This window comes from Aptenodytes patagonicus, chromosome 2, assembly GCF_965638725.1.
Source record: "Aptenodytes patagonicus chromosome 2, bAptPat1.pri.cur, whole genome shotgun sequence".
NCBI lineage: Eukaryota > Metazoa > Chordata > Aves > Sphenisciformes > Spheniscidae > Aptenodytes > Aptenodytes patagonicus.
This window is the reverse complement of record NC_134950.1, coordinates 122,125,987-122,398,881: the sequence shown is the minus strand read 5'-3', so window position 1 is coordinate 122,398,881 and position 272,895 is coordinate 122,125,987. Positions and strand designations below refer to the sequence as shown.

General features: G+C 43.9%; 7 protein-coding genes and 1 long non-coding RNA gene across 13 annotated transcripts; 3 read left to right on the top strand and 5 right to left on the bottom strand.

Annotated features, from left to right (window-relative positions):
• Positions 1 to 11,165: 11,165 nt before the first annotated feature.
• On the bottom strand, positions 11,166 to 19,659 carry CLEC3B (C-type lectin domain family 3 member B). The gene is made up of 3 exons (XM_076331027.1): positions 19,436 to 19,659; positions 14,521 to 14,619; positions 11,166 to 13,183 (listed from the first exon to the last, which is right to left on the bottom strand). The coding sequence occupies exons 1-3, from the start codon at positions 19,539 to 19,541 to the stop codon at positions 12,783 to 12,785; spliced, it is 606 nt and encodes a 201-aa protein (XP_076187142.1). The 5' UTR covers positions 19,542 to 19,659; the 3' UTR covers positions 11,166 to 12,782.
• A 10,495-nt stretch (positions 19,660 to 30,154) lies between these two features.
• EXOSC7 (exosome component 7) lies at positions 30,155 to 51,779 on the bottom strand. Its single transcript, XM_076331025.1, has 8 exons — positions 51,682 to 51,779; positions 50,512 to 50,613; positions 49,719 to 49,813; positions 43,811 to 43,976; positions 39,251 to 39,321; positions 34,517 to 34,640; positions 33,421 to 33,576; positions 30,155 to 30,290 (listed from the first exon to the last, which is right to left on the bottom strand). The coding sequence occupies exons 1-8, from the start codon at positions 51,736 to 51,738 to the stop codon at positions 30,186 to 30,188; spliced, it is 876 nt and encodes a 291-aa protein (XP_076187140.1). The 5' UTR covers positions 51,739 to 51,779; the 3' UTR covers positions 30,155 to 30,185.
• Positions 51,780 to 54,310: 2,531 nt separating this feature from the next.
• On the top strand, positions 54,311 to 86,412 carry ZDHHC3 (zDHHC palmitoyltransferase 3). 6 transcript variants are annotated; one of them, XM_076331022.1, is made up of 8 exons: positions 54,311 to 54,407; positions 66,242 to 66,571; positions 69,248 to 69,372; positions 72,626 to 72,722; positions 74,569 to 74,650; positions 76,440 to 76,570; positions 85,221 to 85,500; positions 85,904 to 86,412. In XM_076331022.1, the coding sequence occupies exons 2-7, from the start codon at positions 66,266 to 66,268 to the stop codon at positions 85,461 to 85,463; spliced, it is 984 nt and encodes a 327-aa protein (XP_076187137.1). In that variant the 5' UTR covers positions 54,311 to 54,407; positions 66,242 to 66,265; the 3' UTR covers positions 85,464 to 85,500; positions 85,904 to 86,412. The 6 variants fall into 6 exon arrangements, with proteins under 6 accessions (XP_076187137.1, XP_076187134.1, XP_076187139.1 ...); XM_076331019.1 differs by having other exon boundaries at positions 85,221 to 86,412; XM_076331024.1 differs by lacking the exons at positions 85,221 to 85,500; positions 85,904 to 86,412 and adding an exon at positions 77,581 to 78,107.
• Positions 86,413 to 86,470: 58 nt separating this feature from the next.
• On the top strand, positions 86,471 to 89,419 carry LOC143156864 (uncharacterized). The gene is made up of 2 exons (XR_012994697.1): positions 86,471 to 87,720; positions 88,488 to 89,419. It is a non-coding gene; the product is annotated as an uncharacterized LOC143156864 (long non-coding RNA).
• A 776-nt stretch (positions 89,420 to 90,195) lies between these two features.
• On the bottom strand, positions 90,196 to 106,231 carry TGM4 (transglutaminase 4). The gene is made up of 14 exons (XM_076331016.1): positions 105,913 to 106,231; positions 100,782 to 100,961; positions 100,532 to 100,638; positions 100,093 to 100,222; positions 99,325 to 99,443; positions 97,791 to 97,898; positions 97,059 to 97,233; positions 96,401 to 96,539; positions 96,036 to 96,139; positions 94,927 to 95,178; positions 93,223 to 93,570; positions 91,702 to 91,871; positions 91,063 to 91,199; positions 90,196 to 90,550 (listed from the first exon to the last, which is right to left on the bottom strand). Exons 1-14 carry the CDS (start codon positions 105,926 to 105,928, stop codon positions 90,409 to 90,411), a joined length of 2,127 nt encoding a protein of 708 aa, XP_076187131.1. The 5' UTR covers positions 105,929 to 106,231; the 3' UTR covers positions 90,196 to 90,408.
• Positions 106,232 to 111,410: 5,179 nt separating this feature from the next.
• On the bottom strand, positions 111,411 to 125,328 carry TMEM42 (transmembrane protein 42). Its single transcript, XM_076331018.1, has 3 exons — positions 125,215 to 125,328; positions 119,682 to 119,828; positions 111,411 to 118,829 (listed from the first exon to the last, which is right to left on the bottom strand). Exons 1-3 carry the CDS (start codon positions 125,326 to 125,328, stop codon positions 118,686 to 118,688), a joined length of 405 nt encoding a protein of 134 aa, XP_076187133.1. The 3' UTR covers positions 111,411 to 118,685.
• A 1,196-nt stretch (positions 125,329 to 126,524) lies between these two features.
• KIF15 (kinesin family member 15) lies at positions 126,525 to 163,225 on the bottom strand. The gene is made up of 35 exons (XM_076332301.1): positions 163,207 to 163,225; positions 161,486 to 161,528; positions 159,977 to 160,160; positions 158,846 to 158,922; positions 157,674 to 157,711; positions 156,620 to 156,717; positions 156,069 to 156,248; positions 155,183 to 155,392; positions 154,948 to 155,073; positions 153,394 to 153,516; positions 152,556 to 152,679; positions 150,777 to 150,868; positions 149,850 to 150,059; positions 148,570 to 148,747; positions 147,993 to 148,134; positions 145,476 to 145,617; positions 144,942 to 145,139; positions 143,934 to 144,041; positions 143,051 to 143,156; positions 142,352 to 142,517; positions 140,871 to 141,021; positions 139,787 to 139,872; positions 139,277 to 139,352; positions 138,921 to 139,007; positions 137,834 to 137,938; positions 136,846 to 136,968; positions 135,225 to 135,371; positions 134,140 to 134,244; positions 133,688 to 133,852; positions 133,130 to 133,236; positions 130,397 to 130,469; positions 129,749 to 129,786; positions 127,934 to 128,099; positions 127,387 to 127,518; positions 126,525 to 127,081 (listed from the first exon to the last, which is right to left on the bottom strand). Exons 1-35 carry the CDS (start codon positions 163,223 to 163,225, stop codon positions 126,995 to 126,997), a joined length of 4,212 nt encoding a protein of 1,403 aa, XP_076188416.1. The 3' UTR covers positions 126,525 to 126,994.
• A 267-nt stretch (positions 163,226 to 163,492) lies between these two features.
• KIAA1143 (KIAA1143 ortholog) lies at positions 163,493 to 184,069 on the top strand. Its single transcript, XM_076331015.1, is given in 6 exon segments — positions 163,493 to 163,679; positions 165,216 to 165,375; positions 172,535 to 172,617; positions 176,539 to 176,608; positions 182,813 to 182,909; positions 182,911 to 184,069. Coding segments are annotated over 6 exon segments (546 nt in total). The 5' UTR covers positions 163,493 to 163,571; the 3' UTR covers positions 182,939 to 184,069.
• Positions 184,070 to 272,895: the final 88,826 nt, after the last annotated feature.

Sequence of the window (272,895 nt, the reverse complement as noted above, 5' to 3'; positions counted from 1 at the left end):
ATGAAGCGTGGCAAATTGTTTCAATTAGCAACACTCCTAACATATAAAAGGGTTTTTTTGTGGTTTGGGCTGCATCCATCTCTTGTATTAAAGAATTGCTACACTGCTGCACACAAGTCAGGCTTTATGCTTCTGGGCAAGATGAATCTTCAAAAACTGAAGGCACTGCTTTGCTTCTTGCTATGTTTCTCTGTGTGTGTGTATTTTATATATAGATAAGTGTTTTTATCCTGGTACAACTGCTACAGTCACTCATAGCTGTAGAAAGAGTGCCATGATGCATCCTGTCAAAGATGCTCTAACAGCAATACTCATCAGCACACAGCACCTTTTTAGACATGAGGCTAGAAAAATGGCCTCACTTTTCTGCAAGGTGTTTTCTCAGAAGAAAATGAGGGGAAAAGTTCTGGTGATGTCCTGTCATCTTTGCAGCAAAACTATTGTGTTTTTCTTCCCCACAGGCTTTTCCCACTCAGATTGACCTTTTCCCCAATATTTATCAAAGGCCTTTGGAGCGATGGGTGCTCATTTCTGAACATTACTTGAGGCCGTCACTGGTGCCTGCTGAGGTCAGAAAGGCTATGTCCTCCAGTGGAGTGGTTTGGGTTAATACTGGGAGAGGTGAGGGGATGTTTCCATTTCAGGGGGTACCTCCTCAAATGAAACAGGGACAGGTTTGGGTGTTCCTCTTTCTCAGGAGCCCTGGGCATGGTTTTGCCTGAAGGCAGTATTAGGATATCCTGAACTTTTGCCACGTGCCACTGTGGGAAAAGTATCCCTGTCTTTGATCTTTATTTTAAGGGCTAAAACCCAACACACAGAGCCCATACAGACAGCTTCCTCCCTACATGAGATTAATCACGGCAAGGCATCCATTAAGTTCATGTGTATAAATCTAGTTTTCTGCACAGAAGAACCTGGCCTTAAGTGAGATTCACCACTTGGTCTCAGGAGTATGAACTGCAGGCTCCTGAGCCCAACTGTTTTAGCATCTGCTTCAAATTCATCATCACAAATGCTTTTTATTTAAGTTTTGGTTGGTTTTTTTTTTAATTGAGAGATGAAAATTCATGGTGCATTTCTCCTTTCAAAATGCTACTTTTATTTAATTACTGGATTCTGGAAAAAGTAACCGCAAAACAAGTATGCATAGATGTTGTTCTGTAACATACGGTTAACTACAAAAGCAAAAAATGACTGCTCTACAGTTTAAGCTGCTAGGTAGAGTTTTGTTCATACTAAACTCCACATTTGCACTTTGGGGCATGGTTGCATGAAGCTTTCAACTTTGAAGAGCTGCACAGCCACTGGTGCCTTCTCACATTGTAGAAACTATCAGAGTTACACTACTTAGAAAAGTAATGCGACTTCTGTGTCCTCAAAAGTGAGGGCTTTAAAGATAAATGCTGTGATAAATGTTTTTGTATAAGAATAATCATCTTAGTAAGATGCAAACTCAAAAGCTTGAATCTTTATAAATTTCACGTTTCCACAGTAAATTAAAACTGTTCTACTTCCTGCCAAATCAAACCTGCTTAGATACTTGGTAATTACTTTCACAGCTTAATGCTTTACCCATTCAAAAGCTTGAAAAGGTTCATATGTTTTCCCTTCGTTTGTTTCCTTAAGTTAATGAGAGTTTATTTAGTAAGTGGTAAACCCTAAAACAGTAAGCAAAGGCATAATGAAATCTTCTAGTATGATTGTTCGGTGAACACTTTATAGCTTAGTCTTTCAGAGCAATTGAAAAAAAAGGCAGCAAGCCATTAGATCTTCCTCCCTCATTTATTTTCTTTGGGTTAATGGAGAACAAGTTTCTAAATGTCTTAAACCAACCTAGCAAAGCATATGGGTTCGTGCCTATGTCTAATATCCCAGAAGACAATTTACTGTTTTTCCTTGTTAGTCAAACATCTGAGGAAAATGGGCAATTTACTATGTACTTGTGTATTCTGACATTTGATTTTTGGCTGATCAGTTCTGCGGGTCAAACTCCTACACGTTCTCCTTGGGTTTTTGTGGCCTCCCGTCTGGGTTAAAGGACAAGGTACAGCTTCAGCTGAAAGGAGATGCTGGATTTCTGTGACAACGCTTCCTGATACTACTCGTGGGACGTGAGTCTTAAGGAATCTGTGCCCAGGTTATAGCTGGAAAGGTAGCACTGCTGGAAGTAAGACAACTCAACCTGGAGAGGTTGAACCATGTGTCAACAAATTTGCTCCAAGAACCGGCTGAAAGGCAGATTTTTGTCATCACCCCCATTTCTTTTTCCTACTGTCGTATTTTCATGTCTTGTCTTCCTCTCTCCCCACACTCCCAATCAGCCAAATGTAAGACAGAAGCCTCCAGAAACCACTTTTCTGGTGAATGTTCTCTATGAGATTTACACCCTGCAGCTAATGCTGGGGTGAAATACTTTTAACCTCTGTCTACAACATATTTCTTACTCTAGCCACACCTGAACTGCTTGGATTACAGCAAAGCTGCTGGGTGAGGTTTGCTACAGCAAGGTCCCCAGATTTTGCTGCCACAAAGCTGCTTCAGCGTTGAATGAAGCGGCAGTACTTGAAGTAATTGTTTACATCTCAAATAGCTGGAGAAGTACTTGGGAAAATGTTAATAGATGTAGGAAAAACTCAAATTATTCTGGAAACTATTGCTTCTCTTGACATGAATGACCTCTCGTATGAGTAATACCTAATTAGACACCAAATTAGATGGAGGTGTGCAGAACAAGCCAGGTCCACGAACAGTGCAATGAATCATGTCGCTACCAGTAACCTCTTTCCAAGATACGCTTTACAAAATCTGTAACTGCTTCACTAACATTTACCATAGTAAAAATGTCTCCACCAATTCACACTTTGCTTTAGGTGATGCAATGGTGATGATGCCATGGCTTTCTGTCACCGAGGAACAAAACAGAGGAGCCATTCCCCTTCCTGCTACCTCGAAGCAGAAAAAGATGATGAGAATAATGCATGTCTTCGCTCTTGAAGGCTCAGATACCAATTTTAACTTTAATCATTAAGGTGAAGCTTATCACTTATTCTGAGGGTAGATATTTTCCTTTATGTTTCCTTTTGGCGTAATTTCACCTCATTCTGGTATTTCTTACTGTTAACAATTAATAAAGTATGCCAAACTTGGCGTTGTCTCATGTCATCATTGTGAGGATGCAGACGCAAGAGGAGGATCCCATTTGCCGTGGCAGAAGCTGTGAATGAAGCTTTCTCTGTTCCTGGAAAAATCACAGCCACCTCTCTTTCCTGCCAACGTCCTGGAGATGCAGCAGGTAGGCAGGCTGTGCTGGGCTTTTGGGGATGACGAGGACCAAGTGTGTGCCGCCCTTGGGCGTTCCCAAGCCCAGAAGTTAGTACCCCTCTGACTATTGAGTCTCTGCTCCTAGCCATGATATTTAGTTAAATCACTATTCTGCACTAACCTTTGCTGGCAGAATATCTTTGGATAACTTTATACAACAGTAGGAACATGAGAATATTACCTTTGTCAACATTAATAGTGGACCCTAACCAGGGTGGGCTCAGAGCTGGAGCCCACCCTTTGGGTTTTGGCTGAGAAACTGGTCACATCTAGGTCACGGCCGGGGAAAACAAGGGAGGCAGGAGGTGTACGGCAGGAGGGCACATTTCTGCCTGAGTGCTTAGATTTCATCCTTTTCCACAAAGCTACTGCTGTAATAGCATTTGCTGCGGTTACTGCTGCTGTCATGCTTGCAGTAAATGTACTAACCCTGCTATGAAATTACTGGTACAGCTAATGCATGATGATATAATGGAAGAAGGGTGTTGTATTAAGGTCTCCAGGCAACCTTAATTTTCACATTTTCCTGATTTTCTCAAGGACTGGGGCTTTACAGCCTTAATATCTCTTACTTCGTGTGTGCGTTGTCTTTCATTGTGCAGGATTCAAACCTGAAGTCCCATAACTGCAATGTCCGTAATACTCAGGTGCCCTCTGCATCATGATCACAGCCCTAAGGCAGATGTCTCTGGGCACAGGTGGTGCCTGGGTACCGGGTGCCCAGGAGCCCTGCCTCAACCCAGCCTGTGCCTCTAACCCAGCTTCCCACAGTGATGCTCACACAGCCTGGGCGCCTTTCCTGATGAATAAAATGGCATTAGCGTCTCTGGGCCATGACCGTGGCAAAGGGCTGGAACATAGATGTTATGACCTGGCAGTCTTTTAAATTTTCCCTCTCCTTTGATAAAGCTGGATTTTTCCCTGCAGCTCTGCTAAGAGCAGCTGAGGAGCAAGTTGATGGGAACTTGTATGTGAGATGAGCAGGGGTGAGAGGGGCTGGCTGCTGTGGTGCTTGCCTGTTTTATCTGCCTGGGAAGGCTTGAATTTAACCGAGAGCTTGGTTCCAGGACCAAGCATGGCTTGAGGGTCCAGGCATATGTATTTCCTCATTGCTCCTGTTAGCAGAAATCCCAGCGCTGCGCTTGTTCACCTCAACACTACACTAAATATCCTGGCTTGCTCCGTGCCGTGGGGATGCAGCTGAGGAAGTAGTGGGATTGCTGCAAAATATGATGCATGCAGATAAGCCCTGATATACTACAGTTCCCGTGGATGGGTAACTGGTACTCAGGCTGGGAAACTGTCAGATTATGTGTGGGGCTGTTTTTAATAGACAGTTTTTATGCAACTTCATGTCCCTGTGTCTGGAACTATCAACTTTAATCCCTAGGGAGTGTGAATTCAGGGCATTGGGAAAGGGGAAGGAGAGCAGGAAAGGAGTGGTGTCCTCAGCCTTGCGTCTGGCAGACACCGCTTCTCCACAGGGGGAGGTGAGAGGACGGTTGATCACAAGACAATATCTCAAGACCATGAGCTCTGCCTGAGACTTTTGTATGATCTAGAGTGAGACAGCTGCCACCTCTGTGCCCTTCTCCCCCCAGGCCGAGGGAAGGAGGTGGGTTGGCTTCTCAGTTTTCCTGTGCCTTGGGGCCATCCGTCTGCTCCAGGGATTTTGGCAATGGCTAGCTTGCTCCATCATGCGAGAACTGGTAAAGGAAGAAACCAAGTGGTAGATGTCCCAGGAGGGCCTGACAGCTTATGGACACCTCTCTTGTTCATCCCAAAATAGGAGGGGACCAAGAAAACTGTCTTGCCCCTGATACAGCCTGTTCCTGAGACTCAGGACCGTGATTTTCTAGGGACTGCCAGGGTCATCCAGGCCCCCTCATTAGCATGTGAATCAAAGGCTGAGTCTTTGCTTTTGGGTGCATGCACTGCTCACTGCAGTTTGGCCTCCAGAGCTGTCTGCTCTCTTTTTAATCACTTGATAAAAGCCATGAGGTGGTTTTATATCTGGCTGTGGACATTACCTACATCTGCAGTTCCATTAAAAATGGGCTACTTGTATAGGCTGGCATAACAATTCCTGTGAGAAGGAAAAATTCTCAGTAATGATTATTTTTGTTTGTTTTCAAGCTTTCCACATTTTATATGTAAGGTGGTTTTTTTTTTTCCCCCAGTACCATGCTTTCAGGTTTGCTTATCTTTCTCCAGTGATACGCTACAATTACTTGCTGTGTTTACATCCCTTTTGGATGCATACATTTTAATTTAGGAATAAAAAGCACTGATTGTTTTTCTGCTTCATTTTTCAAAGCAAGTTCAGTTTTGTCCTGGTTTCAGCAGGGATAGAGTTAATTTCCTTCCTAGTAGCTGGTACAGTGCTGTGTTTTGGATTTAGGATGAGAACAAAGTTGATAACGCACCGATGTTTTAGTTGTTGCTAGGTAATGCTTACACTAGCCAAGGACTTTTTAGTTTCCCATGCTCTACCGACTGAGGAGGCTGGAGGTGCACAAGAAGCTGGGAGGGGGCACAGCCAGGACAGCTGACCCAAACTGGCCAAAGGGACATTCCATACCATGTGACGTCATGCTCAGTACATAAACTGGGGAAAGCTGCCCGGGGGGGGGCCGCTGCTCGGGGACTGGCTGGGCATCGGTCGGCGGGTGGTGAGCAATTGTACTGTGCATCACTTGCTTTGTGTATTATTATTATTATCATGTTATTATTATTATAATTTTATTTCAATTATTAAACTGTTTTTATCGCAACCCACGAGTTTTTCTCACTTGTGCTCTTCCAATTCTCTCCCCCATCCCACCGGGTAGGGGGGAGTGAGCGAGCGGCTGTGTGGTGCTCAGTTGCCGACTGAGGTTAAACCACGACAAGCTTCTAGGCTGTGTAGAAAACTCGCTCACTATAGGTACATAGCCCCTCATTCACACAGTTCCTTCCAAGTCCTCGCTCTTCAATGGAGCCAATTGTTTAACCATGTTTATAACCAGTGCTGTTTCTGGAGCATTTCCTAAAAATTGACTGGTTTAAGGTCTACCTGCTTGAGGGTTTGGCTTTCTGCTCTGACATATTATAGAACAAAGCGCAAGAGCCATCCTCCACGGATATGTGCTGCAGCACCTCTGCGCTGGTGCACAGGCAGGTGGGACCTGTGGCATCTCCCGGGGTTTGGATCCCCCACGTCAGTGTGTCTTGGTGCTCGGGGGGTTTGGGTTGGATCCAAGCCTTCCCAGCGATGGACCAGTGTCGAGGTTGCACATGAATCCAGCTGCCCATGGACGATCCTGCTCTGTAACAGCAAAGCAAATCTGTCACTGTGGTTGAGCTGATTCACAATTGCGTGGATCCATTCGTGAATTGTGTGTTTGGACTGATCATTTAATATAAAAATACATCTCATTTACTTTGTGGTGCTTTGGTGGAGTTTTTTTCAGTTCCCTTTCAGTTGAATAGCTATATGAAGTTTCAGCTCTTGTCTCCTGATCACACTTGGCAGAGCAGCAAGACCTAGTAGCTAGAGCTCTGGCAACATTACAGTGTAGAAATCACATCCCACAAGAGATTTTTTATCAGCTTTCTTGATAAGCTTTCGCTGTAGGAAGGCTTTTACATGACAGCTCATCCACCAGGTGCCTGAGGTCATCAGTCTCCCCCTGAAATGCCCGTTTCTCCCCGTGACTGTAGAAGAGGACTCAGTTACATAGGTAGGATCCCTTGCTCAGTCGCTGTGTCTGCACAGACTAGTTGAGGTTGGCAGGGACCTCTGGAGATCACCTGGTCCCACCTCCTGCTCAGAGCAAGGTCTCCTGGAGCAGGTTGTCCAGGGCTGTGTCCGATCAGGATTTCAGTATCTCCAAGGATGGAGACTCCACAGCCTCTCTGGGCAACCTGTGCCAGGGTCTGACCACCCTCATTGAGAAAAAGGTTTCTCTTTTGTTTAAGCAGGATTTCCTGTATTTCAGTTTGTGCCCATGGCTCTGTCTTCTCTACCTGTCCTCATCAGGCATTTAAACATGTGGATAAGACCCCCTGAGCCTTCTCTTCTCCAGGCTGAGCAGTCCCCGCTCTCACACAACAGCTGCCCCAATCCCTTCATCATCTTTGTGGCCCTTCACTGTGCTTGCTCCAGTAAGTCTATGTCCCGTCTTATACTGGGGAGCCCAAAACTGGACCTGGCACTCCAGATGTGGCCTCACCAGTCCTGAGAAACACAGAAACAGGGTACAATATTGAATGCCAGAGACCTTGCTTTTGGGATCCCTGTTGATGGGTGTGATAGAAATAAGCATTCCTGTTACCGCAGTGGGAAACTAAGCAGGCCCCGGGATATTTCTGCAAAGCAGTAGGTGGTGTAGGTTTTATTTCTCCTCTTGCATTTTCTTTCATAAGATGTAGTGCTTTCCAAACAGTGTTTTCTAAACATAGCTTCTTGAGACGTGTTCTTCATTGCCGGCCTGCAAGGTGGGCAAGCGGCTTGTGTGTTTTGGTCTCTTCAACGGGCTCAGGGTTAGCTTTCTAACAGGGCTGAAGCGAAAGCAAATATTTTCTGCGATTAGCAGTTGGCCTCACCTCTTGGCAGCGCGGTCATCTATGGGGTTTTGTCTCCTTCCTGGGCTGAGGCTGGACGTTGAGGGTACAGCGCTGGTTAGTGAGCACCCAGGCTGCAGGTGCTGGGTGCCTTACGATCACCACCTGATGGCCCGAGCCTCTATCATGAGTGTGTGTGCGGGAGGTTGCAGGGAGGTGAGGCAACCACCGACCTGTTTGCGCAGAGCAGGACAGTGTGACGAGGCTGCTGGGTGTGAGTTACAGCTAAGATGTTTGTGATTTTGTTTTAAGCTGTATTTGCAACAGTCCTCAGCTGTTACCTTTGGATTCCCTCCGGGTACTTCTAAACTGGAGATACTTTCGGATGTTGTTAGGGAATAAAGGACTATTTTTTCTCTCTGTACACCATAGTCTGATATTCTCTCATCCCCTGCTTTATCTTCTGCCCCCAAGGAGATTATTCTTATGCTCTCCATCAGTGTAGTGACCCCCAACTGTTTATACTTATGCTCCCAGTGGTCGTTTGGCTTTCCCTTATTTGCTGATCTTCACAGATCTGTGTTTCTTCCCTGCCTATGGCGGCTTCTGAGCTGGAGAAATGTAACTTTAATTTAGTTCTTTATTTTATTTGCAAAAGGAGAGACTGAGAGGTCAGGTATTGAAGTGGGGTTCAGCACTTACGTAGGAGTGGGACCAAACAGTAAAGCCTAGAGGAATAACAAGGCTCAGTGGTGCAGGGGTGGAGGTGCTCCTTCCCTTTTGAGGTGCATCCTACTGATGGTCTCATCCCACAGCCAGAGGTTCCCCTTGGGGTAGGTAGGAGTGGAAGTGTTTGGGAGCTGTTCCTTGCAAAAGATGATGGGGAGAGACTACATCTGACAGGGTGAGAGACTCGGGTCTGAGCAACCCCCAGGCTGAGCAGACAGATGCAAGGAGCAGAGGCGTGGGGTTTGGTTGCTTGTTCTGAGTGTGAATTTTCTCCCTCTCTCTGCTTGGGGTCCTTTTCCCACGTCACCAAACTTTCTTGATCTGAATTTACCCAGGGCTGCTAAGGATTGAGTCCCACAAAAGTGTTCAAGGCTCAGAACAAGCTTTTGGCTTGTGACTCCCAAATTCTTACCTACCTTTGCCTACCTGCCCCTTTTACTGACCGAAACCAAAAGCAAGCTGGCTGCTGGCCGGGGCGCTGATGTGTGCTGTTCTGGCCCTTGCTCAGAGGGATACTTCAGAAAGGTATTAACCATTTTACGGTTAACCATTTTACTTTTAACCATTTGGTCCTTTGCCTGTACTTCAGGACCTTGGTGAATTGGGGTCAGGGCAATCAGTTGGGTAGATTAGCGTAGCTCTACTGAAGTCAGCTGTGGATGGTGTAGTGCTGGGGTAACGCTTTCTGTGGGCTCAGCCAGTAACTTTTCTTCTTTTGTTTATATAAATATATGGACATTTCATATTTCATCTTTCCTCTGCTGTGTTACAGAGCCACAGGCAGCTGAGCAGCACGATCAGTGGCACAAGATCTTACACAACATCTCCTATTTTAATAACACGGCATTCAATTGAGATTGCAGGTGTTGCAATACGTTGGTTCAGACATGATCACTTCCACATTTCTTTTTATTGGGGAAGAGCTGAGGTTTCTTTCCATTAGTCTGCATGCCTTTGGTTGAGACTGCACTTTGTGGACAGCAGATGTTCTTCTCTGGCTTGAGTGCCAAAAATATTTAATGGAAGATCAAAAAAGTGATGCTTATCCCAGCCCCCAGCAGATGGACCCCATCTGCTCCAGGCAGTTCCCATCGGGCCATGCTCCACCCCTCCACCCCGGCATTCACTGTGAGCAAGCACAAAACATGGCGTTAGCCACAAACAAATAAAAAAGAGTGCTGTGGTAAGCAAGGATGAGGACCCTTCCAGAACTTCTTTTTCTTTGGCTTTTAAAAGAAAACTTGTAATTCATAATATTCAGTAAGAAAGAACATGTAGAAGAATATTAAACTCATAAATGCAACCCTGAAGCTGCAAGGTCAGTTTTGGCATCCTGGGTCCAACAAATAGGGCAGGAGCAAAGCCACCCCTTCCCTGCACTCCTCCCAGCTTCAGAAGAGCAAAACATCTATGAAGAATGGTGTTGGCAGGAGCGTAGCTATGTGAAAATAGAGAGCAAGAGAGATACAAGCAAGAAATCTGCTGAGAGCAACTTGTTATTCTCCAGATTTTGGCAGATTGACTCTTTAATGTCCTCTCTGGGAATATCCTTTGGCATCGATCTCCATGGCTTTTCAGATTTGCACTCCATGCAAAGAGATGGTCCAGCTACAGCACCCGCATCTTCCCCAAAGCTCAGCATCGCCACAGTCTGTGGCTTTTGCAGTGTCCCTCTTTAGTTCCTGAGCTCCCATAAAAGCCCCCCTGTTTATTTCTCTGACCACACATTTGTGTTTTAAGACCTTGTGGTTTATGACAAGTCAGGATCAAAGCCAGCAATGCTGCCAGCTTTGCTGCTTTGCATTCATGTGTATCTCAAAACATGGAGGGATCGCCTGCCAAGGGAACTAGAGGGTTTATATTGCAACAAGCTGGCTTGTAGGGTGTAACCATGACCTACAGCAAAGAGCCTTGGAAATATTCAGGATCAGGGCCCAGCGTCTGCAAAGGGCTGTCCTCTTGTGCAGAAGAGACCTCATTTCACTTGCAGTTCTGCAGCAGTTGAAACCTCCCAGACTGGTGCGGAGCACTGTCTTCTTCATGTATGGTCTTCTCTCCTTTGTGGGATGCTGAGGAGGAGGATGAGGAGGGAGAAGTCGTCACCACCTCAGTGAGGGAAGGAGAGGCATGCTCAGTGCTGCTACAGCTCTGCTCGTTGCAGAGGAGGTGGGAGGTAGCCTGGGAAGTGCTGGCTCCATGCTGGGACCTGAGGTGCCACCTCCCCTGGCACCGCTACCACTGCCAAACAGGGGTGAGAGAAGGACCTTTCTTCTGGGTTGGCTCGTATTTTGGAGTGACATTTCCCAGCAGCAAGAGGAGGGGAGGAAGGAAATCTTATTTGCCTATAAAAGGATTCCCTGCCTGTATCCCGCGTGTGGCATGTGACTGGGATGATAAGAGGGAGGGTGGAAATCCTATAAACCATATCCCAGGGCGGAAAGCTCTTGCTTTTTGCTTTTCCCCTCTGCCTTTGATATCTCCGACCCTCTGACAGGTCCCTGGAGCTGCTCTGAAGAGAAATGGAAGGAGAAGAAAGCACTCCAATCACATTGACGCAACTCCATTCCTTCAGCAAGCTATATATATATATCTTTATTTTATAGTCATTTGAACAGCGGAGAGTTTGGCAATAGTGACAGCCTCGGAAGTGTGTGCTCTGCATTTGTGTGTGTGTGTGTGTGTTTCAATCCCTCCAGCTTGGCTCTCCCACTCGACGTCTTGGAATACCCACCATCGTGCTGCTTTCAAACAAAGCAGTAAATTGAAACACCTCTCCTGTGGGCTCCCCAAGAGCATCACGTCTTGACACCCTCAAGCTGGCAGCGCAGGGGATGTGACCCGAACTGGAGGGGTTATTACCAAGCACTGAGCTGCAAAGAACTGCTGATATCTTTCAGCCAACAGCCAGCAAATCAGTGTCAGCAAAGCTTCGTTAAGCTGTCGAGGTGACCTGTGCTTCTTTCCCACCATTGCTGTTTATTTCAATTTATTTTTTTTTCTTTAACCCTTTTCTCGGCAAAAAAATACTAAGGCCAGACCTTCAGCTGGGCATGACTTTATTGGCACAAACAGTACTCAGCAGATTTATGTTTGCTGAGGACTGTGCCCAGACCAGCAAAGACTGGAGTATTTCAGCTGGGTTTCCATCACTAAAATAGGTCAGATGATTCCTAAAGCTGCTAAAGTGAGTTGTCCTGGGACTCATTTTCAATAGACAGTTGTTTTTTATAAGGCAGCATATTCCCTAATAGCATTACATTTCTGTTATTTACCTAATACTTTCATTTTCTCTTTCCAAGAATATATTTGACTGACTATGCTGTAAGTCATCACTGCTTCCTCCATGATGCTGAAGAATAAATAAAGCTTCTGACGGGATTTTTTAAAAGACCTGGCAGTGGGTCTAGCTCTCCTACTGAAATCAGGGAAACGTTGGCTTCTGACTGATGAGAAAAGGACCAACAAAATGGGAAATGCTTCTGGAAAGGACCCCCTCCTTCTCAGTAAGTCGACCCATGCCTGTTACTTGCTAATTCATTCATGCACATAGTTGGATGAGTTGAACAACGCGTTGAGCAGCTGGTACTCAGCCAATAAGCCCAATTGTATCTCTCAACGCAAAGCAGAGGTAACTCCCTCTGCTCGTTGAGACAGGACCTCGATCCCCAGGAGCCTGAATCGGGGTGCTGTGAGGGACAAGGATCTCAATCCCATGCGCCTTGCTGCCAGGGCTTACGGGGAAGCAAAACAGGAGAAGAAAGCAGGAACTAGCTTTGCTGGTGTCCCAGTGAAGCTCAGCAAGATGGGAAAGGACATTGCAGAGCAACAGCCCTGGGCAGTCGAGGCAGCTGTTTGCAAGGCTGGACTGCTGCACTGGTTCTTTGCCGAAACAACCAAGCTGTCCTAATAAATTCCCTGTGTAAAAAAATATATCTATAAATCGTGCCTTAGTAAGAACGATGCAGCTGCTAATGGGGCTGGATGCGGCCAAACGAAATGCTCTAACATTCTCTAATCCGATACCGAGCTGTGACAACTTCCTTTGCAAAGAGTGACTCTACTTGAACATGTGTGCATGTGCGTGCATACGTACATGTACACGTACACATACCTATAGCTTTATAAACCTGCTGCCAAAGGGGGAAGACCCGGGTTTGCGGGTGGGCAGGGGGGAGCCCCCACCGCTACACGATCATGAACTGGCAGACGTAGGGCAGCTGGTCTTTGCACCTCTTGTCGAACCACTTGCCGATGGCGGCCCCCGACAAGGCTGCGCAGTTTTCCAGCTTGCCGCCGTCGGGCTGGGTGGTGATTTCAGTCTCCCAGTTCTTGTAGCGGACGGGGCCGCCCGTCATGTCGACCCACTTGCCCTCCACCGCCATGTCGTTGAGGCCCAGCCAGATCTCTGCCTCAGAGCCGATGCTCTTGCGCATGTAGTCGTAGAGGGCATCGTTCTCCTCCCCGGTCTGGGGGGTGCTGAGCGTGCCGCCCTGCGAGATGCAGTTTTCGCTGGCCTCGTGGTACGTCTTGGTCTCCGAAAACGCAAGAAAGCATTTTAGGTGAATTTTGGTGCCTTTCAGGCAAACTGAGAGGTTGCCACACGAACAGAACAAAAAGACAGAAAGGGAATTGGTTTTAAAAACAGCGCCCAGGAAGAGGCAGCAGCAGCAAACACAGCAGCCAAACTACAAACTTCATTTCTTAGGCTGCGCAGCAACCCTCGGCAGCACGGGAGTCCCAGGGGCCCTCTCCCTCCTACGCAGGGAATGGCTGCGGGGATGTGCCCTCCCTGTCTGCAAACCATCAGGAAAAATGGACCTCGGGGTGCCCCGTCACCCTCCTGGGCTCTGCCGCTGCTGGAGCAGAGGCACAGTGTGGTCCTCCTACCCCTGCCCCTGGCCTCGCTCTTCCCCAGCTGCTGCTATGCTTTCTCTGATGAGTTTGTTGGAGGTAAGGTTTGTGATGGGCGCTGCCGGGCGTTGGAGTGTTTTGGAAAAAAGTCTGCAATTTCAATTCAATCATCTTAATTATGCAGGCATGAGAAAAATGTCTTTTTTAATAGGCTTTGATCAGAAGTGTTGTGCTTGCATAGCTTGAGGTCTTCAGAGGAAATTTCTACTTGCCTCTGATTTTATTGTTAAGAATAGCAATTTATTTTATTTTTTTTTAAGCTCTAAACCCTGAGAGTGCAGGGTACTGTAGCAAAACAATAACTAATCAGAGCCATGCATTAATATCCAAACCAATGAATGTGAGCTTGGAACTAAAGCCTTGATTTTGCTTGTGTTCCTTTTCTTTTAAGGAGAAAATTCTCCTTAACTTGCATTTTCATCTCATTTCTGTTTCGTGTTCTGCAAATCCCTCTCCTACCGATGTCGGTGGAGTTTGCACAGAATAACCGTGGAGCATGGCTGGAAGATGGACATTTTAGGACTGTCCTCTGTACGTGTCCAGTGAAGCATGGTGGGACTGACCTCCATGAGGTTCCCTGGGCAATACCGTGGTATGTATACGAGACCAGGTCACCATTTCACTGGAGTTCAGACAGAAGAGCAAGCTACATTTGACTTAAGTACAGAATAATCCATTACCCATCCCTGTGATTCATAAAGGAAAATGAACATCTGGCTTAGTGTCATAGAAATATCCACAGCTTTACAAATGGGAAGCTCTAGCACATAAACAGGGGGGCCATACGCTGCACAACTCACGTCATTAACGGCTTGAGGACCTTCATCTGCCTGAAGGAATTGCAGCAAGCCCACACTTTGCTTTGATCCCCGAACCTCTCTCCCTGTGATGGACTCCTCGTAGCAGGGCGCTTGGGCATCTCTTGTTAAAGCGTGTGGAGCAATTATAGCCGCCTTATAAGCAGCTCCTCTCTCAAAGCAAAAGCCATGCCTTCTTCAGCGAGTCCTTTACCTGTCTGGAGTGCTTGCTTTTCCTTCAGTAAAGCAACCTCCTGAGAGATGTTGTCAATCATGGCCTTCAGGTCTTCAATCATTTTGAGGCTCACACCATCTGTCGGAGGAACCAAGGGAGGAGCATAAACATTGGCTGCGTCCCCCAGGGAGGCAGCCAAAGCTGTTCCGATCATCAAAACTCCCTGTTTCTCTGCCCTTAGAGAAAGACAGACAAAAGGGATCTGCAAAGTCAATGCCTGTCCCCTTGCACATCCATCAGAGTGAGCGTTTGCTCGCTAGCCTGGTTCCACCAGCAACCCAGTTTTCCCAGTTTGGGCTTTGGGGCTTTGCATCCCGTGGGGCTTCACACCCTGTGGGGCTTCGTGGGGCAGTGGTGTCCCCTTGGGCTGCTGCTGCAATGCTGGGGTCAGGGTCACATGCATGAGCATCGCAAGGTGCAGCCTTGTCTTTGGAGCCCCTATGTAGGGCACTCGCCTGGGGTGGTGCTGCACTGGGGTCAAGCTCCCAAAATGCAGGAGGGCACCACATGATGCTGCCCTTCCTGAGCAGCAGTCGTGCTGCACATGAGTATTTTGTGGGGAACTTAAAGCTGCTGCTGAATAGGATTTATTGTTTTTTTAAACTCCTCAGAAACATGCCCTCTCTCTCTCTCTTCACAGCACAGCCTCCTGGCTTAAACACCCTAAAGCATGATTTTCTCTGTATGCACTCTTTGCTGTGCATAGGGCTGCAGTACCTCCACTAGATCTGCCCCTGCACCATCAGCCCCCCATCCTTCAGCCCACCAACCACACCATCCCTCAGGCCATCACAGCTGCCTTTGCCCCACCACTGCCTTCAGCATCCCTGGTGCAGGTACCCAAAAACTGGCCAGAGCTGCTCTCCCGCCGCGAGAGGACACCTCCTTGGCCAGGGAGTTGGTTGCAGCCTGCTACTAAAGCCTACATCTTGCTAGATGTGTCACCTCTGCAACAACTCCAACCAACTATTAATTGGTACTTGGATTCCTCCTGTCTAGGAGCAAAAGGACTGTTGTGCCTTGGAGGTGGTGGGAGATCGGACACTGAGGTGTTTGTATTCATTACGCTATCTCCGCTGCTCCTATTGCTTTACCTCGCCTGGCGTAAGCATCTAGTAGTCCTCATGGGGTGAAAGGAAAAGGGACAATTTGCCCAGGAACGCAGTAGGACAGGCTTCCTCGAAGGTCAAGGAGATGGGGAGCTGAGGCACCAAGCCAGGTAAGTGGGGAAGCAGCTTGGATGTGGACCAAAACCACCAGCCCAAAGATTACATGGTGCCATGAATATGAAAAGCCAGACACATCAGGAAGAGGGCATTAAGCTGCTTTACTCATTGCTCAATTAACTTTAATGGGTTCACTTAATACTGAGGCACTAGTTACTATTTTGGTGCCTTTGATGAAACCACTTTGTGGGAAACAGCTAATTAATGCCTTTTTTTATTTACATGCAAGCTTCTCTTGCAGTAGAACAAATGTCCCTTAGGTTTAAGTAACATACAAGAACCATGGCAGGACACTGCCAAGGAGTCTTGCTGGGGCAGCTCCTTATATTGTTCCAGCCAGGTTTGCTGGTGGGTTCCCATCTAGAGCGTCCCCGTCACCCAAGGTGGACACGTCTCCTTAATAACTACCTAAGCGCCCTGTCCCTTTTCACCACCTAGTTTCCAAGCCCTAGGCCACAAGATGTTCCTGCAGCAGCGCATTCACTGGGACATCGCAGGGAGAACCGTGAGTGGTTAATTTGCATTTCTGCTACAAAGCAAATACTGCAGCTACGTCAACAAACATCGAGTTTTCTATTCTATTGCCAGAGGTTTTTGTCTCTGTGCTGTTATTTCCTCAAGGCTCACCTCCTGAAGCCCGTGGTCAAGGCTATTACAGCTTGGGTTTGCTGCAACTGAAGCCAGCGTGGGGGCTGCCAATGCGGCCCATGGGAGCTGGAGCAGGCCCTTGTGCGGCTAACCGTGAGCAGCAGGATTAAGCACGGGCAGAGGCGAGATGAAGAGGAGACTCACAGAAGGACGTGGGTCGCAATAGTCTGTTGGTTTGAAAGCCTGGCCAGTAATGTATTTGATGCTGCAGATGGGAGCTCTTGCCCGTTTTTCTTTGTTCTAGTTATATGCTGAATAACAACCAAATCCCTCTGTACTTCATTTTGCTTATTTAGCTATCCCTATATGAAATTTGGATCTATATCTGGGTTGCTTAGCTTTGCCTAGGCAGGCATCATCCGGTTTGTTCCTATCCGAACAGGTTTCTGTCCCCTGGCAGGGCGAGCATCGCTCTGGTTTGCAATGTCTGTCATCACACCCCCCTGGCCATCGGTATTTCTTCTGACACCAGGCATTTCCCTGAATGTCCCAGCCGGGAAAGTCAGGTCCCATATTGCAGTCTGTCCCTGGATCAGAGGAGGGGACCGAACACACTCGCACTGGGTTTATATCAGTGTAAATGTTCATAGGCATTTTCTGGGAAGAGCACCCAGACTCCAAGATTACACATGAATTTTGGGCAGCCTCAGGAGCGGCGCCCACATCAGCCCCTACCTGCTGATTTAAGCATCTGGACTCCGATGGCCGGCTCCAATTACCTTAAAAATACACGTGAGACCTACACAAAGATGCTCCCTCCTGTGCCCCCAGCACCCTGCCGTGGCTGTGACCAAGGGGAGCCCTCCCAGGACTGGCACGTCCCCAGCCTGGACCCCTGAGCTGGGGGATGCCATCGCCCACCGCGGCTCCCTCCTCCCCTGGGCACCCTTCTGGGCAAGACCCCCGCAGCCACCAGAGGAGGGCAAATCCCATCTGCCCCCCAAGACATCGGGGTTTGGGGAAAGTTTGCTGAACCGCTGCATCTGGGAAAATCACTGGGGAGCAATCTGAGGGGGCAAAAACCCAACAGCAGGCAAAGTGAATGTGCTATCTCAGCATTTTCTAAATGCTATGGTTTGGCTTTTTCGTGTTGAAACAGCACCATTTTTGTTCTGAAGCAGATCCAAATGTAAGCAATAATTACAAAAAAGAAGAAGAAAAAACAAAACAAAACAAAAGAAACAAATAAAAGGAAAAAATAGAAAAAAAGCTTAGCTCGAATCATCATTTTCTTTTCTAACATTTGTGGTTTGGCTGTGCAGATTAAAAAAAAAAAAAAATCCAGCCAAACACCCCAACCCTCCAGTGGCTTCACCCTGCCCGACCATCCCAAGCGAAGGGCAGGGGGTGGGCCAGGACGGGGGGGTGCTGGGGGCTTGGGATAGGGGTAGGGATGGGGATGGGATGGGGCCATCCTGCCCTCGCTCAGGGCAGGAGCGGCTGAGCCCCGGATCCTGCGGCGGGTGGGCAGGCAGGCTTGGATGTGGCGAGGGGCTGGGGGCGAAGAGGAGCCTCGCGGGGGAGTTTTAGTGCTTTCCTCCCTCTTTCCCCACTTCCTGGTGTTGGTAAAAATCAGAAAAAAGTTAACCAAGAAATGCTGGAAGTTTCCAGTAAAGGCAGGGCAGCTGACCCACTGCGGGGCTGGATGTGGCCAGCCAAAAAAAGCCAAGTTTGGGGTTTTCTTTCTTTTCCCCAAAGAAAACTTGACCTCTCCTTTGAAAAGTAACCCTGAGGCTCTCAGGAAAAATTACCACCAGCTGTTTCAGATGGCTTGACTTTCAGAAAAAAAAAGTTGCCCCCTCCCCTCTGAAAAATGTGTTTAAATCAGAGCCCAGTTTTCTTGTCAAAAAGGTGATTTTTCTCCCACCACCTGACTTTTCTCCCACCACCTGATTTTTCTCTCACCTGCTTGTCACCAGTGGGTTACAAACAGCAGTTCCGGTGACACAGGGAGAAAAATAAGATTTCTCTAAGAAACTCATTTCTCTCTCCTGATACATCCAGTAAGTGCAATGCATGTATGTACCCTGTACCAGCCCAAGGAGGTATTTTTGCTCTAGAAAACAGCCACAGACATGGAACAAGCAGCTATGCAGTGATTTCATAGATCTTCATGAAAGATCTAATGGGAGAAAAAGGAAAAATTTCTCAAGGATGGGATCAGACAAAAATAGCCACTGGGCGAGCGTAGAGAGCAGCCTGGCCAAGCGAATTCCTGGGATGCTTCTTCCTCGCTCCCCACTTCATTCTAAGCAGCCCAGCGCCCGCCAGAAGCGGTCCAAACTCACACGACTGCAGTCAGACACATCAGGCAGGCAGGCAGGCTCACACGCCACTGGGCTGCAACGCAAGCTGCTTCCTTACCTGCCTTCCCCTATAATTAATGTGCATTGAGTCAGAGGGAGAAAGGATGGGACAGTAGAAAAAAAGAGAAGGAAAAAAAAAAACCCACTAGGGAAAAGAAAACTTAGGCATCTTTTTGTGTGCATTGCCCTCTGGTGAGCCTGAGTAGTCGGAGCTCGTGTACGGCTTGACATACACCCAGGGCAAGTGTTTTAAAATGAAGATCCATGTTGATATTTAATGGATTATATTTTATCTGCCTACTCTTGTCTCCAAATCTACAACAGCAGTCTGTCATCTGCCACTTATTTGCTTCTGAACAATGAATGAGGAGGGGTAGGGGTCATAGAAAGGGAGATTTTAGTAGAGGAAAAGTTTGGGGTGAACCTTAGAGGTAACACGGAAAATAACATTGCCCTCTGAAGTTCAGACCAAGTTGTCCCATCAAATTTATTCAAGGTAGGAACCCGCCAAAAACATTTCAATTTCCTCGCTATTTTACAGAAGGACTATGCAATCATTCCCACAGGGAGGAAAAAAATAGACTTTGTTAGGTTTTTAGATGCTTTTTAAAAAGTTTCATTAAAGCGCTGTTAAATGCCCAAATGACCAGGGTGATTGCATCCCCCCCAAGCCCCGCCAGGTTTCCTTGCCGGGAAGGTGCCGCCGTTCCTTACCTTTCTTGGAAGCCACCGGCTTTTGCCGGACTTTGGCGTTTTGCTGGCCGGAGACCTGGGCGAGGGAAAGGAGGCAGAGGAGCAGGCAGGCTCCCCAGAGCGCCATGCTGCTGCTGTCCGGCGCCGAGCGGAGGTGGATTGGGTCTGCTCTGCCCTCAGACAGCCGGCTTAACACCGGCTTGGCTCAGAAATGGCTGTCCCAGAAAGCTGCCTGCTGAGCCCTGGCCAGAGGCAGCCTCCCGGGCCCGGGGGGGCTCGGGCGGCTCTGGCCAAGGCTGAAAACATCCAAGCGGGTTTGCATTTCTTAGCACGCTGCTTGTTTTTGGTTTAAAAAAAAAAAAAAAAAGGAAGGGAATGAATCTACTGAAAGTCTGCTAAGCTAAACATAAGGAAAGGCTGTGGAATGATTTCCTATGGATTTTAGCAAAATGCCATGGGTTTGATCTCATGTGTCAGCAATGGCAACGATGATGTGAGGTGGGAAACAGTTTGGGTGGCTGAGGGAATGGGGGGGGGGGGGGGGGCAGCCTGCCCAGGCGGCCCCTCTGTGGGGCTGCCCAAGAGGGATGCTGCAAGCACCGGCAACGGTGGAGGGAGCATGCGGGGGGACCTGAGCACCCCAGCCCCCACCACGGCATGCTGCAAGGCCCTGCATGGAGATTTCTGCTTTATCTCCACTGCAAGGGGCTGCTGCAATCCCCCAGCCCAAGTGCAGCCGCGGGGGGGCGGGAAGAGGGCTTTTTTTTGTCTAGAGTAGTCCTTGCTCAAAGTGGAGGGCAGCTCTTACACCTCAAAAAAAAACCAGCTCCACCGTGGCCTCGGCAGGGTTGTCCTGCCACCATCGCCTCTCCATGACATATTAGACTGGTGCCTCATGCCCACCTCTTCCCAGCTCTGCACGGTGTCCCCTCTGGAGGGTGACCCTCCCTGAGGGGGTGGGAGGCAGGTGCCAGGCAGCCCTGCCTGCTGTGGGCAGAGCCATCTCATGAGAGCCAGCCACCTTTCCCTCTCTGCCCCGGCGGCAATTTCTTGCTTGCCTTCAGACAGCCACAGTTTGAGGGCAGCTTCCAATGCAATAGGTTTGGGCCTCTATTTTTGGGACCCCACCCTCCAAAAGGGGGGTGCTGCGCACAGCAGCCCTGTGGTGTGTGTGGCTGTGCCTTTGCTCTCACCCAGCTCCCAAATTTACGTTGCAGGATAAGGCTTTGGTCCGTTCCCAGGTGGGGCGGCTTGGTGGCACGCCCCTCAGCTGTGGGACCTGCCTGGGGCTGGGGGGCAGCAGGGGCTGACCTGGCATTCGCCCCTTTTTCTTGCACCAACGGCTGGGGATGGAGGGTGGCTCCCAGCCCTGGGCTCGAATTGCCAGTTCTGGGGCAGTTCCAGCATGAATCACTCTCCTCATGGTGAGTCCCATCCTTGGGGGTGAGGACAGCTGCGTTGGCCATACTGTCCCCTACCCCTGTAGCAATTTTGCAAGGACAGGGGTGGTCAGTGCCATGGGGCTGCCCAGCAGCAGCATCGCACTAAGACCTGAGGCACCTCCTGGGCGGCACCGTCCAGGGGAGCGAGACTTTAGTGGCAAACACGTCCCCACCACCAGACCATGTGGTGGCTTCACGTGCTTTTTGTTTTCCAAAACTGCTTTCAGTTCTGTAGGATAGGAAACCAAACAACAGCTCCAGAGGTTTTAACCAAACCGGAGGGCTGATCATCGTGTTGCTCTTTAACTCTTTCCATTGCCCTGGCTGGGAGCTGGAGGTGTTTCGGCTCTGCCTCACCCCACCAGGCAGCAGGAAGGGGAGATCTCAGCCTCTACACCTTTGTCCCAAAAGTGATCTGAAAAGGGACTGTGTTTCGGCAGGCCTGGGCAAAAGCATAGATGAAGAAAGCTGGGAAGATATTCGACCTGCTACTCCAGATGTCCCACTAAGAGGAAGGCTCCTCCATCTCCATACCAAGTGCATTGCATCCGCCTGGCGCTGGACCACTTCCCTTCCTCATCGGGCAGTACTCACACCTTTGAGAGTCAAAATCTACAGGTGCTTTTTGCACTTAAGAAACCTGGCATGCGCCAGGGTTGATAATCCAAAGTATCTCATGGCCAGGTCTGTCAAAGCACTGAGAAGCTTCATGAGGCACGGTGGCTCTGAAAAGCTGGTTGATACTTCACACCCACCACCCCAGAGTCAGGGGGGTACATGGGGGGTCTTCCCTGGGGCCACCCGAGTGGTTAGGCAACCAAAAATACTTAGAAACTTGGGTCTTCATTCGGTTTTGGGAACATTCAGGCTTCTAAATACTCCAGAGCTGTAACGGACGACTGTGATGAGCTAGACTTGGGATGGGGGGAACACGTACCACAAAATGCCATTTTCCCCAAGTCCCCCTTGCAGGGTCCCAGCCTGACTTCAGCACAGCCCAGCTGCTCCAAGAGCAGCCCTGCAGCCTAAACCAAGACCACCGCCTCATTTTTTGGGTGCTGGGGTTGTTCAGCAGCTGCAGCACAAGTGGGTGAGTCTTTCCCGCAGGAGGAACAGGAACCTTTGAGCAAGTGGAGGAAATCCGTGTAGAGAGAGGAGAGGACGGACAGGCATTTTGAAGAACAAAGCGCTCCAAGCATCAGCCATTAACCTTAAATCTTTTCTGAAAAATTAAGGCAAGATGCCACCCAGCACAATGTGAACCACCGGAGTCGCAGGAGCATAAAAGGTCCGAGAATAAACAGGGGTGTGGCTGGAAAAAGAGCTGCCATTGATTTAGTTTGGCCATAACTGTGTTACCCCGCCTCGCACTTTGGCTGAATAAGGAAAACCCTGCCCTTATATATGCTACCTGAACAGAGCTCCTTTGCAGTCCAAACTTTTGAAGCCAAGGAAGAATGGGTTTGATTTTCACTCCCCTTTACCACTCACACAGCCCCACTCTGATCTAAGCCAGAGAATATATATATTTTGGATTTACCGTTCTCCCGCCTGAACTACCCCAAAATGGGATGGAGCCCAAGAGATGCCAGACACCTGCATACGCATATATGTTCCCTTCTCTTGATACTTGAGTAGCATTGACCTATCCAAACCACTTTTGGTAACTCAGCACCTCCCAGTTTTCCTTGGCTCCAGATTTGCTTGCCTGCCTTTGCTTTGATTCATGTCCTTGCCACACTGGGGAAAAAAACCAAAATGCTCCCTTTGCTGCTGTGTGTGAAACAGATGGCTCTGATGTAGAGTCAGATGGCAACCCCTAACCACAGGTTTCTGGATGGCTGGGACCAGCTGGAGCATTGCATTTCTCTGATTCCCCAGCTGAAAAGAGAAGGGCAGGGCAGCTTTTGGTTAGCCCCTCTCTGAGCGTGAAGGTCCCCGCGCTGAAGGTCTGCAACCAAGGGGGCCTCTCCCTGCGCCAGCCAGCAGGTCCTGTTCTGAATGCCACCATAATTTTTCTTGAAGAAGAGAAAAATGAAAAGAAGCAGACTTAAAAAGCTTGTCTCTGGCTGTAACACCTATTTGCAGGGGGCTTTGCTGCAATTCTGCCTCACATAGGCTGAAAAAATAAATACCTGACACTGTAAAAGCTCATGAACCCACCTGACAGGAGCAAGCTGAAGTGTTGCTGCAACGGGTCCAGAACACGGATGCTATGGGGAAGGGCCACCTAAAAGCTGGAGGGCCCTTGCCCATACTGAGCCCACCCCCCCTGCCTGAGCTCCCACTGAAGCTCGAGGCTGCGGTTCCAGTTAAATAACAGGGCTATCAATGGTCCTTTGTAAGTTGGCTCTTTGGGCAAATATCATGTTTTTGAGATCCCGATGATTCACGCTTCTTATGTAAAGGAGGCGTGGGAGGCGGGTAGAGGTAATCCTTTTTATTAGATGAACTAATAGAACTGGAAGAAGGCGGTGAGGTTTTGGCCACATGAACCCTTCCCCTTCAGGGCTGAAAGGGAAGCAGCAAATGTCAGAGCTGAGGAGCAACAGCTGGGAGGCTTGTTAGGCACATATAGCCCGTCTAGCCCATCAGAGAGCAAGGGAGCAGGCACCAGGGGAAAGAGAGCGACAGCTCATTCATGGAGGAGTTAATGGGAAGGAGAGAGGCTATAATTATGCCAAGGTTTTGGTCCATGATTTTTTAAATCTGTACAATCATGGATTTTACTTCCCAGTAAAAGCACTTTAGTCCCTGGTTTCAAGCCCAGTCTCCTGGTTGGACAGACAGTAGCTCCTGTTAGCTGTTCGGAAACTGGTTCAAGATGAAAAAAAGAGGGCAGAAGAATGTATGCTTATGGAAACTGTCCCAGGACCGCAGGGAAGCAGTCAGAGAAGTTTACGTGGCTTTGGGAAACCCAGTAAGTAGGCTGCGATGCTGAATTTGGAAAGCTTTCAGTTAGCAAAACAGTGGCTGGAATAAGCCCATGAAAGCAAGCTGGATGCTCCTGGCAATGATGCAGACCTGTGATTTCTTGCCCAGCTAGGCAAGGAAATGGGCAGCAAGATCAGAGGCTATTTTGATTCGGCTCCTAGGAAATGAGCAGGTATCGCCAAGCCAAGAAATGAGGCAGTGCCACCGCACAATGGCTGGAAAGTGGAAGGGTGGACTAGATAACAGTATTCACACGGTTATTATCAAGATAGGCAATTACCAGCCCTGGCTTTTCAAGGCTAAGTTACTGGTTCAAAGGCAGGCCACCACAATGCCAATCGACTCTTGCTCTTTGCCTGCAGACCCCCTCCTCTGGGAAGGCTCCTACCTCCCCCGCTGGTGCTAACAGCAGGAACGCAAAGGGGAGACCCAAAAGCGTCTTTATGCGTGGGGCCGTGCAGCTCGGTGGCTTGACCCACGGCTGGGGCAGCAGGCAGGGTTTCGTACCCCTGCTGCCTTCACTGAATCCACTCTGCAGGGGGAGGATCCGTGTCTCAGCAGCACCGCAGTAACCTTGAAGAGGAACAGGAGAGAAAGAGTGGTGGACAGTAAAAAACATGCTGTGAGGAAGTGGGGCTAACAGAAGAAAATCTCTGATATTAATTAGCTGCTGCCTGAACTCATGCTGGCATCGTTCCTGATTTCCACCAGCATAAACAACATCAGAACAGGTTAAAATGGAAAGAGCCGAATCTATGGATCATTGTTTTTGAGGCCAATCGAGAAGAAATGCGATAATAGTTCAGGAAAGGGCGGTTTTCATAAGGACAATGACGGGGAAAACCAAGGAGTCAGCACTTTGCCAAAACGTTATCCCCAGCACCAACTTTAGGAAATTGGCTCTGAGCCTAAGGAGGGAGCCTTCCCATCACATCCCATGGCAAGCATGGCTCACATCCCTACCCCACGTTCACCAGGGGTCACAGGACAGAAGGATCTGTGCTAAGGAGATCCTCAGGCATTAAACCAGACCCAAATGTGAAGAACTTGAGTTCAAGTGCCATCAGCTGCTCAAAATCCTCCTGTTGCCAAAAGGAGCTCCACCAAAGGACTCACCCTCCCTTCTGCTTGGAGCATGCAGCTCCTGTGGGCTAGGGGTAAATCTGGCTGTCTTCACTGCTTTGCTTTTCTGCCCATCATCCATGTCCCAAAGTCTAACCAGCCAAAGGAAAACACTAGTCAAGTGTCTAAATCTAACACCAAAACTCTGGAGAAATTCCTAACTGTGTAGGATTGCTGAGCAGGCTGCACGAAACCGACTGTCTCGGCACCAGCTCAAGTGAAGTCACTTGAAATTAAAGTCAGTATTTTAGGACCGGCAGGCAGACGGCAGTTCTGCCAGCTTATGATCTTGTTTCATGTCGTTCTCACCTTTGAGCGACTGGTTTGCTTTCATATGGCTGTGGATGCTGAATTAGGGATTGTAAGAGAATTTCAGCATCAGCCTTATGCATGTCTTAATTTTTTCAATTTAGAGAAAAGGTTGTGCGATCAGACAGCAGGAAGAAAGCAATCCATGCTCTTGAAAAGCCTCATCAGATTAAAATTGGTCTGTCTCTGGCGGGGAAGGAGAGAAGTAAGACTTAAATTGGGACTTTTCAACCCATAGATTTCCAACCCTGGAAATACCAAAACTTATCGTTTGCCAGAACACAGCAAGAACGCGTGGTGAGCGCACTCCTCTGGAAGGGAAGGCCTGCAGGCTGCTGGCTCCAACTACCTCCAACACTCAAGCACAACTGGCTCGGCTGCGGTCCCCGCCATGCCAGCTGGGTGGAGGAGGGCCTCTGTACATCAGAAAGCAGCTGAGATTTCATTTCCTTTTTTCCCCTCCCAAGGTATTAGCTAAGGGGCCACAGTAACGATGATGATCTCAGTCTAAATCAGGGACATCAGATCTGATCTACAAATGGTGTGACATGAAAACTCAGGGGTGCCTGTGCTGCTGATCCTACCCTAATCTTGAGAACAGGATAGCAACAGAAATGTTCATAGAGCTCGTAAGATAACCACAGCCTTATTAAAAAGTGTTCCAGTTGATGAAATTGAGGTTGAAACTACCACCAGGGAGTAATTAACAGCAGCACGTTTGAGATCCTAATGTTGTTTTGCAGGAACAGCAAAAAGGTCTTTGTTACTGGATAGCTAGAAATGCAGCTGCTCCAAGGAAAAAATGAGGCATCGCAGTCTCTTTGTGGGGAGATGGGTACCAAAGTGCCCTGCTGTGGCCGAGCACTATGACTGGGAGTCCAGGGCTTCAACAAAGGAAAAGGAGCGAGGGACCAGGCATTTAAAGTGCCAGCCTGAAACCAGCCCCTGGCAACTGCCTCCCTGACAGCAGGGAGCAGGCAGGTGACACCTGCCTCTGCGAGGCACAGCTAACAGGACCTTCCACGTTTTGTCTTAGGGGAACAGCCGCTTCACACTGGCGGTAAGTGCAAACAGGCAGCAGCGTACTAGGAGACGAGGGGTTGGGGAGCAGGGAGGAACAACAGCACGGAGGCTGAAGAGCTTCAGTCCCAGTTGCAGGCCTGCTCTTGCACTTTGCTCAAGCACGTTAAAGGAAAGGAGGGAACAAGGCTCTGGGGTAAGGACTGGAGCGCTCTCCTCTTAGGTCTTACCAAGTCATGCTGACTTCTTCCCCCTGCTCTGGGGCTCCATGGCTGCTTACTACAGGCAAAGTAAACCAGTGCCACAGCAGGGCTGGAGAACATCCCTCTGCTGAGGAGGGCAGTGGCATCTGCTGAAGCTTAAAAAAAAAGTTGGAGGCAGTCCTAGCAGAAGGTGGTAAATCCCAGTTAATTCCTATTTACAGAGAAAATGCAGAAACTCCATGAGATATTATCTATGTCAAATCAAGGTGCTGAGTCCCTCAAAAAGAGACTTGCACACTCCAGTCCCACAGGAGCCACGAGTGAGCTCTGGCTCCCACTAACTTGTCTTTACAACAGGCTGTGCTGAAGCAAGTTTTCATAAAGTCCAACTGTGGGTGGCATAGCCCCTCTCCCCCCCATTGCCTCAACCCCCACCCCCAGGGCAGAACAAGCTCCCCTCTCCTCCCCAAACTACACAATTGCAACGTTGAACCATTACTGTATTTGTGAAACATTGGCTGATGGGATTCCTGGCCTTGGTAAATCTGCTGTGCATCACCCCGAGCGTAAACACAGATCTGGAGGAACACGAGAAGCAAACCAGCCAGGTCCACTGACCTATAGCCTTGCCCTCTCCTGCTTCAAGGGGACTGTTCCTGTCAAACAGACCTTTAAGCTGGGATACATGGGGGAAGAAGGGGAGGGGAGGGGAAAGGTAAATTGCGGCTGGGTGCATTTTAGGCAACACAAGTAGAAGCCTAGCAGGAGTTGCTAGACTCCTCATCTCTAGTACACAGCTTTCAGTCTCTCGACACTCCCAGCAGAAGCAATTAATTTCTGGGACAAACAGAGAGCTATCCCGCTCCGCAGATGTTTCCTCTTAGTTCTACTGGACTCGAGTCAATGAAAACGTGGCAATATCTGCACAGCAACACATGGAACTTTCCACCAGCCCAGATGGGAACAGGAGCAGTCTCAGTTGAAGCCTCTATTAAAAATCTAACTGCTATTTTTGTTTGGGATGGAAGGGAGGGGTTAAAGAGAGCTAAGAAAATAGAAAATAGCAGCATAGCCCTTAGAATGCCTGAGAACCACAGTCTCAAAGATTTCTTGGCAGATGTTGTATCAACTGGGAGAGCTGTAGGCCCTTTTACCCCTGTCAGAGCTTTGTTTATCCATTTGGGATATGAGTTGGTAGCAGCAAACCTCCAGGGGCAGCTGAGACCAACTAGCAGCTGTGTAATACTTTTGGCCAGGCTCATTATTTATATCTCAGGGTAGAAGCAGCCCCAGTCTGAACTGGGGCCACACTCCAACCCACTGCTTTTCAATACCAACAGATGGGAGGTAGCGAGTGTGGAAGGAATAGGACCCCTTGAAGACCCTCAATTCATTCTATGCCTGCTTACACAGTAACAGAAGCCCTGGGGGGGAAGGACATGCATGTTTAGAGGAGGTGCTACAGATACATGCACCACGTTAATTTACACTTATACTCTCAGGAAGTGCTTGGTAACAAGTATTTTGTGACTGGGGTAGCCATTTTTGTATACACAGCTGCTCCACAGGTTTCCCTGTGCTAGCAGCAGACACAGGTGCTCAGGTAGCAAGAGTTTGCTTTTTAGGTATCTTGAGCACATAGCCTAGATCTCAGATGGGCTAAATATTTGCCATCCTTAGTAAGAAGTGGAGAGGGAATGCACATATATGCACCTCCACAGGGGTGTCAGTTAACACACTTGAAACACAGTGAGGTTTCTCCCCCCCCCCCCCCAGCTCTAGCTCTCATAATCAATTTAAAATTAAAAGGATCTGGTGAGGGGACAAGAAGCATCTTAAATGATGTAACTTGCAAAACGCTTGGAGATCCTTCAGCTGGAAGGCTATGTAGAAATACGCTATTATTACCATGTTACAAAATTCACCCTGGAAGTAACTCTGGGCAGCCTTTTGGTATCCAACCACAAATCTGTAATAGAACAGGCAGCAGCTATTCAGAGAACGGCTGCCGTTTAAGACTTGCAATCCTCATTTAGATTAACCATTTTTTGAAACATTAAACAATACATGACCAAACAAAAACTGCCTGTGGTAAGTCTAAGGTACTGTAAACGATTTTTCTCCCTTCAGTTTTCTTTCTTTCTACATTCTTACAAGTAGCTTTGCGTGGCAAGGAATGGATCACAGCTACTGTAAAGCTGATGTCAGGTTAGTCTTTGCCTCACATAGAATAACTCTACTGGAGTGATTAAAGATGATATACATAATCATTGTCAATTCTTGCCTGTATTACTACGTAGCACTATCATAACTTACCTAACCCATTACTTAAGGTACTGAGAGAATCCTACCTCTTCAAATTAGACATCTCGGGCAAATTTTGTGGGACAATTTCTTTTTTTCTTTTTTTTTTTTTTAACCTGCCTGCTCATTATAGTAGTGGCTACACATACCTGAAATACACAGTAGTATTGCAGTCACCTTGAATAATTATGTGAGTGAGCTCTAGGAAAAGGGCTGAAGAGATCTGGGGACCTGAAGTACACCATATATTTTAATGTGATTATGATGATTAATCTGAGCTGTAATATGTTTTGTCCTGTATCTACAGCTCTCCTTCAGCAAAAACCTTCAGCAAAAACCTTCCCCTTCTCCCCACCAAACACATTCCAGACAAGAGAATGTTCTTAGTCTAATATTAGGAAATTAAAACAGGAAATTCAGAAAATGCTGCTTGAGTAAGAGCTAAATGATTCCTGGATTATTGTAGTAACTTTTGCCATAATGTTTGTTCAAAACGATCCTTCTAACACTTGCAGCTGAAATATCAACTTCCTGAAAATCAACTTTTTCCTTCGACTTCTTCCATCTGTTGTCTCTTCCTATCCTGCCAAATAAACAGCTCTTACTCTTTGCTGGGACAGCCAATTGATGCAGGGAGGGAATCCACTGCTTTGAAGACCTGGTGATAAAACTTGGTTGCCTACCTTATCTGCCATCTTCTGTCTTTCCCTGTAAAGGATCATTACTGAAAGCCACTATGCTTTTCCAGCTGAATTATCAAACTCCTAAAAAATTAACTTATTTTCCCTTCTACCTTAGCCATGCCCCTTCTCCTTAGCCACCGTGAGAGGTTTTGGCTAGGTTACTATTGTACCTATTGGCAAAAGGAATAGGCAGAGCTCTAGTAAGCAAAGAAATCTTGGTTTAAAATATGAATTAGAAACTTCGGACCACGTTGTATTTATAGTAAAATCTAACCACATTTTATTCCAAGAAAAGTAAGATAATTTGAAGGAAGATTTCCACAAAGTGCTGTTCTCATCTGGCTGGTGAATAAAAAAAAAATTTCAAGAGGCCCAAAACCTGGCTTGTGCTGTACCAAGGACACCCTCATATATGCTCTAGAACACAGCAGCTGGTCTGCAGAAGTGGAACACACACAAACAGAATTAAGTGGAATCTATACCAGTCACTCTTGAAAACAGACTCAAGCACTTCCCAGGCAACTGCATCAACAGCTGCTGGTATGCTTCCTAGGTGCGGACAGTTACCCATATGGAAAGCATCTCAAATTTGCTTATCCGCATTTAACTGTAGCTAGCTTTATGCTTAGTAACATTCTAAAAGCCTCTTAGCCAGAAGGATAAAGGTACTGGAACAAAAAATATCCTTTTTCTGTATACAAACTGACAAGATTGCACAATCAATTAAAAACAGTTTTGAACATTTAATAAAAACTCATCCTAGAAATCCAACTTTCTGCCGTGACGTCCCCAAACTCTCTTCTTCATCCAGAATCTTCTGAAGGGCTATGTGCAATGACTTGCCTACTCTTTTTCCCGTCTGCAATGCAAAGAAAGCAAAACAAATCTGAGACATATGCTTATTAACAGGAAGACAACTCTCACGGAACACTTCTTTTTGACAAATATTTTCCCTTTAATGATTAATATACACCAGCTGGTATAATAAAAACATACTTTTAATTAAGAAAAATAATGGTGGTGGAAGTTTCATTTTGGTTTGATTAAGTTTTGGAAAAATGTACACACACAGGCAGAGCTCCCATTCATCAGAGAAGCATTCCATGATCATTAACACCAGATGTGTGCATCACTGGATCACCCAGGAATACAAGTTAAATTCACGTCAGGCACAAGCACACATTCAAATTAGCCAGCGCATGCAATATGAAGCAATATGCTCGCTGCCAGAGGAGAAGAGATACCTGACCAGCAAAGCAGCCTACTAATACAAAGTTCAGTAAACTCTTCTGAATGTGCTCAGAATCAGTAGACTGAATTTAGACCAGCTCAACACCCTGTCATGTGGCCAGAGAAGCCCAAAATGCACACTGGCTGCATCACCAAATCAGTCTGTGGGCAGATCCTTCATTATGATGTGCAATTCCATACTGTCCAAGGACCTTAAAGGAGTTAACAGAAGGTTTTCTTTACAGAAATAAACTCCAGCAGTGGAAAACCACCAGGATTAGCTCTGATACCAGCCTCTACTCTTTCCACATGCACAATTGTACTGTGGAAGCTGCAGGACAAGGAAATGTTGGGCAACGCTGAAATAAAGATTTTTAAGGCAGTGGTGCCTATTAGAGCTTTCCCAGGGTTTCTCTAAATGACCTGAAATACTGACTCCATACAGAGATGAAAAGAGCCCACCTGTCCCTAAAGAGCCAAAGACAGATTATATTCAACTGAGTTTATTAGCTCGTGATCCATGCAACAAAGCCTATGCCTGCCATACAGCTGACCACAAAGCTCTCTTTCACCTGTTGATGACAAATTGCCAACACCGTGGGTGCACAAACCTTAAAATAAGGTACGTTTCTAATCGAAGAATGAGGTGACAGAATACGGCCTATAGTACCAAAGGAAATTTGCAAAGTGCTTTGATGCAGCAGGGTAGCTGTCAGTCCTAGACAGTATGAGTCATGCTAAATAAAGGGGGGCACACACAAGAATTGTTACAGCTCTGCACTGGGACAAAGATCACAGCAGCAGTCTGGAGTCCTGAGGGGTAATATACTTTGCGCATTCTTCTCCTCAACTGTAGGACATCATCACTCACACCAGGTCAAAGTGAATGGGAACTGTGCAGAGCTTTGGTATTGACACAGCACACAACACTGTTGCCATCTTATTCCTGCTTGCCTCTCCTATGGAACGGATCATAAACTCAGTAAAAAAAGCCTCATGCTGGCAGCTTCCCAAAACTTTCCCATGAAGCTGCCTTCCTAAGAGATATGTCCTAGAACATCTGTTTTCTACCAGGCAGGGAAAGCTGAACACTCTCTGACCTGCAGCCAAATCATTAGGGAATGGAGGTGTCAAGCAAGGGTTATGCAGCTCTTCCACTGGACATTCCCAGGCCTTCTTATTTTTCTTGGTATCCTAATCAGGCTGCTGAGTTTGCGGCAGGGCCAAACAGATAATCTCTGACCTCCCAGAAAATATCTTGCTTTATTCCCATCAGCTTTATCCCTCACTCCTTCAAACTGCTCACCACCCAGGAGGGAAGACTTCTTCCAAAGCAAGTGAGAGACAGCACAACTCACTGGGTGATCAGCTTAAGCTTTTAACTCCTTGCACCAACAAGTAGGAACAGGTTCACTAAAGCTCTTAAGCAGAGTAGGACGGTTTCAAGATTTCCCATGGTTACCTTCCATATGCATCTCTGATCAGTGTTTAGATGAGCATTATATAATCCCAAGCACAGCCTTTGGGGGTGGGCTATACAATGGAACTGCAGAAGTTCATCTCCTATTTAGGGCTCAGTGTAGAGCGAAATCTGTGATCAAAATAGAGGCTCCAATCAAAGCTTTCTGCAGATAATTTGCATGTGGGCCACCTTCTACCACGAACCTGCATCTAACCTAAGCACCCATCTCTTTGTAGCAGCCCTAGACCCAAAATCTCAAGCCTTCTATGACATTTAGTTAGAATTGGACTCAAAATCCATCAAGGAAGACACATCAGATGTCCATAGGAAGTTTAGTTTCTTTAGGATGCCAAGTTAGAGATAAACCCCCTCTGCACATCTACACAGATGATAACGGGGATAAGTGACCTCTCTGGATGCAAATAAAAAGCCCACCAGTACCACCAAGATTAGCACTCTGGATCGACATCATGAAACAGTGAAGTGCCATATATAGTCAGCATGTCATTTCCACTTGAGACAACTGTTTTCAAACTTGGCTCCAAGTTCTGCATTCCTCACTACAGCCGTGCTGAAATTAGTTCTGGATCTCTAGGAAACAAAGCCAGTTTGAAGTATTTAATTTTCATTCTGACTCCAAGTTCAAAACCCAGTTCTGTCTCATGCTCAAGGCCAAACCCAGGCATAAGAATTTATACTGGAAGACAGTTTGAAGAAGAGCCTGAAGAAAGGTTTAAAATGGAATTCTTATGTGGATGTGAACAACATCCAGATACTAGTATTTTCATGGAGTAGGGGCAGATCAGAAACCCAATAAAGGAGCAAACAAAAACAACAGTAAAATGAGAACAGTAAGCTTATCACAACACAAATGAGCTGTGCTAGAAGGGAACACCATGCACTAGCTATTCAAAGTACCATCTCTACTTCTATAGGGACGTTACCATGTTAGAAGTTTTGCTCTTTCAGTCTTTAAGGAAAACAATGAGAAAGGGAACATGTTCTCTAAAAATACGCTCCAAGTTTATCAACTTAAGCTTTGCAGTCTTACAAAGGTACTTGACTGAAGCAACTGTGAGCACCATACATTTCAGGCATCTAAAAGTTTTAGATAACTTCCACGCATATTAGATTCTGTTTCAAAGGAACTGCCTGTGACCTTCAGCAAGTCCCTTACACACCTAATAAAAGCACCAGTATCTCTGCTCTTAAAGTCCTTACTGCAGCTTTCATATACTCAAGTTCCAGTTCATCCAGTATCATTCAGTATCATCAGTAACTGCTCAAAACTGCTTACCTCCATCATCTCAAAAATACTCTCAGGATCAAGGCTACCTTTCCCCACTTTCTTCATAGAAGTGAGGGCGCCTTTACTGGTCACAGAAATAAGCAGGCTGGCCAAGGAACAGGCTTCTTCCTGAAGGGTAGCATCCACGACATGTCTATATCCAATCTGTAAGTTAGCGACAAAACAACATATTAGTCTGCAGTTGCCTAAGCTCTTTATTAAGAAGTTAAACTGAGTAGCCAACAGAGCTACTATCTACAGCCTCCCATCCTACTATCATGTGACTGACTTGACAGCACAGTACTTAACAGCCTCTGACCCCAAATTATGTGTACATACATAAGAGAGGTGAGATAAGCATGTCACTGTTTCACACTGTTTTCCTCCCTGACCATCCTTTCATCTGTATGAAACTGCAGGTTCCCCTTTCCCCTCAACTCCAAGCATGGACTTTCCTCCCCGCTAGATGAAAATTACACATCCTAACACTCAGGTGAGCCCCCACTTCAGTGGAGGCCTTTCTACTATTTATGAAGCCTGCTTAAAAGATATGTCAGACAAACTTCTAGGTAATTAAGCAAATCACTAACTCTTGCATTGGAAAATGCAGCATCCACCAAATCCTGCGTTAGTTGTGGGCTATATGGAAAAGGAAAATAAAAACCTGTTTGAAAGGAAAGGACAGTATTGAACCCATGAAAACAGAGTTCCGTCCCCAGCAACAAATACTCGTTGTGTAACTCCAGGCAGATCACACCACCTCTGTGCCGCACAATGATACCCATTTGTTTTAACATACTGAAGTATCTGCTGCTCTGGATGTTGAGCGAGGAGTAGATGAAAAATAATAAACAACTCTTCTGCATGCAAGAAGATGCATTTTAAGAATGCATCAAGTGGAAATCTGCAAGTCAGAGGTGGAAAAAAACCCTTATTCGGTAAAAGTTCTTCTTAATTAGGAGGCCAGGGATGAACAAATATATACATAGTGGACACTGACCATTTCTGTAACACAAGTTTTATCTCTAGGGAAAAAATAAATGGCAGGTGAAATTAATAGAAACTGAAGTCTCTAGGCAGGTGGTCAGAAATTTGTCACGCTTACTTTGCTTAGTGTGACGATGCAGGGCACATCATCCACATTAAGTCGAATACAATCATAAGGGTCATCAGACAGCTCAATCTCTTTAGACCCTTCTTCATCCTCCAGAACACGTACTTTGGGTATTCTGTGGAAACAAAATGTGCAAAATCATTGCCAGAACAGGTGTCATACAGTCTCAACTCCAAGAAGTGCTCTTTCCTCTAAATGAGGCTAAATGTTTAGAAAAAAATCCAGAAAGTTATCAAAGTATTAACAACTCACTCACTAAGACTAGAGAGAAAACATCATAAAGCAGGAAGATATCTAGGATAAGACCATCATATTTGCACATCATTCAAACTGTTAGAATCTGAACTGGTTTTTACGCTAATATATGGGGAGAGATTCTTTTGGAACTTGCACAATGCAATTCTGAACAATTCTTTGTACATCTGTCTGGACGTACAGGAGAGAAATTACCAAGACTGAATCCTTTGTACTGTGGTTCCCAACCTTGCAGACAACAGTAAAGTTGTCAGAATTACAGCAATTGCATTGCTTGGCAAAGCTGTGACACCAGTAGCAAATACAAATAGAAAGCTGTTCAGGAAAGAATGACACTAAGGAGACTTGGGGTAAAAGAAAAAGATGACAGTAAAATCCTTTCTCTTTAGCAAGATGGGAAGATTGGCAAGATATTCTCATTCTTTAAGAAGCCAGAAGACTCTGCTGTTCTAAGGATAGATATACAAAAGCAACCACCAGGGATAAAAACCCAGGCAGAAATCCAAGAAATGCTTTCTTCTCAATTGTGAGTGACAGGCTCTCTCACAAATGAGCTAGACAGGCTCCTTATCAGTGATGCATATATTGTATTTGTTATAGCCAGTTAATGGGAGTTTTACAGGATGATTTAATGCAGCTTTCTTAGCATTATTAATAAAGTCATTTAAAACAATTTAGTAGAAGATGGTATCTCAAGAAGCCAAGAACCTCAGTGTCTTACATACCCTCATTTATCCAGGTGCCCACTAGGATGGAGTACTGTCTGAGAGACTTTGCTTTACTGGCCAGTAAAACCCACACACAGCTCAACCATAGTGCTCTCACTTTTACACATTTGCACTTGAAAACATAAAATATTTCAAGATGTCCCTAGAAAGCTAATTTCAGTAACCATGTGGAATGTAACCACAATCTGTTTTTATATTAGTACTTTTACAGTAGTGTTGTGTTTTATAACTACTCTGGAGGTTACATTCTTTTATGCATTCTGTACCAAATCTCTTTTAAAAGAGGAGGAGATAGGCACCGATTTAGTGAACTTTTCCCCCCACTAACGCAAAGTAATTTTTGTTGTTCCCTGTAAGAGTATTTTAGTTATTTGTGGCTAAGAGTCCTAGAGGTGAGTACTTCACAACAGCTAACCCTGTGAACATTGGCGTGAGCCAAGCTAAAACTTTCAGTAAGCAGAACTACGACATGTACTTTTTTCTGAAATGAAACTCAAAATGCTTTGCAGAGTTACGTAACAACTCATTGGAAATGCATCAAAGCCTGTTTTCAAGTTAAAAATATTCCATTAAAAATTGATGGAATAAAGTCACAAGGTGACTAACCCTCTAGCTACACAGGACAATTGAGAACATTGGACAACAGCCTAGACAAGAAGCGTATGTGCCAGAGCAGTGCTTAAAAAAGAATAAAGATTTCAATAAAATCTGTGAGATTAAGCAATTTTTAACTCCATCCTAAAATAGCTATGAAACCAGAGCAATGTTTGGTCTGCAAGAAAAAGTTGCCAGAACTAATACCTGAAAAATCCCTGCAAAGAGCCGTTTTGGCCAAGAACAGATGAGAGCGGTACAAATTAGAACGACTGCAGAGGCAAAAAGATAGTTGATCAGACACAAGCATCATAGTTGTGTAAAAAGGGGGTATATACACAGAAAAACTAGGCAAAGAGTGTAGCACAAAGAGGATTTCCAGAAAACTGGAGATTCCCTCTCCATCTTATGAAGATTTATCTTAAGAACTAGCCACACATGTTCACTTTGCAACTTTTATTTTTCTGTTTTGATTCCTGCAACTAATCAGGGCAGAAATCTGTACAGCAGGACTTAGTCACATAACGAACAATGCTCTTTTCTGTGTGCTGCAGACCCAGATTTCACAACTGCAAAACCAGTTCTACCCTTGCAAGCAGGCATCAGTTCTGCCTCTACCATGCTGCCCAGCAAAAAACCACAACATCTGCAAGGCTATTGTGTTATAAACTCGGTAGCTTTTGTAACTTGCCTAGTTTCTCCTGCCTTGGTTGCAAGTAGGCACATTCCACAGGATCAAGTTTAATTCTAAGTCCTGACACAGTAGCAACTTGCACATTTTGCAATATCTACTTCAATCATGCATAAATCCAGCCTTAAGCACCTTGGAGACACAGTTAAGAAGAAAGTTTGATATCTGCTATCTTTTGCACATGATCTTGATACAGTTTTTAGAACATAATGAACAATACAAAACTCCAAGGAGTAAACGTTCCCCTTAAAACAGTCATATTGTCATTGTTCCATGCCTGAAGGGGATACGATGAGTCAGGTCAGACATACAAAGGATTTAAATCCTGTAATTTTTGCGCAAAATTCCTTAAGTTATGATTTTGCATTTACTTAGCCCTAAAGAAAAATATGTCCATAGCCATTATAAAAATGGTTAGAGCAAGATTTTAAGCATGAAGCTGAAGTTTTCAATTGCCTATCTGAACGTCTAAAAATTGTAGCTTCAAAGAAAAAACAGCAGCTTGAGCTCCCTGCTCTTGGTTCCAAGGCTGACAAAGATCTGAACACACTTATAACAAAAACCTGGTTGTAAACAGATTATGAAAGGCAAGTAAGACTCAAAGAGGGTCACACATGTCAAGCAAAGTTCAGAACACTTCATCTGAAGTGATCTTGAAACTGACATCTTGTCTTGCTGGGACAATAATATTTTAGGGAGAGCGGGCAGCTACTCTGAACAACCTTGTGTCAATCCAAAGAAAACTTAGTAGGTACCAAAGGAAAGGGAGAGGAATAGTGAATGAGGACAACAGGTTTTCACTTTGAATTTCAGCTCTTGACTTTCTGAGCTCGTATGAGATTAGACATACTAGCATTCCCTGCTCAAATCAACAGACAGGGTTTTCACAGCTCAAAAATCAACAGGCTCTGCATTATGTCATACTGTACCACATTTTGATTTGATATCCAACTTCCACAAGACTGTGGATGCTTGCCCACAGATTAAAGATTATATGAATGATGGTTTTCAGAAGAATAAAAATAAAGCAGAATCATTAAAACAATTACATTCTTCATGTTGCCCATGCTCCCAAAGCAGCAGATTTCCTTTTATTTATTTATTTATATTACTTTTTATATGATCTTCTCTCTCTATTCAGAACTAGGATTCTGGATGAAATAAGAAAAAAGACCTAGTTATCTTGTAAATAAAGTACGTGCCTTGGATCTGCAAAACAACTCACGTGGGAGCAACTGTTCTAACTATACAACTTCTGCATCCTGGCAGCTCACGCACAGAAACATAGGCATTTCTTCCCTTTAGTGTACTGTTAACTCTTTTTTTGAGCCATTACATTTGTGACAGTATTTCTTAATGCTACGAAACCAATCTACCGTTAAAAGTTACTGTTGAGAACTTGATTAACATGGGAAATTTCTCAGCAATATATACAAGTTGTAGTCTTAGATGGATTCTCCCCTTATCCCCTTTTAAAGCGTTTATATCCTGATATACTGCCTGTCTTCAAAAGCGTATTTTCCTCTTCTTCTTGCATGTACTTTTCCAGCTCTAGTACTGTGCACTGATTCCCTGATGAATAAGCCAGAACTATGCCAGTGACGTTAGCAGATCTCTAATTCACAGCTGAAGAACAATTTGAGATCCACTTTCAAAACACTTATGCCTGTAAGAGTCTCACTTTTGCACCTCTTCCAACTACTTCTGCTACATAAGTTTTTTAGCAAAGCCATTCGCTAGTTTCTTTCTTAAGGGTGCTACAAAACTCTGCATTCCCTTTCCTCTATAGATCAAGAAGATTAAAACATTAGAAAAAATATTATTGAATGTTATCATTAAAACACACACAGAGCACTTGCATCATTCATTCTACTAGATTTTGTTCCTCCATTCTTTCAATTAGAATGCATGGGGCAAAGTTCTTTTAAAGACACATCATTTCCCCCTCCCCACAATCTCTCATCACCATTTTTTCCTCTTAGTTTTAAAAAGAACTCTAGACTAACAGTTAATGAGAAAGAACATCAGAAGTGGGAAAACAGGGCTAGTTGCAAATCAGTAGTCACATTGAGAGAGGACTTCTTATTCAGGAGCATCACATATCAGTAAATACTTCTTCTTTTAAACCCACAAGGCACAACACAAAGGCCTCCAACTACTTGCAACAAAACCATATGGTCAAGACAATTTTTTCTGGATCTGGCTACAGAACAAAAGTTGTATCGTGAGCCTGATTGTGCATATAATGCAATATGACATTTGATTATTAGAAACGGAATTAAAGTCATTAGTTCATGTTACTTGCATGCAAATGGACTGCCTTGTATCTGAATGCAAGTTGCCTTGGGTATTTCTTATTTAAATAATTAAGCATTAAAAATGCTTAGCTCACAGAGAGTACTTCTCTTTCACTTCCCATGCCACTTCCACTCACGTGAAATGAGATCTGTTCTTTACCTTGTGTTAAAGAGAGCTGCCTTCACTGCAATAGAGATTGCATCAAAGAGGTTCCCACCACATTCCAGTAACTGGGGAGGACAAAAAGAATCTCTTTAAAAGAAAATCAGACTAGTGTCTTTAAACCAAGTCTTTATTTTACTTAAACCTATTTGAAACGGCACAAAATTAAGAACCAGAACAAGTTTTTAAAAAACAAAGTTGTCTTTAAAGCCTATCTATTAAAATAAACAACAGATAGGAAACTAAGTTTTCAGCTAACTGTATTATACGTGCAAAACAGAAGATTTAACGCACTTTATAACAAAATTAATGATAAAATTTAATAATAGCAGCTGAATTGAAACCACTGCTGTTCTTACTCTTCTTGTGCTAAGGCTCTGAACTAGACTATGACCAGAACACTTTTTATAAACTCACTACATTCATTCTTTAATGTTAAATCAAGCCAAACCATTTTCTACACTTTATTTCAAAGAAGAGTCTTTTTTAAGTATCAGCTGGACAAACCCAATTGGTAGAATTGTTTTCAAAGAAGCAACACAAATTGTCACCCAGAACATGGTATGAAAAGCTAGTTATACAAGGTATAGTTATGAAGGCACATCATGATTTATTCTCTAGTCTTTACGGAAAAGGAGTCATTAGCAGGTTTGTCTTGTAGCTGAAAAGGATCTAAGGAAATCCTGATGTCAAAATCTACTTGTTGATACACTATAATATGAACTAAAGTGTGTGGAGGAACTCTAGCTTAGTTTCTTCCCATGAAGATCAGGAGAAGAACAGCACTGCATACTATATAAAAAGGCAGGGCTCCCATAACCACCAATACCTTCTGTAGGCTGACAGACAACTCAAAGATGTATTTGGCCATAGTCTAGTGTTAGTTCTCTGACAAGCTCTGCTCTGAGCTGCCAGCACTATTCTATGAACACACACATCTCCGGCAATCATTTGAAACTACTTCAGCAAGAACATATGGATGCTTCTCCATTACATCAATCTGTGCTGTATGATGAGAGCAAAACAAGTTTTGCAACACTGATTGCATTGATTGTTCTTCAAAATCTATTTAAGAATGAGATAAACTCCCGCTCTGGGAGCAAATCGTAAATCAGATCTTCTGGAAAGACAGTTTATTTTTATGAAGACAGACTGAATTGTGTAAAAAGAATGACAAAAAGTTGGGATAGAAAGCTAAATACAAAGGTGATCAAATTATTTCTTTGCAAACAGCTGCTGGATACAGAGAGGTTAACTTGCCACTTTCAGTCATTATTGGATTTTACTGGATAACACAATAAGCCCCACAATATCTTTGTTATTAAAACACAATAATGGGATGTGCCTGTACTGTTGCTAGGCTTATGTTCAGGCTTCTGTTCTAAAGCCTTATTTGTATTACAGTGGCGCCTACAGGCTAGGAACACAGCCTGTATCAAGCATGGTACAACAATTCCTCCGAAAAGAAATGAACACTTTCTTCTCAGCTGAAGCATCTTGTACTGAGATCCCCCCCATTTTTTTTTTTTATTTTTACTTTTTTTTTTTTAAGGACTAAGAAAGTCTGCACAACTGTGAGCTGTGTGAAGCAAAGGAGTCTTTAGAAAGGACTGCTTTTAATTTACTGATATACAAATGAAAAAGTTATTGGGGGTGGGAAAAGAGAAAACATTGTAGACCTTGCCTTATTCAAAGAAGATTTTCCTGCAAAAGGACAGATTTCTAAGTTGTTGGGGTTTTTTTCCAAACTGGTTAGGGAGGGAATAGAAAAGATGAGGAAATCCTCCGAGGGATGCTCAGTAGTGAATTGCTAAAATTTCAACAGAACCTAATGCACCTTCCCCCCCCCCCCCCCCCCCCAACACACAATGTACTGTGATTGGGTAGAGAATGAAAAGAGATTGCACACTTTGATTCTCCTTGCTCAGCACTGCAGGCTGCTGGGGCAAATTACGTGGAGAAGGCTACACATGTACCAAAAACACCCTCAAAAATGCCTAAAAGCTTATTTCTAACATCAATGACTTAGAAGGAGAAAGAAATTGAAGGAAAGACAGAGAGGGTGAGAACAGGCTTACAGTTTTGCAGTACCGTGTATCTCCACATCCATGAGCTACTCTTTGGAAGTGGAACGCCTTCTATTATTAAAAAAGAATGCATATATCTTGAAAGTTCAAGGTATATATTCTTGACCTTTGACACATATTTATAAGTGTCCATGTCTGCATCTTTGTAGTGTGTATAGTTGGAAGTTATTCTCTTTCCAGCCTGACTGTCCACAATTATAGCACCTCCCAAGTACACTGACCACTAGAAAATATTTGAGAGATGTTTTTAATCAATAAGCTGCATGACTGTGCAAAATATACTATCTTCTCTTTTGAGGTTGCATATCTCAAATTTTGTTTACACATAGCAGCTGAATATAGACGCTTCGATCAGAGTGTGCATGGCTAAATTACATAGCAATGGAGTATTTCCAGGTTCATAACATTCTTTCTGGGCTTTTGTCTTTTGGAATGAGAGAACCGAAACAAGTACCTTCCCACCTGACCACAAGGTACCAGTAGTTTCAGACTTATGACAGATTTAAGGCTTATTTTCCCTCCAACTTAACTATGAACACAAACACCAATGTGAACAATTTCCAGGAATTCTGAAGCAAAACATCATCCAAAGGACTCTCAATAAGCATTGTTATTGTATTTAGAATCTGCCTGCCTCAAATGATGAATAACATGACTTGTAGTACCTTATATTAGCACAAGTGTCATACTTCCACCATGTACTATTAAAACAGAATTCTATAGGAATGATTCAGCAAGAGCAGCTTCAGGAAAATCTGTAGGTATCAAGCACCTACATCAAGTATAAACTATCACATGTGATATACATGTCTTCTATTTAGAAAAGGAAATAGTACAAATACCTCAAAAATGTGAAAATACAGAGGCCTGGGGTGGAAAAAAGAAGAGGGGGGGAACAGATAAGAGACAAATGTTAACAGTATCTTGTTCTAACGATACCAGCAGCTCTTCAATGGCTCACACACAAAATCCTTGCAGAATATGACATTAAAAAGACTCATCAAGTTTACAGTCCTAATTATGAACCTACAACAGATTTTTATTGGCACTGTAAACAAAGCTAAATGTAAAATTCATCACATAACATAGGTCTTGACATTCATAATTCTGATACAACTAGTAGCATAAAAATACCAAGGCTGTTTTTCTCTGTAGCTGTGGACAATCAACAAATTTGTCCAGGAAGAATCAAATAATGACCATTTATACCTCATACAAAAGCCATACAGAACTACTTCTGCAGCAGTCAGCTTTATTAAAGTCTTTGTTTATGCAGTGTTTATGCAATGTTAAGCAGTACATTGCTTAAATAAGCACAACATTTAATATTCTGTACCTCTGCTTGTAATTACCTAGTAACTAAAGGCCCCAGTGTTATTTCTCAAAACTAACGCTTCATTCTCTATTAAACTATGCCAAGCTCCGATAAGCTGGTGACTAGGACTGTTAAAGCACTCAGCAGTGGTACATATTTGATCATTCTGTATGCAGACTAAGTCACGGTATGTACCATTTCCACTATAATTAGGCTAATGCTACTGCTTTTTAAACAGCTAATGGACTAATTTTCACATTTATTTAGGTCTTAGTCTGAATGTTCCTGTTTTGTTTAACTAAACCCTGTGGGTTTGGGGTTTTTTTGGCAATACAGCTTAACATTTTGCAAATCATTTCACACACATTAATGGATTCCTGTGAGTAAGATCCCTCAACGTATTTTCAGTTACAAATTTGACAAACAGAAACTCAACTTTAGACCAATAAGAATTGTTCAGAATAATGAATTGCTAAGAATAATGCTCAGGAGAGCCTGACTTGCAGACTTCTATTAAATTCCCATGACAGAGTGCTTTAAATACAACATAGTTTGGAAATTGAGCTGCTGCATGCACAAGATTTATATGCATAAAATTCAGTAAGGGGAACAAATACTCAGTTTATTTTCTACATTCAATACACGTATACAACTTTCATCAAAAAGTGCCTAGGCCAAACGTAACTTTTGCCAGAAAAGTTTCTATTTTACTTTACTGAATTAGTACCGATAATAGTGCAAAGAAGTAGACAGGATGGACAGTTATGTTAGGGCTAACATACACCCACACAAACTTACATACATTAGAAGGATACATTTGCTGTTATATCTAGCTTGGAAAAAAGTTTAGCCTTCTTTAGTAGCAATTTCCTTGTCAGGATAAGGTCACTGATTTTTATCTGAGACAGATTCGGAGTATTCAGTGTTTTATCAGCTCTGCAGTGGAGCAGCAGCATCAAGAGGAGTAGAAAAAGAGCAAGCTAGAAGTAGTGATTAACTATTATAGGTAGCTTCACAAGAAAATGGCCATCCATGCTGTGAAGCATTGTATCACATTATGAGAAGGTTTTTTTATATGAAAATACACATGGTTATGCTAAGTCAGTCAGCGCCTTGAAAAACCTCTTGAATATTAGTTTTTATTTCCTTACTTACCAATACATCAACATAGAGAACCCAGCAGTGCTCTCTGGGATTAATACAAAGTGATTTCAAGTCTATGCTGCTCTCGCTGCTAAATACTCTGTATAGTGTATTTGCTATCTCTGTGCCAAGTTCTTCTCCTCCCCGGCCTTCAAATTCAGGAGTAGCATTTGCAGAACTAGATAAGGAAAGAAAAAATACTTTCAATTCTGAAGCAGCCAATACCCAAAGAACATTTCTTAAATATAAAGCATTAGAAATATCTAAGGATTTATTTGTACAAGAATAAGCATCCTATCTGTAAAGAAATTATTTCCATTTTGCATAAGAAAATGTCTTGATGCAGATAATATACCTACATTTTGCTACAAACTCTGATACCAATTAAATTCCACTACTATCTTCAGTTCCCAAGTTACAATATTAAAGTTGGTGAATTCTCTCAGGGAATTATTTCTTAAGCACTCTCACCTTCTATCACCTCAACCCTTTCAAAAATAAAAAAGTGAGAGAAATCTGTACTAAGTTCAGAACAGCTAACAAGACAGCCTGTTAGAGTTGAATGCTAAATTAATAAGAGAGTGGCTAAGAAGAGAAAGATGTGACAATATGACAAGTAGAATATGCATTTTTTTTTTTAAAGTGACATGACCGCCTGACCTTAATTGGCAATTTCTTTACTGAGTGTACTCTCTGCTATCAAGCCACTTGATCAGCAGCTCATTATTTTCAGCAGCTGCAGCTTATGGAGAGCAGCAGAACATTTTTTCCAGAAGGGATCCGACAAAAACGTGTGGTCTTCACTTCCCTGATTCCGACATAACAAACTTTGTTTAAGAGCAGTCATGCAAGGAAGTCCTTGGGTGCTGAGGCTTTGTACACAGCTAAGAACAAAATTCTAACAATAAAAGAAAACAGGCCTACAAAGAAAACCCCCAAACACAAAAACAAACAAACCCCACCTCCAAGTCACAATGAAATAGAGCAGAAATGTCCAGAGATGCATATACAGCAAAATAACAAGTATTCTGGACCCAACCTCTGGTTTATAGAGGGCAAGAGCATTCTCAAGCAGTGGACCCGTGGCACACATTGCAGATCTTGTTTTTAAATAAACTAGTCAGACCTCCCCCAAATTAGTTTCTCATTACAGAACACAGGAAAGGAGCTGGTTCCACAGAATTAGCTTGATATGTTCAAAATCTGTATGTTGTGTTTATATGATGATACAAACTCTTAGCTCTTCTAACAGGAACACCACAGGAATGCAAACATACAGCAGAAAACAAAGTCTTGGAATATAATCCCTTCACCTTTAAAAAAACAACAACTAAAGATCTACATTATCTAGGTATGACTTAAACCATCAGGTGAGCTGTATCAACAAGACTGCAGCGCCTATAAGGGAAAACCTTACCTCACAGTAATTCTCCCAACTTGTTCTTTTGCAGAACTCATGAAAACTCAGAATGCCAGGAAGAGCTACTGAATTTTATAGAAGCTATTTGCTGCTTCTACAACCAGACAGCACTATACATGCTTAAAAAAAATTACTGCCAATCAAGCACTGACCTATGCTTCCAGACTACCCTTGCCACACGAATAAGCACTGCAAGTGTGACAGAATATTATTCGCAGTTGTGTTAATATTGGACAACAATTTTATAAGATAGGACCATATCTAAGTATAACTTATTTCTGGAAATATGCTGAGTCAGGCCTTTAGGTTGTATTAAACAAGCACTTATCCATGGAAGCAGCTTTTATGCAAGTTAACTACATCATTCTGTTTACACCATCCTGTTTAAAGTATGGTTATGCAAGCATTATGATTCCTATGATAAGTTGAAAAGAATTATACAAACCTCAGTCTATACCTCATTATTATTTCTAAACATGAAGTTTTATCAAATGTTGTAGTTTTTAATTATAAATGGCCACTGTCTTTGACAGTGAATAAGAAGAACGTAAGACTCAGTCGGAATATTATTGCAAGTTTCACTGCATCTTAATTCCATTATTATTTTTACACTTCAATTCCTTGCAATCAAAGTGAAATAAAAAAGAAACGTTAGCAGGGTACTATTATAATAACCATATGGTAAATACTGCCACCCAATGCTCACAGACTATTGCAGTAATTTACACTGGGTAAAATTTGAAGAGGGGTTGCCTAGCACACCAATAAAACACAATGCCAAAAAGCTTGTTTTATGGAGCACAGAAAGAACTTAGTAGTGGCCAAGTGGAGCCTAGAATTTCTACTCCTGTATAGAATGTAATTTTAAAGACTTTCAAAACCATTTTAGTGTCACATCGCATAACAGTCAAGACTCCTAAAGCACAATGAGGCTTCTACCACAGATCTCTACTTTCAAAACCCTTGCTGTTACCAGTCAAAACCTTTCTCTCACAGTAGTTAAGTACTTCCCATCCGTTGCTCAGGCCATTAATATACTATAATTGACAATGTAAGTAATTATAACAGAGATAAAACAGTTATTAAACAAAAGCTTACAGCTGTTTTGCTGGTATACAAGGGCTTCATTACACTGAGGATATTCTTCACTTAAAGCCATATTTACTTCAAGCAATCAATAACAGATTTCTACTCTTGCACCAAAAGCAGCATACAATCGTTTAAAACAAGAAGGCAGATTCACTGTTTTAGAATCAGCAGTAAGTTAATCACCCCACTAATATTCTACCTGCCCAGAAAGCAGCCAGAAGACATCATGTTTATGACACATCTGGACTGCCAAGGCAGACCCAGAAATAGATAGACCTGAATTCAGGTCCAGATGCTGTCTGTGTTAATACGATTATGATGATATTCAAGCTCATGACCCTACAAAGAATTGGGCTAACAAGGGTTTGGATTTAGTCTAGTCAAACTGGTAACTCTACCAACATGGATTTACTGGTTCAGGTCTTTGCCTGGTCAGGCCCTGTCACCACACTTCCCATCCAAAAGGAACATCTGCTTACAAAGTTTGAAACAGTTTTTACTCAAGCATTAGATGGTGTTTCTCTCTGAAAACTGAGCTAAATCCACTACAGAACATCTTTAATAGAGGAAGTACTGTAACAAATGGTAAAGACATTTCATTCTTTCAAAACTCATTAGTTTGCCTCTTGCCTCTGCAAAGAGTAGTTGCCATGATAACAGGTTTATGGTAGGGGAGAGGAGGGAAGGAAAGGTTCCTTTTCTGCAGCGACCATTCAAGTGATATCTTCAGTGACTGCACTGAAATGTGTTTTAAGTTAACATTTTCCCCACAAAACCCAATAGAACAGTATCTGAGGATCACCTAAGAGCATGCTGATGTGGTTGTTCTGTAATACTGTCACCTCTTCATTTGGAGAACTGCTTTCCATCTATAATATTTAAGATCGTATCTCATTCAGTCTTCCATGCAGGGACCAATGAAACAGGCCCACTCTTCCAGCTGGAACAAAAGCACGTCTGGACTTCAAAGTGGAGGAACAGATGGCTAGGCTTGGACAAATATATTCCTTGCTTCCTTAATTCCACCAACAAAATCTAATGCATTCAAGGAATTCAGATTTGTCTGCTTTTTCTTTTTTTATTTCTTACACTTTGAAAATTATAAATCTTTACTTCAGTCAAAAAACAAAAACCAAAAAAACTCTAACAAGTCAGTATTAGAACAGCCCCAAAACTCAAACATGAGAAAAGCAGACACAGTAGTCTTTCAACATCAATGACCAGGATTACTGTCTTCTCTGGTGCTGATGGGCAGTAAGGACATCACATAGGACACAGACTTATTCTATGATAATTAATTTCTACTATCACAAATCAATACCCCAAAAATCATCTCTTCCAGAGACTAGCATTAAAGTCTTGTCTCAAAATGGGACTAAATGTGCTTCTCAGATTTCAGGATAAGGACTCAGAGCAGAATGACGAGAAATGGAATTTTGGGGCAGAGAATTATAAACATGATCCAGCAAGTGATTATTTTCAGCAGTACAAGAAACCATGAAAGTTTTGGGAAACAAGCATTTTAAGATAGCTAACACTGCAGTCCGAGTTTCTATTACTAGTTTCAACAATATAAAAGCCAAGTAGAACATACAGGAACTTCCCCACAAGATGCAGCATATCAAACTATGCTCAGTTACTACCACCCAGTGGCAGCCTGGAAAAGCATCAGAGTACTGACAGCATCTCATTTCCCTTTACAGAGAACAAGCTGCTCCCACTTCACATTTTGTCTTTTGGATCTTTCTGGAAGCTAGAGGTCACCTTCCCCTGGTGGCACAAGCATGCAAGAAGTGACTACCGTTCTCTAAAATTCAGGCTTTTGGTCTGTGTTGTCACAGAAAGTAAGGATTACCTATTTCTAGAACTGACAAGATCCATCTTGCACAATGTTGCTTCACATCTCCCTCCCATCTTCTCATGAAGCAGAGATTAACAGTTAGAAAATACAACCTAACATTAATCTAATGAGTTAAAGTTTTTCTAACATTTATTTACACATGAAAGAAGTGTCACAGAATTGCAACATCCCCACAGACCACTTGTTTTAGTAAGGAAGTGTCCCTGCTGTCATTGGACTTTCTTCATATAGAAACCACCAGAACAAAGCAGGTACTATTTAGGATATTTCATACACAAGTTTTATAAAGTAGTCAAGCTCAGATCCCCTCTAACAGCAGGACCACAGCTGAGAAGACCATCTTCCTGTCTGGTACTTTTTTGAACAGTAATTATAGACAAAGCATTAATTCACAGGTGAGTTCTTCCCTCTACAAACCGTAAGTTTCCACCGTTAACTAGTACACTGTGATGTACAGAGGCAGTCTTAGAAAAGGCTGCATAATGTGAGAGATACACAAATGTTAAGGCAGATATAGCCAGTTAGGTCAGAAAGATTATCAGATATACACTTAGCAGCTCTCATACCTTAGCTTTACTAATGGTATATTGGTTTAATGTCAGAGTAGCAACATTTTTTGTTTTTAATAAAAATAAAAAAAAGGTCACATGCAAAACAGCTAACTTGACAGTGCCAAGGCTTTTATGAGAGGTTCCCAAAGCACATTATTTCATAAAGAACAGTTTTAGAAGTCTGCAAGATACGGATACTGTAGTTTCAGACAGCAGACAGTCTGGAATAACATTGAGACGTCACTATGCTGTCTCAGAGCAAGCTGAAAACAAGAGCGCTCAGTTTTCTTCTAGCTTCCTTCATAATTCAAGCACTATGAAGACTGTACGGATAAGCAATAGTCCATTTGTAGCACAAAGCCAGGAATATGATTAAAAACAAATACCATTTTAGTTAATGAAATACCAATTCACTGATAAATATGGTAACTAAATTTTCTAATTAACTTTTGCACCTGAAGTTTACAGTGAGGATTTTTTTTTTTTTTTTAAACAAACGGTTTTGTACAAAACACACTTCAAACTTTTTCCACTGCTTTCAAAGACGAAGTAAGCAAAATCCTTTAAGTACTGTTAAAGTACAATCTGTATCAGTCAAATCTTTTCTTCTGGAATACTTCATTTTTGAAAGAGATTTTTTTTTTTTATTCTATCATTGTAAAAAAGACAATTGACATTGTAGTCATGAAGTCATGTTAAACGCATGTGCAATTGAACCATTACTCTTTTCCAGCTGCAGTGATGCTATGCAATTTGGGATTTTTTTAACTTGATTTCATTCTTTAACTCCTATTATTTTGCTTATTTTGGGTCTGCAGAACCAGCAGAAAGTTTCTGAACATTCACCACTATTGAAACAGCAGAATAACTTGTTTCTATTACTCAGACCCTTACGGGAGGTTAGTGGAATGAAAGTATAAACTTTAGAAGAATGGTAAGATCTGATTAGTCATTTATTCCAAATATTAGATCTATTTCCTTCTCTTCTAGTATACTAACCAGTCAACAAAGAATTCCAGGTAACCTTCATCTGGTTTCTCCAACTTTGGTGTCCCCATTTCAGCTTTTACACCTACCAAGATATCAGTGTGTCCCTGTTAAAACAAAAACATATCACACAACTAGAATTATATTCACAAAACTACTTGTTTAATTTAAATGTCTATGGTAAGCTGACATTTCTACCTTTCAGTTACCTGCACTCATCATTCTACCAGAGTGAACTTAAAATCACATTAGTTTTTTTTAAATAAGGAAAGGCTTTAGAAGAACAATGTTAAGCCTAAGAAGTTTCTTCAAATAATTACCATACATGTTAGCTTTCTCTAGGTTAAAAAGACACTCTTCATATCCATGACTTTTTCTGTCATTTTGGTTCTGGAAACAGCTATATCTGCAGAACCCTTATAATACTGCACAGTATATTTATCATCTTCACAGTCAACACATGCCAGAAGTAGTTTTGCTTCACTCTAAAGGAACAGAATTATTTTTTCCAGTGGTTAGGCACAACAGCAATTCCATTTTTTCAAGATTAAATGGTAGCTCAGATTGAAGGCTTTTCAGGTACTTCGCAGTAAGTCCAGCTCAAGTTGGTTAAGCCAGCCTGAATGAATTATATATCCTGTCATTATTTCCTTAACCCATAGTTTTGGTTAGTGCTACATATACACACATTTTATTAGACACACACACAAATCCATCTACAAATAGCCTCGGCTTATCTTAAAACTAGTCACATAAACCAGAAGCCTCATCAGCAAGGTACGTGATGCCTAAGAAATTTACCAACCAGCTTTACTCTTGCAGATCCACTTGTGTTTGATACAACATCTGTTTCTACTTCTGCACATCTGTAGTCTTCACAGCCACGACCATCTACACGAAGGTCCTCCTAAGAACAACAATCAATATATCGTGCTTAAGAGAATCAGTAATGAAAAGTAAAAAAAGAATCTGTGATTTTAAAGTTTCTTTTTCCTATGCCAAACACAGCAGTAAAATTAATATAAAAGCAACAGCTCCCAGTTTCATAACTTTCACTTAAGAGTACAACAGAACCAAATGTACTTTTTCATTCACCTCTCATTTATCTAGAGCTTGCAACAAGCTCTCTGCAGATAGACCTGAACTCCTGCACTACTTCCATCCTGTTTCAACAGAAAGCTTCAGACTACAAAAGTGTAAAGGTCTTGGCTTTAAAAGGTACTTTGCCTAACACAACACGGGTCTTTCTTGGGATACTCAAGTCCTGTACTTTTATATATGTAATTAGGACCCAGCAGACAAAAATAACCCACCAGCCTTCCAAATGCTTTCATCTGTATTTCTAAAACAGATGTTATGCACCCTCAGATACTATACAATTCATCCCCATAAAAGTAGTTTTCTTTGTAGTAAAATACAGTTTCTGTACTTCGCAGAAAGTACGGTCCTTTCATCTTTGGCATTTCTCCCCACACGTCCTTCACTCTTCCTCCTTGGTCCACTCACTGTTCCTCAGCTTAGCGACAGGCTAAAACTCCATGCAACGGCAAAAACTTGAGAAAGAGCAAGGGAAAAGGGGGAAGAGGAGGACAAGAAATGAAAAAACAAATCCACGCCCTGTTCTCAGCCTGCTTTCTGTTCTGATGCTCTGTTTTCAGTGTGCTTGAATGATTATTACCACAGAGATTTCCCCTCTAGACACCAGGTAATGGAAAGCTCCCTCCCTCCTCCCCAGCCTACACTGTAACTCGTTCCCGCCCCAGGCCTCCTTCCTGGCCCAGGGGAGTGCCCGCTCACAGGGAGCAAGCCCGGAGGGGCGGGGAAGGGCCCTGCCCCACGCCTCACAGGGCAATGCTACCACCGGCCACAGGCAGGGCCGGGCCGGGCCGAATGACCTCCCGCTCCCCGGGGTGGAGGCTGCCGCCTCCACGCCGCCCCGGGCTAGCGGGACCTCGCGCAAGGCGCCCGCCGCTACCTGGACGCCGTGCACGATGTAGAGCTTCTCCGCCTCGCTCAGCACCACGGACGCCATAGCTCCCACCGCCGGACGAACACCGCGCTCCCGCCCTTCCGCTTCCGGCGCCCGCGCGCCGCCGCCGCTACTGGCAACGGCCGCCGCTACAGCAGGGAGAGAGGGCGGGAGCGGGGAGGCGCGCGCCGCTCCGGCCCCGCGTGACGCCCGGCGGCGGGCGGGCCCGGCGCGGGGGGCGGACCTTGCGCCTGCGCACTGCCCGGCTCCCGCGCGCCTGAGGCGGGAAAGCGCCCGCGTTGCCCTAACTGCCGTTCCGCCCGCCCGGCGGGGACCTCACGTCGGGGTCTCCCTCTTCGTACAGGCAAAGTGGGGTGTGCAGGCGTTAAACTCCCCACAGAAGGCTTTCACAGGGAGTAGGCGCAGTGCTCCGGACGTGGTGCCCACCGAGCACCCCGCGTCCCGAAAAACGTCCCCTCCAAGAAGCTGACGCTCGTGGTAAACCAAAGGGGCGCTGCCCGCTCTCTATCCGCCCTGTGCCAAGGTAAAAGCTCCTGAAGGAGGCTGTGAAAATACCCCGGTGCTCGGGAAGGGCTCGCGGAGTGATAAACCCCGCAAGAAAAATGAGGAAATGCAGAGTTTTTTACCTCAGAGAGGTCCGAGCGAGGTGCAGCGCACGGGGCGGGTCGGCACAGGAGCAGGGAAGAAACAAAGTGCTCTCATTAGGAGAGCGTTGTTGGTCCTGTGCCATATATCTCTGGGAAAGTAGCGTGGGAAATGTAATTAAAAACTCATGTTATATATTAAAGCAATAAGGGTTTGGTTTTTTTGACGGCCTTAATTGAAAGTTTCTTAACAATGAGTGGTTAATGTGTAAGCTTCACACTTTTTTGCACAGCTCTTGTGTATAACTTTCAAATTGCTTCAAAAGTTGCTGTCTGGCTTCATGCTGACGTTTACTCGGGTAAGAATGGCTTACCCATGTTACCCATGGCTTACAAGGGTAACATGCCACACTGCTGGAGTTTCTCCAGGTGTTTCCAGCTCTCCTTTCCGAGACTCCTTCCTCAATCAAACGCACGGAGCATTTCTGCCTGTGCCTACTTGAGCAGGCGGCACGATGCGATGGGAGCGAACCTGCAGAGTGAGGGATGTTCTGGAGGTTTTACTCTGGGCCAGCGCTGGTCTGGTCCCATTAGCGGGCTGCACATCTATTAGCAGTCGGAGCAGAGGAGATGCATTTCTGGGATGCATCCCACGGCTTACCTGCATCCAAAAGGAGTCAAGCTTCTGCACGCCAGGATTGTTGCGTGGGGATCGCTTACCGCTTCTCAGCGGGGAGAGCCAGCGGTGGAGCCTGACTGAGCCAAGGTTTGGGTAGCTCATCTTCCCCGCTGACCCTGAGGAGGTGAGCAGGGCCAGGCCTCCTTCCTGGCCCAGGGGAGTGCCAGGCAAAGGCAGTGTCCATGCGGAAAAGGGGCCTGGTTCGTACGCTCTCCATAAATAGCATCTGCCAATGCTGCCATCCAGCACAGATGGACCCTTCGTCTGACCCCGCAGTGCGATTCTTGTGTCCTCGCATTCCACACTGTGAGCCAAACTACGGTAAGGAGAAATTGGAAACTCCCTTGTAAAAGTGAATTCCTGATCTGAAATAAAGCCTTAATGCAGGTGCACCCTATGATTCCCACCGAGGGCACAGAGAGATTCTGGCTCCCAGTCCTGCCCCTCTCATGGCTTAGCCCACAGCAGCTAACAGTTCCAACTGCAAGGAAGGAGTGATTTTCCCCCCTGCCATCCCAGCCTGGAGTCTACTTAACGCGAGTCAAATTCTCGGTAGGGCAGAGGCTCAGCTAGCAAATCGTGTTTACGTGCAAACAGCAGTTTTCCAAAGGCTGGAGAAGCCCAGGTCTGGCTTGTTTTTCCTCCGGGATGGCAGAAGGCATCCCCTTGCTTTAAAGAGCGGTTCCTAGCGCACTGAAATTTCCATCCCCAACACGAGGCAACAGTGAAGGTCATCAGACAAAAAGAACGCCGGTTGTTTGTTTTGTAACAAGGGCAAAGCAACGTCTTTTCTTCTAACCTCATTATGGTAAATGGATGACATGCGCTGGCTGAAATAAAGCCAGCCTGAGGGAGCCACCTGGAACGTCAAAATTCGTGCCCCATGATTGATGCCTGGCGACGCCGTAAACGCTGGAAGTAGTGCCTCGAAAGGGAGAGCGTCCCGCGAACTGAACAACTGCGCTGCCTGCGAGCGGGCAGGTGCCTGGGCGTGATTCCACCTGCAGCGATACGCTCTGTCCTCGTGGATGCCGTAGGATTTTGGATACCTGCAAACCAAAAACACCCCAACTCGTCTGGGGCTCCGAGGTGCGCAGTGAAGCCCATCTGTTCCCCATGTTAAAAAAAAAAAAAAGAAAACGGTTATTTTTCCCTCACAAATCCGCATTTCCCACACACACCCCTCCCGCACGCCTGAGACGTAAATGCGCACTAGGCACAGGCGCGCGCCCCGGCCACACGGGGCCCTGCGGCACCCCGGCGGCTGGGCCGAGCCCCGCCGGGCGCGGCGCCGGTGCCCGTCCGTGGGCCGGGGAGCCCCCCGCGCCGCGCCCGGCGGCGGGGCGGGGAAGGGCCGGCACGGGAAGGGCAGGGGTGCGCGCTGCCTCCCGCCGCCGCTCACTTCCTGGTTCCTGCCGGCGGCCGCCCCACCTCCTCGCCAAGCCAGCGTAAGGGGCGGTGGGGGAGGGAGCGGGGGGGGCCGTGCCGCTGCCGCGCGCCGGCTGCCCGGTGCGGCGGGGCGGATGGGGCGCGGCGCCGCGCGGGTCAGCGTTGGCCGGCGGGGCGCGGCGCTGCGTGGCGGCGTGCGCTCGCCCGCGCGGCGTGGGGGCGGCGGGGCGCGCGCCGGACCCGCGGCGGCGGCGGCCTGTGGGGTAGGTGGTGCGACTGACAGCGGGGGGGGGGCGGCCCGCCGCGCCGCGCCCGCGCGGGCAGGTGTGCGCTGGCGGAGGGGGGCGGGAGCGGGCCGCCGTCGCCCGCCTGAGGGGATCGGCGCGGCGCGGCCATCCCGCCGCCGGGGCTGAGGCGGGGGCCGCGCCCGCCGCCTGCGCCGCGCGACCCGCCGCCCCCCGGCCCTACCGGTGCGTCCGGCGCCCGCTCCCCGCGTAGCCCCTTTGCGGTGCGGGCGCGGGGGGGTGGCGCGGCCGGCCAAGGGCCGCTCGGTGCCCCGCTTGCCTCCGCCGGGGCCCCGGGCAGGGGCTGGGCGTGCAGGGCGGCGGGTCGCGTCCCGCAGCGGCGTCTCCTGGAGCTGTTGGCATCGGTCGAAAAAGGGGAGGTGGGCTCCCGCTCGCTCCTCGCCTCCGTCCGATCCGCCGGCTTCCAGCGCTGGTCTTTCAATACTGCGAGGCTAAATATGTTGAATAATACTGGGCTAAATACGTGATTTAGGTCTGCTCCGGGGGCCGTTCAGAGCAGCGGAACGTCGCCTCGGCAGGAAATTTAAAATCGGAGCCTCCAGCAATTTCCTTGGGGTCCTGAGATCTGTTACTGAATTGCAGTGATGAAACGGGGTCCTGTAATCTGTTAATGAGTTGCAGTGATGAAACATGTCCATCAGCGAGCGGCTGGACAGTGGAGCGGACCCTCTCGCTTCAGAGATGGCCATGGTCACCCAGCGTTTGACTGCGGCTGTCCGATGGGACCGTAGGGCAGTTGCGACTTGAGCATCGGGAGTAATCTGTGTTGAAATCGTGGCGCTGTACTGTGCCGGGTTTGGTTGAAATAGATTGTGAGTTACATGTTAATGGGAAGTAATCTGGACCGTTTCTAAACAGCAGCTTCTAAGTATTACTGGAGTACTTCTGACAAGTAATTTTTAGGAAGAAGTGAGCACTCACAATGGCTCATTGGAAAGCAATCTTCAAGAAAACAGAAAACATAGGCACGGGGGAGGAAGCAGCAGTCTGGTCTCTGGTGCGCTCTCCTGCTGCCTGCGTGCCAGTGAGGGATGCTGGATGGACAGCAGAGCTTGTTTATATTTCTTTCCTTTGATCCTGATTCAGAAAAGATAAACTATATTTTTCAGGGTGTGAGAAAGAGATTGTGTGCCAGACTCCTGACACAGCAAAGGTGTGCAATGTCGCATCTGTAGGAAAGGAGCCCAAATTCGGATGGTCGTTCTGATACAGTGGAATCCCAGAGAAGGGGCTGGCGGGGTGCAGTTGAGTAACTGCCTCCAATGCCTGGTAGTGTAGATAGCAAGGCTTTGGTGAGTACTGTGTTTTTCTTCGCTTAGTGAAAGCAACAAGTAAGTCTTTTGTATAGTGTTACAGGCATTTCAGTGATAAGAGTCATTATAAGGCGAGCCACACATTAATTCATATGTCTTTGAAAATGCAGCCCCATGTGCAATAAAGATCTGGTCCTTCAAACACTACGACTCTGTCAGCGTAGCTCTTAGTGCTCTCTCACTGACGCAATAGTATTTGTCATACCAATGGGAGCTGCTTGTGGTAGTAAGTTGCGTTTGACTGAATGCTCACTGAGATTTAGAAGGTGTGACCAGAAGCTGTGTGCGGTTATAGGTTAATAAAAGGACAAATGTAAGGTCTGCCTAAAAGCTGAAATATTTGTTGCAACATTTAACACTTCCTGGGTATTTTTGCATACATTTCTGCTTCCTTTTTAGTTTTCATTTTAAGTATTGTACTTACAGGCAGAGTGTGTATTTCTATTTGAAATTGCTTGTTTGGTAGTAGACAAAAATGTCAAAACGTAATTTAATGCAGCTATTGGGAGCAGGTTGCAAGAAGATGAATGCTTAACTCCTCAGCAGGTGCTGGTCTGCTGTGCCCAAGTAGTTATGTGTCTTTTCTGGGCAGTTTCTTTGTGTCAGCAAAGGGGAACAACTGATAGTCTGATAGCGTGCATGTAGCCTGGGCAATGTTAGGTCAGCTTTGGTGAATCTCTTTTTTCTATCTAATAGGAATTTATTTTTCTTGATGGGTGGGTTGCTGTGCTTCTCAAACAGAATAGGAGCTAGGAGTGTCGCCTAGTCAATGCAGTTTAAACCCATGTGTTGCATTATTTCAGGGAAACTTGTTCATGCAGCCATGAAGCGTGCTCATGCAGACATTTCCCATACACCTATAATGGGCTCTCTTTCCTGTAGAGGAGACTACAGGGTAGGTAATGGGCACCCATACTGGTGTCAGTCTGAAAATGGCTTGGCTGTAGCTCAGCCAATCTCTGCAGATGTTAATTGACTGAGCTTACGGTTTTCTCTGGTCCCTCTGTGGTGTAGACATGACCTTTTTCTTAGGGTGGTATTCTGGAATACAGTTTTTCTGCCTTCCTGAGAGAAGACAGCAGGTAATGTAAAATATGACAACATAGGAAAGCTTGTTGTCAGTTTTTATTTTCCCTGTCCTGTGCTTAGCTGGTTGAAGCAAATGAGATGTGAACGATGGTACCTGGAACATTGTATTTGACTTGTGCATCTAACTAATCTGAAACTTAAGGTTGCATTAGAGAAAATGAGAAGTTAAAGCTTTCCTAATTAGAGCTGCATATTTCCTGGGTTGTGCAGACAATAAGAAAAAAAGATAGCCTGTAACTTGACTGGAACTGCAGTGCAGCAAGTCTGCCAGTAACAGTTTACACATCGTCCTTTTGAGAGGGAGTCCAAAAGAGTGAGCCAGCTTGCCTCTGCAGGCTGTGGGTGCCAAAGGCCTCCTCATACAGCAGCAGTTCCCAGCTAGTGAGGTGCAAGGTGCAGCTAGGTGCTGGCTCTTGCTCCACAGGAGCACTGGCAGGTTAACTCCTTTCACCTGCTTCTGGCTGTGCCCCCAGGGTGGGGGGTGCTTGGGAGTGCTTCTGGAGACTGGAGAGAGATTTATTTAGGTTTATAGCCCCATATCTCTTAATCCCACCAGGTTACAAGGTGACCATACAGAACTGGTGCTGTTACAGGATAAGGAGTAGGAGTGCAAGGAGGAGAAAAAAAAAAAAAAGCAGAGGATAGGGGTGGGAAAGTAAGGAAACGAGAAGGAAGGCTACAGCAGCAGGGTTCAGCGAGAAAAATGTTGGGAATTGCTGTTTGAAGAGCTGTAACAGCAAGTAAAACAAGGACACAGAAAACTCAGTGTTAATACCCTTGGACAAGAGAGGAATGTTGAATGGGAGGAAATGCAAGGCCCTTGTTGATGTTTTTGCTGCTAGCCCGGTGGTGGATGGCATGTTTGTGAAATTTGGCTGTGAGTTTTGCAATAATGGAGAACTGACAGGGGCAACCAATCTTAAACGTGGTGCAGCATGCAGAAGTTAAAACAAATGGGCTCAAGTTGAAACAGTAAGAGTGAATAAAGGTACTGTGAAGTACTATGCTATTTAAAAAAAAAAAAAGACAATGAAACATTTACAATCCTAGTAGGAAGGCAGTAGTACCATACCATAGATACAGAGATCAGAGGGCTATAGCAGGCGATAAAGGGAGATAGTAATGTGATATACGTCGTCTTTGCAATGACTACTTGAATCACTGATGTCCAATATAGCATAGAATAGATAAGCAATATACTATGTATTGCAGTTAGTCTGGTCTCCAACTCTCAGTATTTCAAAGGATAACAAAATTAATGTTTACACACAGAAATTGTATTTTTTATGGAGACAGGGATCACTTGTGCTTGTAATGCTAGCTCAGAAGTTCTTTACTGTATTTCAAAAGCTTTAACATACAGCAACTTTGAACCTGCAGGTTTTTCCAGTTCTCTGAAGTAGCAGCATAGGTTTCTTCTAGGCTAGCTCTTAACATCGCAGAGGTGGATCGTGACAATCATCATTTTCACTTCAGGCCTTTTCAGGGTAGAGGTGATAATTTTTTTGGTCCCTGTTTTATTAATGCGCTATTTTAATTTATGCCCTGTGTCTTTCTATATTTGGTTTAGATACCTGCTTAGGTGTAGTATTCAGATTTAAAATCTAAATGCCTTACAGCCTTCATACCTGTATCTTCCCTACCCCTATATGGTAGGGAAGAAGTGTAAACTACAAGTGGGGGAATAAAATACGGAGAGACTGAGTGACTTGTTCATGCTTGTGAAGGGAGGGCTGTAGCAGAAGCAGGTGAGAGCCAAATCCTGGGTTAGACCACCTGCGTGAAAAGGTATGCCTGATAGTTAAGGTACTCTTTCTGCCTTGAAAGATAATACTCAGAATACTTTTTTAGACTAGGATGGTTCTGCCAGCTTCTTACTGTGATTAAAACTTTAAAGCTGCAACTCTTTTCTGCTTCTGTGGAAAATATGTTCCTTTTGCCATGAAAGCAGTGTAGTTTTTAAAATAGATGCTAAAAATAATACCAGTTGTATAGACAAACCTTCCCCCTTTAATTTTTGTCTTTCCCTTTTTTCTTTTTTTTTCTTTTTTTTTTAAAAGTTGATATAGGGCAAACTGAGAACTTAAATTCCCTTAATCCAGTGGCTTGCTGTTTTAAGTCCTGAGTCAGCATCAAAATCACAAAGCTGTCTAGGAGACCAGGACAGTTTCTCCTGGTTTGTCTCTCATAAGGCTGTCTATTCAGGATAACTGCAGTGCTGTGGGAAAGCATGACACCTCCATTTGTTGTTTTCTGTTTCCCAGTGCAGGCCCTTCTGCAAGATTGCTCTTTCCTTCTGATACTTACTCCAGATAGGTGGGAATGCCACAACGCTGGTTTGTATTTATATGTTCAGGATTGATATTTCTCTTTTTACATAAGTTAAGTAGCTTGTGTGTATTTAGTCTATCGGGAAACTGTAAGATTGGAGTGACAGAATTTCTCTGTTGCCCTTGCAGCTCTGATAGTTAAAAAGCTATCATAAGTTATTTTGTAATGGTTCGTACTTAATGACAGTTTTATGAAGTACCTTCCATCTCTGATCAAAAGCTTATTAAGATCACTAACTTTGTGATCAGACCAAGTCAGGTCTGAGTCTGACCTTAGTCTCTACTGCCCTTGTGACTTGTGTCCTGTTCCTAGATGTTGCCCCAATTTTGTCACTCATCCATAGCGGTCCAGTGTTTTTGTACCTTGGACAGTAACTACATTGTCTTTGTCTCCTCTCCTTTGCTCAGACTAGCAGCTGACAGGCCTTGTAGGTGAGGGTGCAATTGCTTACCAGATAACTCAAACTCTTAGGTCAGTCTTTATTGCATTATAATTTATTTATACAATACATATCCATTAGTTAAACAGAAATGATATAGACATTAACCAGGAAGCTGTTACTATCTGTCCTGAGAGATTGCGTACCACAAACATTAGGACAGGAAAAAAAACATGGTTTTAATTGAGAAAAAATGGCCTTATTTTCCTTACAGTTCTACTAATGGAATTCCTCTGGCACTGTTGAAGTTGCTTCTTGTTTGCACTGATGTAAATGAGAGGAGAGCTGTGGAGTTTGTGCCTTATGTGGCTGCGTCTCTTTTGAGCCCGTCAGTCTCAGCCCGATCCAGGCCCTCAGGATGGAGTTTCTAGATCTGACAGATGTCTTTGAGGTAATTTCCACCTCCCCCTGCTCTCCTAAGGGAGAAGTTCCCTTCATACTCCTGTTCAAATGTATTCTTCAGAAATGCATGACTTCAATTAAATCTTGCCCTCTAATAAGATGCTTCTAATAAAAATAATAAAAATGTGATTTTAGTGTGATCCATTTTTACTAAGGTCTTGTTCACGCATGGCCTCTTCAAAATAATAAATAAATAAATTAAAAATAAAAAATAATGAATCATGAGTCATCAAAATAGTTAATGATGTAGATGGTTTTCTAAACTGTGACTATAAAGCAACATTGTAATATAGCCACTTACTGCCTTCAGGTATAGAAAAATGTTATAACTGGGTTACCGTCTGGTTTTGTGTGCTCTCTATCCCCCTTTGCAAGGCAGGTAGTCCAAGCCTGTGCATTTAGTCTCGGAAAACACAAGTTTGTTTTAAGCTTTGTAATTTTTAAAGGTTATTTTTAATGGATTTAATATAATTCACATTCTGATTTCTTTATGCCATTTTTCTTCAGTATGGGAACTGAAACTGTTGAAATTGCATGACTTCAGTAGCCAAAGGGTTCAGGGGAATCTGAGACGTTTATGAGCCTCTTGCTAAAAGCAAATGCGTAGCTGGTAATGTAGTACTTAAGCTGAAACTGTACTCCTTAATGTGGCCTGAATTTCCAGAAGAAATATGAAAAATTATCTGCACTGGGCATAATCCAGTTACCCTGCTCCTTGGGTGGCTGGAGTAGGGCTAGCAGTATTGACTTTGCCCTGTGACATTTTGATCTGAGTCATCGGGTGTCCCGTCAGTGCAGTGTTAAGCCCCGTGCCTGATCCTTCCCTGTTGCTTTTGCCATTTTAACCTGAGAGGAGTAGTTTTTGACGTGATTGGGGTTGGGTTTGTTTTGTTTGGGTTTTTTTTGTTGTTGTTGGGGTTTTTTTAACCACGTGTGGAGTCCCGAAAATATTCCAATGGAAGTACAGCTCTCTCTAGCAAATTTAAGTCTGCTAATAATAGGCTTCCTTTTTTTAGCTGCCTTTCACAGACCTGTTCGAAATGTCCCATTGACCCTCCAAGGTTTTGTAAACCAGGGGTTAGAAACTGCCATGCTGATGGATATCTGGATGAATCTGTAGGAGACTGCCAAAAATTCTCAGCATAGCTGGGCTGTTTTGTTCCACTCCTGATCAGATAAAGCTTTTTAGGCTTTGCAGAAGCCATTAGGAAAAAATATATGAATACTGCTATTTCCTTATTATCCCTGCTAGAACTTGCTTTGGCAAGTCTTGACAGGCTTGTTGTTAGATTTGGGCTGTATGAAAGTGTGGCAGGAGAAGCATAGGTAAATATCGTCTTAGTTAAAAAAATGCACTTTCTCTCATTTCTGTTGCAAAGGAAGATTAAATATGCAATGTTTAATCAATGCAGTTTTATGTACAGAAAAAATGAAATAAACTTCAAAATGAACTCTCTTGCAGTTTCTATCTATCTGTCTATCTAGGTTTTTTTGGTTTTATTTAAAGGGACATCCTGTCCTGTGGATCTAGATGGCCTTAGTTTAGCTGTTGTGAATATAACATGACTGGTTACGTATGTTTGCTTCCTTTTGATGACGATAAAAAGTTAACTTTAGTGTTGTTTGCCAGCTCTCAAAATACTGTCAATGAACTCTGGTTCTGTGTGTGTCATAAAAGCTGTTCTGAAGTATCTCTTTAAAGTATGTGAAAACCCAAATTGAAAACCTCAAAAAATGCACATGATCTGCCATGGACTCATTCTTTTTTTTTTTTCTTTTTCAGAATTGTTTTCATATAATTAGCAGAACTTGAAATTCACTTGGTTCATATGACAAAATGTAACCTTTTCCTAAAGTTTAATGTTAATGGACTTCTAATAGAGGAAATTGTTACAATGTACATAGTAATACTGTAGTTTTGCAAGTCATACCCATGTGCTTGACTTCACTAGCATGAGTAATTGCATGAAAATCAGCTGGGTGACAATGATGATGGCGTTAAGCTGGGTGTAAGTTTTATAACATCAGAACCTCAGGTAGCTTTCAGGTACACATTGGGTGAAGGCCCACATCATTCATTAGTTCATTCTTAATGCATTCTTTGGCGGTCACAGGCCATTAAAAAATAGATTTTGTGACATGGCTTATGGCAGGTCAAAAGGCAGTTACTTCATTTATATAGGATGTAATAGCATATTTTAAGTGTTCATTGTAGCAGGAAGTGGATTTTAATTTGGTTTATTTACATTTCTAATTTGTATATTACATGTTTTTTTGATTATTCCATTAATGCCAAATGCCTTCCGGATAAAAAAGAAGAAAAAGTCTTTGCTCTGACATGTCATTAAGCTAAATTGATCTGTGTGTTGTCATTTTGTCTCACACTTACCTAGTGGCCTCTCTTGTAGCCTGACACCCTGATTAAGTCCTTAAGCCCTTTGCCTTCATTGTTCACATATTGTTTGCTCCAGAGCAGGAGGGACCGACATACTCCATCTGTGTGTTATAAATTAAGTTCATATGCAGCATGAGTCAAGGGCAGGCCAGTAAGGGCAAGGTACTGCTTCCTCCCCCCTACAATCTTTTTTTGGGGGGTATTGTTTATATGAAAATACCAGGTTGGACAACATAAACAAAAACAGATGTTTGTGTATGTAAGAACAAGGAATTAAAAAAAAAAAAACAAAACCCAGGTCATGTAGAAGAGAAGCTGAGACTCCAGGCTCTTGTAACTTCACTCTAAGTTAATGTACACTAAAACACATATGTATTTCTCAAATAATGATTACTGATTTTTCATTTTGTCACCTGATGATGCCTCTAAAGCAAGCATTAAATAACAAAGTGCATTAAATAACAAATTTGTCCTCCAGGCAGAAGTCAGAATTGGAGGCCTGAGCTGTGTCCTCTTAACCGCTTCCTTACTGCACTGCAGAAACAAGTCCCCAGACTTTCAGACTGAGGTGCCTCAAGGCTCCTTCCAGTTTCTCCTTAGACGGTTCCACAGCAATAGCTTTTTTTTTTCCCCCTTCAGTTTAGCTCACTAATTTCTGAGAGAGCTGTAGAACTCTTACTGGAGTGAAACCACTTCCTGCATTTGCAAGAGAGATGAATCTTTATTTGACTGCTGAAGTGCACTGTTCAGGACTAAACCCACAGTTTTCATCACTATGTAATTGTCTAGCTTTCAGTCACTCTCTACTAATTACTGACCTTAAGGTGACTTGTAAAACTAATTCCACTGTTAAACAGGAGTTTGCTTTTCCTGTGACCGTTTCATTCCTTTGCTTTGGGAAACAAACCTCGGGGGGGGGGGGAGGGGAAGGCTCAGAGTCTAGGCAAAAAATCCCAAAAGTCTGTGTTCAGGACTATCCCAGCTTGTTACTGCACCTGATGTGTCAAGTCTAAGACTTTCGTTTGAAAATTGAACACCTAAATTACTGTTTTATTTCTTATTTTTTAATGCAAAATGATGTTGCTGTCAACTAAACATTGTTGTCAGGCATGAGTCTTTAATAATGTCAGCTTTACTTTGAGCTGGCAAACCAGCATAACAATTTTAATAAGAATATTAAATAATGCAGTGAAGGTTAACCTGTTTCCTTGGGGGAGGGGAGGGATTGGGTCTTTAAAATACGTGTTGAGTCTGTGTGAATATGTGCATACATAAGCGTCCTTACAGAAGTTGTGAAAAACTGGGGAAAAGGTATGGATTTACTAGTAGGTATAGATATATCTGAACTCAGACCACCAGATTGTTTGGGTAATTACTGTTTCTGAAAATTACATAGCTTGTCTCCCTAAGTATCAGGAGTCATGAGGCTAAACTATAGCTGTGGTTAAAATACGAAGTAATTACAGTGTGGTATGTGAATTTTGTGAATGAGGAGGAGACAGGTTTTGGGGTTTTTTTCTCGCCAAAGTAAATGAGATCCGCATGTGCACATTTTTATCTTGATTTTTCTGTTCTGTGTGATGTATGTATAAAGATAAGACTGATACGCTTTAACATTAATCCATGCAACTTTCTTCAGGGTCATAAAACATCTTAAACTCTCTCACTTGGCAGCATACTAAATGCTCAAAGCAGAAATATAAGAAAATACCTAATTCTTCTAGTTTATTTATTCCAGTTATATTAGAAAACAAATATTGTAAATGGCCTGGTTCATCCACTTCTGTGCACCTAGAAACTTTGTGCTCCTGTCTTTGGCCTCTCACTGTGGCAGTAGCAGTTCCAGTCACCTCTCTTCCATGTCACTTGCACTAACATGCACAAGCTCATCACTTTTGTGCTTGGATGTAATTAATCACCCTGCTCATTAATAACCTTCATCTTTGGCTGTGAAAGACTAATTGTCCTTTATGAATTTGGTCCTCTTGAAATAACAACTAGAAAGCAAGCTACCATCCTTCCCTATCTAGGTAGGGGCAATAGTGTCTCCATTTAGGTTGGTGTTATGCAAAATAGAGCTTTCCCCTTGAACTTGACAGAACTTAGCCATAAAAGTTTTGAGAGAAATTTAAGGTCCTAGGTATGTTTGCGATCCTCTTACTATAAAATTTCTATAAAATTTATCCATTTTGTCTAGGCAACAGTGTCACTTCTTTAACAATTAAACTCAAAAATAGCTTCAGTATGAACTTTTCTGGCAGAAAACATAATTAATGGTGAACATTGTCTCTCTTTGAATTAAAATGGAAAAATGCACTCTATTTTTTGCAAAGCAGTGAGAATAATCCTTACATGTTGACATACGAGGAGGTTGAACCCTTCTGTTCAGGTATATGCTATTCAGTGTATTTGGTAGTAAAATTATTGTATCCGTTTTTGTAGGAGGTGGGTCTTTATGTAGAGGTTGTAGTGTTTTTGAGCGTTCACAGCATTGTGCAAATACTCTGTTAAGAAGTGTCTTTGGAAGAAGTTGCTGGGTGTATAAAGAGCCGCTTTCAAAGTGTAGCATTCCAGGTGTGCTCTAACACTGAGTGGTGTAAGTTCACAGTGCAGATTGATTGATCCCCTGCCAAAGTCTTATGAGCACCTTTTTTGTTTTCTCAAATGCCTACGTTTGGTGAGAGTTACACTGAGACTACAGTAAGCACCGTGCATACCTGGTGTAGTACAGTTTCTGGACCTTACCTTCTGGATGGGCAAGGTGCCTGCAGAGATGGGGAGGACGGGGCGACGGCAGCGTCATGTTAGTGCCCTTATTGCAGTGGAGTGGACTTGGCTAGGAATGTTAAAGGGCAGGTTAAATGAATGCCATCGAGGGATGGAGCAAAGGTGGTGGGAGAAGCATGGCAAAGTAGAAGACTTAAGAGGGACGTAAAGCCAAAGGAGGAGGTGAGAGTGGGAGACAGCTGTTGTTCGGGAAGAGCATCCTCCAGGCAAGACTAGAAATTCCTATCAAGATCTTTGCCTGGTCTGCTGCTTCTTCAGCAGTTCCTGCCACTGTAACTTCGCAGTGGTTTGTTTTTGCAGTTTTACCCCAAAGCGGTGCATCAATGGATAAGGAGAAAGGAAACCTCTTCCACTTGCTAAGCTTCCCAGTATCTGTAGGAGAGACCCTTCCCTTCCCCAGGTCTGATGCAGCAAAAAGGGACCCTGCCAGCTGTGCCAGGTCTTTACTTTTTTCCTCACATGACAGTGTCCAGTTCTTGCTTCAGTTCCTGCTGTGGCAGCTCCTGTTGGCACCTATCTGATCACTGTTCTCTTCATTAAAACACTTGTTGCCTTTCCTCTGGGGGGAGTGGAGGTGGCACACCGGTGGATTTAATGTGTAATTAAGCAAGTCTTGAAAGCACTTAGAGAGTCTTCTGAGTAAGAAGTGTTCTGATAAGCGCAAGAGTCTGGTTTCAAAATCCATTATTTTGTGTTTGATTTATTTACCTTTTTTGCTTTTTCAACTCACTTTCTGCAATTTGGAATTTCCCACGTGATCCCCATGCCGTTATGCGAACGGAGGTCTACATGTCTTGCAAAGCAGTGAACACTGTTTCTGACTCTCTTTCAGATGCAAGTATGGACATAATAGCCTATGATGATTACTCCAGTCCACCGCTTCAGAGATATTGAAAGGAAACCTGAATACCTCCAGCCAGAAAAGTGTGTTCCACCTCCTAGCCACGCTTCCCTGGGAACAATGTGGTTTATTCGAGATGGCTGTGGTATTGCATGTGCTGTCGTTACCTGGATGCTGGTGTTCTATGCCGACTTTGTAGTTCTTCTTGTCATGCTAGTTCCATCGAGGGATTATGTTTATAGTGTCATCAATGGCACACTGTTCAACACCTTGGCTTTCCTCGCTTTGGCTTCACATTTTCGTGCTATGCTGACAGATCCAGTAAGTATCTCTCTCTATATATGTCTCAAAGAAACAGGCGGTGTTTTTCTTGTCTGCTAGATGTTGGGTAACTCAGTTGCCAAGTGAGCGGCAGATTTAAGTAACTTTTGTGTGTCAGCCTGCTGAGTGAGGCTGCTGATGTGGTATGCTAATTTCTCATCCCACTCAAGTCAGATGCAAAGTCAAGGACCCAGCTTTAGATTCCCATTATGTGAGCAGCTCTTCTTTTTGCACTGGGAAGGAGAGTGTTTCTCTCTGACGCTGTTTTCTCCCCAGTGGCAGATCTCATGTTTGTGGCTTGTTGTGTCTTGACAAACAAGAAAGCTGGAAAAGCTGGTTTTGGTTGTCTGCCTTGGCACGTATTGCTTCAGCAGAATGGAGTAGAACGTGTGTTGTTTTGAAAAGCCATGTTACCATCTCTCATACTAGTGATTTAGTTGAGTTTAGTGAACCATGCTGAAATAAATACTATGTGAGCATGCTAAGAGCTGACAGTTCTTAGGCAGGCGGGAAGCGTCAGGGTTGTAAGACCCCCTTGTATGTCTCCGTAGGACATTGCTTTATGAGAGATCTGGTCTGCTGCTTTCTCGTCTTTCAGCTAGCGAGAAGATACAGTTTAGTACCATGATGCTTGTTCTGAGTGGCCTGTGATGGTTTATTTTGCTTAATAACCTCTGGACAGTAGATTCAGTTCAAAACCCCATCTCCACTAGTCAGTGGAAGGAAAAACAAGCTTGGACTCTTCTTGGCCCCTTCCTCCTGCATGTTCTTGTTGCTGTTGGGAATGGTGGTGTGCCTCTGATACTTAAGTATTCCTTCCAAATGTCATTTCCTACTTGAAACCTTGTTAGGTGCCATTAAAACTTAAGTGTAATCTTTGTTTCTTAGTTGCCAGCTCTCCCAGAAGCCACAGCACTGCAGAAATGGCTTGATTTTGGGTAGTTTCACAGTTTATGGTAAAGACTGATTCATTGCACGCTACTGCTGCTGGGCAGAACTGTAAGCAGTTGAGTTGAGGCTCTGAAACTCCTGGTCATTGGACTCAGGAATAGAAGGTTGCAGCAGTTTGTTATATAGTTTATATCCTAGGGGTTCTTGTTGTCGTTAATTATTGTATGTTGTGTGGCTTTAATGCCTAGGGACCTTCAGGTCGCTGGAATTATTTTGCAGGGTTAGCAGGAACTCTTCTGAAACAAAAGCTGTATTCTGAAGCAGGCTGGGCAAGCAGTGTTGGAGAAGCAGATACAATCTCTATGCAAAGTAATTGGGAAAAGATATGTTAATTCCTAGTGTGTGATGGGATTTTTGTGTGTGGATGGTGAGAGCCAGTGGGATTTTGGTTTTTTTTTTAATGAGGAAGTCAGCTAAACAAAATGGAGGAGGGAAGATAAAGTGAGGGGATGCAGCAGTATCTGGCAAACAGTGCGAGTCAGGGATGAAGGAAGCTGCCGGGACATGGAGAACCAGAGGCATGTCCAGGATCAGAATGAAACAGAAAGCACTGCTGAGGCAAACAAATAGAACTCTTATTATAAATAAATGAACACCTAAATTCTTCAGAATTGATAGCATGTGTCATGCTTTTCAGGAACTGCTTCCTGTGGGTTCTTGCTAAAAACATTCCTAAGGTTTTGAGCTTTGCTGCATACTAAAGAGAGAGAACATGAGTTGTAGCATTTTGTGGAAATTGGTCTTGGTAATTTTTAAATTGGGCAGACCTCTTGGGAGGTTTCTGTGGAAAAACCCGAAGATTGCTCAAGAAAGCCTTATAGTACTGGTTTAACGTGCAGTTCTCTCATTGATGTGTATTGTTCCTGTTTATTGCTGTTGGGAGGTTGTATAGATGTGTTAAAAAGAGACTGTTCCATCAGAAATCTGTTAAAATATTACATCCCTGGTTTTATTTCAGTATAAAAGCCATACATCCACAGAGGTGCATTTGTGCCAGTGTACCAGCACCGATTTCATACAGCACATTTCATGACTTTTTTTTTTGGAGCCCGAGAAAGGCTAGAAACTCTTGAACTGAGGCTCCTGCAGCAGCAATACGTTACCTGTTCAAAGACATATTTTAAAGTGGGAATTGCACAGCTAAGAATGTTTTGCCTAGTCTTATTCAGGTGGGAGGATTCTTAATATTCACTGTTTGAATGTTAAACCCTAATTTAAATAACAAATACACAATGGAAGCATAGCTATAAATACATGAGGCATTTACCAGCATCTCTTAATGTACACAATGTACACAATGATACTTCAGAAGTAGCTGCTTCTACTGGAATAAAACATCTGTGGTTTCCAGTTTGTGATATGAAACACTGGCGTGATAAATTTGTTGATAGATGTGAAGAGAGGGATGAGGATTCTTAACTATTTTAAGGTTACTATAGGATTACAAAAGACTAATTGCTTAAGTGAGGATTTACTGATGTTTAAAAAAACAAAAACCACCAAAACGATGTTTAAGTATGTGGTTCCATATATTAGGACCTCATTTCAATTTTTCTTCTGAATCTTGCTCTTCCTGAAACTCTGTGGATCTTAGGGAAGTTTTTATTTCGTTCTCTTCCCTCCCCTCCCATAGTTTTAAGTAATCCTATTGTTCTTAGCACTTGTAACGTCCACAGGTTAATCTTCTCGTTTGATTTTTTTTTTTTTTTTTTTTTTCCCCTGCAGGGTGCTGTACCCAAAGGTAATGCCACAAAGGAGTTCATCGAGAGTTTACAGCTAAAGCCAGGACAGGTGGTTTACAAGTGCCCAAAGTGTTGTAGCATCAAACCTGACAGAGCACATCACTGCAGGTAAAGTTTTTTCTGAGGACTGCTCTTTTATCAAGACCTCAAGAATTATCCAGTGTGCCTTGATTCAAATTGTTATTGGAATCTGAGACTTGAGTGGTTAAATTGAGAGATTGGCATCCAAATTCTGTTGCCAACAGTGCAAGACACGTTCAAGCTTCTCTGAAAAAATCTCAGGCCTTTTCTGACAAGTTTTCATCTGTAGCAGGCTGGGGCCACTTTTTGCAAAGTGAGAAACACTTCAAATGAATGCTGCCTTGACACCCAGACCTGTAATTGACATTCCATAAATTTTCATGTAAATGTGACTTAAAAAGAGACATTATATACCTGAATGCATAGAAATCCATGAAATGTAATGTCTCTCAGAAGGTCAGTGTCCTTTCTATTTTTGTTTTTATTCACAAACCCATTTGTCTAACAGTAGATTCTATTTAGAAGTGGTATTTAAGTTAAAAATAAAGTTCAGGTTACTGTATATATTTTTTTAAGAGTTCCAACTTCCACATTTTCTTTGAGTACTGTGACTTTGTTTTGTGCTTTGTGATAGATCAGTATGCCTACTGATCTGTCATGTCCTTTCTTTTTTTGGTGGGATAAACTTCCCTGAAGAAAGTAACTGGTAGTGAGCTTTTTAGTACTAAAGGCAGTGAGCAAAAAAATAACTACTTCCTAAAATTCTCTTCTGCTTTTAAAACAAGTGAACCTGCTTTCCAGTAAGTAGTTAATGAGTTTGCACTGGTGTCCCTTCCTTACCTACTTAAAAACCAATACGTACTGAGAGAACTTCTTATCACGGTTACTGGTGATTCATGCAGGGGTCTTGTGGGGAGGGGAATACGTGGTACTGAGCTGAACAAACTTGTTCTGCTGTTTGCATTTTTCATATTTATTTTCAGACCTTTAGTTTGCAAATGTTTTTCTTTTTTTGTTGTTTTATTTTAATCAAAATCAGGAGTTGGTTATTCAGTAGGAGCAATGTGATCGTGCCTATCACTTATTAATGCTACTGTAAAATCCCCTCTGACACTTCTTCAATTATGAATGAAACTTTGCATCTAAAATGCTGTCTTGCTGATGACTCGCAGCGTAGGTAGATGAAAAAGACTCTTTGGTTAGACAGAAAACCTCATCTCCATGGTCTTTATTTCTGTGCTCTAAGATAACTTTATAGACATTAAGATTTGAGAAACTGATCCACTGAGCACTGATGCTGTTGAGAATCTTCAGTCAAACATTTTTTTGTGGGGTAGGGGGATTTATTGGACTTTCACACATCAAGGTTGTGCATACGCATCAGCAGGAGGTACTGCTAGCTGTATGCCTGAGGGACCAGAGTGCTTTTTGATTCATAATGCTATTTTGTGAGTCCTCCATGCCCAGAAAACTACTCCTTCCAGCATTTGGAAGCTGGGTGGTTGAGCAGGGGGAGCATGTCTGAGTATGGGCAATCCCTGCTGCCTGTAGGTTTCAGTCTTAGTTTCTGAGTTTCCTTTTCCACCAGCTAGTTTCACGTTATGCCTCTCAGCCAACTCCTTTTGGTATGTATTCATGGAATAAAAACTCTCCTCTCAGTCTTTGCTACCTCTTTCACGGAGGTTGTCTTTGGCTTGGCTGCTTCAGGTTGTCCCTCCGGGGAACTGGAACCTAGGAGCAATTGAAGAGGTTGCTTGGGTACTCACCTGTTTCAGAGCCCAAGGGAAGTGTGTGCACATCTTCACAAAGTAAATTAAACCACAGGGAGGCATCCCCCTGCTTTACACCACCTGCCCCACCTCTCCCCCCCCCCCTTTTTTTTAAACCAGTAATTGATACTTTTTGTATGAAATATGATGTTATCTGGCAGATAAGTTGTTTTTACTGTGCCAGCTGATTTTAGTCCCCATGTAGCTCAAAAATCATTTCAAGCTGCTTATTCTAGCAAAACGAGGCTTTTCTTGTTGCCCACTGCACCTGGGGCTGGCAGGGAATAGGGTACCCGTGCCTGCCTGAGGAGAAGCAGCTCTTCCTCTAGCCCCATGCTGAGAGGCTGGGGCCTGCCTGACCAACCTTTCATTTAGGATCAGGGCTATAGCAACTCATTTGTTTTTCAGGCGCAGCATGTGTCCTTGGGGATTACCCCCTCCCACCGTGTAGAGTGAGTGCAAAGCTGTTCTGACGGAGAGGTTTTCTATTATTTATTCATACGTGCTCATAAGAACGTGTTTGAGTTTTCTTTAAGCATTTGGGTGTTGAAGTTTATTGTTTATATTAAGGTCAAAATATTTTTTTGTTATAAGAAGAAAAATAAAATTAGTAGAGCCCTCGATCTTTTCTCTTTCAGTGCTGCCAGAATTGTTCTGGAATGGCTGTTTCCTTTCTGGGTCTATTGTTTGTTTTGGGGTTTTGTGTTTTTTCATATTTGATTTCTGTGCTTGTTTGTGCAATGTGGTATCAGGAGACTGCCTTTTGTCTCCTATCATATGAGAAAGCGGCAGAGAAAAAGACTTCCTTTATTATGTGAGTTGAAGCAGTTACTGACTAAGCAAGAGAATGATGTTCAGACAAAGTAATAGTCTTTTAATTATTTGACTTCTAGCCACAATGTGCATGCTGGCAAGAATTTGAATTTTTATTTTATTAGTCTGGTTTTGTGAAGTGCTTTAACATCTAATTTTACCTTGAATGTATATTGTGGTACTGTCTTCCTGACTGACTGCCACAGCTGTTTTATGTTACTATGTGGCTTACCTTGATGTCAAGAATCTTTTCTAATGCTGTATTTAATTTTCTTTTTTGCAAGTTCCTGCTACCAGCTAATGTTAGTAAATAAACCTTAGTCTGTTGCTAGCAACTCTGAAAAATCTCCTTATTCATTACTGCTTTTCATCTCTTTCTGGGTTTTGTTTGGTTTTTTTATCGTGGACATTTTCACAGACCAAATAGGTTAAAACTAAACTAAATGACAGATTTTTTCCATCTGCCTGAATGTATTGTTCAAACCATATTTTGGCAGAACCACTGATATGAATATTATGCTAATGTGTCTTACTTGGCATTAATTTTTTACAATGGTGATTTGGTATTGTATGGTTCATTTTGAACAAACATAGTCAAGTGAGCAAACCACAAATATAAATGTGGTGACCAGTAAATTTATTTCGGTTCAAATTTCACCTCTGATTCTTTCCTTTAATTTCTGTGTTCCCCAAATCCCTGTGAAATCTTGTATTCCTGGAATGAAAAGTGCTATAAATAAAGACCTGTATTCTTTCAGTGTTTGCAAGAGGTGTATTCGGAAAATGGACCATCACTGCCCATGGGTCAATAACTGTGTAGGAGAGAATAACCAGAAGTACTTTGTACTGTTTACAGTAAGTATTTTGCAAGTTGTGTTTGAGGTTGTCCGGTGGGCAGCACTGAAATGCTGTGTGTGAAGCAGCTCCGAAGGCTGGCTTTCTTTTTTTTCTTGTTTCAGAACAACTTTACAGGGAACTATTGCAGACTTTGTTTTGCTAGTTAGGGAACACAGACAACACAGCAATGGGGGGAAGGGCATCACGGGAACTATTTGCCAGGGTTTTGTGAGGTTGTTCAGCCGCTATTTTGTAATGCGAGTGGTTTATTGTGGCGTTGAGCTCTTTGAGGCGTGGGCCATCCTTTTACACTGTACTGTGGCTGGTAGGGTCCCAGGCCATATGTAGGGTTCCTAAATGTTGTAGTTGTATGAGTACCTGTGTGGGATCATATAATAAGAGCTGTTGCCCCATCTTAAGCGAGGAGTGGGAAGTCTGCATCCCTTTGGCAAGAATTACCCGCCTTTTACTTGCAAGTGGTTTATTTTCATACTTGAAAACCAAGGAAGTGTTTGACTTTTTGTACTATATCTGTGGCATCGTGAGTAAGAAAACAGGAGTGCAACCTTGAATACTACATATTTATGGAAGGGTTGAAAGCTGTTTCATCAAAGTGAACTGCAAATATCCCGTGGGAGTAGCGTGAACATTACAAGGCTGAGTTTCAGTGATGCTCTGTTTTATTAATAAATCTTTTGAGACATCCGTAGGTTCAAGGAAGAATGTTCTCATATTACCAAGAAAAAAGAGGGAGATTTTCAGTTAAAAGGAAAGGCTTACTGTTCTGTGGTGTGGTTTGTTAGGTTGTGGATTGCAGAACAAACCGAATCCCATTTCTTTCCCTTGAGCAAGGGTTTTTTTCACCACGAGGAGTGAGCTAGGTGGTTTAATCCTATCAAAAGGATTTCTGTTTCTGTTAAAACTGACATCATCTTTCAAGCAGGCTGTATTAAACACTTAATGTAGTTGAGAGAAACAAAATAAGGGTTGCTGGTTTTGTTCTTGGTTATTCTTTTTGAGACCTGAGGAGGTGAAAGAACGGCAGCGTGTTCAACTTGCAATATACTCTCCTATCACTTTTTACTGCTTCCACAGGGGTTTCTTTTAACAAAATCTCTCTCACTTCTAATATCTGCTGACCTTTGTCAGAGTCTGTAGGTTCAGGAGAGTCATCTTTTTAGCCCTGTCTTGGTAAATTGTAGTGTATGTGTAGCATTGCATATAGTTTAAAGCTTTTTGTTAGAAAGCTAAGACCTACTTTAAACCAAAAAGGATTAAGTACAAAGTATTAAAGCTTGAGAGAAACTTTCCATGCCAGTGTCTGCCTCAGGGGAAAAATACTTACTAAAAAAAAATATCATTTTTCTGAAACTCATGCTGGAAAACAGATAAAGTGCTTTTTGCGGTTAAAACAAATTAGCTGTTGTTTCTCTGGGAAACTATAGTGTTCTCAAGGGCAAGGATGTAAGCTTTGACAGCATGATACCTCGATGTCAGGGGGTTGCTGTTCTCTGAAAGTTGCACTGTACTCAGCGGAGAACAGGAGAGTAAGCTGTGTGGAAGGTTGCGCTGGGGTGCAGGAGGCTGGGTTTTGTGTCCAGCTGGCTTTGAATTGAACAGTCTCCCTCCTGGGCACTCAGAGCTGTTAGTAAGGCCAGAATGAGTCTGTGTAGTCTTGGCATTTGCCAGCTTCGGGGTGCTTGTTTAGCAGGGATGGGAGGGCTTGGTGGTTTTTGGGGTGGTTTGTGGTTTGGTTTTTTTTTTTTGAAGTCTTAAAACTTTGCTTTATTTAAAGTGTTTGGAAGGTGTAGCATTTTGGTCTTTAAACTTACCTGATACCTATATTACATCCTTTATTTTTCAGATGTATATAGCACTGATTTCACTGCATGCTCTAATCATGGTGGGATTTCACTTCTTGTATTGTTTTGAAGAAGACTGGACAAGTGAGTACTAACAAAATATCTCATTAAAATACCAGATTAACCTATGAATAAGACCTTATAATGTAGTTTGCTTGTAAGGCAACCCCTTTTATCCTGGTTTCAGAAGAATGCTATCTGGGCTCTGCTGCGCTATCTCTATTTTTTTTTTTTTTTTTTTCATGATCAATCCTGGAACTTCATAATTCTTTCTGACCTGCTGGGATCTCTGTCCTGAAAAGTCCTGTTTCAACTTAAGCCTGATACTGCCTAGGGAGAAGCTGAGATGTAAAGACATCTAGATATATGTGTACAATAACCTACTGTTGACATGAGCGCAGCACTAATTTCCTGAATGCCAACACAAGATAAGAAGAATGTGTATGCTTTTTTTAAAAGGGTAATGTGAATCATTCTTGCAAGACTGCCAGGAAAACATGCTAACTCAGATCCAAAAATCCACCCTCACAAGAACAAACAATTCCTTTCCACAAAAAAAACCCAACAAACAAACCAACCAACCAACCAACAAAAAAACCCCAGCCCTCACTCTGGAGCAGCCAGTGAGTAAATTTTCACAAAGCCAGTTGAGATGTGTTTTTAAAAACACAGATGGACATAGGAAATCCTCTAGGTAATGCTGAGTCAAACAGCCAAAGAACGCATGTGCAGATATATGTGCTGCTTGTGGATTTTTTTGGAAGAGCATTAGCTTCGTTTTTCTTGGAATTTCAGTTGTGTCATTCAATATAATGACCGGTTTTAGTTTATCCTACTGCAGAAGATGGGTACATTTACACATATGAACTGAATTTGACAAGGTTGTTCTGCAGTTCAAAACTTTGTAAAACAGCTGCCAGCTGTCACTGAGAATGTCTGGATTTGACTATAGTGGCCAGGGCCATAGGGGAAGGATACATCAAAAGAGAGAGTTTCCTTTGCCTGCTTTCTCAGAGCCTGTATCTGTGAGGGAAGCACTTTCCCACCTGTCCCAGGTTTAGGTGGCAGAACAGAGCAGTTATGAGAGATGGATGTGTTGTTCCAGCTGCCTTGGATTTGTGCTGATTGTGTTAGGACCTGATTATGGTGTATCTGTTAAAGCTTAATATCTCATGAGGAAAAACAGGTTTTTTTGGGGATACTCATTCTTGGATTTCAGAAAAGTCTGGAGATATTCTGACACTTACAACACTCAGCACGATGATTTTTGCCCTATAACATTTTTCCTTCCTCTTCCTTTCTTCTGCTCCTCTTTTATAGTTACCTTCTCAGATTTTTTTCAGCTCTTGCCTGAGTTGGCACTGTAGAGTATGAGGAAAAATAAGAATTTGGCTTAATCTGACCACCTTTAGGTTATGACTTAGAGCAGTTATGAAAGGAATCATAATCTGGTTTTATGTTGGTGCTACAGAAATAATTATCCTTGTGTCCTGACCACCAGCTTGAGATTTCTAATGGGACTTTATCACTGTGGAAAATTCGTTAAGGTTAAGGTTTAAGAGAGAAGCTACAGGTGAAATGGAGTAGAGTGGAGTCCTATCCAATGTGCTGGGGAAACACCTAAGTGGAAAAGAAAGTTGCATTCTTGAAGTGTTGCAGGGGTTTTGGGGGGTTTGCTTTTTTTTTAAACTTGCAGGAGTGATCATTTCATTGTTGAATATCCTCAAGAATGTCAGAGCTTCCCTGTGCACCTTTTTGAGAATGGTGATCATATAATTTATTTTGTCAGTTTGAGTCTGGAAAACTTGTGGCTTTTGCAGCTGCTGCATAACCTGATCTCTCCCCTTCCAACTCTGTTGTTTTGTCTTCACAGAATGCAGTTCCTTCTCTCCGCCAACTACAGTGATTCTTCTCATCCTCTTGTGTTTTGAGGCTCTCCTATTTCTCATCTTCACCTCGGTTATGTTTGGGACCCAAGTACACTCCATCTGCACTGATGAAACGGTGGGTGTCTCATGCACTCTATCCTTTACCCTCTCTCTCTCTCACTGTTTGTATAAACAGTGAAGGGTACAGGGTTTTACTTCATTGCATGGGGAGTTCACGTCTGTGTACCCTTTGAGGAAAGACCCAATGTAATAAACTGAGCTAGCACAGTGCTGGGTTGTGCTCTCTGAAGGTTACCGTTGAGAAGTAGTGTACACCTATGTATTGGCTGGGATGCTGTGTTGACAGTATCTCTGATAAGGTAGGCATTGGTAACTGGGACTACTCTGTAGAGAGTATTTGTCCCTGTGGATTTGAGAACCTTTTTCCTTTAATGAAGTGCTTTTACATTGGTGGTGTCTGAAATTCAGCTGTGTTCCCCATGGTGTCACTATTTACAGCTTTATGTGCTGGAAAGCCAAGATGAGTAGGTGGGGGAGGGATATAGATAGATATGTACACACACACACACTTCTTTTAGTCTAGAAGATTTCCAGTTTTAGCTGCTTGTTAAACAGTTCAAAAACTCTTGCCAGAGGGAAAAAGAAAAGGTAGTGGAGTAGGCTCATGGAAACCTGCTGGGTACAGTCTGCTGCAAAGCCACCATGTCGTCCCCAATTCAAAGATGGCAGAGTAGTGTTGCAGTCCATCATATATCCCTGCATTTGCCCACTCTGTAAAGATGGAGCTGGTCACTCTTGGGGATGTTCCCACGCTTGTGAAATACTGCCGGCCTTCACCAAGCATGCTCAGATATCTGAATTAACTGGAGTGGTTGAAGATAAGTGATAGTCTTAAGAGTGACAACTCTTCTTTCCTCCCCTGCCTCCTTCAGTTTTCCTTCCCCTTCACTTGTTTGCCCATGGCCAGTTGAAGCTAGAATAGGTATTTTTGCTGCCCTTGGAGAGCTATGACTGGCATTATAGACTGTAAGAGCTCATCGCTCCCAAATCTTTTTTGCAGTACTTTTTTTAATGCTTGGCTTCTGCAAGAGGCTGATGTTCACACTGTGGCTCTTCTGTGTTCAGGGGAAGACTTCAGCTGTTCTTTCTGCTGGGGAGAGCCCCAGGAAGAAGTACAGTGTCATAAAGAACAACAAGATCCTGCTGAGCTTGAGTTTATCAATGCATGTAAACTAGCAATGCTGCTTGTGAAATCATCATCTGAATTTCTCAGTGTTTGAAACCTGTCAAGAATTTTTAGAAGCTGCTTCCTACAGCTGGGCACCCAAATAAGTCCCCTGATTTTCCCTTCCCCTCAAATTCTGGGAACTCATAGATGTTAAAGGAACAATGCCACAATCTAAAATAAAAAATGAAATATGGTCTCCCCCTGTTGGGTTGTGGGTTTTCATTTTTGTTTTCTTTTTTAATATGTACCAGTAAGGATTTTGCTCTGTGGAACGTCTCATTGTTGATGCTAGTATTGAGCTAGCTGTGTCTGGCAAGCAATCTGTTTTGAGCAGAGGAATGTTTCCAGGTGAAATTCTTCCTGGTGTGGTCTCTTGCAGCGTTTTACTTCACATTTCAGAGACAGGGCTGTGTCTTGCCCTTTCTCACCTTCCTCTTCCGATCGCTGGGAGACCTCATTCCCCATCTTGTGTATGCTGTCCCACCGGGATGGTTCTCTTCTGCCTGAAGGGACCCAGAACCCTAGTATTCTGCTGTCGTCTCTAGAGGTGACATTTACCAGGGATCAGCACAACTCTTGCAGTTGACCCTTGTTGTGTTCTGCAGAGCTCCCAGAATCGGTAATTTGAGACACACAGATGTATTACAGTACATTAATCCGTAGCACGGGAGAGACATGTAGGTCAGGAGAAGCTTACCTTGCAAAAGGTCCGAAGTTAAAGAACAAAGTGATCTGCCTGCTGTTGCTACCCGTGGAAGAGTAGTGCTCTCCAGTGACTGCGCTTGTTCATTTTGCTTCTGTGGCAGCCAGGCATAGCTTTCCTGGAAGACCAAATTCACTTTGTGGGTTTTAGACACAATACAGATACTTTTTTTTTTTTTTTTTTTTTTTAAAATGATTGACTAGTGAATGTTTCAGCTGATTGCTTGATGGCTTATTTTTGTTCTCCCTCTAACCTTTACTAAACAATGCAATGATTTCTCTCAAATCAGTATCTTATTTAACCCTTTCTCCCTGCTGTCAGCCCACGCATGTTTTAGCAGTGATTCTAATAAAACATGAAGAGGCACCAGGTAGACTTAGCTACACTGAGCCATGGGCACTTCCTGAACTTGCTTGGTGAATCTGGGAGCATTATAGAGATTATCTTTGGGTTTGTGTTTTTGGGTTTTTTTGTCTGCAAGCTTATAATGGTTTCCTCTAAAACTTTTCCATCTGGTTAGCGCATAATGCTTTCAGCCATTAAAGCACATACTTTTTGTTTGGTTTTAGGTGGTGGGTTTTTTTTAATTGACATCAGAGGCAATTGGAGGGCAGGTCTTAAAAGGTTTATGAAATATCTAGGCCTGAACAAAATGAAAGTAATTTTATTACTATTATACTTACTATTACTATTATATAATACTATTATATAAAAGTATTTCAAGGAATACTTTCTATCCTTAATATTTATTTAGTATAAAACAATGAGAAGAAAAGGAAAGGCATTTTTATTTTTTTACTCCATCCTTTGGATAAGGGGTAACTGAGAGTAGACCTTTCCCCGATCCAGAACTACAAAATCTGAGTGTTTGACTGAAAATGTGATATTTCTGTTTTCAGGGAATAGAACAGTTGAAAAAGGAAGAGAGAAGATGGGCTAAAAAAACAAAATGGATGAACATGAAAGCAGTATTTGGCCATCCGTTCTCTATAGCATGGCTTAGCCCATTCGCAACACCAGACCAAGGAAAAGCAGACCCGTACCAGTATGTGGTCTGAGGAATTCTTGACCAGCATTGCCACTAAAATAGAAACATATTACAGCACTACTGTTACAAATTTTCCATGAATGTTTAAAACAAAAAGCAAAACAAACTTTTTTATGTCTATTAAATGGCTGATAATTGCAGAGAAAAAAAAGCCCTGTATTCCACAATTTTAGGTAATTCTATATCTCTGGCTGAAACTGCTGCTGCTTTTTTCTTTTCTTTCTTTTTTTTTAATCTTGTTAATTTTACTGGCCTTTGTTTCTCTCTGCTTTCTGTATGGCATAACTAATGTGAAGGGGATCCTCTTTCTCTGTTGTGACCCACCTCTTCTGAGTAGATTCTCATGCTGTCTCCTGACTGTGATGAGCTCTGTGGAAGACATATGAGTGCCAACAGCCCTACACAGACACCTTTGGACTTCCTGGAGGAGCACATTGCTCTTTCATAAGTGAACTTGAACGGGGAAGCAGACACTTCACTTACCAAAAGGTGCAAGACAAGAACGCGACACAGCAAGAGAGCCAGTTGACCTGGTGATTGCATACAGTTCAAGTACTTAAAACAAATGTTGCCAACACCAATTCCCACCCCACCCTCCTTTTTCCTTCCAGCCCCAGAGCCGATTCCATCTTTCTGGCATTATTTTGTCTGTTCCCTCCCTTGTGCGCAGGAAATTGTTGCCCTCTTAGGGTAACTGTGACAGATTTAGAAGACTCTTTGGATTATTAAATGCCTTACGCTTGCAGGAAAGAAAGAAATCTAATTTTCAAGTGTTTAGAATAGCAGAATCATCTTGTTTGTGTGTTTGTCTTGGTAAATGAGTTGTTAGAGCAATGCCTGCTAAACAGTGTTAACGTGAAAAACTGACATGAATGCCCAGACTACTGTAAAGACTAATATTGACAGGATGTGTAGGTGTACCGGGGTGATTGATTCTATATTCTTAGCATTGCCCTGTTTTAGAGCTTTGTAAATCTTTTCTCATATTTATGCATACATGTGTATGTGTGTAAACACACACACGTATATGTGTAAGTGTTTTAAAGTGGGAAATATTGATGGTAAGGAGCATGCATACTGTTATGAACTGTGTGGTGATGAAAGTGGGAGGGACAGAAGGCATTCCAAAAACGGGTAGAGCTAAACCATTCATAACTACAACTGACATCTTGTGTTCAGGCAGGAATTTTATTATATTTTTGGATCATGACTCCCATGGGCTCATCAAATGAATTGCAAACAAAGGAAGAATACAAATCAGCTGTGTTCCATGACTTCAAGGAATCTTTTCTTTCCTTGGTTTGAAATAAAATGGTATTTTTTTGGAAAATGACCTGTTTAGACTGCTTCAAAGCCATGGGGGAAGGGAGGGAGATCAGGGAAGAAGAAACTTAATGGATGTCTCATTTTGGAAGTAATGTGAATGCTGCATCTTTTCAATCTGTCAATGCTTCCATATGGAAAACAAATGCAATAAAACTTTTCCAAAAACTTGTTTGCTCTTCTTATTTTCTTTCTTCACTTCAAACGTTGGGAAAAATCTGTAATGGTTTTCTGAACTTTCACTTCTGTAAGCAAGCAGGCAGAAGCATGTAAAGGTTAGGGAACTAAATGTTCAACTTTAAGTTTAAAAATGAGTTAATCAGTAATATATTGATCTGTTAATCGGTGGTTTTATTTCACCACTTGGAAGTGGCTGTCAGTAACTGCTCTGCTGTGTAAACAGGCTGTTTCTGCAGTCCTACTTGCTCAGGGTTAGATCATCAGGAGTATGTTGTGATCTCTGCTGCAGGACTGCGCGGAGGGAGCCACAGGCTGCACTTGTGCCTTGGTGGGAAGATTCTGTGAAGGAAACGTGTATGCAAAGGCCGCGTTTCCTTCATGAAGAAAAGTTCAGGAAAAGTTTAGGGTTTGTTTTTATGGTGCTGATACTGCTGATAGTGGAAAGCTATGGTAAATAAATATGTAGCTCTGATTTTAGTATGCAATGGTGTTTTCCGGAGAATGCTCCTAGCTTAATAGTTAAGGGCTGGATCTTTGGCCAGGATCGGTTCAGCTGGCGAGGCACGTGCAGGTGGTAGCTTGAACTGGTAGAGAATCCGGCCTTAAAACTGTCTTGATGCAAAATCAAATGTATTGGGGGCGGGGGGGGGGGGGAGTCTTTAGTCACCTAGGCAATTAACAAATGAATGCATCTCTCTGTACAGTTCATTGCTTTAAAAATTGTTTTGATTATAAATTCCACTGGTGCACATTCCAGTTTTGGTTTATTTTAGTTGCCCTTATGCATTTTGGAGGAAGATTGGTTACGTTGTTCTGGCATTTTGACCATTGTGAAAAAGGTGTAATTACTCCGTTTTTCTTGTTTCAAACAAATGCAAATTGTTAAACAGCGTTATATAGTATTTTTCAGTCAAACTGTTTCCATTTTAAATGCGGCATCATCACAGCTTGCAGAAATGTCCTGTATTGGTACCTGTCATGTGTGTGTCTCAGTAACCGGGGGTCCTCGGCTTTACTTGCACTGTACGACTTGGTGGTGCAATTTGATGCAATTTGAATGATACTAAATGTGGGTCAATATTAATATGAGAAAGGCAGACTTAACTGATTTGCTCATGGAAAGTATTTTCTCAGACAGGACTACCTGATTTCAGGTGCTAGCTCTGTTTTAGCGCGGCCAAGTGAAATTGAAGGAGAAACTCAAGCAAAGGCAGGGTACTTTTTTGAAAAGCTAAGCGGTGCTCCAAGCAGAAATGAGTGCAAGGAACTGCCGTAGGGAAAGTCTGCCTTGATCATGATTTTTGCTGGCAACGCTCCCTGTGTCTTCCCCTTGATGGACAAATTGTTACAATGCTTGCCTCTTCTGTTCGCTCTTTCCTTTTGGGTTTTAAAAGTGTATTAAAAGAAATCAATGCATTTCTTCTAACACGCGAGAACTGTCCTGCAGATTCCTTCTGGGTCAGGCCACGCAGCCCAGCATCCTTCTCTGGCACTGCGCAGGAGCAGATACTGAGGGCGATAGTGGGAGAAACGGGGTTTATCCTACAGCATCGCAGTGGTAACGGGTCAACCTCGTCTTACTGTCCCCGCATTTGCAACAGTGTACCTCTTACTGAAATGGGAGCGTCCAGTATTTTATATTTCTCTATGTATGTCTTCTCTTTTCAGAATTTGTTCAGAAATCTGTAATTTAGAATAGTGAAAGATGATGCTTTCTGAGCACTTTTTTTTTTTTTAAGTGAAATAACTGCATGATGGGAAAGAGAGGTGTTGGTTTAATTTGAAATAGGAAATTCTCACTTTCTAAAACAATGGTGAGAGATTTGGGGTAAATATATTTAAAAAAAAAAGTTTCATTAAACAGTAATGAAATGTCTTCAACAGTTCTGCATTCCTTGCATACCCTTACTTCCATCCCCCTTAAATTTTTTTTAAGGCAAAACCTCATGCCCTACTGACCGTGGGGCAGGCAGCCAAAATTAGACCAGGATACAAGTTTTAGAACTTCTGCTCATTTCCAATACGTGCCCTGAAGGGATTAGCGAATACAGGCTGGGAGAGAGAAAGTATGCCCCTGCCTGCTCCAATTAACTGCTCCCTAATCTGGCATTAGTACAACCTCAGCCTGACCTTGCTTATCGCCTTGGTTAGCAGATACCGTTCAGAGCAGGTGAACCATGGTTTTTTGGGGAGGGAAGAGAGGGATTGCTGCCCAGAAGGGTTCAAGATCCTTATTCCCGATTTAGATGGCAGCATGGATCGAACCGGATTACGCACACCCCCATGATTGAGGGCAGGGTTAAAGCTTGTGCTGCCGGGGAAGGGTTTCAATGCTTGGTGTTTTGTTTCTCCTCCTGCCCCATGCTACTTGTTTTCCTTCTCTCTAGATATTCACGCAATAAATGCTGCAGCCGTGGTGACGGTTTGTTACTAGCGCATTAGAAACCTCTGCAGTTTGCTAAGGAGCAGCTGACGACCAAAGGTCTTCCTCTGCCTTACGCTGCAAAAGCGTCTGCCTCTCGGCTGCACGGCTGCAGCGCGCTGGAACCGGAGTATCCCGGAGGAAAAGCGCATGGCAGTGCTAAAACGCTTTGCCAAGGCTCTGCTCTGCCGTGCACAAGCGCTGCCCCTCTCCCGGCTTGCCCGGCAGGGAGGTAAGGACTGGCACTGGCCGCGGCAGCACCGAGTGCCTCGTCGCAAGGGGCTGGAGGCTGCAAGGGTTTTTTTTCCCTGGAACAGTTGAAGCCGCGCATTTGCAAGCTTGGGAGCAGCGCAAAGGGACACGTGCCTGTGCTTAGCGTTGGAAGGTGCACGTTTGTGCTTCAGGGCTTGATTTTTTCCCAAAATTGCAACCCTGAAGACTTAAGCTTTGGTATTGTGTCATTTCTTTCTGCACATTCACTGCTGGATTTCTTCTAAGTCAGCACGAGAAACGGGGCATGAATGAAGCTCACAAAAGCTTTGCAAGTAATTCTTTGGTTTATAGTGTGTTTTCTCCCAGGCCTGCTTGTGCTGACTCAATGTTATTGCAAAACCAAGCTGCTGCTGTATTAAAATGTCTTGTTATTTATAAGGCTTGCTGCGAGTACAGCTGTGGTGCCACTGAGTTGTTGCGTGTATTCATTTCCCCCCCTGCAAAGCTCTGAAATGTTTTGTGGGCCGTTAGGGAAAGTGACATGACAAGTGTATTTTTCATCCAGCCCTTCTAAAACTGCTCTTTTAAATGGTTTTAACTGAATTTGCTCATTTTTCCTTTCCTTGAGTGTCTCAAAACTTGGATCCAGTATCCTTGCTTCTCGAAGAACAGTTTCTGTGTGGTCGCTTATATATCATTGTGAGCATATCATACACCACTGTAGATCTGACTCCTCTCTTACATGATGCAGAAGATGGGCACAAAAAAAATTATGCCCTATTTCACATAGCGGTAGCCTTTAAAAAAAAAAAAAATCAAACAAAAAACCCCCCAAAAACCTAAACAACAAAACTTAGTTCCTTCTTTCTACATGGAGAAGACTACCAGGAAAAAATGTCGCTGCCCAAGTTTGATGGATCTGTTATTTAAATACAATCAAAATGTTTGCTTTACTGAAAGTGATGTTTCTTGGAGGGAGAATGAATCAGAATATTGACTGACCAAGGCTCCAGTCTGGCTTTGAGACCTCCTCTTCCACCTATACAGATTTCCTGACCTCCCAGCGGGTATCCGGCTTGCATTGTGATTTGTCTTTGACAGTTTGTTAAATGGAAATTGTGTTCTTAAATATTTGCTCTTAATTGGCACGGAGTAAGCTTGTTCTTATGTCCAGCTTCTAGTGACAAGCCTAGATGTGGGTGTGGTAAACTCCTGATCACTGGAAGAAGCTGCAGTATTTTGCCTGTATCTGAACTATTGTAAAAGTGCCCAGATAAGGTGAAATTTTAAGTTGTAATTGTATTTTGTTGCTCCTTGAAGGGATTCAAAAAGCATCAGGATAAGAGATCCATGTTTCCGAAAGGAATGGCTTTTTAGAAGCCATCTCTTTGCCATAAAAATCAACAGCAACTCGTACCAAAATAAGTTGCTGAGATTCAGATTGTCCATGAATTTGGTCTTGGTTTAGGGTTTTGTTGTTAAATTCAGGGATGAAAGTTTCAGTAACGCAGGACGTCCGTCTTCATTGTTAACTAAAACTTGAATAACATCCTGGTTGTAGACAGGCAGTTTTGCACGTGCTACAGCGGTTGGTGCACAAATACCTGCTGTAAATGTGAGACGACCCAAAACTCTTCTCTTCTTGCAGGGTATTGAACGTCTTAAAAATCAGAAGCCAACCTGGGAGAAGATCAGCGGCTGGGAAGGAATGAAGCTGGCGTTCGGTGGTGCTTTCTCCTTGGGTTGGTTCAATCCCTTTTCGAACCTGAACTGCAAGAGCCCAGTGCCGGCTGAAGCGGCGGCAGCAGCTCCTGCGTCTGCAATAATGACCCAAGAAGAAATCGAGCAGTTTCTCTCTCAAGATGTTGCCGTCCAAGTGTTACATGAATAAGCAAAGCATCCTCCAAGATGTCAAGAGCAGCTTTCAGGTTGTTTTTTTTTTTTAATAACTACTTGTGCTGGAGATTTAAGGGGTTGTTTTTTAACATACTTTTGGTGCATTAAAAAAATTCAGGAGTATTTATCTGGAAGCCAGGTACAACACTAGCAGAAGCAATGCAAATCTCCAGAGAAAGCTTTTTAAGTGATGAGATTCATAAGCTCCTTTTCAGACCTGCAACAACTGCTTTATTGAGCTTTTCTTACTTGGCCTTTAAGGAAAGTTTATAATTGTCAGATAGATTGGTCCCAGCACGCAGAAATGTGCAGTCCTAAGGAGTCTGGTTAATCTTTTGTTCTTACGGCCTTTTGGAGGGCTAAATGATAAGCCCTGCGCAATGGCCAGACCAGCCCAGCTCTAAAAGTTTTCTTGAAAAACGCATCCTTTTTTAGATCATCCCATGGATGCTGCCTCTGGATTATGAAAGCTGCTGGTGCTCAGGTCTTAGCAGAGGTGGGATACCGGCCTACGGACGCAGCAGATGGGCGAGCTCCAAAACATCTCCAGGGGTAAATTTTAACCCTCTGTGCTCGTGGGGCTGCCCAAGACTGGTGGTGCTTGGCTGAGCAGCCTTGGAGCCAGCGACCTGGCGGTGGGGCCGGGCCGGCGGGAGCATTCGCCTGCGGCCAGCGCAGCTGAGAGCAGGCAAATACTGGCCGGGTTGCCGAGCTGCTGGCGGGGGGAAGCTTTCGCCCAGGGGCTGTGGTTTGTTAGCACATAGGACGTGTGGAGCGGGAGCTGCCTGGCCAAACTCTGCAGCCCAGAAAGCAGGCAGCTGGTCTAGGCCAGGCACCGGGGCTGTTTCTGCGGTCAAAGAAGAGAGGGAGGTGTGAGCACCCTGCTGATGGAGGTACTGGCTCTCTCCTTTTGACTTGTCTAATTTAGATGCCTCTCTTCTTCTTTTTTTTTTTTTCCCCCTTCCCCCCCCCCCCCCCCCCGATAGCCAGAGTTAGTTGAGAATGAACATTGCCTCTTAATCTTACTGGTGTTTAACATTGTCCTGTTAGTACTTGCCATTACGCAGGGTTTCCTTATGCTAATTTTGCAGCCAGCTCCTGGTAAACGTTGGTGAACACGTAGAAGGAACATGCATTGCTCAAGGAAGGCGTCACTGCAGGTGGAAATAGTTGCAGCAAAGTCACGCAGAGGTGATGCTAGCCGCTGCATTCAGACACGCCACAAACGCTTGGCATGCTCCAGACATCAGTTAGTGTAGTTTTAATTTAGACTGTTTTTCAATTGTTTTTTTTTTCTTCTTCTCGTCTCCCTTAGCTTAATTGTCAGTAAATTTTGCAGGATATTAGAGACGTGCTCCTGGTTTTCCCCCACAGGACATGCTTGACTTCGTCTCCCCCTCCCCTGTAACATGGACCAAAGATAATTGCTTTCTCTTGAAAGTAAGAGAAAGGAGTTTTGGGGATGCAAGCATGGCATTGTGAAAGACCTAGATGAAGTTTTTATTATTTATAGAAGCAATACCAAATGGAATTTGTGCAAGATTTTTTTCTTTTTTTTCCCCCAAAAGCATCTTAATATGTATTAATGGTGTGACATTCAGGGCTACTGTGGAGGGATGAGATTCTTTCCTGGACTTGTCCTCTGCCACAGCAGTCCTTTGCCCTTCTGGCAAAGGGACTGGGAACAAACTGAGTGCTGTGACTGTTAGGAGCACAGCTTGGCTAAAACCCAAGGGGGTATTTCCAAGCAGTTGTCCCACCCTCTATCCCCTCTGGATGTCTCCTCTTTGTCAATGAAACGCAGATTTAGAAAAAATCATTAGGAACTGTGTATTTATAAAAACCTTTTAGGTAAAGGGAAACACCCTGCGTTTGGGGGGAATTGAGGTGTCTTCTCATGTCATTTAGACATGAAGTCTTGAATGTCTTTGCCCTGTGCAGCAGTGTGATAATGAGGGAAGCAGCTCTCCTGCTTCTGTACCAGCCGACGTTCCTCTCTGTCAGCATCGCACAGGAAAGGGACATCAGGGACATACGCAGATCTATAAGGGATTTCCTATAGGGAGCAATAAGGATGTTGAAGGAGGAAAAGTAAGAGTGCCCTCTTTCGCTCATGTTTTCTAATTTTGGCTTGCTGCTCAGCCTCTGCATCCAGCTAACGCCCCTGCCTCCAGTGCCGTGTCTGCAGAGTGGGAATGGTGCTATGGGGTCCTGGAGGGAGAAACTAGTTAACAGTTGAAAATCGCCTTGAGGTGAGTGCGCGGGGACGTCAGGTCGGGAGAGACCTCCTTGCCCTGCGTTCTGGTGATGCTTCTCAGGACACCAGCCCCACTTACGTGGCTTTGGGTAGGCGTGGACGGAGGCAGCATATTTCCTCCTCCACTCTCAAACCTGGTTCACCTCATCATGAGGACAGGCGTCCTTCGCTTCTGTTTCCCACCTCTTGTGTTGTTCCTCAGGTGCTGGCATTTCTAGGCTTTTTTTTAATAGCTGAAATGGGAAAATAGTGTGAAGAGGGGGGTGAGAGCCAGAACAGCCTTCTCCCCTCCTCCCACAGTGCAGTTGTAGTCCAAGTGAGGGACTGGGACATGTCCCTGTGCCCTACACAGAGCCGTGGGCAGCCAGCCCAGCCCTGGCTCTGGTGCCCCCCGAGACCTGGTGGGGTGATGTCCAGCGAATTGTTTGTTCTGGTGTCTCTTGGCTGTTGGTCTCCCTCGTCCCCCTCTTCTTCCTCCCCCCAAAAGTTCCAGTACCCCTCAGCGTATCTCCTCTCTGTCTCAGCATAGTGTGGCAACTGTCAGAAATTGCAAAAGTCTTCACGAGTTGGAAAAATCTGTTTTATTCACAGCTCTGGCATAAACCTCCTTCTTTAATGACTACCTGGTAGCTTGAGACCAAATGTGATTTTCATGAAATTGAAACCAAACCCACTGTTTTCCTTCCCTTCCCTCCATACACTCCTTGCCCCCTGTTAAACTGTGCCTTCGGGCTGTGCTGCCTGGGGGTGGCACACCTCCAGAGCACTCGTGTGCTGCAATCCACTGGAGATCCCAGATCGCTGCTCCGACGCGAGGTGTCAATATGTGATGGACAAGGTCGTGGCAGACATGGAAAGTGTTCTTGGACTTCTTATCTGGTGTCTTCTACAGCAGGTTTTCTATGCAAGTAAAGAATTTACATCTCTTGAAAATATACATCTCTTGAAAATACATCTCTTGAAAAATATTTTGCTGTTTGTAACTCCTTTTTATGCCTCTGGTCACTATTGTACTTATTAAAGAACTAATACTTCATCTGCCAAGGACCGCCTGCTCCTCCCTTCCCTGCAGTCGCCGTGCATGGACCCTGTGCCCGCTCTGCCTGTGGAGAGGGGCTCCTGCTCCCGGCCGTGCCACCACCGGAGGTGGCCTTGCAGGGACCCAGAACTGCCACGGGGCACCAGGACACCGTGGGCAGAGGGGTGGCGGGGGCCGGGAGTGCCTTGACTGCATTTTGTGGCACAGCCACCACCTGGGCACTCCTCCGGGTGTTCCCTAAATGTTTGAAACACAAGGGAGTGGTCAAAACCTTTTTTTCCGCCTCCCTTTTTTTCCGCCTCCCTTTTTTTCCGCCTCCCTTTTTTTCTGCCTCCCTTTTTTTCCGCCTCCCTTTTTTTCCGCCTCCCTTTTTTTCCGCCTCCCTTTTTTTCCGCCTCCCTTTTTTTCCGCCTCCCTTTTTTTCCGCCTCCCTTTTTTTCCGCCTCCCTTTTTTTCCGCCTCCCTTTTTTTCCGCCTCCCTTTTTTTCCGCCTCCCTTTTTTTCCGCCTCCCTTTTTTTCCGCCTCCCTTTTTTTCCGCCTCCCTTTTATGGGCTGGCACATGACCAGGTGTATTTGCCATTTCTTTTTTCCACTCTGCAGCCCTAATGCGTGAGCATTTGCCTTTTAAATAATAAACAAATAAATAAACCCCTATACTACTGTGTGGCTTAATTTCCTCTTTCCTCGCAGAAATGCTGGAAACCCCCAAATCTGACTGCTGCTGGCCACGTTGCGGCCATGCTCTGGAGCAGAGCCATCCCTTGCCACCGGTGGGCTTGGGAGATGCTGGGGTGTGCAGCTCAGCAGCAGGGCTGGGTAGGCTCCAGCTGTGCACAGCTGTTGTCTCCTTTTATGCGACTATGGCTAGAAGAGCTCCAGATGTACATCACCATCAAGGTCCAATGTGTAATCCAGCAGCATTCAGGGTGGAAGGGGAAGGATAGAGGTTATATACATTTCCAGGGAAGCACTGGTAATGGTGCTGGAGATGGTACTTCTTTCAAAAATTCCTGAAAACCCCCAAAAGAAATTGGGTGGGAGGAAAGGAAGATGTATGGAAAATGGTGTTTGGGGAGATTGTGCCAGGTTTGCTCTTTAGATAACAAAAAGACAAAAAAAGCTGTAGGCCAGTACATTCCCCAGCTGGCTAGCTGGGAAGGAGAGGGAATTGCCTGGGAGGGGTTTGTTTAAAACGTTTCTTGAGCTGCGTAGCAGCCTGTGGTGCAGTGAGGTCCCTGGGTGGCCTCCCATGTAGGACCACAGCCGTGCCAGCCCGGGCAGCCACACAGCTGCAAAGCACCCCCTGGGCTCACACCCACTTCTGGCCAAAGCCAGCACGTTCATGAGCTCCAATCCCTGGCCTGAGGTGGGAACATCCCCCCCAAGGGCCCAGAGCCATCCCAACCTGGCAATACCATACAACCCAATCATGCAGTTGATTATAGCTTTTATTGAATCACAATTAATTGCAATCAACACATCTCTGCCCTTTAAGTCAGTTTCATTTCCTTAGCTTAATGGGATTTTTGCTCTTTAGTTCAAGATTACTATGCAGCAATCAAGGAGGCAAGCAGTGCCCGAGACACACAGCGGTGCTACGCATTTAGCGAGGCCACCGTTTACACCCTGCTGAGGCACCGATCCTACTCGGTGATGGTGACGGCCGCCTCCGCTGAGATCCCTTTGATCTGGGTTGAGATCAGCTTGGCTATTATTTTCTTCTCTCCTAGTCTCGTCGGAGTGCATATTATTTCAGACTTAATGATCCTACCAGGCTTTACATGCCTAAGGAGAAAGGAAAAACAAATAGTCCCAGCATGAGTTATGGTTCTCATTTGCCGCTTTTGAATTGTTTTGCTTAAAGAAATAGCTGCTGCATGTTTTTAGGGTGGGTGTTTTCCTTCCCCTGTGACCAACATGCAGCAAGCGGGGCTCAGCACGGTGGTGCTGGTGGTCCCGGCGATCCTGGGGACCTTCCCCAGACTTCCCCATACTGCTGAAACACTAAATTCGGCTCTGAAGGAAGCAGCTGTGTTCACACTGGCCGGGCAGCACCCGGCATCACAGCAGGAGTGTGGGGAGAGCCCCTGTCATGCCCGAATGCCCTGAGCATGCCAACCTCTGTGTGTGTCTTTCTGCTGCATGGACTGTGCCCAAACATGGTGCGGTTTCAAACACAGCTTGCAAAGGGCCCCGTTACTCCAAATCCCCTAACCACTTCTTCAAGGGAAATAACAAAAAGAAGAAACAAAGCAGAGTCCTGCCACGCTCATTTCATACTGGGCTCATCTCCTTACCCCTCATCAAACACTGACTTCTTAAATACGCCCAAGCCCTCCACAAGCAGCTTGCAGTTGTCCAGGGGCACGTTCAGCTTGTTCTTGAAGATGAAGGCACAGGAGAACTCCTTGTTCAGTTTGGCCATTTCTGGCATCTGGCAGAGGAGAAAAGAGAGAAACAAACCCAAATACTGGGGATCAGAGGGGTAATAAAGATGCCGGAGGTGCTGCACGTTTGCTCCTCACCACTGGCACGGTGGGGGACAACCCTCTCATATCCTTTCCACCCTCCCATGGCACCGTGTGCTCTGCTCCGCCAGCTGTTTTCCCAGTTCTCCTCTCTGGTTTCTCATGTTTTAACTTCAGGAGGTAGAGCTGTGGGGTCAGAGATGGGCTCCATACAAGCTGTCCTCTTCCATCCCCTTCCCTCCAGCAGCCCCTGCCTGCCCATTTTAGATGGTGCAATAAAATCTTCATTTCATGGCTGCTTTCAACCTTCAAATAAAGGCTGGATAGCCAAATAAAATGCCGAGGACTGAACATCCCAGGAGGCAGCTGTTTGGGAGATCCCCCTGGGAATGCTAAAACCACCTTGGTGTTACAGTGAGCAGGGCTTTAACCCTCGTCCCCGAGGAGCAGGGCTGGCAGCTGCCTCACCTGGACGGTGATGGGGGGGTACTCAAAGCTCATCGTTGTCTCCTTGGTGAGTTTTTCATCTGTCCCCTGGACCTCGGCAATGGCGGTGATGAGGATGAACACTTCATCTTCCACCGAGGCCAGCGTCTTCATGTACTCATCGGCTGCAATTTTCAGAGGGACTTGCATCTCTGCAGGAGAGAAAACACAACTTGGTGCTTCAACACACGCCCAGGAACTGGGTGGCAAAGCTGGCTCTGGTGGCTGGTGCCCCAGGGTGTGGGATGAGGTGTATTTGCTGAGACCATCCTGCTTTTGGCTTGACCCAGGGGCCCTTCAGGGGGAAGCCATGACTAGGCAAGTGGTACCTGGCACAAGCAGCCCATGGGAAGGGTGGCTGAGCCCACGCCATCTCCCCGCCAAGCCGAGCACTGGCTCGGGCTCACATCCAGCGTCTCGGCAGCCCTTGGCCCCAGCTGCCCCAGCACTCAGGAGAAGGCAGAGGAGCATGAGGTTGGGTACATTTAAGCCCATGTCCCCTGGGGTTTCTCTGAGGCACTGCTTGCTATAAAATTAGCGGCTTTCCTTTCACTTCAGATTTTATCTTTAATTGCCTGGACAAACTTCCAGTGGCTTGGAAAAGCCCCGGAGTCAGCAGTGCCAGAGCCTGAACATTGCTTTAGCTCCAGGGCTTCCTGGCTTCTGGGAATCAAAAAAAAAATGCCTGTCCTTATCTCTAAATGTATGTAGCTACCTTTGTGTCCTACCCTGCTGCATTTTGACAGCCACACTATACGCGTGAAAACACTCAGCAATCACCAGCAGCAAAGATTTTTTTTTTTTTAAGAGTGACTCGTGCTTGGAATGAGCAAGTGCTGTTAATTATTCATCACTCGTTAGTGTCTTGTTTAGCACATTTCAGTCACATTGCTGGGGATCAGAAATGCAACCCAGGGGGCTCAAAGGTACGTAATGAACAGCAAACAGCTCTTGGGATCAGACAGGCAGGCAGCCATGAGGTTGAAATTTGCTTGGGCGAAGAATTCAGAAAATAACACTCACCAGCGTTGCCACCAGCTGATCAACATTAGAGTGGCAAGCACAAGAACAAAAAATGGCTGAAATTTCCAGCCATCTAAATCCTGTGAGGGATCTGACACATATGGATGCACCCGAAGCCTGCAGTGGCATCTGTGATGCTTACACAGTGAGGACAGGAGGGAGATGCTCCAGCACACCTCGCTCACACCGTGAAAACGTCTGTCTGCCCACACTGATGTATTTCTAACCATCTCGTTGAAGCTGCAGCAGGGACAGGGCCTTCATGTTTTGGTCCCCGCTACACGGTGGGATCCCAGTCTACAACTGAGGCTCCCAAATGCAGTAACAAGAGAGGTAGGTAGCAGGCAGGCAATTTCTGCTCTTCGTGCTGCATAGAGCCATGCACTGACCTATAGCGGAGCTATTATGAACCAGCTTGAGTGAAACCCCAGACTGTCACAGTAAATAGCCCATAGAACACAGCAAGCTTTCTGTGCCTACCAGATTTGCCTTCAAGCTTGATGGTCTCCTTGACATATCCGAGGCTGGCCTCAACTTTCCCAGTATAGGACTGCAGCTGGCAGGAGCCAGCAAGATTGATGGTCCAGCTCCCAGGAGTAGAGGTCTTCACTGTGATGGCCAGTTCAAGGGGATTGCCAGGATACAAAGCTTCTTTATTGGTTATCTCAAGCTGGAGCCCAGTCTTGGAGACTGCCTCGTGCAGGACCCTAGGCTCGGGGGCCATGGGACCCATGGGCACAGTTGAAGCAAAGCGTGCACGAGGTACCACTCCTGAACGGCGTATGAAGGAAGAAGCTTTCTCCATGGCCTCCCTTTCCTCTCTGGAGCCTGGATGAAGAAAAAAGATGGGTGATGATAGCTGTATCTCAGTCTCCTCACCCAGAGCCACCTTGCCTTTATTTATGCTTCTGCTGCTGAGCAGAGAGGATGTCAGGGCACCTCCAGCCTCTGCTCAGGAGACCCTCTTGGTTTACACTACCACCGGACCTAACTGAGAACAAGTCTTATGAGGAGCAGCTGAGGGAACTGGGGTTGTTTAGCCTGGAGAAAAGGAGGCTGAGGGGAGACCTTATCGCTCTCTACAACTACCTGAAAGGAGGTTGTAGTGAGGTGGGTGTCGGTCTCTTCTCCCAGGTGACAAGCGATAAGACAAGAGGAAACGGCCTCAAGTTGTGCCAGGGGAGGTTTAGATTGGAGATTGGGAGAAATTTCTTCACCGAAAGGGTTCTCAAGCATTGGAACGGGCTGCCCAGGGAAGTGGTTGAGTCACCATCCCTGGAGGTATTGAAAAGACCTGTAGGTGTGGTGCTTAGGGACATGGTGTAGTGGTGGACTTGGCAGTATTAGGTTGACGGTTGATGATCTTAAGTGTCTTTTCCAACCTAAATGATTCTATGATTCTAACTGTAGCATTTTGGACTGGAAGAATATCCTGAAGGAGACACTTTTAGAGGATGGATGCTTTTAAATTTTTCAGCTTAAGATTTTCCCACTCCTCACTGGGAAGGGTTTAACAGTCTAGCACAACATGGCTGGATCTGAGAACTGTGGGGAGGGAATGTGGGGGTTTTTTGTTTCCAATATGGTCTGGGGAATGGAAAGACAAAAAGAAGAAGAATGAAAAAATGAAACAACGGTGAGTCTGACCACTAGGTTGGTCACTCAGCCCATTTCTTTCACGGCCTGCAAACTTCATAGAATCATAGAATCATAGCATAGTTTGGGTTGAAAGGGACCTCTAAAGGTCATCTAGTCCAACCCCCCTGCCATGGGCAGGGACATCTTCAATTAGATCAGGTTGCTCAGAGCCCCGTCCAACCTGACCTTGAAGGTTTCCAGGGATGGGGCATCCACCACCTCTCTGGGCAACCTGTGTCAGTGTTTCAGCACCCTCAGTGTAAAAAATTTCTTCCTTATATCTAGTCTAAATCTACCCCCCTTTTGTTTAAAGCCATTGCTTTAAACTTGCTTGCACCCATCCCTAAAGAGCAGCCTATAGATGTCACTGCAGGCATGAAGATGCCCAGGAGCAGCGCTGCATCCCCCAGGTCTCCAAGCCTTACACAGGGTTTGCCACTGCAGCTATCCCTGCGGTTTTCTCCTGGAGAAAACACACATTGTGGGGTGACCTACTAGGCCAGGGGTCTCCTCTTTGGCATTGCTTTAGAGGATGGGGGCAGTCACCTTCAGGGTACTTGTACTGCGCAGTGATGTCTTCCCGCTTGTTCTGCCCCACGGCTTTTGTGCTTATGTTTATGCCAACGCCTTCGGTCTCCGTGCTAATTCTGGTGTACTTATCCTTGCCGTTCACCTTCTTGACGACCCAGTAGACTTTGTCAGCATTCACTTCCGCATACAGAAACTTGCTGTCGAAGGGCAAATACACATCTCCATCTCGGATAGCCTTCAGCGGGCATGGACCACACTGGAAAATACCTAGAAAGCGCATTCAGCACCATTTGCTTTTCCAAATATGAGCAGAGCCTCTAATTTTTGTTCCTCCCTCAGACCCATCCAAGCAGGAATCTGTGGCCATGGTAGTTGACTCTTGGTAGTAAATATTCCTCCAACTCAGTGATGAACTCCAAAAGCCCCCATCTATCCCATAGCTGTTTTGGCTTTTTTATAGATGACCAAGGTCTGGTAAGAGCTTTTAGGTGTTTCCCCTCACTTAAATAATTTTAAGGCTTGAAAGTCATGGCTTGGTGTCATGGAGATGGAGTCAACCGAGTCTAGCCACCTGTGTTTGATCTCCTGGCAGTAGCCCACTTTCTGAACAGCCTTGAGGATGAATGTTTTCTTTCCTGCCTCTAAATTCCCTGCATCTGTGCAGGGAGGGTAGTCATCGATTTTGGCAGTCACTACTCTCATTTACCAATGAATGGACTCATGACTTCCTCAGAAAAGCTCTACGGAAAGCATCTTTACTGGGGACAGCTGTGGCACCTCTTACTACAAACTGCTTTGAATCCTCAACTTCACCAAAGAAATCAGAGGATGGTGGAAAGAGAAATTAGCTCTGATTTCCAGCTGTGCGCTCTAACCTCTGAAATGACATTCATGTCCCCACAGCGTCCTACAAGGTTGGTTTTCCACCTGCCGAGAAATGCCGTTCCTCCCGTCCCAGGCTGAGACAGCAGGAGTGGGACCTCTGGCTTTAGGATGTCACTGCCCAAGTGTGTGAAGATATGCATGGGGAGTACGTGCTTTGCTGACTGGGGACCATGGTTTTCATACAAAATGTCCCTGCCTCCCTTGGGAGTTGCAGAAGAGCCTTTCGAGGCAAATCCTACCTTGACTTTGCTCCTGAGGGGTTGAATCGATTGCCTGCCAGCCATCAAACCCTGCTGGCAGGTCCATCCGCTTCATCCAGACATCGTTCCACACGTGGAAGTTCCTGCGTGCATTTGGGTTGGAAAGAAAAGGAGTGAGCTGTTACAGCCAGAAAAGTCATGATCTCCTCTCTTAATCCTTAAGTAAGGGCAGGTTTAATGGGGGTTTGCATGTAACCCTGTGAAACCCCAGGCTTCTCTCTTTCCCAGGCAGCAAACCCGAAGCAGTAGGGAAATTCTCAAAGGAAAGGATGTTGGCACTGGGAAACGCGATGCTGCGGGGTGGCGTGGGGGGTAGGAAGCGTTAGCCCTCCCCTTGGCAGTACCAGATGGAGTCGAGGGACATCGAGTTCAGTTTTCCTCCGAATTCATTCAGGTAAATGTCAACTCTCAGGTTCTCCTCCGTATCGTGTGCCGAGCTGAAGTTAGTCACACTGCGGGATGGGATCCCCAAGCAGCGCATGACTACAGCACAGACAGACAAAACACAGGGTCACAAAATCACGCAGGTTGGTGGGTGTCCCTGGGGATGGTTTCGTCCGACCCCTCTGCCCACCCAGGGTCCTCTAGAGCAGATGCCCAAGACTGTGTCCAGACAGCTTTTGATTATCTCCAAGGATGGAGACTCCACAACCTCTCTGGGCAACCTGTGCCAGTGCTCGGTCACCCTCACAATGAAAAAAGCTTTTTTCCCATGTTCAGACAGAACCTCCCGTGTTTCAGTTTGTGCCCACCACCTCTGGTCCTGTCACTGGGCACCACTGAGAAGAGCCTGGCTCTGTTTGCCCCACTCCCTCCCGTCGGGCATTTATACACATGGATAAAACTCCCTGAGCCTTCTCTTCTCCCAGCTGAGCAGTCCCGGCTCCCTCAGCCTCTCCTTACATGACAGACCCTGCCACCTCCGGTGCTCAGAGGCACAGTAATTTGGCTTACTCGCACAGTAATTAGAATATCAGAGAAGGGAGACAGTTCACTGTTTACCCGTAGTGAGGACTCCTGAGAAGACCCAACATTGACCATAACAGACCGGCCTCTTCGTTTTGTAATACTTCTGCAAAATTGAGACGCTCCCAATCCAATCCGTAGGGCAGGTCCCGTTGCTGTAATTCCCTGACCAGTTCCCCAGCAGGACACCGCGGTCATCATTGGCATTAACCTGTGGCCACACACACATGCAAAGGAGAAAAATACAGGGATGAGGCTGAATGAGGCTTAAACCCCAGGGTCTCTGCCCACCCTGTGGCTCCCCAGGTGCTCCACAGCCCTGTGCCACCCAGTGAGGCTGCCGGTGCTGGCTGGGGGCTTCCCTGGTTGGAAACCCTCCACCTGGATATCTAGAAGTAGGTGGCACTGCTGCTCGGTGCAGCTGAAATGCACTCTGCATCTTGTATCTTAAACCCCAGGGCTCCAGGAAGTGTCCCACCACAGAGAGCAGCTGCCCCCCGAAACACAACCCTTGTGTTGGCCCTGCCAATGCAGCTGCTGAGAAAGGACAACCACCAGGGCAGCTGCAAGCTTTGGAGACGGGGAGATGCTGTGTTTCTCTCGCCTCTTGCCTCCACCCAAAATGCCTCTGGCATTTTTTGCGGTTTCCCAAAGGAACCCGTTTCAGATGCATCCCGAATTGGTGTTCAAGACCCCGGGGAAAGAAGAACAAGTAAGAAGGAGGAGGGAAAGCTGGAGGGGCAAAGCACTTCTCCGAGAGAGGCGTACCAAAGCAGACATGGCTCTGGACACAAACACAGGATCCGCTCTATTGCTCAGCTTGAGTTTACTTTTGTCCAGCAGATACATGCAGGCGTCCAAGACAAATTCCTCAAACTGTTTTGGAGAGAAAGTGGAGACATTTTTATACACCACTCTAAAACAGAATTTGCTCAATCACTACGAAGTCTGTCTAAGTACTTCGAGGAAACTGTCTGACTAGTCCTAACTTCTAAACTTCCTCATGATGAATTGTCGAGCCTACAGGGCTTCCCAAAGCTGTTCTTTCCAAAGAAGGGCTTAAACAAAAACCCAACTTGGAAGACAAAAGTCTGTCTCGTGTCTTGCAAACACAGTTGGAGCCTGATCCAACAATCTTACTCCTGTGAGTAGTCCTAAGTCACCTACGTCAGCCTGCAGCCCTGCAAATTACTCACAAGAGTAATGAAAATTTGAGAGTGCTACGGATACTCAGTTTATTAACATAGGTACAAAATGAACCCTAGGGAAAAAAAAAAGTTACATAAATGCATATTATTACAGCAAAAGATTCCTAATTAGCAATTGCTGAAAAAGCTCCCCGAGGTCCAATTCACAGAGATGTCAAACATCCGATCCAACAAAGCTTGGCAGAATATCAATTCTCATTGCTTAATGGCAGAATAAATATTAGGATAGGAACAGCCCTATGGACAATGCCCTTTGGCCCTATGGAAAAGGCATCAGCAAGAGCACTTTTGCTGGGCTATCTGTATCTTGCAGCTTGAAATTGCAGACTTATAAAACAAACTAAAAACAAAAAAGAAAACAAAAAAAAAGAAAAAAAAACAGTTTCCAACATATTTTGGTGGGGAGGTCTGTCTGGATAGGGTGCAGGATGCTCTGGGTGCCTGTGTGCTTTCTACAGGGTGCAAATAAACCTGCTCTGGCATCCACTTCTTATCTCTAGCCCAAGCAAGTCTGTCGTTCCACTCCACTGGAGTTATCTCAGAGGCAGCGTGGAGGAGCACCCTTCCTGAGGGGGCGGGCTGATTGTGTCCTGCACCCAACAGTTCACCTCGCAGTCGGTGAAGGCAACACTTGAACGATGACAACCTCTGCCAGTGCTTTTCCCCTATTTTTCCCCGATCATGATGCAATAGGTAAATAATCAGATGGTTTTTTCCCCTGTCAGCCCTCTCTGCGGCTCACGAGCTGGTTGCCCATGGCTGCTATATTGCATGAGAGCAGGGAGGACTCCTTACGGGAATCTTTTCAACCAGAAATGCTCCACCCCCAATTTCCACGTCGTTTGCCAGGGGTCTTGTGATCTGATTATAAACATGCCATTAAACCCCGTTCTAAAGCTGTGGCTGGGGAAAACACTTAAGTATGCAGATTACTCTAAGCAGGTCAGCCTTCTCAGGGAAGCTGGCAGGATTATTCAAGCACTTTGAGCTACTCATGGGCTTAAACTATTTTTAGGTCTGATTCATTGAAACGAATGCCTAAGGGAGAAAGAGTGGGTAAGGGTAATAACGCTGACAAGACAGCTGTGTTTTACCTGCCCGAAATTCCAGGGTCTACCATATATGTTGTATGCAGACCCGACATAGATGTAGCCTGTATCGTTGAGCACGTACTCCTTTCTCTGCGCCTCATCGGCCAGGAAGACATCATCAGCTGGAACAAAAAACCCCTCAGATGTTAGGTGGTTTGCACACACGCTATACAAAGTTTTCCTTGGAAAGCTAAACTGGGGGAACCTGGTGGTCTGTAACATTCACACTGAATGATGACCATGCAGCACTCGCATTTTTTTTCCTATCGTGGAAGAATTTCCTGTAAGACTAAGCTTTATTTTACTCCTACAGGTCTGTTGCTATATGACCACTGTTTTATTTTAGTGAAACGCTTCTTTCTGAACAAACAATTTAGTGGACTAGGTAGACAGCAGAGAGAACTGGGGGACTGATGCCAACCAACAACACACATTTTTTTGTCTGGTTATTTTTTTTTATCTCGATTTTAAGCCAACCCAGTCATCTCAGTTCACCTTTGCAGTGGCGCAGGGAAACAGTGAGGGGTGACACAGAGGTGCAGAGGTGACGGAGAGATGCCCCTTAACCTGGCACTGGGGCCTCCCCAGCGAGGAGCTGGCTCATTGCTATTGCCCAGCTTCCCGCTGGCTCTGTGAGAATGCTGCTTGTGGTGCTTTAGGGAGAAAAAGCAATGTATGTGGGAAAGAGAGGAGGAAAAATGTGAGGAAAAGCTCCCCCAGGGACAATCCCTGGGACCAGTAATTATCGACCCCGGTTGCAGGACCACTCACCTTCGCACCAAGGATTGAACAAAAGGTAGAGAGCATTGTTTTGGGTCTTGTAAATGTTAGTCTCGGTCTTCACGTCCAGGGTGTATCTTCCCACCGCGGCCCTGGGCGAGCTGATGACAGACAGCAGGCACTGGGGAGGCAACAAGGAGAGACGGCATGACGGACCCTCCACCATGGCCAGAGGCACGGCACAAGTACAGCATGAGCACCGAAGGTGGTGGCCATGGGAATGTGTGTGGGGGAAGAGGGATGGGGCGCATCCTGCGTGCGCAGTGGGGCAGCAATGAATTAAACAGGGCAAGGCTGCTGCCCACCTAAAATTACAGGGCTAAGGGAAAGCAGGACGGGGGTATTAGGATTTGCTCTGTCGCTACCAACGGGCTCAGTGTTGCTGCCCTCCACCATTGTCCCGTGTGGGAGCACGGCCTGCAGGTTCTACCTCTTTGCCGCTGTTCTTGATGATGGAGATTTGCCACTCGCTGAGGTCCTCCTCCCGCCTTGGGTTCAGCGATACCAGGGTCCACCTGATTTTCATTGGCTTTTCGCCTGGAAACAAACCCAACATGAGATGTGGGAGGGTTGCACATGTCTACAATGACGGCACAGTGCTGGGCAGCAGGAACGGGCAGCCAGAGGCTGCCAGGGCTCTCCCGCTTTGCCCAACAGTTGCAGAGGGGGGACCCGCTTACCGATGCCGAAATGCAGCGCCAGCTTGTCAGCAGCCTTCAACTCCCTGCTGAAGCTGAGCTGGAGCTGAAAGGCCTGCCCACGCCGCACCACCAGGCTGTCCATGTGGTATGCATCCGTGTGGTGCAGGAGGGAGTTCTGGCTCTTGAGAAAGTCAATCCCAGTGACCTCCAGATCGGTCCCTGGAAAGCCGTTAGCAGAGAGGGAGAAAGAAAAAAAGAAAAGGGGGTTGATGGCAAATTGCTCGGTAAAGACAGTTTTCTTCTTCTTTATGGAGCCCTGTGGGTCATTAAAACATCTAAGTGTCCAGTGGTCTAGCACATCACACCAAGGATGGCCAAAGCTAATGGATGGTACAACAGTTTATATATATATTAAAAAAATATAGTATAGTATCATATCATATCATATCATATCATATCATATCAAAATATATATTATTAATATAATACTATAAATACTTAGTATATGTATATAGAGGTATATAGAGAGTCATATTGCTGGGGTGGGTTACAGAGGCTGGTGATGGTGAGCGTGCTGCAGCAATCCACCCGGAGCAGGGACGAGTGCCTGCCTCGCCCTCCGACTATTCGGCCCCAGGTTGCTGCAGCATGCCTCTGCCTCCCTCCCTTGCCACCCAGGGAGTCTGAGGGATGTTGACCTCTGAGGTGGCCCTGGGTGAGTGGGGAATGAGCAGCTTGAGGGAGGTAGCAGCAGTAGGAGACATAGTGTGAGGATTTCTGCCCTTGCCGGCAGCCAGGCATCCAGCCGGCATCCCAGCATCTCTGCACGTAGGCAGCTGCCCACTGCGTGCCCTTGGGGATGCTTCCTCAGCAGCCAAAAGGCTGCGAATGGGATCTCACTGGTTTGGAAATCCATGTCTGCTGGCCCACTGCCTGCCCTTGCACGCTGCCAGCTGGCTGGGGGGCCAGCAGCCACGAGCCAGCTCCGCAGCCTGCCACGGGCCAGGAAGATGGCATGACTGCAAGTTTTGTTTCAATACTGGAAGTCTTGCTTCTGCAGAAGTCTTGCTTCCCCCTCGAAAGTGGAGTGGGGACAGCACATCCGCATCCTGTCCCCACAGCTGCTGCGGGGCAGCTCTGCTCCCCTGAACATCTCGCACAGGAGCCCACCAAAGGTCTTGACCTCTGCAGCATCCCCATGGGCAGCACCCATGGTACTGCCATGTCTCTGAGCCCTCTCCTCCTTGCCCCCATCTGCCCAGCTGCTTTGCTGGTGGCACCTTGTCAAAGCCAAGGCTGTGTGACAGCAACTCCTGTTTGCTGCATGCCTGTGCCTTGGTGAGCGCATTGTGCATCAGCTCCTTGAGTATTACAAATGTTTCTTTGTTACTGCAGGTATTAAACAACAGTAGTAGTAGTAATAGTAGCAGTAGCAGTAGTAGTAGTAGTAGTAGTAGCAGTAGTAGTAATACGGACAGGTGAAGAAAGCGCTGCTTGCCAAGGCACATTCAGAGGTGATGCTCCCAGGAGGTCCCCAGCTAGCACAGGGCAGCTTAAACCTCACTGTTGGGATTTTATCTCAGGATATTTCTCTCTGGTCAAAGACTAGCCTTATATTAGCATGAACACATCCTTCATGTTATCAAATAATAGTTAACAGTAGCTTTAATTGCTCCTTGCAAAACATAGTATACACAGTCAAGCTGGAATGTGAACCGAATGTGCTGAAATTCAGCTCCCCTCAATTGCTGAGATCCCCAGTGTCTCTGGGATGCCATGAGCCTGGGAAATGGGACTCTTCAGGACTCTGAAGCTGATTCTTTGTATTTTCCCCTCAAAAATTAGTCCCAAATAATGTCACAAGTGCCATTAATCAACCTCTTATGGAAGTCTGCATATGTGAATCTTTGCAAGTTGTTTTTTTTTTCCCAAGGACTTGGTTTCTCCTACATCCCAAGTAGCAAAGGAAGGTCTGGGGCCAGGAGCCAGCTCTGCTGCAGAGATGCTGCCCATCTGGGGGGATGCTAAACGTGGGGGGCAGCGCTCTGCCCCCCTTCATGCCAACTGGTGCTTTTGCCATTTGACTTCAGCACAGCTTTAGACTCCAGCAAGAGTCCCTGCCAGGTGCCCCTCTCCCATTCATTCCCAACACAGTAGTTGATTTTGTAGGACACAGCATTTAAAATCACTGTCTCAGGGGCTCCTCTCCCCTCCTGCAACTCCGGATGGGAGCACGGCTGGGAAAAGGGCTTGGGCTGTGGCATAGGAGCGGGGCTCCGAGAGGCATAACTCGGTGCTACATTTGAGCGAAGAGTGAAGCCTTTGAGCAAAGCTTGAGCAAAGAGAAAGCCCTCAGCTTTCAGTAAAGAGCTGAAGATTTGGGGGTCACTGTGTCAGGCTTTGGCAGGCTGCCCAGGTGTGACAGGGAAAGCCGGAGCATGCCAGAACATGGCCCAGCTATATTTCTTTGGAAGTGTCTAACCTGTCTTGTACGTGCCCATTAAATACCCTTAAAGGATAAATTCTGTGTAAACAGTAGGGAATAACAGTATCTATCTGAAGCACTTGGCTCATGAGTGATTCAGATGAAGATATTGGAGACTCAGGAAATTTAAAACCACTTATGGTAACTTTGAACTTAGCAAGTCAAAGGCATAATGGTTGAAGGGATTAGTTCACAAAATGTTTTGACAGATTTGTATGGTACCGGGCAACTATGCTAACTGGATTATTGACAAGAGCCATCCCTAACATTGAAGAGGCTGAAAACTGCTGGTAGCTGCTGTGGCATGAGAGATGCCACAGGCAGGGCCGGATCCAGGGCAGGCTGAAATCGGTGGCATGTTTCCCACTGTGACCTTGTGCTGGGCAGCGACTGCAGCCTTCAGTAAACTGAACCGACCGCCCATGGATCCCCACAAGATTACTACCTCCATGTATTTCTTCTTAGTAACTATATAAACCATATTTATCTTAACTATGTAACAGTTATCAGTGGTACAGCAAATAGACTTAAAATTGACCATCATCTTTCATTAACCGATTTCATTTTTGAGTGCTTTTGTTTGTTTGCTGCCTTCCAGATGCCAACCTCGGGCTGATGTTTTGCGCAACGGGGGGGGGTATGTGTGTGTATATGTCAAAAAAAATCAGCTGAAATTGCTTAACCCTCTTGAAAAGGACGAAGGGGAAGTAAGTCTTCCTCAGCATTAACAAATCTGCAGTCACCAAAGCTGCTTGACTTTGTTCATTATGGAAACCCTGGTGCCGGGCTGAGAAGCTACCATCGCCCTCTGCCCTGGCGATGGCAGAGGGCTTTGGAGGGATGGGGGAGCTGAATGCATAGGATGGCTGTGGGAAAGGGCCCTGGGGAATCCATCCTTCCAGCATTTCCTAATTTAGGGACTGCATTTCCATCCCCTGATTCTGGACATCACCAATGTTGAGGATGCACAGAGAAAAATCGCAGAGAACAGCTGCCTTGGAATATGCCCTGACAGTGCAGAGCATGGTGCCAAAGACCTGTCTTTGGGAGCACTTCCCATCAATTGCGCTGCACTTCTGTGCAAACACACCCATGATACCCTGTGATCCAGCTGGCGCGGTGTCCCGCAGCAAGAGATGCCGTAGAGTGAGCTGGGGGTGTGCCCATCGCCGTGTCCGAGGGGGCTTGGCCACAGCCTGCCCTCCCTGGGCAGCCCCCGTGTGCCACTTCTGGCTTCCCGCTCTGCCTCCTGCCCGGGGCATGGGGCCGGGCGCCCGCACGCCCTGTGCTCAGCTGCCTGCAGGCACCGCAGTTTGCCAACAGAGGAATTAATGATATATAGCAGAGCTGGGAATGCCAAGAATGCGCCCGCTCATGGGATGGAGGCTCGAGCTGCAAGAGGCAGCTCCTATCTGCGCTTGCTCCTGGGGCAGGCCAGAAGCAAACCCAAATCCTGCCAGTTAACATTTTCCTTTTTTTAGAAGAAATTTCAAGACAGTATTTTTATTTTTATCTCCTAGTTCCGTGATTTATCCCTTCTAGAGCTCCTTCCTACACTAACCCGCTGGCCCCATCGCATGCTACCTTCCTGGGAAGGCGTTCAGAGTTTCGAGAGCACAGCAATCACCCAGAACAAAAGTTGGGACATGAGGGCTTTGCACTGGTAAGGATCTGGGGCCTTTTTTCCATGAGGACGAGGTGATGGGGTTTAAAAAATATATTAATATGGAGCAGAGTGTTTATAGCATGCCTGGCTTCAGTGGGAATAAGGGCTGCTGAGAAGGACAGGAGGGAAGTGGAATGAGAACTGTAGCTTTGCAAGAGAGCAAAATTTGGACGCCTGCATTTACTCCTCATCCTTGCCCAACCTCCAGCAAACACTGTCTCACATCCCAGAGACGTGAGATCACATCCCAAAGATGCTGCTCTCTGAGACTTCCCAGAAAATTTCAGGTCATCCACATCCAGAGTACGGAGGTGTGAAACAGAGGGGCTCGAAGTGGTGTCAGGACACCCTTCCCCTCATGATGGCCGTGGAGACCTACTCCCAGCTCCGCTGCAGGCACCACCCAGGCCACACGCACAGCTGCTCAGCTATGCCCCAAACCCCAGGGGTTTGGGGCATCCTGGGGTTGGGCTGGCCACAGGAGCGGTGGTTCAGCAGCCGCTAAAGGACTGACTCAGGCTCCTTTCTAGGCAGGTGCAGAATCTTCTGACAATAGGGCAGGTAGGACGGCCATGGGATGGAGCTCAAGTCCAAATAAATCCCCTTTTCAATTATTTTGAAACTTCTGTCAGATGGTGTCAGCGATCACTAAAGAGCAATAATCTACACAATTAAGTAGCCTGAAAGAAGTTCCTTTCACCTTGACACAGAACAAGTTCAGAAAAGCTGCGTTTCTTTCCTGTTATCACCGATAGAGCCAGATGTCTACAGATTGATGAAAAATGGGTTGCATTTTTCAGCTGGTTTACTGATCTGTCAAAACCAGAATTTGAGCAGCCAGAGCAAACCTATCCCCTGTGAGCAGCGGTGGCACCGAAACATCTTTCCCTAAGGTGTCACCCACAGTGGTCAGAGGGGTGAGAAACCATCCACCTCCGCTGGAGCTGCTATCCTCCCTGCAGGAGACCTGCAAACTGCACATCTAACATAGGCTATCATATCGAGTGTTAAAAACTCACCAGCGTTATTGCTCATGGTTCTTGTCGGTGTTTCGACCCGAGGTGCCTGCGATGCCAGCAGCTTCTGAGCTCCTGAGTAGCGTCTGCCACTTGCTTCTGAGCATGGAGAAGGAAGACAGGCTGCCCTTTTTATCAGTCTCACTCTGAGGTGTCAGCAGGTCCACTGCCAAGGGGTGGTGTTTAGGGAAAGGAAGTTCCCGTGGAAAAAAAATAAATGACTACAACTCCCTCTGCACACAGTCAGACCATGAAAAACAGCAAAACTTAAATCTTGACTCACATGGAAGGTGGATTTGCACAATCAGATGACAAGTGGACAGACCCTTCACTGACAAACACTGACAAATGGGCTAGATGAGTAACAAGAATGCACCTATGCCCTAATATCCAGGTTACCGGGACTGCAACTCAAGGGCTAACTTTACAAGGCAGCCCACAAACATTTAATCCTTAGGAAAACGGAGTTCCCCATTAGGACCAGTGTGACTTTCTTTGAAGTTAATGAGATTTTTATCATCATGTTTGGGACAGAAACACTTGAAGCTGTGGGCTAAAATCCAGTGTTTACACACGTGGGTTGGAAAGCCCAAGGATCCTGGTGCTGGCCCCCTTCCCGCAGGGTCAGGCAGATAGCCCAGTGGGAGCACTGGGTGGGAAAGAGGAGAAACAGGCCATGTCCAGGAGGAACAAGAAATGTGGTGGATCAGGAGCCATTCGCTGGCTGCTCTTTGCTGACAGCTGTACCAAAGGCCTCTCTGGCCAGGAGGTGGCTGGACCCTATGTGCCCCACTGCCACCCTGGTCCTTGGGGTGACCAAAGATGGAGAGATGAGTCTACCCCATGGAGGGTAGAGCTGGTGGCACAGGCCAACAGTGACATGGGCACTGTGGCCAGAAAGAGATACAAACATGTCCCCAAATACCCAAAAGTGAAGAGGCAGCTCAGCTGCGGGAGCAGCCTCAGCCCCCCGATGCCTCCCTTCATGGCAGCAGCCCAGGGTCCAGCAAGGTAGGATTCAGTCTGCAAGGCTGGTGCATCTAAATGTAGGATCTCCCTAAACATGATCTCCCTGTGGAAGCCTTCAAAGGCACTGACTTTTCTCCATCAATTCAGGTAGCTAGGTGTTTACTTTAGGAGGACTGTTTCATTTGGTGCTGAAATGTCTGTGCAAGCTAGGTGCTGAGTCAGCAGATCCCACCCTTCGGGCATGTCACTGCTGGCTGGCAGGTGTACATTGGGTGTCCTCACTTGAGAGCATGACTAGCGCATCCCAGGGTACCGAGGGTTCAGTACACATCGATAATCTCACAGGACATCTGTATGAATATCTGAACCACCACCATTTTTAGTAGATGGAACATCACTCACCATTCAGCACCAGACAATGTGCTGGGAAGTACATATTTCACTATTGAAAAAACACTACAACCCCAATTTACCTTTCAGCATTGCTCTTACTCTGCATTTCTTTCCTCCTGGAAGGTGAGACATTTTTGTTTAGAACCAGCATGGGATGAAGTAAAGTATACATGGAATGTCGCTACAATAACATAACCAATAATACATGTAATCTGAACATTTACGATGTATATTACTGGTTTCTACTTAATTGCAGCAACAGAGCAATCCATTTCATCTGAAGCACTGAGAGTAGCTTTCTAATCCAGTCTCAACCTGTTATATATGTATATATCATTCCATGCTTGGTTGGAGGCAGCTTAAATTGTGTTGACACAGTAGTCCTACAGCAAAACCTACAGATTTTTGCAAACAGGAACGGGTTGATGTTGGTAACGCTTTGCTCCTGAAAAAATTCTATATAGGGTCAGTGGTGGAGGCAGGGCATGTATTCACCAGGGACAGTCACATTTCCAGTCCTATAGGGTTTTGCAAAAGGCTGATTTCAACAGCGTGCATGTTCTGACCCTCACTTTGAACTTCAGAGTTCAAGGAAAGAGTGTAGAAGATAGATGGGTGTGGGTTCTGCCCTGCCATGACCCCACTTCATCTTCGTAGGTGGCTGACCGTTTCACTGTCTACAGAAATTTTTGGTTTATGCCAGTAGACAGAATCTAGCTTTCAGTTCTCCTTTTACTTTGTGCAGCCTGCTCTCATTATCTTTTTCTATGCACTGGTAGTATCTCAATTCAAGGGCACTAAACTTGGCATATGGTACAACGCCCCGACATGAGCTTCCTCCCCTGGCTCGTACAAGTTTGTCCTGACAGGAAAGGCCATTTAACTGTTAATACCCACTGAGACAGTTGTTAGCAACGTCTGAGAAAAGGGATTTCAACTTAAATTGCAGGAACGTTTTTCAAAGACGTGGTTTCAGCTTGTTTCATGTTGTCAGCAGGTGATCTCTGTCCTTCCTACAGGCAAATCTCCTTTTGTCTTTGCTGGCCAGAGAGGCTGGCTGTGGTTCAGCAGCATGGCTTTTTTTCCTCCTCCTTGGTGAAGCTATGAAAAATACCAGCCCTTTTGAATTTTTTTTCCCAAATAGTTACAACAGTTAATCACTTCAATCCGTCTCGTAAAAGTACACTCTTCTAATTAGGAGAAGCAGGAGATGATGTCTTTTTCACAGGCAATCTCCAGCCTATTACCAGTAACTTCAGCAACTCACTTCCCAGCTTGCAAAATCAGATATCAGAGGCTATCAATCAGCCTTACCTGCATCTATCTCCTGCAAGGTAAGTCACCTTATTAGCTGGCATAAGAAGGTAATAAAACACTAACAAATCAAATCAGAATTGCCCAGTGGCTGCTCCCCTATTTACAGGCTTGCCCTTTGTCCCAGGTTTTATTTTGTGTATCAAAAATGACAAGAACAAGTCAAACTTCCAGAGCATGACCACAGATGACGATGCCAAGTAGGAAGGACATGAAGCGCAACCTAGTCTTTATCTTTACAGTTTTATTCACTTGCGACCCCACGTCTAGTTATGGAGAAGTTGCCTTTTATAATGGTAATTTCATAGATTTTCATAGAATACCAGGTTGGAAGGGACCTCAAGGATCATCTGGTCCAACCTTTCTTGGCAAAAGCAGGGTCTAGACAAGCTGGCCCAGTACCCTGTCCAGCTGAATCTTAAAAGTGTCCAATGTTGGGGAATCCACCACTTCCCTGGGGAGATTATTCCAATGGCTGATTGTTCTCATTGTGGAAAACTTTCCTCTTGTGCCCAATCGGAATCTCCCCAGGAGTAACTTGTACCCATTACCCCTCGTCTTTTCCATGTGACTCCTTGTAAAAAGGGAGTCTCCATCTTCTTTGTAGCCACCCTTTAAATACTGGAACACAGTGATAAGGTCTTCCCTAAGCCTTCTTTTCTCAAGGCTGAACAAACCCAGTTCTCTCAGCCTTTCCTCCTATGGCAGGCTTCCCAGTCCTTTGATCATCTTTGTGGCCCTTCTCTGGACCCTCTCCAGGCTGTCCACATCTTTTGCACGTAGCGGGGACCAAAACTGAACACAGTATTCCAGGTGTGACCTGACAAGCGCTGAGTAGAGTGGGATAATGACTTCTTTATCTCTGCTGGTGATGCCCTTGTTGATGCAACCCAGCATCCTGTTGGCTTTCTTCGCCACAGCAGCACACTGTTTGCTCGTATTGAGCTTGTTGTCCACCAGGACACCCAGGTCCTTTTCCACAGAGCTGCTCCCCAGCCGGATAGATCCCAGCCTGTGCTGCACTCCTGGATTATGTTTTCCCAGGTGCAAGACCTTACACTTGTCCTTGTTGAACTTCATAAGGTTCTTGTTAGCCCACTCTTCCAGCCTATTGAGGTCTTCCTGCAGGGTGGCTCTCCCTTCCGAAGTGTCTGCTTCCCCACTCAGTTTGGTATCATCGTCGAACTTCATCAGGGTACACTTGATCCCATCATCCAGATCACATAATGAAGATATTAAACAGCGTTGGGCCCAATATTGATCCCTGGGGGACCCCACTTGTGACAGGTTGCCAGTTTGAAAAGGAGCTATTTCCCACCACCCTCTGGGTGCGGCCTGTCAGCCAGTTCCCCACCCACCGCACAGACCACTTGTCTAGACCGTAACGCATCAGTTTCTCTAGGAGGAGGCTGTGGGAAACCGTATCAAAACCCTTGGAGAAATCCAGGTAAACAATGTCCACCACTTGCCCCACATCAACCGAGCAGGTTACTTTGTTGTAGAAGGCGATCAGGTCTGTCAAGCACGATTTGCCCTTGGTGAATCTGTGCTGGCTTTTCCCAGTAACGTGCTTCATTTGACTTGTGACAGCCCCCAGGAGTATTCATTCCATAACATTCCAAGGGACTGAAGTAAGACTGATGGGCCTATAATTTCCTGGATCCTCCTTTAAGCCCGTCTTGTAAATGGGGGTGACATTAGCCTTCTTCCAGTCTTCTGGAATGTCCTCCGATCTCCACTTCTCAAAGATTATGGAGAGTGGCCTCGCAACGATGTCAGCCAGCTCTCTTAACACCCTTGGGTGTTAATGTAATGTACCGACCTACATTTTTTATAACCATCTAAGGCTTCACATTGCTTCTGTTTTGTCTTTTTTTTAATATGTCCAGTCAGAGTAAGACTCAAAATAAAACACAGATCAAAAGCACCACAGGTTTCCTTTTCAGCACTCTGGAAAGGTGAACTAATCCTTCCAGTTGCCCTGCAAAGTTGCTCCGAGGTGCCAAGGGGCGAGCGGTGCATCCGCCAAGGTACACATACATACAGCTCATGTCTGGGTCCTGAGTGTCACCACGGTGAGAAGGTGCCTTCCACTGACCACAGCCGGACTGCTCCCACATGTACCATCTAGTACGTGTTGAGTCCTTCCTGAATCACAGCCTAAGGAACGGTAAGTAATGAGAAGTCTTGGGGGGTTAAAAAGAAAAAAACGCACAGACAGAGAACAGCCAAGGGTCTGGTCCATCTCTTTTGAGCTGGACCTTACTCGAGGTGCTACGTTGGTCCTCCCCTCACCATTTCATTACGCTTGTATCTTGGACGTTAAGAATTTCCTAGTAGTGACATGCATCTCATCCACATAATGACCCTGACATGTTGTGCAGCTGTTACTCTGAAAGGAGTGTTGATCTTATCACTTCTCACTCATGTACACCAACCATGGGCCGTGACAGTGGCCTGTCAGCTGCACCCCAAGGGCATCCCATGTTCCCAGCAGACAGATTCTCTTCTAATCTTACATGAGTCAACTTGTGGCAGGCAATCAGATGTCAGGGGTTGACGCAAGTTGGCCAAGCCCACATCTTAACTGATTCCAAGTCATCTGGCCCCAGCCACCTGGTAATGAGTTTCTCACAGGCAAATACCAGAGAAGTGATTGACACCAATAAAATTATTACAGAAATTCCATTGTTTCCTTCTCACTTGTCGTGGTTTAACCTCAGTCGGCAACTGAGCACCACACAGCTGCTCGCTCACTCCCCCCCCCCCGCCCCGGTGGGATGGGGGAGAGAATTGGAAGAGTAGAAGTGAGAAAAACTCGTGGGTTGAGATAAAAACAGTTTAATAATTGAAATAAAATAATAATAACAATAATAACAACAACAATAATAATAATGATGATGATGTAATAATAATAATATACAAAGCAAGTGATGCACAATGCAATTGCTCACCACCCACCGACCGATGCCCAGCCAGTCCCCGAGCAGCGGCCCCCCCCAGCCAGCTTTCCCCAGTTTATGTACCGAGTATGATGTCACATGGTATGGAATGTCCCTTTGGCCAGTTTGGGTCAGCTGTCCTGGCTGTGCCCCCTCCCAGCTTCTTGTGCACCTCCAGCCTTCTCAGTCGGCAGAGCAGGGGAAGCTGAAAAGTCCTTGACTAGTGTAAGCACTACTTAGCAACAACTAAAACATCGGTGTGTTATCAACATTGTTCTCATCCTAAATCCAAAACACAGCACTGTACCAGCTGCTAGGAAGGAAATTAACTCTATCCCTGCTGAAACCAGGACATCACTGAACCTTGAAAGAGGGGTTTTGGACCTGAAGTTAAGGATGTAGGTGACTAGCTTTGGGCATTTACCTCCAGAAGGAATGAAAACCATATTGCTTTGTGCCCAACCCAGCACCACCCAGGGAGTCTGCTCCTGAATAAGGCAAAGACAAAGATAAAACAGAGACCACAACTACACATATACCAAATGTAGGCTTATGGCCTTCTGATCTCTACTCAGGCAAAACACTCTTGTGTAGCACTTTCCCTGCTCTGAAAGAGAAGTCCTGTGGTCATCACAGGAAACTGAGGTTTTAGGCCAGGCCATCTTGGAAAAATACAGAGCTGCTTTAACAGCAAGCAAAAATGCTATAATGTTAAAATATCTTTTCTGGTTATTTTTCAAGATCCCTTTCTCCTTCCCTGGTTGAGATGCAAGAGGCAAAACTGCAAAATCAGTATAGATATAGGGAGCAACTATGTGTAAAGGTTGAACTTGGGATTTCAGTACTATGACTGCTTGACCCTCAACTCTGGTACAACTGTTGCACTGGAAACACTGAAATAAGCATGCTCCAGTTCTGAGAAGATTATATTATGTATTGGACTAAAATGACTCAGGATAAGGTATTTCTGCTTCTCAGCAAAACAATTCTTTAGAATTTTGTACAAGAAATGACAAAAAAAGATCTCTATCATGTCACTTCTTCCAGCCAGCAGCTTTCTTTTTAATAAAATTGCCTCCTTTTTGAACCCGAGGAACCTGCCAGCTTCTGCTGCATCCGGTGGGCAGGAGTTCCTAAGCTGAATGACACACTGTAGGAGAAGAAAGGTCCTCTGGCGTTGAAGCTGCTGCTTGCTAGCTTCCCCTGAGGCCCCCGTTCTTGTGGTAGAGGAGACAGTCAACAGCTATGCCAGCTTACTTTCTCCATGCAACTCACAGTCTTCTCAGCCCCCGTTACAAACCACCACCATCTCTTTTCCACACTGAATGGTCCTAGCCTGCTAACTCCTTCCTCACACCTTCGTCCCACCCCACCAAGAGACGTAAGATGGGGAGAAGGACCCCGCCCCCGCCGTGCGATCCTGCAGCCCGCAGTGTGTGCTCGGAAAGGCTCCAACAGGGTGGGTGCAGTTACTCCAGGGCTGTATCTATCTACCTTACTGCCACTGAACCATGAACTAGCTTCGAGTGTGCATGTATGACCACATTGACTGATTGCAGTGTGGACACATATCCACAGACTACACCTAAAGCAAACAATATGAAAAGGTATGAGGAAAAATAAAGCAAAAGAGGGCTGCAAAAAAATAAATGGTAAGGCCAAGGAAATTAATAGCACAAATATTGAATCAGGGATGAAATAGTTTATCCATATATTAAAAACAGCTTCAGAAAACAAGGAAAATACTGACATAATACCTTCCCACCTACAGGGTATGTGTTTGATTGAACATGTCTAAGTGGGAAAACAGAAACTTGCATGCCAGTGTCTTCAAGTAACATTTCTTTCTGCAGGGGTGGTGCGGCAGCTTCTCCCATTTGCCTGTGTGGGGGTGTGTGTGTCTATATACATATAGATGTACACAACCCACAAACTACAGGTCAGATCATGCCATGCCACGTCCCCACCAGCCAGCAGTGTGACTGAAATCGCTATGTGATGGGAAGGGAGAACCTTCCTAGACCAGTAGGACTTGCAGGAAGGAGCCGGTCCTGCTCAGCGCTGGAGACCTGGCTCACGTGCCACATGGGAGAGAACCCAAAGCACGGCAGGTGCAAAGGCTTTGGCCCACCCCTGGACATGTGGATGTCACATGTGGTAGCCTCCTTGGTATGGTGAGATTGACTGAGGGCAAGGATCTGTGGTTATTTGTCCTGAAAAGCAACCAAGCCAGCATACTCTCGCTCACCCCTCTTCGCAGCATCCAGGCCATTGCCCTTCACAGCAGCACGAGATGCTCTCACCTTGCGGACAGATGGAGTAGCTCCATGCCCACCAGCGTTTCTTAGGAAGCGTTTTCGTGCAGTGCTGGTTCCTGGCAGAGCCATGCCTGTGAGTTGCCTAAGTCAGGAATGTCTTGAAGGGAACAAGTCATTCAAAATACCTCCTCTCTGGAAGAGGAGACAGTCGCTTAGCAGGGGGAAATGTCACATTTGTAATGCCTCATCCTTCCCTGGGGCACTGCTCATTTCTCCCTAAGTGTCGCCTTACCTTACTGAAAGCAATTAGGTTTGAAGCCCTGGCTGATGGTCAGACTGTGCACACACCCCAAGAGCAGGTCACGGTGCCAAGCAGAGTTGTTCAACTCTTACCTCTTGCTACAAAAACGAAAAGGCTCCACTTTTGTCAGGGGAGGAGGTGAGCTGCTCACACGGCCAAGCCCCAGCCCCAACTTGCACAGGTGGGGTGAAACCCCAGCCTGTAGCAGCCTCTGAGCCAAGCAAGATTGAGCAATGGGTTCAAAATGTACGTGCCTCCAAAAAGCAGTGGTACCATCTGCCACACCCCACTTACTACCACTCTTTCCAAGTCCCAAGACACAACCTGTGCCTGTTGCCTCTTCTTGTTCTGGCCATTTCTACAGAATGGAGCTTAGCTCCGTTGCCTCTGTAACTCCTCTCCAAGCACGTGTCGGCTGCTATCAGGTCAGCCTGAGCCTCCCTATCTCCAACAAGCCCATGTCCCTCAGCCTCTCCTCGTAGGCCCCTGCCATCTTGGAATCCTTCTGCCAGATGAGTTTCCCAACACCCTCTTGGGGTCCAGTGCTGGAAACAACATCCCAGGTACAGCTATTGACTACGCCAGGGCCCTGAGGGCACCGCTGGGACTGACTGTCCCTGCCCGGCCCCTGGGGCCTTCCCCCCACCATGCCCATGGCCCAGGACCCCATTGCAGATTTTACAGGCAAATAGCTGACCTTTTTTGGGGTGTTAAAGTATCTAGAAACAGACTTCCCTTAGAAAGGACACTGAAACACCTAGCCCAACAACCATCTTCCACCTGAAGCTAGAAGGTGTTGCTTTGCAGTCTAAAATACTTTGTTTCTTCCTCAGGACCACATTTTCAGAAATGCTGTCTTCTTGCAACCCTTCCCTTTAAAAAGTGACGTGGCGCAACACCCCCCACACTTGATTTTTAGAGGCAAACTCCTGGCTCTCCTGGGAAGGCTTTTACCACTGACTTGAGCTCACCCCAGATTTTTCTCCCAAGACAAAGCGAGCTGCAGGCACTGTGTGGTTTGCTGTGGACAAGTGCCCACCCTGCACAACTCCCCTCCGCAGCTCTCAAACCCCCAAAATGAAGGCTTGCTGCTGCTCTTCTGCAGAAGGTGAGCAGAGCACCTGGCACCACGAACACGTCAGGATTACTACCCATTTATTCTTAACTTCATGTTTTTTCTGTGACAGCCAAGGTCAGAGCCTTGGCACCACTCTTTTGGTGGTTGAGTAACCATGACTTCCTTCTTCCCTCACCACCTGCAATATTTTAGTGGAATTAAGTGTGTGTGAGACACCCTTGCAATGTCATCAGTATTTAAGGTCTCTGAAGGGTCAACACAGGGCACTGAATCAATTCCTTGGAAATTTTAAATATACCAAACTTGGCAGAATAATCTACCAATCTTATTTATTGCATCTACTTCTACTACTTACCACCTGGGCAAACATACTGTCCTTCAAGTTATTTTGATATATGCTGTGACCGAGATGTTGTACAAACCTTCCAAGTTTTAGTGGCTCCGAGTGTCCTGGTCATGTGGTGCTCAGTTGCCGACTGAGGTTAAACCACAGCACTGTGTCAATGACAACAGGGACATTTCTCAGGTTTCCTGTGTAGTTCCTTATCTAATCAGTCAAACTACGCTTTGAGATTCAACTGCAACTATAATTTCATTTGGCTTTGTTCCTTGTAAAGTTATACAAGCTATTATTTACCTTAGAATTTAATACTCTTGGACCTTGTTTATACAACAGATTTTTCAAAATGCTTCCCACCATTAATTCAAGAATACTTACTTCAGTCTTCACGAGCGACGTTGTGAGCCTTGCTGTTAACCATACACCTGCTGCTTCTACTGTTAAAGCGTGACATGGTATAGCCCTGCTATACCATGGAAAATCTGATGAACAAGATGCTGAAAAATTAGGGTTGTGTTTGAGAATAAGAGGAAGGTGAGAAAGACTCATTACAGCCAACGCCTGGGACATGTGCAAACAAAAGTGTATTTCGCTGGAATTTGAGCGGAAATGTGTGCCCGAGACTGTTCTCTAAAAATACCTCAGCTCAAGTGTGCAACAACTCCACACAAGCACACTACTGTAGTTCCCGCATAAGGATAACCCACCTTCTGCCCTGGTAAATCAAGGTCTTATGGTTGGCCATAATCTTCAGCCACCTTACAAGGTCTACCACATTTGAACTCTTCAAACACAGCTCGCTCATTAGTCTCACATCACTTTTGTGTGTGTGTGTGGTCTAAAATATCTGTAAATATTAAATTTCAGCCACTGAGCTTTGGACAGTGTTTTAATTTGGAAATGCTGGCACCACTTTTTGAGATGACCTCCAGCTGCATTTTGGATGACCACACATGCTGACAAGCAACACCAGCAGATATGGGCCAAACCCTGTGTACATGGAGGGGAGGGATTCTGCCAAAAAATGCACCCTGCCTAGCAATCTGTTCCTTCCACAGGAATTGGAGGAAAACTCACTTCCATTCCCAACTTCAAGTATTTACAACAGCAAATTTAGAGCCCTAGTTTACATTCTTCTGCCTTTAAAGTGAGCAACACCAAGTAAAACACTGCCCACGCTTTCTGCACATATGCAAACATCTCCTAGACCTTGACTTCCAACAATGACTGTAATAAAGAAATGTCAGTTTTGAGATAGTCCATGTTAAAAAACCTTCCAAAAGGTTTGTTAGGAAGAGGAGCAACAGCCAAATTAACCAGAGAGGAGAGAGTCTGGTCCTTCTGCTGTTTGCACAAAGGCGGCAATGGCTTACAGCTGGCTGAGAGTTAATAACAAGGACAAACAAATCAGGCTTGCAGCCTTCATTATTTCTCCATCATGTACGAAGGTCTAAGGAGACTTGATGTATTTAGAAATACATAGTTCCTGGTTGTCATCTCCAAAGACCTATGAGGGATGCTGGGTCACCGCATCAAGTCCCAGCTTCCCAGGCAGCCGGATGTGTCTCGCTCTTTCTATCTGTGCTGCTACCCAAAGAGCTCCCCAGGTGCAAAGACCATGTTGGTAAGGAGGAAAGGCACTTGGAGCACTCTGCCCTCTTCCCCACCACATAGGCAGCTCCTCTCTTTGGAGCAGAAGACTTATGCACCCACTGAGGGGAGAGGGAAAGGCCTTGTCCCTCTTGGGACACAGCTGCCTGATGTGATGAGTTAGACCCTCTTGAAGCAGGGGACCTGGAGCAAACAGCTCCTGGCCTATTCTGGGGGACACCGACTTTTCGTCTTTCCGATATGAAGAAGGAAAAGGCACGAACCCAACTCCAGTGGCATTTCCACCCACAAGTCTATTTTTACTCTCCTGCTGGACATGGCGCAGATCTGCCAGTCATGACAAACCTGACAGGTTCTGATACGGAGGCTCGCAGAAATGTGTCCTTAGGTTTGCTGCACATGCCACAACCATGACTCACTTTCTGTGGTAACAAGAAGACAGAGCCAACCTGGCAAGCCCAGAGCAAACAAGTGATATTACCAGCATGACACATACATTTATAGGCATCATTATATTTTTCGGTCAGGATCGCAACTAAAAAATTTCCAAGTAAAAGAGGATGTGTGGGCACGGGAAAGAAGTCGATATCTTAGAAAAGATGATTCCTGACACATGCACTGTGTCGACAGGCATCTCGTCCCGACCACTGAGTAATCACTGACCCACGATTTAGCAGATGTGTGGGTACCAGTGATCTGGTTGATTATATCACACGAATGGAAATCAGCATCATCCAGAGTTGTAAAAAAAATGTTGCTTGAGAAACTCCATTTTACCAAACGTTAAAGCAATTGCCAACTTAAGCGGGGGGATGGGGATGTGTTGAACATGGACACTCTCAGTTAAAGTGGCTGCCTGTTCACATGCAGCCTGTTGTATTCTCCCAAAATTACAGTTTGACCTACACACAGCAGGAATGGCGATCAAAAACCTAGCCTGGTTAAGAGTTTAAAGGAAAGAGCAGCAATCTTACAGTGAGTAACATGTCAGGAATGGGTAAGTGCGAATTACAGGCATCAGATACAAATGGCAAGTTAAAAGGTGTATGTGAGTGATAGGGGAAGCTGAAGGAATTAATGAAAGGCTCCACAGCCTTGCAGACAGCGGAAGCTTAGGGCAGGCATGGGGCCATTTCAAGAGGCAGAGAGGCAAGTCAGTAACAGCACAGCAGAAGTATCAGCTGCCTTCAGTGTCTACTTCTGATTGCTTTTCTATTTCAGGATGGGTCCTCTTATGGAAAAGTACTGATGCACGGGCACCTTCCACAGCCACCGTGTTTACTTTCAGTCTTCTCCAAACCAGGAAAGCTCTGCAGCCACAGGGTGTGAAGAGGAGGAGCGGCTGATAAGCCTCTGGCCCTGATTTCCACAATACTGACTCAGAGCGGACCAGCTCCCTCTGAGGCTGCTGCTGCCACCACACCACTGCCGGCCTGCCAGGAAAGATGCGACTGGCATGACTTTGCAAGTTGGCAGATCCGCAGGTGAGTAGGGGCTAGCAGGTCCATGGCCAGAGGCAGGCTGGCGAGGGGCAAGGGGTGGCAAGGTGCCGTGCCCCCTCCGGCAGCCATCACGCCTCCTTCTTCTCTGCCGGGAGCTGCGCTGGCCGGGGCACAGCTGTGTGCAGCAGCATGAGGCCGCAGAGCGTCACGGCGAGGCCGACCCACCACAGAGGTGTCCACGTCTCCCCGAAGAGAAGCTTGCCCAGGATGGCCTGAAGGAAAAGGCAGAGACAAAGCTTTGCTGGGCCAAGCCGCCCCAAAGCCTCCTGTGCTGCCAGAGCTGGGGGGACTTCTGCTGGGAGAGCCAGTCCTGGAAAAAACCTGCTTGAGGAAACTCCTGCTGGGACCACCAAGAGAAACGGCTGCTGGGGGTGATGCTGGTGAGAACCAGCATCCATCCAGCCTGGAAGCACAGACAGATTGCGGTCCCAAAACAGGGTTTTGGCAGACACGCACGTGCTTTGCTGCCTTCCCAGCACCTCTCGGAAGCCAAATGTCCAGTCGACCAGGCGACTCCAGTCGAAAAAAAAAGGGGCCCCACTGACTTGAGTTTTGGATACCACCATGACCTGGCTGCGAGTTGTTGGAGCACAGAAACAAGGTGGACAGCTGCTGAGAAAAGCGAGCAGAAAAAACGCGCAGGTCAAAAAGGCTCTTGCTGACACTACAGGCAGCGCGTCTTCACACCCAGCTAGGGTGGCTCTGGCTTGTCACAGGTGAGGTGTTGCAAAGGAAAAGCAAAACAAAGCAAAGCTCCTAGCTCCGGCTCTCACTGGCAATTAGAAAAGTTCAGTAAACTGTACAGCTGCTGCAAGGCACTGCACTGAGCAGCAGCGCCCTTCCTCCTGCACGACCCAGAGAAACCCTACAGCCTCTGCAGTGAACAACAGGCAGAGCACCTGAGGCCCGATATAATAATTTCACATCTGCCTGTAACTCTCCCTTTGCAGCCAGCAACGCCAGTCACGCTGGGAGGTGAGCTATGACCAGTCACGTCCAGTGTGACCGTTCCCACATCGCTGTGCTCCTCCAGGCTTCAGCGCCTGCGGAAGGGATCTACTCACCGAAGAGATGAAGTTGGAGGCTGTTGTCGTCACAGAGGCAGTGGCTGAGGAAGAGGAGAGCCTCAGGGCTTTTGCAAAGACCGTCCACATCACTGCATTGCACGCAAACACCAAGCCAAAACAGCCAATGCGAAGCAGCACAGGCAGCTGTAGGACGAAAGGGAAAACCCCATGTATTTTCACTGACTGCTCATTCACCCTCACTATTTCACGGGCACTTTGGAGCAAAACCTAACAGCATAGGCTGGTATTACATGAAGATGAATATACCAAATCGCAGAAGGAAACAGAAGTGAGGAAACAGCCCTGGATGGAGCATGACCCTGGCACGTCCTGCTGCGAGTCCAGGCTCAGACCACAAGCTGGGAAGTGCCAGGACAGTGTACAGCAGCTGCTATGCCAGAAGCCAAACCCCAGAAAGCTCTCAAGCTCTTGACGTGGGGCACACGCAATCCAGTGAAATGCCCTTCACTCATCCCTAGATGTATGGAAAAGGGTAGAATTCAGCCCTGCCAGAGAGGAATGCTGAAACTGTACATGCTGGCGCTGCGTGTGGTCCAGGACCCATCAGTTGTGAATTCGGGCTGAGACCAGTGTGGTCCCAAATGACTGGCCCTCACCACCTCCCATGACTTGGCCTGCCTTACTGCTGCAGTGAGGGCAGAGCAGGGTCCTCTGGGAGGAAAGTGAGAGCTGAGGGGCTTCGTGCCTTATTTTGCATGCTCGCTGGAGAGCAGGTTTACCGAGAACTCTCTGCTCCAGCGTTTAGTGGCAACAAAACCACCTCTGAATTCAAGGGCCTTCGAGGCCAACTAGGTTCTCAAGAAAGATCTCCCTCCTTAGACAACCTGACAAGACATGTAACAGCCTCAGTCTGAAAAAAGGGCAGAGTTTCGCCTAAAAAGCCTTCACCATTCACAGTCTCCCCCCACACCCATAGTTTTAGCTTCTGCAGCCATCTCCCTAGCCCCTGGGTGTCGTGTACTTGACACGAAGACACCAAGGGAGGAAACCACAGGCAGAACGACTCTGACAACACTCAGGGACCACACGAGGGCAAGGGAAAGCAAGGCTTTGTCTAAGCCCATAGCGATCATGCCTTCATGTCCCATCACCTCTCTCAGTCCATGGTGGGCCCCATCTTGAAGCAGACAGAAATGTAGGTTTGAAACCGCCAACAAACACAGCCGCAAGGTGGCACCTGCCCTGCGGGAACAGCTGCACTGCAGCCCCCTGCCAGTCACCCAAATCAATGGGGGTCACCAACTGTGCTCTGCTCCCACTCAGAAGAAATTATTAACCACAAACTAGGGGAGGGCACAGGGATTTCTGAAGCAAGAGATGTAGCAAGTACAAAGCTAAAAGGGAAGGGCCGTAAAGCAAATCCCTGGTCGATGGCTGGTGCAAGCTCTCTGAGGCTAGCCCCATCACAGAGAGGCACAGTTCAGGTGTTCAGCCTTGTTTTGCCCCACTTGCGGCAAAGGTCTCCAACTTCATCAGGGCAACGGTAAATGATCCAAAATGATTCCCACCAGTGAAGCACTTTGCTTTCCCACCACTGCCACAGCAAACTCTGCAGAGAGGGATAAGAGGGACAACCATACCCAGCTGCTACTGGCCTTCTAAAGAAGAAACCTGCTGCCATATTACGGCTCACTGTGGGGTGAGGTTTGCCTCCTGGCTTCACCCTCTGCCTGTGTGACCAGACAGTTTTACCTTGCTCAGGGCAGTTGTGTACATCCACATACGCCTCTAGTGGGTTGGCAGACTTGGGAGTAAAGAGATGAGAGGAGAAAACAACTCTCCCTGTTTCACCTAAATTCAGCATATTATTTCTGGATCAGAAAGAGCCTACTGAAGTACGCTGCTAGGAAAAAGGGCCTTAAGAAAAAGAGATCGTTACTGCCTTTAACCACGTGCCCAAGGGTATAGAGAGGATAGAGCCCAGGCTCTTCTCCAAGGTGTGCTGGGATACGACAAGAGGCAGCAAGTAAAGATTAGAACAAGTGAAGTGTTGGATCTGATACCAAGGAAAAACAAAGGTGATCAAACACTGGAACAGAGGTCATGGGCTCTCCAACCTTGGACATAATAAAAACTTGACTGGAGAAGGTCATGAGCAACCTGTTGCAGAGCAGGGGTTGGACTAGAGACCTCCGGAGGTCCTGCCTGACTTGAATTAGTCTGTGAGTCTATCAGTGGTGGAGCAAAGCTGGTTCCCACCATCACAGCAGCTATGCTACCTTCAAAAGTGACCCTGAACCCCTGGGTTCTTCTTCTGATCTTCTTCTACTGCAGAGCCAGGGACATCAGCTGCAGTGTGGTCTGGAGGTGGCATATGCCCAGCAGGAAGGTTTTCCAGAGACGTCGAGTCCCTCTGCGTCCTGGGCAGAGGAGTGGTCGTTGCAATGGCACGGAGGCAGAGAGATAGGAACATCCCCAAGTGTTCCCCACAAGGAAGGAGGGAGGTATAAATTCCTCCCCTGCAAAGGGCTCAGCTGAGCCAGCCCAGTGAGTCAAGGATTACTGTTCTGATTGCTTTTCTAAGAGGAGATTAATTTCAGTGTACATTTCAGATAATCCAGAATCACTCCTGAAGTGGCAGAAGTAATTTTAGATGAAGTTTGGCAGGGGAGAGGGGAAAGTAAAGGAAAACTTTTGTTCCGAGTGAAATGACCCCTCCTGGTCAGGCCACTCTCAGGCTGGGCCACCACAAAACCTCCTTCTGGCTGGGAAATCCATCTTTGTGCTGCCACCGAGTGTCCTGCTACCCTACGTCATAATCTCTTAGATGCATCAATACACTTTTAACATTTGCTGCTGCTTTCCATGCTGCACAAGTGATGGCTGCTCTCAGACATATTTTCAGAATTCTGTAGTTCTTCCTCAAACACAGAACTCCTTGAATTTCTGTCACCTTGTGGCTGCTCTGCAGAAATGCCTTTATAGCAAGCGTGCAGGATTCAAACTGCGAGCCCTCTGAAACACTTAAGCGTCTACGGTCCTGCGCAATTTAAGCTACTAGGAAGACCATGGCATTTACTTAAAACTTGGTTAATTTTACAGCTAAACTGATTAATTTAGTTCATAGTTATCACCTAGAATGAACCTGAAAGAAGTAACTGAAGGAACCAATTTGTCCAGAAAAAAGAAACACAATCACAGAATCACAGCATGGTTGAGGTTGGAAGAGACCTCTGGAGATCACCTGGTCCAACCCCCATGCTCCTAGAGCAGGCTGCCCAGGACCTTGTCTAGATGGCTTCTGAGTATCTCCAAGGATGGAGACTCCACCACCTCCCTGGGCAACCTGTGCCAGTGCTCAGTCACCCTCACAGTGAAAAAGTGTTTCCTGGTGTTCAGGGGGAACCTCCTGAGTGTCAGTTTGTGCCCATCACCTCTGGTCCTGTCACTGGGCACCACTGAAAAGAGCCTGGCTCCGTCCTCCGTGTGCCTTCTCTTCAGGTATTTATACACACTGACGAGGTCCCCCTGAGCCTTCTCTTCTCCAGGCTGAACAGTCCCAGCTCTCTCAGCCCCTCCTCATAGGAGAGATGCTCCGGTCCCTTCATCACCTTCGTGGCCCTTTGCCGGACTCTCGCCAGTAGCTCCATCTCTTTTTTATACTGGGGAGCCCAGCACTGGACATAGTGCTCCAGGTGTGGCCTCACCAGTGCGGAGTAGAGGGGGAGGATCACCTCCCTCGACCTGCTGGCAACACTCCACCTCAATGACACGACACTTTGTCATAGCAACAAAAAAACCCCAACAAATGGGCAGTATTTCTATAAATTTCAAAGGAGAAAAATACTCAGAAAAGATGCTGTCAACATTTTCAGTAATTCCACGCTCTGCTTTTCTGTCAGTGCAGAGCACAGTCTTTTTTTGGGGGGGGGATCGGGAACAGCATCAGGATTTAAAATTTTTTATTCTTCTTCCTGCCATCCTTTCTGATATATTGGAAAGGATCAACAGGATTGGTGAGTATGGAGTTTTTGCTTTTTTAACCATCTCTAATAATCACACAAATCGATTTCCTTTTGTCCTGATGCAAGCCTGGGTTTTCTTCAGATCTAGTTTCTTTTGTGGGTTCTCCTTTGGATTTGAAGTCCAAATGCACATTTTCCTTATGAGTAACAACCCCTGCTCTATGCCTAAATGGGTCTCCCCAATGTGTTTTTATGATACGTGTATGCTGTCTACCTCAGCATCTCCCCAGTTACACTGCCTGTGCAAGAGTTCACCTCTGTAGATGAGGACACCGTATGCTCGAGGCGAGAGGCCAGCAGTCCCGTGTAACCTTAAGCACAATGAGGTTTGAGAAACGCAACCGAGATAGAGATCACTGCACACAAACACCCAAGGAGAGCTCACCAGATGAGCACGTCGGCTGAGCAGCACACTGGAAATCAACCGCTCCATCTCTCCGCTCTTGTCACGAGTGAACACAAATAGAACAAGAGAGGGAGAAGGGCAACATTATGAGCGAAGCAGAGGGCTGAGAACAAGTGTTTGATACTCAAGCATACTAGCATCCTGCTTTTAAAGTAAAACTGACATAAACCCACTGCAAATGGGCTTTCAGAGTTGGGTTTGGTTTCAGGCATTCCCACACCACGCCTGGCTGAAGAAACATAAGGCATCTGCTGGTATCTTTTACATACCCGCAGACTTGCTGCAGTCTGCTTGCCCTCCCTTTACATTGATACCGAATAAAAGAAATACTAAGGAGGCATAGGGTTCTCTTTGTCGAAACAAAGTAGCTAAATCTTCCGTGGATGGATAGACTGGAGGTTCCCTAGATAAAAGGAAGCCTTGAAGCTCTGTGTACAGGGGTGGAATAGATAAGGAAGTTATGCCGACATCAGCTAGCTCGTGCAGCTGGGCCAAAAGACAAACAGTGCAGGTGGAAAGACTGAGTTCAATTAGCGAACACGGTGAGGAAGACTATCGACGACCACCAGAGGACCCTGAAAGACCACCAATGGACATAAGAGCGCATGCGTTAAAGACTTTTGCATATGTTGATGAGTTCCAGGAAATAACATGAATATGCTAATGAAATCTAATGAATATGTATATTCTGATTCTACATAACTCTGGTAATGGAGAGCTTCGGCGCGCACACTAGGTGGAGCGATCCCCTGTGCGCCGGGCGCCGCAATAAAGAACGCCTGCTTTCTAAAACTCCAAATCGAGTCTTGGAGAGTTTTCCATCTGTCGACTCACGGTAACACACTACCACAACGCATTAGTCAACCCCCCAGCAGCTACAAGGCTAGGCTCCCTCAAGAGGCGAGTCACGGCTCGGCTCTCCGAGACCGCCCCGCTTTCCCAGCAAATCCCTCCGAAGGCAAGTGCAGGGCACCCCCCGGAAGAGCACGAGGAAGAACCAGCGTGTTCCTTCCCCGCGACAGGGGCAGTAAGAGGCGAAGCCGGGACGGCTGAGTAACGCCTCTCGGGGGAGGCCGCACGCAGAACGCACGCTAACTCCTGGAAGGCGCTTCCCTGCGCCGATTTCCTCCTTCCTTACCCAGCCTCCGGCCGCCGCCCCGCTCGGCCCCAGCGCTAGCTTCGCCGCGGCGGCCGCCGCCGCTCCCAGCAGCCCGGCGGCGGCCGCCGCCGCGGCCCCGCCGCCCGCCCGCATGCCGAGCGCGGCCGGGCCCGCCGCCCCTCCGAGCCCGCCGCGGCAGCCGCCTTCCGGGGCGCGCCCCGCCGCAGCACCGCCCCTGCGGGGGGGGCGGCCGTGCTGGGGCTGCGGGCCGGGGGAGCTCCTGCGGCGGGGCTGTGTTGCTGAAGGGGGAAGCAGGGGAAAGAAAAATGCAGATGTGCAGTGCTCATTTATATACAAAGGCTTTATTTTTTAAAAAAAGGATGGAGTATGAGAACAATGCAAGTCCTACCGTAGACATACCACACAGAAAGGCTGACGAGTAAGCAGCGTGCAGCAGGGATCGTGCCTCCCCTGGCAGGGAGGGGCGGAACACCCTGCCTGCACGGACATAGTCCAGGAACAGTCACAACAAGGCAGACAGGTGCTCCGAGGAACGTTTGTAAACCTAGAACATGGCAATAACAAATAAAGGCCACAGGGGACAACAGCGTTGTGGTCCAAGACAAACCCCTCTAGAGTGCTAGTAATCGTCGTTAGTTACTTCTGATCTCCATTATCATTTGTCTACAGGAAAAACAAAACCACCCCACTTTAAGGTCAATTTTTTCACTTCTATACTCCGCATCACAATCTGCAGGATTAGGCAACTTAAAATAATAGATAAGCTGGGGGAAATTCTTCTTCCCTTCAGCCAAATACTGAAGCAGCTCCCTAGGCATCCTGCCCTTCACCTGACACACGCCTTTCTCTTCATTCCCTTTTGCCCCATTGCTTGTGGGCAAAGGTAGTATTGTACAAAGTAGCCAAAAATAGAACGATGGCATTACTGACAGTAAAAAAAGCAGTGTCTGATACCGGTATATAAATCAATGTTTTGTGTTCCACTAATAAAAGTTTCAGTTATTTGCAATTAACCTTAAGCGCGATTAAATGAACTTATGCTATACTCCTAAAATGTTCTGCGTATTTTCAGATCTTGTTTCTTAACATTTCTAACCTTTGTTTGATAAGAAAATGGTTGCAAAATACTTCAAAAGAATTTCCTACAATGCTAATTAGGAGTCTGCTGTAAGTTTATACTGGGAAAAAGTGTTTAAAAAGTACTTTCATTTCAAATAGAGAAAGAAAAGAATATAAAGCCAAAAGATATTTATAGTACTATTTACAAGTCTATTACTAAATTCACATTTGTGCTTTATTAAACAAACTCCAATATGAAAAGTATTTTTAAGCAACCCATAAGTATTAATGGTTAATAAATTTGACAAATTGATTTTAACCCAGTAAAAACACCCTATGTTTAGCTTAAAAAAAATTTTTCAAAGAAATTTTAAAAATTCGGCTCTGCTAGAAAACATAGCATTTCAGAAGAGGTAGGAACCTGAAGAATAAAAGCACAAAAGGCAACAAAAATCCAGGTGTGTTCCCAGTGAGAAAGCTTTTCCTTGGCAAGGTACGAAAGTTTCAAGGTAGTATCTTCCAGCACTTATACAAAATCAGTTTTTGAAAAATTATAGGAAGGTCTTTGAAAGCTTCCCACTCAGCTGGAGTAAAATTCTTCACTAAAAGTTATTACCAGCAAAAAATCCAGGAACTAAAATACTTGATTATTCCAGGACCACAGCAAAAGTAAAGTTTGACAACTGGCTTTTGCTTATTCTGTACACTTTAAAAATATGGCTCTGCAGTTTTATTTGTGTCATTGTAGCTGATCATGATGTCTACTTATGTCACATTTTTTTGATTCTTTCAAAAAAGCATTTTCAACTCGTAGTTTTTCAGTCTCCTGTAAAACAGAAAAAACATGGGTGTATTAAGGAAATTATACTCACTTATTTCATATTTAGAAATAAGTGGTATCTACACTTGCTCAAGTGTTTTATACATTATGTACTTGAGGAAATAAAATGGGGTGATTCTTGTCTGGGGCCTGTGAGGAGACAGGCCAGCCATGACCTACACAACTGCATAAAATCAGAGGAACCTATTAGTCTCCGACAGCAGGGCAAGAATTTTAGTTTTCATTCTCAAAGCTTAGCTCTCTTCTATGTCAGGCCATTACTTCAATCCGTATTCCACTCTGCCACTTACCTCAGTAAGTTTAGCGTAATCTTTCTTCAGTTTCACAAGATACTGAATCTTCTGGTTTAGGTTTTGATGCCCAAGTAATTTCCCATTCTCCTCGGCGAGAGAGTCAACTTGCTTCCTCAGCAAGTCCATTTCCTGTAATTAACAAATACGTTGTGTACCTCTTAACTGTAGCCCCTCCTTCTCTTTTCAGAAGAAATAGCTTCTATTAGAACTATTAACATACTAACATTTAAGTTTGTTATATGATGCAAGAGTTGGTTCATTCGGGAAATACATATTTGTTTTATGTCTCCTTAGGTACTACATCAGATACCTCTACAGGGCAAAAGCATCATTTGATTTGTACTACGAATTGCAACAGTGATTTCCGTACCCAGAGTTCCGCTAGTGCAAGAAACAGCGTTACAAATATAACTACACTGCAAGACAAAACCTTTTCAGAGGCAGTCTTTGATGGCTAATTAATTCAGAATACTGTCCAATTAGCAACAGCTCTACCTCTGCTGAATAAGATTCTAAAGACAACAAAAAATTATACATATAGAACCTTTCCAATTCTGTCTCTCTCTTCATATGTTTCCTCCAGTTTTGATCTAATTTCTTCTTTTTCATGGAATGCTTTCAGCTCCAATGCTCTTGTTCGTTCCATCTCCAGAGTCATTTCAAGACAAGTATTCTCTTTGATTTTGAGGGTATTTTTGGTGTCTTCTAATCTGCCAATATAAAAGCATCATATAATATTAAAAAACAACATAAACGGCATACAACTGAATTAGTAAGTCATCCTTGGACATGTAGGCAGACTCTTCTAAAAATACCCTTTTAAGACAATTTATTTTCCCTAGAATTCAGTGCTAACAGAAGGAAAAATTACATTCTGCGTCACAGCTCTCGAGTTTGATACAATATCTTAACTAGACAGTGTTTTGGAGTTGCTCTTCTTTTTGGGAAGTATGCTGTTTCCATACGAGTCCACTCAGGGAAGAAAACAGAAGCTTCTCCTACAAGAACACGATGAATTCATCTAAGGCATGTAAATTTGCCAGATCAAATCGGCTGCTCTTCAAATTTCCCCTAAATTGCTTGTTTGTACATGGCTTTTCCCCAATAGCCTTGTTGCTCAGAAACATCTCTGAACGGCTCAGAGATGGTCTGAGCTTGTTTGGCCGGATAACAGAAGGACCACCACTTTGGATAGATGTCTCGTCTGCTGAAAATGTTTTAATTTTATCAGGCTCACAGAATATTAAACTGTGCCGCCAAACTTAGCAGCCTGTCTACTGATTATATGAACTTTAGTAATTTTGCATATCTATTCAACTGTTGCATAAATTAAAATATTTTTGTCATCAGTTGTGTTTCACTGAAGCCTGGTGTTTAAGACCTACTGTATGAAAACAGTATTCATCTGTTGCATTTGTCAAGACATTTTCTTGATGACAAAAGAATCTTTTTTGTCTTTGTGCATTATTAGTTTGTATGAGACATTGTAACACTGTTACAAAGTGTATTTCAGAGACCAGACAGGTATGAAAAACCAATGCATTGAATAGCAAAATAACCCCTAATCAAGACTAAGGTTTCTGGAAAACTTAGTCTAAATTACTTTGAAATGACCGTGTTCATAAAAACTATCTTCATCCTTAAAAGAAGTTACTTGCATAGAAAGCATTCCATTAAATGTAAATAACTGAAATATTAGGAGATTCAGCTGCTATGAGTCCCTGAAGCAATACAGATTAGGAAAAGAATAACAGGAGCAACATTTTCAAACTAATTTTCATCTACTAATTCAGTATTTTATTTCTTGAATACTATCCATCCAAGGTGCAAGACACTTGAATTTCGAGGACTGCTTGCACAATAGTGCAAAGACAATCTAGGAATCCTCTAACAATAAACAGTTTTCATTATTCAAGCTGAAGTGCAAAAAATAAAACAAATAGCATAAAAAAAAGCAAAGAATTAGATTAAGTTTAAAATTATAAAGTATTTACTATATTAGTATTTCAATTTAATTTGAAAAGGAATGTGCCTAGAAGTCACTGCATATAAAAGAATTCAAAACATAGATAATTTTAAACAATTCAAAATGTCCCTTCCAATTTAAGTTTTTCTATGGTTCCACCTATTTCAGAGTATTTGATATAATGCTACCCTTTTAGAAAATATAGTAATAGGTGCTACTACCACCTACTGATGAGAGAGTTAGAACTCAATGTGTTTTGGGGAACTGTAAACAACATTTCTGAACTACATCTTTTATAGTTTCAGATCTTGGACTTCTATTGCTTAAATATACCTTTTTGGTATTAATGAGTTGAATACAAGTCTCCAGCTCAATGAACAATATTAAACTTACTCTGCTTTGATTTTCAGCATCTCCTCCACTGCTTTATTCTGTAAGAGGTCAAAATATTAGTTACATTCATAATGTTTAATATACATACCCACATATATATATATGCAAAATTATTTGTCACTTAACTGATGCCAAGTATCTCATTCCAGATCCTACCAAAATCATCCTACTGCCCAGTAACTCACATCTCTAACAATCACTATAAGCTCATCTCTTTGCTATATGCATGTATTCCCAATTTTGTGCCAGCACAAATGACCCACAGCAATATCTCTGCCCATTCATACACAGCAGAGCTCTGGCAGGGAGTTCTTCTGTCTGGGAGATCTGTGGCAACCTCCGTTGTGACATAAACTTCCCTTTGGCAGAGCCTTGACATAGCAAGTGACGCAGTCTTCACTTTCCAGCTCTGTGGAGATGAGTCAGATTTAGTGATCTGAATCTGGTTTTACTTATTGTGTGATCTGACACCCAGTTCACTGGTGTTAGACCAAGACAGAAACCTTAAAAGGTAAGTATCAGGCTCTGTATCTGTTAGAATTCACTAGAAATCAGTGTTTGTTTCACTGGCATGAAACAGAAGAAAACATGTTAATATTTCATAGCAGGGAACTAGCAACTGACTGCTACATGAAAAGGGTGATATACCTTGGCCAGTCGTTCTGCAGTAATCTCCTCCTCTTTTTCTTTGAGGTACTGAACATCAGGATGTTTCTGATCACTAGGAAATCCAAGAATGAGGAAAGTTTCTCAGAGTAAGCCAGTTGTAAAAACATCTTACCCAGATTAAACCAGTAAATGTCTGTAGTTGTCTTGACACGTTCATACCCAGAATACTGAAGATCATGAAACAACTCTGAAAGGGTTTAAACTTTTATATTCCAAGAACGTCACATTTTCCTTTGTTAGAGTACAGAGAAACTAATGTTTTAATGAAAACAATTAAAAATGTAGTAACTACGCAAATGTATGTTAGACAGCTTTGGGATCGAGGTAAACGTTTTATTAGTTCATGATGTTCGTGTGCCTATAGACTGCAGAAAGCAACTCCTTCCTACAAGATCTTTGCTCTGTGGTCTTGCCAAGTTAAGAAGGTAAAACATTTTTGTATTCAGAATACTTGGAAACTTTTTATTTTGTTAGTTTTTAATAAACATGACATTGGATGGAAGTATGCAAACACCATAAAATTAAAATAACCCTCAAACCAACACACCATTGGGACCACTTCATTCTTGTAGTATACCATAAGGGAAGAACTTCATTGATTAACAGTTATTGTAATTTGACGCAATTATAAAAGATCACTATCTTCAGTAACTTAAAATCTTTGTCAACATACCTAGCTAGGATGATTTATTTTTCATATCTGGTATAAACAGCCTCAGTCTGAGAAAGTAAGTATACGTATGAGTGGGTGGTTTTTTTGTTAATGTTAATTAAATGCCAGCTTAAAAAGTCTAACAACTTCTGAGAAGTAAAATGAAAATAATTTATTTTCCTTGTTAAATTTTGGTACCACCCACTTCCAAAATCCACCCAAATTCATCTAGCTTATAAATGGTTGGACAAAACTGCAACATGCTTTGTTTACTTTTTCTCAGTGGATACTTACATGAACTTTAAAAGCTCCAAGTTTAGAATCATTGATTATTCTTGAGCCTTTCAAATTCCAGTACTGGTCAGCCTGTACCAGCTCCAAAGTAGTGAACTGAGCCTGCTCCAGCTTAGCATTACAGAGGCGAAGGCTGACCTTTCCTGTACAGCTTGCTCTTCCCTGCCCTAACACTAAATACCAAAAGAGAGCAGGCACTTGGTCTCATTTTGTATTCTCAAACATCCTCCAATGCGGTCCAAGATCCTCACATCTCATGACTTTGTCACGTGTGACACCAATGATCAAATCATCTCACTCTCTAACACTGGGCCACACAAAAGATTACTAACTGCAGCTGCTATCAGCTGCTCCCATAATATACGAGGCATGTGTGTGTTGTGAATATCCCCACCTGAGATATCTAAACCTGATTTTTCAGAGAGCATGCAATATACTACTAGCCTTCAGTCTATTCAAACCACAACTCCTATCAACTAACAGCAGCTGGGAATTGTTAACGCTTATCCAAATTATATCCCAAGGTCCCAAGTTGGGAATCTAGCAAATGAGGAACATAAAAGTAATGCTTTTCTGTGGAAAAATTGGGTCCAAGTAACCTACTCCATAAACTGTGTGAAAAACAAAGCCACAGAATCCAGTTTTCCAGGGCAAGGTAACTCCTTCTTGTTTTTCTGAGATTCCCATTTCAATTCACAACACACTTTCAAATGTCTGTCGCAAACAAAGCAGAAGGCCCTAGAGACAACATCATCATTCAGTATCCCACTTGATCTGTCCCACCCAGTAGGCCTTCTGCACAGAGTGTTTTCCACAAATGAGTCCCTTCATAATTGAAGATTACTGTATAATACATGTAATGCAAGGACAAATTGGAGTTGCACAGACACCTGCAATTTACAGCATCTTCTAATTGGAATACTTAATTTTGCAAATTTAATAGTGCTCTTTTACATTAAATACTTACCTTACCAAAAAGTCAGTTCTAAAACTGACAACACTGATACTTCATTAAATAGAGATAAAAATTCTGGATTTTTTTTTTTTTTTTTTTTTTTTTTACATATTTAATAGGCAAGACAAGATTAACTCCTACCTAGCATTAAGTTACTGTTTACTAAATTGCCCCTTAAAAATGAATTGTCATTAAATAAATATCAACAGAATTATTTGCTGCCAGTTCAGATTTCTTTTCACAAGATGTAAAACAACAGATTATTTAATTCTTTACAAAATTGAAAACAAGAAACAAAAAAGGTAAGCCATGAAACAAAATGTTTTCTGTCCAAAACTAAGCTGTACAGATTACAGTTCGAACCACACCTCAGGATATCTCCAATCTGAGGTATACAGCAGCATACCATCTTTTCAGAGGAAGTTCATTCCTTACCCTCAAAAACACAAGGTGGAGAACTGGTTCCATTTATGTCTATGTTAAAACTTGTGTTGAATTCATTTGGACATTTCCTATCTACTGCATCCATAACTGCACAAGTGATATGGCAATATATAATACACAGCAATGGCTACGCATGTAATTATTTTACATTCTATTTACATTTCCTTTATAAAACTTTGCTGTATTTAATTTGTGATTTAAAGGCAATAAAGTTTACAAGCCAGTAAACAATTTTCATAGAAAAGGCTGAGTCAATCTCTAATTATATAAACAATACGTAAGATTGTATTTCAAATAAAAACTGTAAATTTATCTTACTTAACTGCTTCAAGTTAAGACAGGTTTTTCTTGTTTTATTTTACTTTACCTGTTCTTGCTTAGTCTCTGAGCTTCTACAAGGCTCTGTAAATTCCTGTTGTTCTCCACCAATATCTGCATTTCCAGACGCAAGTTCTCCAACTCATTTAATTGTTCCTAAGCAAGTGAAATTGGAAACATTTTATTTGAAGACCAAATTGCAATTCCTGTTTTCATTTCCAGTTGAACATGTTTCTGAGTAAAATAGAAGACAAAACCATTTCTCAGAAAACAAGCACAGTTCTCTGGCAAAGATCTGCATCACCTTTCCATTTACTGTTTCATTAGAAACTTGATTTAGAGTAAGTCAGAACAGTTTCATCAGCAAAAATGATGTTACAATTTGATATTCATGAACAGGAAACAACTCAGTCCTTGGGAAAATGAGATATATGGACATCTCAAGCAAGTTGTCACCATTTGTTACCAGCCTAGCTAAAGAGAAGACCAAGAACTGCCTTCCTGCTTTAATGGACAGACTACTAAGCAGAGCTCATTAAAAATCTGAACTCTGTATTCTGTCTTATTTTAACCTTACAAATTGCCTGTAAAGATTAACTCATAGTACCTTCAGCCTTAGAATTTCATCATTTTTAGCTCTTCGTTCTTCATTCAGTTCATGTACGAGGTGCTCCAGATTTATTGCAGATGCCCTCCGATCAGCTATTTCTTGCTCATGAGTTTCCAAGAGCTTTGCTAAATTCACATCGAAGTTAGGGGGAGTTTTTGGACACTGGCAAGTTAAGAGAAACAAAACCCACAAATTATTAGCAAAGAACTGTTTCCTCTATGTATTGGTTACATGTTTTAATACTTAATTGGAGACATACGTTAATAAGTTCCTGGCAGACAAATCATCAATAATACATTTAAGTTACAAACAAGGTGAATGGGATTTGACCATTGTCAATATATTGTCATTTCTGGTCCCAGCCTGAAGCCATGCTGTAAACTTTTAGTCCTTTTCAATGACTTTTAACAGTCATTACGATGAAAATGTTTCTCTCACAAATGCCATACCTGGGGAAATGTTATTGAAGATGAGTCCACAAAGCAATCTATTTGCTTCATTTTTAATTCATATTCATTCTTTGTCTTCTCCAGTTCTTCTGTCATTCTGTCCAGCTATTAGAAATCCCAATTAGAATTAAATTAGCTCACAATACACACAAAATATTAAAGAAAACAGCAGCCATATCTCTATTTTGAGCAAGCTTAAGTACACCACGTTATTTTAGATTACCTTAGACTTCACTTCAATAATTGTTTTCTATATTTACCTTATAACTATTAATCATTCAATAGTTGCATGTAACAAGCATCTTTTGAAAGCGTATATACCCTGTATACTGTGTAGTTAATCTGAATTTTGTTCTTGTTGTTGGTATTTGCTTTTTTTTTTTTGCCTTGCTAACACAATCTACCTTTCAAAGGGCTTGCTAGCACAGAAAAACTATCATGAACTTTGTTGGCAAACATTACTGGTTCAAAACATGATTTGATACAAACAAAGATATTACTGGTATAGATTTAATTGGTTTCCTCAAACAGAATATGCTAAGGTGACAAAAGGACTCTTCTTTCCAAAATAACTTATCCTTAGTTTTTGCCAACACAAATATATTACTTAGCATTATGACAGTTGTGACAGCTAGAGCTAAAATTTGGACATAGGCTTAACATAGCTATCTGGTCTGTAAAAGCTCCAAATCACTCTCAGACTGTGTAATTTATAAAGCTCAACAATTATCTCCACTACATAATGATATAGTTTGTGGGTAAGTGTTAAGCAGAGGAAGAAGTAATCCCCTAGGTTACGCTGCTTATAACCTCAGGTTGCTCTGTTGTTATAGGTACTGATAATTTAACTCTGCTTTCAGAGTAAACATTTTTGTGATCTCTAGACACCATTTCCAAAGTTATCTAGCCTTTGTTCAGAAGCTTTTGAACTACTGCTTTGCTTTTACAGAAAGGAGCATTGCTCTTCACCAAGAATACTGCTTACAAGATGCTCTAAAATTACAAGTAAAACCTTTTCCAGAAGCTACAATTAACCACAGCTCCCTCCCAAGGAGCTAATTATGAGAAGAATTTCCTTGTTTTACCTGTTCCCTGAGTTCCTGGATTAGAGCTTCTTTCTTTGTTACGTCTTCCTGCACACACTGAAGCAATGAATCATGTTTCTTAGAGGCCTCAGTCAGTCTTCTCAGCTGATCAATGGTATGATGCAAGTCTTCACACAGAAGGTCTCTCTATTTTAAGTCATTGGATGAGTAAACAAAGAAATATTAAAGTTATTAGTCTAAAGCAGTTGTTTCAAGATGTTTTGTCATTGTTGCTGATTGCTAACAGCTACAAGCATCTCCCTTTTCCCTCCACTTTGTCATTATGAATTGTAGCAAGCATTCATCTATAAATTTCTTATTTTAGCATGTTTTCTATATCCATTGTCTTGGTTGCAGAAAAAAAAAATGAGAACTTTCCTACAGTATAGGTACAGTTAGATACTTGTGGGAGATATTTGGAATCAATCACTGTTTTAGCGTATAACGTATACTTAAAGAGATACAATTCTTTAAATAAGAAACCAGAAAAGAATGTATAGATTTTAATCCATGCTAAATTAGCGATTACAGATTTTTAGTGCACTGCTATTCTATAGATACCTCTGGATTTATTCTAGGATCTAGACTCCCACCCCATCTGATAGGGCATCATACCTACACAAGGCATGTTAACCTAAAGGAGAAACAGTACTTAGTATTTTAAATGCCACCTTGGATTAGTTGTTCTTGTCCAGTCAAGAAAGCATGAAGGAAATTAGTAACTGATGTACAAAGTCAAAGAAGGAGAAACACTGTGATTTTATCAGGAGCCAGTTACGCCCAAGGATAATAGTGTAATAAGAATTGTTGCTTCAGTTAAAAAAAACAAACCCCAAAACCAGAAAGTGATCCATTTGGTAGGCAACTCAGTTTAGGATTCCAGAATGTCAAATTTAGATATCATTATTAATGAAGATAGTCTGTTTATTAAACATAGTGGAAATATATTTAAGAATGGCTTTTGAGAAGCAAGCACTACTCTGAAAGACTTTATTGGTGCTATATGATTGGACTAAGCATATGTAATGTGACAGATGATCTTATAGAAATTACTTGTAAGGAGAGGCTGGTGGTTTTGACTGATGGACACGTTCACCAAAATAATGGTGAGAGCAGTAACAGGAAAGACAAAGTTAAAAAAGAAAGATACAATTTTAAAAAGCAAAACAGCAGTTGAATCAACCATGCATCCTAGATCTGTTTCCAGCAGGTGGAGCTTTCAGTTAAAATTATGAGTAAAGAGAAGATATTACTGAATATAGTAGCAGTGGGGGAAGACATTATATTAAACATAATATAGTTTTCTACCTATGTTAATTTCTCAGCTGCATCATCTAATGTTGCCATTAAATTCAGCTGATGACTCCTTAGTGGCCTTAACAAAATTAAACCAGGCTTTTAGCATAGGTTTTTATGAAGTAGCTTATAAAGTATTTATGTCAAGTAATGTGATGATTTAACAGAATGTCAGGTATATCATGAAAAATTCTTTAAGAACAGCTTAACTAGCTTTAGTTTGAACTAAAATGAGGTTAAGTTTTACACAAGTATTTTAAGCAAAACCACATCCAATTGGTCTGTTGAACAAATAATCAAAATATACCAACATTGATGTTTTTACCTCAATGTTATCAGCTATTTGTCTTCTTTCCAAGGCTTCCCTCAGTTCTTCAATCTTCTTTTCCTGATCCTCTATGATGCCTTTGCTTTCTTCTTTTGCAGCCAGAACAAGATTATACTTGCACTATGAAAAGGATTAAATTAAATTTTAGAATATTTTAGGAAAACATGTTACCAAAGAAAGTTGGCAAACTTAATACAAATAAATGTATATCACAAATCTTATTATGACAGCTACAGATGTGTAAAGTCTCATCAGTGTCAGTGACTAAAATCAGAACAATATATCATACTTCCTAAATTGTACAAACTGTGTTATTAGAAATGAGTTGTTAGAACAATGGAAAAAGATTAATTTAATATGCATTAACCACCACAGTACATATTAACCACTAAAACCACTATTGAAAAAAACTGATAACGGTATGTAGAAATCTGTCTCATCAACATTTTGTCTGTAGGACCTTTTGAATTCATAGTTCATACATATACAGTATCTAAAGCATTCTGTGGGTTGCTCTATCAGTTTGCAAACCAGACCTATTTTAATAAAGAGGATGCATCATATTTATTCATAGTTATTCAAATACAGAGTTTTAGTTCTTTATACTTATGTTTTCAGATGTAGAACATAGTAATAGCAACATAAAAATTCAATCCCTCAAAAATTTACAAGTCAGCTTCAATTGTTGAGGTCTTAAATTGCCAATTTCTGGGAAAATCTAAGTGTGACTGTCAGCGGAGTGTAGTTTACAGGATGTGAATAGGTCCCTTTAGAGACACTGCTCTTTACCCACGATGTGGAAAGAGTTCAGTTTTCAAGACAGCCTTAGGCATAAAATGTTCAGAAGATTTCAACATGTCAAAACAAAGAAGTTTCCTTCTAAAATGCTACAGTAAGTTACGCTGTTTGAGACCCATGATAAGATATGTCATTGCCTTCCATTTCTGAAAAACTATACCACGTCCTTCAAAATGACAGAACATACATTTATATCCTCGAGCTCTCTTGTCAGCCCATCTATGGACTCAGTTTTATGATTAATTGAAGACCTCAGCTCCTGGATCTGTCTCATCAGGTCAGTTACAACTTCCTGCAACACAAAAAAGTTAATCCTGATAAAATATATATAATATATATATATAATGTATTACTGGACTTTCTTTGGTGTATAATTTGTCAATCCCACATTTCAAACATCCATTTGAAAATGAGGCCTCAATATGAACACGTAAAGGAGTAACAGGAAATTTGTTGTTAAATCATTGGCTTTTGTTCTAAGCACTTACATAAAGAATTAAATAACCTGCTGTATTCATTAGAAGAGAAGACTAGCCCTCTGATTTTAGTCTCAGGCTGTAATGTGTTTCGAATAGAGAATAGGAGTACTATAGTTTAAGGTTACATTTTTTTGTAATGGAAAAAGGCACATTCAAGAAACGCCACTGCACTGACAATACCAGATTATTCTGACTTTATACACGTCAAATTTCTGGTTTTAGCATGGAAAAAGCAAGACTTATCAGTGCATCATGCTGGATAGTAAACACACTATGTGATTTCTTATGCCTTTTTTTACATACAGCATAAATGCTTGTACTATGGGAACTTTTGCTATTTAAGCTTTCAGAACACCAGAGCAGTCTTTTCATGTAAAAGTGCTTTGATTTTCTTAATAAAGATACCCACAGTCACATTCTTACATCACCTTTCTTACCTTTTCTATTAGCCCATTACAACATGACACTGACTGGAAGGCCCTATTAATCATCGGGGGAATTATGCATCGTTTATGCATTGAATGTTTTGTCCAGTAGACAACTTTACCTTGGGTTTTTTTTTTTTTTGTTTAACCTTCAGTTATCTTGTGTTTTCTCTGAATGCATACCAGTTTCCTACTATCCTGCAAACTCCATACCAGTAAAAGGTACGATTTATTTTACCTAGATACACAGCCAGGATTGCCTAGAATCACAGAATTATTAAGTATCATAGAAAGGCTCTGGGCTTTCAACTCTACTACAGAACGTAGTTACCTGCAAAACTGGGTATCATTAACAGAAATAAGCCCAAACCTTATCCGCATCATTTGTCTTCTTCAAAGAAACAATAAACTCTTCAGCAGCAGCCAGCGCCTGTTCCAATTTCTGCAGTTTTGCTTCCTAGAAGAAATAATTATTGTGAAGGAAAGACTTAATTATTTGAAGTATGTTTTGTAAAGCACAAAGCCATGAAAAAAAATGGAAGGAATCAAGTTATTTACCTTACCAGAAAAATTAAGCAGTAGCTTAACAAAACAATCTGAAACTTGAGAACTCTACATTTATTTTGCTGGTAATCTACACAACAGTCAGTTCACCAATAAAATTGCTATTAATACACAAGAAAATCCAAGAACACACGATTTAGTCATTCGGTTCTGCTGTTGTACCTGCTGCTCACACTGTGTCACCATTTCAGAGGATGGTTTCTCCACCTGTGCTTTTTCAAGTACTTTCAAGAGCTCCCTGGGGAAGAAAACATATTTCTAGTGAGAAATATAATCAGAACATGAGAGCTTTAACAAGAATCAAGTCATATAAGTTTATTCTTATTTGCACTTAATTTTTTTGAAGAGTTCTTTAACTATCACCTTCTCAGTGCTATACAAAAGACTAATAGTTTAGTTACTAGCCATACACTGCTATCAGTAGTAGAACTTTATCTTTGACGTGAAGAACTATACTTGTAATGAAATTACATTTGTCATGTTAATTGAATACATGAAAATGAGGTGTTGTTCTAAGTTGGATAAAATAAAAAAGCCCATTATGTAATTATCTCCACCCAACTGGGGAAAAACACCTCTACAAATAGGATCCCCATCTGAATACAAAACCTAGCATAGGACAAAACCAATGAAGTCAGATGAAAATAAACCCCACCAATAATTAAAACTTACTTTGAATTGTTTTCTTTGTCTTTTTGTAATTGTAATGTTAGTTTTTCATTATGTTCTTTTTCTGTTTTCAGGAGTTTCAAAAGGTTCTAGAATATCAAAATATATGTTGTTATAACAAGTTACAATATAAGGTCTTCAGAATAATTTAAACCAAAATAAAAATCAAAACAAACTCCTAAGATGACTAAAAAAAACCCCACAAAACCTTAGATGGAAACAGAAAGATCTTTTGAACTTGTCCTGGGCAAGTTCAAAAGTTAATTCTTATTTATATTAACCAATCAGCTCTTTTCACCTGCCATTGATAACGATTTCATATAGCTATAATGTTCCACAATATCCAAGGCTTTAAAGGGAGAAATTACAATTTTCAACTGTAGAATAATTTGGGGGGATTTTTCAAATTCTAACCAGCAGTTCAATGTATTAGACTATAAGGAATTTAAAATAATAATTTTCAATCTGTCAGTATTCCTTTAAACACTAAAAAGGAAAACTTACAGCAAACTTGCTGAGCAGGCACAGTGTACACTGCAGAAAAGCAGGCAAAATCATTTGCAAAAGCCCTTGAGCAACCTTACCGCTGTTTTGCAGTCACTGCAGTTTGACAGACTTTCAAGGACAGCATCAACTAAACTGCAGGACAGTGATCCACCACAAGAAGGCATAGATCATTTTAACAAGCTCACATCCACTATGAAAACTTTTTAAGAAACTGCTTTGTAAAGATAGAACAAGTAAGCACTGAGATGAAAGGTCATCAGCATTTTGATGTCAGGATTCTTTTCCAAAGCAGTTTCTTATTCCTTTACTAATTAACCCATCTGCCTCAACATTTCCAGAGCAATTTCTTCAGCCGAAAAACCTACTACATCATGCTATTAGGTATTTCTTGTAGCCTGCGACTGCAAAAATCTTGCACTAAGTTTTAAAAGAGATTCTGGGTATGTCTTCCAAATGAGATCACCATTTTATTACCTATTATTACCGTGGAATTTATTATCGATGATACAGTAACAGGAATTAAACAATCTGGCTAGATGAGTAACTGTATAAAGTCCTTTAAAAGCCTTGACTGTCTTACACAAAGCTCAGTTTTCATTGCTTCTGCTTCTTGTTTTCTGTCCTCAAGTTGTTGCTTCAGTTGATCTGTCTCAAACTTCGCTACTTCCTGCAAATTATCATAGTCATCCTGTAGGCTTGCTTTTTCTTCAAGAATCTTTTCATGTTCTAGCCTTCATTAAAAAAAACACAAAACAACCCCACCCACAATATTAAGATAAGGGTTTGTTTCATTATAAAAATACTCCAATCAATTGTATTTTATAATCTTCAGATAATATACAGAGTACAGTTATTTCAGAAAGAAGTGACTGACATAAATGGTAACTTTTTTTTAAACTCAGAAACCCCAAATATATGAAGGGCACAGGAAATTTAAGTGGCATTGGCAGAGAAGGCAGAGTACTCTTTCCGATCCCTAGAAATAATTTACTTCTTACAAAATTCTATAGAAATTTCAGTCACTGTGTCTTGATAATGGCGTTCACCCATTTTTTCAAATTTTTTTTTTTTTAGCCAGTGTTTGGATAAAAGACTCTGCTAGAATGATCCGGAGTACCTACAACTGCTTAGTTGATATCTGGGTTATTTATCCCATATAAAATCTTTATATATTCTGGGCAAGTCTGGGTTATTTCCCTCTAAATTCTTGCCACAAAAACTGATTTCATTTGATCTTTCCCAAAAGATCAAAGCAAAGAGGGGTAAAAGAGCTGCTAGACAAGTGTTATGAATCCTGTTATTAATGGAGAGTCTATAGAAAGAATACCCTCCAAAAAGTCAGTACTTCTGCTAACACAGAAGGCATCAATGAAACCACAATATTTAATTTCAATTCCAGGTTCCCAGTCTCAAAACGCATCACTCAAAAAATCACTTCAGCTAAGACATGACCTGCTATAATGCAATAACATAGTTAAGCTTCCCAGGAAAAAAAAAAAAAACAACCCACAAAACAAAAACCCAACAAAACAAACAAAAACTACCTCCACCAAAACCCAACATAGGTAAGTCACACTAATGATTAAAAATCTCACTCATTTTCATCTCCCAATAATAATGTCAATTATTGCATACAACATAGTGAGCTTTTCAGGCTTCAATAGTCAAGCTTCAGTTTATTTTTATGGTTTCTTTCTGCTTGTATTTTTAGAGCAGCATCATTATGCTGCTTCATGTGACCAGACTAAGAAGTAACAGTTAATTTTTAAGACTAAATTGGAAAAAAACCACCAACCAAACAAACTATGCCTCTTCGGCTACTTAACTTTTGGAGATCAATAAGCTTATACTTATATCCTACTTAATGGGAAAATGCTACAGCAAACCAAAAAATTAAGGAAGCCTCATTTTATTTTCTTTCTGCTAATTTCACCATTTCACCACATAAACACAAAACAACAACTTTAAATAAGACATGTAAAGTGCAAGTTCACATAAGAACTAAATCACTGGATACATCCAGAAGGGAGGTTGAGGCATTTTACCAAACCGCCAACATACCTGACACTGTCCAGCTGGAACTGTACATCCATATGTCTACCAGAAAGCTGACTTATTTCTTTCTCTTGCTTTTCCCTAAAGGCACTATATTCCAATTTTACAGCAGACAGCTCCTTGTCTGCAGACTGCAGGACAATGCGCAAGTCATAGACTTCACTTTTTAATACTGTCAAAAATCAAACAAATATTTTACATGTTATTTGGAAAACTGTGCTAGATACAGGACACGTAACACTACAGCATCCTGGGAAAGTCTCACAAAACTTCACACATTTTCAGTGGAATTAACCTTGAAGGTCAGACACAAAAATGATTTGTAAATGGAAAGGTCAATGAAACATTGACTTCAAGAACTAAAGAGTGCAGGCAGAATCAAAAACATTCCAGACAATATCGCTGCACTTCCATAGACCAAAAGAGGGTTTTCCCTTTATTTTTAGTTAATATTTTCTTTATAAAATACTGTATCCTGTACTCCCCTCACATTCAGAGTGAACAGAGAACGATTTTCAATATTGTATACTGTACAAGCTATTCTGCAAGTATTAGAGATTTTTTTCTTTAAAAAAAGTTTAAAAAATCAAACCAGTATGACTAACATCTTAAACCCAAAGAGTTACTCAGCATGTGCTATTGTTGATTCAAAACATTAAGAGACCCCAAAACTTCCTATGGCATTTCAGTGTTGCATAGACTTACTATCAGTCTTGCTTTGACTGTCTTGAAATTGCTTTTCAAGCGATTTTATCTGTTCAAGGAGCTCCTGGCGCTCTTTACTCCAGTCATTCCTTTCGGATGAAAGAAGCTTGAGAAGAGAAGTAAAATTTTTAGATGGAAGGAAATGTAGGAGTGGCTAAGCCACAGAGCTGTAACAATAATAATGTATTAGAGCGTTTCATCAGCTGATTATGAATACAAGATCCATTTTTCTTGAAATTTGATGTTGGGTGAATCTGAAATCCATAGAAGTCCAAGAAGAAAATACTTCAATGTAACTGAAGATGTTACCTATCTAAAAAGTTCATTTAAAAGCAACCCACAGCTTAGAGGCTGAGATCTACTTCAGAACAGAGCTGTCAGAATTGAGACTGATCTGGAAAGAAAACAGGCCTTATTTCCTTTTCTATGTTAAATCAAACCTAGCGGTTAAGGAAGACTTGTAAATATTTTACAGAGTAAGGACATTTCAGTTCAGTTCCAACTGAGACAAGTAGTATTTTCAGCATTCCAAAGTTTAAAATTTCCTTGTGACTATTGCTGTTTTCCAGAAATCATGAAGTTGGTCAAAACCAAGCACAGACATCTTGAGTGTCTATTTGCTGATATTTAAGATCAAGCAGGCTCAGAATCACATTTAAAACAACAAAAACAAAAAAACCCCCCCAACCTGCAGTGTTATGTTAAATGAAGTCCTTGTCTTCCTGCGCAGCCCTGAGCTGTGATGCTATGTAAATTTTTCAAAAGTCAAAATGCAAGTTACATCGCAGATCTCACTAGACAACACAGTAGTATGAGTGTGGTAGATATCACCTTGTCATATATACACACTCACATATAGCCCTGTATTATATTGTTCTCTCACCTCCTGTATTTGTGCAGAATGATGCTCCAGCTTATTAATATGCTGCTGGAGTTTTATAGTCTTGCTTTCCTCTTCATCCAGCTTTGTCTGCATTGTATTCAGTTGCTCCTGTGACACAACAGACACTCAAAATTAGAACACCCATCTTCCAGTTATTCTCACATGCCATATGGCAGTCTATGCATATTAAATATAAAAATGTCAACTACTTTCTTTTTTTATGACCTGAACCAACAGAAAACAGAACATCCAAAAATAAGCTGGTATCTTAAGTAGCTGATTTCTCCTATTGCTAACTAAACTGCCAGAACACAAGAAAATCCGTCAGGGAATACAAGGACTGAATCCAATAAACACTTAAGTTTTCAGACACATGTTTATCTTAGAGAAATAAGGCTTTAAAAATAAGTTATTCAAAATATACACTAGCTAAATTCCTTGCAGGATCTCTGCAGTATGGTTAAGCATCAAAGAGGGGTTTTGGCTGTTGTGCCAGGGTTTTACATGCACTGAAGTTAGTTCCAGCTTCTAGAGCGTAGTTCAGATAATTTTGTAGCACTCTTGTATGTGAAAAAAGACCTTCCCTGCCCTTTAGGAAAGATACAAGACAATTAAGGTATAATGGTGGACAAGTAGTATGTAGCAGGTTTCTTCAAATAATGCAGTATTATATATTAAGCTTGGGTATTGTTCCGAATGTAGCTGTCACCAGAGATTTAAAAAGAAGTTTCCTCAGAAACAAGTTATCAGGTTAAAATAGTAAAAAGTTTAAATGCCCTGTATATCTTAAACTACTTACGATATTCAACTCTCAAATCCCTTTCAATATTTTCATTGTAAATTCTCTTAAGTACATTGTATAATTAACTGTTTAGTGAAGCCTTAAGTATTCATTAAGAGCTTCAGTTTCTCATGCAAATTAAAATGTATTTGTTAGGGGGGAAGTATTTCATGCCAAAAACCGCTTTATAATAAAGTTACACTTCAGTTTTTATTCAGAACATTCACCTGTGCCACTTTGAGCTCTTCAGCCATGGCCTCATATGCTTGTTCATTCACTTCTGGGGGAACTGGCTCTTTCAAAATGTCATCCATCATCTCTTCCGAACACTGAAAATCTTCAGAATGATAATCTAAGATTTCTGGGCTTATTCGCGGCACTAGGCGAGATCTTAGCTGGTAAGCTCTTGTTGGAGTGGTTATATTCTGTTATAAAGATTACAAAGCAGTCTTTATTTTAACTGTAAAATGGAATTAAGACTTTGTCTGGTATTGTATTTCAGAGTTCTATAAGCAGAATAATGAAATAAAATGCTCAAAGTGGTTAGCTCTAAACCACTACACTTTTTCAATTTGTCATCTGATTACAGTAGCAGTCATTCAGTAAGTATTTAAGAACAAAAAAGCAGCATATCTGCTTTATCACATATGGATTACATGCCAGAACACTAGTTAGGTTAAGGGATCACACAAATGAAAGTCTATGTTCTCACACAACTCAGGAATAAGTATGAGTGGTTTTAAATATACTTATTCTCATACCTTAAGAGTTTCTCTATGTAGCTTATGTAACTGAGAGACTTCTTGGCGCTTGTGTGCTTTGGTTGCCTCCAGAATGTTTTCAAGATGTTGGTTTGCTTTCTGAAGGGACTGAAGCTCTGATTCCAGTTCCATATGCCTTTTCCTGTTTAGGAAGTATTTTACTAATGTCAAAACCACTCCATCAGTATGCCCTCCCATCAGTAAGAATAAGCTACAGAATTGCCAATGAGCAAATTGAACCTGAACTCTTGCACAAACATTGAAATACATTATTTTGAGAAGAAAGCCACCACTGCTGTATTAAAAAGTAAAAAAAAAAAAAGTTAAAAAGCTAAGAAGCTTATTTGTGCTTGCATAATGAAGCAAGCAGATGGATAACTAAACGTGTCAGAAAAAATCCATTACACGGTAAGAAATAAGCTGAGAGCTCTGCAATTCCTTTTATGAGAAAGTGATATCACCCATACCAATATGGTTTTAAGCTTTAAAAATGTTATCCAGTTATATGAAAAGTCTGAATTGGTGCTTGCCAGGATTAAAGAAAATCCTTTAAAGATTTTTTTTTTTTTTTGAAGTGCTGCTCTGTTAAGATTATTTTGCCCTCTAAGAGTACTTTAACTGAAATCCAACAGTTGAGCAGAAATTTAGAAATAATTTTCTTTAGGTATTTTGCAGAGCTACATGCTGTTACTGTGATAGTTGGCCTTACTGATATAATTGTAGGGTCAAAGTCTACAGACAAAACGAAATATACTATTTCATCTTTTGGCAGTTTAATGCTATCACTTTCCCCTCATGTTTTTAGCATCTGCAACAAAACTTACGGAACAGAATAGAACTTCAGTTCTGACTGCTATGGGACAACAGAAAAATTAGCATACATTGGTTTTGTGAAATTTTTAAATTTTACTCTACTTATTCAGTTACAGCATATAGTTACACTTGCATGTAAAATTAAGCATCCAGTTATTCTGAAACTGGAAACAAGTTTAAAATGTAGTGAAATCCAGAGGTGAATCCAGAGGCCCAAAAGCACACTTCTGTTTGACTGCACTCCACTAAGAAAATGTTAGTAATTGATAATAAAAATGCATGCATACTATCAAGGAAGCAAGACACGTACAAAACATGGAATACATAAAATAGGAATACATCAAATGGGCAGGAAAATAAAGTAATTAATATATGAAGATATAAACAAACCATTGTATCTAATGATACAGGACAATAGATGGATTGCTGAACTGATAAACTCAGTAGATCGTAACACTATGATTTATAAAGTTCATAGGATTTGCTACACAGAAATCTAAGAATAAAAATACAGATTTGTACAATTGCCTGAATGAGCAAAAAGGACATTACAAAGTTACTTTGCAAAAAACTGTGGGGAGGCAAAAATGGAAATATCTTGTGCCCAATGCTTCTGGAATTATGCTCTAGATTCACTGAAATCAATAAAAAGCAACAATGTTAGGTACAAGCTAAAAATAAATATAATAAAAAAAAAAAATCAGGTCCCTTTTGCCTTCCAGGTTTACATTATGTTTACTGGAAATGCAATTATTTTTCTTGTATCTCCAGTACAGCACCTGAATTTTTGAGAAATGGGGTTGATCAAGTTAAGCCATATATTATTCACTTGCATATGAATATATATATACACACACACTGAAGGTATTACTCAGGTCTTTCGCATTAACTTGTGCTGCCCTCAAGGAGAACAATGACAGTAAATTCTTTACCACATTAGTAAGGACAAAGTAGACCCTTATCACGTTTAGATGCCAAAGCAAATGGACATGAATGAACTATTGACACCATGTCTTTGCTCTAATTTGAATTAAATCTCAGTTCCAGTAACAGGTCTCAAGATAGTGGTACTATTGCCCTCTTAAAAATCTTTGAGGTGGAGACAAAAAAATTAATCAACAGATTAGCCAAATTTTTCTGGATTGCTCGGATTCTACATTTATGGTGACTCAATCTTGCAATCTTAAAGAGGTTATATTAAAAACTACTGTTGCACTAAAACAAAGAAAAGCCCCAAAACACGCCCCCCGCCCCAAAACCCATCAACTCTTAGTTCCTGTCTCTGCTTCCATCTGTAATATTTCAGTTACTGAAAAATATTTGCTCAACATGGAAACTAAGCCAAACTCTCCCTGTCCTGTTAAGCAGGTGACTATCAGAATTCTAGGGTATGTGCATCTCCTGCATGTTGTGAAGCATTGTTTTGCATCTTAGCATAAAGAGCTTTTAGAAAGACAAAGAAATCTGCAACAATGCAGACATGCCTTCAGATTGCATCATGGTTGTTTCCTAGTCTGGGAGTAACTGAGTTCAACAGGAACATATTCTGTGTGCATGCCATTTTGCTTAACCTGGCCCTCTCTTACATGCGAAGAACCTACTTAGACTGTATATTCAGGATCTGAGACTAACTTTTTAAATAATTACTTATACCGATTTTTTAAGACATTTAATTAAAGACATTTCTATACTGTTTTGTCTCACTTGGTTAGCTCTTGAAATTCTTCATATTCTTGTTTTGAACTTGCCAGTTCACTCTGAGTCTGTAGCAGGCGTGCTTTCAGCCTTTCAACAGATGCCAGTGAGTTGCCTTCCACTGATATGGTGGTGGAATATAAATGATGACCTAAAGAACAAACATATACCCTCTGAAATCACAGAGTAGCTCAAATATCTTAAGTTTTACTAAAATGAAAGCATTTGTAGGCTTTTGAACAGCATAGCAGCAATTGAGATTGAAGAAAACGGGTATTAGCAGTCCACTTGAAAACCAGTAGAATAATTAATATTACTGCAGTCTTCATGACAACTAAGGACAACAAAATGAGATTATGGATGGTGTTCATAAGATGCACAAGAATCCAAATTCCCTACTGCTGTATTTGCTTGAAGGCCAACGTGAATAAAACAAAGTAAACCTGTTTTATCAGTCTTCAGGTATCACTTTGAAGAAGGCGGCAAAAAATACATCCACCAGACAAGACAACATTGTCAACACTATGTTGCACACAACAGAAATACAGTAAGCTTATTTAGCTGAAAAACATGAGCATATTTTTACCTCCAGTATTTTTCTCTGTGGCTGAAGCTTCCAAAAACGCTTTCTCTAGTTCTACGATGGTCTGAGCATCAATTTCTTGGGCCTTTTTAACTGACTGTAAAGAACGAAGTCTTTTATTCTCCTCTCTGAGGTTATGGTTCTCCATGGCATACTTTGCAATTCGTGGGTGCTGTTCCATCTGTGATAAGCAGTATTTTATTCAACAGGTTTTATTTTCCAGACAATGCTATGCATATCTAGCTGTTGCTCTACTACCTTTAATAAGCGTTAAATTGTAATGGAAGAGGGAAAAAAGGTATTCCCCTACAGTGGTTAAAACTGCCCCAATTTTTTTTTGTTGGTTTTCTTACTCCCTTGGAATCTGCTCTCAAAAAAGACAGTGGTTTTATGTTTTATGTATTTATTCTTTTACTGGTAATAAAGCAGTAGAAGCTTTTCTTCCTGCTCTTGACATCCCTTTTCAGTTTCAACTTTGAGCTTTGGCTTTCTTAACACTGTCCCTGCATGCCATAGTAATGTTTTTATAGTCCTTTAATGACTGTCCTGACTTCTGTACTTTTTCTTCCCCCTTCACTTTGGAGCTCAGTTATGAGCTACAGATTCAAGCTGGTCTTCTAATACATCTACTCCTTTTTCCTACTTGTGCTTGGAGGAAATTGTTTTTAAAGATCTGCCTTCTCTCTTGAGCTTCTTTGTTCTTCAAAACTGTCTCACAAGTGATACCACACCTACCAAATACCTGAATAACCCGAAGCCTCCTCTCCTGAAGCCTTAAGTATGTACTTTGCTACTTGCCTTCCTCAAACAGCTCCAGGACAGCATCACCCCTGATTGGCCCATCTAGCATCTGTGTTACTATCCTTCAGAAACCTGCTGTATTACTTGCATCCTGCTGTCTTTCCCTTTCAACAGATGTTATGGAGATTAAAGTGTCCCATAAGAATGAGGATTTGCGATTTGAAGACTTTCTTGAGTTGCTTAAAGGAGACTTAGTCCTCTACCTAACCCAGATCAGGTGGCCTATAGCAAGCTCCCACCATGACATCACCCTTACTAGCCTCTTCTCTTATGCAAACTCACAAGCTCTAAACCCACCCATTGCCCCTTCCATAGGGAAACTCCATGCATTTGAGATGCTTCTGTAAAGGAACCCACCACCCATCCTCTTTTTCCCTGCCTACCTTTCCTAAAAAGCCTGTATCTACCCATTACAGAACTCCATCACATGAGCTATTCTCGCAAAAGAAAATTGTTCTAGAAAGGAAAAAACAGAGACTTACCTGTTCTCTAAGTGTCTGCAATTCGTCCCTCAATTCACTGAAGAGATCATCTTGCTCTTTTGGCAATAAACTTCCACCAGCCTCTTTATGTAATCTCTCCAAGCGAACAATATGGTCTTCACGGAATTTAACTATCATTTTATTGGACTGAATAAATTTCTCCTTCTTGGCACACAGATCTTCTAGTTGAGCAATTTTTTCTAATAAATTCTTAGAAAGTACATATACAGATTGGTGGAAAAGTGACAGTTACACTAGATGAATTTTTAAGGTGCACATATCACATACACAAATCATGCAAAACTCAGTTAATAATTTTGTGAATACACAGACTGTCATTCATTTGGAGCAGATCTGTAGAGAGCAACAGCTCATACCAAGAAGCCAATTACACACTGTATTGCAAAAACTTTACTTAGAAGCTCCAATATGATCCTGTAGACTAAGTATTCAGTTAAGCACATCAGATGCACCCCTAGACTGCCTGTTTCAGTTAATTTCCTTCCAAAAAAATCCATTTTGGATGATTCAGCACTGTGCCATGACATGAACCAAAGCACAATAAAATGGGGATGACTGGGAGGTTTGCTTCAAAAACCACGATGTTGATCCAAACACTCAAAGATGCGCTCAAAATTAAGTAAAACAGAAGTTTGTTGTTCTGTTCAAATTTATCAGAAAATCCAAATAAACAACCCACACCTAAAACTAAACATACTATGAAAGCTATCCTACGGCTTGTCTGAATTTGAAAGATTGTATCTTAAATGTCATTTGACTAGTTCCCTTATTACCAAACCTTATCATCTTTGGACAGAGTCTTTTTATTCAAAAACAAAGAAAAATCATTAAGAGAGTCAGTTTCAATAAGCTTACTGGTCTTTCAGAGCATACAGAATACACTTAGAAATATTAGTGCTTTCTTACCTTCTTTTCACCTTCTGATTTCTCCCAGAACAACATTGCTTCAAGAAAGTTGTTCATGTAATTTATGTTGTTCTTCCCTTTTTCAACAGCACCTGTAGGTTAAGTTAAAGAAACAAATGCCATATTTATTAAAATACCAGTTAACCAGGTTTTCCTACATACATAACGTGACAGTTGTATAAAAAAAATTTAAATAAATTCTTCGAACATTATAATTCCTCTAAGATCATGTGCTGTACCCAAAGCAAAGACATTTAGACTGTAATTCTCAGTCACCTGCAAGTGCTGATAAAAAACAGAGTCAATATACATGATTGTATAATTAACAAAGTTGTTCAAGCATTAAACGGCTTTACGATAAACTTTTATTAGAATAAAAGAATTAGTTTGTTCAGCTGAGTATAGCTATAAAATGCAAAACCCCTCTGAAATTAATTTGATAACACTAAGCCATTATTGGCATTATTATTACAGTTTGTACATATGAAAAGTGGACTAACTGGTTTATAAGAAGGGAATTCAGGAAAATAAGCATGAATTAAGTGGACAATTAGTGATTTAATCTGGAAGGAAAGTGTCCACAGAAGGCATTAAAAGGGCTTAACTAAACCATTTCACAAATTAATTCAAAATAGCTTTCCTGAATATCCTCATGCAGGCAAGACTACTTATTTATAGAATACTAATCACCATAGGATCTAGGTGCATAATAACTACCTCATTGTAATTTAATATATTAAAAATGCCATCATGTTTTTCAAGTAGCTAGTAAGCAGATTTCATATTTATGTGATCAAATATTACAAACATGATTTAACTGCATAGACTAAACACAGCTCTAGTACATTAGGTTCTGCATAAAACCTCTCTTCAGTGTTTAAGTATCATCACTTGCTTTACCTCAGAACTCTATCACAAGTCTAACAACATAATCACTGACTTGTTTTTACTGCTTAAATGTGTATGCTCACAGAGAAGTAATTTTTCCTTATGAAAACTCAACCACAGATGCTTTATATTAGATAAGTCTTTCTAAGTTCTGTAGTAACTTCTATTGTATCTTCTATTTCTTGGCAAGGTCAGGAAAGAGTTGACTCAGGATTACAGTAAGTGTTGCAAGACCAAGTTTACTACCTTGTAATCAAACATTATAAGGTAGCATATTTCAGTGAGAAGTATACGTAGTAGAAAGCTATGCTGGGATCTATATTGCAGATACAGTGGTCTAGTGAAAAGCTACTGGAAGAAAAAAAAATTTACATATTGATAAAAACCCCATTACCATCTTATATTGAAACCGATCTGTTATCAAAAGGTAAATAGCCTTCTTAGGATCTTCCTGAAGGGGCAAAAGGGGAAGAGGGGGGAAAAAAAAAATCCAGTCCTGAGCTTAAAAAGAATGTGGATTCAATGGGCATTATCAACACCGTAGTGCCCTCCCCTCCAACCTAAATGTATAAGCAATCACATGTAAATTTTTGGTTACTTAAGGGAATAGGCAGCATACCTCTTACGAACTGGAAGAATATTCTAGGTATTATAGAATGTAACATAGCCCTGTACACAAACTTATGAGAGGAAGAAAATAAAATCATGTTAACAAGTTCTGCAAAATGTTAGATACAAATACAGACAATGGGATCCCTAAGACAAATGCAACCTCTATAGGCCAGTCCCTACAAAATATTAATTGTTCAGAAACTTAATGAATTACATAAGGCTCCAACACTCCAGGCTAAAAAAGTAGCAAGTTCTCTCTCCCTCACCCCCAACTCTTACCTTGTGATACAGAAATATCATGCATAGATGGCACTGAAGTAAGTTGAGCAAGCTGTTCTTTCAACTTCTTGACCTCAGCTTGCAGTTGGCTCACATTTCCTTGTGTGTCTTCGTTTACCACAGCCTTTCATAAATATGTTAAGCGAAAATTAGGAGGAGGTACAAATGAAAAAATCTTGTATTTTATAGGATAAAAGTAAAAGACTGCAAAGCAACAAAACTACTGAGAAGTTTTCCGTCTTAGGAAAGGAAGAACTCATGGGAAAAGCAATATTCAATTTACTGAGAAACCAGTAAGTTGCACTTTAGCTAAAAATATTGGTTAAAAAAAATTAATGTTTTCTGCAGAATTTTCTCTGGAGCTTTTTGACCAAAGCTAAGCAGTATACGTCAAAGGCAGTAGTTTCCAGCCAGATGCCAACATACTTTCAAAACCCACTCATGAGAAATTACGTTTTGGGAATTAACATATATAAAAATTAGATGCACTGAAATACTATTGAATCTAATTTTTTTAATGACAATTTTAATTTTTAGTACAGATATACTACTTCCTTTTTCCAATGAAGTGCTCAGAGAACAAGCAATAAACATACACTATTATCAGCCATTATCTAGTCCCCAGCTGTTGTACTCTATTCATAATCAAAAGCAAACAGGGCCTTTTCAAAAATCATGTCATAAACATTTAGGAAAGCAAATTTAGGATTTAAAAATAAGTTATATTCATTTAAATTAGTGAAAGCACAAGAGTATTTCAATGAAGCTCTCCTGTTTGCAGATGTGAAGTTTAAGTGACAAGAAATTGTTGCAACAAGACACTGAGTAACTCTCTTACCTTGTTTTTAATCAACTTTGCTCGCTGAGCAAAATTAAGGGTGGACAATGTTTCACCAAAACACCTGGATCCTGGATGAACATTTGCAATTATACATGTTTTTGCATTACCACCAAGGGAATCCTATTTAAAAACATAGAAGTTAGCTTTACTTGCATGTTTTTGGCTACAGCAGGAAGTCATCCCGTAAGAGCTACTGTGTATCACTACTGTCTATCACTTTGAACAAACTGCAGAAGGGATTTTATTTAAGAAGTCTCCATGCTATGTAAGTTTCTGAAATTTAATTTCAAATGTGGGTATAAAGGATGTGACTGTAAATAAAGACTTTATTTGGGTTTTCCAAACCCTGATTCTATATTACTAATCAACAATTTGAGATATTTGTTACACCTGAACAGCAGAGAAAAAAAAACATAAAAAAAATTCAGGGAATAAAGTAGATATTTCACTTTAATCCTGGTCATTAGCAGATTGGTATTTGCACTATTTTGATCATCTAGCCTGTTGATTGTTCCAACCTATCTTCTGGTGGCAATTGCCAAACAAAATCACAAACCAACAGGTTCTTGACCAAGGATATAAGAGGAACCTCTTCCCTTTTACATGCATGTCTTCAAATACCTCCGTGCTTTTAGAGAAGTAACTCTCAAATCTCTGGAGAAGGCAGCAGTTTTACCTAAGACTCTAAAAGCCTAGTTCTACAACATAGCCCACAAGCCTCAATGGCATGCTCTCTGTCTAGTAGAGAAGGTCATGTTTGTGGACTTCTTTGCAGTACAACCACCTAAAAAAAAAATAACCACTTAAGAAAGTAACAGCTCATACAGTTGCAATTCTCTTCCAATTTCTATGTATTTTGGGTTGCCTTGGAAGAACATAGTTCTTGAGAGGTTCATGATTCTAAGACGTACATAGAACAGGGATGGAATGATTGGGAAATTTTGCTGTGATCACAACAATACCGTGTTGTAACACAAATACTGTATTATGTAGAAGTACTATATTATAATACAAAAATATATTACAGATATTATTCATTACTGTTCACAGAATTTTGGCGAGTGCTGGCATACAACAAATCTTTGACTGCTTCCATCTTTGTTTTCTGTTCATCTTGAAAAGAGCTCATAAGCTCTCAGGTAGGAAACTGTAAATTTATCTAATTCTTAACATCGTACCAACACTTAGCACACATAGGCTAATTCAGGAAATCATGTCAAATGTTTCAACACATCTCTAAATATTACATTGTGATACACAGTATTTCCCATATTATAGGGATGAAAACATATGCTTCTTTAAAACTTGCAAATATGTAAAAGGAGATTATGAGCATAAATAAATTACTTGTCTTCAGTTAACAGCAATAAATCAACTATAAGTCTGTTTAGGTAAAAAGATATTTTTCAAGCTTTCTTCCACCTGCCCAATATTGAAACAAATTATTAATGTACCTGAGTTCAGCTTTTTAGAGTAAAAAAAACCACACCCCAAACAAATATTTTTTTCTACACCCCAGGTAGCATATAAAATCCAGAGGATATATATTACCCGTAACAGAAAAGTGAGCTTGGAATCCCGATAACAAATGTGTCTCTGTTTTCCATTACCCACATCAACAAGTGCTGTGATTACTTGGCCCAGGCAACTTAGTGATCTATTTATGTTACCTGCTTCCTTAAAAAACAAACAAACAAAAAAACACACAAAGGTGAACAGATTTGGTGGATGGAACAGGGCAGTACATCTGAAAGGAGAAAGATGCCACAGATACAACAGAACTAACCTTCAACCTCAGTCCTTCTGTATGGGTGTCTTTCTGTCTCTCAGATCCTGCCAAGTCTACGAGGTTGAGCAGGGAAGACCGAATGTTAACAACCTCATTGTTTTTCTCCATGGATTCCACTGTGATAGTGAAAACTGCATGTGATCTTGAGGATTCCCGGTTCATTGAGGTTGATGCTACACGACGGTTTCTCCAGCCCATAGTTAATACCTAAGGGTGAAAAGACATCAAATAATATCAAGTAAAGACTGTATCCAGTATTTACATACAGGTGACAAACAGTAGTAAGCATATTTCAGTGTAACAGCTTTCAAAAATCTCAAGGACAAGGACTTTTTTCCAATATAAGTATTTTAAAAGTGAAAAAAATATAGCTACAGTCCAGCTTAATAAAAACACTAATTATAATATTCACCACTTTTCTCCAAGAGTGCCGTTGCTGTTTGAAAGCATAACATATCCAATACTGGTGTATGTTAGCGTACACAAGGAAAAAGTACTTAAAGTCACAGTAGTACTATGTGCATGTGTCTCATTCATGGAGAAATAAACCTGACAATTTCTGGAACACACATGCTGCCTAATTAGCAGGAGATACAGTCTTCTGTTGCTATTTCAGAGATGTGTAGGGCAAGCATTAGGGAAAAGATTACTGTAATTGCAATTCATATATTCCAAACTCCAGAACTATATGATTTCTTACATGTGTGGGATAGTCAGGAAGCATTGCCTAGAAACAGCTTTTTACACTGTTTTTTGGAGGATGGAGATGGGGGAAGAGGGTGTCACAGACACTGCGCAAAAAATATGTGCTTTAATCAAAGGAATATTTACCAAATAAGCATGAAGATAAATAGCCCAAGCATTAAAAAGTGACAAAAAATACCTGGTATGCTTCAGCAGCAGATGACAACACCTGTTCAACAGCACCATCAACAAAGACTCCCTTCTTGATGTGTTCTCTGAGAAAAAGTCCAGCTGAAGCAGAATCTAGCAAGTCAAATATCTGTTCATTGTAGATTTCAATAAATGAGCATTTGCAGAGAAAACTCTTTCCACTGCCAGCCTGAAAAACACAGTAATTTACACTATAAACAGACTGATTTTATTAAGTCTGGCATTGTATGGCAGTGAGTATCTTTTTATACATATCTAAAGCCACTAGTTTGCATATATTCTGCATACTATACATTTCTGATGCCCAGATGACAACCGACACCCATTTTTAGACTCAAAATATAAGCACGCTTCTGTCTGAAGAAAGTGTGCTATAATTTGGTAGAGTACTAGACACAAGCGTTTCTCATTATTAAATTTGATGCAAGACAGCAATAATCCTGGAAACTTAACTGCTACACACCAGGCTTACCAAACAGCCATAGCTAATCTTTAATGTGAGACATTACTTTCATTGCAATAAGTATAAAATAAATGTACCTTTTCTTTTTCACGTTCAATTAGAAAAAATAAATATTCAAAGCTTCGTGGAATTACACCTCTCAGACTGTGAGTGAAATTATCAGAATCAGATGGTCCTAAAGAAATTTTTAATTTAAAAAAGAATTAATTAGTACTACTCAAGAATAATGGTTGATTTTTTCAAGATGTCATTATAGAAGACTTCAGCAACCAGCTTTTAGTCAGTTTATGGCAAAACCACAGAAGACATGCAATAAAATCAACTTTCAAGATCTAAGATAATATTCCATAATCAGATTTATACGTAGTCTAAATGATGCTTGTGAAAGTTTATTTTACCTATCCATAGGTTACCTAAGTCTAAAATAGCATAAAGTACTTGGACTTCCACAGAAAACATGTACAGATGTGCAGGTACATCAATACAGCTACCTTAACCCCGATTTGAAAAACCAGAAAGATGGGGTAGATTTGTCCCCATGTTTAGTTAATTTCTATGTAGTCCTTGAAAACACGTTGGCCAAACTGGTTTTGGCTATTTCAGTAACTTTCTAATGTCAACTACAATATTAATGCATTTAAAATCACCACGGTGTGAAGAATAAGATTACAAGGGGATCCCTTCATATACAGAGAGGCCTTAAATTCCTAGTTGGGTAGGAAGCAGTTATTTTGAAAACCTCACTATATTTTAATATGGAAGACCCTTGCATACTAGAATATTTTTATACACATGCAAGGGATATCAGCCAAACAAGAAAACCAGCAGAATACTCATTTTTGAGAAAATGTACTAAAAGTGTTTGATTTAATTGAAAAGCTTCTCTCCTGTTAAAAACAGGAAAAATCATCTATATCTTCAAAAAGATAGAGGAGAGTACCTACACTTCACTCTTTTGATATAAAGCAAAAACAACTGCACTGAGCACTACAACATTTCTTAAACCTTAAATTATCTGCAGGAAGACAAAAATCTAAATCATCCCTGGTGTTTAAGCAAGACAACGTTTCAACTCAAGACAAAAAAACCATTAAGAAACCACTGAAAGATTAAGCTCTCTCATCCACTTACCCATCATAGTAAAGGTTTTTCCTGACCCAGTCTGGCCACTAACAAAAAAAAAAAAAAGTCAGATAAAGCTTTATTCTGGCTCTGAATTTTTCATTAATCTGCATCTTTTAAGGAGAACTCACAGCTTAAAATGAAAAAAAAATATTCTAAACTGAAGATAAAAAAAGAGACGGAGGCAAGTTGAGAAATCAGTCAGCTAAAAAGGTATAAAAATAGAGCAGCAAATTTGACCATGAAATTCTGTTAGATAAATCACCTTTTCTCTCCCCCAGCACCTACCATTTTCTTCCTTATTTCTGTTGGAAAGGGAAATAATGGAACTTAGCATTAAAATGAAGGCTTTCAAATATATATATAAAACTAATTTTGGGGTCAATCTTTTGGGTTTTGTGTCACTCAGTAGTGCACATAAACCCAAAACGAGAAAAATACTTTTAAGTTGAATATATCCTTTTTTTTAACCATAGTTATTAATCATGCTAGAGAAACTTCAAGGCAATTTAACTTCATTTTTCCACATTTGTATATTGTTACAAAGTAGACTTTACTTCACAGTTTTGCAAATGCTGTGCTAGGCTAAAAAACTCAGTAAGGTTTTGATTAGATCAGTCCTTCAAGTTAGCATTTTTGACCAAAGTGCTTACTCAGTTTTCAAAATGAAAAAATATTGATAGTTAATATAATGATATTCATGCTACTAGTCATGCATATATTTCTACCTTGAAAACATTTTGAAAGTTAAAATTATCATTCATGAGTTTTCCCACAGGCAGCTAAGACTCACTAAAGAGTTGAGCTGGCCAAATACCAAGTTAAAGCCATTTTCATTCCATTTTACTATGGACATACAGAAAACAACTAGCTTTCTCTTTACAGTACAATAAAACTTCTAGTTGTTAGACAAACAATAGTAAAATTGAAATGGGTTTACAATCCACATTATTGGCCTTAAGTATTAGAAGCATAACACCGACAAATAGAGTGCTCCGGAAGAGGAGTAAGAAGTACTCTTCAATATTGCAGGAACATTCCCTATGTTGTGCTCCACTAAGGAAGCACTTTCAAAGTTTACTGTGACATTAAGCAGGCTCTGGCCCTTAAAACCACAACTACTCATTAACACAGTCTCCTCAAATGTTGCAATTGCTATGAAATACCATTAAATGACTTACTATGCAAAGATGGTTCCATTGTAGCCATTCATACAAGATTCAACAATAGTTTTGGCCACACTTGAGAACACTGACTCCTGGGGACAAGGGAAAGAGAAGACACTTGGCACCAGTCATTTAAGTATCTCTTCTATCAGTGTTTTCTATGCTGTAACTTTATAATGTATAAAATAGACACATTCCTTAAAGTCAGACATGTATCATGACCCCTGGAGTCCTCACAGCGAAACAATACACCCTGAGTCTTTGTGACATAAATCACTCTGAAAAAATTTTATTCCTTGTTGAGAACTCAAAGAAAAATAATAATACTCAGCATCATAGTAACAGCTTTCAAATATATATTATATTAATTTTGGTCCAGTGTTTTTTATTATGTTATGTGGTTTATACCATTAGTAAGTCAACATTGAGCCTGTAACACTCATCAAATCTGGTTAACTTTCAACATTTGCCACTGCACAATGTCATATTCAACAAATCCGCACAACTGTTAGCCTCATCTATTTTCACCTATTTCTCTTAGGCCTGCAAGAACAGCCTAGCTACAAATAACAGCCTACAGTGGGTGGGGTTTTTTGGGGGGTTTAGTTTTTTAAACAGAAGTTAAATGGAATTTAAGTCTTAGAGGAATTAAAATTATGTTCAGAATTTCAAACACAGTATTATAAAAATGAAATTGAAGGATTTTCCTCCCAGTATTACCTGTCCCAGGTGAACAATGCATCTGTCTAAAAGGCAAATGTATAAGAAGGAAATATAACTAATAGAATAAAAACTCATAAGTTCCTAATATACAAATCACATCTTTAATATCAGCTATTGCCTGCCTGCTATTTTTATGCTTGTCTCAACACGGGGGATTATTTTCTATCTGTAGTGTTACTGTAACAAATACAAACATCAATTTTAATGTAAATGTTAATTAAAGAAATTAAGAGTTAAAAAAATACATTAAAACTATTAGCAGAATTTAGTGCAACATTTCTGAAGAATAGCTACATATTACCAGTCTGACCACTGCAAAAAAAAAAGACCTAAGGCATCACATCTTTAGAAAGGTTTAGTGTAGCAATTGCCAGAATTTGGGGAAAAACTGCAATATCATTGTGAATTTCTGGAAGTTATTACCTGTGTTGTTTCCATATTTGCAACATAATCAAAAGTGAAGATCTTTGGCTCAGGCTTCGAATGCAGACGGATGGTATTTGATGAAAGAACAGATAAACACAAGCCTTGATCTCCATCGGTTAACACAGTTCCCTCTGAAGGGGGACGTACCCTTACATAAACCTTGATAGCATCACCTTCAATACTAAATGAATATTTATGCATTAGATTACTTTGAAATAGATCTATCAGCTGTTTGATAAAATTAAATCACAAAAATCAGATTAAGCATGTGAAATCATACAAAAGTCTCTCCTGAAAACATACTACTTCTAGCTGTACACATCAATTCATTACAAGTCAAAGATTTATTAAAGGTAACAATGTGGCAGATTTAAAAACAAAGAACATGAAGTAAGTGGAATTTATTGCTGTTGCATGTAACAGCTCTAAAAGAACACGTTTCACAGTGAACTTGAGACATATAAAACCAGTGTTATAATAAAGGTTTCGGTAGTTTCTAAGACTATGGGCTTCAAGCATCCTTCTTACTACTGGAAGTTATAAAAGACTTTACAAATGGAGCAGATGATGCTACATTCCAGCAAGAAAGTTACTAGCTTTTTTCTTCACTGCTCGCAAGAAGGGAAAGAACAATCAATTCTTGATCCTCCAGTCCAATAAAGTATAGCAATGCCTACATCTAAAAGCTCCCTAACCTATTTCATCACATATATCAGTGGATGCACCAGTAAATTTAGCTTGAATAAATAACTGTGCATGACTATTATAGTAAAGCTTTGAGGAGTTCTTGCATAAATACCATATACCAATATAATATTAAAGAATTAAATTCTTACATGAAGTGGCAGCAAACTTGGATTTACTTTACTTCATTCTTTCCCAGAAGGCAGTTATAACACAAGGGTGTTATAACTGTTATTGATTTTTACTTTTGGTAAACAAGAAAGGAACAGAATAGTTTTAAAAGTGGGGGAAGGACTTAATGACTGAAATGTGGGGTTGGAGAGTGGCAGAGGAAAGGGCTAAAAAAGAACAGGAAGCAGCTGAGAAAGGGAAGATGTTATACTGGACTTAAGATGCCACACTAACTCGCCAAATATTTTTTCATTAGAGAATATGATTCTGAGTTGTGACAGAAACTCTTTGTATTTGGAGGAGGGCTTTTTGTTTTTTGCTTTAGCTTAAGACTTCCTCACAGAATTGAAGTTCCTTGTGGAATATCTCTTCAGAGAAATGCTAGAGTCCAGCTGCAGAGATAGCGGACAAATGAAAATTTACTGCATGGCAGCATTCCAAGAGGAATCTGATGCCTCAGAACAACACTTTTATTAAGAGAACTTTTTTTTAAAACCTATAAGGAAGTTAGGAAAGAAAGGCAACAATCTTATGCCGGAAAACATTGAAAGAAAAAACTTTAAATTATTTTACAAAGTTATACTATGTTTTGTTCGCACTTTTTGTACAATGTGATTATTCATATATAGGAACTGGCCAATACTACTTTACCTAGGTGAGTTCAACAAAGGTAATGCAGAGTCACGTAAATCTCCTATAAAAGTGAAACACACACAAAAATTAAACAAGATAAAACTGTTGCTCAAAAAACCCCATTTAAATAGAAAATACTGTAAGCAGTACTGAGGCAGATAAATGGAGAGCCTTATAAATATCTATTTCATGCATGAATCAGAACTGCACAAAAATATTTAGTAACTATCTTCCTTTGACGGAAAGCTTGCAGTTTCTTGCAAAGGTAGAGAAAGCTCCAGTCCTGCAATGTGAGCATGCACACACTTGCAAATGTATGTACAATGAGTAGTATTTTAAATTAATGCATATAAGGTTTTGCAAGTGTTTTGGAGAATTAAGAACATAAATGTTAATAGTATTATATATTCCCATTATATTTTAAAAATTGCTAACTCACTGCAGATAAAACAACAATACAGCATGAAAGTTTTACTGACATGACTGCAAAAACTCAATTTCCTAAACCTGCACAACTGAGTAGCTATATTACTTTCACTTTTATGAAGTAATATTGAGCACTCTATAATACATAAAGCTCTCCTATACATATGAGCATCATTTTGCACAGCTTCACATTTCAAGGAGATGGCACGCATTACTCCATAGGTAGATATGGTAACTTATGTTTTACTTAAGGGCGAATCTGACATGAAATTATTTCACATAGGTTAGTCAAAATATTAACTAACATAATCAAATTTTAAAAAATAAGTAAAATGACAATGAAAGTTGATTTACCAAAATATTCCAATAATAAAGACCTTACAAAGTCTCTAAGAGTGCACAGGTTCTATTGTAGGGGGATCCCTTTAAAAGTAGGATTAATAATGACGTGCAAAGGCACCAACCTTCTCATTAACACTCATACTACATAAATATCCTGCTGCTGCTATGCGAGCCTACCTGCTTTGATTCACACAGTAACATTTGAGAGATGTGCTAACTTCTAATTCAGTTATTTATTCTTCAAATGCACAAGGTATCAAAACGAGCTGGGATAAGAAAAGCAGTGCATTTTAAAACTCAAATCAGACTGACAGATACTTGCACAACCTGTACCTTGGGAAGCTTCCGACTCTAAGCTAACCGTTCTTAGCTCCCATTTTAAAGTGCTGCTCTCACTTGAACGTTTGTAAGAGGCTAGTTACAAACATCACAGCTAATTAAAACTCGGTAAAATTACAGAAGACGAACTGATAAACGCGGGACGGCTGAGAGCAACAGTGTTTGTAAAGCCTTCCCGCTTGGGAGGTCTGTTTACACGTATCAACCACGAGAAGGCCTTGGGGATATCGGTGCCAGAAGTGCTTCTGGAAGCGCTGAGGGTCAACCCTCTCCATGTCGCTCCTCCACCTTCTCCACCCTTCCCCGACACCACCGGGGGCAGCGCGGCTGCCCTGCGGGCACTCTGGGACCGCAGCCCCAGGGCAGCAGCCCCTCCGTGGGGCACCGAGCCCCGCCAACACGGCCATACCTCTACTTGACCCTGTTTGTTCTTACACCTGGGTGATAGTTCCCCCGGAGGCGGTCGGCCCCAGAGGGCAGAGCCGTCCCTCACCCGGCCGGGGGCGCTGCCTGCAGCGCGGCCTCCCTCACCGAGCCGCCCCGGTCCCCGCCTGCTCCCCGCACAAGGGGGAAAACATCCCTCAGCCCCTTCACGGCCGCACAGCCCCACAGCCACCCCCATCCTCCCTCACCTCTCATGCCGGGAGCCATGATCCTCGCCGGCCCTGCCGACCCCAGCGCCTCCCCGCCCGCCAGCCACCTCTCCAAAATGGCGGAACGTTTGAATTTGGCGCTAAGAGCCGCAGGCGGCATGGCCCCACCCCCTCCTCGAAGCCATCATGGGCGCGGCCATTTCGCTCCATGTCCTCCTTCCCCGCTCCGGCTTTTCTCCTGGCATTGGCTGAAGTGCCTTCGCCCCTTTCACGTGACGGGGAGAGTAACGGAAGGGAGGGGTTGTGCCAGGTATGTCCTACTAGGGCCGCCGTCCTCTCGCGTCTGCTCGGCCCGGAACTGTGCCGGGGGAGGCGGCAGCGCGGCTTGGTCGCGGGTCGCGGCCATGAGCAAAAGGAACCAGGTCTCCTATGTGCGGCCGGCCGAGCCCGCCTTTCTCAGCCGCTTCAAGCGGCAGGTCGGGTATCGGGAGGGGCCCACGGTGGAAACCAAGGTAACGGCCTGGCCCCGTGCTCGGGCAGCGCGGCCCTCCCCGCCCCGGGCTGCCGCCGGCCCCCTTCCCGTGGGCCTGCGTTGGGGCCCTGCTTCCCGCCGCCGCGGCCGGCCCCTCGCCGGGGGTGGGAAGGGGCAGCGCCCGCTCCACGGGGCCTCCTCCGCCACGGTGCCCCTCCGGTGCCTAAAATGAAGGCGTGGGAGAGGCCCCGTCGCAGGCGGTGGGGAAGCAGCACTTGGAGGCTTTGCCCCTGTAGGGCAAGGGGTAACAGTAGTTACCCGCTTAAGATTAACTGAAACTGCCTTTGTAACTTATTTTTGCTGGAGATTTTGTGTTGGAGATTCAAAGCATCAACAACAAAAATGCAGTGCCCCTCCCCGTTGCTGTTTTTAATAATTGTAGCCGTGGTGATCATGGTGCCCTTTGCAGAGCAGCCAGTGCCGACCTGTCAGCGGCCGAGTGGTCTGTGGGGGCAACGGGGGAAACAGCAATGATGTCCCAAGTTTAACTGGCCTTACAAAGCCCAGGCAGGAATAAAAAAAAAAAAAATGTTTTAAGAGCATAGTAAAAAAATATATATTGGAAAGAGGTTAACGTCATCTTAACATCAGGTCAGCAGACACAAACTCTGGTGTGATGGCCAGGAAGGCAGGGCAGGGGCAGTAGGGTTTGAGCCAGCTTGTTAAAAGGCAGCCTTTTCTGAGGGCATTCTTTTTTTCTGTGTTTCCAGTGTGCTTTTGCATGTGTTTCCTGCTAACTGTAAGGTTTTACAGGATACCTTAAGAGGCCCATCATTATTTGTGACGAGCTGGAATTTGAGATAAAATTATGCCTTCAGTAAATTTAGTATGAACTGAGGGAGACTGCATTTTGTCTACCTCTAGGTAACTTCAATACATTATGGTAATACTATCTATACTTTTCCTTATAAGATGAAGTTTTCAGTTCCCACAAGATTGCCAAACTTTATGTTGTTGCACTGAGGTTTCCATGCCAGCAAGTTTATTTATATAAAATTTTATTCCAAATGTTTCTTCTGTCTCAGAGCACAAGTTTGAGAGATTGGAAACAGGAACATGGTCTTCCTTGTGTCAGTAATGCTTACAATGATTGGTTAAGCAGCTTTAATAACAAAGCCACTGTGGACTCCCTTTCCTTTTGCACTGTTTTGAGTATAGCATAGAAGATTCAAATTTGGACCCACGCATTTAAGATTTTCTTAGTGTTGCATGGCAGGCAGTGCTTGTACAGTAAAGATAATGAACAAAAGGAATGAATTTCTTACCTTGCAAGTTCCTACTGTTTTGGTCTTTAATTGAAAGAGCCCATACTGTTTTATTCTAGGGGATGCTATGTCTCAGTGATAGAATTGGAGTGCCATTTGGACAAAGCGTGTTGGGAGGTCCTGGCACTGAGCTGTGCCAGGTCTCCTCACTAACCTTACTGCAGAAGTTGAAACCAAAGAGTACCAGCCCACCCTTAGCTGTTGTAATTTAATGTGGTGATCAGAATTGCTTTTATTTCTCTCCTGTCTAGAGAGAGCAGCTTCCACTTGCAGATGGTGATAGTGAGAATGGCAGTGACAACGAAGATGAGCAGCCTCAAGTGGTAACACTGAAAAAAGGGGACTTGACTGCGGAAGAAGCAAGGAAAATTAAACAGCAATTCAAAGAGGCCTTACAGTCAAATGAATCAGGTGAATTTCAAACTACTAATTTCTTGCTTTGTATAGCCAAAGAGAGAGAACCCATAAAAGGGAGCTTGATATTTGCTCAGTTTTCTACCCTTTAATACTACCTTTGATTAGTTGTTTTGAATTTTTTGGCTAAATAATTTGGACTTGTGATTCCTAATCTGAAGTCGTTGAGTACATATCCAAGCTGTCTGGCTTTTTATAGTGTTGCAGTTCTGTGCTTCTTGATTGTACATCATCCTACCTCCAAATACCACCTTAAATATTTTTTCTTTTCTTTTTATTTTTTCTTTTTGTTTTTTGGGGTTTTGTTTTGTTATGGTGTGTCATTGTCCTAGTACACAGTCTTTTGACATCATCTGTGATAATTTTTGAACTCAGTTCAGCCAAATTTGATGGTGGAGTGCATGTCTTAAAGGTAATCGTATGAGTTCATGAAAGAGAGTGTCTGGGCAGAAGGGGGACACTCAGGTTAGTGCTTCAGTAGAAATAATGGCAGGTGTGTAAGCTCAGTAACGTGTTCATTTAACTGACTGGTCCATGTTATTACTTGCTTAAAATCATCCCCAGTATGTGTTGTGACGTGCAAATGTATTAAGCAAAACTCAGTGGATTAGTTGAAAATATGACACAATAGTGCCAGCAAACAGCAAGGTATAGAAAAAAATGTTTCTTTGCTACGAAGAATTAGAAAGCTTTATCCAAGTTATTAACCGGCTTTTCAAGAATGGAATGATGGAAGAGGTGTGGGAGGGGTTACTGCAGTTAGACAATAAAGGTGTGAAACTATAGCTGATGAATACAGTTACGTTAAGAATTTCTGTCAGTATTGGTTGACATAAATGCTTTGAGAGTCCAAAAACTTCCATCATCACACAGGGTGTGATGAAATGTAGCTTTACTTTTCTTTTTTGCTGACGGAAGACGTGACAGAGTAAAGGTAGATATTACTGTTTCTAGTGGGAAATGTCTTGACTATTAAGAATACAGAACTGGAACCTCAAGTATGAAATAGAAAGGTGATTCATAGAAGCTGTGGACCTTTTCCTCGGTTAGCCATTGTGGCTATTTACAAAGGCTGTAAATTGATTTTAGAGAAGATTGAGGGGCTAGCACACGGCTATCAATATGACATCCTTAGCTTCTGTCTTTCTGCCATATGGATTCAAAAATTTCAGGTTTGTGCTGTCCCTATGTAGAAGTATGTGTTAAAATTTAAATGGTAGAAATGGAGAAGTCAAACAACAGTAGTGGGAGAAAATACATTGAGAATCTTACATTTTTGAAAAGCAGATTGATGAAAAATTCTTAATTTTTTATAATGTAGGTTAGCCTGAAACTAAATAAAGCTACTTCTGATTTGTTTCTGCCTGTAGATGTGTATACGTAAGGTGTAACCAGGTGGTGGACTGAGGGCTGTGTTTATGTAATTTGAACTCTGAGAAAATGTATTCAGCTTCCAGCTTACTTCCTGGTCTCTTATTATTGAAGTGTAATGCATGTGCTTGGTGCTGCAGTTTGTAAAGTTGTCACATGATTTCTTTTCAAAAGTGGGATCATCCTCCTAGTATTGGGAGAAATTTCAACCGATTGGAAAGAAATGGCATGATTCTTTCTAAGCATTGGTTTCCTTTTCATATAAGCAACTTGAATTTTGAATGATCACAGTAGGAGGAAAAATGATTTTGTAAGACTAGGCAACAAGAAGTAGTTGTCCATGAGAATCTACTGAGGTGGAGTCCATGCTGGGGAAAAAAGTCCAAAAGAGCTACCAAGTTGAATACACAGTATGAAACGGAAGTGTATGTGAATAGAGTAACTGAACTTCTTTAGTGGAAAAAGACATTCCTAAGACATAATTGTATGTAGTGAGGATGGTAGTATTGAGTCCCTGTAGGGCTTTGGCACCTCTGCTTATTACCCCTTCAGCCCTTCAGTAATAACTTGCAGTTGGAGGAGAAAAACCCACAGTACTATGTAGCAGGAGTGTTGAAATTACTATGCTCTGCGGACTGCTGCCCTCTGTTCTACATTATTGTGTTACTATTTGTTCATCTGCCTTTGCTTTTAATATGAGGTCTTGGCCTCCTTTTCCTTTTTTTGACTTACGGGAATAAACAGGGTAAGTGCTACTATGTTCCTCTGCTATGGAGAGGAGCCGGTGTGAAATTTTTAATGAAGGTGTGGATGACTGTGCTACAGCTTGCTGAAGGCTTTTTTGAATCTTTGTCTGTCTTTGCACTGTCAGTCTGACCTCTAGATTTAAATTCTGATTTCTAGTCAGAGGCAGGTATTTAGACAGCTGGTTACTTCCAGTTTAATAAAGAGAGTTTTGAATAATGTGTTAATTTCTTTTCCTTTTTTGGATAATTGTTGATTCAATTTGGGAATTGATTCAAAATGGGAAGTATAAAGAAGGTTTGATGCTGCATGATTTGATTACATTTCTCATTGCTTTTATTTTTATCCCAGAGTTGAAAGTGAAATTAATTTAAGGGGTACTAGCCTATAATATATTGCCCCAAATCAGATCAGTAGTGAAATTACGTGAAGCTGAAAAGGTAGCAGGGAAGTAAATTTTCCAACTGATAATCTTCCTTTCCACCATGCATCAATGCCGAGGCACTTTGATAGATCATAAGTAATGTGCTGCTAACTATCTGTTGTGGAAAGAAACTGTTAGTTTTTCAAAACATGGAAAGTACTCAGTTTGGAGGTTCTGCCCTCTCCTCTTTTGTATCTGTAGGGATTGTCTTCATTTGAAGGTCCTTGTCTTCAGGCTTTGGTTTGGGATATTGTTCTCGGATCTTCCATATCTCATTTACATCCTTTCTCCTTCATTTGCTTCTATAACCAGTTTGACACTGCTACACTTTTTTTTATTTCAGGCACCAGCAGTTCCTGTGACTTGCATTTTCTTTTACAGATGAGTAGCACTTTTGCATTAATTTGGCAAAAACAGCTGATTAACATCCTAGGTGCACTTAGTTGCCTCCTAAGGCAGAACAAAATTTAGTGAAGCTTGTACATTGGCTTTTGCAAGTATAGTCACAGGGAACTTTTTTTATTTAAGACTGAACCTTTCCTATATGAGAAAACGCCCTTCTGTATTGAAATATTTTTCTCCATGGAAGACTGACTTAGAGGCTTTTTAAAAAGAAGTTATTTGTTTATCAACAGTAATTTTGCTTAATATTTTTATGCAGCATTTTATAAATCGTTACTGTTGGTTCAGAGACAAAGAAAAATGGTCTTATGAGAAATTAAATTTGCACAAAAGACAGCAATTACTGCAAGATACTTTATCCCAACATTCATTATAGTCTATGGAATTTATTTTTCTACTGCTTTTCTAGTTCATCTGGCCTCTGGGACACTGATACATGCAGATGACCAAATTTGGCAGAAGATGTCCTTACTCATTCAAAGTCTTTTAATATTATTCTTGTCTCATTCTATATGCTGGGATTGGGGGAGAACAAGAGAGGGGAGAGGCAAGGAGAATACAGTCCACGCTGTCTTGGGTATCAGAGCTCTTTCCTTAGCTTAAGCAGCTGTTATATCAGATACATATCACAGAGTTCATGCTGCTCTACGTCATGTGAACAGCAGGAATCTAAATCAAAGCCAATTGTACAGTATTTAAGTAACAAAAACTTTCCCAAGTGTCCTTGTAAATGATTGAGACTAAATATCTGAGCAAGACTGGCCTTTTTATCTTCATGATACCAGTGTGCGGAATTCCTGTAGTAAATGCTTCCAAAGGCATGCATAGAGATGGGTGTCCAGAAAGCACTAGAAGGAGCATCTGAAACAGCTGACCTGAACTTCTAACCTTAGAAACCATTAAGAAATTTGCCAGGTTATCTTAAATTTTTTCCAACCTTTATCATTGAATAGACATAGATCTTGAAATATTGTTTGTGCTGCTCCTTCTGTTGTTCCTGCCAGTTTAGTGGAGTTTGTTTCCTGTTGTTGCCTCATTGACCCGTGTGGACAGAAACTGCTGAAAAATGGTGCTGCTAACTACACAAATGACTACTAAATAAAAAATATGGTAAACTGAAGAGCAGTGTTTCTTTTTCAGACCCTCATTTCTACTTCTCTTGTAATACATAACTTGCAATTAAAAGAGAAGAGAAAAATTTCTACACTTGTGGCTTCTTAAATTGATGTCACTTGTGAAGTGAGTTTTCAGCTCAGTGTCTGATTGTGCCCCTCTTAGTCAACCAGTGTGAAGGTTGGTGATCCAGGTAAAAGCAGCAATGACTAAGAACAGTCAGAATTCGAACTGCTAGTGTAGTTTTTTGACTCTCTTATCAGGAGTGGATTTTATTATTTCTCCTGTAATGCTTTTATGCCGGTTGTGTTTTACTTTGTGTTTCAGTGTGTTTATCAGAAATCCTGCTTTCCATAATTTGTAATTCTGATACAGTCTTTTATCAGGGCTCTGTTTTAAAAACTACCAACACTGAGATTGTTTCTTCAATCTCTTCTTTGCATTGCTTAATACAAGTCAGTTTTTGGAGGTCATCGATAAAAACAAAAAAGACAGCTGACACGTTAAAAGTATGGTAAAATTAGAAAGGATGAGGTGAAGCTTTTACCAGCTGGAAAAGACAATCTTAACAAATCAACACAAATTCTTTCAAAAAGCATAGTCTGTCTGTTCTCCCTCTTTCTACAAGTTGCTTAGGTAAGGCTAGGCCTGCTGTGTTTCTTCATCTGCTTCATTCTTTGTCAAGCACTGCCAACACATCATAGCTCTCTGAAGTTGGCCTGGGCTTCCTGCTGAAAGGAATGTCCTTGAGCATATAATGAAATTTTGACAGTGTTTAACCAGGCCAAGAGTTAAAATCCCTTCCTTTGATGCAGAATGATCTGCAAATAGTATTGAGGCCCTGGAGGTCAGAGCTAAGCTAGTTACCATTTTGGTGGAGTTTTTGAGCTTTGCTCTGTTTATGCACTGTGCTTATTAAGAGTTTAAATTCATATTGCAAAGATACCTATCAGTTTCTCTATCTGGTAGACAAGATGAAATGATTTTGTGCCGTTCACAATGTGGGTAGCAGGAGACTTGGGGGTAAAATTGAAATTTCTGACTCCCATTTTTACATGGAGTATGAGTAAATAGTTGTTTATCTGATTTTTTTTGTAGATATGCTTTTGTTAGGTTTTTAGGGGTTTGGTTTACTCAATTTACCATTCTATGAAAAGGTAGTAATTGCTCTTTAAAAGAGTGTCCAATGAGGTTTTTTGATGCTCCTCATGCTTCTGCAGTAGCTGGTTGCTTAGAAGTCCTATTTCCACAGCTGTACTGGTACTGTATACAGTCTGTGTGCTGACTGGCTCAAGTATATAGACAGTTGGGTCTGCTTATAAGTGAAATTTTTCTTATAGATGCATTTTTTTTTTTCCAGAATTTGGCTTATATCATATGCCTCGGATCTTGTTTAAGTTAGAAGATCTGGGTTTCCAAATAAACACTGTAGTTAACCAACAATTAGTAAGGGGAATTATTTTATATTTCACTTCAGAGCCCAAAAATGGAGGCAGTTATGTGGAAAAATATTTTGGATTTGGAATTTTTAATCCAACTTCTGAGAAAAATGGTACATAATGCATTTTAATTGGTTGGGTGTGATATGTTTTCAGAAATAGTTATTTTTCTCTGCCAGAATTTACCGTAGGCACTTCCTAAACTTCTGTATCCCATGTACAGCATCTAAACATCTAAGCTTTCCATGCAGAATTCACAACAGATCCATTGACAACTATGCTTATATCTACAGTTTATTATTGCTGGTAATTCCGTGTAACTGTAATGCTTTTCTAATGCACCAGTACTGAAATATTTTCCCAAAACCTGATTAGTTATTTTCTGCATAGTAGTATTCTCTCATAAACTACTGCAGAAGCGTGCATTCTGTAGAAGTCACTGACAGAATTGGTGCTTAGTTTTTCAGGCTAGTTTCTTCTTAAAAAGGGTCTGTGAAAGGAATTATAAGTGAAGTTTCCTAATGAGGTTGATAGTCTTAATTTGTACCACACAACCCTTAAGGCACCAGATTTAATAGTTGTATTGTTTGGAGTATGCACTGAAGAGTGTTTCAGCCAGTGCTATGCATGACAACACCAAAATGTTAAGTCTTCTGCCATAATGCTTAGGGATTGAGGAAAGAATTCATGCTAAAGACAAAAGATATCTATTGCTTATAATTAAATAGCACATAATCTTGTCAAACACATGAATATTGTTAGGAAATTTCTGTTGAATAATGAATTTCACAAAAGTACTTTAGGGAAAATATCTTGCACATAACCTATGATTCTTTAACATCCTGTCACATATACATTATAAAAATTGCAAACTACTGCAGCATGAGCCTTTGTGTCTGATTCATGACTTTACAATTCCACTTTTTTTTCCAGAAATATTGCCTTGATGCTGTTACTTGTGCAGTAGCTTTCCTCCTCTGCCTGATAATCCTGGAAGGGACTTCCCTTGTTTTTAAAAATTTTATTTGCTCTAGTACATGCAGAGGAGCAGAATTAGTCAGTTGGAATAGTTTGGTGATTTTGCAGATCCAAAGAAACCCTAAAACTTTCATCCTATATGATAATAAAAGGCAGGTTTATGACCATGTAATCTTTTTAGCTGTCTCAGCAGGACAGGGTATATTAGAAGAAAAAGAAAAGCTTTGTCTTGTATATGTGCCATTTTGATCTTTAAAGTGATACCATAATTCTGAAATAAGTGCATTTGTTGTCATGGATTTTACAAATAGTGAAGTGGAATTAGAAGATCCGATGAAGTTGTCCTCTCCATTTCAATAAGTGGATGTGGCTGGATTGCGTGGGAAAAGCTCTACTGCTCACAGTCTCTTCTAAAAGTTAAAGCTCTGGTTAATGAGAACCATTTCTAATAGGAAATGCAGGAGAACTGTCTTCAAGGGCTGGTTTCCATGGAGCAGATGTGTGTGCATGAAGGACATTCATTGATACAGACTTTGTGGCCAAAAAATACATTTTCATGATTGTTGTATTCTATCAGAGGTCTTGCTGATCTTGGTCCTGGGGAAAAAGAAAAGATAATGGTGAAGGTCTGTATGTGTGTGTGAACATGTGCAGATGAGTTCTGATTTTACTCTCTTTGTTATAGATGGTGAATCAGAACCTGCTGATGGAAAAATTATGTTCAGGAAACCAGCCAAACGTTCATCAGAGAAGTTTTTGGACTTCAATGTAAGTTCAAGTAAGAAGATGAAAGAGGCAAAGAAAACGAAGAGAGAAGCAACTACTCTTCAGAGTACAGCTAAGCAAATAAAAAATAGCAGTCTCCTCTCGTTTGATGATGAGGAAAATGATGATTAGGAGTTGTATTTTTTTGTATTTTACTTACCCTTCTAGGGATCTGAGTAAGATTGAGTGTTTTCTTAGAAATTGAAGTATGGTATCTGAGTCTTCTCTTACTTCGTTATAGTCCAACTAGAGAAACATAGTATAAAACTAGCAAGAGCTAAGTCTTTGCTGTTCAGATGGAACTGTATGAACAGTATGTCATGTCTTTATTTTAAGAGAATTTAACCATGTATGTAAAAGCTATTTGAGGTCACAAACGAGTAGCAAAATATACCTGTACGTATCCAGCTTATATAATTTTCAATCAATACATTTTAAAATGTCCTCCATTACTAAAAATGCATTTCCTCTCTATTTACTGACCTTAGTTGACAGTTGTGTGTTTTTTACCTGTTATTGTTGACTTGACATTCAAAAGAGAGAGACTTCGTTGCTGTGGAACAGAGACTGAACTTTTCTGTCTCATAGCTTAACAAAAGTTTGCACTAACTTTTGCATGTGTGGTTTGGCAGATCAGCTCTTTGCAGAGCCCTTGCAGTAAGTGAGCCTGCAGTTGCTAAAATCATGTAGCCTTAATCCTGTCTTTGGTGAATGCAGTCTAAGAAGCATCACATTCATTTGGATTGATTGTGCTAGCAAGATACGAAAATTTTGATTGTAGTTGATGGTATCAACTAATGCAAAAGAAAGATGCCTAAACCCTTGGAGATTGTGCACTTTGGTTATCACACTGATGGGCTCACTGGTTTGGTGGTGGGAGTTCTTTTAAGTATATTTGTTCCAGTTGGCTACATGTGTGTTCATAATTATTTGGGATCTCAAACAGCTTATTTAAAAAAATGTATTTCATCTTTAAGCTGTGGAAAAGCATTATTTCGGTTTTCTTCAAGTAGGACATTGTAAACAGGAAATTTAAGTCAAGAAATGTTATAGCTGTGATAGACAGTTTTAAAATTTTTCAGTTGCCCATGCACAGTACACTGAAAGTGACCATTTCTGTACCATTTATGTAACAGGATGTGCTGAAATTCAAAATAACACTGAGAGATGATGGAATTGGGGAGAACAAGGTGGTGGAAATGGGACTAGTGACTTTGAAATTATTTGGAAGTGTGGTGTATTCTGTAACCATACTTAAACAAGACCTGAGACTGCTGCAGAATTACAGGGTGCAAGGCAATGAAACCAGTTCTGCTGCTGCGTGACAGGACATTCAAAATTACTTGGGCTGTAAAGCTTCATTGAGGAGCAAATTTGAAGTTGCTGTGTGAAACAGCTGGTTTTAGTTTGTTAATCTGGTATTAAACAATAAATTATGTTTTCTGTAAATGGTCCAAAGATATTTTAATGAAAATTTCAGTGCATAAAATGGGATTTTTTTGTCACCTGATGATGAAGCCTCTTATGACTGCTACCTGTCTCCATACGTACCAACTTCCTGCAGCATAAGATCAGATGCAAGTCTGCATACTATTTCACACTAATTATGTGAGTGCATGTTACCCTGATTTTGAAAATGAATAGATCTGTTGTCCTTTCAGAAAATTAAAATCAGACCTACAAATGGATATTAAAGTCATGTTGTAGCACTGGTCTGATATTAGAACTGCCAGAGAGGTGCAGTGTGACAGCCTGATTATTCCTGTGAGGACATGTTACATTTGTAAATACATCATTTGTCTGTATTCTGCATATATAAAAAAGAAAATCAAATGTAGGAAGAAGAAATACAGAATCAAATGTTCCCAGGGATTAATCGTTCCATTTATTTTGTATACTTAAAACTTGTTTGAATCCATTAAAAAATATGTATATACACCCATGAGAAATCTTGTAGCATTATGGTATACTGAAGGAATATTTGGGCATATTTCAACAACTGAGTAAACACTCTGACTTGCTGAGACTCATTTGAAAGAATGAATTAACCATTGACTGCTTACTTAAACTTTTCTGGTTCTGTTTGTCAGCACAAAAATATATTTGCTTACGTTTTTCTTGCACAGCCTGAAAGCTTTTCACTTTAGCTGTGAGGCAGTTTAGGAGACATGGCTATCAAGAGAGAAATGCTTGCCAAGGATCAGAGGGAATTTGGATTTACCTTAAAATTAGAGAGGGCCTCCCAAATATGCAGTTGATTTGGCATGTTCAAAATAAGATTGAGGTCTTGTTTGAATCTGGTTAGTAATTGCATTTAAACAAAAAATACTATTTCTAGTGAAAGACTTGTGAGACTGAAGTCCAGTAAAAAGAGGGTTACCTCAAAACATTGGGTGCAGTACTTTTGCTTAATCATGCTCCTTGCCCTACAACTTCATGACAGATGTCTGGAATGCAAATAAATTAATTGGGTTTACTTGGAGATAAGATAATGAAAGGCATGTTGTTCTTCAGGCAACACACTAGGGGAAAGAAAGGTGGATACAGAAACCCAGTTTCTTTCCTTTATTGTGACTTTGATTTGTAGTGCTCTGACCAGGAGGAGACCTTTGTATTCATTGTATTTCACTCCCAGTTCACTTAACAATAACTAATTGGATATATTTATTAAGAGGTGTGAGTGATGCACAAAAGCATTTTAGTCAAGTAGTCATGTGAAAATTCAGTGTTCCTAATGTGACACACCAGGAAAATTACACATGCCATCAACTCCCTATGAAACCTGTGACTAAAGAGAACAATTACTTGTTCATTTAGGAAAGAAATGTGAAACTGTCTTAAGCAATGACCTGCCTTAAGCAATGGGTCATGGAAAAATAATCTCAAGAACTTTCTAATACAGGGGAAGCCAAAGTGAGCACATGGAACATGGGGCTAGGACTGGAATAGACAATTTTCCTGGCTTTTTCTTTCTCTCTCTCTTCCTTGCCCCCATCCCCACTCCTTTTCCCCTCCTGTATTGGGAAATGTATATGTATCTTTTTTTTTTTTTCTTGTGGTGTTTGCTCAGCTAAGCATGAGAGAAGCGCTGTGGAGGAGCAAGGTGAAAGTAGCTGTGGCCTGTTACCTAATATGGGAATCTTGTACAGTTTTTATTAATACAATCTTTGACATTTCCCAGTTCATTAAGACTCCAAAACATTTATTGATGGTGGTGGTAGTTCTCGCTCTTCTTAGCTGAGCAATAAGCCAGAACAAACCTGGTGAACTGTAGTAGCATTGCAGCAATGGTTGCTTATGGTGGAGGCTTTTTATGTTGCAAAGGTGCTTGGATGTCATCAGGAAAGGTGAGATGCTCTGTCACCTTTCTTTCTTTTGAAGAAACAGGATCTTTCTCTAGGTGTTAGGAATCAAGGTGAATCATCAAGAATGCTGCATTATTGAGGTAGAAATTGCAAAGACATGGGACAGAATGAGCAAGAAAATGCACGTGTGGGAAGGTGGTCCAGGAGTTCCTACCCTCGCTTATATTTCTAGCCTGTCTGATAAGGTTAATTTTTCTCAAATAAAAACAAATTTGTTGGACTGCAAATGGTCATTTCATTGGCCTAAACAGGAAGGTCAGAATTCTATTCTGATAGTTTCTATGTCCGGCACTTTTCCAGGAAATATCATTTGGAGGATCAAAGGCTGTGTTTTGCAGACACTGAATGCAAGAAGCCTGTATTTAGCTGTTTTAATTACACCTTTTTTTAAGTTTCGTCACAGGACTTAATGTCTTTTTTTACAGTGCTTCAGTATATAATCCTGTTAGGAAGCTGCAGATTTATAATGAAGCAGGAAGTAGCAATGTCATCACTTCAGCTGATTGTTTCCCTTGTGCTGTAGTGTATTAACTAAGTAATGCTTCACTTGGCTGTGTAGAGCCAACTGCATTCTCAAGGACATCAGACATGTCTGAAGATGAGTCATTACATTTGGTACAGCACAAGAGGTATGATATGCAGGCTCAGCAAGTGTTTGTCCATTGAAGTTGGTTAATAACCTATAGCCCTCTACTGTGGCAAGATGCCATAAATCAATCCTTTGTGCATTCAGCAAACAAAGGCTGGTGTATCAACTGCCTCTTCAGTATCATCCCTTTATTCCCATTCCTAGAGCGAGGTGTTAATCTGCAAAGAGATTTTTCATGTCGTAGGACACCCCCCCCTTCTGCCCCCCTTCCTTGAGAGCATTCCAGAGGCAGCAGTCACAAGGGTAACCATTAAAACCAGGGGAGAAACACCACAGGATTTTACATGAGTGACTGCAACCTCCTGTAGACTTCCTCAAGATTTTGAGAACCTATAGAATCTCAGAGCCAGCCCCTGGGAAGTAACTTCCTCCTGGGGAAAACGGATGGGACCAGTCAGGAAAATTACAGAAGATTGAATTCTACGGTGTTTACCCCACTGTCACTTCTTATTTTTTGTTGGAGGTAAAGCAACAGCTGGCAAAAGCAGTTTTTCCTCTATCAGGAGATGTAAAGTGGCTTTGGTGCTATTCCAATCCATATGGCAAAGGATTCCTTTTCCTTGACTCCTGTGGCAGTCCTCAGTGTGATGCCTGATTAATTAAGGCCATGGGCAAGAGGGAGCTACCTTGTAATAGGCAGAAGTTATTAGAGGAAGGTGTTGTCAAGCCTCCGTGGGGTAACGGTGATCACTGCACACTTTTAGTTTTGATATCATAAAAGAGTTGTTCCCTTAGGGACAACATAGTAACAACGAACTTTAAAAGGGCAAATTATAAAACTGTGAGGAAAATGGTTAACAGCAGGCTGAAGGGCAAAGAGAAGTACTTAAAAACCATAGAGATCTGCCTGGAGGCTATTTAAGAACATTGTATTAGAGGCGCAGATGGTTTGCATACCTCTGAGCAAAAACATAGCATATGAGGAAGAATGAAACTCACAGGGTTATGCAGGAGAAAAGCGTGAGTATAGAAAGGTTGAAAGCGCATACCTTAAAAATGACGACTGTCTGAATGACAGACTAGGAAATGTTATCAGGAGAGTGGAAAGAGCTGGAAAGTGTCAGTGCTAAGAAAAAGACTATAGCAGCTGCTGCCTTTGGATCCCCGGGATGAAACACCAAGAAGAGTGATTCTGATAATGTTCTGAGCACTTTGCCTTTGAAAACTGGGCTACTCCAGATGAGACTTCACCAGAAAAACAAGGATGCTCTTAATCTGAGTTGGCTAGCACAAACCAAAATCTCAATAAAGCCAAAGCAGTCTGCCATTTTAATGTGTGACTAGGCCAAATTTAAGAGTAAAGGAGCCCATTCAGACATAGTTTCTCTATACTAGGACTTTAATTTCACCTTGTGTTAGATTCAGTGCCAAAAACGATGTTTTTAATCTTTGCCAAAGAAAGTAGAGATTAAAAAAAAAAATCAAAGACTCCTAAAAACTCTAATTTTAGTCAAAGCAAAAAGTTTACATTTGTTCTGGTACAGCTCTGGGCCGAGAGGGAGATTATCTGATAAGTATGTAGTGAGGTTTGCAGAGCTTTTTTGCACCAAAGTGTGATTGGGCAGATGCAGCATTTTGTTGTCATGTATCTGAGAACAGGAACACATTGATTATAGATTAGAAGGGGAATACTTCAAGTATCACAAATCTGATGATATGTGCAAAAAAAGTGTCCTTGTGAAACCAATGAAAGTTATTTTCTGGTTTAAAACCAAGGAAAGGCAAGGGAAGGCTGGAACAACTATTTTGGCAATAAAAATTTGATGCACACAGTCTCAGTGGGACTACAGCCCTGGCATCTAGGCTATTTTATTCTGCCCTGTTAAATTGAAACAAACAATTCAGCTGCCCGAGTCTCTTCTTTTCTCCTCTGACATGCCAACTATCTTGAGAGAAGAGATTAAGCATTGTTCTGATCAGTGCCGCAGCAGCAGTTTTATAATTTAAGGGCTGCATAAAATTTATGGAGCACTGAGAAGAGCTTAAATCAATTTTATGATTTTCATAAATTATTGCAGGCAGATGATGTTTGTGTAGAAAGCCAGTGATGTTTGAGCTGTTTATCCAATGGACAACAACATTCAAAATAGGGATTTTCAAAGGCACCTGTGGGAATTACGCATTCGAGTTTGATGGGAGTTAGAAGGTTTGTTCCTTTGAGCTACTTAGTATTATTCCAGTATTCATTTTTAATCATGCCAAATTGTTTCAAATACTTGGTAAAAATCAAAATTAAAGGAAGGTCAAATTCAGAGCCATTTTTAAATTTCATTGCTATTGTGCTTAATGTGCTTATAAACGGGGGGTAACTTGTAATTCTATTTCAGGTGAAAAACCACTTTGGCACTTGAAGAGTTAACCCTTTTCTTACTACAGTGTAGTTTTGGGTTGTTTAGGTCCCATTACTGTGAGGAACTTTGTTCTCTCTCTGCTTAAGGCTGTTCCTGCAAATTACTCCAGCTGCTACAGAGAAGGATCTGCGTGTAGAGCAGAAAGAGAAACAATACCTGGTTCCTTGTCACACATTTCAAGATTATATAAGACAAATATGATTCCTTACATTACAGATATGAATAGAGATTGAACTTTCCTTCTGGACAACTAGCCAAGGAGGAGCTGATAAGATACAGTTCCCATTTCATCGTATTTTGGGTATAATTGGTGCTTGAAAGAGCCCTCCCCCTCACTGGGCATCAGGATACAGATAGGTTGGAGACCTTTCATCATATTGGGATACCTCTGAGCTATAATATTCGGTACTTAATTTTCTTTATTTTAAAGTTCTCCAACTCCTCTAAAAAGAAATAATTGTGTTTCAGATTTTTGCAGCCTGAATATGCTAAACACGGTATTAATGGGAAGAATCGTTGCTGAATTCCTCTATGCTGGATGGGCAGCTTGGGCCAAGTTATTTGCTGATGTTACTCCCTTGCTCTCAATAAAATGCTACTGATAGATATATGAGCTCCTTACTAAACCTGAACAAGGTAGTCTGAGGTGAATAGGTTTAAATTCAAGGCAGTGAAGCGTTGGACACTCCAGGATCTTGCCACTGAATTCCTATAGCCAACAACATACATAAATGATGGGAGCGACTGACTCCGTGGTCATTCTGCAGGAAGGGATCTGTGACTGCCGTGAATTAAAAACTGAACACAGGCCACGGTGTGAGGAAAGCTAATGCAATTTCAGCTCTATAAATAATGTGTCATGGAGAAGAAATGTGAAGTAATCCTACCCTGCTTATTCTCTGCTTCAGACCTTAGCTGGAGTAATGCGTCTACTTTTGTGCACTACACTTCAAAAAAGAAAAATGTAGACCAATTGGAAAGTCCAGCAGAAAGTAGTGCTATTGATCAGAAGTCTAGAAAACATGACCTGTGAGGACAGATTGAAAGAAGTGGGTTTATACATCTAGAGAAAGGAGATGCAGGGGAGGAAGTAAGAATGTGATACCAGTCTTCAGATATGTAAAGGCTGCTGCAAATAAATTGTTCTGTGTGTCCACTGGGAATACAAAAAGAACTAACGGATTTAAATTGCAGCAAAGGAGATTTAATGAAGACATTCGGACAGGCTTTCTAGCTGTAACAGTAGTAAAGTACTGAAACAGATTGCCTGGGGAGGTTGTGAAATCTTCATTGCCAGATGTTTTTAAGAACAGGTTAGACAAACATCCGTCAGGAATGATTTGGGTATAATTGATCCTGCCTTAGAGCAGAGGGCTGGACTAGATGACCTCGCCAAGGTCCCTTCCAACCCTATTATCTATGGTTCTCTCATTAGGAAGGCTGATGTGATATTCCTAGGACCTCATCATTCCTTTTAAAAGCAAAAACATGCTATAGGGATGCCAAGAGTCAGATTTAAACTGACAATATCCGGGAAAATTCAAAGCTTAAGGTTGATAGCCCACCCTTAATTATTAACACTTGAATGCATGTAACACTTGTTCAAAGGCTAAATATTTGGAGGTTACACAACTGAGTCTTTTATGACCAGACTGTGATCTTTCTAATAGCATAAGAATCTGTTTCTTCTAACGTGTATTAATCTTACATATTGCAACTTCCACTTTGTCATTTGAGTAAGTAGCAGGCATTGGTCTTTAGCATCTAACATATTCCAGGTGGGGTCACTTTCATTTCGTGTGCCATCACACATTTGGCCACATGCTATGCTTCCACTCACTCACTCCAAAGCTCGTTCTTCCACTCCAATTTATCATTATGCTAGTGCTCAGCTTCGTTACATGGCTGTGTTTAAATCACCAATACCACTGTTAATGCGCTTGGTACACTTCTCTCCATTCTCAGGCACTGGATATTCCTCCTGCTGCTTTCTGCTCACATGTTCTTTTATTCCTGTTGATAAATTGCATTTTCATCTGTCTCTTGCTGCATTCCCTTCAAGCTGTGCTTGCGTTACAAACTGGGGTTTGCAATTTTGTTTAGCAATTGGATTGCATCCAAATATTACCAAATGCCACATCTTTTAATATCAGGCAGAGCAGCTTGAAGTTTCTTCCTCAGAGTGCTGTAAAAGACACACTGGCATGTTTTCTGTGCAAATGCCAAAAAAAAAAAAAGTTTAACAAAAGATGGGGGGTGCGAAGCAAGCTGAAATGTCTCTATTCCCAGAACTTTGTATTTTCCCTGATTTCAGGTTTTAGTTCATGACCCAGCTGCTGATTTATGTAACTTGGTGGAACTGTGCCAGTTTTGAGCGGCCAAGAATTTGGCACTGTCACTTTGGTGACTGGTGGTACCTTAGTGTTCAGCAATGTGATGCCATATGTTTTTCTCCCCAAAGGCCATGCCTGGCCATTGATGATCACAGTATTGCGAAGTCCTCAGGTTCTAAAAAATCCTATGTCAAACCATGAAGTGGCGTTATAATACACACACACACGCACGTGTGTGTGTATATATATATGTATATATTAAATATTTGAGTTTGGCCCTTCAGCATTCATGGCTTTTGAGCTTTTCTCTGCAGCTACATGGAGAATAGAAACTAAAGTAAAAATAAAAACAAAACCAGAATAAAACCGGGCTTTCCACATAATCACAGAATGCTTCCAGAATCTGAGACTTGAAAAAATTCAACATATACCATGAAAACTGGTAACATTATGACTGGCCATTAAATTGTTTTACTGCATCCAGCAGAGAGAAGGATGCTATCGGTGCTCGTCAGAGTACTGTTAAGACACCCTTTCCTCTCTGTATCTTCGATATTCCCTTGTTACAGACCGACCGTATTCACTAAAGCTATGGGTATTGCATGAGGTTTGCTGTAGAGGAAGACTTCCCTTGATTGCTGTAGGCTTTGGATCAGAGCCAAGAGTAGCTTTTGCCATGGTTGCCCATCTGTTTCATTCGAGGCTTGCCCTTCACATGTTTTGGAGATAGATGGACAAACAACGCAGATATCCTGGTGCATCCAGATCATGGCTACCTTCCTTGTCTTTTTTGTGCATTCTTTGTGCGTGTTCCCCAGCTGCTGCTGTGGTTGTGTATGTGGGGGACAAAGTGCACCTCCAGATGGGTGCTCCAGAACCCATGTGCCCCCTAAGTTTCAACTTCAGATGCATTGGCTCAGCACAGTCCTTTGTCTGAGGATTTTGTAACTTGGTGGAACTATGCCAGTTTTGAGCGGCCAAGAATTTGGCACTGTCCCTTTGGTGACTGGTGGTACCTTAGTGTTCAGCAATGTGACCCCATATGTGGGTCATATGTCACATACATGGATTTCCCCCATGTCACTTGTTTCTATTTTGTGCTTTGCATTGCTCAAAACACTCATTTGCTTTCCCCTGTGGGCACAGTCCATGGCAAAGCATCACTTGACCTTGAAAGGCAGTTTCATTCATTTTGCCCATTGGTTAACACTGAGATTAAGATGAAGGTAAACCTTGTTATTTGGACACTGCAACGGGGATCATTTCCTGCTCCTGTCACACATTTCCTGGGTAATACTGGTTCTTAACATCTTGTTTTCCCATATTGGCAGTTCACAATATACCATAGCATGAGGAGAATCATACTTTTTTCCTACCCCTTTTGTGTCTAACTTGCCTATTTACATATGGTGGCAATTTTTTTGGATTGCGAATGCCCCAATGCATTTTTCCTTGTACCTCTTGGGCCATTTGCTCTTTAGTTCTTCCTCCCCCCTACAGCCCCAGCACTGAGGCTAACACGTCACCCAGCAAATCTTCCCCACAGGGAGGGAAGGGGCCTGTTCACTGCACCTCCTAAGCAGAACCGAAGCGAGCATTTGCAAGCCTGTTTCTCAAATTCAGTGAGGTAAGGTGTTTGCATCCTATCGCACCTCTGCAAGCCTCCTGTGTTGTCCTCTTTGCCCTCAGCTTTGGATTGGCACAGGCAGAGGCCGAAAGTGCCTGTGAATGGTGCTCCACCATTTCCCCAGCTCCTCTGCACCTCTAAGGAGTTCAGAGTCCATGGTGGCTGCAACACCAGCTGGATTTGGGTTTTGAGGGAGTTAGAGACTTTTATGTGTGGATGCTAGCTTTTTTAAGGCACCTTTTAGTGCTTGAGAGCCTGTGTAGGCTCTAATAAATAAATGCTTTTATCTCAGGTGTCGGCTTTAGTGCAGTCATTCAATACCACACGCACAAATACATACTCGTGGATCTCATTGAGCTATGTGGTTTAGAAAGCCAGTTCCTGGGTGATGGTTCGAAGGGACAACACTCCTGTATTATGACTTTACACAGCACCTATCCCAGAGGAGCCCTAATCTGTGCTACAGACTCTGGAGTGGTACTTTAGTACAAAAAATAATAGTAATTTGTAAATGAATCAGGGAGATTTTAAAATCAATTTTCTTCAGCAAACAGCAATTATTGAAATGGTTGCAGTTATCGCTGAGGACTGAGCATATAAAACGCTTCAAGATACAGAATTGGATTCTATAAACATGTAATTCTTTTATCAATAATTCTTATAAGCAGGCTTCTTTCTACACTCTCCCTTTTGCCAAAACTCTCCCCTCTATTATATACTGAGCTCATTTCCCTCTTGGATAGATGTGGATTTGTTGGTATACAAATTAATTTTGTTATTGACTAGAATGAACATTTGGAGGCTAAGAATGCCATTGCTATTCATACCTAAAGGTAATCAATACAGTACAGAGGAATAAATATTTTCTAACCGAGTAAGCATCCTCTCTAGCCTTATTTCCTTTTTCTAAAACCCACAGGACTGTATCCTGGCTGCTGTACGTGTGAACAAAGCAGTGAGAGGTGATAGCATTTACATCTTGTTACCAAAAAGGATCACAAGAGAGAGAAACTTTTCTCCTGGTCTTGTCTCTGACCACGCTCCAGCTCAGCAGTTACTCACCCATAACCTGTGCCTACTCTTTGGTTGCAGCGGCAATAAATAAGAAATAAAGAAGAAATAAATCCCTACTTGAAGTGGCCTGACATCTGCTTGGGAATGGCAGACAGCAATCTGTGGCTACAGCATTTAAGACAGAGGATGTGAGGGGATATTACGATGATGTGGTGTCATTTACATCAGCCTGGGACCTGTCTGCAAAACGTGTGTTATCAGTGCATGAAAAGCAAAGGAAAGGGGAAAGAATAGCAAAAACTGGTGGGGTTTGCCCTCTTCCTGGCCTATTCTACTGGCCAGCTCCAGCTACTCCTGACCAGTTGGTGCAGTTTGTGGTATTTCACGCTTTTCTTGTTCAAAGACACCCAGGAGATTGGCACTCACTTGCAGCCAGATTCTGCCTTAATTTATGCCTGAAAGCAGTTGGGGGCTGACGGAACGTCAGAGCTAAATTTTGCCTTGCTTCAACCGGCTGACCCTTTCACAGGATTTGCAAAGGAAATGCTGAGCAAGAGGGAGGAGGCCGCTGGTGCCCCGCCAGCCTCAGGCAGCACCCTGCGTGTGAGCCATGGTGCTTCCCGGACCCCAGCGGCACCTTCTGCAGTGCCAAAGCGATTTTGGGGGGCCCGTGTGGGCCTCATTCCCTCGGCTGTCAGACAAGCGGGCCCCGCGCTGAGCGAGGGCCGATGCCAGGGGCGGCGGAAAGGCAGCGGCGGCCGCGGCCGTCCAGCTGCTCCAGCGACCCCGGCTTCCCTTCACAGAAAGGCTTCCTTCAACCCATTTCTTTCAGCTAACAACCCGGCCGAGGCCGCTGCGTCTGCCGCCCTTCCCCGCCGAGGCGTCGCGGGCCGGGCGGCGGCGGCCGGCTGCAGCGCGGCGGCGGGACGGCAGGTGGCGGCCGCGCCTCAGGCAGCGGGACGGGGAGGCTGCCGCCGCGGCGGGGCGGGCCGGCGGGGCCGTGTCTGTTTTCCCGGGGGTTATCTCCGGCGCTGCCGTTACGCACAGCCCCCGACATCTGGCGCTCGAAGAGCGCGGCTCGGCGACGCTGCCGGCCCGCAGGACCCGCGCCGGAGCCTGCGCCCCACCGCCCTTCCCCTCCCGACCTTTCATCGCGGCGGGCGGCCTGGCTGGGAGGCAGCGCGGTTTTCCTTAGGGCTGTCAGCAGAAGAGTTGCATGGCGCAGGGCTGGGGTTTTGGGATATTTTATTATTTTTTCCTCATTTCCCCTCTTGTCTTCCCTTTTTTCTCTTTCCCTTCTCCCTCTCCTACATATCTAGGGTAACACCTGCTGCTTGGGTTTATATTTAATTTGGGCTGAGCGAGGTACAAAGTGCTGTGAGGGGCAAGATACAGCGATGCCGGCCTCTGGTGAAAACTGCGTTTCTTGGGTTGCCGGCGCTGGCTGCCCGTTGGGGGCTGCACCACAGGGCTCCGTGGGGCAGCTGCTGCACCCCCCGGTGCCTGCTGGTCCCCTTACGGTGCTCCCGGCCGCCACGTTGACTCCTGCCACGCGCTGTGCCGCCGTGGGCGAGTGGGAGCTGGGGCCTGGGGTGCCTTGCTGAGTATGTTGGGGCCTCAGGGCTGGCTGGCCCCGGGGTGAGGATGGGGATGAGGACGAGGCACGCCAGGGCTTGCACGCTGCTCTGGCCACTGACCTCCATGACCTGGGATTAGCGGCCTAATTGGTGGTCTGTGCTGAGTCAGGCTCCTCGTGTTGGTCAGGGGCAGGTGGGAGATTAACTGCGGGGAGGATGGGGGGCTGCCTGTGGAGCACCCAAAAAAAAGACCAAAAATAGGGCTTAGCAAGACAGCCTTAAAATTCAATGAAGAAAAAACATAGTGGAAAAGAATCCCCTTTGTGACATAGGGTACTGGTTACGGGCTGTGTCTTGCAATTGTTACACAAAGAGATGGAAGCTTAGTCATGTGGAAAGTCTGCACCGGCTTCAGTGGCAGCCTCCGTAACGAGCCCCATGGGGCATGAGGGAGGCATAGCCCAATTCTGTGTGCCACCATCGAAACTTTAGTATCATCAATGTCTAAATCTTTTCAAGTTCTCTTTGATTTGGCTGGCTCTATTTGCAGCACCTGACCTGCCATCTATTCACGTTATTTATGACTTCTGTCTCAGCACAGATGTGCCCAGAACTTCATTAAGCAAAACAGACTGGAGTTGAATATTTCAGCTGAAGTGCAATCTGTAATGCAAAAGGAGAGGCCCTAGTAAGGTGTGATTTCCAATGTCATAAAGTGCAGAAGAGTTCAGGTCAAGTAATCAATATTTTTGGAATTGCAGAGTAAAATTTCCAATGACTGGATGTTTGATACAGGGATATTTAATCATTAGACCTTGTATACTTACACTGAGCCTGTATGCATAGGTGATGTCTTAGAAAAGCACTATGTACTGGAGACATAAAAGTCATTCTGGAGATGAGTTAGATTTTCTGATATCTCTGAATGTGACCTGTTGTGGGAATAGGATCCACGCACACATGAGGTAATGAAACTTGCACAGTACGATATGGGACAGGAGCTCATTTGAATGGATCTGCCATTTGGTGGCTGCCTGACTACTCACAGCTTCTCCTCTGAGTGCCAGTCCCCTCCTTTCTGAAATGAGGACAGTAAGGTAGCTGTCCTTTTAAAAACATTGTGAAACCTGCTGGTGAGCATTTTCACATGCTGTTTTCTCTTTGTTTTGTAATGGTATTTATAGATAGAAGTGGGCAGCAACTGAGATTTTGGGCCAAACACTTACGTTCAATATAGGTGGAAAGCCAGTCCTATGTCCACAAGGTCCACCTTTCCTTCTTAAACTACCAATTCCATAACCTCAAATGCTTTTCAGAGATCTCTGTAGACTTAACTGAATAAAACCAAGGGATGAACAAGTCATTTTGTTTCTCAAGCAAATACATATGTCTGTATTATTAAACATGAATGTCTGAAGTTAAGCATCGAAATTCTTAGTTGGCATCTGAATATCTATTCTCTGTACTCTCATCTTTTTTAGGTGGTAGCTTTTTAGCTTTCTGAGGCAGAGGCCAGTCCTTTCTCCATGACAACTTCCAATTTCTCAGCAGTGTATCCAGTGCAGGGTGCAAGGAAGGTAACGGAGACCATCTCACCTGCACTGGGGTTCCTTTGCTGCAGCAGAGCAATTTCTTTAAGCACCATCTCTTGAACATTTTAGGGAGTTGAGCAAAGGTTCCCCAGCCCCACAGTTGGCTGCTATGGTCCTGCTGATGGGGTTCGACCAAGACAACGTTGAGACACATGCCAGAGAGCAGGGAGAGGGGAGGAAGAAACATGGTCTGTCTCTAGACACCTTTATTCTATCCCGCCTTCATTTCCCTGCCACTGGGAAGCATAATTTCTGTGTAGGCTATATGTCTTCATCCATGAGGGAGGGAGGCAGTGGTAAGCCAGATGCCAAGGCAGCAGAGCCATCACTGCTCGTTATTCCTTGAGAAGGATAGGACCTGTGGGAATAGCTATGCCATTGCCACTGAACCAGTGCAGGCCAGGGATGATGCCCTGGCCACTGCAGTGAGATCTCACTTAAAGCTGCAATTTTACCTTCTCTTCTTTCTCTGCCAGTCTGGGCGACTGCTCACCTTGCTTATGCCTCCAGTTGGCCCTCTTTATACCCCCAGTGATGACAAGGGACTCCTAAGTGAAAATTATTACAAATAAATGGGTATAAATATCTATTAAGAATTACAGAAAGTAATTCTACTGATAATTAAATTGGCAACCCCATCTGCAGTGCAGCTGACCAGGGTTAGCTTCACTTTACTTTGGCAGCTGTGTCCACACTGTCTTGCGGTGAAACTTAAGTTCCCCTTTGCCTGTCAGGCAGGCAGTGAGCCTGTAAGCGTAACTCTTTGAAGCCAGGCCTCTTTACATGGCTAAGCATGTCTAACATGCTCCAGTGCCACCAGGCAGACACACGGGGAGCCAGGCCACAAACTCGCTGTGGGGGCAGTGGAGCTCACTGTAACTAAAGCCACTCCAGAAGCTGCTCTTTCAGAGGGGTCCAGAGGAAACCAGAGAGGCTGTTTACTCCACGCAAAATAAAGGTTTAAAAGCTCGGGCATCCTTTCTAATCTATAGCGAGGGGGGCTCTGATGGTCGTATCATGGATATTGCTCTATTTCAGGAAGCCTGAATGTGGGGCAGTTGTCCCCCCTCCCAGTGGGGGATCACAAACAGGTGCCAGGGTTTTATGACCATCCGGGCCTTCTCAGGTTGCTAAATGGGTGGGGGAATCCCTTCCAGATCCTGCCCAGCTGAGAAGGGGATTCCAGGGGGTTCCTGCTGTGGAAAAGGCTGACAACCCAGCTCTGCTCTAATTATAGCATCAGAAAGAGGCAATATTAGAGGTACAGATGATGGAGGCTATTTACTGCCCCCTCCTTTCTCCAGGAAGCCCTTTCTGTTCTTTGCACCCAGTTTTAGCAGCTCAGGACTACTGAAAGCTCAAGAGCTCCTGGTGCTCAAACCAAAAATGAAACAAAGAAAGAGCGAGAGAAGGTTGATTCAGTTTCTTGTATAACAATCTCCACCCTTCAAACTCCGGGATAAGCGTTTGCAGAATGAGACCCTTCAGTGAAACACACGCTTTGAATTTCAAGCCCAAACTTCTCTCACCATGTGCAAAGACTTTGTCATCACACTGATCCTTGTCATCACATCTGCTTGATCAAAGCGTTCCTGAACAGAAAGTGGGGGTTGCCATTGCCAAGCAGAAAAAAAATAGTAGCTGTATGCCTTATCCAAGCCTGTCGTTGCTCTTATGGCTGCACTCACAATAGGTGCGCCTTTGCCTGCAGAGCCGGTATTTAACACCTTTGTTTACAAAAGCTCCAGATAACCTCCTCTGCAGGAGGTGCTACAGAAAAGCAAGAGTCTCTCCTAGCTTATTCAAACAGAGCCCCAGGGTTTCTGAAGAATGTACAGGAAGCCCTGTCCAGGAATTAATATTCCCACTATCCCTTACCTATTTGTCAAAACTTAATTTTGTTTAATGGGGTTTTTAAATCCGCACAGTGTTTTCCGCATCCCTTCTCCTCCACCCTGTGGTAGTTCGTTCCTGGACTATAAGCATTTGCACTGGCCAAACCTATCAGTGCGTTTAAAAAAATGAAACAGGTACTTTACATGTAATTAATTTAGTGATTTGCTCAGCTGCCGATTCACGTGCATAACCTCAATTAACATTAATGGGAGTTATGTAGGCATGTCAAGGGCAGAATAGACCCCTAATAATCTAACATGGAATGTTATTACATTACTGCTGTAATTATATCCTGCATACACATCATTTCTACTTTGCTTCATGAACTGCTCTTCAAATGCGGTGGCTACTCATCTGTTATGCTGTATGCATTAATGCTGAGGTTACACTAAGCATTATCCTTCCTTCTTCATTGTTCTGCTGCCTGTCCACGAAAGATACGTGTAGCTAAATAAGTAACCAGCCAGTTGGTGTTTTGCAAAGCTACAAGTCTGGTTTTTTGAAGGTGCTATTGGAAGCCAGAAACAATCATAAAAACAACAAACCTCAGCAGACCAGCATGTCATCTCTCCTTCAGCATTTTATTTTTATTTATTTTTAATTGGAATCTGAGCAAGTATGACTGAGACACCTTTAGCCTCATGGTCAAAGAAAGTCGGGCGTACATGAATCATACCGCTCAAGGAGGTGTTGAAACAATTCTGCTGTTCCAGAGGTTTCTTGGTCTTTGTTAAATGCTTCCTCTTTCAGGGGGGAGAAAGAGGGGGCACAGTCCTATCCTGATGCACCAGTTGGATGTTACTGGAAACTAAAGAAATTGAGAAAAATGAACCTTATCTAATCAGTATAAATAGCAATTTTCAGGTGATCTAGCTTAACACAGATGGCTCGGTCTGTTCTGCCTCTTGTCCTTTCCAGTGAAGTTGTTGTATATGGACAACCGCTTTCCAGTTTCGGCTGTAGGATATATTCTGCCTCTGCGTTTGTACCACCGCCCTCTGAACTGCCACATACATTTCAGTATTTTTGTCTCGAGGCTCTCTCCTGCGCTTCTGCAGAAGATATGGCCTAATACATTTCTGAGTATGTGGGTTACTGTTCAAACCTGCGTATTTGTAGCAGCGTAGTGTATCCCTGCAACTAATTGTCAGCTCCCTGTGGCCATCTTGCCGTGACAATCGTGCCCAGTACCTTGGATATGATACTGCTGTGGAATCAGAGGTATGCACAGTATGCCTGCACCTTTACAGGATCACACAGCTAAGCCAAGTACTTCAGATTAGCTTGGCAATTAAGGCATAGTGAAAAGCAGCGAATCCTTAATGCTGACTGACAACATGGCACTACTCGATGAAAAGGGAAAAAAGAAGCACTTGCAAAAACTTGGAACATTGTGAAACCGCCAAAGCCCCCAGGTTAACGCACTTTTTACACAATCACCATCAGGCAGGCAGCGTGTTCTGGGCTGAAGGTGCTGGCTGATACCAGCATCCACCAATCTCTTATCGAGGATTTTACTACTTCTGTTTGTGTAGGCCCTAATGTTTGTTAAAGTGTTTGCTAAAACAGAGCTCTGTTTCCAAGGTAACAGCTACCTAAGTTTATTACTAAAAGGCACTAATTCAAACAGGGATCTGAACAAACAGATTCATGTTAATTTCAAGCTCCATTAAAAACACAAGGAAAAAAATCAATGTTTGCCAAATGGAAAAAGAAAATAAATCAATAGAGAAATTTTATTTTCAGCCTTTTAAGTGGGGTTTTGTAAACCATAGAGGTTAAAAAAGTAAAACTACATGAGAACGGTATGCGGCATCCTTGTAAGCTGTACTGTAAACAGGAGAACAAAAAGATTCAATGATAATGTAGGAATAATTATTAGGGCTGTAAAACCTTGAGAAATAGAGGCACAGAAGTGCAATGACCTGTCTCAAGCCATGTGCAGTCAGGTCTCCTAACATCTTGTCCAGTGCCCCCAGGCTGTGACTCAAGAGCGATGACCAAAAGCCTCAGAGAAGAGCAAAGGTGTGATTGTATCATGTCCTACATTACTCTAAGTAGTGTGGGCGACAGCAGCTGTGCCTCTGTTGCTGCCGGGGCTCTAACATTTGCTAGCAACAAACATATAAACACTCCAGGGATCCTGGTTATGTGGTTTGATTCCTAACATATGCCAAAGCCCCCGCTGCCCCCGTTTTCCCCGCTGCTGTTACCCTTGCTGGCAGAAAGGCAGGTACGCTGGCACGTGCTATGGGCACAGTTTGCAGTCTGCTGTGTGGGCACAGCCAGCGGCATGCTGGCACGGTGACAGCTGGGACTATCGGGTGACACGTGCCGCTCAAAGGGGTCTTGGGGATGGGGTATCACTTGTGGTCAAGACACCGGCTAAGCACTTGGGAGATCTGCATCCATCTCCTCCCTGCTCTAAGCCTTTGTGCTACCGCCCCACCTGTAAAATGGGGGTCAGAGGTCTCGGTTTCCTGATGTCATTTTGAGGCTAAATCCATTATTATGGACAGCTATGCGGAAGGCAGCAAGGCTTGGAGGATGCCAAGTGAGCCGTTTTGAAATCAGGCCTTTGCATGGTAAGTCAGCCATTGGCTCTTCATGCTTTACGTGACATTTAACTAATACCAGAAGCCCCCTTTCCTTTCCTTTCAAATGAAGGCTGTCTTGGCAGGTCCGTGAATTTTGAAGCGGTTAGAAAAAGATTTTCGCAAGGAGTAACAATGACTTTTCCCCTTCACTGGGCTATATCTTTTCCAGTTTGCCACTGTTAATAAATAGTCTCGTTTCCAAAATCTGGATGGAGGAGAGAGAGGTATAGAGAGATAATTTGTCTGAATTCTCCACACTAGTGTGTTCCCTAAACAAAACATTGTTTTGTTGTTTAAAAGATTGAAAATAAGTGACCCTAACCTTGAAGTGCCTTAAGTGCAGGTAGTGAGAGTTCCTGATAGAAGTCCGTTGTTCAAGATCCAAGTTATTTCATGATTTTCACGAACAGGATGTTTCATTCCTTTCTCTAAAACATTAACTACTGACCAGTGTCAGTCTCCTTGACAAGTGAAATTTTAGATAGCTGTGTGATAGTAGATTTTACCTTCCTGACTAGAAAACAGTGAAGATAATGTCACATGCTTGCCCCTTGGGCAGAGCTCTACCGTGTGAATAACACATGATCTAACTCAGTAGGGCTCTCCAAAAAAAGGAGGTAGGGCACAGAGTATATAGCCAGTGCTTATACCCCAAGTGCTTAGATTTTAGTCTTTACGTTCTTGGTACCTGGAAAGAAAAAATCTGATAATGAGAAGATGAAAGGCAAAATCTGTTGGGCATACACTGATAAGGCCTATCTGGTAAAGAAACAGTGCAAATGGGACAAAAACAATCTACGGCACAATGCAGTAGTTTATTTGTAGTTATCCTCCTAAGGATAACTAATTATTGGAATGCCTTTCAGAACACAGTAGAAGACATCGCCAAATAAAACCTGAGTGCAGCAGGCCTTTGAAAGAAGAGACTGATGACAATAGAAGTCTGGCAACATTTGAGATGATTTTTGTCAGGACAGCTGGTTTCTCCTCTCATTAGTCTTTTGGAGAGGCAGCCTCTATTAAAATGGCACAATACCCCTTTTCCTCGCCTCCTCTCCCCCTTTTCTAGCCACCTTACTAGTATGACATTGTTTGCCCCATATTCTAAGTGGTATTTACTTTAAATCTTCTTTGATTCAGTTACTTCACCTTGGCATCCCATCAGCTGGCAAACACAAGTAATGAAGTGAAGGGAACATAGTTAAGTTGATATCTTAAATGCACACAAATCCCACATGCTGTGGCAACAACAAAATGAATAACAAACACACTGCATGAAAATCCTCTTAAGTTCCCTTTTTTCAATTCCAGCCTTGCATACAACAGGAGGAACATCTTAAAAAATAATCCTGTAATATTCCTGAACTAACAGCATTGGCATGAGGCACAGGATGGTCTTCTTATGCTTCTCTGCATATCTCAGGCAATCACAGCTGCTGCTAGTAAATTAATGGCTGCAAGGGGGTTGGGAGAGGGAGAACGAGGAGAAAAAAGGGGAATGGAAAGCCTCGTAGGTGGCCTTGTCTCCGCCAAAACTAAATATTTTCATTGGAGCTTTTTCCATTCAACAATTGGCAGCTTTATCCAGAGGCCTTAAACAGACAGAAAAATTCTTACTGTTGTAAGAGTGACTGCTAATGGGATGCAGCACTATCTGCTAATGTACGTGAATGAATATCTATTTAATAATAGAATTGTTTTCTCCTAAGGTGCCTTTCTTCTTTCTTTTCTTTTAAATTCTTGCCTGCTGGGTCTGCCCGCTTCCCTTTGCCCTAGAAATTAAACCTTGGTACTTTCTTTATGCAAGATTTATGCTAGAAACGTTGGCTGGTATTTCATTGTCAGTCAGGGTGTGATTCTGCTGTGACATTTCCAGCTAGATTTTTATGGCAGCTGCAGTTAAACCAACATCAAGCATAAAAACAAATATTTTTTTTTCCCTGGCAGAGTTCATTTACATCAGTGAACCAGGCTAAAAGGTGCACTATCCAAAGCACTTTTGGCTGGTATTACATCTGCCCTAGCTGGACTGCCAGTAGCTCAAATGGGGGGTGTGTGTCTGTGCATGTGTGCATGGAGGGTAGTTGAAGTGCAGAGTGAATAGTGAAAGAAAAAAAGAGTTCTAATATGCAATCTGTTGTTCTGGTGCTTGGGTAAAAAAATCCCAAAGTGCTGAAGTTTGGAGGAAAATTAGCAGGGCATACTGACACGTTGAAAGCCAGCTGACTCGCGCTGTCTGTTGGATTCAGTGGAGGTGGCTGAAGAGGTTGCTGACTTCTGCCTGCCTACCTTACCTCAGCCAGGGCTTTATTGCTGTCAGAAGCAGGCCATGATAGAACAACTGACCTGGTTGTTCCTCAGCTGTGCCAGGTAACAACCTACCATATTAATTTGATTCAAAGAAATTGTTCCCAACAAAGGCTTTATTCGTAACAGTCCTGTAAAAGAACTGATTTTCATTGTCAAAGCTTCCAGCCTGCTCTGGACTTTTCCAATGGGATTGGAAGGGTGGACAGAGCACGCAGGAAGAGTACTATTAAGCTAGAAAGTGATTTGATAGCCACAGTTAGTACTTTAATCAGCAAGGACAGTTATCCTTGGGGCTGAAGTCCTTAGTGCTAATAGTCAATGGCCAATGTCTCTTTTCTTCACGTACCTTAATGAAAACAGAGCCCACAAAATCAGTGGTGAAGTGACATAGGAGGAAAGGAGAAAAGAAACATAAGGAGATGCCAGGCAGGTCCTGTGGTGGTGGGAGGGAGGGATCCTGGTGAAGCAGAGGAAGAACAGTGGGAATGGAGGCATGCAGAGCCCCAGCATGCAGGAGACTAGGAAGACTGAGCAAGGAGGGAATGGGAACCTGCAATCAGTGGGCTCCCATAATTATGAACCCATAATCTCAGCCTGTAGAGTAGAGTGGAAGTCCCTCATTTACTCACTTCTTAAAGTTACATTTCCCCCTTCTCAGAAGGGGTCAGAAGTGGTGCTAGCAGTTCAAGACTGTCCAGCTGCAATGCCTTTTCCACTGGAAACTTTTCCCAGTTTCCTGGGAAAGTCCTCTGTCTCCCTTTTCCCTCTCTGGCACATAGTCTTTGCATTGTTAAATATTGATGCATTCTCATTCTGCAAGGTTCTCTGCCACTTGAATTTCTTTGGCCTTATATGTTGTTTTCTCTTCAGTGCTTGCTTTCAACCTCTCTGGACCCAGGGGGAGAGAGGGGGTTGGGGGAGACCGATGTAAATTAACCATCTAGTGTAAACCAGGCTAACTCCACTGACTACAGTGAAGCTGCACTGAATTACTGTAGCTGAGAACCTGCTTTGTTGTGTCTCCCTCTTCTGTGTGTTTTATATTGCCTGTTGTGAAAAAAAAACCACGAGAAAAACACTCCGCCAAAACTCCAGTTCTTTCTGTTTTGCTCTCCTAGGAGGTGCAGCTGTATGCTAATAGTCTACTGCTCTAGTGGGAAATAGAAAGGGCTATAGCATGCTTTGACAAACCAGGAAGCAGACTCTGACACTAGCGTGCAAGGAGAGAAACACACAGAGCTTTTTTCTCCCTCTTCTCTCCCTTGCATCAATTTCACACTCTTTTAGTTCTGTTGACCTCCATGGAGTCCCTCCTAATTTACAGCGCCATAAACAAAATCGGAACGATGCTCTCTGAAATGTGCAGAGTTGTTCTCAGTTTACACTGAAGAACAGGGTGTATTCCAGGGATTTGCAAAGGCATCTCTCTACTTGGTGAGTTTCTTGCATTATACACCTTCTCCCATGCTTCTGCTGCTCTTACTGGCGTGTTTTTATTTGGATGCCTAAGAGAGATGCAAACAGCGATGCAATCACATGGCCTGCTGCTTTGGAAGAATCTGAGGGGTTTCTGCCATATTTTCTTCTAAACAAACAGTTGGAAGTTGCATGGTCATGGCTGGAGCAACAGTCAAGCCCTTGACTATGCTGATACCCTGAGGGTGGGTTTGGAGTTACCGTTCTGCCGATTAATTTCATGCCATGGGTGGACTGGAAGGACTTTACTTTGCCCTGTGCCTCCCTGTGCCTCAGTACATGTCCAAGGTGTGCCATTAATCAGCCTGACTATATGGGCTGTTCCATCTTATTGCTTAATTAAGACTTGTCAGTAATTTACTTGAGATTAATACCTATTTAGATGAAGCTGAAGTTTCATCTATTTGGGGGACGAGTTATTGAACTGCATTATGTGAAGTAAGTCAATAAAATATTACTGGAAATAAGAATGACTCTCTCTCCCTTGCACTTCAGTCCTTTTGCCAAGCTCACAGACAAAACTCACTTAAGGAAGGTGTTCACATTTACAGTCAGCTTCCCATCTTCCAGCTAGGTGTGATGTCAATATCTCTGATCACCTTGCTCTCATTACCTGAATCATATTGTAAAATCAAGACCTGAGGGAGTGCTGATAGAATAAGAGATGCTTTTAATCAGTTACAGGGTAGTGACCCTGTTACGATATGACCCAGAGCCCAGTCTTTCCAGGGGTTACTACAAAACCAACACCCTCAAACTGGTCTCAAGTTGCTATTAAAGGAGTGCTTTGTATCACCGTGTATACACATTATTCATGAGGAACAGCAGAGAGGTCATCAGTAGGTGATGTCCAGAATATGTAGCATAATTGCAGGGTTTTGTTAAGCTAATACAACTTGTTTACCAAATGCAAATAGCTTCCACTTAATATCATGTCTTAATTCTGTTCCAGTGCTGAGGAAGATTTTTCCCTGGCCACATGGCCTGCCTGTAGTGACTTCCCCTGGATGGAGCTCTCTGAGCAGGACATATCTCTCACCAGAGGCATCCTGCCAAGGAAAGGTCCAGGTAGTCTTGAAAAACAGAGCTAACCTTTCTGCCTTTTCTTCCATACCTTCTCTTCCTCAACTAAGCTTGACCTTCTGGGACAGATCTGACATATGCCCTCTCTCTACAAAGATGTATAGTTTTACCTTGGCGGATGGCTGGTTGCTTTCCACTCCCAGTTTTCCTGCTCTTCACCCAGCCCTATCCCAAATGACAAGTGGAGAGGCTTTGTCCTTTTCTCCATTTCTGTGAAAAAATGTTTACTTCTGATACCATTTGATTAACAACCTGCCACAGAAGAGGGCTTCCAAGAAACTGGAACCTTATTTTCTTTGTAATAATTGTTCCTATCTTTGTAATAATCTTTTCTAACATGTGACCAGAGTTGGGCTGCAGAGATGTGAAAGAGTCTGATATTCACTGACTCAAGTGGCTGCTGTAGCAAGTGCTAGGAGAGGGGGAAATGGTAATGTTGAGTGAGGGATGGACTTCAGTTCAGAGGTGTTCGCTGAGATGGCAGAATTCATCTCTACCCTGGAACTTCTGTTGGTTTGAAAAAAAACCATCCCCTTGTAACGTTTTGGCAAAAGAAGACGGCTTTTCTCTTACTTGTGTGTAATTCAGAAGAGTCTTTTGCATAGACCCTAAAGCAAGGACAACCTTCACCTCTTACCAGCTTCTCACCCTGCCTCTCTTTCTCTTCATTGCTTCTTCTAGCTTCACTGCCGTCATCACTGAAAAGCCTCCTGAATGCTTGTACCGTAGGGAAGAGTTCACACAGCTAAGAAATGAGATGCTCTCTTAGCAGCAGGTGCTGTTTAAAGCAGGGGTTAATGTGCTCTTCTGGCCTCAGATGAACCCCGTTTCAGAGCACCCCCATGCCCCAGCTGTCCTTTTCCACCCTGCTAAACATTATCCCCGCTTCGTATCTGCCAGCATAACTGCAGGTTGGAGGTGCTCCCTAACCCAATTCAGTCACAGTAATCTGGGTCAGCCTCAACACTTGCAGTACTATGTTTATTTTTGTAGCTTTTATCACTTCAACAGTTGGGTTAGAGAGCCCTTTCATGTGCAGTTATGCTGACAAAATTGAGGGGGAAGTGAACTCCAGAGGGGGCTGAGCGGAGCAGTACAGGGGTGCCAGTGGCCAGGACAGCAGACTGACCATTCCCTAAAACACATAATAAACAAACCTGGGGAGGGACAGCCCACATCAGTTTTTTGGCATCTTGAGACTTTTGTCCTCTCCTGGTAACGAGAGTAGGTGGGAAGTTTACAGATTTAGAATTTCATTGCCAAGTTAATGATGTGCTTGCATGTTAACAGAGGATAGGTTCCTTAGCTAAACTCTTTCCACCTTGGCATGGCCCTTCTTCTTCTCTAGCTGAAGTTATTGATTTGGGACTCAGCCTTGCAATGAGCCTTTTAGGTTGCAGGTATCAAGCTACAAAAGATTTCCTGAAGAAAGGGGCCTTATGGTTTCTCAGGTATGCCTTCAAGTTGGCTGGAAACATGCATGGACATCAAAACAGTGCAAAAGCTGATGAGCTCAACCTCCATGGAAACAGCACAGTAGCAGATGTATTTGCTGAGGAATGTAATCATTGGCAAATGCTAGGATTTTTTTTTAATATCAAACAGGAGAAAGCTACAAAGTTTGGAGCTGAACTTCCCTGAAGTTTAGTAGAGGAGCAGGAAGGAACTGTTCATATCACAGGTTTTGGTCCATCTCCTCTTTTGATATTTAACTGTTGGCAAAAGGCACCAGAGAAAGAAAGAAAAGAAACAATCTGGACACTTTGTTTTATTATTAGCTAAGTTTGATATTTTGCTAGCTGCTCTTCTAACCCCTCCTGCCTCTCTTTCCATCCTTCATTTCACTGACATTATTCTATATGCTAGAGCTGTTCCTCTACAAAAAAGCCAACTACAAAATCTTTAGACATTTGCCCCTGGAAAAGAAGTACACTGTAAATAATAAACAGGAGTAAGAGCCTCATGAGGATCTGAGTCCAAGTAGATGTCACTAACTTGGAACTGAATATAATACCTCTAATACCTCTGAAAACAAACCAGCCCTGCCAGTCCCAGCCCCTGTCACCTCTTCAATAATATTTGATCATTGGAGCAGGCTTGGCAATTCAAGGAAAGCTGTCCTTTGCCCCATGAGAAACTGGCATACAGGTGAGCATATGCTGCCAACTCAGTGTCGAACTGTTATGACACCGGAGTCGCTAACCATTTTACACACAGTTGGAAGCAGCTTTTACATGACTTCCATCTCCTCAGGCTTTTCAACCTCTCTCTTCAGCCTCTCTCTTTATTAAACATAATGAAAATGTCAAGACTGTTCTTAGACCTCCTGAGTGAAAATGGGTTTGTGGCTGTGGGTGCAATATATGTTTATTGAACTTTCTCCATAGATACTGGTGGTCGCTTTTTCAATTCAGCCTTAACTAACTCCACATAGTGGTGGAAATGAAGCAGCCAGTGTAAATAAATAGATGTTTTGTGCCTGCGGTTTAGATCACTTAAGCTGTCTTTTACAGCTGAGGTAGAGAGTTAGGAACTGACTGTGGCAGAAAGTCTTACCAGCTGCTTGCACTGCAGTACACGGCTGACTCCAGAGTAAGGCTATCCACAGAGGACAGTGCCCGAGTAGTTATATGAGTTTAGATTCACACTTCGGTTTATAGCAGTGTAATTTTGCTGTAGAGCCAAGCTTTTAAATATTAAAGTGAATTTATTCCCAGATTTATATCTGTATTTAATACGCATACATGCATGTATTTATACCCTATGAGGTGATCATATACCCATGTGGTAAGCTGCCAAAGCAGGTGCTAAGTTGTACTTAATCTAACTTCCACCTTTGATCACCTCAGTCTTTGGCCTTGGTTGCTTAAGAAGACTTTTCCTTGAGAACAACGTCTTGGTTGCAAATTCCCCTGGGATTACGTAGCTGGAAATCTCAACTCCAATTAGAACAAATTTATCTATCTGTAAATGAGAATGTATATCTGAGATTTCATACTGCAGCCAGTTTACTTTAAGCTTCTCCACATTGACCAACAGCAAAAATTTCCTTTTCAAATACAAAATCCTGCTTCCACTCAAAAATCAACCAACCAATCAATCAATTAGTCTGCCGGATGGTTTTGCTATACGTACGATATTCAGTCCCTCAAACAGTGGCAATTGTAAGAAACAAATATCAATATATATCATTAGGAGTGCTTGAAAGGAAGGCTTTCTGCTGCTGGATGGCTGAGAAATCCTCCTTTCCAGAGGAATACAGCAAGTGTTTCCAACTGTGGCAGATTGGAAATACAAGATTTTAAAATCATGACACTGACTGACAGGACTGCTGTTTTAGGGAGTTGCTTAGACATTTTAAAATGCACTATTTGTATTTATTTTTCCTCCTAGGTCTCTGCTAAGGCAAATTAGCAGTATAGGTAGAGGGATTAAGAAAGCAGATGTTAATAAAGTCTCAGAGTTAGGGTTTGTGTCTGTAAATCCTTTGGCATAAACAAGAGGCAGTGGTGTGGCACAGTAAAAATCCAAGTGTCAGTCATGCCGGGGTGACTAATAAAACTCACTTGTGGCCTCATTAATCATGAGTGGAGCAGGCATCCCAAATTCATGTCAATAACAGCTTTATGCCACCCCAGCAAATAAGGAATCCTCTATAGATATCCTCAGGTAGAGTGAGAAACCCTGGTCCTTCGCTGGTGTAAACCACCTGAGCTCTCCTGAAGACTGACAAGCGATGCACATTTTTCTTTGCTGAGCATCTGACCCACAGTTGCTATTCATTATTACCATGTTATTTTTTGGGAGTCAGCAGAGTTCTTCTTGCAGCTCTGAACAAAGCGTTTGCCTTGTGATCTCACCAGGCTGGGGATGTCTCCAAATACTCTTTGGGAACTTTATGAAAAATGCAGCCTCTGCCCCAGTGATAGAAAATAAATTGCAGATTTTTTTTTTCCCCAGGTGAAACTGCTACCATCTTTGGACACTGGTGATCCTTGAATAAGGGGCTCACACATGTAATCCTACCAAGCATGTTTGGTTAGATTGCGAAAGAGTGGTAATTAAAAAAGGAAATTGGGTAAATAGACTTCTAGACTTCTTTAAAAGGTCTTTGCTTCCCCTTCTTCCAAGTTGTGTGTGTGTAACGTTTTGCTGCCCTCTCCCTGTCTCCACACCTCTATAACAGTATTCATTTGGGATGAGGAAGAAACTTTGCTGTCAAACTGCTCACTCTAACTTCATTTCCCAGCATGTGGAGTTTTCCTTAGTGAGAGTGACATCGAGATTACTGCTGATGTTATGGTGTACTTCGCTCCTATAGCTGAGAAACGGGCTGTGCGCACTTTCACAGCCGGTTGAAAGCAGTGTAAGAGTGGCTGTGCAGTCTACCGGAGGAGAGGACTGATCTGGTTGAAAAGCCATCACTATATTTTTGGTAGGAGTAGTGTCCAGGTGGATTAGCTCCTCGCTTCAGGTGACCTTGCTGCCACACGCACTAGCAGAAGGGAGGCAACACAGACACCAGGCCCAGGGCAGGACCCTCCACCTCTTCTGGGGGCTGTCTGCATTTAGGTCAGGTTAGTCTAAGAGCCAAAACACACTGCCAAGAGAAAATGGTCATACAGGATCGACAAAATTTGGTCAATGCTTTGACTGAAGGCTGATGAACCTGATGGCACGGTTCTTTTTAGCCTTCCAAAAGTCCTGCCAGCATGGCAGCAGGTTGGACTGCCCTGACATTTGGATAGAAAAACAACCCACAAGGAGAGGAAAGACTCTTCCGTGTCTCATTCTGCAGCAAAAGTGGGCAAGAAAATCTGTTTCTCTCCTGCATCTCCTTTAAGTGTATCTCTATATATTTGCTTCAAAATTCAAAGTTTCATCAAAAAGCTCATCAGAGGGTGGTGCTGGTTAGGGGGTCCTCCTGCCTGCTGCCCAAGACCTCCATGTTGCACTTGAAGAGCAGTCTGCCTTTCCAACTCATCTGTGCTCAGCCCACTCCCCTGCCCCAGATGGTGAGCCGCAGTTCAGGTCTGCCAGGCTGGAGCCGGGTGGGATGCCTGTGGGGTTGCGTCAGCCTCCCAGGGCTGCGTCCACCATGCCTGCCACAGCAGCAGCAGCGTTGCATCTGGATGAAACATGAGTTTCGGATTTCACGGTGTGTTCTCAGGCGCAAGATAAAATGGCATGGCTGACATTTCCTTTCAACGCAAGCCGCCGCGCAGGGTGACGAAAGTGCAGCCAATGGGCCACACGCGGCTCCCGAGCACGTCTGGTGCTGCTCCACGCGGTGCTCGGTGAAAACCCCCAGTGAGGCTGAAACGCGGCAGCCAGATGTGCCCTCGCCTCCTCCCCTCCGCTCTGTGCTGCACCACAGGGCAGGACAGAGGGCTGAAAGCAGCAGAGTAGACAGTGCCAAGCACCCCGATTCTCTTCCCTGCTGGCAAAAATGAGCTTCCTAAAGGTAGCAAACTGGTGTTGCAATATTCCTCCCAAATTCCAGCACATTTAAGGTGGTCTCAGGATGGCTGAGTATCTGGTTGATGACATTTGAATGCCTGTGGTTGGAAAGGTCAGATGTTTTCAGCTGAAGTTGATAGGCTGATCATTCGGATGAGTGGAGACTGAGCAAAAAAGACCTGGACCAAAAGAGTTTTCTAGGTGTTTAGTGAGGAGGTAAAAATCGTTCCCTCTCCCTAGGGCAGAAGAGCTCATGTATGCGATTACCAGTGGTGGGTGCATGGCAGCACGTAAGCCCAGTTGGGGCAGGCTGGCATGCTGCAATGTGGCAGAGGATCAGCCTGCTAGCGAGCCTGCAGGTTGCATCCCAAGATGTGGAAGTGGCCCACAAGGTGCCTGGTGGCACCTACATGACATGAAAGAGGTATCACTTTGCTTCATGTGTGCACACCTCTGTCTGAAAATAGAAGCCAAGAGACAAAAAAAAAAGGAAGAAAAAAAGGAAAACAGAAAGTGTTATGAGGTTTCTGGTTAGCGTGGCCCTGTGCTGAATTTAAAACCATGGTGAAATATTCATTATTTGTGGGCAGTAATAGTTATATCATGCATTAACTGGGAAGAGAGGAAAAAAGGTAGTCTTGGACACCGTCAAAAGCAGACTGACATCCCTACTGGTGTTGTCTATGGGTCCTGCATCCCTCAGGTGCTATTGGTCCGCAGAAGCTGCAATGATTCCCATGGAGCTGTATTGAGTCCTTTGGAGCCAGGCCAATTCATATCAAGTTTTTCATACTGCTCATGTAACTTGCAGATCTAAGGCTTCATTTATAATGAACCCACCTCATGAAAGGCAGGTGGTAGTTGTTCTTACGGCTCCGATGGCGAAGACTGCTTTGCTATCTGGGAAATTCACGGGGAGTTGCTCACACTCACTTGCACACCCTGGGCTGACCCAGGGCAGACCCACTTCACATCTCTGAAGCTACAGCAGATGATGCTTGCTCTGGAGTTCATTCATGCTTTGCAAAAAGGCCACATCCAGGCTCTTGATAATAGACTTTTGGTGCAATTATTGCAATTCCAGAGTATAACTCCATCTTGGTGGTTGATGTGGTTCTTCCCCATGCCTCATAGGTGGGGAGAGACAGGGAGAAAGGGGAGAAACACATGACAGGCTCCTCTATTTTGGGCCATACCGTGAATTAACATCGAGGCAGGTTTCTAGTGATGGACCCCCAGCCATTGGGGGCTGAGCTAAATGACTGCCCCTCCACTCTGCCATCAACCCTCTGCCCCAACAGCGGGCTGAACATCCTTGATTAAGGTCAGTGTGTGGTCACGAGCACTCCCAAGGTTGAGCGCTGACATGGTGGTAATTGGCAGATCTCATCAGGCTGGTCAAAAGGGAGTTCTTCTTCACAGCAATTATCACACGGGGCGGGGGGGAAACCCAAACCTGGAGGCAGGGAATTAGAGTACACGCTGATGAGTTGGCAGATGCTGCCAGATCAATGGCCGTATCATGGCAGGGAAAGCAGCAACAGCCCTCTCGGAGCCGTCAGTCACTGTTGTTTTGGGTAAATGCCAGCAAACGGAGCGAGAGGAGAGATGGGGGGAGGGAGGCACCAGCCTGCTGGGCCACTTTTAATTACTTCAGGTCACATCAGACAGAGAACTGCCCACCGTGACAGATCAGTCCCGCTCAGAGGGCTTGCACGCAACCCGGGGTAGCAATCAGGACTTATGTTCATGCAGCCCCTTTTATCCAGAAAAAAACCCCCACAACTCAAAGCGCCGCCACAGCCAAGCGACAGGCAGAAGCATATTGTGCACATCTACGCATCTCCATGCCGTGCGGGGCTCCCCTGGGCTGGAGCGGTGAGGGGCATCTGTCTAACAGCGCGTGCAGCGGCACTACACAACTTTCTGGGCAAGAGGGAGGGTAGGGGAGGCTCGGCAGAGCGATGGCTTCCCTGGACCGGAGCCAGAGCATTAGCACATCTGAGGTAGGGCTCATGTGTCTCCACATGGCTTGAGTTGTTTGCCACAGCCTCCGGAAGGGGATCTCGCCATTGCCTCGCTGCTTTTCTCCTTAGCAATCGCCCTCTTCCAAGTCTTCAGTTGGGCTTGTGGCAGCAAGATCCTCTCCTGCAAGTGCTCTGCAAAGCCTAATTTATGTGGTTTTTTTGCACCAGCAGCAAGGTGTTGCCACAGGAATGGTCACAGCCTTTCTGTACTTCGCTGCCACCACAAATTCCTTAGAAGTTTTCTAAATAAAAAAAAGGAAAGAAATATTGCCACCATATAAACATTTTTGTGGTGAATTCAACACTGCCATATATGAAACTCATACATGAGCCTTGCTTTCTTCACACACAGCAATCTCCTGTTGACTTCACTGGGAGCTGCATTTGCATTCAGGTTGCAAGGTCAGGTTGTTAATTATGCAAAACTCACCTGGTCCTCCTGAGCTCAGCACAAATTCACATGGACGTGCCCTGATGAAAATATGTCCTGCATTGCCCTGCCATAGATTTCAAAATACTAGTTTCCCCGGTGGAAACAGCATTTGGTGTTTCCAGAAGACTCTGATGTTGTGTGGCTCCTTTTACTTTCTTCTCAGTGATGATCCTGGTGTAAGGGCTTCTGTCTCTGCGCTTCTCCTTCAGCAGAGCTGATCTGATTGCTTGTGGCGCTGCACTGTTGACTGCATCAATGAGCTGATCCAGGTTTAAATAATAAAAACAGGCAGGGTTGGTTTTACAGTGCAAACAATTTTTCCCTAAAGATGATGCAGGGATGCAAAAAATCAGAGAGAAGAGGGGTAAAAATGATTTAAATTGAAATTTGCCACCATAGTGTTAAATTGCAATGGGAGTCAAAATTAAACTGCTCATCAGCCACGCCAATGCAGACTAGGAGAATTAGGTGTCGTTTCTGTTTCAAATCAAATGCGTGTATAGTCCAGGGGTGCCAGTTTAGCTTATATAAAGGTGAAGCCTTCATTATAAATCTGAGAGGCCACTTTAATGAGCTGGTTTAATCTGATGTAGTTCAACTGATTGTGGTGGATTTGGCACAGGCACTGCCAGTGCTGCCTGGGGGATCACGATCTGGCAGCGTGCTGTACCCCCCGTGGCACCCGCGTGCCCCTGGGTGCTGGCATTTTGTGTGGGTGCATGCCCCACAGTTGCTGCAAGGATGCCTGGGTGGGGTTCTCACTTGCCCCATTTGACTTGGTGTTTTTCTCTGCTCTCTCCATTCTCCACATTTTCTCCAGCTGGCTGGCTCCGGCTAACAGGTTTGGATAGAGGGGTTTCAGGAGTGGGCAGCTTATTCCTGAAACATAGCAGCTCTAAATTACTATCAACAAGATATTCTTTCACCTGAGTTGGGGGTTCTCCCTCCTATGATATTCATAACAGTGTCTTCTTGTGCTACTCTATCATTTAGGGGGACAGCCTTTCTGCTATAAACACACTGCTTCCCCCTTCCCCAAACACCTTTTAACTCCAACAAGGTTAAAGCGCGGGATTCATATTCTTAGTCCGTCAGGCTGGTGCAAACAGAGCGATAGAAAAAAAAGAAATTTTAGTGCCACCCTAGACTTTCCATGTAACTTCAGGAAGGTTATTGTAACAGTAGAGCTGATCAAATACTAAATAATACTTTCTACTAAAGGTTGTTTTTGAATATTCATTGCTATTCCAAATGATGAGTCTACTCAACAGCAACTCATACTTTGTTTACTTACTTGTTTGCTATTTGAACATCTACCTAAAGGGACTTTTCTTGCACAAATATTAAGGGAATGGCTGTTGTTTGTACTAATGTCCCTGTTCACCTGCAAGCAAAAGTATTTGAGGAGAGGCAAGAAACACATGTTCCTCATTGTTTGCCAACTGCTCTTCTTCATCTGTTATTGCTATTACTGCTATTGCTATGGAGTCAGAAGGTTTCGGTTAGGGTACAATCACTGCATGTGTGACCTGGGTCAGAGCCGTTCTGACCTGCTGAGTTAGGTGATGCTCTGAATCGGGATCTATAAGGCATTATACAACCACACAGGAAGAAGGGTCTGCTGTGAAGATCTCCCAGGTGAGAACTCACCTGCTTTCACAGGTTCCAGCATCAGACCAAGAAAGAGACTCGATATCATTTGGTGGGAAGAACACTCAGTAGGGGAAGAAGAGTGTGTATAAGCAATCATAGATACAAAGGTTAAAATCAAATTGGTAAGTCACAACCAGGAAAAAAATCCCTTATAAATCAGCAATTAGTGTAAGCCGTGCTGGGGGTAAAAGAGTCTTGGAGGAGGAGGGGAGATGGTATATTGAGGGAGAAGGTTGGTGGATGGGAGAACACTCAGAAGGTGATTGGAGACTTTCCAGTGGGATACAAATATTTTTCACTTGTGGGCTGAAGATTCACATAGGTACTGAAATCTGCAGGGTGGTCATCGGTTGTTGTCCCAGTTTCTGGTGGTAAATTTATGCCACAAAAAACCCCAAAACATTTGTCCTCCTTCTTTCTCACAGTCTCTGCCACATTCAGATAGGGAGACAGGACAGACATCATGTTTTTCTCCTCTGCCACCTCTCCTGTTCACTCCAAGTGTCTGTCCAGGTTGGGGCAAAGCTGCATTTCCAAGATGTGCACCTTGCTCCCTGCCGGGCGTGAGACAGGCATTTCCAGTCTTTGTGCTTTGGGCTGCCAGAGCAGTAATATTTTTTTCCAGGAGTGCTAAATTCTTTCCAAAACTATTTAAAACAAACAAGCAAACAATTTGTTTTTGCTAAGCACTTACTGTATTACACAGGCCCAGTGGCAACTTTTTAATGACAAATATTTCCTAAGGTTTCTGTTCATGCTTGGACATAGCGATTGCATACAGAAGCCGCATTATGCATACATCGGACCAAGCATAACAGCACCTGCTGCTGCTCCTGCTGCTACCGGAGAGAGAGCAACTAATCTCTTTAATTATTGGAGAAGAATTAAGGCTTTGATTTGTCTTATTGCAGAAACATAGGTATTTCCCCCCTGCGGGTTGGGGAGGAGATGCTCTTTGCCTTCCTGTTCTGCTGCAAGAGGGTCTTAAACCATTGGGTGGGTGGCCCCCGCTGGCAGCACCCAAAGGAAGAGCGGGGTTGTATGGACACCCACCCCTTCGTTATCTATACGGGAGTTGGCATGCGTGGGTTTATCCCACACTGGCAATGCTACGTGCAAGGCAGAGGGGCCAGTTTGCTCCCTGGAGCTGTGGTAGGGGCGATTCCCTGGGGTCCTATGAGCGGCAGAGGGGGGCAGGCTGAGGGCAGGGTTAGGCTCTCTCTGGGAGCAAGGCGAATGCAAATGGCAGCGGGATTGTCTGGGCGCTGCTGGAGCCCACTTGTCTCCAGGCGTGCTGCATGTTCTGGGCGCGCCAGGGAACCACAGGACCGCCGGCGCATCGGCTGTCTCCAGCGAAGAGATGGGCTTGTCATCAAGCCAGAACATCTGCTTCTTTCGCCTGGGAGGAAGAGGTGGTGAATTGGGAGTAGAAAATAATCACGGGGTAATTGTCTTCTTGATGAGGATTTTGTAGCATGTTATTAGGAGGACTTTGCTGGCCACATGCTGCAAAGGGCAAGGGGAGTCGGAGGAGCTCTTGCAGGGCAAGGGAGGGTCTGTTGCCAGTTCCCCCCAGTTAAAGCTGGACCGGGCTGGGCTGTAGTGGTCTTCTCTCAAACACTACCAACGTTTGGTGAGCCTCCTTTTCTAAACTCCCCTCCCAGTCCCCTTTTTATCCCCCTTCCAGACTCTTGCCTCCTTGTCAATGTTAAAGCAAGAGGAGTACAGCCATGGAAAAGAGCAAAAAAGATCCTTTCAGCTCCCCGCTGCCCTTCTTTCCCTCCCTCCCTCCCTCCCTGCAAAGGAGCCGTAAGTATTCCTCTGTACGACAAAAAGGACCTGTCAAAGGGTCTAGGACAGAAAGGGTTAAACTCAGACGAGCACTAGCTCCAACACAGTTAATCCATATAAAGCTCATGGATTTCTCTGCAGTGATCTTTGTGGTTGTCATTTGCATTTTTTTCCTTTTGTGAAATCTTTTCTTCTTTCCTTTTACACTCGTATGCATGCAGAAATTAGCATATTGTACCGAGAGTGGGAGATGTAAGAAGCCGACCCCCTGCTGTTCAGCGGATTGTGCAATCTGCAGGCGGCATCAATTTTTCAGCAGTTTTCTCATTTCTCATTACAGTCAGGGCACCGCACAGCTCCCAATTCAACACAATCCCTAGTGGTCCTACAGACAAGCATATGGGCTGTCGAATATCCGTACTGCTACTTTCATAGCATTAATATCCTTGTTTATGCTTCCACTGTAATTAATCCTGGTATTAATATAGTTTGGGCTTAGCTTTACTAATTATGTATGGGCTAGCAGGATAATTATGTCAGCAGACTCTGGTGCTGATACTTGACAGCAGTTTGCTAGCCTTAGGAGTGGCACATAAACACTTTGGCCGATCCTGCCTTGGAAACAAGGAAGGTGAAGAGACGAGGAGGAGGGTGGATGTGGCGAATCGATGTCTGATAACTATAAATAGTGTTTTTAAAATAAGGAAATTTCACAAGCACAATAAAGTTGTCCTCGGGTATCAAACTCCATGGTTGTCATAGTGATGTGTGCATTATTAAGAGGGTGTTGTTCACTCTGGCATCTAATCTTATAATGAGGACGGCTCATTATCGGCTCGACGAGAGTCCCTTTCCCCACTGACCGCATCACAGCTTGGCGGGTGCTTGGGGCTGAGGGGAACTTTTCCCTGTGCTCCTTCCCTGCCCTCCATCCCACCCCGCCCCAAATAACCTCGGCAAGCTCTCGGTGCGGCGTACCACCATGCAGGGCTAATGGACAGCCAACACTAGGCAAGCCATTTCCCAATTTTCCGCTGGTTTTGAGCATGCCTGTGACTTTAATGGGTACAAAAAATTATGCTCTGGCCACTTTAGTCTCTTTGGCTGTCCCTGGCTGTCATGTTCATTAACATTGCAGATTGGTGACTTTAAAAGGAGCCGTTGGTTTGCTTTTATTTCTGCACCTGTTTCTGCTGCCTGACCGTTCCCAGAAAATATCCTTCGTGGGGTCAACGATGCCCCTTCGCGCCAGGCGCATGGCTTAATGGAACTTCCTTTGCTTATCATTAGCCACTTTGCATTTTTATGGAGCGCTATTAACCGGGATGCAGGCTCACTTTTAATTCCCTTCTGAGGTTTGTACACAGCGGTCGCATCCCTCCTCTGCTCCCCAAACAATCCAATTATCACAGTTTGTCACACAGGCGCGGGTGACCCACATGCCACCTGCTCTGCTGGTGGGCCCAATCCTTTGGGGTGGCAGCCAGGCATGGGAGTTCGAGTTTTGCCTCAGTGGGACCCTGTAAATGGGTCTAAAAAACATACATCTGCTTTTGTTGGCAAAACCAAAACCAGAACCTGAAATCGGCTGTGAAATTGCATTGTTTGAAGGTCTGGGATTTGAAAATGGCTTAAAAGAATTTCATTCTTCCCTCTCCCCCTCTTTTTTTTTCCTTTTTTTTTTTTCAGAAATAGATTTATGTCTAGACAGGCAACCTGTGTATTGTTCCAGCCGAGTCAGGATTAAAATGACCCTGGTGACGTAAGGATCTGATCAGCCAGGAAGTCTGAAAAGTAGAAGTTAATGGGAGTGCTGCTGTCAGGCTCCTATACAGGTATGCATGTAAGCATGAGGTTAGAATTAAGGATGTGATTAAATGTCATCATCTTCAATTGGATTTATCATGTGCTGATGCATTTTCCTGAAATGGCTCCCAAATCTTACCCAAAGACATGGGTGGAAATAATCCCCATGTCTTCAGTTAATTTTGGAGGAACCCCTTTGAGCTGTGCCATTAAGCCCCTCCAGGTTGGACTTTCCTTGGCTCAGCCCTCCCTGTGCAATTTCAGCCCCTTCCCAGCAGCTTCTGGCTCATGGCTGACAGCCGCCCCGGGGTGCCTGGCTCCTGTTCACCAGTGGCTGGACCACCATCGTAGAGCATGGTACCATGGGTCCTGCTCCTGGACCTATTTTTTTAAGTTAAAGGGTCACTTACTAAAACACAGAACCAGTCCTAACACCGGCAACTTCATCCCAGGTCTCCTTCCTCCCAGGCAGAGATTGCAATTAGAGATGCCAGCCATGCACTCTCTTTGGCTCCGAACCCTGAATTTTTCTTTGCCCAGCAGCAGGGTTTTGGGAAGGGCAGAGCCCAGTCTGAGTGGCGAGCACGTGGCCTCATATCTGGCATGGCACTAGGCTTATGTACCCTAAGAGATGGTGAATCCATGGCTTGGGTTATCCACCTTCAGATTGCCCAGGGTGAGCTGTGATTTGCCCAAAGAAGAGGTAGTCCCTCTAAGTTCTTTACCAAACTTTAATGAGAGATCTCTTCTTATAGAGACTTCTGTATGTTTACAATATGCTCCAGGGTTTCTCCACAGCTTCCTTCCAGTTTTATTTTCTTTTTTCTTTTGGCCATTGTATTTCAACTGAAAGTAGTGGGGTCCCTCCAGTAAGGGTTTCATGCTGTACGTTCTCTTTGTCACACAAAAATCAAAGGGAATTTTGCACATGACTAAAACAAGAGGCTGGAAGAGGCCCTCAAGGTATAGCTAGAAGGTCCTGTATTTCTCCACCAGTCCACAGGAGAAATCCTCCTGACCCGAAGCAGTCATCTCCAAGGAAAATCTATGTGTTTGTCCGGAGGGAATTTGGATAGACCATGGAACTGTACAAACCTTTTACCTTTCCACCAAATCCCAAATTTCCAAATCTTGAGATACAGATCATCTGAAAGTTATGTGGTGTTTTAATGCTGGACATTCCTCTCAGTTCTGTATCATTTGAAGGCTGAGAGTCGGTAGCAGGGAGCAAAATAAGAGAAATGTTTTAAATATGTGTGACTAGTAAATGGATTGACATTTTGTCTTGTATTTCAAAAGGCTTTTTCTACTGGGAAATTAGTCTCTACTCATAGCGTTGTGATAATCCGCTTATAGTCCAGTTCATCAATATCTTAAGTACCCACATGCTTTTCCTCTACAACAAAGTAACTTTGTCATTTACATGCTGATTGTCAACCATCTCAAGTAAATTGCCTAGCAGAATATGGGTGAGTTTTAGCCAGCTGTTTATACTTTAATAGCATAGACTAAATAGTGCTATCAGAAATTACATTTTCCAGTTACCAGGAGCTTGTTAGACCCCTCAGAGTACAACTACATTGCTCTCTCCCCTCAGGACCTTGCAAGCTGACACCAGATGCTGTAGGGAAGGGAAAGGGCATGGAGGAACATGGGCATCAGCACGAGAACGTCGCTGCTTGGCAAAGGTCCATTGGCAGAATAGAGAGGTAACAATTCAACAGGATACGTAACAAGCATCTTTTGTTTGGCTCATTATTGATCAGCTACATCAGTCCGTAAACTTGGTCCTTTTGGATTCCCTGAAACGGAGGAACAAGTCCTCAGTTTTGCATGCCGGTAACCCACTGACTACAGAAACAGCTCATGGAGCTACAGCCACAGATTGCTGTCGCAGCCCTAAGCGTAAATGGTTTTAGCAAAGTTTTGGGTAGAAATGGAGAGGATGGATCTACTGGTAAGTAAAATACAACCTGAGACCCAGAGAGTGCCTAAACTGCTGACAGGCAGAAGCTAAGAGGGCATGTCAGAGAAAGATCTTTGTATACAAACCCTATTTCTTTTCTTTCTAAACATCTGCTTCTGACCACTGTCAGAGAGAGTCTAGCTACTGGGCTAGACAAACCCTTGTTTTGATGCAGTGTGGCCTTTCTTAATGCATTTTAGGGTGTACTGTTGCATACCAGGTGCTTCTGGCTTTGCGGCATTCTCTCTGCTGCAGGTAGCACTGCAGACGCCTGGGCAGAAATCAAGGCCCTTGCTCTCCATCTCTGTGAGTCAAGATGATGAAAAAATTCATTTCATCCTCCATGGGGGCAGAATTACTAATGCAGAATGCCACTAAGAGCTTCCCCTGTTCCTCTGGGGTCTTGAAAAGGGAATCGTAGCAAACTGGGGTGCGTATTACCTTGTTTTCCATCACTGCCCTGGATTACTACAAGGGAGACGCAGGGGAGCAGAAACATAAATGGAGCATGGGATTTTTTATTAGTGCATGAGCACTGAAACTATTACTCATGGTGTATAGTTTGAGTCAATGCAGTTTTAGGTTGTCTGCTGCACATATATTCACCATACATAAACATCTGACAGCAATTACACTTAGTGATGCCGTTGGAAATCAGAATCATATCTCCGCCCTGGGTTTCTAAAAGGACCTTTTCAACTTAAGACCCCAAATTAGCAAACCAATTATTCATATGTGTTATTTTAAGCATGTGCTTTAATCCAGGCCCACTCCTCTAAGCGCACCTCAAGATGAGCAAGTAGGGGAGTGCTTTGCTCAACTGGACCTGGGTGAATTTTCCAAGCACTGTTAGAAATTAAACAGCTGGAGTCCCAAGACTGTCATGTCTTTGTAAGGAATCCAGACTCTGATAAAGTGCTGGATAATGAAGTCAGTTGGAGGAGGATAATTCCAATTTTGGAGCAGCTTCTGAGTTTTGCCATTTGTTTTCATTTTTCCCATCCAACGTGGTGACGGCAGTGGATGAGGAGGTGCCCAGCTGGGGCACTGAAGGACAGCCGGGTTATTGACTCCTGTCCAGAGCTGTGGATGACCCTCGGTTTTCCTTCCCAGGGGCATAGCTGAAGGTAAGCAGTGCTGCTCCACACCTGATTTAGGCAATATAGAATTTGCCCTCTTTAGATGTACACTGAATAGGTGAGCTCACCCACTTTTTTAATTCACCGCTACTCGATGATTTTTGTTGCACACCAGGAATTATTCTAGTCTGTGACAGCACCCCAGTATTTTCTGTCTCATGAAACTTTTCTCATGGAAGGTAATTTGCCTTAAAGCGTTTGGACTTCAGCAAAGCAGAGAAGTCACCAAAAACATCCCTTCGGCAATTTCTGCTCTTAGCATCTGCCCCCTTTCCCGCTGATGTCAGTAGGGGCAACGAGGGCCTGGGTACCACGTTGTCCTTTGGTCTGTGTGGCACAGAAAGCTCTCGGTGATGAGGTCCCACTCCTGCCAAGCCCCAGGTGTGCCATGGCTGAGCTGAGAGATCTGGTCTTTCACTGCAAATAAAAGAGGTCAGGACAGAAGGAGCAGGTCTCTGATGAATTGCATGCTAAAGGAGATCCACATTCTGCCAGTTGCATGATTATACTCTGGGACATGTTTTTTTAATGGAGACGGAAAACAGACATTTTGACAGGACTGAGTTTTGTGCAGGGCTATCTACGTGCTGCTCTCGCTGAAGCTTCTTGGCCAAATTTGTCCCTTGTTTGAGAAGACAGAACTCTACTGAGGTGTGATGGGGCTGAGTTTGATACTGAGGTACATCTGAAGAAATATATTCCACACTGTCAGGGTAGTGTGAGGAGCCCTGTGAGAAGCTAGTTATGAAATCCTACTGCTGCCCTGTCCTTGTTTGACTGGCAAGCATGCAGATTTAAAGAACAGTATTTTGATTCTCCATTTGATCTTTTATTCTACCTCTCTTCTTTTAAGCTTGTCTTGTTGAACACACTACCTGTGAATAAACTGTTATTGGGGCTTTACCTGTTCTGAGCATCAGAAAATCTCAAAGAATGTCTAACTTTCATGGGCACAGAGTATGAAATATAAATAAATAAATAAACAGAGAGAGAGAGCTAAAAATACTGAAAGGAGTAATCTGTAATAGCATTGCAGCTCCTGCAATACAAGAAGATAAAAACTTTACAAAGTCCTTGGATGTGGATCTTGCCAGAAGGGATCACATCAGTGCAAGGTGACGTTTTCTTCCCTTTAGTGATGTGGGGCTTTGGAAAACACTGGTGCTATATGTACTGCAGCATTATCATTATATAGTTATGGCTGAAATTTCTTTCCCCTTTTTCAAAGGTACTTTTGTTTGAAATGTCCACACTGGTGTTGAATTGTCTCTCTGGAAGACTTCAGGTCAAGGCTAAGACTGTGTTGAAGGAGGCGCTGTAGTCAGATGCAGGTGAGCTTGGCTGAACAGCAGGAGGGTAAATATCTCACCTATATTAGCCCTTGGCCCATATTAGATGGAAAGTCAGATTAGGTGATTTGATAATCAAACCTAAACCAGCTACTACTGTATCAATAGGAGATAGCAAGCTTGTAAGTTAATGCCAAAATGTCAACAATGACGTCTTCCTTAGAAGACCTCAAGAAATGCTGGAAAGAGGCTTTAGTTCAGCAAACTAGACTTCACATACTCTATGCATGTGAGGCAGTCCCACTGATGTTGTAGGATTTATTCTTGTCTTTTGGCCCAGACATGTTTAGCTACCTTGCTGGACTATAAGCTTAACATTATCATGAAGTGGGGTTTTTCATGCTGTTTCAAGGAAGAAAAAATGGCCAAGTCCTTGTGACCTGGGGGAAGGGAAAGGGAATGGTTTGGGAATATGATTGGGCTCTTCCCCATGCAAGGGCTAGTGTATAATGATGCTAGTGATGGCTCTCGCCAGCTCCTTGTGGCAGTCATGGTACTCTATAGGCAGTCCCACCTAACTGTTTCATTTAACTGACCTGTGCTAAAGGAGCCTGCAATAAAAGTACTGGAGAATAACACACTTCGTTTATCCATTAAACTCACTGAACGTTGCCAGCTTCACCTTGCCCAGCATGGCTTTGGTACCCTGTAGAGCCATATGGGAAGCTCATATTTCAAATGATAGCTCATAGGAGCTCATATCAAGTTCATTTGAGCTGTCCCCTGAGAGGTTCACTGGGCAGTGGCTAATGGTTAGCTGCCAGCTGTGGTAGTTAAAGCTAACTGAAGTCACTCTGTCTCTTGCAACAAAACTGACTCTACCACCTAATCCCCTCCATGCTGAGCAGCCAACCACTGAAAATTAATTTAAGACTTGTTTGTCTCTGCGTGGCCCAAAGTGAGGGTGTAGAAGACAAAGCTCTCCTCTACCATTGCACGTAGCAGCCTGTTTCCTCCTTTTTTGTGGAAGAGTGTTTCTTTTCTTTTTTTAGGAAAAGCCAAATATGACAACAGGGTGTGAAAAACAAAATGAAATCAAGCTGCCTGCAGTGAACAGGGAAATAATTCCAAGAAACATGGCAATTTAGATATTAAAATCTTCTTTCTCCATGAGAGAAAAACCCATCCATTAAAACAGTCATAAAGCCCTTTAAATCAGGCTCAGGTACCTTTTCGGAAGATGATTGCCAGTTCAGGATCTGTTCAATGTGGAGAAGTACAAATGTACCATTTTTAATCATGATAAATAACTTCTCTTTTATCAAATCATCTCTGCTGGAAATAGTTTCACTCCGTGTGGTAACGATAATTTGCACACTTATCATTCGGTACCTTCCCAAGACAAGCAGCCAGCCATGGGATGTAATTTAACAACTTATCAACCACAGGTTCATCCAGCCCCTTCCAGCCAAAAGGGTATTTTGCGTTATTTCAGAGACTTCACCATATATTGCCATCAATTTAAGATTTCACCAGACCCTAGTCATTAAAATTTTCCACTCAGCACTTCACTTTATAACCTGGGGACATGGCTGCTGACCAGCACTGGCAGACCCACTGAATTATCTGCTCCATGTAGGTGATGGGATAATTACCAAAAGGATGCAAATCGCTGACTATCAAAGGGAGCTATCATGATTAGCTGTACCTGTCACATACAGAGGTTGGAAAGGCATGGTGGGGAAAAAAAAAAGGGGTATCTGTGGCATGCTTATCCCCCTCCTTGTGTGTTTTCAGATGGAGGTCTCTCCGGGGTTGTGACTGTTGAGCGCTCAGAGCGATGGGGTCTGGTGTCTGACTCGGTGCATTGCACGCCGTCTCCGTTGAGTCAGCAGCGGAGAGGCAGGGAAGGTCTGCAAGGTCCCATGGTTCACTCCCCTGCAAACCTGCGTGGCAGGACCAGGCCCTGGCTTCATGGTCAGAGCATGTCTTCATTACCACTGCAAAGGTGCATGCTATGTTATCAAAGCCAGGCATGTAGGAGTTGTGTTCAGGAGGAGCAGGCAGTTGTTTTGGTACTAGCACATTTGACTATCAGTGCACAGGCTTTCCTTCATTTTGTGCATCTCCCCAAATCCCTCTGGGGCCTGCAGCAGACCAAGAACTGGCTCAGCGGCTCCTTTGCTGCTTTCTCTGGTTGTTCCCTGCCAGAGGCACCTGGAGACCTCGTCTGCTACGTGGCAAGGAGAGGGGAAAAGACCGTGTGGAATGGCAGACTCTTCCCGGCTAAAGAAATCCATCCTGCCGAATAACATGGGATGGTGTCTCGTGGCAAAGGCAGGTGGCTGTAGGTGGAGGAGGATGGCAGATGAAGTCTTGGGGATGACAGCAGGAGTCAGGTCTGGTGGATCTGTTGATAGATGTTAAGATCTGCTTGTGCTGTGCAGGAGCCACAGACTGAGGCAGTTCAGAAAAAGCCTGCAGGAGACTTGCCGACACAGAGGAGAAGCAGGAGAAGAGAGGTGGCAGTTCTGCCACACTGCAGCTGCTGCAAGGGGATGCCTGGGCAACGAAACTGGCTCTTACCCTGTGGTCGAAGACGTGAAATGGGATGACTGCAGAAATCCTTTTTAAAATAAAAGTTTTTAATAAGATTTTTTTTTTTCTTTGAGGTATTCTTCCTTATTTGCAGCCTCTGCAAATTAGGTCTCTGGGTGTGCAGTGCTACTGGCTAGACACACCGCTGCACGGCTTGGTACCGCTGGCAGGCAGCTAGCGTGTAGCTGGGAACTCCCTTTGTAGAGAGTGCTGTTTGGTCCCTCCCTTGTGCTTATGATTGCAGCCTCGTTGTGTGCTCGCTCTCCCGCCCTCACGCCTTCTCCCTGGCTGAAGGATGGGGAATTAGATGGTGCTGTGGAGAGGGTTTGCAAAGGGATCGCTGGGCACAGGAGAGCGCTTCTCTGCATTTAGGGTACAGTGCTTTGGGCGAGTTGACCTGAGGTTTGGGATCCTCTCACTGCTGAAAATACCTGCTTGTGGGACTGTAATTTCTTTTTGGATGGCAGGCTCAAGCAAAATGAGTTTAGGGGGACTACTGGATGGGACTTATCCACCTGAAGAAGGATTTCCCCGTCCCAGATTTCTGCAGCAGTGACCCTAGGCTTCCATTACAGTCAGCATACACATCACTAACATAGTCTTCGGTCTTCCCCTTCTTGTCCTAAACTAGGTCATGGCACCCTAAAACTGTGTTGTTCTTCCCCTTTTTCTAGAAACAGAGACGGGGGTGACCAGCTTAGTGGCAGACTTCTGTGTTCCAATGCAAATAGTGAGATGAGTCCTACTTGCTCCCATTGAGATCGATTTTATGAGGCTGGGGACCATCTCTGGCCTTTGCAGCAGCTTTCTTCTGGCAGCCCTACCAGCTCTTACTGGGCCTGTTGTTGTTATCTTAAAAAAAAGCACCAGTGCAGTGCTTTCTGACCACCTGACAGACACAATTGGGCCCGGTGCTCTCCAGCGGGCTATTGGAGCTGTAGCCGATTCTGCAAAAGCCTGCTAGAGTCTCGCTGCAGCATCCTCAGGTTCCTAACTGTGCCTCCTACCCCTCCCAGGAGTCATGCTGCTCATGGCTGCTTCCTTCCTCTTCCTCCCCACTCACTTCCCTGCTTGGATGGGGAGGCTGGAGAAGCAGTGACAGCATTCATAGTTATCAGCACGGTGGATGACCTAACGTGAGGCTTTTCTCTGCTGGCTGCCTGGAAGCTCACAGCAATTGAGGTGTCTGCCTGTTTGGTAAACCTGGCTGAGTTGGACCAGCCAGCCCGAAAGGTATCTGGGGAATCAGTCCGCAAGTCTCATTTCCTTGGAAAACCATCATTTATTTAAAGCTTAGCTTCATTTAAATAGAAGAAGTCTTTCCCCTCCTGTGGCTACTTCTTGCTTTTAAGAGGACCTTTGGACTGGAAGAAAAAGCATATAAACCCTTCCATAAACGGTTCAACATCCATTTTAAAACCCTAAAAAATTTGAAGAGGTCATCTGCCTCTACTCCACCTGCTGCTACCACTTGGGGATTTGAACATAAGACCTACAGCACAGGAACCAGAAGTCAGAAACCTGGACCAGCCTTTCATAAGGCTGCACTGAAATAAAAGGAGAGAGGAGGGATAGGAAAAAGGTGGGGGAGGTAAAATAGGACGGAGAGAAAAATAAATTCTAGACGTATTTTTCCCAATCATTTTTAACGTTGAGGTGACTTTTAAGCAGATCGTTGTGCATGGCATTTCAGCCAGACCTGTTATAGCAAAAGCTCACAGTGCAGCACAATTTAATTAAAAAAAAGTTGCAGGATTCCCAAGCGCTCATTAAGCCTCCCACCACTGCTGTGGTTCAGGAAGGCGTGCAGAACTGGGGGCTGAACTGCCTGGTGTCACGCAGCACCCGCGTCCCTGGAGTCCCCGGCACCTGTTTTAGTCATTGCATAATTTTTTTCCTCTGTGCACCTCACCTCTCTCAAGGCTTTGCTGCCTCAAATGTAGGCAGTGCCGGGTGTTTTTACAGTTGGGTACAAGCTGTAGCAATCAAGGAGGGGGTGAGTAAGAGGGCTGGCCGTGCTCCAGCTGTTTGCCGCTGGCTCCGCACTAACATGCTGATTCGGGGACCGTCTCTGTTCCCTGCTGTTGCCCTCTGTGGTGACATTTAGTGCTGGGCGCTGAAAGATGTGTGGGCCAAAGCACAATCTCACAGAGTTCAGCGAGTACCTTTTATTTTTTTGCTAGCTAACAAAGTGACCCTGCCATCAGTTTGGTAAAATGCCACTCTACTGCTTGAGGAAGGAGGAAAATCCCCACTACCAGCTGTAATGAATATATTCCTGGGTTTACACCTGTGTAAACATGAGGAGAATGAGACCAGGCATGGCGTGACAGGGCTGGGAGAAGAGTTATGGCTGAGAGAAGACTTTAAAAAGATGTTGTTGAGAACAGTGCTCTGCCTCTGCCTTTGCAGCCAGGATCATTATCTCTCATTGCCATAACTTTGGGGTAGGCTGCTTGTGTCTGTGTAGCTGTTCATCTTCCAGATGGCTTACAGGTGCTGTACGGGATTGGCATTAAAGTCTGCTTGCATAAAGTATTAGGGAGGGAGCATTTACTTGAAAAAAAATCACACAACTTCTCAAAATGCAGGACAACTCTCCTACACCACATTATTAAAATGCAGAGATTGATCAGTGGATTTTTTGAGCGAGAATCCAGATTTTCAAACGCTCTTTGCTTGAGAAGGGGGCCAGGCTTTTAGGAGATGTCCCTTCTCGCCTGGGTAGGTAACCACAGGGCAGGGTCTTCACCAACACTGGGCACTTTGCATCATGCGGGGAGCTGCTCACGGCGAGAGTTTCTGTTTTACAGAAGATGATGGGTATTCTTGAAGTCTGATCTCAATTGTATCTCTTCTGAAAATACATCTGGGTTGTTCTTCAGTGAGGTACGGAGACCTGGGGACGTTGCTCGAGAGCCTAGGAGAAGGCTCTCCCCTGAGCACAGCTTCCCCTCTCCAGGCTGCAACCTCAGAGACTCTCCCTGTGCTTTTTCTCCACCCATGCGAGTGAGGATATTGTTGCACAAGCTCTCAATCCTGGGCTGTTTTTTGAATTTATGGAGGGGATTCCTGCTGACTACACTGCAGTGTTTGTGTTCAGTGTTAAAGACTTTACTAGGGTGTGTGTATTTTTTTCCAGAAGTCCTGCAGGACACCTAACGAGTGTATTTTCTTGTAGCTGTCATCCTCCTGGGAGCTGCGTTAGGATGCATGTACCTGCTTGGCTCCTGAGCGAGCACAGCGCAGGACACTCCCTCCCACCTGCTCTGCGTTTAGTGTCCACTGAACACCTTTGTACGTTCAGTTGATGAGAAATCCCCCCTGTGCAGCTGGCAGCACTCATCCGCACAGCCCAGCGTAACTCAGCAGAGCAAATCAGTGCTTCCCCCTCCTGCATGAGACCCAGAGCTGTACCAGCACGCCACCTTTTGTGGGTGGCAGCTGCATACGGAAAGGCTACCACAACAGGGCACGTAGAGACATCTTTGTTCAATAAAACCTGGCAGTTTCTGGCAATCAGTGAATTAGGGAACTTCACAAGCCAGAGGCTGCAGCCAGATCCTCATGTTTAATAGCTGCCAGTGGGCCCAGTCTCCATGAATTTATCTAATACCTTTTTAACCCATTTGTAATTCGGTCTTTGCAACATCCTGCAGTGATGGTTGGGTCTTTACTTGTTTTAAACCTGATGTCTGGACATATCGTTGGATGGCCGTTTCCCTTCCTGCCACAGCTGCTTGGCTTCACCTCATTTCTTCAAAGATGCAGCACCATAAATCATTATGGCCAGAAAATATCCTTTGAATCCCACAGTATCATTTCAAAGCTCTGGACTGTGTGTGGTCTTTTAAATACAAAATGTACGCCTAAAAAACTGAAGGGTATTTTTTTCCCCTAAGTGGTCTGGAAAGGAGCAGATTGTCCTTGGACTGTTTGCAGAAGCTGGAGTTCAGCAGCTGTCATTTGCTTGGCTTCTCCCCACCTCCAGGACTGATGAAATCCTGGAAGGCAGGAGGGGGATGGCGTTCGGAAGGGCTGGGGCAAGTGGAGCAGGGTTTTGATATTGCTAGTAGTGATGTTTCCACATCCAAAAGATCTCTCTTCTCCCATATCTTAAATTTATTGTGCTCATTTGTTATTTCCTTTGACCAGAGGCCAACAAACAGCAAGCAATACATATATATTTTGCAGAACAGAACTAAAGAGTGGTTTCCGGTACAGGGCAGACACAGTCTTAGAGCATTATTAAAGTATCTAGATTCACCCTGCATGATAGAAGGGGAGGAGTCAATGCTGCAATCAGCTATTCAGAAACAATCCACTTCCAAAGCTAAAAAAAAAAAAAGGTGAAACTTCCACCCTTTAAAAAAGAAAGTGAAAAGGAATCTGAGCAAGTTTAAATTTGGTGAGCATTTTTGGAGATCTCAAATGAAGTGCTACAGGGAGCTCAAGATGGAGCAAACCATGGTTCACTGGCCAGAGATTTCAGTAAAAGAGTGAAATTCACTGAACTCTGCGTTCCTGTATGTGTTGAAGGATTAAAAACCTGATCCTATGCTACTTGGAGGTAGTGGGACTTTTGACTTGGTCAAACAAGGGTCAGCCCTAAATAAAGGCCTTAGGTCCCAAAAAAAGCAGATGTGCTTTCCTATAGGGTATGGGCAAAACACCTCTGTCTAATCAAGCAGATCCTGTTGTCCTGGCAAGAAGTCAGAGCTCATTTCTGCAGGGAATACCTCTTTCCTTGCTTCAGGAGAGCAGTTTCCCAGGAGCTGCAGCCATGCAGAATATTGCTTTGCAGCAGGCGTGAAAGTCTTGCGCTCTTGAAGTGTCACAGAGGAGCTCTGTATCTACTACAACCATCCTAGTACAGAGAATCCACATTTCATTTCTGCCTAACTCATCTGCTGCACACCCTTTTAAACCAATGAAGGGGGCCACAAAATTTGCCCTTGCATGGATAGAGTACAGCATAGTGAGCAGCTCAGAGAAGCTGGGCAGGGAACGCCGTAGCTGTCCGCCTTTTCCAAAACGGAGCAAATTCTTTTGCTCTGATATGTCATGCTGGATCCTGATGGTAGCAGGCTATTAATAGCAGCAGGTCACTCCAGGAGAATGCATGAGGAGGGTGAAGTGTATAGCATACGGTTTTGCATGTTGAGGGATGCAGCAGTTAGTTAGCCAGAAGCTGGCTTCATCTGGGTCTCTCTTTCTGATCTCACAAGCTTTGTCCTCATAAATATGCGTGCTTGGAACAGTCTGTACCAGCGGTTTCAGTCACTTTGAGACTTCAACCTCGAGTTGTGCAAAACTGCAGACATGTACCATGCAAAACTGCCTTTAGTGATTTGCTAAACCAAGACAGAAAAAAGAAAGAAATGCCACCATCCCAACATCGAGCTTGGTGCATGAATTTGTCCTGAAGACAGCCATATGTACACTTGCCTCTAAATCAGAGAATCTAAGTTAATTTATTTTTTGAGCTATTTCTTATGCCAAGGATAACACACCAAAGGGCTTCCCCACCCAGCACCGATTTTGTATAGTGGTGTCATGAATGTGGACTGAGTTTACAGAACCAGATCTTTATTGTGTTTATCCCTTCTCCGGTAATATCTCAATTAACATTTGAGGTGACAGGCCATATAATCTATAAAAGGCAAATTATACAGCATCATAGTCTCACCAAAATGGACTCCCCTGTATAATGGTAGAGTAGCATAGTCAGGCATTAAAAGTGAATATGGCTCTCTGATAGTTAAAAAACAAAGCCCCCCTCACTCCCTTTTTAATAGCAGTGGCTCTGAAAATGACATTAGTTTTACTACTGTCCTTAAGGCTAAAAGGAGAGCACATGTGACTCTTTGGTCTTTCAATTAAAATGAACTTTATTGCAAAATGTTTGTTCTTTTGTTGTCTTGCCAGCTGGGTGGCTTCAGGAGCTTGAATAATACATGTACAGCATTGTACAGTAATTGTTCCCCATCCTCAAAAATTCACAGATTATGAATTCATAGATTATTTGTGCAGCTGACAGTAGCTTTGAGCTTCTCCATAGTTAGAAAAAGACTGAAACCAGTGCAGACTGCGTGTATACAGCTTCAGTGAATCCAGATTTAATATTTATCCTTAGCCTGAGTTGGCAAAAAAATACATCAACCCCAAGCCTACTGCAAAGGGTACATCAGGCTGGCAGGGTATGAAGCCCAGATTCATCCTGGCTACCCTGGGATAAAGGGAAATCTATTTGAGGTGCCTGATTCAAGAGCATCACCTAAGCATATAACCTAAGCCAGTGCAAGTGAGACCACTCCAGAAGGTGATGAGAATGGGATGAATCACCCTGCAGGACCTCTTTATCTGTCTTGGGAGAAAAAAATAAAGCTCTTACGGTGACCAGTCAGTAATGCAAAGTTCAGGTAATGCATTGAGTTGACATGCCCCCAGGCCTGTGTGCCTGAAAGTGTTCAGGTCCTGCCAGAGAGGACTATAGAGCTAGTGAAGTGTCAGAGCTGTTGTATTGCTATTAAATAAATATTTATAAATAAATAAATATTAAATATTCTATTGCTAGGACTGCTCAGACCTGGGAGGAAGAGTGGCCTTGCAGCTAGAGGTGAGAAAGAAAGAGAGAAAACAGTGAGGTAAAGGCAGAGGAGCAATTGGGAATAATGAAGGTGAGGAAAGGAAGGAGAAAACACAAGAAAAGCTAGAACAAAGACGCTGAAAAGGACATAACACTGCGGTAAGAGCACTTTATAATGGTGTACATATCTGCAAACCTGCTCTGAGCAGTGCGTTTGTTCCTCTCTCAGCAGAATGCATTGGTGCTCCAGTTTCTCACTGCTGAATGGCTCTGATGAATGCTCCTCTGTAGTCTCCTAAACACCTCCCATGGCTTATGCAGGGTGCACTAAAGTATTTGTAAAGGTTTGCTTAGCAATGAATAGATCTGCCCTAACTTCAAAATACATCAGTGGCATGTAGCCTCAGGACCCCCCATGTTTTAAACGAATCCCTGGTGGCAAGCCAGATTTAACTGTACACAAAAGCAATGTTGTTTTCTTTTCTTAGGGCACAGCCTTTACATTCAGCTCCAGGAGTTGCAGCCATCTACAGCACATTGCCCTGATGTGAGCCGGAAAGGAACAAAGGCGTTTTCTTCACAGGTGCATTCGTCCCTGCGCATCGTGGGTGCAGGCGTCAGCTTCAGCACTGAAAAGTATTTATATTTGATTACTCTTCTTTTAAAAGAATGTCACTCTCAGAGAGAATTTCAGTGCCTCAGGGCACAAGGAAAGAATTGTTTTGGTTGTTTTGAATTGAGCGTTGGCTCTTTGTGTGTCAGGGTACTCCACTTCAGTTTCCCATTTGTGGGCTCTTTGCCCTCATGCTGGTGTCTTTCAGCAGACCTCACTGGTAGTAGTGTAATAGTGGAGTGGATTAGTGCCATCTGTCAGAGGGTTTGAAAACTTGACAGAGCATTTCTTTCTCTAAAACAATGAAGTTACGCCTGCAGTGAGGCCCTGAAGACCTGGCAGGTATTCATGGTACAAAAATTGGACATAGAAGTCTCAATCCTAAATCTCATTCTGGCCACATGAACACAAGTGCTCCATGAAGGATTCCTTTAGGATGGACATTGCACCCGAAGGAGTAAATTTTGCATGGAGAGATGGATCCCTGCTGCCTCCAAGCACGAGGGATGAGCGAGGCGTGAGAGGGAATTGGCACTGGAGGACCCGCAGCCCATCTGCCCTTTGCTTGACAGCCCTCAAGGATTACTGCATCCGGAGTGTGGTTTGGAGCAACCCTGGGTCACATCTCGAGCGAGGGGCTACGGGAATCTCCTCTGCAGTACCCCCACTTCTCTGGTGCTCAGATCTGAATCCCCGAGGTTTGAGGCTTTGAAGAAACCATCGTCCATGTCCAACCACATAAATCCACAAGGTTACTGAACTTACGAAAGCTGCTGATGAGTATCTGTGGTGGGAGGTGGTTGCTTCAGAGTGAGGATTTGCTTATGCAGAGTCGCTGAGGAAAACTTAATCTGAATTAACTAAATGTGTGAATTGAAAGTGGATGCCACATAAACGGATTGATTCTTTAGACTCTTCTCTTCAGAATTAAAATGGTCCTAATTTGTTTCAGTATAATTATGAGAGAGAATGTCATACAGGCTTTTAATGAGATATGACTTACTGACCGTAAAAGTTAGTCTGGGTTAATTTTTTTGTGTCTCCCAGTAGGGGTATAATTGGAATACAGTCCTGAAATTTTTTTAGTAGGTAACTTGTATTGTCTTTACTGGGGATTTTAGTAACTGATTCTGATAATGTAGTAATCTGTTTTTATTATGATTATACTATTTTTAATCTTAGGATATAAAAGCTCTGAATAAGCAATTAATTAATCCTCACCATGTCCCTGTGAGGTTGGTAAAGGCCTTGTAACAATCACTTCATTCGTTGCTGTGCTATGTCTGCTTTTAGTGTGGAATACAGCAAGGCAAAGCAGGGCTACAAGACATGGGAGGGAAGATGAATATCAAATCTTATTGAATGCATGGGAGGAATTAAGCAAGAAAAAAAATGTTACTACCCAGCTTAGAATTTGGTCAAGCCACCATGATGCACTTGCAAGAAAATGTCGGGGGAGCTTTAGCGATCTGGGCGTCTGCTTTATGTCTAACCAAATCCACAGCACATACAATGGTACCACACACAGTGCACTGTGGAGGGGAACGGCTTAATAGCAGGGTGTAAATATCAAGGATTAAAAATAATTTATCTGATTTCCTTTTATTTGGAAATAGGATTTATCTATTTAAATTACATTTCTTAAAAAAAAAAAAACAAAGAAAAGAGAAAACCAAAACCTCTGAGATCATGTCTGCTCTCTGAAGGCTGACTCTCCATTTTCATAGCCTGCTCCATTGGTGTTGCAGTTGAAAGTGGTACTCCTCACAGCCCCTTCTCTGCACACGCAGCTTCTTTCTTTTCCTCAGTGGACAGTTTATTTTCTACTCAATGCTAAGTCTCGTGTTTCTCTTACTTCTTTAAATGAGAGCAAGCACTATGCTTTTGTTCCGCTCCTTTTCCAGTGCCTTTTTGCTGATCTTCTCTGCATGTATCTGAAAGGTCAGGAAAACAAATCAATACGGAAAAGGACCTCCTGCCCCTTTTAACCTAACCTGTAGGAGGGAGGGAAGGGAAATCGCCAATTACATGAAAAGGAATTTTAAGTATGCTTGAAAAAAGCACAGTGGGAGTGAGGGTTTGGAGGGACAGGTGTCGACAAGACCAGTCTCTGCAGTTCACGGGGTGCCTTTATGAACTTGTGGTCTTCTCCTTCATGACAGCATATATGGGCAGATCCATAGCGCTGAAAGGCATCCCATGAAAGAGGCACTGTAAAAGGGAATGGCCCTCTCATTTCAGCATCATTGACCATGAAGGTCTCTGCAAGGGAGACGTTGGTGCACTGGGAGCTGGACTGAGACTCACCATGTGATTTGAGGGCTAGCAAATGCTGACCGCTGTCTTGTACGGGATGGGTTTGCTTCAGTACGTTCTGGTTACCACTATCTTATTTCCACTCCTCCAGGTGACTGGCTCCTTCTTCTGCAGATAACCACCGTGCATGATGCAGAGCATCAGGAAGCAGGAGAGAGTCTCCATATCTGCACAGCAACTGGACTTCTGCTGCACCATCACTGGAGCAGTGAGGCCTATAATTGCGTCTTTGTCTAAACTCAAGCCTGAATACTACAGTCAAGTTTACTAATCATGGCCTCTGTTCCCAACATCTAGCCTCAAGCATTCAGCTGAGAGTCCTCCATTGGGAGAGCACTCCTGGGAGCTTCCTCGGAGGTCGATGGAAAGGAGATAGCTCTCCCTTTCCTTTCCAATGATGATGACTTCTAAATTGCTCATATAGGGTCTTCATGCAAGTGTCTTACGTTAGATGCTAAAAAATCAGGCCTTAATCTCTTAAATTATTTTAGTCTTTAAACATCTACCTTTGAATTTAGCCTTGATTGACCTATCAGGTGCAAGATTCTTGAACACCTTGCTAATGCACCTTCCTTTTCCCCCAGCCCCACCCCAGGTGCCTTTTTAAGAACTGCTTTTCACTTATTACTTATGTAGCAAATACCACAGTGTGGAAAAGTGGCTAATTGCTCTTCCCTCCTTCCAGCACCAAGATCAGCAAATAGAGAAACGCAGAAAGCAAAAAGTGAGCCGCTGCTTTAAAACCCAGGCGTTTCAAACAGTGGCCATCCATCCTGGGTAAACAGCAACACTTTGCACAGGTATCAGCGGATGGCGTCTGCACCCCCCACTAGCTGTCTGCTTAATTTCTGGTCTCTTCTTTGCATTACATTTTTCTTACTGAATCGGCAGTAGAGATCAAACCCTCTCTTCTTACATATATCTATGCATATAGCCCTCTTGCAGGGGAAAACAACAGTGACTGTATTTCTCAGAAAGCTCAGCATTCATGCTGCTGAGTGTAGGATGGTGGTGCTCCTCCTGCATGCTGGTAGAGTGTCAGTCACCAGAGCAGAGAGTCAGAAGCAGGGGACAGAAACAATAAAGTAAATGTTTTCCCTTCCTGAGGTGGTCTGTTGTACTACTGAAACTGCTTCATTAAAAGCTTTTTAAGAATAAAGTTTGTACCTTGTTTGCAGTAACAGCCTTTTGCAAAAAGCAGCTGTTTGTTAGAAAAACAACGTTCTTTTGCAGATGCTAAACACAGAAGCCCACATGATGGATGTTTTTCAGTCTTCACTTTTCTTCCTCCTTTGTGCCCTGCACCAAGCCATTTAACTTTGGGCCCGTTATTGCTCTTCAGCTGACTGCGCAATGCCGACGGCATAGCCAGGCTGAAGACAGATGACACTGGTGTGTTGCACCCTCCATTTTGAAACATGTCCTGGAAAGGTCTGTTTGGATAAGCTGCTGACATCTGCAGTAAGGTTGCTATGCCTTTTGATACACTGTTTTCATAGAAAGAATAAACTGTAGGACTCTGAAAAAAGCCCCAAGTTTGGAAACCATTCAGGATTTTGAGGTTGTTGGGTGAAATTTCTTACACTGAAATGCCCTGTGTTGTCAGAAAAGTGAGCCTAAGGTTTATATCCCCAGAAATGAAAAGAGAAATTGGTCTGTTAGACAGGGAAGAGAGTAATTTACCTGCAGATGCCTTTACTCTAAGTGAGAACATGAACACTTTACTAGGGAGAAGCAATAGACTTTGAGACAAGACGGGACCATGTGTTTGGCTTCCTGTGCAGCTCCAGGCAGCTCTGGCCTTCCTTCAGGTCTTTGGAAGGCTTCAAAATGCTGCTAATAAGGAATCATTAACATTACGTTAATACCCCTTAAGTTGCTGGATCATAAACACCTTAATGGGCCCTCCTTAAGGAGAGGGCCAGATTTTAATCCCAGTGGTGTAAATCTGGAGTAGTGGATTTTAGTGGATTTCAATGGAATTCCTCTAGAAAAATCCACATAAAATGGAAATGAAGCATTTTAAAAGCAATATATTTTTATGCTGGTTAGCTGCCCCTGTCCTTCAGCCTAAAAAATTGTTTGGAGTTCTCATGTTGGTTTGAAATGGCCGGTCAGAAAGATATCTAATCAATCACTATTCACATTGTTACAGGAATTTCCCTCTTGCAGTCCAATGTACCTCAGAAAATGACATTGAACAGCTCAGCATCTCTCTCAGGTGACAGTATGGTCACCCATCCCTAACTTGCTTGGGAGCGTTTTGCAAACCTTTTGAGGTTTAGTTGCTCAAAACATCATGCAATGGTGTTTTGCATGAACTTCTGCTCATCTTTATCTCTCAGTGGAGACAGCAGTGCTGAAGCAGTAATCCCCCCTGGGACTCCTCGCTTAACACGTGCTCTAAGCGGTCAAGATGTGCCGCTTACCTTCTCCTCAACCCTAAAAAAAAGGAGTATGTGGCTTACTAAGACTTGAGCAATGAAAATCAGAGCAATGGTCTGTAATGAAGTAGATTGATGACAGAAAAGCCAGGTAATAAACATGTAAAAGTTAATTGTTGCAGGCATTACACGTGGGCTGAGCTGTTTTATGCAGAGACAAGCTTGGCTGTTTGCTGGGATCTGGCAGGGTACACTGAGCGCTGTGGCCTTACGCAGCGTGCTTTGCACCACAGCTAGGCATTTATTCTGCTGATCGGATAACTCTGCGGGCAGTTGCCCCCAGCTCCCTGTGCTGTTTAACTTGTACCATGGGCTGAAGTGCTTGTGCTGTGAGACAGCCCTGAACATCCCACCACTAGGTTGTAATAGCAAGCATGATGAACAATCATTTTTATCTTTCCTCTCCTGCTATTTTGACTCAGACTCTGCTGAAAATTTGGCACCAGATTCCAGAAGCTGATCAAGCCGTTGTCTACTGTAGTTTACTCACAATTTCCCTTTAGAAAAATGCTATCAAGAACAACCCGCAAGGCAAGATGTTGTAAAATTATGCTGAAATCATATGCGAGGTGAGCCTGCGGAATTGGTTTGTGATTCTGATACCTCTGGTGTTTTGATTGATTTGGCTTTAACTTAAGTCACCAACAGAATATTCTGTGTGTATGTGTGTGTGCATAACACAGTTGTATTTTTACTGCCGACAAACTCACACACACAATTAGACAGAGCAAGCTGTCACTGCCCGTAGGTTTGCGTTCAGGAAACAGATGTGCCTGTATCTTGCAATGTCCTCAGATCTCTAGCAGAGATGAACCACAAAGATCCAGAACAGAAATTACTTAAAAAGTGAATCTCCAATAGTCCCCTAAAAAGGCATGAACGAATGGTAGACATTTACTCCAAAATCCTCCTACATGGTAGTTTTTAATCTGCAATGTAAGAATTGCACTTGCTTATATAATAACAGAGAATCCTGAAATTTTTATGGGTGTCCAGGAAAGCTAGTAAGTGAACCTCAGCCATTTTCTTCTGTGAAGTCCTTGAAATGGTGAGACCCATGCAGCACCACAGTGCCTTTGGGTTAGATAGCTTCTTCATGGAACAGAATTGATGAAGCTCTGGATAGCTTATCGGAGGGTATGGTAAAGGTCTTTCATGGGTGACTGGTCTTTTAAATTCCTAAAAACACCAAAGGTTTCCAAAACACACTTAGCCATCACTGAGACACTTGTTCATACGTAGCCATGACACTTGTCTCCCACAGCATTCTCCTAGAGAAGCTGGTGGCTCACGGCTTAGACAGGGGTACTCTGCGCTGGGTAAAAAACTGGCTGGACGGCCGGGCCCAGAGAGTTGTGGTGAATGGAGTTCAATCCAGTTGGCGGCCGGTCACAAGCGGTGTTCCCCAGGGCTCAGTTTTGGGGCCGGTCTTGTTCAATATCTTTATCAATGATCTGGATGAGGGGATGGAGTGCACCCTCAGTAAGTTTGCAGATGACACCAAGTTGGGCGGGAGTGTTGATCTGCTCGAGGGTAGGAAGGCTCTGCAGAGGGACCTGGACAGGCTGGATCGATGGGCCGAGGCCAACTGTATGAGATTCAACAAGGCCAAGTGCCGGGTCCTGCACTTCGGCCACAACAATCCCATGCAGCGCTACAGGCTTGGGGAAGAGTGGCTGGAAAGCTGCCTGTTGGAAAAGGACCTGGGGGTGCTGGCTGACAGCCGGCTGAACATGAGCCAGCAGTGTGCCCAGGCGGCCAAGAAGGCCAATGGCATCCTGGCCTGTATCGGAAATAGTGTGGCTAGCAGGACTAGGGAAGTGATCGTGCCCCTGTACTCGGCACTGGTGAGGCCGCACCTTGAATACTGTGTTCAGTTTTGGGCCCCTCACTACAAGAAAGACACTGAGGTGCTGGAGAGTGCCCAGAGAAGGGCAGTGAAGGGTCTGGGGAACAAGTCTTATGAGAAGCAGCTGAGGGAACTGGCCCTGTTTAGCCTGGAGAAAAGGAGGCTCAGGGGAGACCTCATCGCTCTCTACAACTACCTGAAAGGAGGTTGTTGCGAGGTGGGTGTTGGTCTCTTTTCCCAAGTAACTAGCAATAGGATGAGAGGAAACGGCCTCAAGTTGCGCCAGGGGAGGTCTAGATTGGACATGAGGAAAAATTTCTTTACTGAAAGAGTGGTTAAACATTGGAACAGGCTGCCCAGGGAAGTGGTTGAGTCATCATCCCTGGAAGTATTTAAAAGACGTGTAGATGAAGCGCTTAGGGACATGGTTTAGTGGGCATGGTGGTGTTGGGTTGACGGTTGGACTCGATGATCTTAGAGGTCCAACCTTAATGATTCTATGATTCTATGATTCTGTGTATTTGCTTACATGGGAGAGGTAAACGAAGACCTCTTTTTGGAGCCCTGTTTCCCTGGCAGGCTATTGGGGTTACAGATATGATAGAACCTAGATTTGAGTCATCCACAGTTTGGCATTTAATTTTGCAAAACACAAACCTTCCACTTGAACTTTCCAAAAAGCATCCTCCAACGTTACCTCATGCCAAATTTCCTCTTGTGCTGGCAGGGGTGAGAGCAGCCAAGATGCGCAAAAGGGACCTCTATAACCATACGACTGCTGTCATGATGGGTGATCTAGTGCTTCAGTCCTGCATCAAGCAGTGCGTGGGGGGAAAGGGAAGGGTGCAGGCTGGAGCAACCGTAGCTCCATCAGCTCTGCTGCTAAATTTTCACTTGTGGCTAAGCTAGTGTCCTTGGAAAACACTAAAATCCCAAAAGGTAATGCAGGACAGTGCTTAGCTTCTTTAATATGTGAGCAATGTTGGGTACTACCTGCATTCTCACTCTGCAGTAGTAGTAGTAGTAGTAGTAGTAGTAGTAGTAGTAGTAATAATAATAATAATAATAATAATAATAATAATAATGATGCACTGCATACCCAATTGGTGTCCTTCATTCTGGGTTAGAACTACAATAAGCGACATCTAGTTTTTGTGTTTTTTCTGTCCTGGTTTTCTGACGGCTGTTTGTAAGTCTTCCTGAGGCAGTAGCTTGAATCCCTGAGAGGAGAAATTGCCTTTCCTTGTTCTGATGAACCTCTCTGACTAATCCAAGATGTCCCCTCAAATAGCCCTTGGTGTGTCTGCTGGACGGTGGAGAGTTGGTAAAAGGTAGTGAGGAGTGGAGGAGCCTCTGCAGAAGACAAGTGCTTCAGCCCCAACGCTGTGAGTCGCTTCGTGTGGTCGTAGGGTTTTATCCCTCTGGAAGGGCCAGAGGCTGACAGTGGAGAGGGTGTGTCACTCCGAATTACACCACGGATGCCTCTGCTATCATTACTCCCTATAATCGGTGTCACAGCATGGCCTTGTTGCTAATTTTTCCTCCTTATTTTATTATATAGGCCCCTTTCTGTCTGCAGGCAAGGCAGGCAGCGAGCTTTCCAGCGATGACAGCAGGCGACAGTGTTTGCTGCAGGGAGCAGAGCTGGCAGTTTGGGAACACATGGGAAGACTGCAGGAAAAAGGAGGCCAGTCTCAGTATCTGTCTCAGCTTCACTCAGGCTGAGCTGAGCCTACCAAAGTCTTAGAGGTCCAAGTGGGTCACGGGGACTCTGAAGAAAGCAGCCATGAAGAAATCTGGGAGGGATTAAAAGAGTAAATCTGTGCATGGTCACCCAGCAGTGCTAAGGACTGGCTAACTCCAGAAATTGAGGCCAAATGCATGGGAATCAAGTGCTAGTGTGATTAAAGTTGGGTTTACAAACTCCAGCCAGCATCGACAGGAGCAGCCATGGAAACAACCAGTGGGGTCCTGCTGCACAGGATGTCTAAGGCAGGGAAGCCTAACCCTCTTGCTAGCAAGAGATGATGGAGCCAGAGCGTGTCACCGCCAGAGGGGTTGACCCAGCACAGCCCAGTCCCCAGAGGCGCGTCCACTTCCATCAGCAGCCCAGGAGTGCTCACTCACTGGCCGTCTGTCAGAAGCTGTGAAGGATCAGGAGCTGGGTACACGTGGAGTGATTTGAAGTACCTGGGATGCTGCTTGGGGTTCTCAAGCAGAGGAAACACACCGCTGCTAAAGCCAGTGTGGGATCCATAACTACTGGAAGAAAGCCCAGGAGTGTTGCTGGTCAATGATTTCTTTAGAGCTGGGAGAAAAGCTTGAGTTAGGCTTAGAGATTTTGTTTTCTAACCATAACCTTGATTTGCTCTGACTTCATATGAACAACAAAATTTGAGAAGTGTCACTGCTTATAACCTACTTTCTTGGGGGAAGACAGTCTTACACTCAGACAAATGGTGCCATACAGCCTTTAAGGGGAGAAAAAAGGTGGTTTGTAAATTAAACTGCTTCGGAGGCCCGGTTATTAATCACTTCACTTGATTTTGGTATCCCCCTTCTTGAAACCTGAACACACGCTTTGGAATAATGATGGTGATTCTGGCTTTTAAAACACCTGCTAGCAATTTTATTTGACAATGCAAATTCCCTGATCTCAGTCAAGTTCAGACTTTGGCAGTTGCTTTTCATTCACGCTGGCAAATGCAGGAGCAGAATGGGATCCTGATAATTAAAATCCCTGGAGGGCATTCCTTGTCCTCTATGACTTAAGAGAGGGCTGTAAACACTGCATCCAATACCCCTTGTTATGCTGACTCAGAAACAAAGTTGACAGTGCGGGGTGTGAAACCATTAATTTTCAGCTGAGGCACTGAAGACTAAATTTTACCTTGACACTGGAAAAATGACGCAACTCTGGATTTACGTGGGTGAGGTTGTGTTGTGTCTGAGACCTTTGTAGTTCAATAAATTGGTGAAGATGTTGGAAGAATAAATTTTGAGAGGAATGGGATCACCTCACCTTAATCCTGAAACTTGGGCTGAGACTAAAAAAGTACAGTGATCGATTCCTAATACTGCAGAATTACCTAGGCAGATGAGATGTCCTCCTCATTTCTGTACTACATAGTAAAGAAACAAATAAAGGCAGCTCTCAAGAACACTACTTTTTGCCTAAACTTTACCAATCCCTTGAAAAAAGAGGTGGTATAATGAATGGATAAATACAAAGCAAAATTCTTTGGGAAAGAGGAAAGAACTGGAGTTAATGACACTGTTTTCCAGACCCTGGACGTAGTCAGGCTGGTGTTCCTGGAACACTTGGGTTGTGGCATTTCAGCTATCAAGTAATATCATTTCACGGACATGGCATGACAGGCCTCTTACCACACACAAGCTATGTATGTTGTCTGCATAAACACGCTTATCACGTGTCTCACAATAGATGCTGGCGCAGGGGTGCCGGTTTTTCTCTCCTTAACAGTTAAGCAATATTAATCCCACAAAAGACTTTGCATGAACCTTACGAGTCAGTCAAAACTGGTTTTGTGTGGAGTAGCTGCTACTTGTTTTGTTTGATTTATTTGGGTTTTGTTTTTAATTTTAATTCGTATTCCTGTTCCAACATGGCTTGCAGAAGTTGCCTAGAAACCATCTCGCGTCAGCTCACTCATCCAGGACACAGAGCTCCCCATATGCAGGCAGAGAGATAAGCTTAACTTCCTAATTTTTTAAAGAAATGCAATTAACGCCCCCTCTCCCCCCCTTCCCCCTCCCATGGATGTGATATCTGAGAACTCAGGGTAAAAAAAAATAACACATCACTGAGTCAGAAAAGTCTGGCACGCGTATTGTGTGGGGGTGTGCGGTTGGAGAAGGTGCTCTCGAGGCAGTGTGGCAGGGTCAGAGCCACATTTGTCCCCACTAGAAGGTCCAGCAGGCTTCTGGTGGGCCCTCCAGTGCTTCTGGTGACACAAAGCAGCCTTAGAGTTAGTTCGACTGGGCTTTACGGTTCCGCCTCCCTGCTTGTGAAAATACTTGTTATTCCTTTGCCATGCATCCTGTCTGAAATCTCCTCTTGGCTCTCCCTGTCTCCCGTGGTAGTTGTGACCAGCCGCTCCTCTGCAGCCAGTATGAGGAGTATGTGTTGGGCAGTCAGAAAATTCATGGGGTGTCTTGTGTTCTTCCAGGATAAAACCATCTTACGTGTGATAAATTCAGAGAAGCTGGGAGCACTAAACACAGGTCTGATGGTGGAAACATCCATGCAAGTAGAACTTGGAAAATAAAGGGTTTGTCTGGGCAGTGGCTGGACTAGAAGAATTTGGGCTTTGAATCAAAACCCAAAGGTTTTATTAGGCTCTCCGGAAAAATACAAAACCAGAAGAATAATTTGGGGTTGACCTGTAACACTTTATTTGGAAAATATTTATTTTGGGGTGCCTAGTCTTTTTGCTTGTCACTTGGGGTGCTTTTTAAATGAAAAATGCCATCTCAGAAAGAAATGTTGAAAGGAATTAAATACTTCTTAAGTTGAAAATGAATGTTTCAACACTGAAAAAAAAATTGCTCCCTTTGTGGGACTTGAAACAATTACATTTGGATTGAATTGCCCAATGCTTCTGCTCTTCCCAAAACTCCACTTTCTGGCAAGGTATACTGTGCTTTGGCCATTTTCATGTGATTGCAGATAATAAGTAAAGGTTTTAAGGACAAATGGGAACACCTGCACAATAGGAGGACCTGGATTGCAACTTCCAAATGTAATTCACTACCAATTTTAACCTGTCCCTACTCACTCCTTCCCCTCTTTCTTAACACCTCTCTCCTGCTGCTGTTGGCTTTTTTGATGGGGTGCTTTAGCCTGTTCCCCATGAAATGGACTTTCCATTGCATAAAGTGGCTTGCATAAAGGAGGTTATTAAAAATAAATAACAAAAGCCACACTGCACTGCACCGCTGGTGGGGTGAAGGTGGGCAGGGGTGGAGGGCTGAGCTCCTTGGGGTCAGAGCTTGTCGTGCCTGGGGGAGGCAGGGGAGAGCCCCTCGCTCACCACTTGGGCAGTGGAGGCAGGAGCCTCCAAGCTGACATCTGGACAGCATGGTCAAACGCTGTTCAAATAGCAACTTTCTGGTGTAAATGGCTATTGACCGACCGTCCGACCTTCATGTTTTAAGCCAGCTTCTCTGCTTGCCAAGAAGGAGTCCGAATCTATTAGCACTGGGATGATACACAAAGCTTTCACTTAGAGATGCTGACTGAGATGGTATGGTTGAGGATTTCTGAAAGCCTTGGGAGCTCGGGTGGTTTGGAGTGGAAAGGGTGACTGGGCATGGTATGAATTGTTTATATGAGCTCTGATCCTATTTTCCTGAGCATTTTAGCAGGTGCTAGGGTCAGAACAAAGGAGGACTAAGACAATTTTATCCATTAGGACTCAGTGTTTATCTGTGACTCTCAGAAACCATGGGTAGATTTTGATCGCTGCCAAGTAATAATGTCCACTCAGTTCTTCACGTGCACCCAAAACGCAAAAGGCTGGCTCCCACCGACTCCAAAGTTCATAGGCAGCCCTTCACGAGGATGGCAGAGAAGGTCTTTCTCGATGGATGCCCTAGAGAACATGCTGTATTGGACTCTGTGGGTGAATCTGAAGAAATGTAAGGGATCTTTTGTTTATACCTTCCTCTCACCTGAGAGTGAAAAGAGCTATATGAGTACATGGCTGAGGCCTCTGAATCTGTATTTGCAGCTACTGATTGTTCCCACCTTTCACAGGGTGACATATGAGGTCTGAGAGACGCATGGGATTTACTGGCATGGTAGGGGTCAGGCAGCAAGACATTGCTGTTTGGAAGAGGGATGCTAAATCTGCTTACAGATTTAAATGCACAAATTGGTCTTGGCAATGCAAGCCATCCTGTAAGTCTTGAACACTGACCTAGGGAAATATTTCTAATAAAGATAACTAATTTCCTGGAAAGCAGAGCACATCACAGGCTTTTATCTGAAATCGTGCAGAATATTGCTGTTCTGATGATCTAACAGACTGAAGAAGACTTCAAATTGCAGGGGCAATGGTGCTGTTATCACTGAATAAATGTTCAGTTCCTCTGGCCCCAAGTAATTCAAAGACAAAGTCTTAAGGTGGAGTGTTCGTTTAAACATTTCAGTGTTTAATTCAAGGATAAAAAGCATAGGGGGGACATTTGAAAGAAATCTTTGTATGTTACTGCAAGAAAGATGCAGGTTCAATCTGCCAAACAATCCTAACTTTGCCCTGCAAAGGAAATTTAAATCTGTAAGCAAAAAAATTGATCTGGAGCAGTAAAAGGTCAAGTGCCTTCTTGTATGGTGGTGTGGCTCTAGCTTAAGCGCATGGTAGCCCCTCTGCAAGTTACTGCCAGCAGAAGGAGGATCTTGCTAGTCTAGGGGTTGGGCAACATTTGAAAGGAATGTAAGGTGTTTTTGAGCACCAACAGAGCAACACTTTAGGAATCTCTTAGCCCTCAAGTTAATGCAATGAGTTGCAAATCTTCTTTATTTCACCTGCATAGCCAGTTATTTCTGACAGTCTGGAATGCTTGCTTCAGACAGTGAATTCAACAGCAAAGCAGAGCAATGTGAAGGAGGGTACGCTTGACTTAAAAGTGTTTTGAGTTACCTGAGTGCAAAATGGCTGAGGCCCATGGTGATACAGGACTCTACTTCTTGGTTGATTTGTGGGGGTGACTACAGCAGCTGGCACCCTGAAAGTTCCTGTGGCAATCTCAAGCACGCCTTGTCTATCTCAATAGATAAAATCAAGGCGTTCAGTTTAGTTGTCTTAAGTAACTCTCCGGTTAGTGCAGATCTGTAAGGTGAGTTGCCTCTGGAGAGACCTGTCCTAAGGTAAGTCGGAAGGGGTGAACTGCCTCTTGGATGTGTCATGTTCTTCCTCCGTTGCTCCTAGACAAAACCTAGTCAGCTAATTTAGACTGGGTGCTGGTGGAGCTAATACGCCACAAGGGACAGAGTGCCCTTTGGTTGCCACCGGTGCTCTGACCATCGGCGGTGGCACGTAATTATCCAGTGTTGCAGAGAGAGCTCGTAGTTTTTCAAACATTGGTGTGCAAACTACCAGGCAGCTGTGGAAATGACTGATCTGTTGAGTGTACCCTGACAGTAGTCTATATAACCATCTCACTTCTATAAATCATTACCAGCTTGGCTTAGTTACAAGCTAATGTCTTCAAATACAGCCTGGGCACACAAGAGTTTCATTTTTAACTGTACGAGAACATTGAACAGAGGACTGGCAAAAGCGCTAAGTATCATAGAGACCCAGTCTTTATTTTTAATTGTGTTAAAAATGCATCTAATGGATATTGTTGTAAATCTCCTGAAAATTCTCTTCATACTCCAAGTGCTGCAAGTTTTTAAAAGCGTGAAGATATTAACCATAGGTAAGGAGGTTGAGTTCCAGTGTGCAGCTGAAGGAGGGAGCTGGTTTCTGAACACCAAGATGTGGTTGGTACTTCGCTAGTACAAATAGCTGTCCCTTACAGCTGTTTTCTCTGTGTTCTTCGGTTTCCTTCCAGTTATGCCCTATCTGTCCTTGGTTAACCAAGCTATATTAGTGTCTCCTGTAGAAGTTAACCAAGTTTTCAAGGCAGAATTGAGCCCTCATTGAACAGGGTTTCCTTGAGAGGAACCAATAAACAGAAGAGCCACAAAATTAAGATGGGAGGCTAATTGCAGTCATTGAAATTTGGCACTCTCTGCTTTTTTAGAAAAGTAGAGGAAAGGAAAAGGCATTATGTTCCAGAAATGTAGTAAAACAAGTGCCATTTTGGTTTTATAGTGCTGTAGTATATTTGTATACCCAAACCAGTCCTCTGCTACTGAATCTTTGGATGCCACGGCTGTTAGGTCACACTGCTGTAGTTTCTAAATAAGCAGTCAGCTAATGAAGTTCTTTGGTATAAATTCACATGTGCCTTTTGCTGTGTCTTGCAGCTTCCCCTACAGCGGTAGTTAAAAGTGGTAGTCGCTTTATTCTCTTGTTTTGTTCACATGGAACATTCTGGTTACTATCAAAGTAGTAAAGTTCACAGAGACCACAGTGCAAAATTCAAGTGCTAGAAATAAGTAATAGGCCAAATGCTCAAGACATTGGGCGTTATTTCCACTGAAGTCAACTGCAGCTCAGCCTCAGTTCTTGCTCATGTCTCTCTGCAGGAACACTTGTATCCAGCTTAGTGGTCATAAATTGTGCAGTCGAATTTGAATTTAATAAACAATCAGGAATGTGCCTCACAAAGCTCTGACTAAACACGTCCTCCCACACCGTGCTGTTTTGGCAGCTGTCTCCTATGTCTCCCAAACCCACAAAAGCACCTGAGTAAGGTGTCTGTCTGCTTGGACTCGGCAACCTATCCATAAATCCCTAGCTGTCATTCCTGTGCTGAAAGCTGTCAAGGGGCTGCTGGAGGAAAAATTATCCCTAGCTTCAGCCTTGCCTTCTGTCTAGACATATTCTCCTTACCTGGCATGCTGTGGAAGCGAGGAGGTACGCTGGGGTGTTCACTGATGCTGCATCTGGGAATCACGATAAACAGAAAATGTCTGAGAGCTGAAACTCAGCTTACAGCCCCTAAGTTCACAAGAGCAACACAGCACCCGCAGCCTTGGAAGCTGGGCTGAAAGATAAGTGAATTTTTACATACGCTGTTTAAGGTTGTTACCGGCCTCCTCATTACTGGAGATAGTTTAGGTAGTGAAATAAAATGCAGGCGGCCAGGCTCTAACAACCAGTGGGTCAGATACCTGGTTGGGGTAAACTGGGGTGGATAGATTGTAGCTGCAGCATCTGGGAGCAGAGGAGGAGATAGCAAATGTACAGCCATGGACTGATGCCTGCACCGAGTAATGTCTGCACTTAGATGAAACATATTCCTTAGTGATATCAGGGCTGCTGTTGTGGACTCTAAATGGGATTCTGTGATGAATCCGATCTTTGATGGTATTGGATTAACATCACTGCTCATTCCAGCTTATTATGTGTCCTGCAGTACCTGTCATGTCTCTCTGCAATCTACAGCAAATAATGACTCTGGCAATTATGAAGGCTTTGTGCGCCTGCAGAGCAGAAATGCTATCTTGCAAACGGCAGACTTTCCCCATCTCACCCCTGCAAATTCTTCCTTCACGTAGTGATTTGGTCCTTTTCGTCTCCCCTTCCCTTTGCACCCTCTAGTTCATGAAACAGCAGAAGCTTTACAGAAGAGAAAAAACTGAGAAGCAGCTTCACCTCCTATCTTTCCCATTTTTCTACCCGACTCTCCTCCTTCTCTCTGGAGCCAGAACAGAATTTGGTATCAAACACACAAGTTCTGCTTCGCTCAGGGTCGAATCGAAAGTCCACTAAAATCAATGGAAAAATTCCCATGGGCTTTGCTGTTCTCTAAATTATTTCCAGCTCCCATCTGGCTATGTCCCTTTGGCTGTACGGGCATGCAGGGCGGCTGTGGGACCTCAGAGGGGGGGATTTTCGGCAAAGCCACTCACAAAGGGGAGCCTTGTCTCCTTGTGCAAAGCGTGAGGCTCTTGAGTTTTCCACTTGGTTCAAATCTGCAATTCATCTGCTTTCCCATGCTCGTGCTCACATCGTAACACGCCACCAGCCAGGCGCGGGACTGAGTGCGAGGCAATCAAGAGTATGTTTTTTCTTGCCCTCCGTTTTTTCTCTTATCTTCAGTTGCTCCCTGGCCCCCCCCACCCTTCTCACCTCAAGCCTGCCATCCCAGAGCAGTGGTGATCCACTACCCCATCTCCAGCGCATCCTCCTTCTCTGCTGACACCCAATTTGGCTGTTAGGTTACTGCTCCCTAACGTGGTTGTAAAATTCAAATCAGAGCTTGCTTTGCCATTCTGTCTGGATGCACCTTCCACCGTCCCTGCAGTACTGCCACATCGTTGATTGCATCTTCACAAAGTAATCTTGAAACCACAGGTGGAGGCAGAACAACGGGGACACGTGGGGAGGGTCTGCTTGGAAAGAAAGCGTTGGAGGTAATGCTTTAGATTTGACACACATGGCTTTGGCATGGGAGCTTCAGTTTGGCAAAAATATGGAAATAATAATAGCACTTCTGATCTTCAAAGTGCTCTTCATTCACTAACTAATGAGTGTAATGTTAGGCTTTACAAATTGGTCATACTCTGAAAATACATTTGGTAGCAAAGACCAAGGGTCAAGCTTTCAGCTACTGTAATGCCTTTGAAATGTTGGTGCCAATTTCATGGTGTGAAAATTAAGGACCAATGTCTGTTCTAAGGGTACAACATCTTGTTTAGTCAATGGGAATTGCATGCCCGTTAATGAGAGCAGAATCAGACCCTAATTAATTTCAGGCTTGCCACATATATTCTTCCATTTTAATACACATGATTACTGGGAACATCTGCCCTCACATGTGAACAGACCTGAGCTTTGCAATATGAGACTCAATATACCGACATTTCTCATATTGGTTTCTGTGGGATCCTTTGCCAGGGGAGGGAAAATGACCCAAAAGTACCCAGCCAGTTTCAGTTGTACAATATTGTGTGCACACACCCCAACACACACACAGGGTCAGCTGCAGCTTTGCAGATGCCCTGGGGTACCAAGGAGCGAGCCTGGGATGTCGAGTCCTTGGTCCCCCCATGCAGCCAGGGGTCTAACAAGAGCAAGCTGCCTGAGCTTTGCTGTTGATGTATGGATGATGTGGCCATGGCTCCACTCATTCCATCCACGTTTATGAGAGGAAGGATCCCAGCCTAAGCACCGCATGGGAGGGGTGGGGGCTTTCTCCAGAAGCAAGACCAGAGTCACAGCCTTGCAAAGTATTGTTCTGAATTACTATTATTATTCAGGATTGAACAATTCAGCTCTGCAAAGTGCAAGGTCCCTGTCTGGTATCAGTGACGGAGGCAGGTAAAAGCTGGCCCATGGCAAGCAGGGCCTAGATCTGCTGCATTACAGAGCTGCAGGCACTGATTCCCAATTCTCTTGGGTGACAGACAGATCAGCATTGTGTTTGTGTTTTCAAGATTAAGTATCTCAAATCATAAATGTCAATAGAATTATGAAGTACATTGAAAGCTTCCAAGTTATTTAAAATTAAATAACAACCCTGTAATGCAGCCAAGCCAAGTATTGCTCAGATCCGTTCAACCCTTGCAGGAGGCAAAGGAGGCTTTCAATTTCTTTGTTCAATCACTTCATTAAATTCCAATTCCTCTTAAAAGCTTGGCAGTCCTTATCCTCTCCCACTTACTTCTGATACAAGTCCCCTTTGTCTGCACTCAGATTCCTCATGCTTCCTATGCTTACCCACCTTCCTATAGCCCAGAGCCTTGCCGAGCCTCAAGGCAGTGCCCCAGTAAGGACAGCTAATGGTATTTTTGCTAGAAATTTACTTGTCCTGTGTAGCCACTGCATTAGGCTGGGATGTGGCTGTGTGCAAGCAGGAGAAAAGCAGCTCTGGCGTTTTGGGGGATTCGTGATGGGAATCGGGCTGCACGCTGTTAGCCAGAGATGCCTTTAGAGGAGATGAAGGGGTCTTGGCCAGCCCTTGTCCTCAGCAGGGTGCCCCACTTGGTGTGGAAATAACCTGAAGTGAGAGGCAGGGCAGTCTTGTCGGTGGAATTACGTGGTAGAGGTGAAACTTCTGACCTCAGGAGTGTCATTGTTGCACAAGAGAAAAAGCAGGGCTGAGTCGAGAAATGGCCCGTAAAATCCTGGTGGAAGTCCCTGCCACCCTGGTCAGGCACCTGTAACATGGTTTTAGGCTGCGAGAAACACCACTGCAAGGGTCCCTGGGCTCTCCAACTTCAGGATGTACCTCTAGACCATGGCAGTGTACCTTTTTTCCTGTACTTCTCCCTCTGAGGACAGGTGTGGTGTTAGCGTATTCTGTGGTAAGAGGGAAATGCATCTGATGGGCTGCAGCTCAAGCTGAGCATGCACTTTTATGCATGGGATTCATTAGCTTTCCTTTCCCGTTCTCTCACAGGTACTCAGGGAAAGGCAACAGCAGAAGATGCTGTAGGACAGAGCCACAAAAATAAACCATAGGTGCTGAAGGCTGCAATTTTTCTCTTTCTAAAGAAGTTCTGGTCGCAGCTGAGGTTGCCTTATGCTTTGACTTGTGCTTATAACAGCCTTTACGGGCAGCGGGCTTTACGGCCTCTAATGCGTTCTCATTTTGCTGGGTCGTCCCACCAGCGAATGACTGTGGTGCCTGGGCTTATTTTCTTTTATAATCTCTTTCTAGGCTCTCGCTGAGATTTCCCGTCTTGGGAGATCTTGCTTAGGCTGTATGGATTACTCTAATGTTCTTGGTCCAGCTCCAATTCTGGCTTAATTTATCTCTAGCTGTTAGGGTTTCTGACTGGAAAAGCTATGCTATAGATTAATGAATTCTTACTGAATGAGGCGCAGGAGTTGACATGCAGCAAATGAGTCAGGATCCCCATGTGCAAGGCTCACCATTAATACTGCTGCAGAAGGATCTTGCTCACAGCATCTGCCTGAAGGGCTCTTGCCACCAGCAGGGCTGGTCCTCCTAAGAATGAAGAACGTGGTTTTGCCCATTCCCTGAAGCAGACAAGAGGGTGTAGGCCGTGTAGCTCTTTGCCTATGGGCTTCCACACCACCATACCCATGGCGGGGAAAGGGTCAGTTTTACGCCTTGCTTTGGACACCATTAGTGAAGAAAAATCAGATCTGGAGAGAGGAAGTTTTCAAATCCTCAGCATGCAACATGAGGAAAATCTCATGTCTGCAGTACAGGGGAGTTTTCTGGACTGGTGCTGGGTACACACCTCCTTTGCTATGCCAATCCTCGTTAATTCACCTCTGGGTACAATTCCTAGGCAAAGACCCTCAGGAAGGGCCTGCAGCGATTGGCATGGGGGGATACATGCAGTTCTCCTATAGAAATCACAACAACAATTGTGGGGCTTACCACTCTCTGCATTGACAGGCATTCCTAATGGCTTTTGGCAGCAGTTTTGCAATGGCCACTGAACTCAGATACCTTGGAAAGGCTGGGCACAAAGCTGACTTGGCAAACTGCTTGCAGGACCAGTGCCTGAGGCATAGGTTTTGTCCAGTTCATGTCTTGACGTGGTACCTGGCTTTCAGTAGTTCAGTGCAAGTTGCAGATCCCTCAAGGTTTGTCTGTGCAAGTCCCAAATGTCTTTCAAAAACTAAAGCTCTATGACTTGAACACATACTGAGATTAACCTGAGGTTTCTGCCAAACCTTTCACCTCTTCTCCGTGTCCTCACATCTGAGCTAAACATGTTTAAAGGTTTGCCAGTGCCAGGCAGAAGTTAAATATGACATCAAAGGCTGAATATACTCCTGATACTCCAGAAAATCAATTCCACCATGCCATAGGAGAACATGTTTTGTTGGCTTATGATGTGTGGCCCACAACATACATTTCACTAGCCTCAAATTTGCCTGGCAGGGGCCAATAGTATAAATACAAACTACCCAGGTGACTGCAGTATTTCTGAGAAGTGATGCTTTAGTTCTCTTAGCACGTCTAGAAAAAGACCTTGTGATTCCCCTGTAGGGAGATTGTGTATGAGCCATACTAACTGCTGAAAGAACTGGTCCAGGACTGTTCCAACTGGCTGATCTAGTGACATGAAAGTGTTGTCATTTACATGCTCTGCAGAGCTTCAGGATGCAAGGAAGATGGATGGTTATTCTTCTTGTGCCCGCTTAAACGATATATTTGATCTTGTCACCTGCCCTGTGTGAACTGCCTTCTTTAGAAGTCAGTATTAATGATGCAGATCAAATCTAGATGCTGTCACTTATCCCACTTGCTCCAACAGCCTTTGTTAAAAAAAAAAGTCTTTTTGACCTTAAAAAGTGGAAGCGATACTACTTTTGTAAAACTACTAGGAGAGGTTCTAAGGACTAGAAAAGTGCTTCATTGGAAGAATGTATTAGCAAATGTTGCTTGATCACAGGGACACCTGTATCCTTGGTAGGAGACGTAGAAAACAGACCTGTCATCAGCTTATATTCCTCATACATTGGCATCACTTGTTCTCACAGTGATCTGGCCTTGCTTCATGGTCTTTAAGGACCCTTAAAAAAAGCACTGCTTGACTATGCAATGGGTGTATCTTTAGCAGATAGTGCTCAAGGCCCATTACCACCTTCCCCTTCTTCTTCCCACAGTCTAGCCCCACATCATTACTACCCAAATGAATAGTCTCTTCAACAGACTTTCTCAGCTGGAACTGAAGCAGAGATGTGAACTAAGCTGTCCAACTTCTCAGGTGCGTGGGCTGCCCACCACGTATGTCTAGCCGGGTGTCAAGTATCTCTCTAGTGCCAGACCAAGGATCTGCCTAGTGCTGTGTCCTGCTTCCAGCAGTGGCCAGATGTGGGTGCCTAGAGAAGACTTCAAGCATGCCGAGCATGTGTTTCCTGAGTGTGCTCCCAGCCTTCAACTATCTTCAGGGATTTTCTGAGTCAAATGCAGTTTCTATGTATTAGTAACACCCAAGGTATTCTCTTCCACGAACTTGCCTGTTCTCCCTTTGAATGTCTGTTCCAGCTGTTGACCTTGATGACCTGTTCCAGCTGTTGGTCCAGATTACTTATTCTCTCCTCTCCGTCCCCAGCTGGTTGTCATAACTTTCTTCCCACATCCTTGTCCTCAGTTCTTACCGCTGTGTAAATTTACCATATCTGTGTAACTTTCTGTTGACTGTGTAATGATTAAAGGTCAGGAAATTTTTAAAGATATTTTTAATAGTTGTATGTTCTTAGGTTTATATTTTTATTTTATTAAGCTGGAGAGTTTACAGGTTTGAGTTTGGAAGTAATCAAACAAACTGTTTAAACTGGGTAAAAAAGTGAATGTGGTAACTACCGTTAGTGTGGGGAAAGGCTGGGACAGTGAAGTGTGCTTGGGAGTGGTAACCTTTTCACCTCAATCAGCAGCAACTGGAACAGTTTGCCCTTAGTCTGCCTGTCTCCAGCTTGCTAAATGTTCAAATACTCCATGCAGAGTGGAGCTGCCTGAATTTACAAATAGCTTTGGCCACCCTGAAACTGCCTTTTTTTTTTTTTTATTTCCAGCAAGTAAGTGATTCACCAGCCAAAAATATCATAAGCACCTATCACAACAGCACCAGTTGCTCCTGGGTGTCTTGGAGTTTACAGCAGACCTGTTAACTGGTAGTCTTACAGTGGAGGAGGTGGTAGATATGTACGTTTGTCCAGGCAGGGTGTGTTTTCCACCAGAGCATTGCTGATCAAGGCTGGGCTGCCTACTTTTGCCTAGCCCAGGGGGAACTCTTCCTTCTCATACAGGAGCTTGAAGTCCACCACTCCGCAACAGAACTAATGATAGCAAATGGACACAGCTTGCAAACAATTGGGAGGCTGAAATTTGTTTGCCTGGAGTGTTTGCCAAATAGTTATGAATACAGAAGAGGTTTGTTTAAAAAAGAACCTTGCTTGCAAACAAACTGTGAATGGTGAAGGCCAAAATCTCTAAAATTATTTGTGTCAAATAACTTGGTCAGTTGTATAAGCCTCTGTCTAACTCTTGCACAGATGGGAGTCACTCCATTCCAGAGTAAACAGAGCAGCCGGTTACCAGGCTGGAAGAATGCAGAACATTTTCTGTGAGTATTTGCTCTGACTTAAAAATATGCTTGCTTTATCTGTGTTCATACCTCTCTTGCATTCATGAGCTGTGAACACTCAAATAGTCAAGATTTACTCCTCTGGATACCTACCGAAAGCAAAATTAAACCTCATTATTTGCAAATGGAATAACAGGTTTTAACGTGGGATCCTGTTTTCAGAAAGCCCTGCCAGGTCTCTGGAACAAAGGCTATGGAGTCAGCCAGACATGGGTGTGCCAGTCTTCTGTAAATAAAAACATGCATGTACATAAGTATGTCTAACAAGTACTCAGACAGAATTAACTGTAAGGTCCATATCTTGCCAACAAATCTGTCGAGCAGCTTAAGTTTGGTTTGTGTTTCTTTTTTTTTTTTTAAAGTAGCAGTGCCTCAGGCAAAGGTCTGTGTGGCCCAGAGAGGAAAAGCTGAAAATGGTCTGTACAAAACCTGTACAGTCACGGCTTATCATCTGCCTCCTGTCCCTAGGCAGTGACAGCCATCAAGGGCTTTTGCAAAACCTTCTCCTGATTACAAGATTTGTGCTTATCCAGGCAGGAAACTAACACTGCCATGGGACTTGGGTGGCCCGTTGCTACCGGAGAGGACATTTGCAACAAAGTGTTGGCAGTTTCCTTCCCTAAAAGCAGGAAAAATATATGTAACTTCAAATAAACCTGGGAGGCTGCAATCTGCCAGAGGCTGATGAACGACAAGTGTCTAGTCTTGTCAGGTAACATGTTTCTGGCCAAAGCTACCCTCTCTTTAAGCATGCAGAGCAGGAGGGAAAGCCCATTTCTTCATTGCCTGCTACATCACTGCATTGATTGAGAGGATATCTCTGCTGGTTGGTGGAGAGATAACTGGCCCAAAGCACTCATTTGGAAAGGCTTAGGAAGATGGCAGAAGTAACTGCTGCTGCTTTCTCGTGTCTTGTGTAACTGCACTGCCTCTTCCCAGGCCTCCCAGAAACCACACCAGAACAAAAGGATTGAAATAGTTGCCTGGGTACCTAACCCCCATGACTCAGCCGATGGGTGTAGCGCTGCTCTGCCTGGGAGATGATGTGTTATCTGTCTGCTCCGGGAGGGAGTTTGTGTCTGAGCTTGCACAGACTGCATGGCTCCCCTGCTTCCAGCAGTGTTCTGCACACTGGTGGTGGCTGAAAATCTACCTTGTGTGTGTCTGTGTATGCGTGTGTATCAACATACTGACACATACAAATCGTAGAAGAGGGCTTCTGCAGTTAGGAAGTCCGTCGGTCAAAAGTTAGGAAATGCTGTAAGTGACTGTTCATGTCTGGATTCTGCTCTCTTTTGCCTCCATCTTTGGCTAAAAATCAGGCAGGGGCCCTGTGGAAGAACACAGCACTTCACTGCATATGTGTATGCGGAAGCAAAGGTGTTCTGGGAAAGCTGGTATTTCCCAAGTCCCGAGTGTTTGACTTCATACCTTTCTTGACATTCCTGCAGGGGAAGTTTTTTGCCTGCAGTTTCCCAATGGCAAACAACAGCCCTCAAGCCAGGCCCGAGATCGGCTGCCGTGACAAAGCCCTTGTTCCTCTGCTTCTGTCCTTTGCTTTTGTTTTCCGCCCCCCTGTTTTCCTCTTCCCTTGGTCCCCAGCATTCCCAGTGCAACATGTGGCACTGGTGTTCAAGCAGGGTGTGACCCCAGTGCCTTTAGAAGGGGCACTAGTTCGCTGTGAGGTATTTTGGCTCAGTGCTAAAAGGTTTCTGAGGCATACTCAGGTGGGGAGGGGAAGAGTAGTGGGAGAGGGAATGAGGGGGAGCAAAATGGTTATTAATTTTTAATGCCTTATCTACTGTAACAAAATTGGGATAGCAGTTCACAAGTCTAGGAAAAGGCATGGCTTTAGCCTGAGGGCTCTACCTGCTGCATTTGAGGTCTACTGCAAATAATAGTAATCTCCAAGCATTTCAAGAAACCTGCACAAATTGTTTATCATGCAAAATGTTAGGCAGCCTAAATACAGCCTGAATGATCGTGCTTCAGACTGCTTTTTGTGCCTGTTTCTTAACCAACATTTATGTGCTCCGAGCAAAAGTGTTCTCCTCCCCCTGCTTTACCTTGGTTGGTTTATCAACTTCTGGGGATCCTACTTGCTGCTTACGCACCCTAAAAAATGTCTGATTTGGTGGTCCCGATGAAATGTGTCCATGTTTTGTGTTCTGTGGCAAGGTAAGATGACTATCAGGCAGGAAGTTTTCTTGGAAGCCAACGCTGGCTTGGCATGTCTGAGCATCAGGGTAGCCATGGAAATCTGCTCTCAAAGCTGATAAAAGCCTCAAGTGCCACTGCCTGTGTCCAGCCGGGAGAAGGTGAGCGGGAAAGGTCAGCACTAATGGTCATCTGTGAACTGCCTCAAGGAGATGGGAAGATGCATAAAATAAGGTGGTGGGGCTGGTGGAGGCAGCTCAGGAGGCAGACAAACTCCTTTGCACTCAACAGTAAATGGTATCAGGAAAAGGTGTTTGCAGAGCCTAACATGGAGCTTGAGAGGACATGGAGATGGAGTAAATAAAGCATGGGGCTGGCTGTTGTGCCAGGCAGGACTGGCATCTGGACCTCCTCCTTTCCTCATTCTCTTCTCTCTCATCTTGCGGCTTCCACTGCTCCTTGTCTGTAAGTTGTGCCTTTTTCCACTGGGTAGTCCACAGCAGGCTCCATTAGCACCCAGTCGCATCCTCCTGACTGCAGCTCTTCTTTCAAAGGCTGTACCCGGGCAAGCCTGTGAAAATACCTCATCACAAGGATGCAGGTAGCATGTGTCTGTGCAGAAAGGGAGTACGGGTGAGAAGAAACTCCACTGTAAGACATCAGAAGATTGAGGCTGTCAGAAAAAATAGTAGCGTGGAAATTACTGTATTAGGTAGGCCCAATGGTCTCTCCAGTCCAGTGTTGTATCTTATGTGAAATGTTCACGGGGACGAGTGAAAAGCCCTTACAATAGGTAGAGATGGAGTATTCTACAAGAGGTGAGTCTTCTCCTCATGTCCATTATTGAAATTGGTCTAATAGTGGGACATGTGGCTCTTTATTGCTCCTGAAACTCTCTTGGTATTTAGTTGTGCATATGAAGATTTCATGATATGAGTCACGAGAGATCTGTGGCCTTGATGGCCGTGAGCTCCACAGTATGTGTGTGTTTTCTTGTCTCTGTTTTGCTCCCTGACAGATTCTTTGAATGATGGCTGCGTAGTGATACGAGGAGAAATTCAGTATAGCTTTAAAATACCTTTCATTTATGTCCTGTACTCTTATTTTTTCCCTAGCTTTGTTGTCGTCTCTTCTGTTGTAATGTGGGTAAATCTCGGTTCCACCTTCTCTTTTTCTGCACTTTTTGGATTCCCCCTGCCTCATCCTTGATTTATTGCTGGCCACCCTGTCTTCCTGAAGTGATGCAGTTTTCTGGTTTGCCTTTTGCATGGGTTGTTCCAACATGTGCTTGCTGGCCTGGCATTTTGACCGCTACTGTGCTGTTCGTCCGCCCTTTTGGCAAGCTGTTGTGAAGTTGTTTTACTCTCTAGATGTTACCAGTGCACTGTGCATCATCTGCCAAGTTCCCACCTTACTGCTTCTTCAGGCAAAAAACCTCACATTCAGCATTTCCCAGCATTTCTGAGGGGTTTTCTACAGATAGAAATGAATGCTGCATGGGAAGCTAGATTGCTACTCTGTCCTAATGACCTGTATCATTCTTTTCATGCTCCCTAGAAGAATTTACTCCTCACAAGGCACTCTTGGGCTCTGTGAGGTGACAAACACTGGATCCCTTTGCTTAAGTACTTTCCATCCACGCTGCTGGCTCTTACCTAAACCACAGTTTGGGCTCAAAGTTTCCAGCTGGAGCTGGCTTTGGGATTACTTTGGTGAACCAGTCTGTAGCACAGTCATACCAGTCCCTCCAGGCCCTGTGAGCCAGAGCGTGGGCCTGGGCAAGGGCAGTGAGTGCTTAAGCATGGTTCAGAGCTTGGCCTGTGTGCCTATGGGATTGTAGGCAGCAAATGGGAATAGTGAGCCTGGAGCTGAAAAGATGCTTAGGGTGAGTGAGTCCAGCTGTACTCTTGTGCACAGATGCAGTGAACACACGGGGTCTAGGGCAGAGCAACAATACTTTATTTCCACACTCATTCTCTGTGCTAAGTCCCCTAGAAGCAGACCTTAACTCATGTCTTATTGCCCTATAGCTTGTGGACCATGATAAACCCCCCCTTGCTTTTCTCAGGACACAGTTCATGTCCATTTTGAGCCATGTGGGATTCCAGCATATTTCTAGACCTATGATCTTGTCCTATTATCTCTGGTCTTTTTCCATCCTTTCACTGACAGACAGTCCCCACTTCACATCTTGAATTCCAGCTGCCTGGAAAACAATCAGCAAATAAACATTGGAGGAAATATTGGAAAAAAAACAAACCCGTGTCTAGCAATTGGGCTTGCTGCCTCCAGGCAGGTGCAGGCTGCATGTGAAGAGCAGCAATTCACTCAGCAGTGCTTTTGAAAGCAAGGAGCTGACACTGACGGCACTTGGAAAGCTGAGTGATGCGATGGGTCTGGGGCCAGGGAAGCATCGTGTGTGGATGCCAAGTAGACGGCTGAATGTTAGATGCTGCTAATTTTAATTCAGCATGATTTGCTTCACTGAGCTCTCCTGGAGCTCCAAATGCTGTCATTCAGGTTAATCATAATTCTTTACAAGAGTTAAAACTCTTGGATACACAAGAATCTGATCTGAGCTTTTTTTTTTCCTTAGGATGAGGTTTTCCTGTGTGCTCTGACCTTACCAAGAATGCATGTTAGACCAACACCAGTAATCATGAACCTGCTGTTCCATATTGTCTCCTCCTCATGATGTTCTTTAACCTATTTTACATGTAAAACATTTCATAATATGCAGCCAAGTGTTTAAGCATCAATTCCCTTCCTTCACCCGCCCCTCCTGTTCCTGCAGTTGGTTGCAGATCACTGCCTGGAAGCAGGCAGAGAGAGCGGGCAGCAAAGTGAGTTTTGTTCCTGTGAGAATAACTCCTTTCAAGTAATTCTTTATCCAAGGTGACCAGTGTGCACTGATACCGAATCTCGGCTGAAAGCATGGCAATTTCTGACAGTGCAGTCATCTGTCCCTACCCTTAAACAAAGACGTGCTCCGGTCCCCAGGCACGATTGCTGCAGAGAGCCAGGGGTGGGTACAACTCCACACATCCTCTGTCTTCTTTAAATCCTGTAACTTTGTCCTGTGTTGGTCTTCTGGGCTCAGCTTCCTATGTGTTTGCAATGGTGAGCGGGGAGAGGGTCTGCATGAAAATCGTCAGGTGTAAAAATGAGAGAATGGTTAAAACCTGATTCGAAAATAGACCCAGGCTAATAGAGTTTCATTTAATCTCCAGGTTGTCATTCAAGATCCAGTTTGTGTAGGTTGTAATGAAATGTGGTTACCACTAGACAAGTATTCAGTGCTTCATGTAATGAAAATTGGCACTTTGCAGCAATTTCTAAACAGACGCAACTGCAGCTGCCGTGGGAAGGCTAAGGCCATCTGTTTCTCCCCACAGCTGCTGGCCCCTTCCCGTGGCCCTCCTCATCGTCATCCCCGGCCCTGCTGCGTGCAGCTGGGAGCACCCATGGGCATGGGGTGGGTGGTGATGGGATTCATCACACTTTGGCAGTCGGAGGCAGAACTGCTGCAGGGAACCTGGGGCTGCAGTTGCACAGGGATTTCTCCTGGCAGCAAGGGCAGCCGAAGCAGTTCCCATGCTTTCTCCTGTCCTGGGCTGCTGCCAGCGCCACTGCTTATGGGGTTACACAGCAAAGCAGGGATGATTCCCGTGTATTCCTGAGATCTCTTACTGCAGAATCATATGTTTTAAGCAGGAGTTGACGTACAATAGCAGTGGAGTGTAGGAAATTTGTGTCATTGCCAGTCTTCTCTGCTTGCCCTACATCCACTCAAAGCTGAGTACTTTGCTCTGCGTTTCTGGTTTCAGTCTATCAGGCTCCACGAGCTTTCTTTGATTCAGACTTACAAAGCCATGCCTGGAGAAGGTGATGTCATATTCTTTTTTTTTTCTTTTCTTCTATCAGTACTTGCTCAGCATACTGCAACCAGGGTGTCGGCAGGAGTGTAACACTAGTCTTGCCCTGCAAAAGCCTGTCGAGGTCTGGTCCATGCAGACCAACATTGTTCTACAGTGGTTCCTCTCTGAACACTTCTGCTCTGGAAGAAAAGCATGTGTAAAGGCAGCTTTTCTACAATGGTGAAGGGGCTTTGCGTTCAACACTTGGTTTATTTTGTCATCATTTCCCTGCAAAGACAAATTTTGAACTTGTAGGGAGTACCAAGATGGATCCTTGGGATCTGATTACAAGGAAGGCTGGGGAAAGATGACGGTGTTTATGCCATACCTCCCACCGCCCTGTTGTGCTCACCTTGCTCCTGGAGTAGTCTCTGCTGCAGGATCGAGGCAAGAGAGGATTTGATTCCCCTCAGAGGTACATTCCCAGCTTGCATTAACAACCAAGTTGCAGGTAAAGATCTGTGGGGATCAGGTGCACAAAGCTGGTATAGTTTTTATGCAAATATGAGGCAAATGTGAGCCCTAGCCACAGAAGTTTAACAACTATAAATTTCAAGACTGGCCCATTTATCCCCCAAAATAGGTCTTGTGGTAAAGTTCTCCTTTTGATTATGAAAGTCGCCACGTGACATAAATTTGTCTTTCTACCTGGGCAGAATTACCGCTTGTGTCAATAGGGTTCCTTTCCCATTTTTCCAGGGAGGAAAATGGGGAGCCACCATGCGGCGCAGCAAGTAGAGACTTCCTGCAATGCCTTTGTTAACGGTGTGTTTCTGGGAGCTGGTCCAGGGCCATTTCAAGGTGTCAGTATAATTTTACTGTTATTTCTTGGGTTGAGTTTTGATCCATGAGGCTTTATCTTTGGAAACAACCATTTCCCAGAGCAGTGTCCCCGTCCTCATGATGAAGGGCTCTGCAGTACATCCTTTGGTTCTCTAAAACACGCACACTTCACAGACGTAAAGCATGTCCTAGCTGATTGATGGTAACTCATTTAATGCAACGTGTAGGTCTAAAACTATGAATATATCGAGCTGTGGAACAATATATTTCTTCTTCTCAGGGGTGCTTATCGTACACTGCTCTCACTTAAAATGGAGGGAGCAACTGCATTTTATCACCTGTTTGCAAAAAGTCATTATCAGAGGCTAAAAAATTTGCAGGCAGAACCTCTGAAATCTGATGTCTTGACACACTATGTTTTTATTGTTTGCTTGATGGCCCTGACGGAGGCGCGGTGAAAGCAGAGTCCTATCCAGCCATGCAAAGGTATTGTACTATCAAGGTATGGACAGAAAGCAAATTAGTGTGAACTGCAAGTGGGTCAGCAGCTCCGGAGCACCTGCCTATGTGCATCCTGCCACCAATGCTACACATGAGGCTGATCACCCCTCTTTCATCGGAGGATGGTTGAAGCAGTTGGTCAGAAACAGGCTGTGTGATCCAGGGACAGCTGTGGCAAACAGAGAATGGGAAAAGATACGGGGAGGAGACATGAGCATGCATGCAGTGGGGGTATGGCTTTAGTGCTAACCTCCTGCGTCCCTCCGGAGTGCGGTCCTCACACTGACTGCGTGCTGTGGCCACGTCCGAGGCTGGAGCCTCTGTCTTGCAAGCAAAGAAAATAACGGATTATCTGCTTTTCAGCAGTTTATGGGCCAAATGCATGTCTGGTGTAATCATCTTGACTTCCACGGGCTTAAATTTGGAAGAGGTTTCAAGCAGTTTGTCTCTTCTGTCATATTACATGTAACAGCCACTACACATTGGGATCCTCATGGTCGTGGAGTCTGAAGGAATGAAGTTAGTGCTGTCTGGCTAATCCAGGGCTCCTTTCGGACACCACCCATCTCAAAAGCTGAATTTTATTTACGTTTGCAGGGACCAGGCTGGGCTCAGTTTTGCCACTTTCTGGGTTAAATGTTATATTTTTTATCACAAGTTGACTGACTAGCTGAGGGTCTTTTTTAACTTGTCAGGATTTACAACAAATATGTCACTAATAGGGTTTTCTTTGCCATGTTACCCCATATTTAATAGGGGGTGAATACTTCAAATTGTAATACACATGCATAGTTAATAGCTTAATTTATATTAAACACATATTGCATTGTTAGCAAATAACGATGAGCTACATGGTGACAATAAAGGGTTCTGTGCAACTGAGGATGTTGCACGTCCTTATCAGGGTTTAGGAAATGGAAATAAGCAAGCAACACAATGTGTAGTTTTTAGGCAGCCGTCACCAGAAATGACTCCCCCAACAGATTAGGCTTCAACACTGTGAACAGGTTATATTTTCAAACAGATCACCTAGCCTTTAGCCGCTCATGTTAAATACACGCCAGTCTTATGCACAGAGGCTCAGTTCCAGCTCCTGCGGCCACTTCAGCATTTGCATTTCCTTTGCTCTCTGTGACCGTAACCATAGAACCTACTACAACACTTGGAGAAATATAATCTTTGGCATTTAGTACATTTTCTCCACCCATAGGCACGTGCACTTTTGAAGAAGCAAGCAGAAAATCCACGTAACTCTGGTGTCCATTGCCAGGAAAAGCTATGACCAGAGAGAATAAAAAAAAAGTAATAGAGGGGAAAAGCATTAATTTGGGGAACTATAGCTCCGCCTCCGGGAGCCAGTGCTGCACTCTGCCAAGCTGCATTGTGCCATCCTGGCAGCGCAGATAGGCTGCTAAGGCAGAAACAGGTCAGGGGAACGTGCCCGGTGCCAAGGTGCTCAAAAAAACACCTGAGCAGGGTTTCAGCACTGCACAGGGCTTGTACTGGCCATTACAGAAAAGATGAGTTTTAATGGAAAGGAACACAAATAGCTACTATGAATGGCCCCAGGCTTAAATGCCTCACCCAGGCTATTTTGGCAAATACTTAGGAATGACAAATATATTCACCCATCAGGGCTGGCTCAGCAAATAGGCTGGATTAATGATAATGATTGCAGTGAATAATTCAACTGGATCTACTGGTAGTCTGAGAGTGAGTCGTATGGGCAGAGAAAATAAGGAAAATCAGATGAGTTGTTTGGGTGCTGGATGGCAGGGAAAGAAAGAGAAGGAGGCATGTAATGGAGAAAAAACCTACCCAACAGCTGGGGCATTCAGCTGGGATGCGAGACAGATCCACCACGTTCCTGCTTGGAGCTGGGCAGAGTGGCGTTCAAACTGTGGAGCTGCTCTGGGGCTTCTCCAGGCAAAACCATGCAGAGAAGCAGAACAAGCAAGACAAGTCAGGCAAGACCAGGTCCAGGCAGGGACCTAAGGAAACTTTTCTAGACATGGATGCATTTCCATGGGAAGTCTCCATTTCTTTGAGTCAGACTTTTCCAAGGACAGACCATTTTGTCAGAAGGCCCTTGCCCAGCAGTTCAATGCCATCGCTTTTGCATTTCATTATGTCCCTATAGCTGGTACCCTTATGCTCTCTGAATGGACACAGCCTCAGCTGCACTGTGCCCAAATGTTTCCATACCTATTTCCCCTTCCTTTCCCTTTCCAGCATCTCTGTCCCTTCCGGCCAAGAACTGTCCCATGTCCAGCCTCAGGAGGGCCACTGAGATCCAGTGGGTTTTGCCCAGGAGCAGTGATCTGCTCATGCAGAAAACATTGAAGGATTTAGGGCTGAGCTTGTTAACACCGTCCTGGGAGTGAGTGCTAGGGAGGGAGAAGAAGGGGGTGAAGCTGCCACGGTGTTCCTAAAACTGCTCCTTGCAGCAGATTTAGCATTGGCAGCATGGCCCTTTTCATCCCATCCCTTTCTCCACACTGTGGGGCTGGTTCATGCACCGGTCTGGAAAAGCCCTCATTTCAGCTTCATCTTTTACTGCCACACAAGGAGCTTTTAGATTAATTTCAGTTAATCAGGCCCTTGTGCTGCTGTTTCTGGATGCCTAAAATGTGAAGGACTCACAAAAAGACATATAGGTCATCTCCCATGGTTTCTGCTCTTTCTTCTGGCATCACGTTTTGGGGATCCCCATGTAGTGTGGCTGTGTAGTGCGGCTGCGTAGTGCCTCTTTTAAAAGGGTTTCTGCCTGGAGAGGTTCGGATCTCTTTTGCTTGCAGACACCTTCCTGGTGGGGTCTGCTAGCTAATTGGGATAGATAATGAGGATGGCAGAATGGATTTATGAATGACCAGGTTACTGGTTATGTTACTTTAATCACAGATTCTAGCCTTGCATTGAGCATAGGAGCTTGGCACTTCAGCATGGGCTACCTCAAGCTTTAAAGATGAAGAGGGCAAACTGTGGCCATTGCCACCTGAGAAACAGGAACAGGAACGGGAAGAAGGAGAAAGCTGCTCCTTCCCCTGCAGTGCTGCGGGTCCTGCATCCACTGATGCTCTCTGCCAGGATGCCTGACCAGGCAGCTGGGGGAGGACGCGGTGCTCTGCCTCTTCCCCTTAAACGTCAAGGGAGGAATCAGTGCTGCTAAAACTGGCCTCTGAAGGAGCCCCCCAAAACTCCCACACCAGGGGGGTTGCCCAGGGTGCTTTGCTTTCTCTCCACCGGCACCCAGGAGAGGCAGTTCGGAGATCCTGGAGAGCGTATGGATCCCAGTCGTTCTCCATCCCCTTTTGCTCGCATCACAGCTAGGTGGGGACGGGGACACGGTGAGATGGGCTCCAAGCCTGGGACATGTGGTGTGACTGCTGGAAAGGGCTGAAACCTGCTGGTCCCGGTGCTGAGCGGTCCTGGCACAGGGGCAGTCAGTGCACAGAGCAATGCCTGTGTGCAGTGTGGGGGAACTGGGAATGAACTCTTGCAAAAATAATAAAAAAAAAAACCAGTCAGGCCTGTATTTCACATTTGTCTCTGCCCTTCCAGCAACCCTTCCTTGAACAGTTTATGTCTACATTACAAGAAGCGGTTGCATTTTCACACAGCCAAGTCCTCTCCCCGCTGTTTTCCATAGCTGAGCTGGCCTTTGCATAGCCTCGGCGATGCAGGGCCTCTCGCGGACAGAGCTGTGTTTGTCTCGGAGGCATGTTGAACTTGGCAGGTACTGTACGTCTAACGCCAATTTAAACTACCACCTTTCCGAAGGAAGAGAGTCTGCAGTACACAATGGCAGCTGCCACAAGGAAAATCTGTTTGCCCGGCTGGAAAACCCAAGCAGGGTCATTAACAGCAGTTTCTCTATCTTTTCACACAAATTTACTCCGCGGTCTCACAGACACTGACCTAGCTGCCCTTTTTTTTCCAATTGAAAGAGGCTAAACTGGGGTGGCTTGATTGCAATCAACTCAAATAGACTAATGTGTGCTAAACCAGGCAGAAATACAACCTTAAAAAACATGGGCCAGGCTCGCCCACCCTCGCAAACAACCATCTGTGGTGCGTGTGGATCTGGGGTTGAGCCTGCTGTGCTCCTCGGCAGCCTAATCCTTTCCTGTGGGTTCATCACTTCCCATGAACTGCAGCAGAGTCAGTATCTGGTGGTGCGTTTCTTTGGAGCCTGGCCTGGGTGGTTTTCTTCCCCTTTGGCTGGGAGGAAGCACAAGCTGGTTGCAGATGGGGAGAAGGTTGATGGCGGGTCTCCATAGGTGGCAGGTCCTGTCCTGGAGGGTCTTGGTTAGCTTGCTGGTGGGAAAGGGGAAAGCTGGTCATCCTGCACAGGGAAGAAACATCTCTCTTTGGAGGGGCAGCCCTCAGGAGGAGCAACCCTGGTCGGAAAGCTCCTTGGGACACACGTCGTGTCTGTGGGCAGTGAGGAAGACGACATGGAGCGTTTCTGGGCACCAAAGCCTGCATGCGCACCACTGTGGAGTACAATCGTTCTCCCTTGCCGTTTCCATCTCCTCATTAAGCTTGCCATCAACAATACAGTGTTTCTTGTGCAGCTGAGAGCGGAAAGGGTGGTCACATGGGAGCTGACTCACTCTGACTCACATCTCCTGGGAACACAGGGTCAGTTGGGTTAATCTCAGCCTGCCACATGCCTAGAGACCCCCGGGGAGAGTGAGGGCATCCCCTCTCCGCTCTCTGCCCGTGTGCCCTGTTGTCACCTGCAAAGCTGGCTTGTCCTGGGGCAAGGAAAAGCCCCTTCTGAGGACTGAGCTGAAGCAATGGATGAGGGAACCTGGTCTGTGCCACCAATTTTCCTGGTCCTCCACCAAAGCAGCAGTTCCCCCTCTGGAGTGCCAGGAGCCCCACTGCGGTAGGAGTGCTCTGGATGCCCTGGGTTGGGCAGACTGACCCAGGGAGTCGGGTCTCCCTGGGTACTTTGGGGCAGCGTCTAGACCAGAGAAATGCAGCTGAGCTCACTGGACCATTTTTTCTAATTTTTTTGAACTTACCCTTTTGGGAACAGCAGAAAGACAGGGCAGAACAGGCTCCCAGGGTTTAGTTTCCTACACTTTATCATTCAATGGTGTGAATTCTGAGGCTGATCTTTGCTCAGGCAGAGCAGAAACTTATTATACTTGATTCCTTAGGAAAGGAGGGCTTGGGGGAAGGGGGAGTACAGCATGGCCTGTCTGGCTGCTGGAGAGTTAACTGTGCTGTACTGCTGCTGTATGTCCAGGCTCTAGGCTTCGACAGATAGAGCCTGGGCTGGGGGCAGCAGCCAGTGAAAGTCAATGTTGATCTTTCTGTGACTCCTGAGATAACACTTCAGCTTGCAGGGATCTTCACGTTCGTTTTCTCTTTGTTTTTGTTTCTCTCCCAGGATGAAAGGGTGAATACAGGAGGGTTGATTGAGCAGAAAGGTAAAAGATCAAAACCAGCCTGTATTACCATCTTTCTGGCAGGTGCCATGATGCAGAGCCCATCAGATGGGCATAGCTGGGGTTAGGGAAGGATGAGGGAGGAAGAAGTGTTTTCTGAAATGCTTGTCTCCAGGCAGTCTAGACCCAAATTCAAATTTTCTAGTAAAAAAAAAAAAAGAAAAAAGAAAAAAAAGCTTTGACACTGCGGTCTGCCTAAACATGTTTTTTGTAGGAACTGTTAAGTTTTGGAACAGGACAGCAACTGTGATGGAGCAATAAACAAAATGTTAAAGTAAATGAGAATGATTGAGGTTGTCTTTGTAGTTGTACACTGATGATGCTTTCCAGATTCAGTTACATTTTCCTGTTAGTAGCGTGCTTCTCCCTCTCTTTTTCTTTTATGTGCCCACTTCCTATTTTCTATTTGCCCTCTTTCCAATCTATTCCTTCCACCATTGCTCTAAACCTTCATCCATCCCAACTTTTCATGATGCCCAAAGGTCTTTGCAGTTCATCCAGTGCAAATACCTGTTTTCCAAAGCCTCCAAGAGGCTTTCATGCCCTTCTCTGAGGTTGTGGTTTTTTCCCTCAGTTCACTCTGCAGACGGGAGACCACCACTATCCCAAAGCATGACTGGATCCAGTAGACTAGATCCACTCTCAGGTGCCATCAGCGGCTGTGATGGATTTACCTGTCGGTCCCCTCCCTATTTATTGAATGTTTGATTATCACTTTCCACTACCCCATCCCATTGAACTTGAGCAGCGATGCTGAGTCTAGGGCGAGGGGGGGCCCAATAAACCTACAAGGCACAGCGGTACCGCAGCGGTGATAACAGCTCTCCAGTGAAAGGTGTGAAGCCTCTGTCTCCCTCTTCTCATCTGGATGCCTTGTATGGTACCCAGAAGAAATGTTACTAACAGCAGCCCTTGTGCGTTGTTGTCTTGGACATGTAGCAAGACCCTGTTATCAAGGTCCCCTCTTCTGGATGGCAACCAGGGCTCTGATGCACAAAATTAAAAATCCTGTGGCAGCTTATTTCACATTAGGGGAAAAAAAAAACCCCAGCAGATCCGCTGAATTAACCAGATGTGTTAATAATATAAAGTGTGGCTTGTCCTCTGTCTCATCCCTGTCTCAGTGTCTGTTTATGCTGTTTCCTTGCACTTTTGATTTCACGTGCCACAGCTGAAAATCATATGCCTTTCTTTTTTTCATGTGCAGCCCATGCCGAAGTGCACTGGCAAAGCTGCTGTGGGGAGGCAGGAGGTCCCGGCAGCGAGGCAGCCGAGCTCTTCTCACTGCAGGGGTGGGGAGGCAGTTTCAGGCTGGGCAGTGTGAGGAGCCCAGTTCTGCTGAAGCGATCAGCACTTCCATACGCAGGAGTGTTGAAAGCCATAGGATCAAACTCAACTTGGAGGATTAACACTCGGGAGTCTGCATTCTACGTGCCTTCAAAACTGATGTGATTAATCATGTTTTCATCTGCCTTCTAGTTCTTGAGCTTTTTGTGCCAGCACTTTTAAGGCTTTCTCTGAAACTGAGAAGAAGAAACATCTTTTTCTCTGCAGACAGCTGAGCTTCTTGTGTAAAGATTTGGGGAGTCAGGACTCTGAGAGGAACACAAAGTATTGTCATACTTGCAGCGTGGTTGTGGCACTCTGCAACATTTGTCTCATTGCTTCCTCAGCAGCCTTTTCCAAATTCAGGGAGACAGATGAGTTCAACTTTTAGAAAGAAACAATATTTCTTTCAGCTAGGAGGTCTAAAACGTAAGTCTCCAAATTTCTTACTGAGGTTTTGCAGCAGAAGCTGGATTCAATAGCAACCAAATAGTTCCCTAAAAGTCATGGCTCTGCCTTAGCATATAGATATGTTTCTGCTTTCAGAGAGCAAATATTGCTCTATGGTGCTGCAATTTATGTTACTGGGGAGGCTGGCACTAGTGCAAATACACTGTGAAGCTATATGCTTCCTGCTCACTTTGAGCATCAGATTACTCCCACCTTGAAAAAGCTGGTTTTGTCTTTATTTACAGAGCTGGTCTTATCAGCAACGTACTTCCCTGGAAACAAAGTTTCTTCCAAGAGTTAAAAATATGCATAACCCCATAAAGGGTTTAAAATATATCCTAGTACCATTCAGTGAAAGCTGCTTAATTGGAACTCTCACACAGTGCTTTGCAATTAACGCTGATGCTGCTGTTTAGAAAAAGTAGGGGAGAGAGGCTCAAAGTCAGAATACAAAATACAGTAGTGTCCTGTGTGGAAACATGCTGAACAGCTACAGACACTATCAATTATCTTTCATCTCAGTGTCTCCTGATCACGAATGAGTCCTGCTCTTCTCCCAGCATATTTTTTGTGTGGGGCCTCTGTGCTATAGGAGAGCCTGGGGGCTGTACAGCTGAACCGCAGCATGTGTTCCTCTTTCCTGCACTGAGCAGTGGTGTGAGATACTGAATACATGCTAGGTATCTCCCAGGTCTTCCTTGCTGCACCATTTCAATCCTGGATTCATTGGGCATCTCCTCAAAGGCTTCTGAAACTGAAGATGCTACTTTGGGCAGAGCCGGGGAGAGGACCGGCTGATGCAGAATCCCTGAGTCATGTCTCAAATTCCCCTCTGCAGCAAGGCTGCAGGGTAACCTTGAGCTGTGCTCCTCTCGGTGCAGAAGATACAGCAGGATGCAACCCTGAACTTCTGCATGGGAACACCTGTGTGAGGACCCCCCCCAGCGCTCGCCAGTTCAGGACTAGTGAAAAATCCAGCTTCATAACGCGGTAGGAAACAGCATCCTTCATTAAATCACAGAGGAACACAGCTGTAGGTAAGGACTTATCCTGTAGCAAATGAGGTTTTCCTCCCTCCCTAGTCCTCTAGTTCTCCCTCGTGTTCAGGCCTGTGTTTCCTCACTGACCTTCGTGGAGTTTGCTTGGGATACAGATTTTGGGGGTCAGTGCAAGTGGCAGGTAGTAGTGCCTTTATTTAACTTCTTTGCACATAACTGGCTGATGAATGACATCAAAAACCAAAGACCCCAGGCATGTGGAGTTATTAAAAATTATGAAAGGAGGGTGGACATTTGACACTGGTCACACTACCCAAATCCCAGCAACAGCGAGATCTTAAGCTCCATTGCTGCTTTTTTGCAGGGCGTGATGGGCTATGGGAGGAGAAGGCCCAGGGGCACCTGGGCTTTGCTTTGTTTGCTCCAAACCCTCTCCTAGATTAGACAGAGCAGTTAAAAAAAAACAACAAAACTGAAAACCCAAGGACAGGAATTTCCTTGTTGACGAGAACAGACTGGCTGAGCAATTCCTGGGGGCTTTCAGCAGGCTAACCACAAATTTGCTGTGGAGCCTCACACTCTGAGAGCAGTGTGGGTAGAAGCTGCTCCCCTTTGATGTTGGACCTTGAACCCATTTCATTTTCAGTGTAACTGGCCTTGTTGTCATGGTTGTTACAGCTTGCAAAGGTGAAGTGGTGAGTTCGCACCAAGAGAGGCTGGAAGCAGCCGTGTCTCTTCCTCTTGCCTCCCGCAGCTGCCCCCCACCCTCTGTCTGACCGCAACGAGGTTTGACGGTGGGGAGATGCCTTTAGCTTACATCAAAACAGCCCCACAGCATTCAGCTGTGCACATCATCCCATCGCCGCAGGACGGGGACAGCCTAGCTCCCCCACCACCTGCCCCGGCAAACCTCATCGCAGCTGCCAGGGTAAGAGTCTCGCAAGCAAGCCAAGTCCTTTGCACAGCCACCGCAGCTCTCATCCTACCAGGAAGACGCTGTGTGCAGGACTGGTGATGATCAAAGGCCAGCTATGAGTCATCTCAAATCCAATGAATGATCATTAGCTGGGGGAAGAGGTAATTAGACTGGCTTCACTATCTTGCTGTTATGCTCGGGAGAGTAATGGGGTGGTATTGCTGCCATTGAAGAACTTTATTTGTTAGGAGTGACTCATTGGGTATGCATCACAAATTATACATGGGAAAAACTAGCGGTGCTCCCTGTTGGGAGTTGAAAGTCCAGTGCAATGTGCCCAGACGATCCTGGCAGCTGCCTGATAATGATAGCATCACCTGGTGAGCGTTCCCTTCCCTTTCATCTCACCTAGAGGGAAACTATCCAAGTCAGGTCTGCTCTTGCCACCAGTGACTCCATGGGCTATGTACCTGCCCCACTGCAGAAGCTGAAGGGGAAATGGCTTTTGACAAAACTAGTGGAGAATCAGAAGAACCAGAGGCAGAGCCCTGGTATCCCGGGCTGCCAAGATCCTGTGAGGACTTTGTAGCCCTTGAGAATGAATTTAACCTGCTGATCCGGGTCAAAGCTTCGTGACCGCTCTGTTTCAGTAATAAGCTACAGTGAAGTTTGATCGCAAAGGCAGACATTTGCAGTATCCAAAATCTGTCCCCATAGCTGAATTTCACAGTTGAGTTGGCCCATCTTTTGTTTTAAAAAAAGATTGAGTGAACTTTTATTCTTACTTGACTGATTTTTATCCCGTGGACTTGCAAATTTCAGTTGAACCAGGTATTCTTAAAAAACTTTTTAAAGATATATTTCCTAATGTTTTTGCTTCCAGAACAGCCTGATGTTTGGAAAGACAGAGGCAATCAACAATAAAAGGAGACAAAATAATTGCTTGGATCTTTGCATTCTTTTTGCACTTTGAAACCTAATTTTAGATTGCAGCTGAGGCTTAAGGTTTGTTCTTAATTTGCCCAAACTGTTTTTCTTTCTTCCACTAGAACAAACCCGGTTAAGCCATGTTTGCCCTTCAAAACTTAGTTCTGAGAACTGCCCAGTGCAGAGTTACTCAGTGTAATGAATGTAAACACCGGGAAGATTACTTATTTCCCTTGTGCGTGTTCTTTTGAGTTGGAATTTGATTACAGCACTTGAATAATATCCTCTTACTGTATAAAAACACAATTATGGAGACCTGATCCTCATCCTCACTTCAGAGGAGGTGTGCTGCTAAGGTGTGTAGATGTAAAGCAAGCACGTCACATCTTCTGGTGGGATGCTGTGCTCTGAGTCTGTTGGGATCGCTCTGTGGTGTCTGCTTTGAGATGGTGGGTCCTGGGACAGATATTTCTGCTTTTTCATGAAAACAGCCTTTGCATAATCTCAGACACCCTGAGCGGGTAATGAAGGGCTTGATCCTGAAAAGATGCTGAGAGCTGCAGCACAGCCAGAAGCCAGGTGGTACCTCCCTGCTGCCCATCCCAGTGACCCCAAAGCAGAACCACATTTCCCATGAAGGTGCTCATCGTCTCCCGCTCAGTCTGTGGCCCCTGGCTAACATGCAGCCATTGCTTTCCTGTGCAGGGACACATAGAGGGGACCTGCGGGTGTCTCTACACTGGCACCAAGGCAGTATCCAGCTTAGCAATATCCAGCTGGTCCACTGAAGGTGTGTTGCTGCGAGCTGTTCACATCCACTGCAGCTGTCGGATGTGCCTGGCAATTGCAGCGGGTGCTGTCATCGATACTGGAGATAGATAGGTGAATTAAAGCTAGCTGTTTGCTGAACACATGCAAACACATCTCTCTCTCAGACACAAACATGCAAAGCCAGAAAAAAAAGGGGGCAGAACTGCAGAGTATAACGTCATGATAATCTACTGGAAAAAGCTCAATACCTGACCTGCCAAAATTCTTCCGTTCTGGTCTCAATGTCCAAGAAAGAGACTGGTGAAACCAGGCGGGCTTTTTTCCAGGAGGTTTTGGAAGAAGAGAGACGATGGCTTGGTTGCAGGCCAGTAGGACACTAGGGAAGAGCATGGCATGCCCTGCAAGACCCGCACTGTTTTGGTTAAACCCTGTTTTATTCTCCATCCTCGAAGAGTTCCCTGGGTTTGAGCTGCACCTTTCCGAAGTGCACAGCCCACTCCCAGTTACTGGGGAAGCTGCAGACCATACAACGTGCCCGGCAGATGACTGCCTTATCCAAGCTGGGTTGGCAGTTGGTAAGCTCTCCAGGGCACCGACTGCCTTGCACCGCGGACTGGGCGCTGTGCAGACACACCAGGGCTCTGATCTCTTCTGGTCAGAGCCCCTGGGTGTTTCTGCGACTCAATGGGGAATCCTGTCCTGTTTTCTATCTATCTCCAGAGTAAAAGCTCGTTTTACTTTTCCCTCCCCCAGCAGTCTGGGTGGCTTTGTTTAGAAGAAATTATACAACTAAATAAGAGCCAGTATGAAAGGTCAAATCTTGAACCAAACCGTGGGCATGACTGCACTGCGGGTGACGTGTAGACAGGCGTATCTCTGGGAGGCTAATCTCCCGAGCATGGAAAACAATACAAGGGCAGATGTAGCCATGGGGATGTGGAGCGAGCTGTCGGAGGGACACCCAGAACCAGGGACACACGCTGCGTTTTCCAGCTGGTGGGAAGCCCATGCCGTGCTGCTGGCATCTCTGCTGACGAAACCACGGCTCAGCCAGATGTCCCTCATTTTGGTGTGAAGATCTCTCTCTCATGGGAGCACCTCTCTTCTCCCCTCCTTTTTCTTTCACTGCATTCAAGCCTGGTTCACTAAACCACCCCTGTATCATCCGCTGGTCATGTCCCTCCTTTCTGAATTCACACCACCAGGAAATCAGGATGGACGGTAGCTAATTCTAAGTAAGGAGAAGTGTTCACATCCATAGCATCAACACGGAGGTGTGCGGGCATGCACCTGGTGCCCGCAAGGACCACTCCTCTTATGGGGCTACCACTGCGGAGAGCAGGATGAGCTGCGCCAGTCACTGTCCTGTGTGGGTTGCAGAGCAAAGGCAGCCTCTCGGGTGGGAGGGGAACGGGAGATCAGATGCTGCCGTGTGTTTTACGCTAACATCTTGCTGAAAGCTGCACCAGATGTTGGAATTAAAATTACTTCTTCACGCCCTTTCGTTTTTGCAGTCAGTTTTGCCAGGACTGCGATGGTGTCTTTGTAAAGCTGCAAAAAGCAATTCGCAAAGGCAGGGCCAGATCCTGAGCTGGGAATGGGATGTTACACCAGATTGCCCCTGCTGATTTTCTGGCCCATAGTTTTCAGTCACGCTGGCTGCAAGCACAGCAGACACAAAGTCTGAGTATGCAGAGGGTCACACTGCAGATCCCCACCGAAATCAGTGGAAATTTTGCTGTCAGAACTAGGGATGGGATTTCACTGAATTTACTGAAAAGACAAAGATGGTAGTGACAAGGGGAATGGTGTGAACCTAAATGTTCTTGCATTTTTAAGACTGCAAATTTAGTCTACCTCTAATCCTTTCTGAAGATTTCTTATCGAGTGTCTCTTTTTCCCTGCCACTAAGCTGCTGCTGCTGGTGGCCAGGGGGACTGTCAGTCCGTCCCACACATTCGCCAGGCCTCACATAGTTTCTCTGTCAGGGAGAAGGGAATAGTGATGGAGAGCAGCTTGATAAATATGTCATCCAGGATCCCTTCCTATGGGTGGATCATTGCCATCCAAAGCAAACCCAACTCACTGGCAGACAGACACTTCATCTTTGGGGTCTCCTGCAGCCTCAGTGAGCCAGGGTCAAACATCTCCTCTTCCTGCTGCTTTTTTTTTTCTCTGTAAGACCAGAATGGAGAAGCAAGTGGGGTCTGGTCCGCCTTGAAGTCTTAAAATGTTTCTGACAGGTTTTGGGGAGAGAGGAGGTCCACAGCAGAGCTGGGGCTCAAAGAGATACAGGATATTTAACATGGTCCAATTTTCTTTGCTCGCCAACTGCAGTCTTTTGCATTGGTACAAAAGGAAAATAAAAAAAACCCTAGTAAGTTGGAGTTTTACACCACTTATTATACCATTATCATTATGATAAGTAACTATAAAGTACATAAAGGATCTAGAAAATCAGGTTTTCTTTTTAGCAAGTTACTTTTTTAGGTAGAGTTAGTTTTATGTTAGCTTGGCACTGCCTGACATACTGCAGTATTTTTAATAAGCCAGAAATCTGCTCCAAGATTGTTGTGGCTGAAGAATTAATAAGATAATGTTTCCATTTTAGGAAATCCCCTGAAAACAAAATGTAAAAAAGCCTAAAAGCCACTAGTCTGATTTTCAGGGATCCTTATTGCCCAGGGCTCCCATCAGTCAGTGAGACTGGAAGCAGCACAGCATCTCCCAGATGTCAGCTCAACAGTGCTGAGGGGTTTTACTGCTGCAGATGGGAGGAGAACCTGGCTCATAAAATGAGGCAGAGTTTGCCCCAGAAATTCCCATTTCTTTATTACTCAGTTCTGCCACAGTGAGATCTCTCTCTGGCTGCCTGCATTCCTGCCTCCCTGGCGATGGAGTGCCCATGGTGCACACAAACAAGCCTCTCCAGCTTTTTTGCCTAACCCTGATACTAGAAAAGCCATTTATCTGCTTCTCCGAAGAGGCAGCCATAGAGATCTGAACCTTCAGGGAATGGGAGGGGAATTTATTAAATACAAAGGAAGACTGCAGGTGTCAAATGTTTGTCATGCTAAAACACCTGAACAAATATATCACTGTGCCCTTGCTTATCTCCTTCCTACTCACTGCCTTTATTGAGTCCAGTGTCCAGCTAACTGCAGACATATTAATCAGGCAGTTAGATAAGAACAAAGTCACTGCCTCTGTATTGTCTTATCTAGACCATATATATGTGTCATTATATAGATCAGGGCCAGACCAAAGGGGTTTTTTTATACTTTGTGACGGCCAGGCTGCTCACTGCTTCCTGTTTACATAAATTCCCTGTGCCTCAGAGGGAAAGCCAGCCTCCTCATCAACTGCAGCAAAGTCCTCTGTTGTCCCACCTCTATAAATAAGGATATATAAATATATAGTATTTTTCTCCTATTCCACCTTCATTTCATCATTTGCAGCCCTTTCCCCACAAATGTCCATTTTCTCCTTCAAAAAGCAGCTTGATGAAGCAAGGTCTCTTTTTGACCCCATACCTTTTGCAGCCCACAGTTGCATTAGTGGTGGGGTTTTGCAAATATCTCTCAGGCAAATCTCTCTCAGTGATTTCTGCTGCTATGCATTTGTTAGTCCTTGGTTTGTTACTGGGTTTCCCTTCCTTTGCCCACTTCCCAGAGTTTTGCTATGAAGAGGTTGATGTACCGAGACGAAGCTGCCACAGCTGCCTGGGAAGTTGTTTGCCCAGGGTAGGCAGTGGTGGAGGAGGGAAGAAGGGAAGGCAGCTGGGGCAGGCAGCACCGCACTGCCCTCACCACGGGACTACATGGTATTAATGCCTCCTTTCTGCCTCTCTTCTCTCCCCTGCCAGCGCAGGCAGAAGCCTGGTGGCTGTGACCTGGGTTTTGGTCTTTCTTCCAGGGTCTGGGCTTGCCCTCTCTCCATTGGGTTTTGTCTACCCAGCTCACAGCCCTGGAGGCTGTAGCAGGGAGCGTCTCCCTGCATGAACAGAGCATAAACCTGTTTTTACCCATACTTGAAAAACAAAATCTCTCCCCTTTTTACATTTTTGATGACAGTAGATAAAGCTGTATGCAGACAAGAGCTTTGAGAGTGTCACTGTCTGCCTGGTGTGCTAAAAGCATATCCATAGTGGGCATTGAAAACACAAGATGCTTCTGTGATAAAAGGAGTTGCGGGCACCATAGCAGCAGTGTACTGCTATGGTCTAGATGGGTTTCCTAGTCCCCAGCTATCAGAGCACCTCTGGAGAAGCTGCCCTGGTTTTCAATCACCTCCTTTTTCTGTTCCTCGTTCCATTTCTGGTTCATTAAAATTAGAGGTAGACTAAAGGTATGTCCTGGGAACTGAATGTCCTCATGCTTTGGAGATCTCTGAGTCACAGCTGAATGCAGGAGCAAATGTCATGGCTGAGTAAAGGGGATGGGGTCACAAATCAATGCAGCAAGTGCCTTACTTCTTATAAATAGCCAAGAAAAACACAGCAAAATCCTCACAGCTTAATGCATGGATTAGTACTCATGTACAACATACATGGTTCTAATATTCATAATCAAAATAAATATGTTTACCGTTCTGTAAATCTCCATAAATCCTTCTTCCTCTTTTGCATGTAATATAATTCTCCAAAGGCTTGAAAATGTGCATGGTGAGTCTCTAATGCACATTTTATTTGCTGATTTCCAGTGATTCCATATAGGCATTTTAACTTCAACAGAACATCTCAGCAGGAACTTTCTTATCAGGATTTCTGAGACTCGCAACCATATTCAGAACATCCAGTAGAAAGATTCCTAAGTCTCCGGAGACATCCCCGCTTAAATACATATTTGCTTTCCTGGCAGTTTCCTCCAAGAGCCTTTGAATGTGGGGAACAGTGCCATGAGTGTTAAGCTTTTCTCTCCCCATTGCTACAACTCCAGCAGGCGTTGAGTCTCATGCGCTTGTACTCGCCATGCTGCCAGGGAATCTGGTGTGTTGTGAAAATGGCTGAGATTATTATGACAAAAGGTTCCCTCCACCTTTTGTACCAGGAACCTCTTTTGCCCTAGGAAATGTCTGTGTTTCTGAAAATGGCTTAGCAGTAATCTTGCTGCAAACTGTTCGCTTAAAGGAGCCTCTCCTGTTTGCAGCACCCTGGGCTGTCAGAGGGAGCACACTGAAACAGATGCATCATGTCTGGCAAATTTTGTGGTGCTAATTTCTACCACGACAGCGATTTTCTTTAAGTGGCTCCCTGGGATAAAATAGGATGAGACTATAACACCTAAGCTATTAAATATAAAGGAAAGATCTGTCCTTGCTGCAGATATGATGCAGGCTCCTTGCTCCTTGGTGTCACTTTCTCCTCCACACGTGGAAGTCTGATGGCCCCTCACCATTATGAGTGTCAGTACAGGCAGTCCATGGAGGCTACAGGTGTACACAGTATATCGCATTGTACATACGGTAGATAGCCCCCAAATGAATGGAGAGCCAGAATGCGCTCGGGAACCGCTAATCATAGAATCATAGAATCATAGAATCATAGAATCATAGGATAGTTTGGGTTGGAATAATGGCTCCGTAAACTTCGAGAGCATAACTTTGAGTGGCTGTAAGTGACAGGCAGGCCCCCAGAGTGATTTTGGTCATATATTCACTCCAATGCAATGTGTATAGTAGCTATTTTTGTTTGTTTGCGTAATAAACCTCTCTCAGAGGTTTTTGCCTTTTAAGTTCCCCCTTGAGTGGCATTTATGAAGGGTGAGACTGTCACTGTCCCTGTGAAGTCTAGGAGAGGGTGATGCTGTCACGACTTTTTTAATGGCTGTACACTGAAAGCAGGTTTTAATGCCTTCAGAGCAAAGATTGCTTTGTAAGCAGGACACCATGTAGCCTCAGAGACACCAAGGCAGGCAAGTCTTAGTTTTCTCTGCAGCTGAGGCAGGATGACACAGGGAAACCCTGCACCAGTTTCAGTGAGAGAGTCAAGCACTGAGCACCCAGTCCTCACAGGTGCCTGTGGAACAGAATGTGGGTTTCTGAACCCAAAAGCCTCCATCACTCCAGTAGGAAATCCTTCCCTTCAGGTGGGTGTCGTCTTGCGCTTTCAACTCTATGATTTGCATGAAAAGATCTCATCCTGCTGTCAAAACAGCAAAGCCTTCACATTTTATACTCCTCCACAAACTAGTAAATATGAAATATATTCAAATGCAGAAGGCATTCTGTTGCCCCCTTGCAGAAGCTGATCAATGTCTTCTCTCTCAGCTAGTGCTGCTTCAGTTAGCAGCAGACAAGCTGTTGGGTTTAGGCTTCCTGGGCTGACTTTATTTTTAGCTGGGAGTGGCATTTTTCCTCTGGAAGCTTTCCCTGCCTCACATCATGCAATGAAAGCTGCTTGCTGGCATGACACTTTCTCCTCCTCACTACTATTTTCCCTCTGCTGACTTCGTAGCCTTCAAAACATCAGTTTACTTATTAAATTATCACACTGCCCACAGTGAGAGAGAAAAATGACTTAGTGCACAGTTTGTGGCCGAGCATCGTGTCAGGCACCTGCCTGCAAAGGGGCTGACTGGTGCTGGGGCAGTGGGCAGGCTGCAGCGGGCGCTGGGGACAGGCAGGGCAGGGGCTGCACAGGGGCTGGTGCTGCGGTTTTGCAATGCATTGAGCCCACCAGCACCTTGGACCCCTCTCTGCACCAGGTCAGACGTCTCCCAGTTCAGGTCTGCTGGAGAGAGACGAAGGTGTGCTATGCACAGCTGCAGGCAAAGCATTTCTTTGTTGAATTCACAGGGGAAAAAAATAAATAAAGTTTTGCTGCTCATCTGTCTGAGGATTTTGCGGTGCAGCATGGTTGGCTGTGGTGAGAACTCAGGTGGGTCCTGACAAAGGCAGCGTGAGGATGTGCTGGGAGAGACCTCCCTGGTGACTACCGGGCGGCTGGTATTTCGGCCAAAGTCCTTGGTGGGAGATGAAGCAGACCCCAGAGCCTGAGCTGATGGAGACAGGAGAGAATAACGGCATTGTCTTATGTGGTTTGCTCTCCATGTTGAGACCATGTGCGTTCTCCAGCAGGGCTCGTGCTGTTTTCTGTCACTCCTTGGCTAGAGAGTTTGCCACAACCTCCACCTCTTGCAGTGAGTCATGGTGCAAAATGTACACTACTATTAAAAAAAAAAAAGGGGAAAACAATAAGTCATGAGGAAATCTGTAAGAGGTGGATGAACTCACCTCCATCTCTTAAACCTAATGACAGTTTATATCTCTATGGTGAAATGATTTGTACACTGATCCATGGGTTCTAAAATGCACGTCCTTCACTCTCAAAACTCCTCCTTGCCCTTAAAAGCTGTATCTCCAAATGTTCTCTGCATAGCTGCCGAAATGTCCAACGTCCACCTCTGTGATACAATTATGCACAGTAAATATTAGCACGAAGGAGTACTGAATACCCAGGTGCTGGGCAGAATTAATGCAGTTCATGCCTCTTCTGCAATCCAAGCATGTTTCCTGAGAGCAATGATAACATCCTGAGCAGGCAGGTAATAGCAGGCTTCATACTGAAAAGATGCACAGATGATCCTTTGTCCCTCCCAACCCCTTCCAAATTAGATGCGCAAAACTGGCTGCTGCCGCTGCCTTCTGGAGGAGTATGCTGCAAGAGCGAGAGCCTTGGCAAGCAGAGTACAAATTGTCTGTGATATTCGAGCCTGTTTGAACTTTGCTCTTTCCTTCCCTCACTAGATAACATTATTGAAATCCCAGTGTTAAAGACCTGCAAGGTTGCAATGCAAAACTATAGGGAAATAATTCTGCACGTCCTTGACAGTCTCTTCTGCTGGGAAGATCTCCAGCTTGGGTCTGTGAGCACATGAGCCTGTGTGCCTGTGTGTTTTAAAATCTCTGCATAGTTGTGGCCAGATATGCCTCTAGGTCCATACTGTTTCCTACTCCTACTATAGTGCATGCACGCACATTGGGGTTTCTCTTTATTATTTGCTTATGTGAAATAAACACTCATGAGCCTGAGCTTCCTTTTCAGCTCAGCTCTTCCTAGAGGAGTCTTTACTTCTGTTATTTCTCTCTAAGACTCATAATCCTTTAGTATTTAGAGCAGTAAGAACTGCCTTCTCTGGCACATGGGATGAATCAAAGTAATGGTTCTTCATCTCCATGTTGGGGGCAAGGTACCCACCCACGCTGGTGAAATGGCAGTCACCAAACACGTGAGACATGATGGATTTGACTATGGTTGTATTTTAGCACCTGTGACAACAAATGTTGCAGGTCAATAAACTCTCTGGCTTGGGCATTTGACTCAGGCAGCACCATTCGAGTGGAAAATATATTTCCTTTTGTGGTTTTCACCAGCTCACAGTTAATTTCCCCTTGTCCTAGTGTCATTGATACTCTTGTCACTTCCCGTGTCACTGATATTCCCAGAGTACCCTGAGAAACACATGACATTGTGCAAGCACATACTCCTGCTTACTTATAGCCAGCCGTGCTGATT

Coding starts and splice junctions, on each gene's coding strand:
- CLEC3B (XM_076331027.1), bottom strand. CDS start 19,541: ATGGCGCTCTGGGGAGCCTGCCTGCTCCTCTGCCTCCTTTCCCTCGCC. Junction 14,620..19,435: donor GCCGGTGGCTTCCAAGAAAG/GTAAGGAACGGC, acceptor TTCCTCCGACAG/ATGGTGTGAGCCTCAAAATG. Junction 13,184..14,520: donor AAAGCAAGCACTCCAGACAG/GTAAAGGACTCG, acceptor GCAACCTCTCAG/TTTGCCTGAAAGGCACCAAA.
- EXOSC7 (XM_076331025.1), bottom strand. CDS start 51,738: ATGGCGTCCGTGGTGCTGAGCGAGGCGGAGAAGCTCTACATCGTGCAC. Junction 39,322..43,810: donor TTCTCTATGTTGATGTATTG/GTAAGTAAGGAA, acceptor TGTCCTCCCCAG/TTACTGGAATGTGGTGGGAA. Junction 33,577..34,516: donor GCATCGTCACACTAAGCAAA/GTAAGCGTGACA, acceptor GCTAACTTACAG/ATTGGATATAGACATGTCGT.
- ZDHHC3 (XM_076331022.1), top strand. CDS start 66,266: ATGATGATTACTCCAGTCCACCGCTTCAGAGATATTGAAAGGAAACCT. Junction 72,723..74,568: donor AGTACTTTGTACTGTTTACA/GTAAGTATTTTG, acceptor TTTATTTTTCAG/ATGTATATAGCACTGATTTC. Junction 74,651..76,439: donor TTTTGAAGAAGACTGGACAA/GTGAGTACTAAC, acceptor TTGTCTTCACAG/AATGCAGTTCCTTCTCTCCG.
- TGM4 (XM_076331016.1), bottom strand. Junction 97,899..99,324: donor GACCCTGGAATTTCGGGCAG/GTAAAACACAGC, acceptor TCTCCAAAACAG/TTTGAGGAATTTGTCTTGGA. Junction 90,551..91,062: donor AAGTCAGTGTTTGATGAGGG/GTAAGGAGATGA, acceptor CTTTCTCCTTAG/GCATGTAAAGCCTGGTAGGA.
- TMEM42 (XM_076331018.1), bottom strand. CDS start 125,328: ATGCGGGCGGGCGGCGGGGCCGCGGCGGCGGCCGCCGCCGGGCTGCTG. Junction 119,829..125,214: donor GGGCGGCGGCCGGAGGCTGG/GTAAGGAAGGAG, acceptor TTCGTCCTACAG/CTGCCTGTGCTGCTTCGCAT. Junction 118,830..119,681: donor CCTCCAACTTCATCTCTTCG/GTGAGTAGATCC, acceptor CTTTTCCTTCAG/GCCATCCTGGGCAAGCTTCT.
- KIF15 (XM_076332301.1), bottom strand. Junction 144,042..144,941: donor AAGAGCTCAAAGTGGCACAG/GTGAATGTTCTG, acceptor GTTGTGTCACAG/GAGCAACTGAATACAATGCA. Junction 133,853..134,139: donor CTTCAATAACATTTCCCCAG/GTATGGCATTTG, acceptor TTAACTTGCCAG/TGTCCAAAAACTCCCCCTAA.